General features: G+C 38.4%; 19 protein-coding genes and 1 pseudogene across 31 annotated transcripts; 7 read left to right on the plus strand and 13 right to left on the minus strand.

The window, feature by feature from the left end:
• The first annotated feature begins 10,328 nt into the window (after positions 1-10,328).
• On the plus strand, positions 10,329-13,824 carry LOC128624559 (putative coiled-coil domain-containing protein 195). Its single transcript, XM_053652307.1, has 3 exons — positions 10,329-10,542; positions 12,945-13,164; positions 13,695-13,824. The coding sequence occupies exons 1-3, from the start codon at positions 10,329-10,331 to the stop codon at positions 13,822-13,824; spliced, it is 564 nt and encodes a 187-aa protein (XP_053508282.1).
• Positions 13,825-14,442: 618 nt separating this feature from the next.
• On the minus strand, positions 14,443-18,192 carry LOC128624422 (receptor-type guanylate cyclase gcy-19-like). The gene is made up of 4 exons (XM_053652065.1): positions 17,574-18,192; positions 17,079-17,293; positions 16,216-16,320; positions 14,443-15,483 (listed from the first exon to the last, which is right to left on the minus strand). The coding sequence occupies exons 1-4, from the start codon at positions 17,672-17,674 to the stop codon at positions 15,323-15,325; spliced, it is 582 nt and encodes a 193-aa protein (XP_053508040.1). The 5' UTR covers positions 17,675-18,192; the 3' UTR covers positions 14,443-15,322.
• Positions 18,193-18,478: 286 nt separating this feature from the next.
• Positions 18,479-29,716, minus strand: LOC128624423 (guanylate cyclase soluble subunit beta-2-like). Its single transcript, XM_053652066.1, has 9 exons — positions 29,324-29,716; positions 25,974-26,134; positions 23,025-23,124; positions 22,490-22,754; positions 22,220-22,263; positions 21,367-21,470; positions 21,010-21,226; positions 19,730-20,065; positions 18,479-19,369 (listed from the first exon to the last, which is right to left on the minus strand). Exons 1-8 carry the CDS (start codon positions 29,472-29,474, stop codon positions 19,737-19,739), a joined length of 1,371 nt encoding a protein of 456 aa, XP_053508041.1. The 5' UTR covers positions 29,475-29,716; the 3' UTR covers positions 18,479-19,369; positions 19,730-19,736.
• Positions 29,717-33,703: 3,987 nt separating this feature from the next.
• Positions 33,704-49,517, plus strand: cul3b (cullin 3b). 5 transcript variants are annotated; one of them, XM_053651094.1, is made up of 17 exons: positions 34,089-34,672; positions 37,685-37,908; positions 38,931-39,128; positions 39,462-39,575; positions 39,663-39,823; positions 39,979-40,093; positions 40,219-40,447; positions 40,589-40,734; positions 40,852-41,028; positions 41,715-41,885; positions 43,975-44,082; positions 44,228-44,352; positions 44,514-44,628; positions 45,685-45,819; positions 46,189-46,375; positions 46,835-46,980; positions 48,416-49,517. In XM_053651094.1, exons 2-17 carry the CDS (start codon positions 37,870-37,872, stop codon positions 48,545-48,547), a joined length of 2,298 nt encoding a protein of 765 aa, XP_053507069.1. In that variant the 5' UTR covers positions 34,089-34,672; positions 37,685-37,869; the 3' UTR covers positions 48,548-49,517. The 5 variants fall into 5 exon arrangements, with proteins under 5 accessions (XP_053507067.1, XP_053507066.1, XP_053507069.1 ...); XM_053651093.1 differs by lacking the exon at positions 34,089-34,672 and adding an exon at positions 35,449-37,570; XM_053651092.1 differs by lacking the exons at positions 34,089-34,672; positions 37,685-37,908 and adding an exon at positions 33,704-34,019 and having other exon boundaries at positions 44,514-44,610.
• A 2,494-nt stretch (positions 49,518-52,011) lies between these two features.
• On the plus strand, positions 52,012-59,760 carry LOC128623921 (protein FAM124B). Of its 2 annotated transcripts, XM_053651099.1 has the most exons (5): positions 52,388-52,466; positions 54,825-54,856; positions 54,990-55,006; positions 55,176-55,924; positions 57,513-59,760. In XM_053651099.1, the coding sequence occupies exons 3-5, from the start codon at positions 54,994-54,996 to the stop codon at positions 58,062-58,064; spliced, it is 1,314 nt and encodes a 437-aa protein (XP_053507074.1). In that variant the 5' UTR covers positions 52,388-52,466; positions 54,825-54,856; positions 54,990-54,993; the 3' UTR covers positions 58,065-59,760. The 2 variants fall into 2 exon arrangements, with proteins under 2 accessions (XP_053507073.1, XP_053507074.1); XM_053651098.1 differs by lacking the exon at positions 54,990-55,006 and having other exon boundaries at positions 52,012-52,466.
• A 741-nt stretch (positions 59,761-60,501) lies between these two features.
• On the minus strand, positions 60,502-88,688 carry mmp28 (matrix metallopeptidase 28). Of its 2 annotated transcripts, none has more exons than XM_053651096.1 (8): positions 88,004-88,688; positions 81,613-81,689; positions 80,956-81,143; positions 70,711-70,932; positions 70,231-70,476; positions 65,592-65,735; positions 62,583-62,750; positions 60,502-61,913 (listed from the first exon to the last, which is right to left on the minus strand). In XM_053651096.1, exons 1-8 carry the CDS (start codon positions 88,103-88,105, stop codon positions 61,522-61,524), a joined length of 1,539 nt encoding a protein of 512 aa, XP_053507071.1. In that variant the 5' UTR covers positions 88,106-88,688; the 3' UTR covers positions 60,502-61,521. The 2 variants fall into 2 exon arrangements, with proteins under 2 accessions (XP_053507071.1, XP_053507072.1); XM_053651097.1 differs by lacking the exon at positions 88,004-88,688 and adding an exon at positions 87,182-87,529.
• A 111-nt stretch (positions 88,689-88,799) lies between these two features.
• taf15 (TAF15 RNA polymerase II, TATA box binding protein (TBP)-associated factor) lies at positions 88,800-95,613 on the minus strand. 4 transcript variants are annotated; one of them, XM_053651103.1, is made up of 16 exons: positions 95,489-95,613; positions 94,750-94,783; positions 94,504-94,549; positions 94,392-94,404; positions 94,152-94,248; positions 93,910-94,046; positions 93,534-93,699; positions 91,949-91,983; positions 91,385-91,417; positions 91,186-91,295; positions 90,958-91,087; positions 90,751-90,867; positions 90,539-90,614; positions 89,718-89,797; positions 89,454-89,592; positions 88,800-89,249 (listed from the first exon to the last, which is right to left on the minus strand). In XM_053651103.1, exons 1-16 carry the CDS (start codon positions 95,496-95,498, stop codon positions 89,210-89,212), a joined length of 1,263 nt encoding a protein of 420 aa, XP_053507078.1. In that variant the 5' UTR covers positions 95,499-95,613; the 3' UTR covers positions 88,800-89,209. The 4 variants fall into 4 exon arrangements, with proteins under 4 accessions (XP_053507078.1, XP_053507076.1, XP_053507079.1 ...); XM_053651101.1 differs by having other exon boundaries at positions 94,338-94,404; XM_053651104.1 differs by lacking the exon at positions 91,949-91,983.
• Positions 95,614-98,016: 2,403 nt separating this feature from the next.
• porb (P450 (cytochrome) oxidoreductase b) lies at positions 98,017-133,680 on the minus strand. Of its 3 annotated transcripts, none has more exons than XM_053651434.1 (16): positions 133,647-133,680; positions 127,075-127,248; positions 114,499-114,547; positions 112,691-112,819; positions 112,376-112,525; positions 108,979-109,103; positions 108,760-108,849; positions 108,112-108,210; positions 107,815-107,931; positions 107,351-107,469; positions 106,122-106,303; positions 105,356-105,505; positions 104,973-105,240; positions 101,438-101,583; positions 101,074-101,159; positions 98,017-99,321 (listed from the first exon to the last, which is right to left on the minus strand). In XM_053651434.1, exons 1-16 carry the CDS (start codon positions 133,661-133,663, stop codon positions 99,177-99,179), a joined length of 2,046 nt encoding a protein of 681 aa, XP_053507409.1. In that variant the 5' UTR covers positions 133,664-133,680; the 3' UTR covers positions 98,017-99,176. The 3 variants fall into 3 exon arrangements, with proteins under 3 accessions (XP_053507409.1, XP_053507411.1, XP_053507410.1); XM_053651436.1 differs by lacking the exon at positions 133,647-133,680 and adding an exon at positions 133,541-133,583; XM_053651435.1 differs by lacking the exons at positions 127,075-127,248; positions 133,647-133,680 and adding an exon at positions 118,058-119,117.
• A 1,185-nt stretch (positions 133,681-134,865) lies between these two features.
• sbds (SBDS ribosome maturation factor) lies at positions 134,866-142,935 on the plus strand. The gene is made up of 5 exons (XM_053651927.1): positions 134,866-135,073; positions 135,265-135,394; positions 141,191-141,391; positions 141,628-141,792; positions 141,886-142,935. The coding sequence occupies exons 1-5, from the start codon at positions 134,946-134,948 to the stop codon at positions 142,012-142,014; spliced, it is 753 nt and encodes a 250-aa protein (XP_053507902.1). The 5' UTR covers positions 134,866-134,945; the 3' UTR covers positions 142,015-142,935.
• An 85-nt stretch (positions 142,936-143,020) lies between these two features.
• Positions 143,021-144,054, minus strand: LOC128624347 (claudin-4-like). The gene has a single exon (XM_053651928.1). It carries the CDS (start codon positions 143,976-143,978, stop codon positions 143,304-143,306), a length of 675 nt encoding a protein of 224 aa, XP_053507903.1. The 5' UTR covers positions 143,979-144,054; the 3' UTR covers positions 143,021-143,303.
• Positions 144,055-146,275: 2,221 nt separating this feature from the next.
• On the minus strand, positions 146,276-147,236 carry cldnj (claudin j). Its single transcript, XM_053651485.1, has one exon. The coding sequence runs from the start codon at positions 147,145-147,147 to the stop codon at positions 146,515-146,517; it is 633 nt and encodes a 210-aa protein (XP_053507460.1). The 5' UTR covers positions 147,148-147,236; the 3' UTR covers positions 146,276-146,514.
• Positions 147,237-150,213: 2,977 nt separating this feature from the next.
• LOC128624560 (uncharacterized) lies at positions 150,214-159,717 on the minus strand. The gene is made up of 3 exons (XM_053652308.1): positions 158,936-159,717; positions 154,638-154,813; positions 150,214-151,170 (listed from the first exon to the last, which is right to left on the minus strand). The coding sequence occupies exons 1-3, from the start codon at positions 159,566-159,568 to the stop codon at positions 150,423-150,425; spliced, it is 1,557 nt and encodes a 518-aa protein (XP_053508283.1). The 5' UTR covers positions 159,569-159,717; the 3' UTR covers positions 150,214-150,422.
• A 4,294-nt stretch (positions 159,718-164,011) lies between these two features.
• Positions 164,012-170,302, minus strand: LOC128623867 (claudin-3-like). Its single transcript, XM_053651005.1, has 2 exons — positions 169,604-170,302; positions 164,012-165,396 (listed from the first exon to the last, which is right to left on the minus strand). The coding sequence occupies exons 1-2, from the start codon at positions 170,092-170,094 to the stop codon at positions 164,646-164,648; spliced, it is 1,242 nt and encodes a 413-aa protein (XP_053506980.1). The 5' UTR covers positions 170,095-170,302; the 3' UTR covers positions 164,012-164,645.
• A 4,985-nt stretch (positions 170,303-175,287) lies between these two features.
• LOC128623866 (claudin-like protein ZF-A89) lies at positions 175,288-176,229 on the minus strand. The gene has a single exon (XM_053651004.1). The coding sequence runs from the start codon at positions 176,154-176,156 to the stop codon at positions 175,533-175,535; it is 624 nt and encodes a 207-aa protein (XP_053506979.1). The 5' UTR covers positions 176,157-176,229; the 3' UTR covers positions 175,288-175,532.
• Positions 176,230-183,986: 7,757 nt separating this feature from the next.
• Positions 183,987-189,854, plus strand: LOC128624161 (claudin-3-like). Its single transcript, XM_053651562.1, has 3 exons — positions 183,987-186,653; positions 186,841-186,844; positions 188,771-189,854. Exons 1-3 carry the CDS (start codon positions 186,178-186,180, stop codon positions 189,431-189,433), a joined length of 1,143 nt encoding a protein of 380 aa, XP_053507537.1. The 5' UTR covers positions 183,987-186,177; the 3' UTR covers positions 189,434-189,854.
• Positions 189,855-196,581: 6,727 nt separating this feature from the next.
• LOC128624382 (claudin-4) lies at positions 196,582-198,508 on the plus strand. Its single transcript, XM_053651998.1, has one exon. It carries the CDS (start codon positions 197,202-197,204, stop codon positions 197,838-197,840), a length of 639 nt encoding a protein of 212 aa, XP_053507973.1. The 5' UTR covers positions 196,582-197,201; the 3' UTR covers positions 197,841-198,508.
• Positions 198,509-205,755: 7,247 nt separating this feature from the next.
• On the plus strand, positions 205,756-207,116 carry LOC128624561 (serine/threonine-protein kinase pim-3-like; annotated as a pseudogene).
• Positions 207,117-215,715: 8,599 nt separating this feature from the next.
• On the minus strand, positions 215,716-235,498 carry si:ch211-235m3.5 (BICD family-like cargo adapter 1). Of its 2 annotated transcripts, XM_053651457.1 has the most exons (10): positions 234,556-235,498; positions 230,187-230,402; positions 224,805-224,921; positions 224,319-224,465; positions 223,762-223,941; positions 219,951-220,100; positions 219,230-219,307; positions 217,756-217,865; positions 216,954-217,074; positions 215,716-216,201 (listed from the first exon to the last, which is right to left on the minus strand). In XM_053651457.1, the coding sequence occupies exons 1-10, from the start codon at positions 234,772-234,774 to the stop codon at positions 216,004-216,006; spliced, it is 1,536 nt and encodes a 511-aa protein (XP_053507432.1). In that variant the 5' UTR covers positions 234,775-235,498; the 3' UTR covers positions 215,716-216,003. The 2 variants fall into 2 exon arrangements, with proteins under 2 accessions (XP_053507432.1, XP_053507433.1); XM_053651458.1 differs by lacking the exon at positions 234,556-235,498 and having other exon boundaries at positions 228,463-230,278.
• A 3,197-nt stretch (positions 235,499-238,695) lies between these two features.
• Positions 238,696-250,653, minus strand: ppp5c (protein phosphatase 5, catalytic subunit). Its single transcript, XM_053651459.1, has 13 exons — positions 250,548-250,653; positions 248,286-248,527; positions 247,758-247,905; positions 247,531-247,652; positions 246,631-246,696; positions 246,396-246,494; positions 244,687-244,792; positions 244,459-244,601; positions 243,608-243,695; positions 243,410-243,450; positions 242,781-242,959; positions 241,066-241,147; positions 238,696-239,907 (listed from the first exon to the last, which is right to left on the minus strand). Exons 1-13 carry the CDS (start codon positions 250,612-250,614, stop codon positions 239,845-239,847), a joined length of 1,446 nt encoding a protein of 481 aa, XP_053507434.1. The 5' UTR covers positions 250,615-250,653; the 3' UTR covers positions 238,696-239,844.
• Positions 250,654-271,628: 20,975 nt separating this feature from the next.
• LOC128624095 (gamma-crystallin M2-like) lies at positions 271,629-272,491 on the minus strand. Its single transcript, XM_053651416.1, has 2 exons — positions 272,035-272,491; positions 271,629-271,922 (listed from the first exon to the last, which is right to left on the minus strand). The coding sequence occupies exons 1-2, from the start codon at positions 272,311-272,313 to the stop codon at positions 271,647-271,649; spliced, it is 555 nt and encodes a 184-aa protein (XP_053507391.1). The 5' UTR covers positions 272,314-272,491; the 3' UTR covers positions 271,629-271,646.
• Positions 272,492-288,358: the final 15,867 nt, after the last annotated feature.

The raw sequence follows: 288,358 nt of genomic DNA on the forward strand, positions 1-288,358 counted from the left end.
GAGTTGGGGGGTCAAATCCCACCTCCGCTCTGTGTCTACGGAGCTTGTAATTTCTCCCTGTGCTTCTGGGATTTCCTTTGGATTCTCCGGTTTCCTCCCCCAGTCCAAAGTTCAGTTGTAGGAAAATCAGTTGTAGGCTGATTGGCATTTCCAAATTGTCCATAGCGTGTGAATGTATGTGTGATTGTGCCCTGCGATGGGTTGGCACCCTGTCCAGGGTGTCCTCCACCTTGTGACCTGATTTCCCTGGGATAGGCTCCAGGATCCCCCACGACCCTGTGTAGGATAAGCGGTACAGAAAATGGATGGCTGGATGGCTTTTCTGATTTATTTAACATTTATCAATTGATAAATCGATAACTGCACTGTTATCTTACTTTTCTAGTGATCTCAAAATAATAAAAGTTATTTTCTGAGATCATGTAGCACTAGCATACTAGCATTACATCTTTGTAATGTACATCTTTGTCATATACAGTCATGTGAAAAATTAAGTAAACCCAATGGAAATTGTTGGCTTTTTTGACATATTTGGACAAGCAAATATTTGTTCATCTTTGAAACGGTGCCTATTACTGAAGTTGATATACTTGAACAAAACTACAAGAAAATTATTCATTTATTCAACAGAAATATCAATAGATATTCTTCTATGGAAAAAGTATGTACACCCTTGGCCTCAGAAGCTAGTATTGCCCCCTTTAGCAGAAATAACTTCTTGTAGGTGTTTTGCATAATTGTCCACCAGGATTGCCAGGATTACAACTCTATCTTTGATTCGTCTATCCAGAGAACATTATTCCAAAAGGCCTGTCTTTGCCTATGTGCTCATTAGCAAACTGTAGTCTTGCAAAGGCTTTTTCCTGGCATGCCTCCCATGCAGATCTTTCTGACTATAGAAGCATGCACTTTGTCACAAACAGTTGCAAGACTTACTAGCAGATCCTGTGATGAAATTTTGGGGTTCTTGGAGACTTCTTTTTGCATCAGACAGCCTGCTCTTGGGCTGAATTTGCTGGGACTGCATAGTAACAATGGGAAGCAACTGGTTTAGTGGACATTCTACAACGTTAAACAAGTTTAAAAAATGGATGTTGTTTAATAAAAAAGACCATTTTTGGCATATAGTTGTCATATAAGAGGAATAAAACACTTCAGGACATGCTGTTATAAAGGTCACGCTACTGTATGTCAGACCACATCACACCTTCCAACCTATCTACCTTCCAAACTGATTATATTCCAATAAAAGCACACCATGCTGTATTCCTTATTTCATTTAAAGGCCTGAGGATGTAACAAAGGCCCAACGATTTTTATTCTCAAAGTAATGTGCGATTGAGGAATGTGACTTTTTCTCACTTAAAAATTTACTATTTTTTTTCTACTAAGAGTTACACACGTTCTACCTCTTCTAATGCTTCTTGTTCTAGGTTTATAGACACAGGTCCTATTCCTGGTGCTGTAACTGAACTAGGATCAAACCTGTAATTTACATCTGTATTACTGAGGACAAGCTCAATCAATTTTCCATCTCAATGTTGCAATTGAGGCGCTTCTCCTGCAGCTATTATCCAGCTGTGTGTGCTGTTAATTTCCTCCGCCTTTTTCCAGAGACGGCGTAATTATAGATAATTGCCGGTCTTTTCAGTCGACTGGCGAAAAAGACACGTATGAAGTGATGATCACAATCTGTCTGCACAATATCTGTCACGGCTTCATAAAATTAGGTGGCAAAAGCCTTTTGTACTGCAGAAACAATATAAATTTATCTTCACATCATTGAGATAGTTGAATCATGGAGTCTGTGATTGTGTTTTTTTGATTGAGCGCGTAAAAAACACTGCCGTTGTCATTTAATAGAGCTGTTATGACGAGGTTGTAATTAGTGGAAGATGTGTCTCTTATTGCCTCACACAAAACACACTGATCTGAGTTCTGATACACTATATATTTATTTGCTACAGTAATGCTGTAAAAATGCGAACCATTTTTTTCCAAAAAAAATCCAATTATGAATATTGTTATATTATTATGCATGGTGATGGTGCTTTCAAAATTCAGTTATTTTATATAAACTGTGGTGAAGTTGTTTTTTTTAAGGAAATCAAGCATCTTGTTGAACATAAGACGGTTCTTCTGCACATTTTATATCTCACCTGATACTGTTCCATTTGCCCACATCACTGATTATTTTTCTTTAATGGCACACCTCATTGTGTTTTACTCCTTACATTCATATATGTTCTGTAAGAATATATAGAATGAAGGTGCTTTCAAAAATCTGTAAGTTGTTCCAAGCATCTTGGAGAACTTTGACTTCTAATCTCATTACAGTATGTTAGATCCAAAAATGTAATCTGTAATGTTAAACCTTTTGGAAAATGGTTTGGAAATTACAAAAACAACAACAACAACAAAAAAAAAACCAGCAACATTTGTTTCTACTGCTATAATATATACAATTCATACATACAGTACAATACTGCTACAAAAAGAAGACAAAGACAAAATGTATTTGAAAATGTTATGAGCTGAAGATTACAATCTGTAATCTGTTGCAGCATTCATGTCATTTTCAGTCTAAATCCTTTTCTCTATGCACTTCCTGTCTAAGATGCAAATTATGTTGAAGAGCCTCAAAAAGAATGGCCAAAAACATCATTTAACCAGTACTGTGCCATGATACAATCTGACTCTCTATTATATTTGACATAGCTCTTTAAAATGACACTGCATTTGCCTTTCTGGCCTTTTGACTTGACCTGTCTCATTTCTATTAATCAAGTCACCTCAAGAGGCATCAATCCATTTACATGGTGACTTCAAAGCTGAGTCCATCAAAGAGGTCAACTGGGCTTTGATCGAGACGTGCCTCTGACACAGTGTTTGCCATAAGATTATTACCACTGGTTTTCCACAGCTAATACAGGTGCATCTAAAAAAAACAAATTAGAGTATCGTGGAAAAGTTTGTTTTTTATGTAATTTAATTCAAAATCAATTAAATTACAGAAAAAAATTGACTTGTCCACAATATTCTCATTTTTTGAGATACATTCACTTGTTATGCTTTAAGATGTTTCATGAAACGCTGGCAATTCCTTGCAGCTCAAGATGTTAAATTGTTGTTAAGTTGGGATTTGGGAGTAAAGCCCTTATACTTTCACAGGTGGCAACAAAGAGGGATCAGTTTTATGCAAATATATGGAGATCCATCCATCCATCCATCCATTTTCTGTACCACTTATCCTACACAGCATTGCAGGGGAGCCTGGAGCCTATCCCAGGGAACTTGCCAAGGGAAACCCTGGACCGGGTGCCAACCCATCACAAGGCACAATTGCACACACATTCATGCACCCATGCACAGCACACACTACTGACAATCTGGAAATACCAATCAGCCTACAGCACGTCTTCACCCTGGTGGAGAAAACTCGAAAACACAGGGAGAACATGCAAACTCCACATATGCAGAGCAGAAGTGTGAATTCGAACCGCCAACCCTGGCGGTGCAACGCAAATGGCATCGTTAATTCTCTTAATTACTAGCAGTTTAATTAGAAACAAGTTTTTCAGTAATTGCTGTTTGGCAGTTTTGGCATCAAAGTGATATTTTTTAAAAACCTGATTATTTTCAGAACTTTTGCATCATTCAGTAAAGCAATAGTCACCAACCTTTCAACCTACCTTCCTGAAGATTTTAGCTCCAACCATAATCGTGCCCACCTTACTATCTAATCATTGCCTTAAAAAGTTCTTGATCAACTTAACCAGGTGCGTCAGATTTTGTTTGTAGTCGAAACCTGGAGGAAGGGACATCTCAAGGAAGAGGCTTGGTGACCACTGCAGTAAAGCAAGTGAAATAGTGAGGAAAATGAATACATTTTATTTTAACTCCTTAAACTCCCAGGACCTGCATGTTTTTGGACAGTGCAAAGGTGGAGAACCTGGAGGAAACACATGCAAACATGTTCATGCTCAAACCCTGCACTCAGTGTAACACTGCTCTGGCCAAAATTTTACATTTGTGAAATAAAGCCATTTCTCTGTACTGTATTACAGTGTATTACATCATCATTCTTATTATCACCATTATATCATGGTATGATTGCCATCAAATTATAGTACTAGAGTTTTCACCCCTGATTATATCCGGAAAAATCCTGGTGCAATAGCATTAACATTACCAAGGAATATCTGTGTTTGTAAATTTAAAAAATAAAAACAACTAATCTAATCTATGTTGAAAAAAATGTATCCATCATTTTCATCTAGCGAGGCAGATGAAGCCAAGTCTTCTGAGATGTTGATTCCCATTTCAAAGGTTGAGAAGCTCAGAGTAAAGTCAGTGCTAAGGTTTAATAAGAATACAACAGAACCAGAGACCTCTCTATCTTTCTTTGTTTATTTCTTTAATTCTGTCCCTCCCCCTATCTCTCAGTATCTAGTATGTAAGGAATAAAAATTATGTTAAAGGAGAGTAATCAAATAATCAATTATTTACCACCCTGAAATGGATTATTGTCCAATAATAGCACTTCCTCAAGTGTTTAATTATTTTTATACCTCAGCAATTTGCCAACTATTATAAGTTTTAATTTATCAATGACTGAAACACAGTACTTTTAAACAGCCGTTCCTTCACCAGCGCTCTTGCTCTCTCTCTCTCTCTCTTGCTCAAAACTAATAAGCCCTGTGTTCTAAAGACTTTCTTGTGCTGGAAAACTATTGACTGTTACAAAGTGCTGACACAGGAGACTCCTGCTACAAATTTTCCATACAAATCTTATAGAAATGTTAACATATCAGAATGTTGCTTGAGAATTCAATAGCTCTGTGGTATAAATGGTTAACATTTTCTTCTTAGTCTGCTTCAGTATGCCTATCCATGTGCTTAGAGACAATACTGCTTCCCTGCTGTACTTCTTTTATTCAGTACAATTACTCTGTCAGTCACTCGGTTGCAATATAATGCAATGTTTCAGATTACAGATTACGCTGTGGTGCATCTGGCAAACATGCAAAGCACTCCAAAGAGCCAAGTAGCTGTTGCAGATTTGTGCAATCGATACCTGTGCCCTCCGGCTGAAATCTTATAGAGTCGCATCTCTAAACTCTTTTTCCATTTCAGTGGTATAATTACCGGCTACGGACTAGCCGTGGAGCAGAGTGCCTTTTCACTAATTCATGCCGTGGTGTATGCGACAGGACGGCCCACTGAAGCAGGTTAAGTGTCCCTGTGATCACTAACACAGCAGTTTATATCTAATTAGGTTAATCCTGATAAATTTGTGTGAGTGTGCTTATACAATGGGTTACACCAGAAAGGGTTTTAGGTATTCTCTGAACGCTCTGTACAGATGTCAAGGTCAAACCTATTGAGCTGACCTTTGTGTTCATTTGCAGTTTATTCTGGTTTAGTGAAGATGCACAAGGATTTCATAATCCTTACATACAACATTTACCTACACACCATGACCGCGATTATGATTTCTATACATGCCAATCCAGCCACACACACAAACACACACAGACACGTATGCTACTCTAGCATGGACAAGCAAGCTTAATGTTGGGCTGATAGAGTTTCTCTCTCCCACAGACAAAGTCATGCATGATTCATAGTCAGTGGGGAAGAAACAGGGGAATCGGGTGTCTCTTGTTGCTAGCGCATCTTTCAGCCTGTTTCAAAACAATGGCAATCATGTCGCTACTGTATTTCATCCATCCATCCATCTTCTACTGCTTACTCCTTTTCAGGGTCACGGGGAACCTGGAGCCTAGCCCAGGAAGCATCGGGCACAAGGCGGGGTACACCCTGGACAGGGTGCCAGTCCATCGCAGGGCACAATCACAATCACAAACACACTCACACACCCATTCATACACTACGGACACTTTAGACCCGCCAATCAGCCTACCATGCATGTCTTTGGACTGGGGGAGGAAACCGGAGTACCCGGAGGAAACCCCCGCAGCACAGGGAGAACATGCAAACTCCACACACTCGAACCCCGGACGCTACTGTATTTCATTCATCATAAAATGAACTACCTCTTGAATAATAATCAGCATATTGGGCAATCTCTGATCCCCTTAGAGCCCATTACACTCAACAGGTAATATGATAATATTATAATATAAAATAATATTATTGATTCTATGAATTGAATGGCTTCTATGTGCACATATGCACATATTTTTCAATATTTGTTTAACAGTGTATTTCAAATCAAAGAGCATGAAGGCAATCTGCTTTTCCAGTTTTGATCTGTGAGATTTGCATGTGCGCTGTTTAAAATAGAAAGCACACAAGAGGTCACTTAGTAAGCTTTGCAACCTCAGCTCTTCCTTTCCTGTGAATTTTGCCTGTTGCGTTTGTTGTCCCAATTTATTTGATGTTTGTGTATCAAATAGCCCTAATCCTTTTCAATTCACTTTCTTGTCATCACAAAGCAGCACGTTTAACCTGTGTTTTATGCTCCTCTCGCCAATTCATATTCATCCAATTTGTTGGAACAAAGCAAGGGTGCTAATTGCAGGCAATTACAGGCCTTCTTTGATTACACGTTTGTGTGACATTTGCATGTTGAATGTTTTGTGTTTGTTGTGTCCTCGCCATCTATTTTACATTAGTGTTAATAACATGGCAGACTGAAAGGATATGCTGGCATGTTGTGCTGTAGATATGTGTCGAGTGCTGGACATGCAAGGTTGTGTCAGTATTGGAAGTGACGACTACGTAGTGCAGGGGTATTCAACTCAAATTTGTAAACATCCAGCTACATAAAATTCCTTGGTTACAAGATCTGGCAAGTACATCTACAATGCAACTACAACTGATTGAATGCCAACAAGTCTGTGAAAACTTGTAACTTTCTGGATAAGTTGCGTTCAGGTAAATAATTTACATAAATCACTGTGATTGGTTACAACAGAGGATCGGCTACAAAAGCAACACTGGTTCAGGTTTTTAAGAAAAAATTGGAGTCACTGAACTATAACCAGGTTTTTCATATGTTGTACAGTTCGGTTTTATCGGAACTTGGTTCGATCTGCTGAAAATACTTTGCTGCGTCTGCATCTGGACTGCAGTCCACCAATTGGCTTGGTGCTTAACTTCTGGTTAGCAATTGGAAAGACTTCACAATACAGGAATGTGTTTACCCTAGCATCAACATTTTTGCCTGTCACACCTCTCCCAGTGCCCCTAAACCAGCAACATGCCCTGAGACCACCCAGTCTCACAATCCAGACGTCTATGTAGCCATCTCTCAAGTCTTTTACCACTTATCTTTAAATGTAGCCAAATAGAGTATTTGCTGACACAGAGAGAAGCCATTTGACTGATATTGCAGATGACCAACCACACCAATTATACCAGTGGGAAACTACTGTAAATTATTTTTAGACCAGTGGCTGTATCATGCTCTAAGGTGCAGCCCCACAGTGTTAGAACTGTCCAAAACTGGCACACAGACATGAGTATAAATGAATCAAATTGAAACTTTCAAAATAGGTTCTCAAAGTAGGATTTGCAGTCCCCCATGGGTCTCTAAAGCACAGCTAGAGGGTTTCTTATTTTTATTTTTTTTACTTTGTTACAGTGATGGAAATCACACTCTTATAGCGATTAGTCTACGTTTCTGGTCTAGAGGTTTTATTCAAACCTCAAACCTCAACAAATATGCACTTTCCATCCAAATGAATAGTAAAAAATTGAACTGAATAAATTGAATCAAAAATATTAAATTGAATCATTTCATAAAATAACATTTTGATTAACTGTTATGCAAAAGTATGACCCCAGTTATGCTGTCACAGTAAAACAAAAGAACATTAAGTTAAGCCCTTTTTTTAAAAAAAAAAATAAATTTGTGAAATGCAAATAAGTGAATATCTATTGCATCAGTTGAGTAGTTTAATAGCAAATTATAATACAGAAAAATATGCGTTGTTTCCATTGTGCACACTTGTAACATGTTAAGTTTCATCCTGATATAAATAAAGAGGCCTATTATGGTGTGGTGCCTGGCCTCAGTACATGGATTTTGCATGATTTACTGTAACATATCATTTAAAAATAGTTTTTCATAGAAAAACACACAGCACAGCTTTTTGTGTCTCTTGTATTTCACCACAACTCAACACAAGTAATTATTTCACTTTACCACAACACCGTGAATATCCAACCAAACCAATATGTCTCTTTAGTTTAAATATTTTCTTCTTCTCATCTAATAAATTATTTTGACTTGAAAGAGACCACTGAGACAGCATTTGAACAAGAGCTGTGTAGTTTATAATTTACAGATCTCTCATAGTTTAGTGGAACCTAGACATGCAGATCACAGTCAAATATCACTCATGAAATTCCTATCATTTTTTTTTTGGTCAAATGTTTAAATTAAAAGCAGTTAGGGAGGAACCACATATGGGTGTGATGGTCAAGTGGCCACAAACCTTTGGCCAAATACTGTAGATAGAGAGATACAGTGGTGCTTGAAAGTTTATAGAATTTTCTATATTTCTGCATAAATATGACCTAAAACATCATCAGATTTTCACACAAGTCATAAAATTAGACAACGTGGAACCAGTTAAACAAATGAGACAAAAATATTACACTTGGTCATTTATTTATTGAGGAAAATGATCCAATATTACATATGTGTGAATGGCAAAAGTATGTGTACCTTTGTTTTCGGTATCTAGTGTGACCCCCTTGTGCAGCAATAACTGCAATTAAACGTTTCTGGTAACTGTTGATCAGTCCTGCACATCGGCTTGGAGGAATTGTAGCCCGTTCCTTAGTACAGAACAACTTAGTGGTGGGTTTCCTCACATGAACTTCTTGCTTCAGGTTCTTCCACAACATTTCTATTGAATTAAAGTCAGGACTTTGACTTGGCCATTCCAAAACATTAACTTTATTCTTCTTTCAATCTTCTTTAGCTTCTTCTTCTTTGGTAGAAAGACTTGTGTGCTTAGGGTCACTGTCTTGCTGCATGACTCGCTTTCCTCCATTTGTACACAATCTCTCTGACTGTGGATTGGTGGAGTCCAAACTCTTTAGAGATGGTTTTATAACCATTTCCAGCCTGGTGAACATCAACAACCCTTCTTTCTGAGGTCCTCAGAAACCTCATTTGTTCATGCCATGATACACTTCCACAACCATGTGTTGTGAAGATCAGACTTTGATAGATCCCTGTTTTTTTTTTTTTAAATAAAACAAGGTGTTCACTCGCACCTCATTCCATTGATTGAAAACACCTGACTCTAATTTCACCTTCAAATTAACTGCTAATCCTGCAAATTCGCATACTTTTGCCACTCACAGATATGTAATATTGGATCATTTTCCTCAACAAATAAATGACCAAGTATAATATTTTGTCTCATTTGTTTAACTGGGTTCTCTTTGTCTACTTTTAGGACTTGTGTGAAAATCTGATGATGTTTAAGATCATATTTATGCAGATATATAGAAAATTCTAAAGGGTTACCCAAACTTTCAAACACCACTATAGATAGATATAGTCTTGCAGATTAGACATATTAGTTAACTTTTTTTTTATCTGCTGTTATTCAATAAAATCAGATGTTGGAAAAACAGGGATCAGACTTCACACTCTGCTTGAAAGACAGAAGGTCAGCTAGCAATGCAATAAATGCACAGAATGGACATAAGACTCCTAGATTGATCATAGATTTTAGGGATTTCTTCAAGCAGAAAATATCTGATACGGTTTGCTTTTTTTTATTTTGTTTGTTTTTAAACTTTATTTTCGCCTTATATTTATTGCTGCTTGCTTTACGCTGACAGACCCGATGAATATTTCAGGGCCCCGAGAACTGCGCATCGGTTACCGCACTCGGTTTATCGCCCTGTTTTATCTGAAATGAAAACCTGGTGGAAATTTCACACGTCTTCCTCTTCTGATGTGAAGGAAAGTAGCGAAATGAAACTCCACGCATCCTTCTGTTAATCCCCACGTGCTTTAGGTGACAATTTCACATCCCCGTGATGTTCCACAAAACAAACAAAGCAACAAAAAAAAAATAAAAAGCCCCGAAACTTTATACAGCCCATGAATAAAACATGGGCCCGAGTCCCAGAAGGCCGATCACCCGAAGCCTCTGAGCTGTACAAGCGGTGAAAGGCGACATAATCTCTCTGGTACAAGATCACGGCCGAGATTTGAACGGACAAAACGAGAGGGACCACAATAAGGGATGAGTGCAATGGACGCGGCGGTGCGGTGAAAAGAAAGCACAAAAACAAGAAAACAGCAGGGTTAAAGAAAGAGCGAGGACATCATGGAGAGCGGCCACGGCCTCGCGCGCGTCATCCAGCAGCTGCAGGATGAAATCAGGAAGCTGGAGACTGAGAACAAGACGCTGCGCGGGCAACTCAGCCTGCCGCTCACTGAGACATCACCTACCGAGTCTGAACGGAGAGCTGGAACCCAGGAGAACCACGCGAACCTGAGACGGAACATTTCGGCACCGACACTGGAGGGCCAGTACAAAGGTAAAACAATGCAGAGCGAAAAGCAACGCATGTTTAGAATTTCTTTGGGAGAACAGGTACTCTTGGTGGATGTTATGCCCTGCAGAATTATTGGCAACCTTAATGACAATCTTTTTAGAAAACATTGCTTATTGCACTTGTAACGAGGTTGTAGACACTTGGAGAAGGACCTTGGTTCACTTCTCCATGTAGAATATTTCAAGCTCCTTTATATTCTTTTTTAAAATTTGTTGTACATCCATCCACTTTTTCCATGCCACTTATCCTACACAGAGCCTATCCCAGAGAACTCAGGGCACAAGGCAGGGGACACCTTGATTGGGATGGGGTGCCAATACATCACAGGGCACAACTGCACATACAGTGCCCTCCATTAATATGGACACCCTTGATAAATATGTGGAAAAATTGTCTTTATTGTTTAACCTTTTGATTTTTTGTTAAACAAATGCACAAAAATACTCTGCTCTCACTGATATCTAACAATTGGAAACAAAACTGGTTTATTAAAGAAATATCTTTGTGTTCAACAATTATTGGCAACCTTTTAGTCAATACTTTGTGCTACCTCCCTATGATAACAAGATAACAGCTCTGAGTCTTCTCCTATAATGCCTGATATGATGAGGTTGGAGAATACATGGCAAGGGATCTGAGACCATTCCTCCATACAGAATCTCTCCAGATGCTTTGAGGTCCACGCTGGTGGACAGGGGACTGGGATGATTTTGACCTTGATTTTGTGGTCAGTAAACCTTTTTTGTGTTGATTTTGATGTATGTTATATTTTTTTGATGAGCCTGTGTTTTGTTTACAATTGTTTGATAGCACGTTTGTGAATTTTTTTGAACAAAAGATCAAAAGGTTAGACAAGAAAGACAATTTGCTCATATTTACCAAGGGTGTCAGTATTAGTGGAGAGCACTGTACATTCACACACTACGAACAATTTTGGAAATGCCAATCAGCTTACAGTGCATGTCTTTTGAATGTGGGGGGAGACTGGTGTACCTGGAGGAAGCCCCCAGAAGGGGAGGCAGTATTCAAACCCCCAACCCCAGAGATGTGAGGCAACTGTGCTAACCACTAAGCCTCCGTGACCCCCATTTGTTGTACATATGGACTTCAATTCATACCACAGGTTTTCACTAGGGTTCGATTCGGGTTCCATTTCTCATCATCTTGTTAAAGTGCTATCTATGACTACGTTTACATGCACATCAAATTCAATTTAAGGTCTCTTTTCATGGGTTGCAGCCATATAAAACAGGCATATTCCAAGGGTGGGAATCAGAATTTGGATAATCAGAATATTGCCTTAATCTGAATGGGGCAGTTGGATTGCGGCATTCACATGACTAATTAGAATATTGCCAAATTCTGATTAATACTGATGTGCATGTAAGCATAGTCAATGTACGTATATAGTACATCTTAACCTCCTGCCAGAGGCAACCAGGTTTTGGGCTAACATATCCTGGGACATGTACAGTGTATAGTCATCTTGAGTTATCATTTAAATTAAACATTACATGATAATTTACACTCACTATCTCTGACCTCTCTTATCATCAAGGCATTTCTACCTACAAAATTGTCTCTCGTTCAATGTTTTTTTTGGGGTTTTTTTCCACACCATTCTGTGTAAACTCTAGAGACTGTTGTCTGTGGAAAAACCTGTGTGTGTGAATACTCAAACCAGCCTTCTGGCACCAACAAGCATGCCATGGTTAAAGTCACAAAGATCACACTTTTTTTCCCATTATGACATTTGATATGAACATTAACTGAAGCTCTTGACCTGTATTTGCATGATTTTATGCATTGTGCTGCTGCCACATAATTGGCAACCAGGAATTGGGCTGAAATGTCCTGGATGCTCTTAGGCCAGATGGAGGCTAATATCAAAGTATTACAGCACTATCATCCAGTGTCATGCTGAAACCAAGCAAAACACTGATTTCCTTTGTTAGATGACCTATAGAGAAGGTCTGATTGCTTGAGACAACATGGCACTTTACCATCTTCATGTAGTCATAGAAGAGAGATAGACTGTACATCTTCAGATGGTTTCATGCAGTTAACGATGATCGATCAAGCATGTACAGACTGTACCTGTATATGTTTACATAAACCCACGATTTGCCCAGAAGCACTACTGTCCAAGGTGTGCTGTGTACTGAAATTTAACCAACAGCTTCTGCCCAATCAGAATAGAGTATTCTAAAGCACTGTGGTATAAAAAATTATTAATTGACCTTTGTTGAAGGCAATGCAAAAGTAAAATAATGTATTAATTATTTCTACATATAATAACTATAAATATGATCTGACTGTTGATGAATCAATGCTGTTTATATGGTTTAAAATGTCATGCAAAATGCTGTCCTGTTCTCCAACAGAAAACACGATCATGACCGTCCGGAGGTATTCCATATCCTCAAACGCAATTCATGTGCCCTGTAAGAGTGTGAGCTCACACAAATATCGGAGCGATAGCGACTGGACCAGACTGCGAGGAGAACTGCATGGACTCAGCCATACGGCTACAGAGGACAGAGACAAAACCGAAGGCAAACCCGTAAACCGGCGCACGCTTCAGCACTGCGTCAGCAAAGCCAGGTGTGACAGATGGCTACTTCATAACTGTAGCTACTTGTCATGTTTTAAATATAATTTAGTAAAGTCACTTTCAAAAAGCCTAAATTTGATCAAATGTAACACTAAACTTATTTTAAAAATAGTCTTTTAGCTCTGCATATCCACCCCTTTCCTGTCTGTTGTTGAATGGTCTACATTCGCATACTGGAACGTGATTGGCTTATATATTGAATGATGCAATAACATCAGGCTGGGTGAAGTATTGTCACCTTTTAAGAAACACCAGTCTACAGTTTTGATCACATGACAGTTTGGCGTTATTGCATCACTCAATATCTCAGCTAATGGAGTTCCAATATCCAAAATCAGTTCAAAACAGTTCACCAGGGGAACGGGTGGAATGTGTAGGGTTTGAGCATGTGTAGGTTACTTATTCAGCATATATTCAGAATAGGTGCCTAATTTATTAGCTAATAAAAATATTTTTTTAACAAGGTTTATGTTACTTGAACCCTGTTTGAGCTCCAACATCCAGTTTCGTTATGTTGCAGAGCCAAAGAGAAGACGGTCACATTCCTGCTGCCTGTGGATGACATCTACACCAACCGGCCCTTTATGGCAGACCACCTGAGCGACACAAGCCCGTGCGATCTCCAGGTGATATCAGAAACAGATTCGTGAGGCAGGAACAAACAAAAAGGACAAATGATACGGTCTCACGTTTAATCCAGAGCAGCTTTATCACCCTACACTGCTGCATTTTTCAGGTCACAGCGACGTTTGATTTCTACACTTGACCTCCTCCAGACTGAGTCCAGTTTCAGATTCGGTTTCGTGAACTCATTCTGCGTGTGGCTTCTCACTGCGTGGACCAATCAGGTGTCACATCACAACGTGGCTTCTGCAAATGGCAAGATTCACTTGAACATAAAGTGTACTACATATGGTATGAAAGCTGTGATTGTACCTGATCTGATGCAGTTACATAGAGCGTGAAGAAACATTCAGCACTGAGACTGTAGGACTGAGTGCCTGCTTCAAAGCATAAAAAAATACTACAAATGATCACTGGATTTTTAGCACTGACCAAGTATACAGTTGTAAAACGTCTCATATTCTGAAGGTAGTGTTTTGTGGCGATCATAAATATGGGTAACATCAGAATGAATTATATTATATTAAATACTTCCATGTAGGGTTGAATTTCAAATTACGAATCAGATGTATTAGAGAAAGGGAAGAATTTTTTTTAAAAGTGAACAGTTGAGGTAAATCAGGTGAATTCTTGTTATTCTGTTTACTGTACATACTGTTTGTGTAAATTCTCTAAACTCAATTATTTAATTTCAGAGGAATGTTTTGTAATTTATGATCTTTCTAATGTATCTGGTCTTCCTTCTGTTCTTACAAATATAATCAGAGTTGCCTGTAATCACACAGACTGTAAATCTAACGGTATTTGGGACGTTCATGTCCTATTTTATTATGTCCGTATACCTGATGTAAGGGAAACCAGTGCTCTATTGCAGACAAAAATGCTAAATAAAATAAATAAATAAACCTTCTTCTTCATCCTGTTCTTCAACTGTTCCTGTTAGGGGTCGCTACAGCGGATCATCCGTCTCCATTATGAAAATCCGGTTTATGATAGGCATATTTGATTTTTATGCAGGCTTGGGACCGGCACTGTGAGAGCTTGTGCAACGACCCTGTGGCTGGGTTTAGCACCCAACGTGGGGCTCAAACCCACGACCCTGAGATTAAGAGTCTCATGCTGTACTAACTGAGCTAGCTGGGTGAAAAAATAAATAAAGTCAGTAAATACTTCAGGATGGGTCATATTTATTAACATTTTTAAATTGTCCTATGTTACTGGTAAAAATTAAACAAAGGCAAACTAATAAAACCTAATATAAAATCCTCTATACATGCTATAAATTGCCTCTAATTTTAGAATTTTTAAACAGCAGACTTACTACATGACTACATCTTCCAGCCAGTCAGAATCAGGTATTCAGACAGACCATGGAATAAATAAATAAATAAATAAATAAATAAATAAATGTATATCCATATATCCACCAAGACTTCAGACATGGCGTACGCACCACTACACACAGAAGTATCTTTCAGCCCAGACCAAAGCTATTACCGTATCTACCTGGGCTCACTGTGCATTTTAGGTCACCACGCAGAACCTGCTACAAACATGCCTTTTGTTTGGAGCAGGTGGAGGAGGTTCAGCTCCGTCGGGACCTCGGCGTACGGCCCCCTCGTTCACCTCGAACGGCTCGTCTTCAGACCTGCTTCCACTGTGAAGACTTCTGTAATTTGAGTTACCTGTTTGTGAATTCAAATGCACAAGTACACATTAGGAAGTTTACATTATTTCTTTCCACATAATCTAAGCCAAATAATAAACAGATTAAAAACATGCTGTTATTGAACATACAGTGTGTTCATTATATATAGCAGTTGTTGATAAGCATTCTGTAACTTTATTTAATATTTATGCAAGAAATCTTCAGTGTTAGCACTTTGTAACGACTTGCTTTTAACATGAGAAGCTGTGTTTTTTGTCAACAGAAAGAAAAAAAAGCAGCTAGTGAGGGAACTGTTTACAGCTGCTATAACACAAGTGATAACAGGTACTAACTTGTTTCACTTTACAACATTAAATGTAACTTAAAACAGATTTTTTTTTAAATGCCATGCCATTCTTTAAGTAATAAATCAAATGTAACTGCTGACAAATTGTGTGGTATAAGAGGAATAAAAGATATCAGGACGTGTTGTTATTGAAAAATAAACAGCTTTAGGGTAGTAACGGCTTCATGTCGCATTACACCACCTCACAGATGATTACTTTCCCATCACAGCACATCCTACAGTTTTTATTCCTTAAATATCATTTCTGGACCAGTGAGTCTTTAACACTGAGATGTTATAAGCTACAGTATATTTTCATACAAATGTTTTGCAAAAATTCACTTCAGAAAAAAAGTATGAACATCGTAAATGCATGCCACTAATAAAAAGAATGTTCTAATATAGGGAAGTAAATTATATTACCTGTTAGACATTTAGTGCTGGCCAGGGCTTCAGGAAACAGAGATGGAGGCTTGTTGTCACTGTATCTCATGGCCACAGTGTGGCGTCTGTCCTTGTTCTGAAAAGCTTTTTGAAAAAGTAGAGAGAAAATCAAATCTAGCTTAATTGACCTGTGATGAAGGATTAATAGCTGATGGGAGACAAGTAAAAACAAAGTGGGCTTCACTAGGCTTGTGTCAGTAAGGAATTTTAATAAGCTAACTTTTTGCTAACACCAGATTAAGAAGAAATACTTCTTTTTTTGGAGACTAAAGATTTACTTACGGAGAATTTATATAACACACATTAAAGAACAATTAGTAAATTATCTCAAATTAAAACAAAATACGGAAGGGCTAACCAATTCTTGCTAATAAGAACATCCTAGCAATTTACTACAAAGAATGTTAGTATGGTGGTAGACAAGACAGCAATTTCTTTCAGCTGTGCATTAAGCCACTGTAAGAAAAAGCGTGAATGTTAGTTAAAAACCTCCATTTTTTTACTGACCAAAGAAAGCATGGTCCCACCCACTTTATGTCTATTGTATCATAATGCCAAGGCTCTTGAATTCACAGGTTAAAGTCAGCATGAATTGTAAGTAACTGCTAACCAATTAATTTCTTTGCATCATTTCTGCTTCATTAAATTGCTTTAGCAAAAAAACAAAAAGCTGTAATGTGTACTTTTCAGGTGTCTCCTGTATTACCATAAATGCTACAGGTAAACTACAAATGTTGGCACCTTTGATTTTAACCAGTTAGCTAGCTGCCTTTGATGATATTCATGAAATAAAGTGAATTATTTTTTCAAAAACAAAGGAAAGGAACAGAAGCCCGGCGTACCTAGTGATGGTCTAAAAGAAGAAGGCTCAGTGCTGCAGTCTTCGTTGGACTCAACGGACTCTTGTCCTGAGCCAGCTTCCCTCATCTGGCAGCCTACAATATCGTTCTCTGTAGCTTTGAGGTTTTTTAGAAGAAAATAAGTTTGCATGCTGCCTTTCCCCTTCACCTCAATCTCTCCACGTTCCTCTAGCTGGAATTCCTTGTTCCGAAGAGCACTGGAAACAAGTCAGACGTTCAAAAGACTGAAGAATGATTGCAATAAATTGTGTTAAGTGTTAAGGACTATATTTGGTAATTAATGGCTCACTCTCAACCATTATAACTTGGCTAACAATGGATGAAAGCTATGTGGCCAGTTATCAAGAAGCATTGCAACTTATTACAACTGAAAAGCTTTATATAAATGAAGACTTCTAGCTAGTTGTTGTTGTTGCTAGCATTATCTAGGTAAAAAAAAAAAAAAAAAACCATGCCTCTTTAAAACCAGAAACTCACTGATATACACTGGGGCTGAGGTGGATTTTGTTGGGCAGGCCATGACTCTCCATGCGAGAAGCCGTATTTACAGTGTCTCCAAATAAGCAATAACGTGGCATCTTCTCTCCAACAACACCCGCTAGCACCGGACCACTGTGCAAGCCCACCCGAATCTGGCGTCGCAAAGAGACAAGGCAGATCCAAGAACTCAAGCTCTTGGAACCCAATCATACTCTTCACACATTTCAGTACGACCGTAGCCAATGTCAGATAGAAGATCTTGAGTCTAATCAATAATCAATGCCAAAAAAACACAACCTTTGCAGCACATAATAAACTCTAAAATTATAAAACACACATAATAAAATTATTCTTAATTTCGCTAGTTTCAAAATCATTAAATGAGGTGTCTGGGAAGTAAGATAGTAGTTTAGGAAAGAAATAGTTACTGCTTGTACTCTCACCTGAATAGGGCCTCCTGTTATAGGGTTGGTGACCTCTTTGGCAGCAATGATCATACCAAGGGCAAAGTTAGCCACTCGCTCAGCATGACTGGATACTGGGATTGGGACACCACCCACCACCATGTAGGCATCACCTATTGTTTCAACCTATAAGATCAACATCAAGAGTTAAATTACTGAGTCTATATAAGAGTCCATTTGTTACATTAAAGTCACCATGAAATCAAAATGGAAGTTTTGTGGTTTTTAGTATAAATATGTTAGACTTAAGGTTATCTATGAGCTAGTATGTTCCAAAACAATGACAAAATTTGCATTTGGAAGATATATCAGTCTGTACAGGATTTCACGGAGGTTTTCTGTTATTGTTGGGGCCAAAAATGCTCGATTTTGCTGCAGCTTTTTTCAAAATTTGTACGGTCTTTCACGGTGATGTTTTTTGGTAAATAAGAACTTTTAGCTGCGCTCATGTTCAACGCATGTGAATGGAAGAGGGTTTTGGTTGAATGCACGTTGTGATGACGTCATATGATGTGTTTTGGCCCAAATCTGCAGGAAATCTGTGGTAATTTTGAAAAATTTCAAGCTCCTGCAAATATTGCACCATTTCCTTGATTTTGCATTAATTTCTGCGATCGCAAAATTGCAAAATCCTGGAGAGACTGATATATGCATTCAAAATTTACTGTCTCTCTCTACCACCAATACGGATCAACAATTTTGATGAGATCATTCAGCACTTTTCAGCACTTCTTCTGTCCAATCAAATGCTCTCTAGAATCTGAAGTGTCCTGCCACCCAACATTTTAAAAAAATCCATGGTTCTAACTGTCAAGTACAGCTTAGCTCGGGCTATGAGGTAAGCTAAACGCTATTGGGTATTTTAAAAGGGGGAGGAGCCACTCAATATGTCCCACCCTGACTTCCTGTTTCAGTGGAAATGACGTCAACACAAAAATGTACACTAGTTTCACAAATGCTTGACTCCAGTTTCTTTTTTTTATATACTTTTTGGGCAATATATTGGTGTAAAACCTCTCACATACTGTATATTTAGTGGCATATCAATAATATGCCACTGTAACATAATAACAACCTCTGGGCAGTCTTGAGTGGTAAATTCTAAGAGGTAAAAGTGCTTTAAGAAAATAATAATATAAATACTTTATATTTAGAAAATACGAGTGTAGCCAAGGTTTACCTTGTAAACATTGTGAACAGTGGTGAGACGGTCGAATTTCAGGTACATGGAGTTGAGCATGTTGACGATCTGTATAGGCTCACACTGTGAGCAAATGTTGGTGAAGGTTACCACATCACTGAAGAGGATGGTGCACTCCTTAAACTCACCTGAAGAACAGAAATAAAATGCAGAAACTAGAACTAAAAACAATTAAGATGCCCACTGTGATCTAGAATAGCTACAGGTATTGAGATAGACCTAGAATTGAACAATTCCTCCATTCTGACCATTTTTACTCTGCAAAGTTTTCTTATATTGTCCTTCTAAGAATAATAGTGCCTGAAGGATTATGATGCAACAAGAAAAAAAAGACTCTATGTCAACATTACTATATAAAGTAATGTTTGGTGTGGCACAAGGCTCTGCTCTAGGACCATTGTTTTTTTTCCCACTCATCAGTGATTGTGTGTTCTGAAAAAAAAAAAACTTCCACTTTTCCTTCATATTTCCCATCCCTCATCTCTAACCTTTTTTTCATTCACCTGCCTCCACTCGTTTGCCTTCCTTCAGCTGATTGGCTACGTGCTTGGGAAGCATGGCATACAGCAGGTTCTCAGTCTTCTGTTTCTCCTGCTCGAGATGCTGAGAAAGCTGGCGAAGCTGTTCCTTCTTGCGTTCCAGTTGGCTGGAGAGCTCCATCTCAGCCAGGCGCTGCTGATTAAGCAAAATGAGGTGCCGTGTGGCATCATGTGGAGCGATATCAGACAGGTACATGCGTCTCTCCTCCAGCTCCTGCAAGTTGCGCAGTAAGGGGGACGCCTGGTACAACATGCAGTGCAGAGGGGCCATCCACAGCATCTGACCTAGGAAAAGAGAAATGGAGAGATAACAGGTTACAGTTAATGGAGGCTGGCTTAGTTTAAACGTTTGCATTATACTAATTCCAATCTAGAACTTTGCCAGACTAAAAATGTAAATTAATATGATTTTACTGTCACATTCTCTCAATTTCTCTGGGATTTCAAGCTAAACTAAGCACGCAAATGCATCACGGATATACACCAGCTTTTGAACATAGTAGGAATAATGACTGTAATGTGCGATGAGAGGCAAAACGTAAATGTGTAAACATTTTTGGGCAGGAATCATAACCAATGTCCATAGCAAGGGTCCAAATACAGGGAGACCGAGTTAAATAGGGATGATCCATAATCAGAGTCCAAAACGCAGGCAAAAATCAAGAACTGGAACGAACGTGGAGTAAAAGAAACCAAGGCTCAGACATAAAGCTACTAAAGACTTTGTGACATTACAAAGAAACAGCAGGGTACACCACTGAACAGGTGAAAACAATCAGGCAATAAGCCAGTGATTGAACAGGGGTGGAGAAAAGATTAAAACAACAAAGGCACATGGCATTTCAAACAATAGCACATGGAGAACCGATAACAAAACACATGAAATGAAAGCAGCATTCATTTCACTGGGTAACCACATGGGAATTCATGACAGTGACAGAGAAGAAAATCAGCTCTAGACAGAAATCACATTTTTTAGACTGAAATCAAGCAAGCATTTTTAAGCAAACAGAGCTGAGGATTTAATTGTCGGTTTGAGGCATCTAAAAGAAAGAGAATTCAGGTCATGCCCGGGAAATAGAAGCTTTCGCCAGACACATACACACCATGTTAAAATTTTCTAGGGCCACATTTTCCCTCTAGACTACACAGAGTGTCATTAAATATTTATGGCAAGTACAGACCCTGTGTGAGTAAAATACAGAGTGTGTTCATCCCTCAGTTCCCACCTCTGAGCTCAAGCATGGGCATCTCCTTCCAGTACTCAGGCATCATGTCTCGCCGAGTCTGCAGGACAAAATGGCTGTTGATGAACTTGCGAATGCTGGCAATGGTAAAGGTGACCTCGGGATGCAGAATGGTAAAATACTGATCCAGTCGGATCCCTCTGGTCTGCAATCCAGGGACGATCTTTTGGACTGTCACCCCTGCCTGCCTTACCCTCAACTAGATGGGTGGAAGAATTAAGTATTTAGGCAGTACAGTACTGTTCTGGATAGTTTTTCTTAAACAGATAATGGATTACATCATATACTTAACCTAAATGCTTAACATGTATATATTACAATATAATCATGGTGGCTCACTTGTTCATCAAACACAATATGAAATGGGAAGGCATTGCAGAATGTCTTCAGGTCTATGCACAGTTCATCTGGATAAATTGGCTCAAATCCCCTTAAAAGTCTGCCTAAGTTTACAACAATCAAAAAGAAGAAAAGAACATTTAACAGAGCAGAAATGGTTGATTTTGCATTATTCTTACATTTCAACTACACAGGCAATAATCATGTGCACATTTAATGATAAAATGGAATCCATAGGTTATCACTGGGAGTTCCTCGGTCAACATGGGATCTCCAGGTAAACAAGAGGTCCTCATGGCTCCCCCATGAGATGAGGTGTATTCATGGGGAAATCATAGGGTATGTATGCAGGACCCCAAAAACTTGATTGTATTTACAATTAGTGTGTCATGGAGGGCACCTAAAGCCAAAAATGTCTTTGGGACGTTCATGAAGTACATTTGTTACCCCCATAAAAATTCCTATACAACCCAGTGGATGCTGTAGGATTTCCATGAAAGTCCCATGATCACCAATTAAGAGCTGAAATTCTATAATAAAGTCAATAATCACAGTGAATGTTCTGCACACAACAGTACAATGACTTACCCATAAAAAAAATTCTAATGGATTTTGAGAAAACACACATTAAAATCCAGTACTGCCAAATCACAATGGCCTTTGAGTTCAATAGCCACTGGAAATTCTTTTGGGAATCGCTACATTTTCCTAATGGAATCCCATAATCTTCCATGAATCTTCTGATTTTCCATGACAGTATAGATTACAAGTCAACATATTCATTTTTTATTTATACAGAGAACTATATAGATGAAGTGGAAAAAAGTAAATATTATATTTATTTGCCTTTTACCTTTTCCCAGCTGCACTAAGCTTCTGATTGTCTCCCAGTGGTTCCTACGTGTACCGTATGTGAGTTTCGTGCTCTCTCTTGATCGCTCTACCTCCTTGAAAGAGATCAGTAAAAAAAAAAATGTTTTATAAATTATTTAGTGGCTTTCAGGTTTACTGTGATGGACAACAATAACAATATTAATTATCCCCCCAAAAATGATGGTAAGTACTGAAAAAAAAAAATTATGCATGGGGAAAAAAAGATATTTGTCCCAGCTACAAAAACTACTTTAAAAAAAAAACACAAAAAACAACAAGGATACACTTTACCTGCTTGTTCATATGCACTGTGTTGATTCTGCACTCTGAGGCATGACTACGTTGTGATGGTGATGCATTTTTGCTGCATAATTTTTCGGAAAACGCAGGCTTGCTGCTTATAAGAAATACAACATGCTCTTTTTTTCCTGTTCTTTCCACCTCCTCCATCTGATTCACAATCTTCATGTCTATTTGGCTGTTAAAGAAGTCCTTTGCTACGGCACCAATGATGCCTAAAATCACAGTGGAAGACAATGGGATAACTCATTTGCCTTGTGCCTAGTGCTTGCCTTTACAACAATGATTCAACATGATACTGTTAAATATAGGATGGAAATACATCACCAGGGTGCCTGAGATGGACGGGCACATTTTTGAATAGTTTTTTTAGTTTCAGTGCTGAAAAACTATTTACAAGTGTACGATTTACAAGTGTTAAATGGCATCAGTGCCATATCAGTTATTGGTTGTTTGAAGGAACAAATTAAACACCTTTGTCTCACCTGGGACAATGTGGCAGAGCCCACTGCGGTCCGAGTAATAGTGCAAGAGCATGGTGCCATCGCAGTTCTTTTCTACTCGAAATGATGGTGCATTCATCTCCTGCAAAAGGATGTTTTTGCATGTATCAACATATAGTGACGGCTCGTCCATGGGTTCAGGTGAAGCAGAGCCACATCATATGATTTGGTATGTCAGCCATTCAACAAATTTTAATCTTCATAACATCCTCATTCACAACTCTAGACATTTTAAATTCTGTTGAAATACTAATGACCTCTTTTGAGTGCCCAGTATATATATTTTTTAATGTTGCTACAGTATTTGACAGATATCTGTCATCTCTCTTCTCTGTCCCCCTCATCCCCCTTCCCCTACCTCTCTCACTGCAGATGACTTTGCCACTTTCTTTTCCAACAAGGTTACATCAATCAGGAAACAGTTCTCAATCCCAGACATCCATAGACCGACTCCTCCTCCATGTAACTCCCAACTGACTTCCTTCTCTCCCCTCTCAGAGACTGATGTCTGTAAACTCCTCCTCTCTAGCCGTCCCACAACCTGTCCTCTGGACCCTATCCCCTCTCACCTTCTTCAGTCCATCTCTCCCACACTATTACCTGCACTCACACACATCTTTAACACATCCCTCTCTACTGGCACATACCCTACCTCATTTAAGCAGGCCCGGGTTACCCCACTGCTTAAAAAACCATCACTTAACCCTGCTGTAGTTGACAACTACAGACCTGTTTCCCTCTTTCCTTTTCTTTCCAAAACTCTTGAAAGAGCTGCTTTTAATCAACTCTCCAATTTTCTCACACAGAACAAGCTCCTGGACACCAAGCAGTCTGGCTTCAAGAGCAACCACTCCACGGAGACTGCTCTGCTTTCCGTCACTGAAGCCTTACGACTAGCAAGAGCAACCTCTAGATCATCTGTCCTCATCCTACTTGACCTGTCTGCTCCTTTCAACACTGTGAACCATCAGATCCTCCTGTCAACTCTCTCCAGCCTGGGCATCACTGGAACGGTTCTGTGCTGGGTGGAATCCTATCTCTCTGACAGATCCTTCAAGGTATCATGGAGGGGAGGTATTTCTGAAACTCAGCAACTCACAACTGGTGCTCCACAGGGGTCAGTTCTGGGTCCACTCCTCTTTTCTATCTATACTACATCTCTAGGGCACGTGATTGAGTCTTATGGCTTCTCATATCATTGCTATGCTGATGACACCCAGCTCTATTTGTCCTTCCAGCCTGATGATCCATCCGTCTCCGCACGCATCTCTGCTTGCCTGTCGGACATCTCGGTCTGGATGAGGGAACACCATCTTAAGCTTAACCTGGCAAAATCTGAGCTTCTCGTCATCCCAGACTGTCCCTCAATTAACCACAACCTCACTGTACAGCTCAGCTTACTCACACTCACGCCAACTAGGACAGCCAGGAACCTTGGGGTGATTCTCGATGACAGCTTGACCTTTACAGACCACATTTCAACAACTGCAAGGTCCTGTAGGTTCATCCTGTACAACATCAGGAAAATCCGACCCTACCTCACCGAACAGGCTACACAGATACTAGTCCAGGCTCTTGTTATCTCTAAACTGGACTACTGCAACTCACTGCTTTCGGGCCTCCCAGCCAGCTCCATCAAACCCCTTCAGATGATTCAGAATGCTGCAGCGCGCCTCGTCTTCAACCAGCCCAGGAGAACCCATGTCACACTCCTCTTCATCTCCCTCCACTGGCTTCCTGTAGCCGACCGCATCAAATTCAAGGCCTTGATGCTCACCTACAAGACCTTGTCTGGAACAGCACCCTCCTACCTCAACTCTCTCCTGAAGGCCTACGTTCCCTCTCGCAATCTGCGATCTATTAGCGACCAACGTTTAGTAGTTCCCACTCAGCGTGGTGCAAGGTCCCTTTCCAGAACCTTCACGCTAACTGTTCCTCAGTGGTGGAATGAACTTCCAATCTCAATCTGGACCGCAGAATCTCACACCATCTTCAAAAAACAGCTAAAGACCCACCTCTTCCGTGAACACCTAACCAACTCATAAAAAAAATAAAATAAAAAATAATAATAATAATAATTTGCACTTACACCTCTACTCTGTGCACTTTGCTTCTCCTGGAACTCAATTAATGGATCTTGTATGGTAGCAGTACTTGTATTGTTCTCTGCTTGATATATCGCTTTGCTTGTATTTTTCTCATTTGTAAGTCGCTTTTGGATAAAAGCGTCTGCTAATTGAATAAATGTAAATCTAAATGTATAATCCATTGTTCCACTGAATTGGTTACTAGAAGTTGAGCAGCATGCTCACTGCCCAATTTAGCTACATAGAGTTATAATTGCACCTAGTGGTCAAAAATGGGGATTGCAACAAGCACGTGTAGAGGCCCATTAGGGTAGGAATGACGCTTCCCCATGCTTGGGGGTGAAGCAGCAGACCGAACAGTTAATGACAGGACTGCCACCTTATGCCAAATTGGGCAAGATTATGTTTTATAGCAAATAATTGGAATGAAATCTAATACATTTCCCCACAAAAGGACAAAAAAAATCGTAAGTGCACACAGTGTCTATAATGTACAGAATCATTTCTATTGTAAGATATATTGCAAAGTTTGGCTGAGGGAAAGAGGGATTATGAAGTGGATAATGTCCGTACATCAAAAAGGCATGAGGGTGACCTTGCTTCCCAAGCAAAGGCTGAGGAAAAAGTAGAAAAATGTGCATCTCTTTTCCAGTAAAAGCATTTAAATACGACACTGTATGCTTGACATGTATTTTGTTGATTGCAGATATGCCATCTGATTATGTCATTACTCACAAAATTACCAATGGACTACATTATTCCATTCTTCCTTCCAAATGCAATACTCAACAGGGCCTTTCATTAAAATTCTCCTCCAGACACACAGGGCTTGGTGCTCGCCTACCTTATACGAGTGCGAGAGGTAGCCGTGCAGTGCATCCAGATTTTCGATAAACTCAAAGAGGTTTCCTCCCAGCGTGCGCAGCATGTGGTCATATCCTGATCTTTTACAGAACTCAAAGAAGTACTCTCCAAATTGCCTCAGCACGGCACTCGCTTCCACATCTTCAAAAGAACAAACAGAAAAGTTTCAGTCCAACAGATCTCATAAATTCCACTGTAAAGAAAGAACTCTAGAACTGAACATTACTGAATGAATTAGTTAACATGAACAAACCCATCACAGGGCACAATCACTCACACAATACAGACAATTTGGAAATGCCAATCAGCCTAGAATGCATATCTTTGGATTTGGGATGGAAACCGGAGTACCCAAAGGAAACCCAGAAGCACAGAGAGAAAATGCAAGCTCCATACACACAGGGTAGAGGTAGGATTCGAACCCCAAACCCTGGAGGTGTGAGGAAAACGTGTTAAGCACTAAATCACCATGCACCACTTAACTCCTACCATAAGTAATAATAGTAATAAAGTTTATTAATACACATTTATTAAGCGACGATTGTTTAAATGTTGACTAAATACACCTTCACTGACTAATGGTTATTCAATCCATGACTAAAAATATGTCCACATACAGTATCTCACAAAAGTGAGTACAACCCTCACATTTTTGTAAATATTTGATTATATCTTTTCATGTGACAACACTGAAGAAATTACACTTTGCTACAATGTAAAGTAGTGAGTGTACAGCTTGTGTAACAGTGTAAATTTGCTGTCCCTCAAAATAACTCAACACACAGCCATTAATGTCTAAACTGCTGGCAACAAAAGTGAGTACCCCCCTAAGTGAAAATGTCCAAATTGGGCCCAATTAGCCAATTTCCCTCCCCGGTGTCATGTGACTTGTTAGTGTTACAAGGTGTCAGGTGTGAATGGGGAGCAGGTGTGTTAAATTTGGTGTCATCGCTCTCACACTCCCTCATACTGGTCACTGGAAGTTCAACATGGCACCTCATGGCAAAGAACTCTCTGAGGATCTGAAAAAAAGAATTGTTGCTCTACGTAAAGATGGCCTAGGCTATAAGAAGATTGCCAAGACCCTGACACTGAGCTGCAGCACGGTGGCCAAGACCATACAGCGGTTTAACAGGACTGGTTCCACTCAGAACAGGCCTCGCCATGGTCGACCAAAGAAGTTTAGTGCACGTGCTCAGCATCATATCCAGTGGTTGTCTTTGGGGAAATAGACGTATGAGTGCTGCCAGCATTGCTGCAGAGGTTGAAGGGGTGGGGGGTCAGCCTGTCAGTGCTCAAATTGGTCTGCATGGCTGTCGTCCCAGAAGGAAGCCTCTTCTAAAGATGATGCACAAGAAAGCCCGCAAACAGTTTGCTGAAGACAAGCAGACTAAGGACATGGATTACTGGAACCGGAACCATGTCCTGTGGTCTGATGGGACCAAGATAAACTTATTTTGTTCAGATGGTGTCAAGCGTGTGTGGCGGCAACCAGCTGAGGAGTACAAAGACAAGTGTGTCTTGCCTACAGTCAAGCATGGTGGTGGGACTGTCATGGTCTGGGGCTGCATGAGTGCTGCCGGCACTGGGGAGCTACAGTTCATTGAGGGAACCATGAATGCCAACATGTATTGTGACATACTGAAGCAGAGCATGACCCCCTCCCTTCGGAGACTGGGCCGCAGGGCAGTATTCCAGCATGATAACAACCCCAAACACACCTCCAAGACGACCACTGCCTTGCTAAAGAAGCTGAGGGTGAAGGTGATGGAGTAAACGGAGTAAACCCTATTGAGCATCTGTGGGGCATCCTAAAACGGAAGGTGGAGGAGCACAAGGTCTCTAACATCCACCAGCTCCGTGATGTCATCATGGAGGAGTGGAAGAGGACTCCAGTGGAAACCTGTGAAGCTCTGGTGAACTCCATGCCCAAGAGGGTTAAGGCATTGCTGGAAAATAATGGTGGTCACACAAAATATTGACACTTTGGGCCCAATTTGGACATTTTCACTTAGGGATGTACTCACTTTTGTTGCCAGCGGTTTAGACATTAATGGCTGTGTGTTGAGTTATTTTGAGGGGACAGCAAATTTACACTGTTATACAAGCTGTACACTCACTACTTTACATTGTAGCAAAGTGTCATTTCTTCAGTGTTGTCACATTAAAAGATATAATCAAATATTTACAAAAATGTGAGGGGTGTACTCACTTTTGTGAGATACTGTAAATGAGCAAAAAGCAGCACAGTGGTGCAGCAGGTAACAAATCTCTATGGTCTCTGGTTCAATCCTGATTTCTGGTTATTATCTGTGTGGAGTTTGTTCTCCTAGTGTTCATCTGGGTTTCCTCCAAGTTCTCTGGTTTCCTTACACTACCCAAAAACATGCTCATAGGTGGATTCGGTGCTAAATTGCTCCTAGATGTAAATGTGACATGGAGTCACGTCCCATGCTGGGTGTATTCCCGTCTTGGGCCTAGTGTTCCCATGATATAGTCCAGATCCACTGCAACCCTCACCAGGATAAAACAGTTACTGAATGAATGAAACAGTAACCGAAATGAACTGATGAAAGAATTAATTACATTTATAAAAATTTTATTTGCTTCTAAATGTTCATAACCTACTTAACTTCAGTTGTGAATATTGGAACTTCAACATTTTCTCAGTTAACAACCCGGAAATATGTTCATTATGGTGCTATTCATGCTGGTTATTGGAAACTTAATTTTATCCATTGATGGTACACTGGAAAATGCAGGTATTCATTATTTAGGTTATTTGTTTGTAATAAAAAAAATTCATTCATCAAGTGTTAGTTACTTTGCTATAGTTGCTTATCGTGTATTACAGTATATTAGTGCAGTAACTGAACCTAATTGTGAAGCATGAACTTTTTGTACAGTGGTAAAGTGGAATAAAGTCTGCAAATAATCAAGCAAAACTCAGACATTACAAACCGGTGTGGATTCGCTTTTGTTTAACAATAACATACAGTATTTCTATTAATGTCTACTGCAAATGTGCTTTTCAAACTGCTAATACTTGTAGCAATTTAGAATTTAAAATATAATTTGCATGGTTTTGCTTGTCTCTTGCATTATTCCGTGGTTCTCTGTAGTATAGTTTACACTATATCCTACACTACCATTTGTATTTAATGTGTCCTGTGAATTTATTATATCTTACACTATCACACACTTCCCTTTATCCTTCTGTATTTTGTTGTTTTCTGCATCAGTGTCTTTGGAGAATTTTTCTCACAATGTACTGTATACACTCTATGTACAAAGATAGAATGACAACAAAACTGAAAAAACTGATTTTACCAAGAAGCTTGCATGCCTCTGCAACAAGTCGCATGGTGATGTCATCTTCGTACACCTCATATGTCATGAAGGTGTCTTGGACGCCTGCTTTGTCCCTACAAAAACAGAATTTATTCATCAAATTATGAAACAACGTAAAGGAATCATTCATGAACAAAATGTAATTTACACAAATGCTACATTTATATCAAACATATTTTGCTCAGACAAAACATCCCGATAACACAAATAGGGTCAAATAGTGTATGTTAAGGTATTATTAATAGTGAAATCAAAATTATATCAGCTCAAAAGTTTCTATATCTGTAACTCCCTCCAACCTCTTTTGTATCCTCTAAACAATTTTTTACATTTTCTCAGTTATATTATTCAAATAGATAACAGTAGGTTGTTTCCCTGTCTCCTATTTCTGCCAGATAGAAATTTTTTTTAAAAATCATATATAGAGTAGTATATAGAGAGTATATAGAGTAGTAGGCAGTAGAAGTATGTCACAGTGTCGACACATTATCTCAAGATTTTCATAATTGTCATTTATTAGCTCAAGAATTTGAGTTATTATCTTAAAATTTGTATTTATTATCTCAAAGGTCTAACTTATCTCACAATTCTGACTTATCTCAATGTTTATAAAACGTATTACCTTTTATTATTTTGACTTATGCCAAACTTTAGGCTTATTATCTCAGAATTCTATGCAAATATTGCAAATGATGTTTCCTTTTTAATCTTATCTAGTGTATAGCTCAAAGCTGTTTAACAGGATAACCTACTATTAGCTAGGTAATAGGAATACCAAGTAGGCAGGTAACTAGCTTGCTAGTTTGTTAGCTAACATAGTCATTCAAGCTGCTATTCCTGTAAAGGATACATGTTTTCTACACTCACTGTCCACTTTGCACATTCATGCAGTTATCTAATCAGCCAATCACATGGCAGCAGCACAATGCAAATCAAAAAATAAATAAAAATCATGCAGACTGCAGGCTGAAACACCTTGTTGATGAGAGAGATCAGAGGAGAATGACCAGACTGGTCGGAGCTGACAAGAAGTCTATATTAACTCATATTTGAGTTACTATAGTTAATGAGGTGGCTGAACTACAACAGCAGAAGACAACATCAGGTCCACTCCTGTCAGCCAAGAACAAGGATCTGAGACTATCATGGTCACAGACTCACCAAATCTGGACAGTTGAAGACTGAAAATAGACCAGGTGATCTTTTTCCCCTAATCTTCAACTGTCCAGTTTGGGTTCCAGTTTCAGCAAGGCATGTCCTTCCACAGAAATGACGCTCAATCACTGTTTATTGTTTTGTTTTTTGCACCATTCTGTGTAAACTCTAGAGACTGCTGTGTGTGAAATTCCCAGGAGATCAACAGTTTCTGAATTGCTCAAACCAGCTTATCTGGCACCAACAACCATGCCACGGATGAAGTCACTGAGATCATACTTTTTCTGCATCCTGACTGTTGAAGTGAACATTAACTGAAGCTCTTGACCTGTATCTACATGGTTTTTTTTTGTTGTTTTTTTTTTTGCATTGCACTGCTGCCACATGATTGGTTGATTAGATAACTGCATGAATCTACAGGTGTATGGGCTATGCATAGGACTGTACTATATATACTATCCAACAAACAAATCCTCTTCAGTTATCCAAATGCTTTTCAACATAATTCAACATAATATTGCAGCAATAACAGGACAATTCGTCAGAATATTTAAATAATGCCTTAAATTTTGAGAGAAAAAGTCAGTGCCCCATAGGGAGCTATCAGACAGTGTAAAGTACATCAGTTTTCGGACACTGGTGACACGTGTGATTTTTGAAATCTAATACTGATTTAATAAGCTAACTTTACTGTTTAGCTACAATGTAGTCCTGTAATCTTCACTAAAGTGAAAAGTTTCCTTTAAAAAATAATGTATAAATGTAGCACGAGCGCGTTTGAGTCACTGACTCTGTGCTCGTTTCCGCCATCTTGTGGACAACACGGATAATCACCTGAGTTTATTCCACGTGTCCTCTCCAAATTTATCGATTACCAGCGACTTCAGACACGTGTTAATAAATCCGTACTGTTGGTATTAAAGAGAAAGATTTGATTAAATATAGTTAACATTTCACAAGGACCCATCAATTAAAACAGCACTATGTAGTAAGACTTCTGCAGCCTATGCACTTTATTAGGTTGAATAAAGTCTAGAGAATTAAGGTTAGAGAATTAATAATTGAATAATGACAATCGATAACATAAATGAAAATAGCACTAATAGGTTTAGCAAGCAAGCATGAGATTTACACTAAAGTTAAAAACAAGCAAACAAACAAACACAGTTTAGCAGGCGGATAAGGATGTAAAGACCTAAAACCAACTACTGGATGTAGCTAATATTAAAATGTAAACATGTTAACCATTTAGACAATTCTGCCAAAATCTTACCATTTCACTGCCTTGTTTTTGTGCACAGGAGCGGATCCTTCATTTTCAGTTGTATGTTGCAGGGGTGAGAGAGCAACGCAACCGCCACAGCGCTCGAGCTTCAAACTGCAGTGCGCGCGCGCTCCACACGTTCACGCATAATTAATCGTCATTTCACCACGGGTCATTTTTACTAATACAGCCTTTTGGGCCTGCTAGAACTGGAATGGGGGGGAAAGCACAGTGGAAGAATTCATAACGAGTTTTGTTTTTTGGGGGGTTCCGGGGATTTTCCGGCGCGTGCTGACTGTTGGCCGCCTGCAGCACTTTTAGCACGCGCGCCTCATTGCAAATCTGCATTGCCACTTCAAACACTGCAGATCTGTCAGCTATCATAATAAACCAAGATACTGGCATCAACTGGCATCTTATTTATTTAACGGGTTATAGCAACAGCTAGACGAGCTGTCATGAAAATATCATGTGAAGTGAGTTTTCTTATTGAACTTAGCCTTCATTTTCTATTACTTATCAACATTGTTAGAGGTATAGAAATATTTGTTGTTATCTCATACCCGTATCATGCAACCTATAGGCTATTCCATGCAGTTAGAGATTTTATTTTTTAAAAGTAGGCCTAATACATAGTAGCCATATAGCTACTGAATGTGATAACTCATCAGAAATATAACTCAGATGCCTAAGGATAACATGTTATTTGTTACTTTTTTTTATTCAATAAGTCACCAACTTATCACATACATTACACATGAGACTGTTTTATTTTATGTTATTTAATGTATTTTTTTAACACGTGATTATGTGAATAATGTGTAATTAAATGTGGAAAAAAAATCTAATGAATCATGTGTACAAAAGTCTCCTGTGAAAGTAAAGGCTTTAACGTGTGAAAAGTTAACGTAAAAATAAATGAATCACATGTAAAAGAAAAAAATCACCCGAGAAAATTAATGAATCGTGTAAGAATGTCATGTAAAATACATTAATCACATAGGAAATGACACATTAAAATAAACTAACCGTGTAAAAAAAAAAAAAAAATTATGTGAAAATAATTCATCACGTGTCGCATGTGAAAATAAATAAATCCTGTGCAAAAAAAATCACGTGTGAAAATAAATTGAACCTGTCTAAAATGACATGTAAACATAATTAATCTTATGTAAAACACATCAAAATTAATCTGTGAAATTAAATTATTTGTGTTTAAAAACACCATGTGAAAATAATCCTGTGTAAAAACACGTGAAAATAAATGAATCCTGTGTAAAATCCCAGGTGTAAAATAAATGAATGTATAAAATCATGTGTAAATAAATGAATCCTGTGTAAAATCCCAGGTGTAAAATAAATGAATGTATAAAATCATGTGTAAATAAATGAATGTGTAAAATCACATGTAAATAAATTAATCTTGCGTAAACGTCGTGTAAAAAAAATCCTGTGTAAAATTGCATTTGGTTTTATTATGCAGATGTATGCATAATTAATTAGACATGGCCTCATTTGCATAATCAAATGTACATCAGCAATCAGATGGCAGAGACTTATTGTGATATGTATTGTTTTTTTTAAAAAAAGATCCCATCTGTAGTGTCTGGCCTTAAGAGTTCTGGCCTTAAGAGTAATAAATGAAATATTAAATACATTCATATAAAAAAAATACTTTAAACAAATATAAATAAGTGTAAATGCATATTTCCTTCACAGTAAATTTACTGACCCTTATAGCTAACCTGCTTTATGTGTTAATTTGCTTTAATTGTATGTTCATGAAGGTTGAAGTTCAGTTCTCGCCTAAGTTGCTGAGAGAGATGCTTACTTTTCCCTACCCGTATTCCAAAAGTAGTCACCACCTCATACACTCTGATTGGTTGCTAGCAAGCGTAGCTGCACTTGGATTGGACGTTGTTTTTCCCATTTCAAACACTACCCAGTGATCAGCGGTCTTACGGAATCCGGGTGTATTTGTGTGAGACCTGTACGTCCGCCATCATTGGACAGTGAAGCTAGTACAGCCGAAAAACCCAGTCGGTTGTCAACAAGTCCGAAGTGAAGCGGATTTCGGATTCCTGAGAAGGTCAAGCCGAGGCTCATTATAGGCTCTACGAATTTATTCCCCTGTCCGCTCTAGGAGACGACTTTCATGTGAACGCAGAGAACACCGGGGGGAGAGAGCCAAACATGTCAAATCTGAGCAAAGGCGGCACTAAAAAGGACACCAAGATGAGGATACGCGCTTTTCCTGTGAGTACCGACCGCTTACAGTGAGCGCCGAGCCGGCCGGGCCCTCACCGCCACACCGAGGCTTTGATGGAGGCCTGTCCGCGTTGTCCCACCGCCCAAAACAAAATAATGTCACAAATGCAAAAGTTAAATAATGTCACAAATACAAAAGTGGACCGAAATAATGTATTACTACTCCGACATTAATATTTGAGTATCCATTAGCTCACAATTCATATACTTGGCCTTCACTAGTCACTTGTTTTATATTGAGATGACAACAAATGATAGCCAACGGCTAAACCAGCTAGCCGGCTACCGCTAATCAACTAGCTACCGTTAGTTAGCGTCAGTTGTTAAGGATTATGTCAGCGAATGTTTACGGAGGCCAGTTTAGAATTCCTCCAGGTTAAACAACATCATTAACGTTAGCTGTTTACGCGAAACATATAAAATATATTCTGCTCTGCGGTGAATTAGGAAGCAACGCCAGCTAGCCGAGTTAGACTTAACGATACTTAGCCAGCTGACAGTTAGCTTTCGGTAAAACAAGGATTTCTTAAAGTGTCTGGGATTTTTCTTTCTTTCCCCCTTTTCTATCTTGAGTATCATTTGACTAAAACAGGACGTTGTTGCAACTATGCATGATGCAAGACGAATTTAATTAACGTCAGGTAAGTAGTTCTAGCAGTTCTCTGTAATCTTTTAAACGGTCTGCTCTGAAGCTGAAACATTTCTCATGTTTACAAAAGTTGTTCACCTTTCAGCAGCGATAAGGTTGGAGCAGCTTTCTTTCATGCTCACACGAGTCATGCTTTCAGACTTTTTATTTGAAAGGTTTAAAACACACAGATATGTTACTCATTATTTATTTATTTATTTATTTCCAGGTCTGATCACTGATGTGTTTCAGGGGACAAAAGTGAATGTATAGCCTCCTGCTCTATAGGACAATCAATGATCTAATAAAATGTTTGCCAATAGCAATTAAATCATTTTCTCTCCCAGTCCCTGTGCCATTTTGAGATGATTCTTCTCAGCGTACCTTGTTAAGCTGGTTACACAGGGCTGTATAACTCTCGAATTCTGACTTCTGAATTCTAGAAGTATTGATTGATTATTCATTTTCTATGGCTGTAGCTCTGACAGTGAATCCAGCTGCAGTTCAAATAACATGTATATTTTAATATATTTGTTATAATACATTATCGTTTCTATAGTAACAACGATATTAAGATCATCATGTCATCTCTTTGTATGAGATGGTCCCAATAAAATTTTGGCCAAATCCTGTAACAGACTTTGAAGTAACATGTTCTACATGTCAGATGAAGCTAATCTAATGAAACACCTTGAAAGTGTGTTCAAGCTAATAAGGATATCTTTTTAAATATATATATATATTTATTTGCATTTCATCGTTGTCACAATCATATTTGTGGCTTCATTCATGCCATCCTTTTTCCGTCCTCTTATTGGTGGCTTTCAGACGAACGATGGTGCAGCATTCACGTTGAGATTTTTATCAAAGATTTCCGACTCAAAGTTGTGGCGGCATTAGTTATGACGCTCATCTGAAAGCCACCAATAGGACGATGGCAACGGATTACATGAAACTCGTGGGACAGCTCCAAATACGAACATGGAAACGGTGGAATGTGAAAAATACTCTTAACACCTGGAGCTCACTCTTAAAGAGTGTTTGTTTGTATGACCCCATTTTCTGAACGATGATGTACCGTGTGACAGTAATGATCTTGAAGCGCTGCTGAAAATACACTGTGAGAAACAGGCTTTGTACTTTTAGGGTGGCTTTCACGCTGAAGGTTTAGTCCGACACGGAGCACGGTAACGTGAGAGCTGTCATGCGAAGCAGGATGCGCACCCCGGTACCAAACCCGCGACTAACTGTAGGAAGTGGTCTGGAGCTGGTCGGTTGCACTGGAACTGTGCCACAATTCCTGTGAATCTCGTACTCGTGTCCGCACTTGTTCAGGAAGTAAATTAACCTGCACGTGTGTTTTCGCCGATGACACCTGTAGTTTACACAACACGTGTACTATGAGTGACAGGGGAACGTTGTGGGACGCAGAAGAGCTCCGCTGCTGAGTAGAATATCTGTTGCATAAAATAATAATTTTGTAAATGGTCGCGTTGTGTTCTCCATGTGCGTTTGTTATGACGTAAGATGAATGGGTTCGATACAATCAAGTGAGTCTGAAACCAGTTGAGCGCCACGGGGCGGGGCGCCGGAACGTTCGCACTCGGATTTGGACCGCAGCAAATGTGCCCAGTGTGAAAACCACCTTAGATCAAGTCAAATTCTGGTTTATTGCCAGTGATTATATAACAGACAGGCTCCACTCGTATGACCAAGTAGCTGTTTGGACCAGATTTTTTATTTTCCTTCCTTTTCAGTGTTTTTTTTTTTTTTGGTCTGTTTGTTTAAGTAAAATAGAAATGCCTTATACCCACAGGGCTGTGTAATTCTCGAATTCTGACTTCTGAATTCTAGAAGTATTGATTGACTCTTCATATTCTATGACCGTAGCTCTGACAGTAAATCTAGCTGCAGTTCAAATAACATGTATAGTTTAATATATTTGTTATAATACATTATCGTTTCTATAGTAGCAACCTGCAAAGGGACTTGTATGGCAGATGAGCTACATAATCTAATAAGACTAATAACAAGCATTTGTGGAAGGAGTCTCCAGTGTCAGTGCTTCGTCGAAAACAGTCGGCAGTTTTCCACCACAGGAAAGTCTTCAGGACAGATGATTTTGTGCTTTCTGGTTTCTTGGTAACAAGCTGCGATGTTCTCTCTTAACTTCGAGAGCGTGAAAGACAGGCTGGTGAGAGAACAACTGTTTATATCTGCTATAACGAAAGTCATAACAGGTGTAAGCGTTGTTTTGTGGATGTTACGCTTCATTAAACATAAGCGGTTAAACAGCAGGACGTGGCATTCTTTGCTAAATGTGAAAAATAACACGTAATCGAATTGCTGTAGTATAAGAGGAATAAAACACTTTATTGGTGTTGTTGGAAAATAATCAGCTTCAGCATAGTTTCTTTATGTAAAATAGAAATGCCTTATACCCACAGGGCTGTATAATTTAATTACCGTCAGGTAAGTAGTTCTAGCAGTTCTCTGTAATCTTTAAACGATCTGCTCTGAAGCTGAAACATTTCTCATGTTTACAAAAGTTGTTCACCTTTCAACAGCGATAAGGTTGGAGCAGCTTTCTTTCATGCTCACACGAGTCATGCTTTCAGACTTTTTATTTAAAAGGTTTAAAACACACAGATATGGTACTCATTATTTATTTATTTATTTATTTATTTATTTCCAGGTCTGATCACTGATGTGTTTCAGGGGACAAAAGTGAATGTCCTATAGAGCAGGAGGCTATACAATCAATGATCTAATAAAATGTTTGTCAATAGCAATTAAATCACTTTCTCTTCCAGTCCCTGTGCCATTTTGAGATGATTCTTCTCAGCGTACCTTGTTAAGCTGGTTACACAGGGTTGTATAACTCTCGAATTCTGACTTCTGAATTCTAGAAGTATTGATTGATTATTCATTTTCTATGGCTGTAGCTCTGACAGTAAATCCAGCTGCAGTTCAAATAACATGTATATTTTAATATATTTGTTATAATACGTTATCGTTTCTATAGTAACAACCTGCAAAGGGACTTGTATGGGAGATGAGCCACATAATCTAATAAGACTAATAACAAGCATTTGTGGAAGGAGTCTCCAGTGTCAGTGCTTCGTCGAAAACAGTTGGCAGTTTTCCACCACAGGAAAGTCTTCAGGACAGATGACTTTGTGCTTCCTGGTTTCTTGGTAACAAGCTGCGATGTTCTCTCTTAACTTCGAGAGCGTGAAAGACAGGCTGGTGAGAGAACGACTGTTTATATCTGCTATAACGAAAGTCATAACAGGTGTAAGCGTTGTTTTGTGGACGTTACACTTCATTAAGCATAAGCGGTTAAACAGCAGGACGTGGCATTCTTTGCTAAATGTGAAAAAATAACACGTAATCGAATCGCCGTAGTATAAGAGGAATAAAACACTTTATTGGTGTTGTTGGAAAATAATCAGCTTCAGCGTGGTAGCAGTAACTCCACTTAGCATCTCATTGTTGATTATTTTCCTATAACAACACGCCCATCGTAATATATTCCTTAATTAAACCTTAGCTTTTTCATGGATTCCCTAATACATATGCCATAAGCCACCAGTGGCTGCAGGCATAAGAGCGAAACCCGTAGATAACTTGAAATAAGTGCTTCTGCGTAGCCGAAATAACACACTGCAGTATTTCATGAGTCACTCCAGGAGAAGCACCAAGACCTGCATTGGTCAATGATTCATTCAATGCTTGTAAATGATTCTTTCATGTTTAATGGCAGTATATTTTAATCTGGTTATTCATTTTGGATAGAGTATAGAGTTGAAATCGATCCACAGTTAGCATGTGACAAGAGACATGCAGCCATTTCAGTTAAGACTTTCTCAAGTTTATGCACCAAAAAAAAAAGGTCATGACTCTATAAAGCCCCAAGTCTGACTGACATCCCTTCATTGTCATATATATATATATATATATATATATATATATATATATATATATATATATATATATATATATATATATATATATATGAGAGAGAGAGATATGCACATGCTTTATATCAGACTCTAAAGGCTTGATCGATCCATTTCTTTCTGGGAGAAGTGTGTTTTGTTCGCGTGCTCAACTACTTTAACGCATTTTAGGTTGGAATCTGATTTAAAACCGATTTTGTTGTAAGCGATTTGACCATTTCCTTTTTTCTTGCCTCCCTGCGTATGAGCATCTCTCACAAGTGTGCCCGTGTTCATTTTCGTCTTTCTCCCACTCTCCTTGTCCCTCAGATGACCATGGACGAGAAGTACGTCAACAACATCTGGGACCTCCTCAAGAACGCCATCCAGGAGATCCAGAGGAAGAACAACAGCGGCCTGAGCTTCGAGGAGCTGTACAGGAACGCCTACACCATGGTGCTGCACAAACATGGCGAGAAGCTGTACACAGGACTGCGCGAAGTCGTCACCGAGCACCTCATCTTCAAAGTAAGAGAGCGCAGAGGAGATGGTTTAAGCTGCGCAGTGTGAGAAATGGTTCAGGATGTCATGTTCCGCAGGTCTGCAGGTGCTGTGGATCAGCCGTATCAGCTTTTTTTTTTTTTCCCTAGTCGAAAGAGCTGTAAAATGCACATTTGCACAGGCTCGTTTCTTTGACCCTAGGTGTTATGTGGCAAAAAATAAATCTGAACATTTTTTTTTTCATGTTGATAAATCAACGACTTTTTTTTGGGTCACTCATCCGAAAACCATTTTCGGTTAAGATTATACTGCTAGACATCCGTAATGTCTTTGATGGACATATTTTTTCCTCACACACAGGTACGGGAAGATGTTTTAAATTCATTGAACAACAACTTCCTGCAAACGTTGAACCAAGCCTGGAATGACCACCAGACAGCCATGGTGATGATCCGAGATATTTTGATGTACATGGTGAGTCAAGTGTTCGGCGTTGGTTGAATGTCGCCCTTTTGTCTTTTTTTGTTTTGTTTATAGACTGTGATCATGTTGTGCTTGCAGGATCGAGTGTATGTGCAACAGAACAACGTGGAGAATGTCTATAATCTAGGGCTCATCATCTTCCGGGACCAGGTGGTCCGCTACGGCTGCATCCGGGACCACCTCAGGCAGACGCTGCTAGACATGATCGCCCGGGAGAGGAAAGGCGAAGTGGTGGATCGGTAAGATCCGTTCTTGCTATGCAGAATTGCTTTCATTTCATGTTGTATATATTTTTTTTAACATTATACCAGATGCCTAGCTTATTTCTTTGTGATGTATTTAATGTTAACGAACTACTGCCTGAGTTATAAACGAGCATTTTTGTCATTGTCAGGGGTGCCATACGTAATGCCTGCCAGATGTTGATGATCTTAGGCCTTGAAGGAAGGTCGGTCTATGAGGAGGATTTTGAAGCCCCGTTTTTAGAAATGTCTGCAGAATTTTTCCAGGTATGTGTTGCTTCGTTATGAGAGCTCATAAGTTCATGAGTTTTTAACTACATGAGACAGTTCAGGAGTTCTGCTTTTTTTCCTATGGATATCTCATCAGTCATTGTCTTTTTCAATGCCATCAGATGGAGAGTCAAAAGTTTTTGGCAGAGAACAGCGCGAGCGTGTACATAAAGAAGGTGGAGGCACGGATAAATGAGGAGATCGAGCGAGTGATGCACTGTCTGGACAAGTCGACAGAGGAGCCCATCGTGAAGGTGGTGGAGCGAGAGCTCATCTCCAAGCACATGAAGACCATCGTGGAGATGGAGAACTCGGGGCTCGTGCACATGCTGAAGAATGGAAAGACAGAAGGTCCGGTTGTGAGAAATGGATAGATAGTTGTGGCTTTCTGGGATTTAAAATTTTTGACCCGTTTGTGTTTTCTTATTTTTTAACTTGTAAAGATTTTTTTTAGGTGTGATTTTTGTAGTGATAAACGCTGTGTGTGTGTAGACCTGGCGTGTATGTATAAGCTGTTCAGTCGGGTGCCAAATGGTCTGAAGACGATGTGCGAGTGTATGAGCGCCTACCTGAGGGAGCAGGGCAAAGCTCTGGTGTCAGAAGAGGGAGAGGGCAAGAACCCAGTGGACTACATCCAGGTACCTTCAACCTCCTTAAAACATGAATGTGGATCGTGGCCCAGAGGAAAATTTTGTCCTAATGATTTTCCATACTGTCTGCTCTCTCTCAACGCCCTCCCCACCTTCCTGTTTTAGGGATTGTTGGACCTGAAGTCTCGCTTTGACCGCTTCCTGCAGGAGTCCTTTAATAACGATCGTTTGTTCAAGCAGACCATTGCAGGCGACTTTGAATACTTCCTTAACTTGAATCCCCGGTCACCTGAATACCTCTCCCTCTTCATCGATGACAAGCTAAAAAAAGGCGTGAAAGGGGTGAGTAACCTGTTCTTCGGCCTTCACTCCTTATTTCTTTTTGTTTGCCACCAATAAAGCCTTAGCAACTTCCTTCTAGGAGTTTATAGGACATCATATGCTGACTAATCGGTTTTATGTGTCACCTTTGAGTCAGTGAGCTCCTAGGAATGACTCTTCAGTAATAATGATGCAACATGATCAGAAGTTTAAGTTTAATACACCATGCGTGAAATTCCCAACAATTTTCTTTTTGGGATTTGGCTATGTGGCTTCTGTTCTTTACAATTGCTGTGATGGATACGAGACTGATGTGCATTTATGGTATTTATAAGGCCAGCTGTTTTGCACACTTCTGAACATTTCACTACTTTGCTACTTTAATGACATTTGCACCACTTGCTTTGGCATAGTGTCCTGCTTTTATTATGGTCAAAGCATGTGAACACATTCTCATCAAAATTCCAGTATTCTGTCATTCATTCATAGCAAGCAACACGCACGAAACTAGCCTAAAAAAAGACTACAAATGCACGTTTGTCAAACATGTTAATAACATAACATGGTTACTTTTAATAGCTCAGTAGTATAAAATTATAGGCATTGTAACTTTGTAGTCCATGTACTCATGTTTTCTCCATTTTTGTCTGCTCATTTTGTAATGTCACACCACTGAATCTCTCTCTCTCTCCCTCTCTCCCTTGCAGTTGACGGAGCAAGAGGTGGAGTCAATCCTGGATAAAGCGATGGTGCTGTTCAGGTTCATGCAGGAGAAGGATGTATTTGAGCGTTACTACAAACAACACCTGGCCAGGAGGCTCCTAACTAACAAGAGCGTCTCTGACGATTCGGAAAAGAACATGATCTCAAAGCTGAAGGCATGTAACACCGAGCTCGCTTCGCCTGGCATGTAATTTTTACGCATCCAGCCACCAGGTGTCGGAAGCGTTATGTTTTCATAATCTGTCACCCATCTGTCCCGAGAGTGCGCAACATCTCAGGAAAGAGTAGTCAAACGTTTTGTAGGATTTATAAGGAATTATCATTGTAACCAGCAGAGGAGCTGATTAGATTTAGGAACTGATCCAAAGAAGTTCAAGGTCAAACATCTACCATTGTTTTTCTTAAATAGCTTCCTTCCTGTTTGAAGTCTATTTTAAAGGTATTTCAGGCATATGGTTAGTAACAAGAAAGCGTAGAGGTGGTGCTGGTGGTGGTGGAGTTTACATCACTGCTCTTCCTGGTTTTAAACCGAGTTGTTTTAACTCCTGTTTCTAAATTTAACACTGTTACAAAAACGGGTTGTGCCACATTTGTTAGGGTCTGCTGGTGATTCGCTCATAAACGATGCTTGTAGTACCGACTGTACCGTTCATGTGACCAAAAACAGCACCTTCATTCCTGAATCACTCCAATGTCTTCTTTAATTCTTCTGCTCTTCTCCTTTAACCCCCGCCCCCATGTTTTAAATCCACCACCTTCAAACGAGTCAGTCTTTCTTGATAATTATATTAGTTCCTGTTCACACTTGTGAATGTTCAATTGAAGCATTGCTTCAAGGCAGATTTTCACTCGCCCATCCGTTTAAACCCTTCCTAATTAAACACTATTAAATTCCATTGTAAAAGTGCACGTCTGAATAGGTTTATGATAATATTGGCCTTAAATATTGGCTGTGACATGTCTGGTCTCTGGTATTTACACAAGGCAGGGTTTTAGACGATTTAGGCATTAAAGTGGCCTGTTCAGATGATTTTTAGATGATTTAGGTATTAAAGTGTTCTCTTCAAACACTAAATCAAACTTATAGCAGCAGGTCGATTTGTCGCCTCACGGCTCCAGGGTCCATGGTTTGATCCTGATTCCCTCCCTCTGAGTTGTTAAACTGCCCTTTATTTACTTTGCTTAAAAGGGTCTTTCCAACTTTTTCTTTACACATACACTACCGGTCAAATTTTTGCAGACACTTGACTGAAATGTTTCTCATGATCTTAAAAACCTTTTGATCTGAAGGTGTGTGATTAAATGTTTGAAATCGCTGTTTATAATCGTGCCAACATATTAACTTCTTTCATTAGAAAACTAACATTTTATTTACAAAAAAGTCTTTTTTTAAAGTGGCAACTCAGAGCGAAATATTCTGAAAAACAGCCAATAAGTGTGCAGCATAGGTGGGAACTCCTTTAATACTGTTTAAAAAGCTTCTCAGGGGAATTCCTCAAGAAATCGGTCAAGAAAATGCGAAGAATACATTTCTGGAATTCTAGGCAAAAAGGGTGTCTACCTTGAAGATGCTAAAATATTACATTATTTAGATTTATTTAGGATTTTTTTATCACAGCATAATTCCCATAGTTCTATTTGTGTTACTTCAGAGTTTTGGAGAGTTTTTATTATTATTCTAAAATGTGGGGATAAAAAAAAAAGAATGAGTGTGTCTAAATTTTTGACTGGTAGTGTACATTGGGCTTACAAATGTGTACATCTATTTACGGCATCTTGTTTATCTTCCCTTTTCCATGTTTTTTAATATTTGTAATTCTCTTGCAGCATTTCGCAATCAGTCAGCTTAGTGCAGATTATATAATAGAATACTATTTTAATTAAGACCTTAATTAAGATGACATTTATGTTCTATGTTCTGTTTTATGTTGTATGACTTAATGCAGTGGTTTTCAAAGTGGGGGGCACCTGGGGGGCCGCAACAATTTGGTGTGAAAAATAAATTCTCACTCTCAGACAAACACACACACACAATCAATTCCTAATGTAATGTAAAGATGTAAGATGCAATTATTAATAAGAAAGGGGGATATATTCAGAAGTCTGTATTTTTAATGTGTTTTAAAGACATCTTGCAAAAGGGGGGCCTTGGTCAAATGTTAATGCCATTTGGGGGGCCTTGCCCTGGAAAAGTTTGGGAACCATTTTCCTAATGTTCTAACCGTGGCGTTTCTAAATGTGCAGACGGAGTGTGGCTGTCAGTTCACATCCAAACTGGAAGGCATGTTCAGGGACATGAGCATTTCAAACACAACCATGGATGAGTTTCGCCAACACCTACAATCAACAGGGGTAAGAGAAAGAACGTTAAAAGGAAGTCCACACTGCTCTAGTGGGCTACCACATTGGTGCGAAGAAGATCAGTTATATTTGTAACTGACTGCAGGAGCAATCCTGATTAATGAGTTTCACTCTCTTTCACTTAATCTTACTGTAGGTGTCTTTGGGTGGTGTTGACCTCACAGTGAGGGTGTTAACGACAGGTTACTGGCCCACTCAGGCAGCCACACCCAAGTGCAACATCCCCCCTTCTCCCAGACACGCATTTGAGGTTTTTCGAAGGTATATCAATCATTGTCTCTTTCTGTTAAAGTTCCTTACGCGACTCACATTTACGTCGAGTAAAATTAAAAGTCTCGGTTCCAGTCATTTATCAAAGTAAAACCGGGGAGCTGAGCAGCATGTACTTCTTTCTATCTGACATTCTGTGATTTCTGTGTCAGGTTTTATTTGGCCAAGCACAGTGGCCGGCAGCTCACACTGCAGCACCACATGGGCTCGGCAGACCTTAACGCTACTTTCTACGGGCCGATCAAAAAGGTATCAGTGTCAGCGCTAGTAAGTCAAGACCACCTAGACCACTTTGTGTAACATTGATTTATTAGGCATGCAATTGTTTATGCTTTGATATTTAACACATTTTCTTGATTGCCTTTAAATATTGCTCTGTATTTTGTTAACAGCTTTTTAAATATTTTGGGCAGTAACTGATAGCTCCTGACCTGATGATAAATGAACTTTTTGTTCAGTCAGTACGTTTACATGGACGACGATAATCGAATATTAACCTGATTAAGACAATACTCTGATTGATTAAGAAACTACCATGTAAACAGCAATTTTTAATTACCTTAATCCAACTAAAGTCATACTCGAAGTAAACACAAATCGAATTAAGACGTGGAGTATTCCTGTTTTAGTTGCATTATCGACGTGCATTACAGACATGTACACACCTTATTCATTAATGTCGTGTGAGAGTTTTCACCACGTTTTGCAACAGGACACGTACACACAGCAGTGCTCAACCGTTTTATGGCAAACAAGAGAGCATGGCTGCGTCTGAAACCGCGTACTTACCTACTATATAGTAGGTGAAATACGTGTATCTGAGCTACTATATAGTAGGTAAGTACGCGGTTTGGGACGCAGCCCACGGCTTCAAGCAGTCGTCTGTTTGCGTATATAGCATGACTAGTAATCAACTACACTTGCAGCTTTTGTAAAATTAAAAGTCAAACACCCAAAACTGTATACGGTACCATAACGAAGACAAACTGTATGTTGATACGTGAAATTCTGAAGGGAACGTCGGACGGCGTGGCGGGACGTAATGACGTGCCGTTAATCGCTCTATGTTCTATAACATGTAAAACGGGAACCTGAAAGGTGTATTCTAAAAGCGACTCGTGAACACCTTAATCGCAATATTGTCTTATTCAGAATAAAGACAATAATTAGATTACTGCTGTCCATGTAAACGTAGTTAGTGTTTTGATCACAGTTCAATTTTGTTAGCTTCTGTAATGCACTGGTACATAAACATAAACATAAAGGATAAGTGCTGTAATACTGCATTGCGTTCTCCCTCCTCATCTTCCCCTTCTTCCCTAGGAGGACGGCTCAGACTTGGGCGTGGGTGGTGCGCAGGTGACCGGCTCCAACACCAGGAAGCACATTCTCCAAGTGTCCACTTTTCAGATGACCATCCTTATGCTCCTCAACAACAGAGAGAAGTTCACCTTTGAGGTATTTTCTGCACTCATAAATTAAATTTCATGTAGTGTAAAGCAGTACAGTTTAGTTTTAAAATGGCCAATAAATGTTTTAGCTCAGTTAATGGCAATGTGAACAATATTTTGAAAATAAATCACTAAAATCCCATGTGTTTGGGGTGAATCCTGATTCTGGCAAGAATTCAACTTTTTATTTTATGATCACATATGTTAACAACTAACAATGTTTCAACTAATCGTCATCTAAATTGTTTTTTGGTTTTGTTTTGGATTTTTTTTTTGCTATACTTTCAGTAAGAAAAAAAAAAATTATTGTGGAACAGAACTTAAAGGAACTTAGCAACTTAAAAGAATGTCGTTAAAATTTCACTTCTCGTTGCAGGAGATTCAGCAGGAGACGGACATCCCGGAGCGAGAGCTGGTGCGAGCACTGCAGTCTTTGGCCTGTGGGAAGCCCACTCAGCGAGTGCTCACCAAGGAGCCCAAATCTAAGGAGATCGAGAACGGCCATGTATTTACAGTCAATGACCAATTCACATCCAAACTGCACAGAGTAAAGATCCAGACAGGTAATGTTACAAAAACTATAAGAAGTAGTGTTTTGTGTATGTTCGTGCTGATGGAACATTTAGGGTTTTTTTATCCAACATCAGCATTATATCATCAAGGGTCAAATTCACCACTTGATCTGTTTGTGCTCGTTTTTATGCAGAAAAGCCTTACATGTATGTTAAGAGGAATATTGTGAGTGGTTAACAAAATAATCAATTACAATTAAATGACATTGATTGATTGGTTTATTTTTAAATACACACAGAGCTGCCAAGTTAGCAGACTGATATACCTAATATATTGCTAATGTTTGTGTGTGTACGTACAGCCTGCCTTCACAAATGTGTTCAGAATGTGCCTAATAATTCTCTGCAGCTGAGAAAAGCTAGCTTTTAAAGTGGTGTAGCTATATTATCCATCATTCTCCCTGATGATTTGGATATACAAGGCTCATGCCATATGTATTTGGTTTGCAGTTGCTGCTAAACAGGGTGAATCAGACCCTGAGAGGAAAGAGACACGGCAGAAAGTGGATGACGACAGGAAGCACGAGATCGAAGCAGCCATCGTCCGCATCATGAAGTCCAGGAAGAAGATGCAGCATAATGTGCTAGTAGCAGAGGTATGATTTAATAACTGCATTACAATCCACCAGTTCGAGCACGTATTAAAGGCTAAATAATCATGACTACCAAGAGGATCTTTTGTAAGCAGGTCATGTGAAATTGTAGTGTGTTCACCTTGTCAGAATAATGGTCATTTTTAGTTTTTCATTGTCTTTTTAATTATTAATTACTGCAAGTACTGACTAGTACAAGTACTTGTGTGGTATAAGAGGGATAAAACATGTGGACGTTCTGTTAAAAAACAACTATTAACTAAATAATATTAACGCTTATATTGCTTCATGTCGAAGTATATCACACCACCACATAGTTGGTTATTTTCCTTTAACAACCTGCTGCCAAGTGTTTTATTAATTACTAAGCCTTTTGTTATAATTTTTTGAGGTTGGAATAAATTGCTACCATTTCAGCTATTTTAATCTTGCATGTACAACCCCAATTCCAAAAAAGTTGGGACATTACGGGGGGAGTCAGTCATTTGAAAATTCATTTCACCCTGTATTATATTGAAAACACATTATTTGATGTTTTAATTTGTGAATTTAGTTTATTTTTGAAAATATACACTCATTTAAAATTTGAAGTCTGCAACACACCAAAAAATTTGGGCCAGTCGACTGTGTAACCTCACCTATTCTTTTAATAACACTTATTAAGCGTTTGGGCGCTGAAGACACCAGTTGGTTCAGTTTAGCAAGCAGAGTTTTCCTCCATTCATCCGTTATGCATTTCTTCAGCTGTGCAACTGTACATGGCCTTAGTTGCCTTATTTTGTGCTTCGTAATATGCCACACATTCTCAATCAGAGACCATGCTAGCACCCGCACTCTCTGCTTACGCAACCATGCGCTTGTAATCCTGACAGAATGTAGTTTGGCATTGTCCTGCTCTGGATGGCAGCATATGTTGACAGAACATGTGTATATATCTTTCTGCATTAATGGTGCCCTCACAGATGTGCAAGTTACCCATGCTCAAAGTGTTGGATTATTCGCTGATGCATCTGTTGGCAGATTGGCGAGCCTCGACCCATCCTTGCTCTTGAAAGACTAGGCCTTTTTGGATATACTATGATTAGATGATTGCCTCACCTGTTTCACATCACCTTCTTATTTCAACTTGTCACATATTAGTCCTAAATTGCCCCTGTCCCAACTTTTCTGGAACATATTGCATGCATCAATTTCAAAGTAAATGTTTATCTTCAAAATAACTGTGCAGTTGATTTAGGTAAAACATCAAATACCTTGTTTTTTGTTTAAATACAAGTCAAAGTACATTTACAAATCACTCCTTTGTTTTTATTAGCATTTTCCATACTGTCCCAACTTTTTCGGAATTGGGGTTATACTAACTGTGCATTTTGAAGCAGAATGTGACTGTAAAGTTAATATATTCATACAGAATAATGACTCTGTTCTGTCTCTTCAGGTCACTCAGCAGTTACGGGCACGATTCCTCCCAAGTCCTGTGGTCATTAAAAAACGCATTGAAGGACTAATTGAGCGGGAATACTTGGCAAGAACGCCAGAAGACCGCAAAGTGTACACTTACGTAGCATAAATGTGGCATGAATTTCAAATGAAACCTGATGTGGAGTGAAGGAGAGTGTGAGAGTGTTATTTCTGGGACTTGATAATGAGCATGAACTGGGAGGTTTTTGTGTTTAGGGGGTTTTTTTTTGTTTTTTTTTTTTCCTTTTTTTTTTTTTTTCCATCGCTACTGGGGGAAAACTGAGAAGTTAACCTTTAACCTTCTGTAAGGACTCATTTTAAAAAGTTCTTAGCGATTCACACAGAAGCCTTCCGAAGCCTCCAGGGAGCTGAATGAGATTCAGCTCGGGCTCGCAGACGAGGCGTCCGTCTCTGTGAGAGAACTGTGTAAGAGTCGGACCCTATAAACCTGAACCCAGAACAGAAGTGCCCAAATAAACGAAGAACGATGACTTTCCAGCATGGGATGCCTTCCGGAGACCAATCAGGTTACCGTGAAATATGTATACCTTCCCACATTTATTTTGTTAGTTTGATTTACCCCCCCCTGTCTCCCCCCCCCCCCCCCCCATGTTGGTGTAAATGTGTTTGTGGTCTGTGGCACCATGTTGGTTGTACAGGTTTAAACCTTGCCTGCCTGCAGAAGATTTTAAAAATGGAGGCTGGGTATCAGAGAGCCATATTAGTTTTGGAGCTTTGGAGCATGCCTTTTCTGACAAGGGGTGAAATAACTCTTTCAAGGTTTCTAAAAGAAATGGTTTGATCGTGTCTTTGTTTGAACTTTTTCGTATTTGGCATGGCCAAATGTAAATTTAAATATTAGCTTTTTTTTGTAGGGTCCTTCTGATGCAGTTCCATTATAAGGGGGTTGGGTTTTGTTTGTTTTTTCAGCAGCAGAAGGAGCATTGTGTCTAAACGTGTACAAATTGTAAAATAATTGTTATTGTACTCGCTGAAGTGGACTGTACAGGGCCTTGTTTTCATCATTGTTCAATGTAGAAAAAGGAGTTAAAAATAAATGGATTTGCTGCTTCGGGTCATCTTTTGCTTTCTAATGATGGTCCTGAGAAATTCCACTTGAAGCAGTTTAGGCTGCATGCATCTCTGAAATTTACATATTAAAAAATGTTGAGTAAGTCAGTACGAAAGAAACCACAAGAAAGGACTGAAAGTTTTGCCAGATGTTATAACGGACGTGTCAAGAACATGTTCGCCTATCATCACAACTGAAATCATCCCATAAGCTGCTGAGGATATGAAAGCAGTTTTAAAGACAAAGGGTAACTGATGTTATTTAGCTTCTTCTACTGTTAATCTTAACTTGTATCTGACTATTTTAAAAAAAAAATTGTGATGAGATCTAACATACTAAATTAAAATTATTTTGCCATAAGGGTATGCATTTCCCCCCGTCTTTGTTCGTTATTGTCACTGAATTAAATTCTGCTAACATTTTATCCCTAAGTATGCATTGAGATTTGACTAAATTTATTAATTCATTATTTAAATAAAAAATAATTTACAAGATTAAACCAGAATTTGATCAGCTTAACCTCATTTCGTTTGAGCTTTTCCTATCATATAATGAATTTAATATCAGTTGTGTATTACTACTGTCTGTTTTGTGTGTGTGTGTGTGTGTATACAGTGGATATAAAGTCTCCACACCTGTTTTTGAGATGAAGAAAATTAAACCAAGTTAAATCATGTCAGAATTTTTTCCGCCCTTATATAAAAATTACTTTTAAAAAAAAACCATCAAACATTTTAGAGAAAAATAAAGTTACAGTAACTTGGTTATAGAAGTGTACACACCCTTTTATAATTAGGGGTGTGGCTATGTTCAGCATGAACCAATCACATTCAATCTCATGTTCAAAAGTAATTATACGGCTGTCAGCAATTAAATTATTCTGATTAAACACAGATAAAGACCAGCTGTTTCTGTAGGATTTTCGTCACATCTTGGTTTCATCTTCCTGCTGAAGCCATGGTCCTCAGAGAGCTTAATAAGCCTGTACAGAGTCTCGCTGTCGAAAGGACTCGATCAGGAGAGGGGTATTAAAAAATTTCCAAAACATTAGATGTACCCTAGAACAGTGGTTTTCAAAGTGGGGGCCGCCAGGGGGCGCCCAGGGGCCTAAAGAATTTGGTGTGAAAAATAAATACATGATTTTCTCATTCTCAGACAATCACACACACACAATCAATTCATACTCTAATGTAATGTAAATATGCAAGATGTAATTATTAATTTAAAAAAAGGGATATATTCAGAAGTCTGTGTTTTTAATGTGTTTTAAAGACATCTTGCAAAAGGGGGGCCTCAGTCAAATGTTAATGCCATTTGGGAGGCCTTGCCCTGGAAAAGTTTGGGAACCACTGCCCTAGAACACCGTGAAGGCCGTCATCAACAAGTGGAGAAAGTGGAGAACAGGAAGGACATCACCAAGAACAGGATGGTCCTCCAAAATACACAAAAAGACAAGACAAAATCTTAACAGGAAGGCTGCCAAGAGACCTACAGCAACATTAAGTGAGCTTCAGGAATATCTGACAAGTACTGACTGCTCTTTGCATGTGACAATAATCTTTCTATGGGTGCTTCTCGTTTCCTTTCCTCACTTCCTTTCCTTGCATTTTAGCTCCGCCCCTTTAGGATGCGAGGGAAGGCTGCAAGGATGAGATGTGAGGAGAGAGGAATGAAAGCAAGTCGAATGGACTGTCCTCACTCTCTCAAGCGTCACATTAAAGCGACGTCAATTAATGATGACTGTGCTCGGCTGGGTTACCTCACTGCGCTTCATTGATCTGCTGTTAAAAAAAAAAAAATTCTTTGATGTGCCATTATGTTGTTGGAGCTTGGTTAAAAACGACATGCAAAATGCACTGAAAGTATGTGAAATATCTGGGTTATTCAACAAAGAATGAATGAACAATACATAAATTATCGAATCTTCTGTGCAGCTTTGCATATCCAAACATGCAAGGATCAATAAATTACAATACTCATTATAAGCACATTATTATTTGTTTATATTTCATGCACAATTCCATCACATCATCCAAGGACTGTGTTTGAGATCGTGGCAGATGTAAAGGAGGAGGGGAATTTATACGTGCGTCAGGTTTTTCAACAAGAAACGTTTCCGCACCCATGTATCCTCGCTCCTACTGTAGCTCCTCTGGAAGCTTCCTCACGCCTCGTTCCTCAGCTCCTCTCGGTGCAATCAGAGAATCGATATGTATTTCAAGATGGTTGACGTCGATCGATTTCCAGTTCAGGAAACGAGGACGCATCAATTTGAGGATTGAGAAGCACCCTATATTGTGACTCTAATCTCTTGTGTCTTGTGAGATTGGTGAAAACCGCCATTGTAACTGTCTCCCTGTGACATCAGCGCAGCACACAACCACTGACTTCTCACACGAATGATGGAAATACAGTACCAAATCACAAATCAGCAACAGAATCACTAAGAATATCTCAGAAAAATCTTTCTAAGCATATGCCATGTGTTTCAGGGTGGGGTTTTCCTTTAAGGGGATGCCCCCATTAGTAAAATCTCCTCAGACCCATCTGGTGTCTTTTGTATTAATCCAATAACAGCATGGCGGCCATCTGCTCTAATATGGACTGCATTGTAATTCCCCGACACTTCCCATAGCGCTCAGTACTACATTTTAGACCTGTGGTGTATTTTGTGAGCCTGGCTTTGGAATGTATTTATTGAATTTTTAATTACAGTAATTAAATTGGGATTAATGACGCTCCCGGTAGGTGGCGCCACATTGCGCCGAAAAGACGCCTAGCGGAAAGCAGGCAGGACAACACCGCTACTTTTATTCCGCAATGGAAAGTTTGAAAGTGTCGCACTCGATGGCAAAATTAGCTGAAAAAGAAATGGAGAGATAATGCTGCGCAGACCTTTTATACTCCACAAAAGCGTGGAGGATGGGAACACGGACTCTGGAGCTGAAACTGCAGGGTGAGTTAGCCTGCAATGCTAACCTTTTTTGTTGATGTCGGTCACTTTGGATACGTCTGAAACCGCACACTCATGTACTGAATAGTGTGTCAAAAAGAGTACTCTGCCGCAGAGGCTCCACTGGATAGATACACACTGTTTAGTGCGCTAGTATGCGCTTTTCAGACGCAGCCTTTGTTTGTAGTATCCAAGTGGGCGACGGATAAACACAACTGTAACCATGAGAGTCGAGTGAACGTTCAATTTTACTCGGGGTTTTGCGACGTTGTGTCGTTTAACTAACTAACTAACTAACTAACTAAACAACTCTGTGAAAAATGAAACGCTGAAAAACAAAAACAGTCTTAGCATCCTCCAAACATCAAGCATCCATTGAGCCGTGTAAAATACTGTATCTTAGACTGAAATTATAAATAAGCCACAAACCCTTCGCTGGGTCACTTTGAATTCACTAATAATTGAGAAAACGATAAATTGCATAGGATCTTGAATGCTGCCCAGGACTAATTAAAGCAAGCGGTGACCTTTAAGTGGATTAAAATGGAAATAACTTTGAATATTACTCTTTTAACAGCGAAAATGGCGCATCTAAGAAATCCACTCGAGCTAACATGTTAAAGTACTTGTACTAAAGTGTACTTAAGCATGAAAAGTAAATATTATAAAGCCCAAGGTTGCCTGGTGTGTGGAAAAACTAGTCCCAAAAGGCTTGTGTTAAAGAAACATGCAGTTTCCCCAAGAGATTATAATATTTACAAGTACAGTTATAATATTTACAAGTATTTAAAACACACCTTTTAATGAAACGATGCCGTTTTCCTCAAGGACCATATATTAATAGAAATTAATAACGCTTCTGGGTAGCTGTATGTCTTTCATCTATAAAATACATCAATAGTTTGGTACGGTCTAATGCAGATTATTTTGTGTGAAATCCACAGAATAGCATGAAGAAGTGAGACTGGGCCTGATTTCTTTCTTGCTCAGACTGTAGACTCATCAGTGACTACATTTACATGGACAGCCGTAATCTAATTATTGACCTTACTCTGAGTAAAACAATATTATAATTAAGGTGTTTACATGAGTCGCTTTTAGGATACTCCTTTCATGTTCCCGTTTTACATGTTATAGAACATAGATCGATTAACAGCACACGTCATTACGTCACCGTGCCACGCTGTCCGACGTTCCCTCCAGAATTTCATGTATTAACATACAGTTGGTCTTTGTTATGGTACCGTATACAGTTTTGGGTGTTTTTATTTAAAATTTTTGCGAACACTTCAAGTGCGGTTAATTATTTGTCATGGTGTACGTACAAATAGATGACTGCTTGAAGCCGTGGGCTGCGTCCCAAACCGCGTACTTAACTGCTGTATAGTAGTCAAGATACATGTATTTCGCCTACTATATGCATGTGTTTCGCCTACTGTGTGGTAGGTGACTACGCGGTTTGGGACACAGCCGTGCTCTCTTGTTTTCCGTAAAACGGTTGAGCACAGCCGTGTGTACGTGTCCTGTCGCAAAATGCGGTGAAAACTCCCACACGACGTTAATAATGTGATTAATGTGTTTACATGTCTGTAATGCACATCGATAATGCGACTAAAACAGGAATACTCCACATGTCTTAATTCGATTTGTGTTTACTTCGAGTATGAACTTAATCGGATTAAGGTAATTAAAAATTGCTGTTTACGTGGTAGTTTCTTAATCAGAGTATTGTCTTAATCAGGTTAATGTTGGATTATTGTTATCCATGTAAACGCACTGAGTGCCTGTAGAGGACAAACTAAAAGTAGAGAGACTAAGCATATTTTGTCCGTTTTGTACAAATTACACAAAATGACAGACATTAATTTATATATTTTTGTTTGTTGTATGAACAAAACGGTTGAAGTTTTTTGTTTACCATGTTTGGCATTCAGAAGAAACATGGCCAGTAGATCAGAATGGACTTAAAAGACTTTAGACAAATAATAAATGCCATTTATGATTGTGTAATGGTTTGTCCCACATCCTTCTTATAATGTCGTAATTGTCATATAATGCACTGCTCAACTATAATAGTTTCGTTGTCAAACTATTGATAGATATGTAGATATATACAATTTTATTCCTCCCATATAATATGACGACCAGATGTCACTACTTGTAAGGATGAGAAAACCAACACACAACAAGCACATCTTTAAAAGTAAAAGTAGTCTGTGAGAGTAATATCTCTTATTGTAGTTACAATACCTTATAGATGCATCATTTGACCTGTTCATTCACTATATTTCACTCATAACTGCAGCCCACAACCTCTTGGCTCCAATCTTAACAGTCTTGTTTTTGTTTTTGTTTTTTTAGATCAGACTGCAGCAAAATGTCTTGCAGTAGCAGTAAGTACAATACTCTTACATATTATAATATTGCATTACATATTTCAGATTTTTAAACCTTGTTCTACTTCTTTTGTTTCCATAATCCTTCCTTTGTTGGCCTCTGCGTGTTTCTGCCTCTGCATGTTGACAGCCATATGGCAGGCCAGGGTCAGGACCCTGTTTCGTACTTTATTAGTTTAAAAAAAATCCCCTTTAACACTTTACATAATCCTTGTCTTCTGTGCGTTTGCCTCATTTTGGCCTTTGTGATTACTCAGCCTCATGCCAAGAATAGTTTTTATACCTTGAACACGTAATCCTCTGCTTCTCCACCTAGTTGAACTCATGAGTCGTGATCCCCTACCAGTCGCCATGCACCTGCTGGCCAACCCGGGTGACTCTCTCCTTCTCCAGCACACCCTGGACCGCCTGCTTGATTGGGTGTGTCCGGGCTTGCGACTCTTCCATGTGTCTGAACGTGCCTGCCCGGTACGCGAGTACACCCGTGCTCACTTGTGCCCGCCAACCAGCTACCCCTCACTAGCCGTCACCTTTTTCCTGCACGAGTCCTACGGTGAAGAACGCATCCTCCGGGTCCTTGACTTCCTCCAGCGCCCACCCTGGCAGTACCACCACACTGAGAATGGCCATGCGAGCTCTGATGCCATGCTCCGACCATACCTGCTGCCTGGACGGGACTTCTACAGTCTTGGCCCAGGTATGCCAGTGTGGGCCGTGCGTCCGGTGCATTGCGGAGGTGAAGTGCTACGCATGACTCTGCACAGCGGGCATGAGAATTTTGAAGACACTGTGAGACTTTATGAGACAGTTCTGCGTGTGAGGGCTGAGGAGCAGAAAGCTGGGTTTTGCTGGTTTACCTTGCTGAAAGAGAGGACTTTCAGTCTGCAGCTAGCACTCAAGCAGCTGGCGCCTGGTGTGAGGGTGGAGACGTGCCATTCTGCTGTGCTGCAGTTCAAGGTGGGTGAAATTGGCCAGCTCGTTCCCCTGCTGCCCAACCCATGCTCGCCTATCAGTGCCACCCGCTGGCAGACTGAGGACCTGGATGGTAGCAAGATCCTCTTTCAGGTAAGTGGCGGGAATTTCCAGGCATATTATGGCATAAATGTTGTTTTTTCATGATTGAAATATGCTCACCTCGACCGCTAATTTTTAAAATACATTATCAAAGGTTTTTAAAGCACATGTCTAGTCACTGTGAAGTTTGTTTACCGTGTGTGATTCATTATCTGTGCCAGAGTACTCTCATTGTACCACTGAATATCGTATTACCATGCTTCAGCTGTATGAACTGAAGCAGATATAAATATTACTGCTTATTTTTCGAGTCAATTGATCGTTCCCCAGCTCTTAGTGTGAAATTTACTTCAAGGAACATTTTACCCTTCCAACTTGTTTTGGCCAACACCAAATAATCAACCCGAAAAGTTGAACAGACGAGCAGAAACCTGATCAGCCTTTCGTCTGAAATGTAAATATGCGGTAATAAGCTGGGATATGTGGAACAAGGTTTTTCCTGTGGAACTGTGTTGGTTTTTGGTCCTGGGACAAGCTGCCAAAAAGCAATTCTAAGAGGCTCAGGAGGCACAAAAGGCTGGATGCTCTGAAACATAATTAACAACCAGGGTAGTCAATCTGTAGGGATAAAGCTCCCGTTGCTTCCCTTGATTCGGTCTGGCGGTCAAAGCGTTCCCTGATGGAAAAGAAATGTGTGTGCTGGAAACTAATCTAGACCACCATAGGAAGTGAAACCGCACCAAGCTTGAAAAAATGTACGAAAGTACATTTCAAGATGGATAACCACCGCAAACCTCAATGACCTGGACGATATTCTGGTAGTGAATTGTTGCTCCAGGCATTCGTGGCCTGATTTACTAAAAGCACTTATAAAGTAGACTTCAAACGCAGTGCTACGCCATGTGGCCTAGTGTCATTAGTGTCATTGTGATTAGCTTATTGATATTGAATCTTAAATAAACTGTGAACAATCCGACCAGAAAAATTCTGTCATAGTCACACATTCATACACATCATATTCAGTTAAACCACCTTTTAGTCCAGTAGACAACCCTAACATTAATTACATAACTTCAGCAAGCTGTGTTTTCCCAGTTGAAAAGTTGTATAATAAGAGCATCAACATGACATTTTATTTAAAGCTCCAGTTTGTTATAGGTCTAACCTGTTTCTAGACCTGTAAGAATCCATGTCATTTAGGAAAAGACATTTAGCGATATTACCATGCTCTTGCTAGTTTCATTTTGTTTCCATTTTTCTGGTCCAGAAATGAGCTCCACCTCCATCTAGAACAGAGCTGCTCAGGTCTATACCTTTTTTAAACATGAATCACAAGGCACACATAGTTTTAAAAGAATGGGTGGGCTTCAGTGATGGGAAGAGAAAGGATTGTGTGTCACTGCAATTGCAATTCAACTTTCATGCAGCAGAGGGTGGTAAAAAAATTACAAACAGCTTTTTTAATACGTCTTATACTTTAATTTTTATTTGTTTATTTATTTAGCTGGGATTACAGGCAGGTTGATGTGTTTCCCCATAAATGACTAGGCTAACATCACACTCACACAACTGTCACAGATTAAGAGAAGAAAAATGAAGAATTTTAACACACATTTTAATGTGCACATGTGTTTTACAGGTTAAAGGAGGAACACAGCCACAGAGGCTCTTCACGTCGGCTTTTCCACTAAGCTGCCCTGCTCTTCCTCCTAGATCGCTGTTGAGGTGCCCAGTTCCCATCTCAGCCTCCCCAGGCACAAGGTTATGCCAGCTTAAAGAGCGTGCTCTGGGCAGCACTGCTGGATCACACAGATTGGCAGGAGGTGCCACAGAGAGCTTTGGCTCCAGCAGTGCTTGTAGTACTCCTCCTGGCAGCTCCTGTTACTCATCCCAGTGCAGCAGCCCTGCCCTTCTGTCCATCAATCCCTTTGAGCCAGTTGCACCCTCCGGTGCATCTGCGGCTCACCTCGCCCTGGAGCAGGAAGAAGAGGAGCCAGAGACAAACGTAGACACGGGCTGTGCTGTCAATATACAGAGGCCTGCCCTGGACACACTGGTAAGAGATTTGAGATGCTGCCTGCCAGAGGTACAGAGGACGTGGGGTGCATCAGAAGGAGAGAGTCTATCAGACCCCATGGCAGCACAGAGCCTCATACAAGAGCAGGAACAAGTGGATGAGTTCTTCATCTGATTGACTGCTGCAAATAGTACATAAATTAGAGCTATACCAACCTGATACTGAGTATCCGTATCACACTGAACCTGGCTTGAAATGCTGGATCAGCATTAAACCAGATCCACTTTATGCTGTGAACGTATTACATCGATTGACGTGACGCAGATCATGCACCCGAACACGTTTTTAAGCATGTCACCATCACTTCTGATGTTTTGCAGAGCAGAACCTCACAGAGTCAAAGCGATTACTGCGAGGACATCGGCACGGGTTCAGAATGACTTAACCGCCTATAACCAAGGCTATGAGATAAAGTGGGAACGCTGCATCCTTAAACATGATCTAATCATGCCTCAATTTTTGTCAGCAGTTCTAAGGTTGCCTATGGAGTCAGGATCTTTAGGCATATAAGGTCTGTCCAGTTTGGAATGATTCATATTTCTTGTTTTGTTTCCTTATAGTGGGCAGAATTGAAGGCAACATTGTATTACCCTTTTCAGATAAGAAATCCTCTAATTCTGTTCACCGTAACAGAGTAAGAGCTCCAAACTCCTGACTGGGGAATACATTTACAAATACAGTATTGGGATAATATTTGTAAATGGCCATAAAAGGTTTGGCATTTGTCTCGGTTTAAAGTCTGCACTTCTATTATGAATTACAGTGTTGACCAGGCAGTATCATATTTCCTTTATATATTTAAAGCAAAGTAAGAGTGCAGATCAAGGAGCTGTATTACTACAGCAACTGCAAAACATGAGCAAGAATGAACTCACCTATTATAAAAGAAGGCAGGAGAGTCTGAAAGTGTAGAGTCTAACGCAGTTAAAGTCACCTCTTGAAGCAGCATCATTTCTTCACAAGTTCATATCTAGACTTGAACACGAGTCTTTGAGGAGGGAAATCAACGGACGTGTGGTTCTTGATAAAACAGTATCCAGAATCGTTGGCTATTTTTTTTTTTTTTTAAATAACAGTATCTTTGACAACATAAAAACTAAACACTGATCTCTGAAACTCTTACATGCTATTGACAAGCTTATGGTGTAAGTATGCCCACTAAAAGATCACTATATCTTTATCCACGATATTTTTATCCATTTATAGTTACATTTAATCTCGTTGAACATCCGTGAACCAGTTATTACTAGTTATAGCAGCTATAAACCGGTTATGACCTCACCAGTCCTTATTTACTAATCTTGAAGTTAACGAGACAAAAAAAAGCTTGTCATGTAAACAAGAAACCAGAACGGAAAACCCAAGACTCGTTCTATAAATGTTAAATAAATGACTCCTTTCTCGTTATGTGTTTCTTTGTTGAATAATATTTTTAAAATCAGTTTTTTATTATTAGACTTAGATTATGTGGAGTGTCCCTGTGAAATAGTTGTTACAACAGGATAATGATGTATTAGAATGAGGACATTAATATAAACCTGTGATTTGCCTGTGAGCTGCTGAGAAGAAAGTGAATCAACACCTTTTGACCACTCATGTTGGATAATGCAATTACGCTGTGGTATAATGACAGTTAATGAGAACCAAATTAATCTTTTCTGTCTGGTCTTTTTTATTTTACAAAACATAAACCTGTATTTAGAATAATTTACCTCAGTATTGTGGATAATGAAGGGCTTCAAGATTTGCAGCACTAAATTGTACCCTAGCAAAGAATATTAATAATGTATTTTAAATGAATTGAAAAGCATTTTATGTTTGTTTGGTGTTTTTTTTTTTTTTTTAATTTGTGAAATACTTGCATTATTGCATTACTACACTCAATTACATTAAAACACCCATGCCAAACCAGATGGACCTGAATAAACCTGTATGTGACTGAAATGAACTAGTGAGTTCAGTTCTAGCACAGTCTAACACAGAGAAAAACACAGAGAACTCCTTCACTCAGAGAGGTCAGAGGAACAGTAACAGAAAAACTTTTTTAATGGCAAATTAATGCAACATGCAACCTATTATCATTGTCATGTCTTTTACTCAAAATAATACTACATATTATTATTATTATTATTATTAAATGGTAAATAATGGTAAACTTGTATAGCACCTTTTAACCTTATCGGTTCTACAAAGTGCTTTACACTGTATGTCATTCACCCATTCATTCACATTCTCACACACACACACACACACACTCAAAAACCATGCAAGGCGCTAGCCTGCCATCAGGAGCAACTTGGGGTTCAGTGTCTTGCCCAATGACACTTTGGCATGTGGAGTCATGTGGGCCGGGAATCAAACTGCCAACCACCTGAGCCACAGCCGCCCATCTTATTATTATTATTATTATTATTATTATTACTAGAACAACTATTATTAAAGCTCATTCTCACATCACTGTTTTGAGTTCTATAATTCTGATAACAAAGCAGATCATATTACTCGGACCCATAGATCTTGGGTTTTAATTATTTTTAATTTTATCCAAGCCAAATCGAATTTAGTCTGACAAACCATCTATAGTCTGGTTTTTGAAAACAAAAGCCATTTACATTTCTAAGGCAGTTGAAATAAACTGCACGTCACATAATCTCCAGCAGAGGGCAGTTTTACAATTGTTTTACAATTTACCTCACCAAGCTTCTTACTGCTAGTTGTAGCTTCCCTTTGTTAATTTACCATGGATTGCAATAAATTAATCTTCTTTGTTTTCTGGTGAAATTTTTTAGAATTTCTTTTTTCTGCTCTTTTGAGAGTTGGGCAGGACTACATTTGGTGGAAGTGATGTCAGTGATGTCATTCTACAAGAATAATTAACAAAGCTGTTTTTATAATACTCATTGTTTACAGTTGAGAACAACAACACTGATAGTTTTTATACTTTTGTAGGATAAAATCTTCTAGAAGTTAATCTGATCTTGCTGATCTTCAGTGGCAAAATTGACGACGCTAAATGGTGAATAACACTTGTCACTATTTTGTGATAGGCCGTTAAATGAGAGGCGTATAAAGCTCATATTAATCCATTTTATTAAATTGGAGGCGATAGACTGCTTCTGCACATTACATTGTTGTGTTCTGCTGATCACTGTATTATAATTAAACAATAATCACTCTGAAGGATCCTTAATTTACACACCTGTGGCTGAGAGAGTGGTCAGGTGGAGTCAGGTATCTTTAATAGGTATAAGAAGTTATTTGTTCTGTTCATGTAAAATATAAAAAAAATTATTCTTATGCTAATTACAATGTGCTATGTACAGTTACACATACATATACACATATTTGCATATTATAGTAGCATGAAAATTAAATTCAAATCACATTTTGTTCTACACATTTGTTCTAGACTCATACCACATGATTATACATACTGTAAGTTGTCCTCTTGCCCCATCATATGACAGCATCCATTTAGCACCAGACAGAATAAAAAGTCACATGCCTGTTGACTTGCACGTAGCTCCGCTCTATTCTGTTAGAGAATATTTCACTTTAGTATGGAATCTGGTCACAGCACATAATCTGAGGGAGTTTTATGGCAGCCAGTCCATGCCAGCTTCTTTGTCCATCGTCCGCTTGCTGTGACTCGTAGTTTCCTTGGATCAAACCTCCAGTACTGCTGTTCACGGAAAAAATAAAGCCTTCCATCGGCTCTTGTCACGGCACCGTTGGCCCGCCGTGGCACTCCCTTCCAATCAGCAAGGCCTCTAGGGTAGTATGGCTCAGAGCGCAATGTCTCCAGGTTTAACACAAAGTAACGTGAGCCTTTAAAGACCACCATGTGTCCTAGAGGAGCATAGAAGAAGGCGCAGTCTGGGTGTCGCGGCATGTCACACTCGCTGCTCTTCCTGGGGAAGCCAAGGTCCAAAGTAGGGCCTGAATATCGCCATATGTGTTTGCCTGCCGATTAAAGAGGAGTTTAATGTGGTGCTTGAAATTTTGTGAGCCCTTCAGAATTTTCTTTATATCTGCATAAATATGGCCTAAAACATCATCAGATTTTCACACAAGTCCTAAAAGTAGATAAAGAGAACCCAGTTAAACAAATGAAACAAAAATGTTATACTTGGTCATTTATTTATTGAGGAAAATGATCCGATATTACATATCTGTGAGTGGCAAAGTATAGGATTAGCAGTTAATTTAAAGGTGAAATTAGAGCCAGGTGTTTTCAATCAATGGGATGGCAATCACGTGTATGTGAGTGCCCTGTTTTATTAAAAAATAAATGACCAATTATATATTTTTTCATAAAAAAATAAATGACCAATTATAATATTTTTAGCTCATTTCTTTAATTCGGTTCTCTTTGTCTACTTTTAAGGCTTCTGTGAAAATCTGATGATTTTAGGTTTTAGGTAATATTTATGAAGAAATTTATCAATTCTAAAGGGTTCACAAACTTTCAAGCACCACTGTACATATACCAACCTGTGGATTTAAACACGTTACGAGCAAGGCAAAGTTTATCCATAGATACAGTGGATAATGCAGATGATCATATAAAAAAAATATATTTCAACCCCTTCCTCCTTATCCTTAATGCTACTAGAATTAATAAGAACCCACCACTGAAAAAGTAAAGTTTGCCATCCAGTGGAGAGAAGGCAGCAGCCTCGATGGCGAATGGAAGCTGAGGCCAGCGCTGCTTCAGAGGAAGTGGAGCACTTACATTACCCCCAGATGTCACTGTCCAGAACAGACCACCTCTGAAGACTAGCACTGTGCCGTTCCCATCTTTAAAAAGAGCAAATACAAATGATTAACAAAGCAGAGTACTGTATAGGCATACAAGAAATGTACCCAGGGGCCCTAGCCACTAGGGGGTCCTCGATGAGCACAAATTTGAAGTAAATGATCAGGCCATCATGCTGCCACACATAACAAGGGACATAGAACATGAGCCAATGAATGAAAGTCACATAATATGAAATAAATCTAGAAATGTTACTGGTTGGTCAGTTACATCCTACCCTAAAAAGGAAAGAAAAGCCAGAGAAAGTTCATTTTCCCCAATGTCTTGGATTAAAAACTAACTATAAACTCAAATGGGCCAAAGAAGACTCAACATGCTGCCACTACTGACCATTGAGTTGAAGCTTGTTAAACGATTTAGTGGTTGAGTTTGCATATTGAGTTTGCAAAATTCTGAAAAAGTCGGGACAGTCTGGAAAACGCTAATAAAAACAAAGAGGAGTGATTTTTAAATGTACTTTGACTTGTATTTAAACAGAAAACATATAAAGACAAGGTATTTGATGTTTTACCTAATCAACTACATAGTTTTTTGAAGGTAAACATTTACTTTGAAATTGATGCATGCAACACGTTCCAGAAAAGTTGGGACACGGGCAATTTAGGACTAATAGCGATGTGAGAAGTTGAAATAAGAAGGTAATGTGAAACAGGTGAGGCAATCGTCTAATCATAGTATATAAGGAGCCTCCAAAAAAGGCCTAGTCCTTCAAGAGCAAGGATGGGTCGAGGCTCGCCAATCTGCCAACAGATGCATCAGTGAATAACCCAACACTTTGAGAACATCTTTCCCCAAAGACAAATTGGTAGGATTTTGGGCATTTCACCTTCTACAGTGCACAATATAATTAAAAGATTCAAGGAATCCGGTCAAATCTTGGTGCGTAAAGGGCAAGGCCAAAAACCACTTCTGGATCTGCGTGATCTCAGATGTCACTGTCTTAAAAACCGTCATGAGTCTGTAATGGATATCCTGACATGGGCTCGGGAATACTTTGGTAAACCTTTGACACGGAACACCATTCGCCGCTGCATCCACAGATGCAAGTTAAGGCTTTACTATGCAAAGCAGAAGCCATACATCGACACTGTCCAGAAGTGCTGCCGACTTCTCTGGGCTCGGTCTCATCTGAGATGGACAGTAGCACAGTGGAATCGTGTTTTGTGGTCTGATGAGTCAACATTTCAAATAATGTTTGGATAAAATAGCCATCGTGTTCTCTGGGCCAAAGAGGAAAAGGACCATCCAAGCTCTTATCAGCATCAGATCCAAAAGCCAGCATCTGTCATGGTATGCGGGTGTGTCAGTGCTCATGGCATGGGTAACTTGCACATCTGTGAGGGCATCATTAATGCAGAAAGAAATGTACACAATTTGGAGCAACATATGCTACCATCCAGAGCAGGACAACGCCAAATCACATTCTGCCTGGATTACAAGCTCATGGTTGGGTAAGCAGAGAGTGCGGGTGCTAGCATGTCCTGCCTGCAGTCCTGACCTGTCTCCCATTGAGAATGTGTGGCGAATTATGAAGCACAAAATAAGGCAACGAAGACCCCGTACAGTTATGCAGTTGAAGAAATGCATAATGGATGAATGGTTGAAAATTCCGCTTGCTAAACTTAACCACCTGGTGTCTTCACTCAGCACCCAAACACTTAATAAGTGTTATTAAAAGAAAAGGTGATGTTACACAGTGGTAAACAGTTGACTGTCCCAACTTTTTTGGAGTGTGTTTCAGTCATCAGATTTGAAATGAGTGTATATATTCAAAAATAAATTAAATTCACAAAAACATGAAATAATGTGTTAATAATGTTTTCAATAATACAGGGTGAATTGAATTTTCAAATGGACTTTTTTTGTTTGTTTGTTTGTTTGTTTTTGCATTTTCCATACTGTCCCAACTTTTTCAGAATTGGTGCTGTACAAAAACAAAGACTTAAATAACAGTGTTCATTAGGTGCAATCGGGAACAGGTGTGTGTGATCAGTGGTGTCATCATGTGATGTGCAAAGGCTGATGGGTAGTGCAGAATGAGCTCGTTACATTAATTCTGGCATTTCGTCATAGGCTTCATCAGTTTCATTTAGAAATGATTTAAAATTTTTGTAAAAGCATTTAATGGCCCATAGCTCAAAATATATGCATATATTGCTTACTTTATTGATGAGCTTCCTTTCTTATACATTCTGCTGATGGAATAGAAATCAATCATAAACAAATTAATTATTTTATGGCCGCAAGTCTGTTATGAGATTAGTCAGGACACTGTTGGGTTTCTGTGTGTAGAGTATCGTGACTCTGTGTTTAGCTGCTGGTGATCAGGGCGATGGGAAATGCGAGGACTGTGAGCCCCCTGCTGGGCAAACAATTCACACCTCTCCACAATAACATTGTTATGGAGATAAAATGGACAGAACAACTAAAGCTTTTTTGATAGTAAAACACCGTATACAACTGCCACAGTAAATGGTTAAATTTTAAACCTAGTAGGCTTGGTAAAAACGATATACTACAAAAAAAAAAAACCTGCAAACTTAAAAGCCCTGCGTATCTACTTTCATATAAACCATTAATCACTACTGTGAAGGGTGACTTCACAAATAAATTCAATGCTGAACTTGGGCACCCCCAAAACATGTGGAAATTCCATTTTTTGACCTCTCACTTTGTTTTCTTTGTAAATGACCAGAATTCTGTATAAATCCTGTATAAAGCACTATTGAGCTGCACTCCATGATTTAAAGGTGCTTTATTATTTAAAAAAAGAAAAAGGTTTATTGTTATTGTAATATTATAGTATCCTCTGTCTGTCTTACCCATCGTGATTGCATCAAATGTGTTCCTGCAATAATGGGGCCAGGTAAGATCTTCCATAGGCTCGTCAGATAACTCCCAATCTTGCATGGCCCAGCTAAGATCTTGGCTTGGGATCTGCTCCACTGCACCTCCAGATGGTTTACCTACACACATTAAAAAAAAAAAAAAAAAAAAAAAAAAAAAAAAATTAAAATTTTTTAAGCAAAAAAATCAACCCTGGAAATTCTGTTCAATTCAAAACTATATTTTCAACACAACAGACAAGGTTAAGCAAAGATTAAAGCACTTAAATATTGATTTGTTATCATTCTGAGCAATGGCAGTCAAACAATAGAAGCAAATGAAGCATCTGCCAATAAAAGTCACTTTTCTATTCATCTTAACAATTTACTATTTGACTTTAGTCTTCTAAAACTGTATACTGTAATGATTTATAATCCCATTATCCGTGCCACCCAGAAGAGGACGGGTTCCTCTCAAGGTTTCTTCCTCATGGAGTTTTTTTTCTTGCCATTCTCATCTCTGTTTACTCATCAGGTGTCCACAATTACATGACAGAAAACTGGAAGAATGAGTTCATTACATTAATTCTATCATTTCGTCATAGGCTTCATCAGTTTCATTTAGAACGGATTTTTAATTTTTGTAAAAGCATTTAATGGCCCATAGCTCAAAACGTATGCTTATATTGCTTACTTTATTAATGAGCTTCCTTTACTCTAATTTCTTTGAATTATGTTTAACCCTTTCTTATACATTCTGCTGATGGAATAGAAATCAGCTTATCAGACATTTTCAATCAGTATAAACAAATGAATTATTTCATCACCGCGAGATTATAAGATTAGTCAGGACATTGTTGGGTTTCTGTGTGTAGAGTATCATGATTCTGTGTTTAGCTTCTGGTGATCAGGACAATGGGAAATCCAGATTTCTGAAAACGTCTACTAAAAATGAACTGAATATGCAAGCTATATAAAACAAGGATTGTGTTTATGGATGCGGGTGGGGAAAAAATGCCAGAAACCCCAACACAAAGCTTCCTCTGATAAGACTCAGGATGGCTGCACACTGAGTTTGTTTGCAAAAGGCTGAGCAAACATTTGCGCTAACCACAGATAATATCTCCATCCCCAAAGGGCAGTTTTGAGGAGCAACTGAAGATATGGAGAGTGGAGCTCCTCAGCAGGAGACTGTATGTCTCGTGTTTGGTTCTGGGTGGTTGAGCTCTGGATATGTGTGCGGTCCATGGGATATAGTTCACTACCACTGATTTTCATACTCAAAATGGTTTAAAGGCTTGTTAAAGAAGTTCAATAGAACAACAAGGTTAAGAGCGTTCTTCTACAGAACATGTAATTAGAAGGGTTATGGTACATACAATGGACCATGCATACATGCCGTGTAAACAGAAAGTACCCTGAAATGTATATTTATATCACAGTGCTTTTGGATTCTTAATTCTGATTGGTCATTTGGTTGATTAATTTCCTATAACAGCAGCTCTGACAGTTGTGCCAGCTGCAAGGGTTATCATTCAAATACATTAATGCTTCTATAGTAACAGTAGAGACTTGTATGGAGGACATGTCACATAGATGGACATGTTATGTATTGTTAAAATGGGTAAAGGTTCGCAGCAGTGGTGGCTCGTCCATAGGAATGTAAACTCAGAGTCTCCAGTGTCAGTTGTTTATAACAGTCAAAAAGAGGTAAAGCTGTATTTAAGTTTTCTGATGTGGTAATGTCTTCAGGATGGTGAAAATTTGTGGATTCTAGATAATAATACATAATGTTATTATTTATTAATTTATAATATATGAATGAATGTATTTATTTATATAATCATTGATTATTTTTCTATAACACGATGCCTGATCATGTTTTATTTCTTCCTTATTATATATTTGCTGCTAATGATGGATGCAACAGCATAGTACTGAACATGTAGTAGTGATGATATAGCACCTCATGATATTTTGTTCTTATTTTATTATACAATATTATCATCTCTATACTCTGTCCTTGAGAGACTGCAGTTGTGTCCTTCCTTTTGTACATTTTGCAGATTGTGTGGGTTTGTGTTTGAGAGATATGATATCAGTTACACTGTACACTGTCCGTGAGAGTTAAAAGAGATACAGCATTGTGTGTAAAAGGGGTGCAATTTGTGTTCATCTGAAGTCTGGTTGTTGTTAAGATTGCACGCCTGGGGATCCAGAAAGAAGAATGAGGCCCAGAGGTGTTGGACATGAGCATCACGAGTACGAATAAAATGAAGTTAGTCAGACCGACTGAAAAATTCCTCTTCTCCTCTTTCCTCTTGCTTTTGCCATATGCAATTCAAGCCTCATGTTTTAAATCGTGTTTTTGTGCACTATTTCATGCCTTGGAGCAGCTCTTCCAGTTGAAATACAGTGTGATATCCCATTCAAAACTGTGGACATTCCTGTAACATATCACACACATCCTTCAGTTTTAGGATTACAAAGAAGCCGCAGGTAAAAACGTACATTCCAACCTCCCATGATGTTTCATGTGTACCTACCACAAATTTCAGTGCCAAATTTCAAAATGTAAGATTCCCATTCAAAAATCTAAGCCCAGACATCTCTTAAAATGTATCTTCTTATCACTTCTTATCAAAGTGGCATTGTCTTGTATGATCTGATAATTCCTGCTCTCCCAAAAGCACACTCAAGCATATCTGACTGTGTTGTAGTAAAACTTGTCTTTGTCTCAGTGCTCAAGGAAAGATAAAATGTTTCCAGTAAGCTTGACTGCTAGAGACAAGCCTGAAAAATCAGATGCGCCAGCAGACTAAAGAGTATAGCATTCCTTCATGAGTGCTTCAGGACTGACAGATGGACAAGCAGCAGTTCATGTGGAAACCTGCCTGATGGATACTTACCAAGTGTAAACTATAATATACTGAGTTTGTCTTCCTGCTGTTTTTTTTTCCAGGTACAATTGTTTGTGTTGCTTCACAAACAATTGTACAAATTGGTGGATATTTGTGTCTCCTTCTGGTGATGCTAAATGGAGCATTTGGGTCAAAATCAGTGACAGAAGGAATATGGCGGAATAAACCAGAAAACAGTTTCATTATATAGAATGTATTGCATTCTTATGAGCTGTATTTGCCATGGCCTGCATTTTTTTTTAGAACACAGCTCCAGGGTTCCAGCTATGATCCTGGGCTCAAGTTAATGTCTGTGTGGAGTTTCACATGTCCTCTCCATGTTCATGTGCGTATCTTCCGGGCTCTCCAGAGTCCTCCCACCTCCCCAAAACATGCTGGTTGGTGAATTAGCGATGCAGTATTGCCCCTAAGTGTGAATGAGTGTTTGTGTGTGTGCGTGGTGTCCTTTGATGGACTGGCCCATCCAGGATGTATTCCTACCTCATGGCCAATATTCCTGGGATCAGCTCCAGGTCCATGCCAATCCTGACCAGGATAAAGCACTTATGAATGAATTAATTATCACAATCCTGAGTTCACATGCTATGTGCTCTCTCTTTGACAGGAAAGCTGTGGTTTCTGGAACCATTTTGGACTAAAAAATGGCTAAATGGTACCTTCTGCTGCCACATATATCCATTTCATTAAAGAGTGTAATATTTCTAACTGTTACAATGATGTAAAAGAGGAACTGTGTCATAAAAAGCTATTTGTTTACCACCTCATCATCATTTAGGTGACTACACTATTGACTGAGCTATCAGTTTGTGGTCCCATATGTCTAACTAAATGTAAAACTATGGCACGTTATATTCAAGAAGCACTCTAAAAGTGCTATATCAGACTTTTTATTTCACCAGGCGCTGTTGAATTAAAAAAAAGAAAAGAAAAAGAATGGTAGCTTATGCCTGTGTATCAATTATTCAGCAACATTAACTTAATGTACACTTGTTAAGGTGACCAATGAGAAGCTGTGTAAGCTTCCATTAATACTAACAAGATGTATTATGAATACTTCATGATGCCATATGGACTTGATAATACTCCATCCAACTAATTGCAACTTATTTTCTGAAAGTGAAGTAGCAGCAGAGCTGTCGTAGAAACAAGCTAGTGTTAAATGTAGTCCTCTGCTTTTCTTTTTCAAAGATCATTTCTTCCACAGAGGTGCTAGCTGTAAACTCTTTTTTTGAACAGTAGAGCCCCTGGTTAGAATTAGCTCAAGAATGTTTCTTAATAATCCAAGATAAGACAAAGCTTTATTCTTATTCTTTGAACTGTGCACTATAATAATAATGTTCAGTAAAAGGGACAAATAAAACTATCGTGAACATGGAATAACTGTGGAATTCAGTCAGCATGTTCTCAGCAGGAATATTTAAACAACTATCTGTGCAAATAGGTGGACATTGAACAGGAAATAATGTCCAAAAATGTTAAGACTGAAATTAATTTAATGCCCATATGCCAAATGCCTGACTATTGGAAAGAAAAAGCCAAACTGAATTAGTGTACCATAACAAATTTAAAGCTTGAGATCCTTGAATGGTTTGCATCAAGACATCAACTATAACATGAGCTTGAGTGATTGAATTGACTTACTTTAAATAGAAGTAGAACCGATAAATATAACTAGAATTTTGGGTGATTAAATGCAAGACATTTATACATTTTACCATATAATTGTTGCACAGCTGTAATGTCATCCCAGCTCAGCAGTAGACTACGACCAAGCTTCTTATAGTATGGTGACATGAGAGCGTGACGGACTGGTGAGTGCTCTAATCCCAGTGTGTGGCCAATTTCATGAGCAGTGACCAGGAAAAGGTTATGACCTTTGTGACCACTCAGAGTCCAGCGCTCAGCTTTATCAAAGTGAGCCTCACCCCGGCATGGGAAAAAAGCGTGCGCCAGCGCACCACCTGAAGAAAAAAACAAATATGGCAAAGACTATAAGAGAAGGAAGGTGACATCATCATCAACTACACTGCCATATTATGAGACATAGACCAAGTTAGTACATTTTTACACAAAGTGGGCATAATCGTTACCTTGCTAATGAATACGATAGTATTTGAAATTGCACTGGGATATTTCTAGGCAAAAATTTAGCTTACTCAGTGACAAAAGTAGAAATACATTGATATGCATTGTACCTGGGCCATCAAACGCATTGCTGGTGCCATCATTGTGCTCGCCCTCGTAGAAAGCCAGTCGGATGTCTGTTGGTCCGTCACTCAATTCATGGAAAACCAATCCTGAAACATTGCTCCAGAGCTGGAAAGCCGTTCGCACTGCTAGCTGCACAGGACCGTGGGAGAGATGGCGTGGCCAGTTCACTATCTGGTATGTCAGGTTCTGCTTGTACCATTTCCCTCCTACAAAAGAAAGAACACTGGAAGACTCCAAAGCCTCATCTTTAGTCATTTTAGACTCCTAACAGCTAGTGGTAATTCTGAAGACATCTCCAAACACTTCAGTGGCTCCTTTATGGAAAAAGAAACCCAAACACTTCCCAAGGTTCGTATAGTAGAGTTTTAGGAACTGTTTTAAGGGTGTTAAAATGCACATGACGGATGAGCTGGTTTGTTTTATAAAACAACAGCTGGTTGGCATCAGGCACTGACATGAATATGGACCAACATAACATGCCTTTGCTGCATTCCTATTGTATTACACATCCCTAGAGTGACAGGTGGGATTTACAGTTTTTACTGTTTATCTCTGAACAAACACAGAGCTTGGGGATTTAAGCAAGTTTTACTAGTGAACCTCTAAAGCTGCAGTTTCTAACAGATATAAAAAAAAAAGTCTCAAAATCTTGGAACATCTATTTCAATGATGCACATTAAATTTTAATATTACTTATAGTTCATACTAGCAAACATTATTCAATTTAACATAAAACTACTGTGTAAACAATCTCTATTTGAACACATGGTCATGTGGCCATGCACTGTTGAATTGTTGAATTTGATTGGTCAGAAGGTGCTGATTAACGGCTAAATCACAGAGTCTCTGTATAATCTGTCTAATAATAAACAAATTAAAAATGTATTGTTATTTAACAAAGTAAAACTTCTAATCTTTAATAGTAGTAACAGAAGTGAAGTTTTCCAACATGTGAAAGTCTAAGGACAGAGGGCTTTTACGTTTTTACGGTGTGGCAGTAATTAACTGAATTTTTTGTCCTAACTTCAAGAGAATGTGATGGAATGACTGTCTATAACTGCTACAACATAAGTGATAACAGGAACATGAAATTAATCGCACCTATAAATGTATTTTAAAAAGTAGGATGTTTCGTTTTCTAACAAATAAAAAACTGTAACCACTGCAGCAATGAGTCATTAACATATATATGGGGGGGCAGTCAATTCAAAAGGCTGCTGACAACATACAGTCTAGCAGTTAGTTTTTTAGGCATATCTTTGCTTAACTGTGTTTTATACAGGAGGTGTGCTTCTCAGAGAAACACAATAGAGCTAATATCATTGTCAGGTTTCAGCAAAATCTCCAGCCCAACTACATTACAAAAAAAATACACAAAAGACCAGGATAGACCAAGAAATTCCAGCATTGGAAATGAGAGACACATTTTTCTTCTTGTTCTCATTTTTTGACCAGTAGGTACGATAATAACTATATGGAATGAGCACTGTGAGGAACCAAGCAGGCAGACACGAGAACACAAGCTTTTCAACAAAAATGGGTCTTTATTTTAACCTGAAATCTTTCAAATAAATAATTGGAAAATATACAAAATAAATAAACTCAGCCAAATAACATAATTAAACTAGACTGAAACAGTGTGGTCAACTGAACAGAACAAAACTCAACTTAAGAGAACTGAACAGAGTAAAACTGACCTACATACTGAGACAAAACCAAGCTTATAAGGAAGATGGCGCGCCAACTTAAACACAACAGGGGATAAACATTACATGACATTTATCGTATAACATTTATACATCCGGATGACATCCAGACAAACAAAGAAAAAAATAACAAAAGAAAGAATTCACTAACATTTCATAACTTTAAATATAAATATATTTAACAAAAGGTTGTCAAAATCGAGTTCCCTCTCCCTGCGATGTTTCTTCATTTGGTTTACTTGGGCAGAACCATCAGGAGTGAAATTCCTGGTTTCCGTTTGGACCCCATTCTTTGTCACTCTCCAGAGCGCCACTTCTGATGGCCATGACCGCGGATCAACCTCATTCATCTCTCCACATCACCAGTAAGTCTCATTGTGCGGTGAGGCCGTCACACTCTCCCCCTCTTCAGACATCTCGCAGGTACATTGGGAAAGGTAGTCTGTGGTCACATGTACTTTGGCAGGGACATGTTTAACAGTAAAACAAAAGGCTTGTATAGCCAGGTACCACCTTCTGATCCTCCCATTGGAATCTTTCATCCTTTCTAATCACTATAGAGCTTTATGATCCGTTTCCAATGTAAATTCCCTCTCCAGAAGATAGTATCTCATGGAATAGTGGGCCCATTTCACTGCCAAGCATTCCTTTTCCACTATAGAGTAGCGTACTTCTCTTGGAAACAGCTTACAATTAATGAAGCCTACTGGACGTCGGTCATCAGGCGGTCCCTGAAGCAACACCGATCCTATGCCCCTCTCAGATGCATCTGTCTGCACCACAAAGGTTTGGTTAAAGTCAGGGTTATAAAGAACAGCATTATTTGTCAGCTGTCTGTAGGCCTCTAAAGGCTTTCATCCCCTGCTTAGTCCACTGTAGCTGGTTTGGACAGCGTGCCCCTACCATGTCTGTTAAAGGGGCAGCCATGCTGGAGAAATTGGGAATGAAACGGTTATAGAACCCAACCATACCCAAGAAAGATTGAAGTTCCTTATGTGTCTGTGGTACGGAACATTCTTCCAGAGCTTCAACTTTTTCCACCTGAGGCTGAATTGTTCTGTGACCAGTTACAAAACCCAGGTACTCCTTCTCTTTCCTGGCCACAGCACACTTGTTAGGGTTGATGGTCAGACCTGCTCCTGGTAGACGTAGTAGGACTTCCTGAAGATATTGCAAGTGTTCCTCCCAGGTGTTACTATAGACACCTAGACCATGCAGCACCTGATCCATTTGTCTTAGGAGAGCAGCAGGGGCCCCATGAAGCCCAAAGGGTAACACCTTAAAATGGAAAAGCCCACATGGTGTCCTGAATGCAGTCAATGGACATGCTTGCTGAGTCAATGGTATTTGCCAGTATCCTTTTGAAAGATCTAAAGTTGTTAAATATTTTGCTTGGCCCAGACGGTCAATAAAATCTTTGATCCGGGGAGTAGGGTATGAGTCAAATTTTGTTACAGAGTTCAAGTATTGGAAATTCATACCGCCGGATGACACCACTTACTGTGGGAGGGCTCAATAATTCCCAGTCTGAGCATCAAGTGGCTACTTGGCTACTTTACAGAAGTCTACTTCCTCTTTCAAGGATACTTGGAGTCGTTCAGGAATTCTATAAGCCAAGCATCATACAGCAGCATCAGCTTTCAACACCATATCATGCTCAATCAAGTCAGTGAATCCAGGGTATTCAGAAAACACTTTTGGGTTGCATAGTGCTCTCACCTGTAACTGCTGATCTTCAGGCAAGTGGTCTAAACTGATACACTGGTTGGGGCAAGTATTGATCATCCTGTTCCTCCTCTCCAACATGACAGATCATCATAGCATGTGCTTTTGGCTCAGGTCGAGAAACCCACTCCTTTAATAGATTTACATGCAATATTCGACCAGACTGATCTTACCCTGGCATAGCAATTTCATATGAGGTGGGGCCCAGCAGTTTATTGACTTCAAAAGGACCCTGCCACTGGGTCAAGAGCTTACTTTCTTGGGTTGGTAACATCACCAGTACTTTTTAGCCAATGTCAAAACTTCTTTCCCAGGCCGACTGGTCATACCAGGCTTTTTGATGCTTCTGGGCTTCCGCCATATGTGTTTGGGCCAGGGCTGTCATCTTCTCCAACCGTTCTCTCATTTGTAATACATAAGAAACAATATTAGTAGGTTCCTTTCTTTCCTGGCTTCCCTCCCATATTTCTTTAAGCATATTTCTCACAGCCATATAACTTACGGCCATATAACTCACGGCCATATTTCTCATGGCATATTTCTCACAGCATATTTCTCACGGCCATATAACAATTCAAAAGGGGAGAAACCCATAGAAGCCTGAAGGACCTCCCTGTAAACACAAAGGATGTATGGAAGCCATTGATCCCAGTCTCTACCAGTCTCACTAACAAACTTACAGAGCATCTGGTTTAAGTCTGATTAAATCGTTCTTTAAGTCTGTCAGTTTGGGGATGGTAAGGGGTTGTATGCAGACTCTTGATGCCTAATAATTGATAGACTTGTTTCAGAAGTGTAGACATAAAATTAGTGCCTTGGTCAGTTAGAATTTCTGTAGGAAACCCAACTCTTGATAAAAAACTAGACTAAACAGACTGCCACATATATTGCTTTGATTGACTTTAAAGGAAATACCTCTGGGTACCTTGTAGCGTAGTCTGTGATCACCAGCAGAAACCGGTTGCCTGATCGACTCGTCTCAACAGGGCCGACAATGTCCATACCGATTCTCTCAAATGGAGTACCAATGATAAGAAGTGGCTGGAGTGGTGCTCTAGAAGGACACCTACCACAGACTTTTTGACAAACAGGGCAACTTTTACAGAAATTAAGAATATCCATCAGGAGTGAAATTCATGGTTTCTACCCAAACCCCATTCTTTGTCACTCTCCAGACCACCGCTTCCAATGGCCATGACCGTGGATCAACCGCATTCATCTCTCCACATCACCGTTAAGTCTTATCGTGCAGCCAGGCTGTTTTGCACAACTTTTGCACAACATCATGAAAGGAGAGCAAACCAACGGAACAATGGCTTTTATCTGTTAAATAACAACATATTTTTGAAACAGTGGACAATCAAAAGAGTTCATTAGTATTTCAGTGGAATTTAAAGTGGAGTTTCAGTGGAGTTGTGAATGAGAACTTTATGAAGATTAACATTTGTTGAACAGCTGATATACAGTATGTGCCCCTGCAGACAATCGTTGGCAAATTGCTTTGCTTTAAGAGGAATAAAACGCATGGGAATATAATCAGTTTCAGGGTGGAAATGCTGCCCAATCATTTATTATTTTCCTGTAACAACATGGCCTGTTGTTTTTTATTCCTTACTAATATTATGACATTATTTCTGTGATCCACTGAATTAAAGTACACACCAACGTTCATCCTCTCAGTTATGTAAACCAAGAAAAGCTTCTCGCAGCAATATCTGTAAACAGTTTGCTTTACATACACCAGAGGTTACGTGACTCGAATGTAATTACATGCTTCCCAGCCATCAAAATAATACAGTGGTCAGAGGTATGGTTTGTGTCTTTGCAAAAATTTGGCCTATATCACTGGCTTATTTACATTGCTTATTTACGATATGGTGTGTTGTGTACACTAGCAAGAGTATACACAGCATAATTACAAAAAAAACACACAAACAAAACAAAAAAAACCCTCTATAATTAAGTCGGGTGAACTTTAACCTGCTGTGAACAGCACTGAGAATTAAACAGAGAAAAATAAACGCAACATACTAAATGCATGAAGTTTAAGAGAGTCCAAAAGACACTGTTAGAGCTCAGCCACCAGATATAGAAAGCAATGATGTTAAACTGAGCCACTGAGAAGTCCCACAAGGGACAAGTGATTTTGTCCTTTAAAATGAGCTATGGGAAAATAAAGGTCATAGAGAAGAGAGACAGGAAAACCAAAACCACCAGCAAACTGAGTGGCGGGCTAGGAACTCTGAGAAACCATAGACTAATCTTATTTTTTTCTTTAATAAAAAGTGTATGCTCAATCAAAAGTAAGTTCTAAGCCAAGTCAGCTTACAAGTCATGTAATAAATCCAAGACTAGTACAATGAATACTAAAATGCTGTCCTGGAAATGGACACTGGGGTGCAAAGCCTGCCGCCAGCTGTGCAGGACCAAGCCACAGGAATGCATGTAGTGATGACCTTCTCTAAATATGCCTGTAAACATCTGCCATGCTGCAAGCAGGTGTACACATACTAAGTAGTGCAGGAAATGGAACAAAAAAATCTGTTGTGATGTGTGTGTGTGTGTGTGAAGTTGTGTGGTGTTGTTTTTTAAAATAAAAGAAATATTTTATTCTTCAGACACTGGAACCATCATGAGCCCAATGTAAACAGATTTAATATTTAAGCTGAATAAAGAAATCTCATGGGGTAGTCTGATTGAAATTTAACTACAGCACTTAGACCTACCCTCAAAGAAAGGAACAGAGAGAGAGCGAGAGAGCGAGAGAGCGAGAGAGAGAGTTATCAGAATCTGAAACACTCCAGGATTTCCCTCCTGGAAGCAATTACAGATGCAAAAAATGCTTGTAATAATGGAATGTGTGTGTTATTCTCAGAATGTAAATCTCAAGGTTTCTTCTAATGTCCGTAGAGGATTTCTCGGCACCTTAGTTGTTAGGGGTCTGGAGCTACATTTCTGATTAGAATTAGAATTAGAGTGTGATGAAATTTTTGTTATTTTATCCCCACACTGCAACACATTGGATTTGAAATGAACCAGTGTAGAGTGCAGATCATAACATGTATACTGAATGATGCATGTGGTGGACTGGGAAAGCCTCTCATATGAAATTTGTGAAATCAGAAAAGTTTTCCGAAATGGAAATATGTTTCTCCTTTGCATGTATCTTCAAGTAATCTAATAGCATTTTAAAATATGCTTATCCCAAGAAGTGAAAAGGGAGAAAATTGCATTTATAGATTCCATTCCAACTGCAACATTTTCACATTCTGATTACAAACTGCAATGATCAGGCTTATGTACATTTTGCTATGGTGCATGACGATCCAACAACTTAATCAAAGCCTGACATTCACTGCGTGAGGAAAAAAAATCACACTTAGCTAAAAGGATTTTAGACATCTTTAGGCAGACTGACTTTTTTTAACTTTTAAAAACTTTTTTGTTAAACTGGCTCCTTATCCAACATGACATTTGCCAGAAGAAGCCTAGGGAAGAGTCTAAAGTTTCCCAAGTTCTTTGTTTTGTTGTATTTTTTTGGTTTAAACCTGTTTCCCCTCATTTTTTATATATTTGATGATATTTGTTTAACTTTGCCTGAATGTGTTTTGACCTTTGCTCTGGGTTCTGATTATGATTCTTGGATTTGCCTCAATAAAAAACAATAAAAATTTCCAGTCAAAAGTTTTGAATTGGCATGAATCACTATTTTTTCAGAACAGGTCAAGTATGACCGCATGTTTTTTGGTACTTGTTGATACCGATACTGATGCCTAAATGACCTTCTTAGTATTACGCAGTCAGGAGAGTTATGGAACATTTTATTTAACTCAGTTTGTTACTGCTGTGTGCTGAGTTTTATGCTTAAGATGTTATGGCATTTATACAGCATGTTTAATAGAGAGCGAGTGCAGCCAAACTGAACATGCAAGCACGGTCATTAAAAATGAACTCAAGGTGCTGTGAATTACGCATTGATTTGCGAGCGAAGTATAGAACCTTGGCGAAAGGAAGTGTGTGTCTCTGTGCTCACCAAACACAGTTTCTCTGTGATCTCGATTCAGTGCTTCATACTCACCAATTTCTTTGTGTTCACAAAATACATAGCACCTTGGACTTGTTTTTAATCACAATGCTCACTAATATTGCTCTAAAAACAAACAAACAATGGAATAGGTGTAAGTGAATCAAAAAATGTTTTTATTACATGCATAGTGAATTGAAATATATTAGAAATTTATCATCATATTTATTTATTAGAAATAAAATTTATTTTATCTAATCTAGGTAGAAGGAAAAAGTCAAAATCTTTCTCACTCCAATTAGGCATTTGTAACATGCTATATATTTATATATAAATATATATTTATATTCTACATTATTAATACTAGCACTGTCTATGACTGTCTACTGTGTTTAATCTATAAGCTTAACGGTTTTACCCTCTGAGTATGTCTGCCTTTAATAAAGCATTCATTAGAGTCTCATTAGGACAGTTAATACGTTCCAGAAATGTAGGTATTCTTATTTAAACTGCTATTCTGTTCTATTTTGTTGGTCTGTGGCAATAGTAATATAGTAATACTATAGAAAACTGCAGGTGTTCAAAAAACCTTTGACTGGCAGTGTATGTTAATAGGGAAAAAATATTTCTGAATGTGGTATAAATGCATAAATTTTATCCTTAATTTCTCTGAAGACTTTTAGGTCCTGCTTTGGGTTTTCGTGACTCTCTTTGGCAGTCTTTCCCCAAGATGTTTTTCTGCTTTAGGTATTAAAAGATACTATCACTGTTGGTTAAAGGCATCCATTAATAGTGTTAGCTTTGTGAAAGGTAAATATTTCCTTTTTAGGTCCTGTTTTTCTTGACTCCCATTGAACATTACTGCTCAGAGTTTGAGCTTCCTGATAAAAAACAAAAAAACAAAAACAAACAGCTGGTGTAGACTGAATTGTAAAATTTATACCATGTTGTAACTGCTTTTTAGTACAAAAACACCACTAAATAAACATGTTAGAAATAGAAATTCTGTTTTGTAGAGAAATTGTAAAATAGAGGTGTAGTTTCCACCTAGCAGCCAAAGGGAAGGCAAATATTATGCTCTCAACTCTAAGTCATTTATTCTTGTTATAAAGACATAAACATTAAAACTGTCTAAAATTCGCTTGTTTGGCCCAAATCTGTGCCAAATGAGCTAGTTAGATTTAAAGTGAAAACAGGTAGTTTGCATCAGGAAGTGACACAAAACCTGCTGTTGCCGCATTCCTTGTGTATTACAAATCCCCAGAGTGACAGAAGGACATTTTCCGGAGGAAGTTTTTAGTGAGCACACAAATAGACGTGTCCAGTTTTCCACTGAAACACTGAATTTCTGTTCCAAAGTGTTCTTTCTTATCTTTTCCAGCATACTATACAGTGTATTTTAAACAGATTGCTGCCCTTAATGTGGAAGATGGGGAAAATTATTAGGAGTTTTGTGGGCATTTAGGATACAGGTAAGCTGGGGTGGAGTGGTTAAGGTATGTGTGTGTGTGTGTGTGTGTGTGTGTGTGTGTGTGTGTGTGTGTGTGTGCTTGGGCCCTGCAGGTGTGGGAGTGTTGTCCTCCTTGCTGAACGTCTGCACAGGGAGCACGGGTAGCAATTATTCCTCCCCATGATGTTAGGTCTCAGCTTTTACAAAAAGGCACACCCTGCCCTGGAAGCAGTGCATTTTATTTGGATTTAAACATGCAACACACATTACAGACATGACCTTAAGGCCATTTGGGTTGGTGTAGGAATAAAGACAAAATGAAAAGGTTGGATGTCAATTAAACACAATTCCATTCATGTCAATTCAACTGATGGACCAAATGACAGAAAGCGCTAACAAAATATTAATATGTAATAACTACCATACTACAAAGGTTACAGTTTTTGGTATGGTAGTAGTAGTTTACAGTATGGTAGTCCTTGATATGTGGTTATTTATAGTTCAGAAACAAATGTGAGATATTTGACCATGCTTTTGGGATTTTGGAGTTATCTTTGCACAAAACAATCTATACAGTTGTCAGAACCAGGGGCGTCACTGGGGCTTATTATTATTGAATAATAATAATGAAAACACCCACTACGACATGTCTGGGAAATATGAAAATTAATTTCATCACTGTCCAACAGTGAGGACTACCAAAGAATGAAATGTTGTGCAGAAGCAAGCATTTTTAACTAGCTAACATAGAAGCAAACTATTCCCTAGCCCCACTGAACCAACAGGCGATCAAACACTGGACAAACTTTTGGTTTTACGCTAATTATATCATTATTTGTAGGCCTAAAATTGGATTTCTTCACTCTGTTATTATCTACAGTACTGAATTTGTAATGCTAGCATACATCATAAGATGTTATGTTAGCTATGACTTTTTGGTAGATTGGTACACAACAAACAAATGTTTCTTAGTTGCATGCCTTTTATTTCCAATGAAGATCCTATTCCGGCCATACACAGATAGAGGTAGCCACATTATGTGGATATGGACATGGATTAGTATTTTGCCTAAGCCTGGACTGCCACTTCAATAAAGTCATTGGGTCTAACCTGGTCATTCCATTGAAACAGGTCAGGCTACAACCCTAAAGATTTACAGGCACCCTTAGGCTATATTTGAACAATGTAAAGTAATGTATAAGTTGAAAACGTACCACTCACAGGTACAAATTTTATTCACTGTGCATTTTTTGGTATTGGCTTCTGACTGAGAAATTTTTGTCACTTTAATTATTTTAAGAGGCAAAACTAAACCCATACTGACCTGGTCGAGTATAGCGTTTCTTGCGAAGGTGCTGTTGACTTTGCCCTGTAAAAACAGAGTTAACTCGCCGTGCCCAGGCTTCATTGCTACCTCTGTCTTTCACCCCACAGCGTGGTGATACCATCTTCAACAACGTGGTACTGTCCAGTCTACCAGTGATGGGCAGATGGGACAACCACTGAAATTGCCTAAATTGGGACAGAATGGAAAATGGTCAATAACATATGCAATCAGTGAACTGGTCTCAAAAACAAGCAGTTGAGAAACATGCATGAGTAATCAGAAATGTGCAGTAAATCATTATATTTAAGATATTTTCCTTGGAAAAGTTAAGAGATCACTGGTTTACACATATGAAGTGTAGTTTAATTTAAAGAATGGTTTCTTTTGAGAGCTGAATGACCATGACTAAGGGTGTTAGTTCAGCATAAGTAACAGTCATTAGATTTCAACCCGATAGGACAAAATAACAAACTTTAAGTGTAAATGAGACCGAAATCGAGTGTATCAGTTGAAAGATGGTTTAAAAGGTCCAATGTTTTCTGTTACATTTATAGTGTCACATTGACTTTAACTGTAATGTGTCACAGTCAATATTTTTAAATTCGGGTTACCAGAAATCAAATAATTTGGAATTTTGGGAAATGGTGTCATTACCTGACAGCTGATGTGACTTTGTCTGCACTGTGTGTGTGATCCTGCTCATGGAGGTAGCCATATTTCTCAAGAAAGCCCTGCATAAAAATATACAGTACACTTTTAAAGTCCATGTTCCATTTTTTTCCAGTGCTAAAATGGCAAAAAAAAATGGGCTCAGTATGCTTTTTCACACCTTTCAACAACCAAATCGAGAAAAAAACAGAACACAAACATACATTTTTATTTGATATGTACATTTAAACAAAATGTGATGTAATGCACCTCGATGTTCTAACTCTAGCACATGCTCTTCATTCTGAATCCCACCACCTGCTGCACCACACACATCGGTTTTTACTAGTCTGGTTAATTAGCATACATGTATGACATACAATCTTTTCAGAATCAGGAACACACAAGTATATGGAAAGACTATGGAAACTGAGTAGAATAAACTACACTGTAAAGCTCTTATATAATTTTACTAGCACCACACACAGTCACCCTGTGGTTAAATGCATATGTAGAAGAAAAAAAGATGGCAGCCATATTCAATATTATAATGAAAAACACCACAGCTCATACTTTCTGGCACAACCGTGATGTGCTACCTCAGAGACTTCCTTAGAAAAGTATAATGAATAACACCTGCAGATTAAAAAAAGCTGCACATTGTGCACCTAGCACTCTCAGTCAAAGCTTAAGTGTGTTATATAAGGGGAGATGGAGGATCCCACCACACCACATGCTGACTATCTGCACAAAAATACAAACAGCTGTAATCCAGAAAAGGATCCTAAAAGGATAACCCTCTGTTGTAAACTTTTAGATAAAAATGGTTATTCAAAGGTTCTTAGCATCCAGAAAAGGGTTCTACTTGCAGCTCCTCATGATAGAGAAACACTCTTTTGTAGGGTTCTCTCTAGAGTAACCCTGGAGAAACAAAGCAGCTCTAAATTCCACTAGATGGAACATTTGTTCCTACAAATGTACCCAAGGTACAAAAAAGGTCTTCTAAGGCCTTACACATTGCAGTTACATTTTTTTAGCCCAAGCAAACAACTAGATTGTTCAAGCATATAGTTAGCAGATGGAGGTTAAGGTGGCCACTATATGTCCAAATGTTTGTAGACACCTGAAAATCAAACCTATTTGTGGTTCTTCCCCAAACTGTGCCAAACTCTTCCATCAAAGTTGGAAGCACACAAATGTATAGGATGTCTTTGGATGATGTAGCATTACAGTTTCCCTTCATGGACCTAACAAGCCCAAACGTGTTCCAGCATGACAGTGCACCTGTGCAGAAAGCGAGCTCCATGAAGTTGGAGTGGAAGAACTCGAGTGGACTGCACAAAGCCCTGACCTCAACCCTACTGAACACCTCTGGGATAAATTGGAACGCTAATAGCACCCCAGGCCTCCTCATCCAACATCAGTGCCCTACTTCATTAATGCAGCACAGAGCCGGAAACTTAACCCAGGAATCACAGAGACCATGGCCAAAGAGCTGTGGTCCGGCTCCTGGTCACCATCGAGTGAATATAATGAATGACATCCTGATGGTGATGCTCACTTACTGAGATAGGATTTTGCTCAATTGCTACAAAAAGTGAGTGTGTTTCATTATTATTATTTTGTTTTAAACGTGCTAAGGCCATAAGCTAAGCTGAGCTAACTGGCGCTTGGGCTTTTGCGGCAGATAGATGGCTGCAATGGCAAAGCGCACACACTGCTTCTCCTTCATCTTGTAGGATATGATGCATATACACTGGTGAATTTTATATAAGATCGCTCTCGCTCCAGAATGTTTTATTTTAGCATCAGGAAAACTGGTTTGTTATCAAAAGTGGAATGTTAGTTGCACCACCCATGTTACCATGGCAACCAGTAGTAGGAACACCTACTGGCCACTTCATAGTACAGCGACTTGCGACTTGCAGCGATAAAATCTCTGTATGTGTGAACATACCTTTAAGGATACGGAGACTGAGGATTGAGGAAGGGCTACAGAAATGCTAGGAAGAATAAGAAAAACTGCACAAATAAAGAGGCCATGAAATGTTTTTGGGTCAGTCTGTGAGCTCATGTCATTTCTCTGAGTGGGTTCAGCTGCTCTGTGATCGAAAAGACACAGTGGTTGGTCTTACATGTTTTCATGCCTCCCAGTTGGTAGCTGTTGTGCGATAAGGGAGAACTAGCCATTGAAATGTAGTTGGGGGGTTAAATTGGGGGATCTAAAGAAAAAAGTGATTTGCATAGGAAGGCAAAGACAAAATGGTTTGTAATATAATGGGTTATTTGGCCAAAAAACTAAATCTGTAAAAGATATCGTAATACTTCCTGAATCTACTGTAATTGTAGAGAAATGGTATTTTATATTTTTGACCCAAGTGAGCCATCAGACTGTATGATGGACACTTGTACACCTGCTCATTCTGACAATTATCCATTCAGCCAATCATGTGGCAGCAGTGCAATGCACGAAATAATGCTGACAAAGGTAAAAAGCTTCAGTTAATGTTCACGTCAAACAACAGCAATGGCAGAAAAAATGTAACCTTAGAATTATAAACTGCTGATCTGAGATTTTCATTCAAAACAGTGTCTAAAGTTTACACAGAGTGGTGCAAAAAAACAAAAAACATCCAGTGAGCGGCAGTTCTGAAGATTGAAATGCTTTGGCAGGTATCGAGCCCCCGACTCTGCCGGTGTGAGGTGAACCACTAAGCCACTGTGTCCATAACTCAAATATGCACATGTCAAATTTTAAGGTAGATGGGCTACAACAGCAGAAGAACACACAGTGTTCCAACTCCTGTCTGTCAAAAACAGGAATCTAAGACTACAGTGGGCACAGGCACATAGAAACTAGGCCATCTAATTACACAATGTAGCATTTTACCTGCGGAAACATGTTCGATCATTCACTGCAATCATGCAATTCTGAAGGCCTCCAGAGTTTGAGTTTGTGCTTTATACTAACCCTGCACATTCTTTTCACATTCAACAAGTTGTCTCTACCCTTTCAATGGTTTACAGAACCTTGAAAGCCTAGTTGTTTACCTGAAGAAAAAAAAAAACATTGCCAAACATATATTCTGACATCCTGACACACAGAAGTGTCCTAAAGACACTTTCTTGCTGAAGAAATGTTGCCTATACGCTGTACTCCATACAACTCTCTCTATATAGTATAATAATATACTCAGCCAAAGCACTGGGGAAAAACCAACACTCTAAATATGTATATGAACAATAACCTTCTTTCTTTGTCATCTTTTATGAGACAAGCCAAATTTTCTGTTTCATGCCGTAGAGGAATATCTTTCCGTGCAAACTCGTATATAACCCCAGGTGACAAAGGTACATGAATTTCCAGACCACACACATAAACATAGTGGAAGAGAGTCCAACTCTCCAGTGTATCAGAGTACACTGTAAAACATGATAGATCCATTAAGTTGTGAACTTATTTCTGATCTTTAACTCCGATTGCCATGACCAGTTTTGGATATTCAACTCAAGTTTATACGTTTTCAAAAATTAAACTTAACGTAATCCATTGTCTTGACTACTTGTGACTACTTTTGAGGTTAAACAAAGTTTATCTTCAAGTTGAGTTTACTTGCGTTTTTAAGGCAGAAGGTGAACTTTCGTTTCTATGTTTAACCAACTTGAAATGTCTTACAGTGTATTTATTAAGGTTATTAAGATTAAGGATAGTATAAATGATTCTGTATTTTTTGGAATTCTATGAACAGAGAATTAAAGAAGTGGTTTTTAACAATTCAAACTTAGATCTGGATTAGTGTATGTGAGGATGAGGATCTTTGATGTTACTATTAAAATGCTACTTATGAAAAGACACAATGTGATGTGGTAGCAGTGTAACCACAACAAACAAAGGAATTTTGTTAGAAATATCATTTCGCATTTAAAAGGAGTCCAATTTACATTTGCCACAAACATAAAAGGGAGTGGGCATAGGCATAGAAGAACAATACAGAAATGTGCCCTAGGCTATTCAAGAACCTATCATTATCTCAGGTAGGGTTTGCCAATTCCAGTCCTGGAGGCATGGAGTCAGTGATTGTAAAAAAAAAATATATATATATATATATACATATATATATATATATATATATATATATATATATAAAGGTGATAGTTGAAGCAAGGGTGATGGGTGATGGTCGGACCGAGCAAGCAATGCAGGCCTATCAGTAACCCCCCCCCCCAAAAAAAAATTCTCTAGTGACTCACATGGACATTCAATTAAATGGTATAGAAAAGACTGATGAGAGATTTTACTAGAGAGGTGGTGTTTGGGATGCATTTCTTTGCACCGCATTTCCAGCACAATTTGTTAATTTACTTACACAAAGACTATAATGCTCATAATGAACATCCTTTCAACACACCTAGTACTGTTTAACTTTATAATTTACAGCTGTGAAAGAGTAATTAATTATGATAGCACTCCTCTGGTGTCTGTCGTTCTTCTTATGAATCTGGTTCCGCTCATGGTTTCTTCCTCATGTTGTTGTTGTTGTTTTTTTTTGTCACTGTCTCTGCCTTGCTCATTACCGATCTAAACTGATATCTCGATTTCCTAAGCTGCTTTGTGCCACTGTCTATTGTGCTGTACAAATACAATTGATTTGAATCAAACACCTGATTCACCTCACCATGTTTAGTAGTATCGACGGTAATCATCAAACTGTGCAGGTTCAGGCTTTATAAGATGTACTTTACAAGTAGTATCACTTAAATGTTGATCTGCACTGTGCTTTTAAATTTTCTGTTTGGCTATAGCCAAAGGTTTTGGCACCATTACTACAAATTACATGCTCCATTGCTGGGGTGTTAACCGCAGACCATAATTAAGCCTCAAGCTAATTATAACATATTACATGTAAGTTTTACGTTTAAGAGTTGAGCAAATTGTCTTTGGAGTAATTAGCTGCACTCCAAAAAATAACTGGTTTTACTGAGCATCTTGCAGAACCAGACACGGTTCTTCTGGTGACACTTCTGTCACAATTACGTCTTATTTTTGCAGCAAAACCTAGCAGCCTTCATTGTGTTTTTTTGGTCTGATATATGTATATATAAAATGGCGCTAATTATATTTTGTTATTAAATACTATTAAAAATCCTAAATGTTTGTAAGCAGATCAAGCCAGTTGAATTTTTTAATAAAACTACACAAATTGTACCTGAGACTACTAAATTTTATAAAGCAAGGTCACCACAAAAGGGTTAACACACCAAAAACTGACTTTGTTTCATTTATTACTGTTTACTGCTCTTTATAGTATTTTGTTAATGTAGAAATAATTTTATTTAATTATTTTTGAAGACATCTTTGCTCGACAGTATTTCTTTGCATAGCACTGTGTATATATATATATATATATATATATATATATATATATATATATATATATATATATATATATATATATACACACACACACACACACACATATATATATATATATATATATATATATATATATATATATATATAGTAAAAAGATTAATGTATGGAGTTGTCATCTTGAGCATCAGAGAATGTTTGCACCTTTTGTAATAGTCGTGTACGAGTCCCTCAGTTGTCCTCAGTGTGAAAAGCTGGATCTCAGCATCATATAGTTGCTGTTGGAAAGGGGTCAAATATGCAGAAGATTCTGGAAAAGTAAAGAATGTGCAGGACCTGGAAGATTTTTCTGAAGAACAGTGGGGAGTTTAACTGCTCGGGACAAACAAGGGACCATAAACAACTATCACAAAACATAAACACAGTCGTTGATCATCCTTTTAACGACACACAGTATTAATAATTAAGAGTGTGTAAACTTTTGAACTGGTTCATCTGTGTAAGTGTTGGTTGCTGTTGAAATTTTTAGACAGGGAAACCCTAAAGTTCTACACAGACCCTTCAACGGTTCCTCTGAGGGAGAACTGAAGACTGTAGTCACTCTGCAGGCTAATTAATACTAATTTCTTGTCTGTTTATTTTTGTACACATTTGCTTTTCATTTATACACTCTCAGAACAAAATGGTACGAAACTGTACATTCCCTATGAAAATAATGTACGCTTTAATTATCCACATTAATTCGGGAAAGGTACACTATACCCATGTTATCAGGAGATAATAGACCTTGTGTACATTTAGTATGTTTTTTTTTTTCCGACCTAAAAAGTAATTTTGTCTTTTAAAGTTTTTGGGTACTCTGCAGGAAAAAGATACATACTTGAGGGTTCTACCGCAGTGACAAGCAGAGGTACAGTGTAGCACCCTTTCCTTCTGAGAATGTATTTTAAAAAAAAAACAAAAAACAAAGGTGCTGGACAGTCTACATTAATAATTGGAATGAATGACCGCATCCTGAACGCTTACCTCGGCATCTCTGGGCTTCAGTGAAGCGCTCACAGCCTCAGATAAAGACGCGCACAGAAATAACTCCCCGTTCAGAAGAAACACTAAAAACTGCAAGTCCATGTCAGAGCTCCAGATTAATCCACTGACACAGCTGATCGGGTTATCACTTCCGTATGAAAAAAATGACCCGTGCCAATTAATCCACCCGAAAACGCATTTCTAACGGTATTATTTTAACGTGTACGACACTGCCACAGACTCTTTTCCACAACACTAACAGAAGTAAGCATTATTTCCCTTTCATAACCGTAAGCAAAGTGCTTAAGGGGGAAGTGTGTGAGAGAACCGCCTCCCAAGTGCACAGGAAGGACAATACAGCGCATTTACTAGCACTAGAAACGCTTACAGGATCTATGAATTGAAGCGTTAAAAGGTGCAAGATGCAATGGTTAAGGTGTCTAGAATGCCTATACCCATCTTTTAAAGATGGCCCACTTTAATCCAGATGTGCAAGGTTCAGGCTTGAGTCTATTGCGCTGGGCTAAACGTTAGCACCGCTCCCACCTATAATACAGCTGCTCATGCAGGCCAGAGATCTTCCAGAGAAAGGATACAAGTACTGCTGCACATTGCTGCTAATAACCACATAAAACCTCAACATTCAATAATGCAACGTTCTGATGTGAATTCATTACAGAAAAGTGTTGTCTGGTTTTCAAAATAAAATTGTAGCACTGGTGTCCCTGCCATGACCAATAGGTCATGTTGAACATGCTACCAAAGCTCATCAGATAACCAAAGAAAGGCCACACAGTAAGATTAGAATCAGGTTTAATATCACTTTGAACAAGGAAAATCCCAAGTAAAACAGATCATTTCAGTTTTACAAAAAAAACCCCAACAAAATGATACACTTAACATGTCTACCATACACTAAACGTGAATTCTACCAAGTCAGAAAAATTAAAAGTAACAAAAATAGCAAATCACCTCCAACACCCCCACCCCATCCCTCCCTCCCCTTTCATGTTCCCCATGATTTCCAGCCAGAGTCCTTTAACAGTAGATGGGAAGTGATCCTACTGGACAAACCAGCCACTGGAAGCAATACACAAGACGCTCCGGCGAAAAAGTGATGCAGAGTGTGGAAAAATGGACCCCACCTTTTCTTTATTCCCCATATTAAACCTCCCCCCCTCCCAGAGTGAAGTCCACTCTAATCCTTTAGTAGGGCCGGTCTCTTCTTTCCTCTCTGTGCTCCCCTCTATAAGAGAAACAGGTAAAGTTAAAAAGACAACAAAAATGCTTTTTGAAAATTACAGTTGAAGGGCATCTTTGCCAATATCTGAGAACCCCCAACTTAATACAGGGGTCCTATGCTCAAAAATGCCACATGCACCCTGTGCTCACAGGAATCAAGCAGCTTAGCTCTGTTCTAATACAAGGATAAAACTGGTCATCAATTTACCTTCCTCCCATCTTGTATCCACCACCATAGCCCCCACGATCTCCACCACCGTAACCACCGCGGTCTCCACCTCTGAAACCGCCTCTTCCACCCCTGAAACCACCACGGTCACCACCAAAGCCTCCTCTACCACCACGGTCTGAGGGGAAAGCAGAAGGCAAAAATTTTGCATAGAAAATTAAAGTACTTCATAGTAAAGGGCATAAGACATGCAACACTGCCCACCCAAAAGCAAGGTATAACATTTCAGTTATTCCGACTAACCTCCAAAACTGTCTCCGGGTTTTGGTGTACCACATTTGTTGCATTCAAATCTCCGGGCAAAGTTCATGTTTCCACAAGAGCTACATTTTTAAAAAAAAAAGAAAAAAAAGAAGTGATTTCATTTTTCCTCCAAGATTACCACAAAATTAACATGTAAAGTCAATAACTAGACCTGCAACTAAACTGCTCACTGCTGCTTCACATCTACTATAAAGCATGCAACAACAAACATCCCTGGCTAGCATGTCCATACCGACATGTAAACTGATTGTCAGACAAGATTCATGGCAAATATTCAGTCGTGCACCATGAAGGTCAAAAATACAGTCAAAAGCTTTGCTTCTATTAATAGGTCTTTAAAAAAAACCCCATCCCATACTACAACCTGAAAAGTGCTTAACACGTAATCTAGAAACTCCTAATTGGGACACAAAGCATACCTTTAAGGTGTTTGAATTAGTTTTATAGAGAAAACATGTCAAGATATTCAATAAACATTCAAGTTGCATGATAAACCAAATTGCTTAGCGCTTTACTGCCCCCTAGTGTTCATTCTAGTATCGCACCATGTGGATGTTTGCCACAATACCACCAAAGGACACAGTGCAGCCATATTTGTGCGTCCTTCAAAATGAAGTACAACAATGGCCACAAAACACTGATGGCATATGGCTTGCCTCAGCATGGATGTTTGGACATCAAAACAGCTACACAATGACACCCCCCCCCCCCACCCCCATGGAAACAATGAGACATAGTTACATAGGCTAACTGTTACCAGGAGTATTTTAAGCTTTACTTTTAGCTTCAAATCCATTTACCTGTTGGGACAAAGCCAGTCTCCTCCTTTAACATCAAAACTGGGACCACCACCAAAGCTTCCTCGACCTCTGAAACCTTAGAGGGGAATAAGTGTTACCCTTGTACTACCTCAAAAAAAAAGCAAAACCACTGTACTTGCTCATCTGGTTTAGCAGCAATAAGGAACATTTCTTTTACACACAAATAATAATAATTAAAAAAATCTAAATACCTCCACGTCCTCTCCCTCCTCCCCCTCCTCCCCCACCTCCTCCTCCTCCTCTCTGGGAGAACTCTGCCCGTCTGGTGGCAAAGGACACCTTAATGGGCTTTCCATTGAACTCCTTGCCTGGAATTCACACAGGACTGGGTTAAAACAAAATCAGCATACAATTGTGGCTCTGTAAGCAGATACCATAATCAAATCACTTCAACTGACCGTCAAACCAGTCAATGGCAGCCTTTGCAGAAGGAGGGTCGTCAAATGAGACTGTTGCTTCACCCTTCAGTCTACCGGTGGCTTTGTCGGTGTACAGGTTAATCATAGGTTTGCCAGTCTTTTTATTCAACTGAGGAAAGAAAAAAAAAAAAAAGGAATAAAGTCATGGTAAGTGGAATTGTATTAGAAAGCTTAAGGGGCATCAGGCAATCTATTCATGAAACCTGCCTTAATAATTCCAATCTGTTTGAAGAATTCAGCAACTTCATGAGTTGTGACATCCTCTCCAAGGCCTTGGACAAAGATTGTGTTGTTGTCAGAGTTGTCCTGTTCTTCACCTACAAAAGACAAGTCTTAATCAATACATCTGATCTCACCCTTTAAAAAGACATGCAGAAGCAGGCCAACATACATATACACTCCTTACCTGAATCATCCCTTTGACCATAATCTCTGGGTCCTGAAAAACAGGAAGACAGGAAAGGCAAGGGAAAGCCATGAGCCACTTAAAAATATTAATCTCCACAAGTTATTCAACATCTATGGAAAAAAAAAATAAAGTGTCTACAAGGATATACTTGACTTTTGACAGCTATACACCAGGTTTCATCAAATGGCTGGATCCTTTGTCAACACCTTGTAATACCACAAATGTTCGTGTGCATTAATTATAAACCCCCATATAAATCTTCTGCTAAAGCCATATGCTCCTTCTTCGCCATTGGCACAGCTGGCATCCAGAACGCTGGCATTTATTTATTTATTTTAAATCAAAAGTCCTCATGCAACAATACCATTACCAGTAAAATGAGCCATTACATTTTAACCCAACAGCATTTACCAGAAAGGAAAACCTAACAATGGCGGGTGATCTTTGGGTTTTTTGTCAGTCCAAAAAGGTGGCTGTCAAGAGTTCACTGTTCTTTTGCCAGTTAATCTTTTTTTCTCTTCATTTTCCCCAACTGAGACAGTTCTGATGCTCATCACTTACCACCGTAATTTTTGTAGCCACCACGGTCACCACCACTGCAGAGGAAAAATGGAAGATATGATGGCTTTCCTTTGTCGCAACCTGGGAGCTCAAGACTCCCCCACTTATGTGCATTGTATCCTGTCATGGTTCAAGTTTAATCAACAAGCAATGTCTCCCGTTCATGAATACACTGGCTAAAGAGTTGCGCCAATAGTGCAAGTGACAATAATTGAAAAATCGAGAGACATTTTTACTTTCTTCCAATTTAGAATTGGGTGAATGAACTGGGTTAGTATTTATTGCTCTTCTTAGCCAAAACCGAGCAGAGCACTGGAGGATACCCTCCTAGCTCCCTCATAGCAGGAATGTTTCTAAATTTAGATTTCTACACACTATGCTGAGGCACTCGAGTCGAGCGCACTTTATTTTCTTCCATTGAGTGCTTATATGAGCTCCAATGGTTGAGGTCCAAGTTTAATTTCATTCACTTTGATACCTGTAGTATAAAATGTAGACCATGTTAAAACAAAAGCATTCGACTCCATGTTTAAAAGAAAATACAACACTTCAATTACACCGTACTATGGGGAATAACTGAATGATGAATTTGTGCTTCTGCGGCGTTAAATATCCTGAACACATTCTCCAAAACACAGGGCTTTCAAAATGTTTATGGGCTGCCAGAACTGCAATAGCAAAATTACTTGCTTATTGAGACCCATTTAAAGGCAATGTTTTTTAAAACTATTATATTTCTAATAGGGCCACTTGTTTCAGCTCCCCTAAAAGTGAAGGGGAAAGGGAAGAAATAAAATAAAAATAAATAATAATAATAAAAAAAACAAACTTAAACCAAAACGCACAAAAAAAAAAAAACCCGAAAGCAACTCAAACTACAGAACATGTTGCCTAATGGAAAAGAGGAAAGGATATGAACTTAAATCTGGTTTAAGTGGGCTCTACAGAATCAAAGTCAACAAAAAATGCTGAAGCTGTCTTGAAACGGTTTTGTTTAACACAAAGTTTTATTCACCGCCCTTTAGTTTAAGTGTCAAATTGACCTAACCAGAAATGGTCATCTTAGGCAGTCACCATTAACAAGTCAACAGGCAGCTCAGAGAATGCTGCAACAACCTGTATTCTGAGCGAATCCTGCGATCTGCCGTTTTTAAAACCTTTTATATAAACTGATTGTAAATTCTTGCACTAGTATCAGGCAGTTACATTCTGTGCCCAGCCACAAGGGTGTCCCCTCACCCAAAATAATGTCTACAACACATTTCTAAACCAACTAGCCCACTAAATATTGTTTATGCTGGATCAATACCAATACTAAATGTAATGCATCACAAACATTGCTGTGACAAAAGTAAGGCAGTGCAGTAACCTACCAATACTTTTTCTGGCCAAGTTGATGTACTGAATGAAGTGGAAAAAAAAACATGGCCATAGCCATGCCATACTCAGAACAGCTTAAGCACATGTGACTGACGAAATTATGGCATTATCTACCATTAGATGAAGATTTGTGCACTTCCATCAAGCAGAACTAGGTAACGGTACCTGTTTGGGGAAGAGGGGGAGGGGAGGCTTTCAGACTTACCCCACACCGGAGGGCGGGCCACCTCCTCTTCCACCTCGGTCGAAGCCACCACGATCATAACCCCCACGTTCATAGCCTCCACGCTCATAACCTCCACGCCCTCTTCCCCTGTACCCCTCAGACCTGTCGCTTCCTTCATCACCACCACCATATCGCCTGCTATCACCTGGAAATAAGGAGAAAAAGTTTAGTTCCAACTGGACAATCATTAACATGCCATTATAAATCTGGGACATTCTGCAACTTTAGAAACCAAATTGCATGTGATCTCACATACACAGAAGTATCTAATACCAACCAGTATTCTATAATTTAAAAACAGACCTATAATGCATGACTATTTACAAAGAATATACACGATACAAGTGGACTTTACCCTCATTTCGCCTTCCATAACCTCCTGACGGACCACCGTATGAGCCCCCAGACTGGCCAGGTCCTGCTTCAGACTGCTGCCCATATGAACCTTGCTGTCCATAAGAACCCTGCTGTCCATAAGGCTTGTCTCCATACCTTGAGAGGGACAAATCAGTTATAAGGAGTACAGTAAAAGTTCAGCTCAACTTAAAAATGACACCGCACACTTTAAACAAATATCCAACAAGTAAACCGTCTTACCCCGACGAAGCATCGGTGCTCGGCTGCCCATAACCTTCATAGCTCTGCTGTTGCTGTCCGTAGCCAGAGTAGCCTTGTGATGACTGACTGTAACTGTCTGCAAAGCAGAACAAAGAAGAGTAGAAAGAAATATAGAAAGAAAACTACATCATAAAGCCTTGGGACAAGACCACTTTTATAAAATACCTGACTGTCCATAACCTTCGTAACTCTGTCCACCATATGAGCTGCCGCCATTACCTTGACCATAACCCTAATGGAGAAAAATGGACATGTATGAACACTAGCATTAAAACTTAAACAAGCTATAAATACCAGCGATATGATTACACCAGTGAGTTTTGGATCTTACCGGCGCACCATGTTGATAGCCCTGGGATCCACCATAAGATCCATAGCTATAAAGTTCAGGAGGAGAGCAACAAGTTAATCACAGCATATAATAGAGAACATGCAATGTATAAATAAATAATTATGGATTTATGGGAAACTTGCAAGCTGTAATACAATTTAGGTAAAGGTCCGCGTTGTTAGATGTTAATTTGACAAAAAATACTAACATTGCATTTATAACAGCAACAAAAAGATGATCACTTGCCTTTGTGGGGCTCCAGGCTGCCCATAGCCTGAATCTAGGAAACAGACAACGAATTAATAACAGTAATAATAATAAAAACCCACAGGTTAGATTAACAGCGAATACCAAACCTCATAACATCCAGATATACGCCAGTTCCTGAAAAAACTCGCTGTACCTGTTTAAGGCCGAGGAGAAGGCGGAGGCCTAATGGCTTCCGCTAAAGCTTTAGCAAGCTAGCCGGGTAAAGTGACCGCATTTCGCGTACATACAGAAATCACCATATAGTCCGCTCAATAGCCTCTATTTTGTGTCGCACGTAGTACACCTTTCTGTGAAAAGAGGGCCATCTGGCACCAAACCGCTTTCGGCTTCAGTCAGCGGTGTTAATTAACCAGTTAATATAAAAGAACACCACGCCGCAGAACAAAAAAAATGGCGGCGACACACATTAATACAAAGCTACAGTGTGCATACGTCCAACATTAAAATCATGGTGGTCTGTTAGACATTAGATTAGAAGCAAAAATAAACATTAACATTCAATTTAGACCATATATTTATCCTAATAAGAAACGCGCCATCTAAAGCATTAGATAGCTAAGCTACACGAGGCCGACGGCTCCGCCTTTGCTAACAAGCTAGCCGTCTATTATTTTCAAACTGCTTTTTTTAAAGCTCACAAATATTTTTTTGTGCTAACCAGAGTAATACAGCGCAGAACGGTATGTCGATTTATAAATATTAAAATATATCTCACCAGAAGCCATATTTCCGTATAAAATTAAAACTGATACTCCTCCGCGCCCGATTTCACGTTAAAACCCTCTAGCGACAGAGCCAGGGCGCACACTGCAGTATTTATGAACTGTGACCTTCTGTTGGGAAATACCAAGTCATCTGATCCATGAATGCGTTTTCATTTTCAAAATAAACAACTTCATGGGAAAAATCAACGGCACTACTCAAACGCAATAAATGGCACTTCATGTGTACACGTAAAATTATGTAAAAAAAAAAAAAAACAACCTCAAAACATTTCCATTATATTGTTATGTGAATGAATATACCCAACTGGAAAATGGTACAGTCTTAGCGCCTTTTTCGTAAAACGATCACGTGATTTTCCCCTCCGGTTGGCAAGCATAACATCTAGTTACTCATGTTAATGTGTAGTAATCATTTCAAAGGATCACATTTCTATTTACGTCTTATTTGCGCCTTTATTAAAACTACAATAAGTAGTTTACGTTTTTTTGGTCAGTTTATGTTTACCAGTAATATGGTTTGTAACAATACAGGTACTATCACTGAGGGAGACCACATCACTGAATGTTACATTTTTGAATAACTGGAATAAAGTTGGTTTGCCGTTGGACGTTCGATATTCGCAGAAATGCGGAAATTAAGGGACCGTCTCTAAAGTTACATACGACATTGTTATACACGTTTCTAACTTCAATAGCATTTGAATGGAATGATCTACAGTCATATAACCAACTGGAAAGTGTTCATCTAGGTGTCAGGTATGATGCACACCTTTTAGATTTTTGATATTAAAATGAGCTATTAAATCACATTTAAATTAGACATGAATTTCACTGCAGAATGGGCCCATACACAAAATATGCCATTATTTAAAGCTCAATAGCATTTGAAGGGAATGACTTACAGTCACAAAACCAACTGGAAAGTGTTCACCTAGGTGTCAGGTATGATGCACACCTTTTGTGTATATATATATATATATATATATATATATATATATATATATATATATATATATATACACACACACACACGTATGTAAATTATATATATAAAATACACACACACCAACACACACCCACACACACACACACACACACTATATACATATATATATATATATATATATATATATATATACATACATACATATATACACACAGTATCTCACAAAAGTGAGTACAACCCTCACATTTTTGTAAATATTTGATTATATCTTTTCATGTGACAACACTGAAGAAATGACACTTTGCTACAATGTAAAGTAGTGAGTGTACAGCTTGTGTAACAGTGTAAATTTGCTGTCCCCTCAAAATAACTCAACACACAGCCATTAATGTCTAAACCGCTGGCAACAAAAATGAGTACACCCTTAAGTGAAAATGTCCATATCGGGCCAAAGTAGCCATTTTCCCTCAACGGTGTCATGTGACTTGTTAGTGTTACAAGGTGTCAGGTGTGAATGGGGAGCAGGTGTGTTAAATTTGGTGTCATCGCTCTCACACTCCCTCATACTGGTCACTGGAAGTTCAACATGGCACCTCATGGCAAAGAACTCTCTGAGGATCTGAAAAAAAGAATTGTTGCTCTACATAAAGATGGCCTAGGCTATAAGAAGATTGCCAAGACCCTGACACTGAGCTGCAGCACAGTGGCCAAGAGCATACAGCGGTTTAACAGGACAGGTTCCACTCAGAACAGGCCTCGCCATGGTTGACCAAAGAAGTTGAGTGCACGTCCTCAGCATCATATCCAGAGGTTGTCTTTGGGGAAATAGCCGTATGAGTGCTGCCAGCATTGCTGCAGAGGTTGAAGGGGTGGGGGGTCAGCCGTCAGTGCTCAGACCATACGCCACACACTGCATCAAATTGGTCTGCATGTCTGTCATCGCAGAAAGAAGCCTCTTCTCAAGATGATGCACAAGAAAGCCCACAAACAGTTTGCTGAAGACAAGCAGACTAAGGACATGGATTACTGGAACCATGTCCTGTCGTCTGATGAGACCAAGATAAACTTATTTGGTTCAGATGGTGTCAAGCGTGTGTGGCGGCAACCAGGTGACGAGTAGAAAGACAAGTGTGTCTTGCCTACAGTCAAGCATGGTGGTGGGAGTGTCATGGTCTCGGGCTGCATGAGTGCTGCCAGCACTGGGGAGCTACAGTTCATTGAGGGAACCATGAATATATAACTTGAATATGAATAATTACTTCACTCACTTGAAGTAACCACTTTATCAGGGTCGTGGCTTGTCCTGGGAACACTGTGGTGAAATGTGAATAAACCCTGGATGAGACTCGAGTTAACCGCAGGACTGACCACACACACACACACACACACACACGGGTATAACATGCTCAGAAACACACACACAGAGTAACAAAAATTCAGGATCGAACATGGGACCCTGGAGCTCTGATGCAACAAATTCACTATTGTAAATTCATATTCAGAAATAAAAATGGAAATAACTAAAGCATTATTATAATTTTTTTTTTTTCCAAAAAAGGACGAGATGCTGAATGAAATTAATTCTCAACTTTATTAATTTAAAAAGACATGCTTAAATAGCAGTACTCTAGGAAACATTAGTTGCATATAAAACTGCATGATGCTGACAAAAATAAGTAACAGCAACTGTTCGCATTTACATTAACATGTTCTCTTCCAAAATAATGCATTCATCATAAGCAATAATGCTGATCTGCAAATTTCAGTTATAATGACAAGGCAAGAAATGCTTTCCATAAGGCACATGTTGACTAGTAAACAAACACAGACAGTCCCTTGAATTTTGCAAGTAGATGTTTAGAAATGAGGTTAAGAATAGCTCTGACATTTTCTCAAGCAGTGTGGGAAAGCATTTGTATCGATTACATTAAAACTCTAGCTTGGAATGTCCTACTTATAACCGTACACATTGTTATTCACACATAACTGACATGATACACATTTTCACGATGTAATGCTACAAGATTCAAATGGAAAAAAATAAATTGAGGCAGCTAAAAAGGTTTAAATATTCAAATCAAAGTTGAAATGAAACTAAAAGGGGGAAAAAAACAGTAAGAAATGATTTTTGCAATAAAATCGAAAGAATATTCTACATTATTTGACGCCCGTTATTGATTCTTATACACTTGATTATGTAAAGCACAGCCTTTTAAGGCTACATTACAAATTGCATCAAGTGCATAGGTCTAACTAACTGGGCCATCATTATCATCACCACCTCTTCGGCAATTAAACCAGTTTGCCCCCTGATGATTGGGGGTAATAACAGGCCACATAAGTTATTTTCTACTGCAAACTAGTATTCATTTGACTCCACATATAAAGTCTATGCATAAGATTGAAGACTACATTCAGTAGCTCTCCACCAACACTACAATATAATAAGAGAACAGCATGTGAACTGCATTGTTGACATTACTATTACATATGTTACAATGAATACTTGGGTCGAAATGTTACAACACACAGTATGAAATTATACCTACGTACACTGAGTAAATCTAGAGACAAGAGTCAGAACATGAGCACCTGCTATGAACTTCATTGAGGGGGTTAAATGTCTGTGTGCCTGTATTTTTCCTTTAACGAGTTCCAAAAATATTGATTTTAAAGCAGTCCTGCAAAACACTACTAATTCAAAGGACATGTGAAGATATGTGGGAGGCTCTTTAACTCCAGACGTCCTGCGAGTAGCGTCCCTTGGTCATCAGTTTCTTGATGTACTCTGTTGCCTGGGTGCGGGTCATGCCACCGAGCTCCTCGGCTATCTCGTAGAAAGCAGTCTGTACGTCCCTTGCCATGTTACGTGCATCTCTGGAAGAAAAAGTGCATTTAACAGTCCATTTGCAGTCGACATTTAACAAGAGCACATATTTAGCGGAGTGACAGATAATCCACATTATGATCAGGTAAAACAAGCACATTTGCCCCTACACTTTATTCTTACATCATTATGTATTCTTGATACAGGTTTATATTAATGCACATGTTCTAATATGTTCTCATTTCTACAGAAACAGCAGACACAGGTACTGCCGTTAGGGTGAAGTTTTCTGTGAGGAGACGTACTAATTGATGCATTTATGAAAGGAGTCTCCAGTGGGTTTGTATATAGTGCTTTTTGGTTTCTCGAGAACATAAGCTGAATGTTTTGTCTAATTAACTACAAAGGGACAAAAAAAATAACATTAAAGGTCGGTGAGAGAATGAAAATTTAAAGCTGTTATAACACAAGTGCCAACAGGAAATAAGCTGTTTCATGGACATTCCACATTTGACTTGATTTAACCTATGAACAGAGTATGTTCTTTAATAAATATTTAATTAAAATAATAATAATAATAATAATAATAATAAAAAAAAAGAGTTACCACTGAGGAATAAAACACTTTGGAATATGCTTTGTGTTGGGTCACATCACATCATCCTGCCATTGATTATTTTACTATACCAGGCTGTTAAAGGACGCCTCTGTTTATCCATGCAGGAGTCGTGGACTGCACTGTAAACTTTGACTGTAAACACATAACCTTGCTACCTCTGTTGCCACTAGCATGCTAGTAACTTCATCATACATGATGGCTATGAAGCGTAAGGAAGAACATGGCATTTCTGACCGGAAGTAAATAAACGTAAAAAAATATTTGGCTCAGTGTCGCACCAACTTTCCTCACAGCCAACATCTTATTCAGCTAATAACCACAAAGTGATGAATACAGACAATGTAAGAAATGTTTTTGTTTTATATATATATATATATATATATATATATATATATATATATATATATACACACACACACACACACACACACACACACACACACACACACATACACACACAAAAAATATTCTCAATTCTCCTTTAATTTTCACCACCAGCTTGTGTTTGTAAATGCTCAATTAATACTGCGATACTGTAAAACAGTGATATTTTAAACTAGGTTATCATGCTGTGAAAAATTTTTGTTCCCGAGTGGTGCAACAGAAAAGCCAGAGATCGCGAGTTTAAATCCATCCATGGCCGGGATTTGCACCGTCTGGGTGGGAGGGGTGGCTATACTCTCTCTAACCTTTCAATCACAGGCGACACTAGACAATCACAGGCATCTGGGAGTTCATGCGTGCAGAAGGAGGTGGATAGCACTTTCCTCTGACTGTGTTACACTGCCCCAGGACGCAGCATGAGCAGCAGTTTGAAAAAAGATGTGGTTGGCTGGCTGTGTTTTTGGAGGAAGCACACGTTAGCCTTCTTCCTCCTAAGTTGATAGCTGTTGTATGATAGAGGAGACCTGACTGGTGGGTGGGAATTGACCATGACTAAATTAGCGAGAAAATCAAGGGAAAATTGTAAATGAATGAATGAATAAATAAATGAATGAATGAAATACAGTGAAAATTTCAAACCCTAACACCCCTATACCTATACTTATTTGACACAACCAAACTCCTAGAAATATCATAAACACCCACTTGTGTTGAGCAGAGAGGGACGAGGAATATGGTGAGAAAATTTCCCCGTGGAGACTTTGTGTGTGCCATGTGTTAGCTTTTCCTAGCCACTCACCCGCAGATGTAAATGTGCGCATTTTCTTTATGTATCTGCCGCCAGACATCTTCCTTGTTCTTCTTCAAGAGATGCTGCACATATACCTACAAGTTTTATGCAAAAAAAAAAAAAAAAAAATCATGAGATGCAAAAACATTTCTAAATGTAGTTTCTAGTAATTCAGAAACATAACCGAAAGCTTAACAGCCAGATGGTTGAGAGTTTAAATCCCTGGAAATAGACTTCCATTCAGAGATACAATATAACCTTAATTTGTTTCAGAAGTGCAGTACAATGGCTGACACTGTGCTCTTATGTTTCCTTCCTGCCATGCTGGGATAAGTGGGGGGGGGGGGAGAGAAAAGAAAAAGAATTGCTGTACCTTGTGCTCCTGGTCCCTGGAGAAGGCCACATTGAGCTGCGTCAGTGCTCCTGCCTTCTCAAACGCTTCCAGCTCCTCCTGGTACAAGAAGTCTTCAGCTTTATGACGGCAGCCGAAGTACATAACAGTCTCGCCCACGTCCTTACCTGAGAGCAAAATGTAAATGTAAATTCATACAAGTTGTACTATGAAACACTGGTTCACAGACTGCTGAAGGAATGACAGGAAAAGCAAAAGGGAATGATATTGTGCATTATGAAGCTGGTGGTATGCGTCAAACCGTAAAAGACGTTTGTTGTAAAAGATGTAAGATGTGAATGTTCTGTTCATACCTCAGTGCATGCATGCTTACAATCAACTCCCAACCACCAAGTCTTTTGGTCTGTGATTGTTCTAAATATCACACGGTTGCTTGCATAACTGCATGGAGTGACAGTTTAATTCCCAGGTCCGTGGTTTGCCACCACCTTCTTTAATCAGTTTTTTGCTTCACAAAATAACTCGACTACCAGGAGGTCTCGCTGCTGCATTTGAGCCTCAACTCTCTGCCAAAGTTGCTGTTTTTCATTTGTTCAGTTTAACAGGGTTGCCAGATCTTGTATGAAATGCAGACTGAACAAGCCCAAAAACGAAAATAATCCCCTTCAAATTTTGATAACATCTTACAGCAAAACTATTATTGCAAACTGCATTGTAATAATTAAAAAGGATTATTATGTAATACATTTGATTGATAGGGTACTTAAAAATACAAATTTTCCTATGGCTGCAACTCAAAAGTACGCCGATCTGACAACACTAATGTTATGTTAAGTCTGCTTGGCTTTTCTATCGTTTCAAGTATACCACCAACCTTACACAATCCCAGACACATTGTATGGCACAGTGTTCTTAATAAATACAGTTCAGAGGTTGGAAAAAAAAAAATTTATTAGTTAGATCACAGGCAAGTAAAAGCTCCAGTTTACTTATGCGGTCTCAAGTTTTATTTGCCTGGAAATCTAATTGACTAGATTTATGTTTTTTCCCTGGAGACAAAACTGCTTGGCAACCAGGCAAGGGACTTGTCCACTCCTGCAGTAAATTCAACTCAGAAGCTAATCATGATGCTTGGTGTATAATTGCTTATTTTAGATTGATCAAATTTCTGTACCACAACACCATCTATTCAACCAGTTAATTAGTTGAAGTAGAATACAATTACAGTAATGTACAGTCTCCTCCAAAAACGATTGGAACAGGAAGGCCAATTCTTTTGTTTTTACAATACAATGAAGACATTTGGGTTTGAGATCAAAAGATGAACAAAAGACAACTGATCAGAATTTCCTTTTTCATTTTCCGATATTTACATCTAGATGTGTTAAACAACTTAGAACATGGCACCTTTTATTTGAACCCACTTGTTTTTTCAGTGCAAAAAATATAGGAACTAGGGCTGCAACTAACTATCTATTTTCATGATCAATTAGTTGGCAGATTATTTTTTTTTTGATTAATCGGATAGGGCGGGGCAAACTTTCAGTACCATTTTCTTTGTTTATTTGAAATAAAATCCACAAACTGAGTGTTACTTCAGACTAAAACTTTACACAACTGTTTATCCAAAACAGAAAAGAACCCAACACACACACACACACACACACACACACACACACACACACACACACAGGAATATATATTTTTAATTGAGGACTGTAGTCCTAATTCAGTGCTTTTTGTGCATCCATAAAAATAATGCATAAATACTACAAAATACATTATATACACACACACACATTTTATATTATATATATACATATATAAATACTATAAAATACATTTATATATATATAAATAAAATGCATTTTATAGTATTTATGCATTATTTTTATGGATGCACAAAGAGAGAGAGAGAGTACAGAGTAGAGTTACACTTCCGATTTTCCCTAACTGTTTACATTCACTTAAGACATAACTGCCTGTGTTTGAATGAATACTTGGTCAGACCTGCATAGCGCATTCCTATAGCGAAGCGTACTAGCGGCAAAACTCTTGCATAGTTCAAATTTCAGCTCTTACGGTCTTCCATCTTTAAGTGAATTTTTATATATTTTTTTTACTATGCAACAGTGATTAAAATTAAATGTAATGAAGGGTAGAGTTTTATTAAAACAAAAAAAGCTCAAGTAAAAGTACTATGATTTAACTATACTCAAAACTCACTATTACAGTGAACCATGTACTCAAGTTGTCATGGACTGGAGGAGGAAGTTGATGCAAGTGCAGATTATTTATTGTATAAAGTACATTTTAATTAGATAAATAAATACAAATAATGCAAAGACAGGTCAGAGGCGGAGACTTGGCTAGATTTGCTAGTCGGATATAGCATGAGAATTCTCAGCCTCAAAGTTGTCGATGTAACTCGAAATATATCATTTGAGTTACTTACTGTTGGGTGTAACAGCTGACTGCCTCACAATACGATTAACGCCATTCACTGTAATCTGTGGAAGGAAGTTCTTGGAAACAGCGAGTGTAATACGTCATACCCTCCTACGCCATCTTCACACAGTTATGGCCAATAGCGAAAACGGCTTCCGGTGCAGCACCGGATGTAACCGAGCTGGCTGAGACAAAACACGGAAACGATCTCTCTTCATCCATTCGGTACTCACACGATGAGGCGGCTTTCTGTGCAACTTTCTGTCTGGAACCAAGATTGACCTTTACCAAAGTGATGGAAAGCCCAAAGTGTGGTGGATAAAGAAAGGATCTGCTCATGATCCAAAACATACAAGCTCATTGGTCAAGCACGGTGGAGGTAGTGTCATCATGGCTTGGGCTTGCATGGCTGCTTCTGGAACAGGCTCATTAATCTTTATTGATGATGTCACTCATGATTTTAGCAGCTGAATGAATTCAGAAATCTACAGATACATTCTGTCCACCACTTACAGAAAAATGCATCCAATCTAATTGGGAGGAACTTCATTAAGCAGCAAGACAATGCCCCAAAACACACTGCCAACTCAACAAAGTCAATCACCAGACCATAACCTAATTCAGCATGCATTTCACTTCTTGAAGAGACGACTGACAGGAGAAACCGCCCCAAAACAAACAACAACTGAAAGAAGCTGCTGTACAAGAATGGAAAAGCATCACAAACAGTTTGGTGATGTCAGTGGGTCACCAGCTTGATGCAGTTATCGCAAGCAACTATTAAATCTTCTTTACCTTAAGACGATTGTTTCCAATACATTTGCTCACCTAAAAAGTGGGTGATCTGCTACCAAACGTGCCATGTTCCAAGTTGTTTAACACATCTAGATGTAAATATCAGGACATGGAAGCTGAAATTCGGATTTATAGTCTCATTCATCTTTTGATCTCAAACACAAATGTCTTCGGTGTATAGCAAAAACAAAAGAATTGGCCTTGCCGTTCCAATACTTTCAGAGGGAACTGTAAAGTAAAGTAATGCATAACATTGTGTCTGATTTTGAACGCTGTCTGAAGGGCCATGGAGCAGCTGCAGTGTCTGCTTTACCTTGCTCTTTAAGCCAGGAACGCTCCTGAATGAAACCCACGAATGGTGCGATGCCTGTGCCGGGACCAATCATGATGACCGGGTTGTTAGCCTTGAAGGGCAGCCGGAATTGGGACTTGCGGATGTACATAGGCACGGTGGCCTTGTGCCCATTGTCAGTGGGCAATTTGGCCTTAAGCCAGTTGGTAGCGACACCCTTGTTGATGCGATTTGTCTTGGTCTTGTACTCAACCACCACGGCGCAGATGTGGATGCTGTTGGGGTGAACCTGTCACAAGAGGGCGCTGTTTAGCAACACACACACACACACACACACACACACACACACACACACACACACACAATATAATAAACGAAAGGAGACATAGGTAGTAGATATGTACCTTGGAGGAGGACGCAATGGAGTAATAACGAGCCTGCAGGCGGGGCAGAAGCTCACACATGTGGTCAATGGGTGGCTGCAGGGATGGCAGGTCTTCCAGGATGGCCAAAATATTCCGACATGCATCCAAGACCCAGCTCTGGTACAGTGCCTGATGAAGAAAAGGGAAATGTGAATAATGCAATGAATAGACTGTAACGGCAGTAAACTAACTGATGTATTGATTTTTTTTTATACAAATTAAGTGAAACACAATCTCTCTTTGCAAAAGTAAAAGAACAGAAGTACAAAGAGCATTTAGTGCATAGTTACAAATAACTGGTCTAATCGAGTCTTAATGAAATTGTGCTATAGCTATTTGATCAAATCCTTTTGCATTTGCTACTGCTGCTACAAACCTAGATAACTTTATAGCTTATCATAGCTTGTTCCACCATTTTATTGTGCTAGCTAAATTCATAGCTTACTACTTGTCCCACCATTTTATGTCACATTACATGCATGTATTCCACTGTAACATTTTGTTTTCTGGTAAGGTCTTCTCATCACTAAGCTTGAACAGCCATGTTAATGAACTTCTTATGGTGGGCGTTCACGTACTAGCAACTAATACAAGTTTTAAGTCATGTTGAAGCTATATTACTTAGTCCAATCATTTAAATCTTTACTTTAGCTTTGATATAAACCTAGACGTTACAACGGGACTCAAATTCACCGGGTTGGTGGGCAATAGAGGGTACTTTAAAATCACCAAAATAGAAACATGCCTTGCCCTCAGCTGAAGAGGATGCCATTTTGCGCATGTTCTCCTGGTCTTTGGGGTCGGAGGCATACTGGGCGAGCTCATAGAGAACGTTGGTGCGTGGCGGGTTGGTGATGTCCAGGTAATGTGTTAGAGCTGTACGATAAGTGGTGGGGCATGGGAATGGGTGTTTCTTATTGGACTCCTCTGAAAAAGGAAAAAAACAATACAAAACAAAAAAACAAAAACAAAAGATAAATCACTACTTAACCGTATTGATTTCACATAAAAAAAACTACCAAGAGCCAAGTTTTGTTTCCAGGCTCCACAAACCTGAAGAATATGTCACTTTAATATTTATGGGAGCAAAAAAAAAAAAAAAAAAAGACATCTAAAGGTATGAATGTTAAAAGCTCATTATAATGGAATTTAAACATGAGTGAATTCAAAGCATTGAAATATATTGTTTTAAAAACCGCATGTCTGCATTTGTTTGCTGTGAATGAATCTATTGGGAATTCAAAGTAGTTTATTGTATTGTTCAAAGGGTCAAATTCATGTCCTCAAAAAAAGGTAAATAAATAAATTTAATTAAATTCAAGCATCTAAATTGAAATGTTTTTTTCAGTGGTTACAAATTCAGATTCAATAATTCAGTTTTCAAATATTCAAAAACTATTCAGATTTTTTTTTGAAAATGTGAATTTTACAATGTGGTACAATGAAGAATGAAATAAACTACACACCATGAATTTCAAGGAGGATAATTCAAAACAAATACAAATGTGTGGCTTTCACAAAATGATATATTTCTATGCTATCAGTTCAGTAGTTTTAAAATGTTCTTAAATAGAATTCAATAGCTTTAAATGGTCACATCTTTAGGTGTCTTTTTTGCATCCATAAATATTCACCAATACATCAGTATTTTTAGATATCTAATTAGTGCAACACTTTTGTTATTCTATTAATTTCTGTCTTTATTTTGATTACTAACCCTAACCCTATGTTGGAGTTTCTTTTGTACTTCCTACTAAATATATTCTGTGCATGAAATGCTCACTTAAATTTTATTTTTATCTTTTTTTCCTCAAAATTTTTTAAATGCATAAAAGCTGCTATAAATCCATTAATCAAAGCGGCCAAGGATCATCTAAACAGGCTAAACATTTTATGAATGAAGATCCACGATAAAACAGCTCCGAGACATTTATACAGACAAATGAGTCACGCTTGTCAAGGTCAGGGTCGTACCGTCAAGGTTGTTCAGGGAGATAATGGTATCAAGGTCTACACCGAGGACTTCTCCCAGTCTATTCACAATGCTGGAGTCATTGGTGGGATACACAGCCACGTGGTCTCCTGACTCGTACCTGGTTAAACGAACAACAATTGCTCTGGCTTAATCTCAATTTTACTTAAGTGTACATACATATTCAGTGTGTAAAGTCAACAGGATCAGCTGTAAGTCATTCAAAGTCCATTCTGGCCTTATATATGGCAAAGGTGTATAATAAAACATTAAGTCAACATAGAAGCATATTTAATCATGTGGTATCTAAAAGAAAGCTATTTACCTCATATCTGTTATGTGTTTTTATATTTTATATATATATATATATATATATATATATATATAATTACTAGACTGTAAGCACAGCAATGTCTAGCAAACTGTTCCCTGATTATAATTAAAGAAGCAACTTCCACTCAGATACCTGATCTTAGACCCTGTGATGTCCAGCTCCAAATGCATCAAGTGTCGGTCACCTCCTTTGTTGAGTTTGCGGTTAGCAGTGACGGGAGCAAGGAAGGGGTTCTTAGCATCAAATGGCCTGTAGAAGAAAATAAGTGATTTTTAAATGACTCGGATTAGTGTCTGGTGTGACAAAGTGCTCTCTGAATATCGCAGTGCATCACAGATTATGGTCTGTTGTGGTGGCATAGACCACACTCCAAAAAATATAAATAAATAAAAAAGCCCCACACAAGTAGAGTGCTGACGTATTACGTACGGTTTCTGGTTCTCAAAGCTCTTTAAGCGTCCCAGTTCACCGGTGTAGACCTTATTCATGTTCAAGTCTTCGTGGGTCTTCAGCTCATACTGTCGAATGCTGCAAGGTAAAGAAAAGTCTGCATGTGAGACGTGAGCCAGAGTTTCTCGGTCTATGATTATATTTTGCAGACATCAAAGGGTATGGTGAATGCAAGTGTACATTCCAGATTCCCTAACGAAAGTCCCTAACAAAAACAAAACCTCCTCAACAAAACGTTTTGTCTCTAGCAGAGGCATTCAGACTGTGAGAAGGAATTGCACAGGGGGTACTGGTGAGGGGTGAGACTAAAAATACCAAGATAAATATTTCAACGACTGCATGATAACTGCCACTTCATGTTTATTATTATTATTATTTTTTACATTGGAGTAGCCTAGAACAAGTTATCACTCAATAAGCAGTCTTTTTTCCCCATAATAAAAGCAGATGAGCCAATCAACATATGAATCTGAAATGATAGACAGATGATGAACTCCTATTAACTATATATTAACTGACACCCCGAAAGCCCTGCCTCTTCCTCCATATCACATCAGTAATATTTTAAAGAAATGGTCAGATTCTGGACAGAAAAAGACAATCATGATTTCAGTCATGGGGAAATACCTAGACTCTTCGCCAGTAGGCTCGACTCCGAAGTGTTCACACACAGCTGGCCAGAACTGCTCTCTCCATGACACAAAGTCCTCCTCAAGGCTGTTGGGGGGATCAAAACACATTTCAGAGACACAGTCATTGCAGGAGAGACAACTCTTATGGTTACATGGTTAGATCATCGTGAATTCCAGCACATGACTAATCGCTATTTAAAAGTCTCTGACTCACTTGCCATCGTCGTCTCCCATGCCAAGGTCAAAGATCCTCTGGGCCCCGAGCTCGGCTAACCTCTTGTCCACATACTTGCCCATGGCATTGTAATGCTCATATGTTTTATTGCCAAGTGCAAACACCTTTAGAGACAAAAGGTCAATTTAATAAAGAAATAATAAATAAATAAATAAAATTTTAAAATACTATGACACTCATCTAAAAGCCACCAATAGGAGGATGGCATAGGATTTCTGTTTATGTGCCCGGATCGTTCTGATTGATGATGTAAGCATCAGCTGAATAATTTAAGTCTATTGTTACAGGATCTTAAAAGTATAATCTGACACAGAGAAGACGTTGCACTTCTTCTGTCAACAGAAACAAAGTCAATGTCAGGTTACTGGCTTTAACTTCATTTCAGAATGTTAATTTGTCATTTCACAAAACAGATGTAGATTTAGATCAGAGCTCGGCCAATAGTGGATTTTACCGATCATGATAACTAAGTTGGGTAGTACCTGCTGCTAATCGATTAATCAACCGTCAGCACTGTTTGTTACAAAAAACAAACAGTACTGACTGAATCATGAAAATTTTAAATTGATTTTAAATTTAAATGAAAAAAAAATTATATATATATATATAATTCCTTTAAGGAAATACTATCGCGTGTGTAGTCATGTGACTCCGCCCCATCCAGTTGGCGGCACGGAAGCAACATGGAGGGGAACTCAAACACAAAGTCAACTGAGCAACTGGAGCAGCTTGTACCAAAGAAAAAACGGTGTGTCCCTCATTTGGACGCATTTTGGCTTCAGTAAAGAAGACACTGAACAAAATGACGTTAAATGTAAACATTGCAGAAAAACAGTTTCAGCGACCAAAGGTAATACCACCAATCTGTTTCAACACTCGGAGCACAATCACGTTACCGAATATGAACAGTGTATGGCTCAAAAAAAGGGGAGTGTGATAAGTGCCAAGCAACAAGTGCCTCCACAAAGCAGGTGTCGATAACACAAGCATGTAAAAAATGCTACACAATATGAAAAGGATTCAAGAAGATGGAAAGAAATAACTGACATCATTTGTTACTACATCGCAAAAGATACGGCTCCCATAGCTACAGTGGAGCGCAGTGGGTAAAACTCTCCACAGAACATACACTATGCCATTGCAACCGTATTTTTCCCAACCTGCGCTGGCCAACATGTACAAAACATGTCATAAAAAGGTAGCTGCTGCACTGAAGTCTGCACTTTGCAACCACATCTGATCTCTGATCAAGTAGGATGATAGTTTATATAATTTAATAGTTTGTGTTATATAGTTTATAGTAGTTCAATAGTTTGTGTTTCCGTCAATTATTTTAAAATAAGATAAGAAATGCATGCTTAGAAAAAAACATCCCACCTTTAATAGTTGAGCATATTTACAGTACAAACCTGGTCAGTAAACTATGAGGGGGGAACCCCCCCGCCCCCCCAGCAAAAATAATCATTCATTAATCGTAATCGAGGTAAAATGTTCAATTAATTTTTGATTTTAGGTCATATAATCCAGTCCTAAAATAGAGACATCCAAAATTTATAAAAAAAAACCACATCAAATAACACAACAAAATTTGTCAGTGACAAATTTGTTAGTTTTTTAGTTGTTATCTCTTTAATTTGCATCTCGTACTGTATAATGACAGCGGACCCTTCTCAGCCACCCCCGCAACGGACGCAAACGGGGAAAAAAAAATAATCGATGTGGATTTTTGTTGATGACTGATCGTTCCAGCAATCGGTTATCTCTGCCGATTGGTCGGTTTTGCTGACCTCTCATTTAGATCCCCATTGAACAAGCGCCAGAAGCGACACGCGCAAAGACCAATTCACTGAGACGACAGGAGGAAGAATCCTTGAGAGGAACCCATCCTAATCTGTGTGGACTCTGGATAATGTGATTATACATCATTATTGTTCTACAATTGTATGCTGTAAAGACAAACAGCACTAAATGCAATGAAAGGATGTTTGCTATGAGCATGTCTTTATGATTACAGCAGCAGCTCTTAGATACAAATCTGCAGTATCCAGGTGAGATTAATGCATAAACATTAAACGTTTTTTTGTGTGTGTGTGTGTGTGTGTGTGTGTGTGTGTGTGTGTGTGTGAAAATAAACTGCTTAAACAAATCATGCTTGGAAATCAGTAGTATCAGCAGAGAACAATTATCAGCCTAAAAATCCCTAACTAAACATTAAGCAGTGATCAGTTAAACAGGAAAAATAGTAGATTCCATGAAGTCCAATTAATGATAATTCATTTTCTTTTTCCAGTTAAAAGCAGATAAAGGCATGCGCACATGGGGGAGGAGCAGAGAGGATTGCTCAGACGACTGTCATTCCAGTTCAAGGCCTGTTTTGAAGTTCAGCAGAACAAGGCGAGTGTGTCAGACACCCAGGCAAAACCCTTTGTAATCTGACTTCAATGAGCGCTGCTCATCTCTGGATGCTAATGCATTCTAGTTCGTCTTTAATCTGGTGTGTAATGCCGAGCTGTCTCAAAGCAAAATGAAACACTCGGACAAAGCAACAGCTGCTGTTTTATTACTGCGTTCCTGTTTGCGACACACCGTAACCTTTTTAGACGGTGCCGGCATTAATGCTCAAAGAACGATCGGGTCATTGGGCAGCCAGCCAACGCTGAGCAAGGGTGGCGTGCTCACCTTCCCATTCACGTGTTACTGTGTCCCATGACAAGGGCGCTTTCGCCATTGTGCTGGCATACACATTTGTCAGCAGAAGTGTACATTTGCAAAGTCACTACACTCCAATACAGCACACTCATTGTACTTGCTCAGACACAGAGTCTGCTTAGTCACCTAGCTCTTCCTCAGAAAACAAAATCTGCTTAGTCATCCAAATTTGCCCATACTTTCCATAATCATAAAGCTACGTGCAGTACGTGGTTTCCTGTCAGTTTATGAAACTGACATAAAATCACTACAAGAGGATATGAACTTCCCATTTTTGCTCAATACTCATCCGGATTTTTTGTTCTGAGTTTACAAGAGTGTTAAGTGCAATAAATTGTTTTCTCTCAGCTTCTCCAAATCAGAACAGTGTGACTCAACATCGGAGCGAACCAATTACTCATACTCTGTGTTTCAGCAATGAGTTACCGAAGGTCACGGAGTAATGGCCGGTTGTATCCTAATTGCTTTTCTTCTTTCTTTCTCGCAATTCATGGTCATACCCAAATTCCAAAATGGTGTGAATTGAGATACAATGGGGTTAAACACGGGCTATCGTGATATTTAACAATCAAACAAACCGTACGGAAACAAAAAGATCTCACACTTTGTGAGACCACAGAAAATGCAAAAAAAAAAGAAAGAAAAGAAATCAGTCTGAGAAACTTGCCGTGAAATTAACTCCATCCAGGTCAAGATCTCCCTCCTGTAGTAAGTCATAGAAATCCTGGGCATTATCTGTAGGGTCTCCTTCCCCGTATGTGGCCATGCAAAAGATGGCCAAAGAGTTGTTGATTTCTTTTAAACGAGAAAGTTCATTCTGGAAGGGGGGGAGGGAGAGAGAGAGAGAGAGAGAGAGAGAGAGAGAGAACAGCATCTAAGTATACTGCACTAAGTGAGAAATGAGAAATTTTTTTTTAATGAGCCATAGCAGCATTAAAATAATACACATCACTGATGATAAATGAAAGTACTGAGACATTACCATATCATATTCCTCTGGATCTGCTGCCATGCCCTTCATGCCATAACGTTGGGCATCTTTAGACAGCCTGTTGGCAAATTCTTCAGCTGTTCCAGTTTGTGAGCCGTAGAACACCACTATGTTCTTGCCCTGGTGATCATTGACAAGAATACAGTCACTCCAACATGGTTCACTTAATAAGGATAGCAAGAAATTTAAAATACAATATTCAACATTTTTAAGCCAAGTACATTATACATCACCAGGGGTGGCCCTGACCATCAAATCAAAAGCCCAGGCACCCTAGACAAGCAGATTTCTTGTCCAGGTATTAGTTTTTTTTTTTTATATATTTGTAGTTGCCTGGTGAAAGAAAATAAGCCTACGTTTCATTTTGTATGAGCTTAAACAAAATGCGCTTCACACTTCATTATGTAACTACAGCATTTTCCCGAATCCCACTGCCTGCTGCACTACACACATCGACTGAGTGTGGTCTGGCTGACGGTACTACGCTTTTCACTTGGCGAATTAATTTGCATGCACGGATGACAGACGATCTGTTTATAAAATCAGGAATACCCATATATGTTGAAACATTTACGAAACCGAGCAAAGAAATGTGTAGCACAAAGCCGCCATACAACTAGCACAACGGGCCTCATTTATCAAACTGGATACAAACAGAATTATGTGTAAATCTTTTGCACAAGAAATTTGTGTAAATCCTGTAAGTGTGGAAAATAGTTTGTATTCTATTCGTGCTCCTGAGTGTGTGTAAACCTGGAATTGATTGATTTCGAATCATATCATTAGCATGGATTACTGCACTTGTCTATAGGAAATATACTGTTGTGTTTAAATTGCTTATTTTTATTACATTTACAGCACTTAGTAGATGCACTTATCCAAAGTGACGTATAGAAGTGAAAACCAGTCGTTTTATATTATTGGCACTGATTAAAGAATATGAAAAATTAAGAAAGTGACCTAACACAAACCGATAAATTAAGACAAATAAAACAAATCATTCTATTATAAGAAAAGAAATGCCACTTTGTAAACAGAGGATGAGTTTGTCTGTCTGGGCATGGCCATAAGCCATAAACAAATGCCTCAGCTGAAGGCTGATTTGACACTCGCTTATTATTATTATTATTATTACTAAAATGACATATTATGAAACGTCTGTAAATCTGGTGGAAACTTTTAGCTTGCATAAACATTTACACACATCTTTACTTTTGCTTCATATTTTAACTGCTAGATGAGCCTCATTTATCTTTTAGTAAAGATGCTAACCAGGCTCAAAAAGGATTTTTTATCTGTGATGCAACGAAAGAAGAACTCATCATAATATAGGGCACAATGTGCTACATTAGAAACTTTATCAGGAGAGGATAAAGACCATGGCAGCATGTATCAGTCCTCTCCCTGTGAATTCATATACAAATCTGTTACTCTTTGTGTGTATTAATGTACTTAACTAGCTAACTACCTGCGCATGGGTTATTACACTATGTTAGCTAACACTTTTCTGTTAGGCCATCAGTTAGGATACTGGGCAATCAAAATATGGACTTGGCAGCACACTGGAGCGTTACTTGTCCAACCTGATCCTGTTTCTAATACAACACCGCCATTTGTGTTTGTAGTGTCTGCATAAGATGTAAATGAACTTTTCAGAAATATTAGCCCAAACATAACTACAGGACATGCAATACACTATGCACTTTTCCCTTTGTAGGCTTGACACAAAACCAGCATAAATGTTAAATGCTACTGTGCTGTATAAAGAAAAGAGAAATATATAGAGGACATATGCTTACTGTTTTCTTCATTTTTTCAATGAAACTGGTTTCCCTGGCAGCCGCTGGTCTACAAGAAGAAATGGGAAATAGAAAAGATATACAATGATTACAAATAGCATGCCATTTTATATATATATATATATATATATATATATATATATATATATATATATATATATATATATATATACACACACACACACACACACACACACACACACACACACATGCATATCTAGAAAATAACTAAAGAAATCATTTGAATGAAACAAATTAAAACTCAATGAAACCCATGGAAACACTAACAAGCAAAAGAGGATTTAAAAAAACAAACAATCAAAAAAACCATTAATCTGGAAATTGGGAAAGAAATTCAATTGTCTTTTTTTCAGCACTGACCAACAACTTCAGATCACCTCGTTACAGGCTACTAAATCAATAAACCCTGCAGAGATCTGCTACAGACTTAGCTCTAAATATACTGTGTATTGGGTATATTAGGAGTGGGTGATATGACAAAAATATTGCATCACCATATCTGAAGACATTTCTATGATACACAACAGATATCACACTATACACGTTTGCTAACAAAATGCCAGTAAAACAGCAGTGTTGCATTTAAAAATTAGTTTAATTATACTTTTATATTCTTCTTCTTCTTCTTCTTCTTATTATTATCTGCAAAACAAATTTCAAAACGAAAAAAATTTCTTTAAAAATGTTATAGACTCAAAATAGTAGAAAAGGTTGTAAAAGAAATTTATATACTTTTCTGGGATATCGTGATGATCACCCAGTATATGTGACAGCACAATAAAGTATATGTAAAAAAGACACATTTTCCATTTATAACAACAATAAAATAAATTAATTAATAAAACACAGTTCCCATAAACTTTCAGATTCATTTCATCTTCTAATTTCAGTTATGCATACAGATAAATAAATACAGAGTTGCTGGATACATTTAAAACGTGTATGACTGAAGTGAAGAGATGAAAAAAGTCTTAACCACATGGTCTATAGTCATGCTAGATCTCATTTCTATGTTCTGAAAGCATTAGGGTACAGTTAGTCACTTTTGAACAGTTAAACAAAAGTCTATTTAGACAAACGTCTTGCTGAATGAAGAATGAAGGACGACACTATGGACGTTTTGCCTATGAGGAATGTTTTAGTCATCTCTGTTTGATCAGGGGCCTGCCTGTGAGCTACTAAATGTCATCTTGTTTCGGGGTATGCCGTTGTAGGAAAATAATCAACAACGGGGTGGCGTGATGCGTCACGATATGAAGCATAAAGCTGATAATTTTCCTATATCACCTCCTGAAGTGTTTTATTCGTTTTATACAGCAATTTCTTGTTGTTGTTACTATAGAAATATGTATATATATTCGAATGAGCACATTGAAAAAATGAACCTTACACATGGCACTATTGTCAGAGTTGCTGTTACAGAAAATAGCTCAATACCTTCTGTCCAATCAGAAACAAGAACTCAACAGTGCTGTGGTAGAGATGTAAGTAATGTATCTAACATTATACCTTATTTCTCACAGTGTTTTTGGAAGCCATTTCCTAGTATTGAAACACACACAATGACCAAGGAAACAGGTGTGCAGTTCATTTCATACCACTTTAGACAATGACACTAATACCGGTCTCATGACATTTGAACTTGTGACTGAAATGAATCTTTAATTTATCATTTTAGTAAAACACCACTAATCAATGGTAACCAACCAATATATCGATGTTAAATGATGAATTACTAATGTCACAAGCTGAATAAGGGTTTACTGCTGCTATAGTGTGGCTGTTGTTTAAAATAAATAAATAAATAAATAAATAAATAAATTCTCCAGAATTCACAGAAAGTAATAAAGAAAGATAGAAATATGTGGGTAATTTTATGCCTATGAACTGTAATACTATACATAGAACACTCACTGTTGCACATATATAAAAAGTTTGCATCCCCTACAAATTAAAATAATAAAAGGAGAAAAACAAGAGGATAATTTTTGCACCACAAAAGCATTAAATTCAGGTTGTTAAAAATGTATCATTATAAAAAAATGATTAAAATGAGATCAGTTCAAAAGTTCACAGACTCTGTCTGTAACTAATATGAATATTCTCCAATAAATTGTATGCCCAATGTTTCCTTTCATAACCATCTCCCATATTGGATCCTCTCAGTGGTAATATTTACACATTTTCCCCTGAAATATTCTTTCGAACTCTAGCTAGCAGACTGCTTGACATTTTTCATGCACAACCTTCTTTAAATTATTTCCGCGAAGTCCTATAATCTGGAGGTTGGGAAAGCTGTGACAAAAGCTTCAGTTTTTAAAACATTTTCTGCTGGCTTTGACTTACGCTTCGAATCACTGTCTCGTTGCAGGATCCACCTGCACGTCATTTGTAACTTATTGATTAACTGTAAGACGTCTTTTAATTTTGAACTGTGTTCATGCAAATCACTCACTTTCTGCAGATAGCACCCCAGTGCTCGATGAACACGCGCTCTCACGCATACAGTATTTAGGCAGCTTTCCTTTTTTCTTTACACATGCTTTTGCCTGTTACGATAAAATAGCCAAAGGTTTCAAAACACAGCTGGTTTAATGGCCAATTCTGTGTCTTGAACTTAACAGCATTCAACGTATGTTTTTTAAAGAATTTCACACATCTGCTGGCTGTTTTGGATTTTTGTAAATGTTCTGGCAAACTTTTCTGTAGTTCTTCTTGGTCTTCCACTCCTTTAAAAACAGCTTTATGTGTTTTTTGGATTACAGCCATTACTGATGATATCTTTAAATACCCTTCACCAGCTCTGAATGCAAACCTTTGAACATGCCATAAAAGAGAATGCACAAGACATATAAGCACTGAGGTAAGAAGATGTGAACAGATAAACACCTTTAAATAAACAAGAAACACATTTTTGTAGATAAACTGCAAACCAGAATTATTTGTTCAGCTACACAAACACCATAGGGGATGCGAAGGTTTGCACGCAATTCCAACTCTGATCTTTTTATAGTGATTAGAGAATAAAACGTTTTTCTCCCCAAAACAGCCATTCTTTTTTTTTCAACGATCAAATACAGAAAAACTGTACAATGGATAAACTAACAGTCCGTTCATGGCCTCATTTGAGTTTTAAAGTATTAAATACTACAAACAGCTAGTGACGGTTCTGTCAGAAGTGAAACCCATAAAACTGAAAACGGCTTGGTACCCGTTTAACCCTGAAAATAAAAGCTAGTAGAAACATTGTAATCTTATTTAAAATGACAAAACAGTATTAAGAGCCACTACACAGCTTTGCATACCAGTTCAGGCCTAGTTTCCTATTACCTTTGGACTATGTCCACTGTAAATTCTAAAGAGTATTGTGCAGTCTATACCAAAAAAATCCTAAAGTTAAAAATCCAAAGAGAAACAGCAACCTCAAACAAAAATACTTTTTTTACACAATTTTGTAAATATACGTGTGTTCCGGGTTTATTAACCAGCTCTTTTAGTCTCAATCTACTTTCTGAAAGATTCCAGGTTTATTACCCACCTGTTAGCAGCAGCCAATCGTTCCTCAGGTAAGCTAAATATGCAACCCATAGTCTCAGAGTGCCACAATAAGTCCACGCAAGAAACCCCACCAATAACAACAATTCAAAAGGCTAAACTAAAGTTTCCCCAAGAGAAAGGCTGACATGTGATGTGCATACCAGTTTTCTCATGCTGACCAAGAGAATGATAAAAGAAAATTTCTACTAAAATTAAAAAGAAGAACTAAAAGACAGCGAAGCTGAATCCTGAAGATAGGAGATGGATAACACTGGCATGGCAGCTGCAATCTGAGCTTGGATTTTTCCAGTACAGGATCCAAAAAAGTCAGGCGAGAATATGCTCTCAAAGGAATTAACCCAGTATTCCACAACGGAGATGATGTCATGAATAAAATCCAGAAAGAAATACTAGCCGTGGCTTTTGACAAAAAAAGATCTCCACAATCTTAACAGCCATGGAGGAAGCAAGTGAGTGCTCAGGGCTCATTTCCTGCGTCACTGAAGGAGCTGAAGGAAAAGGAGCTGGAGCAGGAAGGAGCAGACTCTGTGTTTTCCATGCTCACGCACACACATGCACGTGTGCGCAACATCTGGCAACCACAATGGCTGTAATGCCGGGAAAGAAACCTAGACTGCTTAATGAAATCTCAAATAACAAGAGCTGCGCTTTAACATTGAAACTCAAAATCAAACCAGCTCCTGCCTTCTGTTTTGCATGGAATGAGGTGCTCAAAACCAAAAAGAAAAGCACAAAGCTGACATTTCTGTAACCCTGGAAACAGTTGTAAGACAATGTTACTGATTTTTTTTTTTGTGCAAGAGGAAGAATGACTGAATGCCCCAGGCTTCCAGGCCCAGCCCTCGCTCACATTAGCTCTCCTCCTATTGGACGACGTGGACTGCCATAGCAACCCCATCAGTCATAAAAGGAGTCTCCCGCGACAAGCCAGGCCCCGCGCCATTCAGGAACGCAGTGAGAGCAAATTAGAGATGGTCTGCACTGAGAAAGGAGGAAGAAAAAAAAAACAGAACGAGGGAGAACAGAATGGAGCGCTTGTCTCTCTGCTCAACTTTCCACCTTTGGCAAAACTGCTGGCTGGCCTTTCCTCTCACGCTCTCCAGGGAACACTCAAACAAGGTTCTGAGACACAAGAAAACAAGTGGGGGCCTAGCCCAGACTTAACACAGATTTCACAAGCACAATTCGGTAACATGAATGGAAACTGTACAGAGGGAGCATGGAATAAATTATCCCAGTTCATAGTTTTCCTTTTCTATTCCTGGAATGCCCAAGAGAATACAGGATTTTGCTTTTCTGAAAAACTTTTACTTAAGTGAGAGAGAAAGAAAGAAAAAAGGGGAAAAATCGGTCACCCTAGAGCCAAGCATGATCCTTGCTGCTGCTTATGTCTGTGCGCTTTTTCCACATGTACTGAATGGTCTAGGATTACGCACTAGAAATAAAGCAAATAAAGCTATAAAAATTTTTTTTTAAAAAACCCTCAAACAAACATAACTGAAAGAAGCTGCTGTACAAGCTGGGAAAAGCATCACAAAAGCAGAACGCAAAAGGTTGGTGATGTCGTCAACTTGATGCAGTTATTGCAACCAAATATTACTTACTTTAAGACTATGTTCCAATACTTTTGCTCACATACAAAAGTGGGTGATCTGCCAACAAAAGTGCCATGTTCCAAGCTGTTTAACTAATCTAGACGTAAATATCAGCAAGTGAAAGCTGAAATTCTGACCCATCGTCTCGTATTCATCTTTTGATCTGAAACCCAAATGTCATCAACGTACAGCAAAAACTAATAGAACTGGCCTTGTCGTTCCAATACTTTCAGAGGGGACCGTAGGACACATTTTTGTGGCTACATCCCAGCAGAATTATAATGGAGTTTAATGAGGTATGAGCCCAAAGACAATAGCAGACAACTCAATACACTCTTACCACTTTCACCTAGATGCAAAGCATCCATCAATTATGCTTGAACTCTCAGGAGGTTTGTTGCTGCATGCAGGCTGTGTGCATCATCAAGACATGCTCATTGTGAATTAGCTAAAACTGGGTACATTTTTGAGGAAAAAAAAAATGCATAAGTACACCCTCATCAGTGTATCATCTAACTCACTGCTAACACATCTGAGTGCAGTATTAACCTGGTGCCGTGAGAAATCTGTGAATGATTCGGAACTTCCTGTACAAACTCAGTCACTCCCTGCCATGGTTCTCTCTAGGTTCAGACATCTTGGCACCAGCCTTACAGTTTTCCCCCCTTGGCCCCGTGGGCTATTCACAAGAGTCCTTGCGGGGTCATTATATTTGGTGTACGAGGTGTTTCATTCCTATTGATGATTATCATCTCAGTCTTTGCAAGGTGGGTAGTTGTAGTGGACTGAGAGCCAGTGCTGTATCGGTCGATGTCCGTAAGGATCTGATGAGGCATCTGAGGTAGCAGCTCTGGAACAGTGTGAAGACAAATATGAGGGCACTGCCAATGGCACATCCCCGAAATATCCAGTCCCACCACATATAGACATATAATTCTGAGCGTGTAGATGAACTGGAGAGGATTTGTACAGTCCTTTTGGCCAGATTCGTCTCCATCTGTGCCTGGGAAAGGTGATATTCTGTCTGCAAAACCATCCTTTGTGCCAAGTCCATTGTGTCCACTACAGCTTGTGCACTGTGCTCGTAGAACATGTCATCTCACCAAGGAAAAAGTTCAGTGTCCAATGGTATCCTTCCCAGAATGCTGATCTAACCCATTGAGAAATCCTCTGTTACCTCCAAGCAAAAGGAGTGATTGGCAGGACAGGTCAGTTCTCCATAGGTGAAGGAATTCATTTCACTGACGACACACCACTAGGTATATGACACCTGGATCGCATCAGAATGGCCATGCAATGACTGAACATTTGTGAGCTTAGTGTCAATGGAAGAACAAGGTTGTAATGTGTTACAGGTACAAACAACATAGCTATGCATTTCATGACAACAAGTGCGACTGGTAAACAAGGTCTCAGTACTCTTTAAGGTCATGTATCTAGTAAGCTGATCCCATTTCACTACCGGATCTTTCACCACCACGCCAATAGGGCGTATAGTAGTGGAATTTGTTTTTTCTCTGTGGTTTATTGTCGAAATATAAGCTGCAAACTGGGTCAAATATGAGTCTGAGTAAATGTTAAACCTTAATTACAGCTACAAGGCATAAAATCCAAAGTGGGACCACTTGTTCATCTATGCTGATTACACTAAAGGAGGTGCAAACCTTAGCGAACATGGCAGATTACTCAATATAGACACTCAATACAGTTACTCAGGGCTGTACTGTTTCCAAAAAGCTCCCCTAATTCTATATTTTAAAAAGGGATCCGATTCTATTTTGACTGATTCCCATCAGTGGGACTGAGCAATGCATATTTTCATCTTTTCATTTGCTTCTGAGCACAGATGCTTGTTGAGGTTTTCCTTTCAAGGACAGATATTCCAATTCAAAATCGTTCAGTCTCTCTTTAGCACTACGAGTGCTCTCCCGATGTGGTCCGGCCACTTCTGACGCTTCCTAACACCAAAACAGGCATGATGCTAGATTCCTTCAGAAAGCTGGCCATCCTGTTACCCGAATGTGTTGCGGCATGATTGTGATCACCAGTGGAGTTTGGGTGGGTTGTTATGTGTGGTACCACAGCTGTCTGAGAGTGGTGCTTCACCAGTGAGATGGCTGCCTCACTGGCTTGAGGGCAGTGTAGTGCCACAGAGGCACAGGAGGCATGCAGAGCCTCAGTGTGTGAGAGTAGACCACATCAACCAACAGGAAATAAGTGCAGTCTAATATGGTTAATAAGGCAGGTAGGATGAATGAATTCCAGTTATGTACATAACTATGACTCTAGGAACACCGGATAACTGACAGGGTTCCTAGTCATTTTGAAACAGCACCAGCAGAAATGAGAGGATTTCAGGAAATGATGCATCATACGGTCGTACAAGAAGACATCCGGGTGATTCGCAACACATTGGCAGTTACCCAGCATTCACTAATGAATGGTAGCATTCGCTACCCAGCAACACACAGTTCCACGTATTACTAGAGATTCTTCTCAACACATGTTAAGTGATAATGAGCAAGTACAGCCATGTATTTGCAACTGTGGGTTGTTTTGCTTTAGACAAGTGTTTGGAGAATGAATACACAGAGCGAGCTCCATGAAGACACGGTTTGCCAAGATTGGAGTGGAAAAACTTGAGTGGCCTGCAGAGCCCTGACCTCATTCCCACTGGACACCTTGGGGATGAACTGGAACACCGACTGCACCCCAGAACTCCTCACCAAACATTGCTGCCTGACCTCACTAATGCTCTTGTGGCTGAAAGAACATAAATCTCCACAGCCATGTTCCAAAATCTACTGGGAAGCCTTCCCAGAAGAATGGATTATTATAACAGCAAAGAGAGGACACCCTCTGGAATGCGATGTTCAAAAAGCACATATTATTGTGATTGCTTGTTCGGTGTCCACATACTTTTGTCCATATAGTGTATAGAAAATTTGTAATATAAATGATTTGTCCTTAAGTCTACAAATCACAAAGACTTTTCAGCATCAGTCAGATCGGCACCTACCAATTTTAGGTGAATTGCACGCTTTTGGTTTTCCTTTTCCTCTCCCGATCTGTGCACACACTAACAAAATTCCAAGCAAAGGCTCGCCCTGACCTTTCCTTACAGATTTTTAAACCTTAATTAAACTCTGATGAATGTTTTTAAATGGATGACAGATGTTTACACATCTGCATGCACCGGTGCATTCACAAGAACAACAGCAATTATCTGCATGCAAATAACTGCTAGTAGCATCGCAAAATCTATATGAATATAGCCAAATCAATTATGCCAAAGGATATTCACTTGATGGTATAACATAGAATTTCTCCCTCTGTAATAATCTCAGGCAGCAAGAAAGACACATACCAGTCTATTCTTTTACAGGCAAAAACAACAACAAAAACAACCACCACCACCGCCACCATCCTTTGGTACAACAATTGAATTGGATTTCTCTCTGGCATTCATTTCACATAACTACTCTGCAATCAAAAGAATCTGTATGCTATCACTTTCATAATCTAATGACATAATATACTGATGTGGTCATGTTTCTCCAAGAAACAGGACAATGAACAAGGCTGTGCAATTTTGCAGAAATTATAAGGATACGACGACCTTTTTTTTCTTTCAAGACTATTTGTAAAGCATAAATGCCAAGAGTATACAGGGGGTGTTGAACCTTCTAACACTAAAACAAAAAAAGCAGTGCAATGTTTGTGCCAAAGATAAGGGCAGTATACTAAATTTGGCTCAGCACTGACTTAAAGTACCTCAAACCCTTAGGCACTGAGGCATTACAAATGAAAAGCCTGGTTCAAATGATCCCCTAATCCACTGCAGGCTACTTTAGAGGTAATAAATCACTCATTTGATATGCTGTTTCTATTTAATTACCATTGAAGTCCATTCAATACAACATACTTTTAAGCATATTCCAAACAATTATTGAATTTTAACCAAAATGCTGCACCATTAAAATCTGAACAAATGTAAAAGTTTTTTTTTTTTAAAGAAATGTGCAGAAGAGGAGTTCACATTTTAGAAACTATAGTTTATTATGAGACATTTCATTTCAGTCCTCTAGTTGGGACTTGAAGCGAGAGGACTGCAATGAAGTGATGTACGTTATAATCATCATGATTTCAGTGTCCTCAAATAAATAGACACAACAGACAGTAGTACTCACAATCTTAGCTATAGGTAGCTAAACGACCAACTTTAAAGTGCTTATGAAATGGCTCGACAGATGTGAATTCGATGCAGCTGCTTTTCAAACAGGAAGTCAGGTACTGGGTGTGTCAAACGGATTACAGAGTTTCTTAAAGCATCATGAAACACATGGAAATACATTTTCTGAGATTAATTTTTTTTTTTTGGTCTTTAATTTATTTATTCATTTTCATATTTCATTTACATGTGATTCATTTACATGTGATTCATATTCAAGTGATTCATTTAGGTGTGATTCATTTACTAATTTGCTTCTCTTTAAATCCAGTTTTAGACTGTGATATTACAAAGGTCTTTCCAGATTATTACTTGCTACCCTGTATGAGATAATCCCAGTAAAATTGCCTGAATTCTATAATATAATGTGTTCACCATGTTAGGTTTATATCCTCTAAAAACAGATTCGCAATTAAATAACATTACTCTGTTCTAATTCACATCCTTCAAAGCATTGGCATGTTCTGCTTCCTCTCACAATCCACCAAACACCCACACACCCAAAGTCTCCATAAACAAATGAGACAGCAGTGCATCCTACAAAAACTGAACGTTGTCCACAATGTGAAAACAACTCGGAGAGTAAGCTGAACTAACCAACAAAATTACCAAGACAAAAAGTTCCAGTAAGAGAAAAAACCTCTACCGACTTCAAGTCTGATAAACAGTCTGCACACAATGATAACTATAATGTCCTTACCTTTTAAAGACTTGTAACAAATAATATAACAGGGTAGCACGTAAAGCCAAGGAGATAACACTAATAAAATTAAATGAACAGAAACTCTAACCCGGTCAGCGCATCAAAACAGAGAAGCACATTAACACAGAAGTAAATTTTAAGAGGAGTAAGTCCACAAAATCTAGGCGAAGTAATGCAACAACAATATCTTCAATCAAAATCCGAATTCTGTAGAGCTGGAAGGCCGAGTGCAAAAAATAAAAGAAGAGCAAAAAAGACGCCGCTGTGTAGGTGATGCAGTTCACCCCGATATCAAGAGTTTAAAGTAGTCTCCTGCTTCCTCCGCTGAAATAAAGTCCTTCTGGACACCGTTATATGTAATGCAAAGCCGAGCTGGGTGAAGTATTCCATAGCGAGCGCCCTCAATACCACGAAGTTGACACCGAACCTCGTTAAACGCGGCCCGGGCCCGGGCTATCTTGGCTGTGTAGTCAGGGAAAACGGAGATGGTCAAATCCCTCACAATCCGCTGGAGCTCTCTCGCACGGCGTAAAATATCAACACAGTCACTGTGATAGTGGAATCTGCACACAATAGCTCGTGGTCGTTCACCAGGCTTGGGCTTCGGCTGAAGGGTCCGGTGGGACCCGTCCAAAACCGGCTCCTTCTCCAGACCAAATGCCTCCTTTAACAAGGCCGCTACAGCAGCAGTTGTACAGGTGTCAGTGCCCTCTGGAACTCCCACGATCCTAACGTTATTGCGCCGTGACCTCGACTCCAAATCCTCACATTTATTCTCTAATTGAGTCACGGTCGCAGTGAGAGACTCGGTAGTAGTCTTCATATGAACTATGTCATTGGTGCAACTGGAGAGAGCATGCTCCATTTCCCCAACAGTACCTTTCAGTGTTGATATGGTAGCATCTGTAGCAACTTTATCACTAGCCAGCTGTGTTTTCACAGCCTGCAGGTCAAGCTGGATAGTAAACAGTGCTTCCCCGAGATTCTTCTGGAGCTCCTGGAGCTCCTTTTTAAAAATATCGGCGATGTCCTTCCTCAGTAAAGCCAGCAACTCAAGCCTGAGTGCGGCGAAGTCAGGGTCACCGCTCGGCAACGCGGATTCAGGGGGAGAAGGGGACTCGCTCGCGGCGCGCACCTAACCCTTTTTTTGTCTTTAAAAATAGATTATACTTGTTAAAACAAATATATATTTGTTTCAACAATGCCAACTCTGGTGCATGAGATCGCAAGTCTGATTCACATTCATATCTACTAACCATGGTGTTACCATGGTTAGTAATGATGACATGTTTACCATAGTGTAACCATGGTGGTATGTTTGTTTATTTATTAAATTTACAATCAAATGTTTTTAAATGCCTATAACATTGCTGTACATACTGTTTTGTTTCTGGAATTCTCAGGAAAGTACAGTATCCAATAATAACAGCTTAAAGAACAGCGATAGCCTATTAGCTTTGATAGACTAGGTTTCTGTAATGCTGTATCTGAACAATCGTAAAGTCTCTGTGAAGTGCCTTGAAAAGCTCAGCGTTATTCGATGTGCTGACGCCAGTCGCACTGAAACATATTGAGCGTCCCCTTTTAAAAATTTAATCGCTCAACAACTTCGGCAAAGTGATTTTTTATAACTTTATGGTCGGGACACTTCGGATTCTAAGGAGCGTTTGATTGGACAGAAAATCTGATGGGGTCATCAAAATCGTTGAACCGTATTGGTGGTAGAGAGAGACTGTAAATATTGAATGCATATATCTTCTAAATGTGATTTTTTTTGGTCATTGTTTCGGAGCACACTAGCTTATAGATAACGTTAAGGCTGACATGTTCATACTAAAAGCCACAAAACTTTCATTTTGATTTTATGGGGATTTTAAGTTTTTTTATGCCAGTGGGTAATAAGGTGTACACAGGAAATGGAATAATCAGTCTCTGCTATAGTCGAGAAAAGTCAGGCTTTGATAGCATCATTCTTCTTCCTCCTGCAAATGGAAATTATGTTGCATGTTCCATTAAGAATTGTATGTTACATAAAGAATTCTGAATATTTTATAAACAACACAAGATCAGCAGTCAAGTGCTCAGACTCACGCTATGCTGGGCTGTAGCAAGTGTTCTTATTGGTTGCCATAGTATGAGTTTACATTTACATTACATTCACAGAACTTGGCAGAGGCCCTTATACAGAGCGACACACATTTATCTCATTTATACAACTGAGTAAGTGAGGGTTAAAAGACCTTGCTCAAGGGCCCAGCAGTGGCAGCTTGGTGGTGCTGGGAATTTAATCTCACGACCTTCTGATCAAAAGTCCAATGACTTAACCACTGAGTTACCACCACCTGAGAGTGAGCTATGCATAACTGCTAAAAAAAAAATCTAGAAATCTACCTATAGCTCTACAGGAGAGTGTTATACTTTCTCAGAAAGTACCTTTGACTACTTTTCTAGTAGTGGTCAGTACTCACATGGGTTCGAGTGGACGAAAGTCTGGGATGGTTTCAGGCTTCTTGCGGAAAATGAACCAGTATATAATCACGCCTACGATGAGGGAGAACAGGAAGATGTCTAGGTTGCTGAAGAAAGGCTCTTCCTCGTTCGGTAGTTGTGTTGGCTCATCTGCCTGCAGGTCCGCCATGTCTCTGAAAGAATACAAGATTTTGCTGTGACTGGAAAACATGTATATTGAAATAAAGATTAATATAGTTATCCTTATTGTGGACAAATGGGGGGGGGGGGGGGTGACTGGTGATACCACAGCCATCCGAGTTGGCATAACAGCATCTTTCTACAAGATATTAGTGTCCTCCTAGCTCTGAGACATTTATTTGACACTTAAGGAAGGAGTCTCCAGTGTCAGTGCTTTGTTTGATTTTTTAAAAAAGAACTTCGTTTTGAGAAGCTCCATAAGTATGAAATTGAAACAGAGGCCCTCGGATGTGAACTTTGCGATCAGGAACACAATGACATGTTTAACGAATCAATGAAGCTGTAAATATCCCTCTGTAGCCTCTTAGCAGCTGAGCCCATGAGGTAAACAACTTCAGGATAAAGAATAATTAACGTTAAATGTGACGTGACCTGAGCTGAATTGTAGGTAGTGCAAACACAAAAATGGACATTTCCTAATATTACCGTGATCTCGGTTTGTGCAAATACACTGCTATAATATTTCACAGAGATATTGCATTACTAGTATTTCCTGCATTAGAAGTCTTTAACTACATTTCTCACAAACACCTTCGTTGGTTCTTTTAGACAACACTCGGCGTTTAAATTTCTTTTGTCAGCCTTAAAAGCCTCTTCTAAATCGAACAATTACGTAACAAAGGCTCTGCTGTGAGAGACTATAATGATAAACCCACTATACTATAAAATCACTGGTTCTTCCGGTTCTGCAAGAACGAACTTGAACAACATACACAAACAATAAGAAAAAAAAAGAAGAAAAGTATTATGAGTCAAGAGTGGGAGCATTCTATACCACATTTTAAAAAACACTTCCTTTTTTGTTATATGCAGCAGAGACTCTCGTCTAGAAACATCGAGACACGTGGTGCTGATTTACAGCTTAGAAAAACTTTTTTTTTTTTAAAAAAGAAGAAAAAAAAGTCCCTTCACTGCTTCTAATGTAATCCAGTACAAGCCTTACTGAAAATCCCTTCTTTAGCTATACATACATACATACATACATACATACATACATACACGCATTGATACGATACCAAGTATTGTATCAAGGCCTAAAATTGTTGGAATGCTTGATAAGTATCCTCTTTCACATTTTGCACCATGATCACCATGTTCAAGATTCACACCACAGCCACAGAGTCTTGATGCATTTATGCATTTATATTATACAGACACATGGTGCAAGTGTATCAGCCGTTAATTGTTGTGTTAATTCTCCATCTCTGTATCTTTAACACTTTATGACTGAACGTGTTCAGAGGATCAGTTGTAGTCGCTTAGCCTAAGTAGCCTTTGCTTGTTCTTTAGCGACACTGCTTGGAAATTCTTGTAGCATTTTTTCCAAGTTACATGCTGCAACAAGAAATGTTTCCCCCCCCCCCCCCCAACATGCATATTTTGCTTATTATGACACACTGCCAAACCACATTTATCTAAACTAAATTTGTTTAGCAATACCGTGCTGTTTAGCATGTACCATGTACCATGCTGATTAAACGGACAGTTTTAAATAAGGAATAAAACATGAGAGGCGAAGCGTAATACCCTCTGACACAAAGTGAAATTATTATTACCATCCCTTAATTGATCATTTTCCAATAACAGCATGTCCCGAAGTCTTTTACTCCTCTTACACCATGGCAAGTTGTGTATTATTACAATTAATGAATGACAGGTAACGGTTTATAGTTACATTTAACATTGTACAAAGTTCCAGTTATCTCTTATGTTATAATAGCTATAACCAGCCATTCACACACCAGCCTCTCTTCTCTCTCTCTCTTCTCTGATAAATGATTACACAATACACTTCTCTTAGATATCGTTGGTATGGTAATGTATTTAAAAAATTTTTTTTAAAAAAATAATTACAATTTAAATAGAACTGAATGGATGCTGTTAATTTGACACAATAAAAAAAAACTATTTATCTTCTTTGTAGGCATTAAAGTACAGTACCATCAAAGTCAGTTTAACAGTGTTTTGTTTGTTTTACTACTGTTTTGCAGACAGTTTGTTAGCTAAATTATATATCGTGATACGCATCATGTATCGTAGAAATGTCCTCAAGTATCATGATATGATATTTTTGTCATATCGCCCAGCCCTATTGAAGACTCCTTCCACAAACGTTAACGTAAACGTCTCCATACTGAAAACGTCGCCATTTCAATGATTAAACATTTTTCTTTGATAAACAACACATTTTTTTAGTCAGTTTATTATTAGCCTTCAATTACGTGTAGCATTCGCCATACACAGTTCGGAGAATGACCTGTTACTAAAGAAATGATGACAAAAATGACTTTTTTTATATAAACCTGTAATTTGAATTAAAGTTGTACTGTAACTACCGCCAGAGTTGCTGTTACTGTGGTATAAGGATATTCAAATAAATATCATCCTCTGTGTACTATTGAACATCCGTCAGCATAAGAAAAACTGGCAGCAGCGTTTAGCATTGGTTCTTTAGTTTGCAAGTTTTATTGCTGTCAGCTATAAAAAAAATACCAGTGTATGAATTAGGATTGTGACCAGTCTCTCGTGATCTCCTTGCCAACTGCTGTGTGTTCCTTTGGCAACTATTCCATACAGTACACTAAGTCCCTGAGAAATACCATGTGATGTTCCCTGGTGATTAAACAAGCAACATTTAGCATGGAGGCATGTGTCAACATGTTAATTAACCGGGTGCAGACATTAAGTAATCACAACATCTTTGGACATATGAATTATATAAACAACTTCATAACCATCAAATATTTTAGGAATATTGCCAACATTACCGTAAATGCTGGAGTTAAGCCCGTTTGTTTTATGATGTGTGATGTCAGAAGACTTAGGATTATTACTTGCCAAACACTTGTGTGAGATGTTCCAAATTAATTCTTCAATCTCTTTAACACTGTGTGCTAATTAAGAAAAACACACTCCAGGTTATACAATTTTTTTTTAAACAAAACAAGGACATTAAACACTGGATGCTGAGTAACTTCCTCTCACTAAATTCTGACAAAAGAGAAGTACTTCTAAGACCACAGACAGGTAGACATAAACCTTCACATGACACAGTAACTCAGATTGGTCCTTCATGCACTTGAGTAAAAGATCTTGGTGTGATTATTGACTCCAGTCTCTCATTTGAAGCTCATGTAGATAATATTACTAGGATAGACTTCTTTCACCTCAGAAATATTGCTCAGATAAGAAATGTAATGTCACTACATGATACAGAAAAATTAGCCTGTGCTTTTGTCACCTCTAGGTTGGATTATTGTAATGCCATAGTGTCTCCAGTTAATCCAGAATGCAACAGTCAGAGTCCTTACTAGACTATATGACCACATCACCCACATCTTATCCACATTGCATCAGCTCCCAGTAAAATACTACTCATGACCTATAATGCAATGAACGGTCTCAAGCTAAATGTTGATCTTTTATGATCCTCCACACCTACTTTGTGAAAAACGTGCAGGTACCTAGAATAATGAAGGCTACAACAGTCGGAAGAGCTTTCTCTACAAAGTTATGGTACACGGTTACGGACCAGCCTTCCAATTAGTCTCAGACATAGACTTAGTCTTTAAGTCTATGTTGAAAACCTATTTGTTTAGTCAAGCTTTTTCTTAATAGCTTTTCTATTAAAAGAAAAAGCCGGAGATCTGGAGAGTTTGTGGGCATAGAGTGTTTTGGTAAACTCTCACATGTTCAGTGGCTGGTTGCTTTATGTTCCAGTGTGCCCTCATGTCTGTCCTGGTCTCCCTTTTCGTTATGCTGCCATAGTTAGTCTTGCAGGAGTCCCTGCTTGCACTCTATGTACAATGTATTTCTTCTTACACCATTATAGGGAAAGAGCATAGCTACTAACCTGCCAAATCTGGTTCCATCTGGTACCTCTCAAACTTTATTTCTCATGTCGTCTCATGGAGTTCTCCCTTGCCATTGGCGCCTCTGGCTTGCTCATTAGGTATCAATTTAAAATCTAAAATGTATATCTGGATTTCTGTAAAGCTGCTTTGCGAAAATGCCCTTTGTTAAAAGCTCTATAAATGAAATAAAAATAAAAGAAATGCACACCAGGGGTGTGATGAGGCATGTATAACCACATAGTCTGGAGTGTGTTATTCTGCTTATATCACAGCAATTTGCCAATGTAAATGCAAACCAGAAAGCTCACACTTCTCTGTTTTAAACACTTTATCATGCTGGGAGACTTCAGAAAGCACGGACACCCAAGACTCCTTCCATAAATGTTCAATAAATGTCTCCTTAAAAAAAAAATAAATAAAATAAAAAAAAAAAGTCACTACATCAAAAATTGTATGTTTTACATGGTTGAAAAACACTTTTAAAAAATCAATTTATTATTAGTCTTAGATTATGTGCTCCATCGGTCATACAAGTCCCAGCGTATGTGCTGTTACTATAGAAACTATAACGTATTAGAACGAGTGAATTAATACTAACTAGGGCTGGATAAAAAAATATCGATTCTCAGATTTTAATCGATCTTCAATATAAGCAAACGATATCGATTCAGGAAATGTGAATGTGAATATTATCTGTTATTATCTGTTAATATTATTCAACTCTGGTCCTGAAATGTCGCCATCTTTCATGCATGTTTTGAATTTTTAAAATGGTTTTATTTCTTAAACATTTCAAGTTGTTAATGAATTTCACTGTTGCACATTTACAATGTTTTCATTTTTTACAGTAATGTGCATTGTGTAGTTTGTGCTTACCTTGTGTGCACTGTATGCACATGTTTATGATTTCTTGTTACAATGTTTGTTACTCAAAGTAAATGTAAAAAGTAATTAAACATAATTGTGTGGGCCCTATTGTTAATGTAAATGTGTATTTCAATAATATAGCTAAGTAAGAGGGTTTCAGTTACCAGCATATATGTTAAAACATGGATTCCATGTCTGCAAAACTAACATTTTAAATGAAATATTGACAACTAATCGATATTGAATCGAATCGCATTGCCAAATTGGTTGCAGTACCCAGCCCTAATATTAACCTGTCACTCATGTGGTCATGTTCATCCGCTGTCTGTTCACAATGGCATTAAATCAGCTGTCGGTCAGCGTATTAGTCATAATAGTCATACTAAAACCGCTGATCTCAACTCATGACTAAAGAATTCTTTACGCTATAAGATTTTCAGCTATAATTTGCTCACACACACACACACACACACAAAAAATCACACAGTGTAAAGATTTTTTTAATTCTTTCAGTGGCAAGATGAAAATTACGCAATTACATTAAACAATATGTTTTAAGTACTGTTTACGATTATGGACTGTTTTACTCTGTGTCTAATTCTTTCTTTCTTTTGGATTGTTTGGACAAAATTAAAAGTGCTATATGCATAAATATAATAATTATAAGAAATTGTTATTATTATTATTATTAGTAGTAGTAGTAGTAGTAGTAGCGTTAGGAAGAGTATCAAATCAGTACAGATAGGCAAAGATTACCAAAAATAAATACAAACACTTTGTATGTTTGTCTTTATCTAATTACATTGTGCTCAGATACTTTTGAAGCTGTATTTCGCTATGATAGGTCACAAAATGAAATCATTATATATATATATATATATATATATATATATATATATATATATATATATATATGATTTCATTTTGTGACCTATCATAGCGAAATACAGCTATGATATATATATATGCGCATTATCTGTTGCGTGAGTTGTTGCTCAAAACTACACACATTAGACCAAAGTGCTTGACCAAATACTGGGATGTCTGTTGTAATAAACTAATATTCACAATCAACGCTAGACTGATTCACTAGTCGGCTAGTTATCTCATTCATACATATCTCAGACTAAGTGACATAATTTAACGAGCTAGTTAATAAAACAGTTCCGCTGTATAAGTAGTTTATTTCCGCACAGCTGTCTTCTCTCTATGCTAGTTACAGTTCAACTATATGCTAAATTGCTAAACTGACCGAACTACATGACTTATCATGGCTCGCAAGCCCGGCTAGTAAGGTTGTATTCCAAAAAGGCTGCCTTCTGAATTAGTAGTGCACTACATAGTGTGTATAGATCACTATTTCATATCTTATTGCAAAGGAGAGATTCTGATGATTGAGAGGTATTTGGGATTCAGCCTGAGAAGCACTGTAAAAGCACGTAGAAAAACACGTTCAACGAAAGAACAGTTAAAAAAAAACAACAACAATCCAGCGTAGACATACCTTATGCACCGCGCCTTAATCAAGCTGTTCGCCAAGTGTTTCGATTGAACCAAGAGAGCGAAGAAAAATTTTCTTAAAAGGTGAGATAACTTATCTGTTCACTTACTGCACTGTATCAGGCATGTTACACGCGACACGGAAGCCTGACGTCACGGCCTCGACACGCAACACCAGAACAATCCAATCTACAGGAGGGGTCCAAAGTGGTACAGTCCCACAATTATGTGTTGTTTGAATACGCTTTGGAAATATATCGTATTTTAAAAAATCTAAAATAAGTGATAAAACGTAGGTTGCGTTATTATTTATTTATTGCATCATGTCGTTGATTCTGAAGTGATTTTTTGTAACTAACCCCACTCCCCTGTTGAGGCAGTGAACTAATCCACTGCGTTTTTATACTGTGTTTAGGCTTCAGCGGATTGGTTTGGGCAAAGTGCAAAGAGACAGAGGTCATGGTTAAGCAGTCATTTCGCCGGTGAACTGTGTTTCCATGTCCCTGAATCTCACTCACCTTTCATATATATATATATATATGATTTCTTATTCTTCATTTAGTAACATATCAATGTTCTTAACTTGTGATTACCCGGGTATTTAATTTTTCAAAATGGTTAATAAAAGAAAAAAAAATACACGTCATTGGAAACACAAAAAGTGTAATATCCGGTGAGTTAATACTGGTAACTAAAAAATAAACAAACCCACACGGAGTCCTCACAAATAAACGAAAAATGCGTAAAATAAATACTTACACATAATACATATAGGACTACTATACAACGAGTAGGCTCATAGTTTTCCAGAAGCTTTGTTTTTTTTGTGTGTGCTATTAGAGTTTTCTTAAGCTATTTCTTAGTAGTTAGAAGCAGACTTTCGGAGTTCATGCGCATGAAATATGTTGTTACTGAAATAAAGACGTTAATCCGGATAGGATATCATAGTAATGAAATCAAATGACACCAGTAAGTGAAAAATAAAATCCACTAAACGATGTAATGAGTTATTAATAAGATAATTAGTTAATAAAACAAGTAAATATTAGCTTTGGTGGTGTTGAACGTAGAATTTTCACTTAATATTTTAACAAAATGCATTCGTTAATATTTTGATATTTATAATGTATATTAACAATAATTTAATTTATTTGCTTATCATTAATAATAGTTGTTTTTTATGTATATATATATATATATATATATATATATATATATATATATATATATATATATATATATATATATAAGTAAAGCACACATCATTAAAAGGCGGTGTTATTGACTGACACTTCCAGTCCACTAGAGGGCGATGTGGCTATCCAGACGGCGCAGGATCACCGACTTAACGCTCATAAGAAGAAGAAAAACACGCTTTGCGTAGTGTCCCATTTATACTAGCAGACAAAATGTCGATATTTACACCCACAAATCAGATTCGCCTGACAAACGTGGCGGTCGTGAGGATGAAAAGGGGAGGAAAACGATTTGAAATAGCGTGTTACAAAAATAAAGTGATGAGCTGGAGATCGGGAGCGTAAGTAGAGCCTTCTTGCTAGTTGTAGCTAGCTAGCTAGCTAGCTACATCTAAAACAAGTTATAGATGTTATGACACAGTAACGTTACAGTGTTTGCTCTGTCTGTTCTCTGTGGAGTAGTGTAGAAAATGATGGGAGAATCAATTCATTTATCATCTTTGTTGTTCCAATCTGTTTTGCTTCACGTTAGAGAGAAAGATCTGGATGAAGTACTCCAGACCCCCACAGTGTTTATAAATGTGTCAAAGGGCCAAGTGGCGAAAAAGGACGATCTGTCAAAAGCATTTGGAACAGATGACTTAACAGAAATATGCAAACAGGTAAATGTTTCGAGACAAAAGTATAATATTCACTTTCTTTATAGAAGTAGGGAAGACGGAGTTTTGCAAGCGCGTAGCAGGGCGTCTACGGAAGCCCAAGAGGCCATGCGTATTTATTTTCTTTTTTGTTTGCTTGTGATCACGACATAACAAAATAGTTGTTTTCTCGTGATCACGACATAACAAAATAGTTGTTTTCTCGTGATCACAACATAATTTTTCTGTGTATTCAACGTAACATGTTTCTTTATTGTTCTGGGAGCAGCAAAAGCTTAGTGCAATCCCACAGCATCATGGATGAACAAATTCATTCTTACTTTGATCAGGGACTCAGTCAAACTGAAACAGCTCTGTCTGTCAGTGAGTGACAACTTCCATGTTAGTGTCCAGCACTTGAGAAGGTGGCTGTCAGGTCTACAACTTTATCATCAAAGACAGTAGAGTGACCCTGAACGTGTAGTAGTCAAGTTTCATTGCCAGCCAGCTTGAGGGACGTCTGCATGGCTGTAGGATGATGTTTGAAAGACGCCGTTTAAACGGGTTGCGGCTGGCCAGAGTAAATGCGAGGGATGCGTGCATGTAACACTAGTGCCATTCACAAGGTGCGAGATTTTCTCGTGATAAAAATGATGTGAGAAAACAGCTTTTTGCTATGTCGAGCTCATGAGAAAATAACTTTTATATCATGTCGGCGTCACAAGAAAATTAAGTCAAGATTACGAGAAAAGAAGAAAGGGGAAAAATGCATGGCCTCTTAGGACTTCCATAGGCTTCACTATGGCTAAAAATTATGAATCATCAGCATTTATTTTTCTCAGTGTTGTGATTTCACACATTTATCACAACTATTTTGGAACAAAGCTGTTTTATTTGCCTTCTCATTGTCTATTATAAGCTTATGTTCACCTAGGAAGTATTGAGTTTTCTATCTGGGCCAATACTGATCTGAAATGCTCTAGTGGTATCAGATTGAATTTAACAAAACTCCAGACACAAATTGTCTTAACACGAGCTGCAATTGCACCTCTGAAGTTTTACATATGAATCTTGCTGATACTCGGTTTGAATACCAAGAAGAGAAAAGAGATTTTTTTTTATATACCACACTAATACTGGATGGCAACCCACCCACCATTCTTTTGAGATTCTGAACCAAATTATTGCTGCACGTTTTGATTTAGATCTGGTGACTTTAATTGAAGTACACTGAACTCCCTGTAATGCTCTTGGGACCAGTCTGAAATAGCTTATTTGTATCATTCACATGGGTAAATCTTGGCCATAAAAAGATGCACATGGTCAGCAATAACACTCGGATAGACCTATAAATTGGTGTTAAGAGGCCTGACCTGTGCCAACAAAACATTCCCCACACCATCATACCACCATCAACACCAGTCTGAAATCCAAATTAATCAGCTCAGATCTTGTCCAGTTTGACGGAGTCTGTGCAGACTGTAGCCTCAGATTCCTGTTCTTGGATGAAAGGAGTGGAACCTGATGTGGTTTTCTGTACGTTTGACGTATTGTGCGTTCTGAGATGCTTTTCTGCTCAGCATTGTTGTAATTGGTGATTATTTGAGTTACAATTCAATTCAGTTTTATTTGTATAGCGCTTTTTACAATGGACATTCTCAAAGCAACTATACAGAAACATATAAACATGGGATACAGATTTTAAATGTGTGAATTTATCCCAATTGAGCAAGCCCGTGGCGAGGAAAAACTCCCTAAGATGTTAAGAGGAAGAAACCTTGAGAGGAACCAGATCATTATGGTTTAATATGAAGTAGGGCTGCACGATTATGGCTAAAATGATAATCCCGATTATTTTGATCAATATTGAGATCTCGATTATTTATCACGATTATTTTAGGGACAACATTTTTATTGTACTTTCACATTTAAATAAACAGATCACTGCTTTCACCTCCATGTAGTGCTACATTCCTGCTAATGTACAAATCCATCCATCCATCTTCTACCGCTTACTCCTTCAGGGTTGCGGGGAAACCTGGAGCCAATCCCAGGGAGCATCGGTCACAAGGTGGGGTACACCCTGGACAGGGTGCCAGTCCATCGCAGGGCTAATGTACAAATCTTTGCTTGAAATTAGACTGGTCCTTAAAGTGCATCATCTCGTAGAAGCAAAATATAAATTAAAATGTACCCAAAATATAGGATAAGTAAAAATAAAAAAGCTGTCAACCAAATGAAAATATGCATCAAATATAACAATATGCAACCAAATGAAAACAATTCAGGTGTATGCAGAAAAGTCAATAACAGTGTTTACAGGAGGAGAGACGCAGCCAAAATCACCCAATAGAGTGGTGACTCAGGGATGACGTCATTTTGTACCGGAACCCGGAAGTTATCATCACACTGGTTCCCTCAACAAAAACCCAATAGGATTTTCCCATAGGCTTTTGGATTATTCAACACCACCTTTATGAAGTTTGAAGCCTAAATACAATCGGCAGAAATAAAAAGTTAACCGTACGCTATAAACGAATTACACCACGGTCGCTCGACTTCAACGTCACCATCACCAAGCTTCCGACAACTTTTCAAAACTTTATTTAAAACATTTTCCATAATACGGATTTATTCTGTGGATGAATATTCATCCATGTTTTTTGGGGGGGAATTGTGAGAACCAGTTTTAGGGCTCTACGGTAACAATTTCTTTACAATTACAAAAATTTAGGAGCACAGTCAAAAAATTTTGAGCACGGTTGAAGTTTAGGGGTTTTTTTTATTATTATTATTTTTAAGATGGTAATGTTAATGTGCCACAATAAAACACAAAAGTAGGCTTGAGAAAACTTGAGCTGGTCAATTATAACAGAATTTAGGAACATAGTGTGAGCCATAACAAATTAATTTACCTTCTGATGAACTAAATCTAATATTTTCAGTTAATTTTACAGACTGTATGCAAAAAACAACCGTTAACCTGTTCACCTTGTAAACAAATACAGTAAACATCAATGTTCAGTATATGACGTCTGCTCCTCTTAAATATATTTAAAGCTGCACTATTAGACATTTTCCACTGTCATGGTTGTGGGCTGGAGTCAGTTCTCGAACCGCTCGGTGTATATTGTGCATATATCTGAATAATCTCATATAGGATGTGATTGGTGAGTTCATTTACCCGTCAGATGCAAAGCGCTTTAGTTTAATGGTGTTCATTACTGACGCTCCGATCAGGTTTTTTACAGCTGATACCGATCCAGATACCAGTCTTTTTTTGTTTAAGCTTTAATCAGGTGGTCTGTCATAGAGTTAAATGTAAGCTCTCTGCTCATGGTCACTGTAAATTGAGTTAAAATAATAGCAATGAGAAATACTTGGTTAATTGATAAATAAACAAGCATAAAATATTTATTTTTAAATGTCTTAAACAATAAAGAGTCCTAATTAAAAGTAGATTAACAAAAAAATTATCCATATTAGGAAAAAGGCTAATAGCTTTCTAAGGAAATAGCTTACTAAGCTTAATGTCAAACTGATATTAAATGCAACCCATAGTAATTAAACATTATTTCCTTTCTCATTTTATTTATATTTAATGAAGTTATTATAATATCTAATTTTTATATATTAAATGATTTATTTATAACTAAGCACATTTTCTGTCTTTACATTTTTATTTTTAAAAAAAATTTTTTATCAGTTGTTCCTTTTAGATCGGTTCACCACTACAGTTTAGGGGGTTGAATCAGAATATCTGGCAACCCTGAGTTTAAATGAAGTCAATGCTCTAGTAGAGTTGGCGTAGAAGGAGAGAGACAGTGTACTGTATGTTCACAGACTGTACAGTTGCTACTCTTGATTATGAGTCGTGAGGAAATTTTTTAATAAAGAGGTTTGAATTAAACCCACCTTGTAGCGTTAGCATTATTATTAATTTACACTGCCCGACGCCGCTGTGTCCACACGAGCAGGTCACAGTTGCAGTTTGTGAGATCAGGAAGTTGAAGCAGATGATGTACAGAGTTACTCTTGTCATCATAATGGCTTCTCTGCAGTATTTCCACACTTGTTTGGTTGACTGAGGAGATGAAAAGCAGTGTGAAAGTGACTGTTGCGTGGTGTAGATGCGTTTTGGACTTCCTGTAGTTTTTCTGATTGTATTACACAACTCCGAACAGGTCACTCGCACCGGTGCAAGTAAATATTTATTCACAGTCGCACAAAATACTTTTCAGTCGCAAATGTGAGTGAAATGGTCACACAGTGGAGCCCTGAGTTTATCTGCAAAGTTTTTTCCTCTTTGGCATGATAACGTTTAATGTCCCTGACAACCTCTATAGTGTCATTTAGCAACATGTTAGTGTCATAATTTCCGAATCGAAGCTAGCAGCTCAAGCGCTAAAAATCCTGTTTCCGGGTTTTGGCATTACAAAATGATGTCATCCCTATGCCGCTCTATGCTGATTGGCTGTAAGTGTAGGAAGCGCTTGATTTGATCTGCAGTGGAGTTTTCTATGAGCGGAGGATGAACTTTAAACGTCAATATCGCAGTCGATCATGTCCATGTAATCGTGGGCAGTCAAAATCGTAATCGCGATCGATAATCGATTAATTGTGCAGACCTAATATGAAGTCTGTTTGTAGAACTAGTCCACTGTTCAAAGGAGACCCGAGGGAAAAACTGCATGTTGTAATTGCAGTCCCGGGGCCTTAGATGCAACCGTAGTCCCAGCAACCACAGTGAGAATGTCCATCTGGAATTGGAGTTGATGAGAGCTCCATCCAGAGGTAGGGCATCCGAAGGGATCAGGCAGGTCCGGAGAGCAGAAAGCATCAGGATCTCTAGTATCTCCATAAAAACATGTGTGGCTCGGCAGAAGGAGAGAGGGAGAGAAGAGATTGTTAAAATTGTGCTTTGCATAACAGAAAGTCTACTCATGGTAGGCTTGAGTAAACAAATACGTTTTAAGCCTAGACTTAAACACTGAGACTGTGTCTGAGTCCCGAACACTAATTGGAAGACTATTCCATAACTGTGGGGTTTTATAAGAGAAAGCACTTCCCCCTGCTGTAGCCTTCGCTATTTGAGGTACAGTGAAATAGCCTGCACCTTTTGATCTAAGTAGGCGTGGTGGATCATAGAAAACCAAAAGGTCGCTTAGATACTGTGGCGCGAGACCATTTATTGCTTTCTAAGTCAATAATAGTATTTTATAATTAATGCGTGATTTCACTGGGAGCCAATGCAGTGTGGATAAGATCGGGATGATGTGGTCATATCTTCTGGTTCTAGTTAGAACTCTAGCAGCTGCATTCTGGACTAACTGGAGTTTGTGAACTATGTGAACTCCAGAGACGTGTGTGTTTAAAAAAAAAAAAAAAAAAAAAAAAAAAACACCCAAGGAAATCAGCTCTTTCTGAAATACTCAAATCAGCCTTTTTGGCACCAACAACCATGCCACAGTCAGAGACCTTATTCTAATGTTTTATGTGAAAACGATCAGAAAATCTTGACCTGTATCTGCATGATTTTATGCATTTGCACTGTTGCCACATGTTTGGCTGATTGGCTACCTGCATGAATAAGCAATGACCACGTTCCTAATAAAGTGTCCAGTGAGTGTACCCTATATACAACATAAAATTAATACAGTATGGTTGTAATTCATAGAGGAAGCCCAAAATTGTGATCAGGGTCAAAACACCACTTAGTTTTGCACCGTGAAATAAGATTAACTCTGGTATTTGAGTTTTTCAGTTTTATCCAGCGTGTGTATGAATGCTGGGTTGTGATTATTGGTTTTCCTGTTTCAGATTTTAGCAAAAGGAGAACTTCAGGTGTCTGATAAGGAGCGACATTCTCAGCTAGAACAGATGTTCCGGGACATCGCCACGATTGTGGCTGAGAAATGCGTCAATCCGGAGACAAAGCGCCCTTATACAGTGAGCCTAATAGAAAGAGCCATGAAGGACATTCACTACTCTGTCAAAGCCACTAAGAGCACAAAACAGCAGGTGAGTAGGATATTTGACTATCTGGGCTGAAACATTTAAAAAATGTTATTCTGTTATGATTTAATGTTAAGTGTAGGCAGCACAGGCCAGTATAATTCCCATTCCATGTAGCATGCCTATTACACACAATTTATACACTTACTTCTGATAGAGATCTAATAACTGTACAATCTCCAAAGTATTAAGGATGACAGGCATTATTTTCATTCAGCGCTGTTGATTCTCTCCTCATTTAGGCACTTGAAGTGATCAAACAGTTGAAGGAATCCATCCAGATTCAGAGAGCTCACATGCGACTCCGCTTCATCCTGCCAGCCAAAGATGGGAAGAGGCTGAAAGAGAAGCTTAAACCCCTCTTAAAGGTGGTGGAGAGTGAAGACTTCGATGATCAGCTGGAGATGGTGAGAGGTTTTACATCTTCCTTAATTGCTGAGTAGACTTAAAGCGTTTTTTCTTTCAAGTATGCAACTAAAATACATGTTCCTGCCCAACAGGTTTGCTTGATAGATCCGGGCTGCTTTCGGGAAATCGATGAGCTGATTCGCTGCGAAACAAAAGGCAAAGGTTCGGTCGAGGTTCTCAGCCTGAAAGATGTGGAAGAAGGCGAGGAGAAATTCGAGTAACCGTCCTGAATCCGCCTCTACACACCGCTCACCACATTAACTACTTACTTCCACATTAAATTATTTCTCTCTTTTATGTATCAAAACTGTTTTAGTTGATTTATATAACAGGGGACTGGACTTACTGAAGCTTTAAGCAGCATTTGTTGAAGTTTCTAGTTCATTATCTTTTTATTTTTTTATGGACCAGTAATTATAATAGTGTCGTTTGGGCATATTTACTGTTTGAGCTTTCAGTAAATCTTCCTAAATGACTGATCCAGAGCAAATTAATAATCTAACTCAAATCACAAAACTAAGAGGTTTGTTTTCTGTGAAAATTGAAGTGATTTGTATGACTGCAAGACAGGCAACAGATTGATTTATTAAAATAAATATGAGTACACATGCAAAGTGCAGCAAAGTAAATCTTGATCCCAATGACAGAAGTCGACAGAATGGTGGAATGACAGAAGGTGCCTATTCCACCATACCCCCATTACTACTACTCTCTTGACTTAAAAGTGCAGTTTGTAATATTTTAAATTGTTTGTAATACTCATTTCATGTCCAAGATCCCATCAAAACGTTTGCCATGCGGCGAGTTTCTTCATTTCAGGTTTTTGTTTACATTTTTATGGCCCAGAAGTTAGCCCCACCCCTCAGCTGGAACAGAATGCCTCAGCTTTTCTTTGAAAGGCAAGTCGGGAGATATGCAAAGTTTCAGCAGTAAGGGTAAGGTCAGTTGGGAAGAACAGGAAGGCTTCAGGTTTGCAGTTCACCTCACAACCAGCAGAAAATAAATATTACAAGATTTTCCCCTGCACCCATCTAAAAGTTTCAGTGTCCACTTGGTATCGTTTGTTTTCTCAGATTTGTGCCATATATCTGACTTACAACAAAGCTTACAAAATCATCATAACAATGTACAAAATGTGCAAATAAAAATGAATGTAAATCACGTCTCACTTCTATGCACGTCACTTACTAGTAAACTACATACAGTAAACTACGTACAGCATCGAGGAGGCTGTATTACAGTAATAAGTTATAGAATTAACAATGTAAAAAATTGTATATTCAGGAACATGTTTGAACAGACTTAGAAATATTGAACGCTGTTACTGTGAATAATGAAACGTAAGACTGAGACTTAAAAGTTCCAAACCTTAAAGCTCTCTGAAATGGATAATCAGGATGTAGTGTTCTATCAGGGTTTCAGTCGATTCAAACAAAGTCTCAAATGTACAACAAGAAGTCAGCAGTGCACTGCAAATTTTACAGTATGATGAATTTAGCGAGAGTTATTTTCAAATAGGTCTTGTGGTTTGCCTGTATGGACTTGGAATGAATGCAGCATGATGCCTTGCAAAGAGCGGATCCTCAGCTTCTGGTATTGCTGCTGCTTGTGGCGTTATTATTTGTTGCTGTGGCCCTGGAGCTGTTTTAAACCACCAAGTACTCAGCACTCCTCCTCCAATCAGAAACAACACTGTTCCAGTCCACCCAGAATATAAAGCTGCTCCCCAGTCCCTTTTCAAAGAAATGGATGTGTCCAAATCACTGTTTGTGGCATGAGTGATCCAGCTCATAATCACCAGCATCAGCAGCCCGGATAAAACGAAAACAAATCCAGCTGCTGCCTTGATTCGCTCCTTCTGAGAGAACATGGTCATGGCCACTATGTAGAGCACTATGGGAATAACTCCCACTCCAAGCAAAACATTAACGGACACTTTCCAGGAGTTAAAGCGCCCAGCCAGGGACAAAAGCGACTGATAGAAGTGGCAATGCAAGTCTCCTATCCTCGGTTCCTGCCAGTTCAACCAGATTCCGTCCCAGTACAATGACAGAGTATCTGTGGAATTATCGACGGCTCCTGTCACGATCCACACGGGCAGGGTCCTGGTGAAGATGGCACAAATCCAGCCAGAGATGGCCACACAGACACTGGCCAACTCGAACCACTTGTGCCACCTCTCCATGATTAGTTTCTGTGAGGAACAAAGAGAAACCACGAGCTCACTTCGGGAGCAAACCGGGCTATCTGCATTCCAGCTGAGGGTGTGGAGACCACAGAGTATTCACTGCTGTTTTTTTTTATCCATGGTTTCAAAACATTTTCAGTGGCTCTTCTCTCTCTCTCTTTTTTTTTTTTTATTTCGCCTCGAGGCTAAAACAATGATGTCACTGTGTGAAATCAACAGCCTCCTCTCTCTTGACCTCTTTTGTGAGCTGACACACAACAACGCTTTCAAAGTCCAACGACACCAAGAAGTATGAAAAGCTTGTTGTATGGAAGCAAATTTTATTTAAATAGGAACACAGACACATCTTAAAGGTGTGTACAGAGAAGTAGCTAACGAAGAACACTTTTTCATACTTTATTATAAACAATGCAATGACTATAAATTGAGTAAACTTGTTTTTTAATATGTGTAAGAAAAAACTGATTGTCAGCATACTGTACCTTAAAATGAAACATAATGCCTTTTTAATACTTTTTCAATGCCACACAAATTTGTACTGATATACCATATCTAACAGGACTTTAAACTAATTCACATGTAAGGACATGAATTCAAGTTTATTCTACAAAAAAAAAAGACTTCAAATTGTGATTTAAAACTAGCTCTGTGGCAGAGTATAGTCACTGGTGGACACAAGTTTCAACACAGTACTGTATTCTAGTCATTTTTAATTCTATGTACATCATTCGCCATATGAACTTGTCCCTGTGTAATTAAACATGCAGCCATAACATAAAAAATAACACCAGATTAACCATTTAGGACCATTAAATGACTTTCCATCCATTTTCTGTAACACTTATTCTCTGGGAGACTGGAGCCTATCCCAGGGATCTCAGGGGACACCCTGGATGGGGTGCCAACCCATCGCAGGGCACAATCGCACACGCATTACGGACAATTTGGAAATGGCAATCAGCCTACAATGCACGTCTTTGGACTGGGGAGGAAACCCCAAAGCAGGGGGAGAACATGCAAGCCTCGTACACATAGGGCTGAGGTGGGATTTGAACCCCAAACGTGCGAGGCAAATGTGCTAACCACTAAGCCAATGTGTCACCTTCAATAAATTAAAAAATTTTTTTAATGCCTTTTAATTTGTAAAATGTAATTTTAGACAGAGTAGAACATTTTAGGGACCCTCACACAATTCTAAGTTATCTTATATACAGTATCTCACAAAAGTGAGTACACCCCTCACATTTTTGTAAATATTTGATTATATCTTTTCATATGACAACCCTGAAGAAATGACCCTTTGCTACAATGTAAAGTAGTGAGTGTACAGCTTGTATAACAGTGTAAATTTGCCATCCCCTCAAAATAACTCAACACACAGCCATTAATGTCTAAACCGCTGGCAACAAAAGTGAGTACACCCCTTTTGGGTGAATATACCCAAAAGTGAGGCCACCATTATTTTCCAGCACTGCCTTAACCCTCTTGGGCATGGAGTTCACCAGAGCTTCACATGTTACCACTGGAGTCCTCTTCCACTCCTCCATGATGACAGCACGGAGCTGGTGGATGTTAGAGACCTTGTGCTCCTCCACCTTCCATTTGAGGATGCCCCACAGATGCTCAATAGGGTTTAGTCCATCACCTTCACCCTCAGTTTCTTTAGCAAGGCAGTGGTCGTTATCATTGTAAATTTATGTCTATTATGTCTAAAAACTCATATGTCTATTTCCCAAAGACAACCTCTGGATATGACACTGAGCACGTGCACTCAACTTCTTTGGTCGACCATGGCAAGGCCTGTTCTGAGTGGAACCTGTCCTGTTAAACCACTGTATGGTCTTGGCCACTGTGCTGCAGCTCAGTGTCAGGGTCTTGGCAATCTTCTTCTAGCCTAGGCCATCTTTATATAGAGCAATAATTCTTTTTTTCAGATCCTCAGAGAGTTCATGGCCATGAGGTGCCATGTTGAACTTCCAGTGACCAGTATGAAGGAGTGTGAGAGCGATGACACCAAATTTAATACACCTGTTCCCCATTCACACCTGAGACCTTGTAACACTAACAAGTCACATGACACCGGGGAGGGAAAATGGCTAATTGGGCCCAATTTGGACATTTTAACTTAGGGTTGTACTCACTTTTGTTTCCAGCGGTTTAGACATTAATGGCTGTGTGTTGAGTTATTTTGAGGGGACAGCAAATTTACACTGTTACACAAGCTGTACACTCACTACTTTACATTGTAGCAAAGTGTAATTTCTTCAGTGTTGTCACACGAAAAGATATAGTCAAATATTTACAAAAATGTGAGGGGTGTACTCACTTTTGTGAGATACTGTACATCATATTCAAAAGGCATAAGTGTAAAAAACAAATAAGTTAAACTCTGACTAAGATTTCAACCAAATTGATTATTGTACATGACAGAAAACAAATTATTTTTAGATCTGAAAAAATGCAAATTGTAAGAATACCCTTTTGTAACATGGTGGCACATTCACCTCAGTGATGAACTGGTCATGTCTTCAACTCACACATAGTTTTTAAGTGCATAGCTGCTTTGGTTGCCTGATTTTGTTGCCATAAGCCTGGAGAAGTGCTTGACCCTCTCTGGTGGGCAGCTGGTGCAGAGAATTGCCCCTCCAACAAACAAGAATCCTGCTGTCACCCAGCCTACATATATGGCAGCACCCATCTCTCTCTTCAGCGCCTCATGCACTACAGGGTTATGGAAGTCCCTGATGATGGTGTCAGCCGTCCAGGAAACGGGAATTGCGGTGCCAAGTCCCGAGAGCATGAAAGTGATCCCAGACGCCACGACGATCCTAGCCTTGGCCCGTGGATTGCTGAGACAGTTGGTGCACTCGGCCCCCAGCAGGAAGATGAGGAACCCAAGACACGCAAGTGCCATGGTAGTGACAACAAGGCCACGCGAGGCCTGCAGTGTTGGGTCCAGATCGAGCAGAGCGTCGTACAGCTTGCACTGCATCTGGCCCGTGCGCTCATACACGCAGGTCATCCACAGGCCCTCCCAGAAGACCTGCGCCACCACGATGTTGGTGCCCACAAACGCCGTCACCTTCCACATAGGCAGGGCGCATATGATGATGGTACCTGCCAGGCCGATCATAGACAGCGTGATGCCCAGCACCTGCAGAGCCATATGGAGACCTGATAAAGAAGAGAAAGAGTGAGATAAAATAGCAAACTGTATTCGATTCTCAAAATCCAGACATTATTGAAAACCCTTCAGTTTAAAACGAAAAATAGTTGGTGTGTGGTGGGCGTTCTGGGGCACCATGGCTGCCGTCGCATCATCCAGGTAGTGGTGGTTGAGGAGATTTCCCCCATGCATTGCAAAGCGCTTATAGTGTCTAGAAAAGCGCTATATAAATTTAACTGTATCTGTAAAAAAGAAGACCAAGACTTATGGTTACCAAAACTGATGAATTTAGATTTTCTGGGAAAGGAGAGTCAGGGTGAGATATAATAAATGGAGGTGGGAAGTAACAAAGTATAATTACGTTGTTACTGTGTAGTCTATTTCTACATATCTACTTAAATCTCTACATTAGTACGCATTACATTTTCAAACACTACATCATACGCTACATTTCTCTATCATCAAAGATTTTTGAAGTGATGAGGTTTTAGCACCAGTCAGCTTCAAGGAGTCGATCTAAATTCCTAACAAATCTAAACTGTAACAGACGTGACCGCAAGTAATACTGCAATCTTTCTGCTACTACACATTTTTCAAGGCAGTGTATTGACAGCTAACTACTAGCATTTAGGTTTATATTGTCAGGGTTATTATCATGCTAGCTAACATTTGAGAGATGAGGAATCAAGCTGTTTTAGTTAAGCTTGGCTAATTTCTGTTCTCTCAAATGTTAGCTAGCAATTAGCATTCAGCTAGTTTGCATTCATGCTACCTAATATTTGAGAGATTTTAAATATAAAGCTGCTGTAAGCCTTAGCTTTGTAAAGTAAAGAGTGTATACATTGCTACTTTAACATGAGTGAAGAATACAAACTTTTACCAGAGTATTTATTTTGATGAGTAATTGCTGTTTGACTTGAGGAAAGAATTGGGGTACTTTTACCACCTCTGACACTAATGTAAGTTTAACATACTCTGCATTAAACGTTAAAATTTGTTGTCCATAAATGAGAGAAACTGAGTTTACTTTCAAATGAGGTTTGAAGCCAAGTTTCAATAAGTACAGTCACTGATACAACCATAACCTTTATTTATCCTGTAATCCAGCCAAAGATAGTACGCTATAATGCAAAATGAAGTACAGGACAAGTAGTAATTAAGATAAAGCGAAAATAAAAACAACAAATGCAATCACAGAAAAATGAATTCAATTAAATTATTATTATTATTATTATTATTATTATTATTATTATTATTAAAATATATATAAAAAGTTTGGATAGTTTAGAATCCACTATGGTTTTATACCACTACATGGCAGTATTGTATAAAAATGTATGTGGGTTAAACTGTACTATTTTTTGCACCCCTGTTCAACTGGCACCACAGTGCTGTTGATTCATTTTCTATTACAGCAGCCATGATAACAGCACAGGCTGTAATTCAAATCACAGGTTTATATTAATATGCACTTTCTGAAATGTTATCTTTTCTATAGTAACTTTGTATTCACAGGGACTTGTATGGCAAAAGTATTTTAAAAGCCTGTTTTTATATTACAAAGAAAAGTGAAATATTATACAATTAAATCTAATTGTCGATATGGTAAAGCTTCTGTAACAATATGTTTATTTAACGTTTATAGAAGGACCCTCCAATGTCATCTCTTTGTTTTCCACCACAGAAGAGTTGGAGGACTTTACATTTTCTGGTTTCTTGGTTACATGACAAGCCATGTTTTTTTCTTCTTATAATTTCAAGAGAAAGAGAAAAAATATAAAGGCTGGTAAGGCAGCTATAAGTATTTATATGGGGCCCAAATCTGTTTCAGCCCCTGTGTACAAAGCAAGACCCATGAAAACATGGTTGTACAAGGTTGGCCTCCACAGAGCCCTGAACTCAACCCCACTGAACACCTTTGGGATAAATTGTAATGCTGACTGTAACTTCCATTGCTAATTGTCACAACACGCAACCCTCTTGTTGATTATTTGCTTACAACTGCATTTCCCATCATGCTTTATGTCTCATATGTTGAAAATAGTAAAACCGGCCTCAGAAACAGAAAGTGACATCCTGGCCATCTCTGAGTCATTTACATTTGTTTAGATATGTTGAAAGGTGATGTGTTGAACAAATATTGCATTAAGGCCAAACTTATGCTAGCTGATGTCATCATACTTTCATCAGAATATAACTTGAAGGCCCAGATTTTTGAGAATGGGACACACCAACTCCTACACACAATAAAGCACCATTTCATTAATAACAATCTGATTATATTAGACTTGGGGGGGACAGTGGATTAGTTGTTAACACGTTTGCCTCACACCTCCAGGGTTGGGGTTGGATTCCTGCCACGGCCCTGTGTGCAAAGTTTGCATGTTCTCTTCATGCTTTGGCGGTTTCCTCCGGGTACTTTGATTTCCTCCTCCAGTCCAAAGACATGAATTGTAGGCTGATTGGCATGTCCAAAAAAGTGTCCGTAGTGTATGAGTGGGTGAGTGAATGTGTGTTTGATTGTGCCCTGCGATGGATTGGCAGCCCATCCAGGGTGACCCATGCTCCCCAGGATAGACTCCAGGTTTCCTGCGACCCATTAAGGCTAAGCGGTACAGGAAATGGATGGATGGATATATGGATAGATCTTTTCTCATGAGTTGTATTTTAAAACAAAGCGAGTTGAAAACTCTTCCTCAAATAAGGGCATGAAGGTCTCAATTATTTTAGCGTAATAACCATCCAGTTCACTATTAGCCTTAAAAACACCCAGAAAACTGACAATGAAATGTTTTGTCTGAATTTCAGTGCCTGATAATACTGTTCAATGTCAGACTAAACTGTGGGAATAGACATAAGTTTTTCTAAACTGATTATTTCCTTGCTTTTAAAAGTAAACATGGTATGCTCTTGGCATGGGTGTGTCGTATCATTTGTTCCAAATAGGTTGCTAAGCAGGTTGTTGTTGGGTGTTGACTTAATGAGAGGAAGTACATCAGAAGTGGTATCAGTTGGAACATAAACAGTGAAACCAAACTAAAAATAGCTTCTTTTTTTTTTTATTGCCACAACAGGTTATCTGAACAATACAATGTAAGTTTGACCCTTTATTTGTCAAAAAACTTTGTGAAAACAAAACATTGTGCACATATACAAATTTAATACAGTGAGAGAATGCTACAGAATTTCAAATAGTAGTAAAAAAAACATAGACACGATTACATAACATTTAGTATTTTGAGCATCGTCTTATGCGTAAAGTCCTTCACATGATTTTAGATGTAGGTCTTAGATGGCGTGGTAGACCTCTGTGATGTTGCAACTTTGCTGGGCACTGAATTATTCCCAGTCGATAATTTAGTTTTGAATGGCTGGTACTTGAGGGATGGTGCACGATTTTGCTGTGTTGGACAGGAACTACAGAGAAGTCCTCCCCCTAGCACCAAGAGAAGTCCGGCTCCCCATCCAATGTACAGTGAAGCCCCCAGCTCACGCCTTTGGGCATCAACAAGTGAGGGGTTGTAGAAATCTCTCATGATACTGCTGGCTGTCCAGGACACAGGAATGAGGCAAAGGATACCTGTAATGATTAGGATGACTCCAGCGGCCACAGCTGCCCTCGCTTTGCCCTTCCCCTCAGCAATTAAATTGGTGCACTTGCCAGCAGTAAAGGCCATACAGATCCCAGCGATGCCCACCACCAGTGCAATGACCATTAGTGCGCGGGCAGCCTGCAGGTCCGAAGTTAGAGCGAGCATGGAATCGTAGACCTTGCATTGCATCTGGCCTGTGCTCTGCACCACGCAATTCATCCAGATGCCCTCCCAGAAAATCTGGGCTGTCACAATGTTGGTTCCGATGAAGGCCGTGACTCGCCACATGGGCAGGCCACACACGATGATCACCCCGATGTAGCCAATTAGAGCTAGTATGCTCCCTAGCATCTGCAGCCCCACTGATGCCATTTCCAAATGAGATGCACGCAACACTGAGTGATTGACTCTTTTTTTCTCTCCAGCACAGAATCAGATTGAGTTTGTGTTCTGCTGGTAGTTAATGCAAAAGAAAAGAGGTGTGTTCTGTCGTTTAGGGCTGTCTCAACCATGACAATACCAGCTTTACAGGATTCGTTATGGTATGCACAATGTGACGCTTGTGTACTAAAGATCAGGTTACAAGCTTGTGGTTAAAACTCTATACAAGGAAATTCAAAATGCACCTTTGCAGTATGCAAAACATGCGGATATACTGGTTTTGGTTTTACTCTAGTCTGTAAGCAAACACACTTTCAGAGATGTAAATGCAAGTGTAGAGCATCAATTGAGTTGAAAGCCTACACAGCACGATAATGGATGGACACTGACGTAGTTAATTATAATATTTACACATTATCAGCAATAAAACAATGCCCAGTTGATGGCAGCTATATGGTTGAAAATAGTTTGGGAGGATTTTTCTTTTTGACATGCTTTCATAGACCTTGCATTGCATCTGGCCCATGCTGTTTACTACACAACTCATCAAGACAGCTTCCCAGAATATCTACGATGCCACAGTGATGTTTCTGATGAAGACTGTAATTTGCCACATGAGCTGACCACACACAGTGACCTCCTCCATGTAGCTATTTAGAGTCCATCATCTTTAGACCCATCAATGCAATCCCCACATGTAACATTGGGGGGTTCAAGTGTGAATGGGTATGCTTCCCGATATTTTTAATTAAATAAAAAAATAAACAAAAAAATAGGAAAAAAACAGCTTTGCTATATCTGCAGTGTCATTACATAATTATCCTCTGCTTATCTATCTTTCTTTCTACCTACCCATCCAGCTATCTGTCTAATCTCTCTATGTATCACAAAATAGCAAAAATACGCTGTTTTCGTGTGTCTCTTTAAATGCAACTGCTCCCTGCCCCCTTTCCAGAAGAGGGCTGTGCGTTTACACTTGTGCCTTTACAGCTGGTGCAACAACAAATCAGGAGAACCAATATGACTGACACGTAAATGCCGGTGTTCAGCCCATATGTATGCACCAGAATGTATGGTCTCTGTAAATACAATCAGAGACAATGATAACTTTAGCTGCATTAGCAATGGAATTTGCTAACAGGAACATTTTGAAAGGCGATTTGCAAACATTCGCAAAATATAGTGTGATACTTAGGTCTTCTGGAAATGAAGCTGGATCACGAACAATTGATATTGATCCATGCTTGAGAATAAACTTTTCAGCAAATCCTGTTTTGTATTGACCCTCATTCACAAAGCAGTCTGGTGTAAAATGACTCGAACAAACATATACGATTTTAGCTATTTTTTGGGCACATTTCTTTCAAAAATTAAATTACTCCACTGCGTCTTCTGTGGCTCTGATGCTGGGAGTTTATGAAGACTCTTATGTTAATTTTTACAGCCAACAACAGAACAACAAAGCTTACGAAGCTGAGGCATTCTTCTTATCATGCAGAGAACATGGCGGACTGTGTGCAGCTCCCTCAGGGAAGGTTCTATGCTAATAGGGTAGAGTCCGTCACCAGCAGAGTTGGGTATAACGTGTTACTGTATTCTAATAACTTTTTCTGATAACATAGTAATGTAATGCATTACATTGTAAATGTATATAATTTCATTACAATTACTGATGTCATTAAAATTACTTGCATAACTGTTAAGAAAACAGTATTAAGTAAAATGCATTTTTAAAATATATCCCATTTTGCATGGCTGTGTCAGTTAAAAATTCTGCCGGCCCGCAGGCACATTGTACATGTGATATACATTCGGAAAGCTAAAATTCTTGTGATTTGATTTATATAAATCACAACAGCAGCTACAATCAACGTCTCTGTCAGTCCACCAACATACAAACAAACACTTACAAAACTGAGGCAACTCACGTATGAAACCTCATAGTAGTCCACTGATCCATAACATCCTGACAAAAACATTCTTGTTACATTGGCAAAGGTCCTAACAATCCAATCATATAAAATATTTAGTCCAAAACACATTATTACATCAGTAAATTCCCACAGACTGTTGCTGCATCATTTCAAATTACCGGCAGATATGCCTAATCTTTCACATATTCTCAGTTATAATTCGGTTCGCTTGTGAGTATTCCTTGGGTGCTTCTCAGTTCTTATTTGTGCATCCTCATTTCCTTTTCTCGCTTCCTTTCCTTACATCTTAGCTCCACCCCCTTAAGATGTGAGGGAAGGATGCAAGGATGAGATGTGAGGAGAGAGGAATCAAAGCAAGTTGAATGGAATATCCTTGCCCTCTCAAGCGTCACTTCAAAGCAACGTAAATTAATGATGACTGTGCTCAGCTGGGTTACCTCACAGCGCTTCAGGGATCTGCTGTTATGTTGTTGGAGTTTGGTTATCAACATTTTCAATAAAGTAAAATGCACTGAAAGTATGTGAAATGTCTGGGTTATTCAACAATGAATTAAGGAATAATGCATAAATTATTGCATCTTTTGTGCAGCTTAGCATATCCTAACATGCATGGATCAATAAATTACAATACTCATTGTAAGCATATTATTATTAATTATATTTCACACAAAATTCCATCACATCATCACAGGACTTTTTGTTTGAGATTGTGGAAGATGTAAAGGAGGAGGGGAATTTATATATTGACCAGAAACACTTCCACATAAGATACACCCATATATCCTTGTTCCTAGCTCCTCTGGAAGATTCCTCACTCCTCGTTCCTCACCTCCCCGGTGTAATTAGAGAATTTATATGTTCTTCAAGATGGTTGATGTAGATCGATTTCCCGGGTCACAGGCTGGAGGACGGAGGAGCAAGGAAATGAGGAAGCATTAGTTTGAGTATTGAGAAACGCCCCTTGGCTGCGTCTGAAAACATGTACTTCCCTACTACACAGTAGGTGAAAAGCAGTACACCAGAGGGGTAGAATGTCCGAATTCTCAGAAGGCGAGAAACAGCAGACGAGAAATACCCAGAAGGCATACTGCTTCCAGCGAGATTTTGCAGTATGCAACCAATGGACACTACGCGAGTCAAAAATCCCATAATACCACGAGACTAGTGCAGACAAGCTCAGAAAAACAAAATACAGAAGACAGTGCATCGGCTCTTTTTAAGTATTAAACCTTGGTTAAACACTACTTGTTTAACAATACCTAAATAATTTGTTAACTTGTTGAAGGTTTAAACAAGAAAACAGTTGTCACAGCATTTGAAACTTTCCTGATGTGTGTTTTGACGTTAATGTGGTTGCTTTAATCTGGTGGTCCCTGTAAGTTTTTTGTGTTTATGATGACATCGAAAGTCACATGACAATGCAAACATGGCTGATGTAGTATGTCCGGGATTGTATTCATACCACACACACATACTGATTAGTACGTACTGTTTCAACGGCCATGCAGTAGGTACTGTCACAGTAAGCGATTTCAGATGCAGCCCTTATTTCTTGACTTCAAAATAGCTGCTGGACTCTGACCTTTCGATTGACACCTCATTTGAACCAATAGGAGCGTCCATGTCCTGTCCATAGCCTTCAATAGCCAATGAGAGTCCCTGCTGAAGGGAAATGCCTTCCCCCTTTCCTTTGTGAACAGTTGAGCCTATAGCAACCGATTGTGTGGATGACTGGCGCATCGTATAAGCAATGAAATTCTGAAAAATATGATATGCTGCTTTAGGGTGAGTTTCAACAATTCAATTTAAATGTCCCTGTGTAAAGCTGTGTAACCAGTGGCAAGTGTCTCATTTTTCTGCACGTAAAACCTTGCAAAGGTTTCAATTATGAATATACATTTTGTAGATTGCTGGATATGTAATATGATATGATAAGTGTTCTTAGTGTCACCTTTTATTAGTGCCCAAAAATTATGAGAAAAATCAAGAGTAGTAGCCTTTTCATCCTAGGTATGTGTACATGATTACCAAGGGTCCTTTGGAGTCTCCAAAAGGTGATTTTGGTAAAACGCATGGACATACCCTTAGAAAAACATGTGTAAAATATTAATTTTCTTTGGCACTGTCAGCATATTTGAACTTGGACTAGGTAAGGCTTTGTGCTATGGTGCAGTTGTGTTTTCCAGCTGTAGTCATCTGCAGGCATCTGTATACAAAAAAAAAAAAAATCAGGCAGAAAAAACCCCTTCTACTTCAGGGTGTTCAAACATAAAGTTGATCGACCAACCTAAATACAATGCATCCGGAAAGTATTCACAGCGCTTCACTTTTTCCACATTTTGTCATGTTACAGCCTTATTCCAAAATGGATTCAATTCATTATTTTCCTCAAAATTCTACAAACAATACCCCATAATGACAACGTGAAAGAAGTTTGTTTGAAATCTTTGCAAATTTATTAAAAATGAAAAACTAAAAAAGCACATATACATAAGTATTCACAGCCTTTGCTCAATACTTTGTTGAAGCACCTTTGGCACCAATTACAGCCTCAAGTCTTTTTGAGTATGATGCTACAAGCTTGACACACCTATTTTGGGGCAGTTTGTCCCATTCTTCTTTGCAGGACCTCTCAAGCTCCATCAGGTTGGATGGGGAGCGTAGGTGCACAGCCATTTTCAGATCTCTCCAGAGATGTTCAATCGGGTTCAAGTCTGGGCTCTGGCTGGGCCACTCAAAGACATTCACAGAGTTGTCCTGTAGCCACTCCTTTGTTATCTTGGCTGTGTGCTTAGGGTCGTTGTCTTGTTGGAATATGAACCTTCGCCCCAGTCTGAGGTCCAGAGCGTTCTGGAGCAGGTTTTCATCAAAGATGTCTCTGTACATTGCTGCATTCATCTTTCCCTCGATCCTGACTAGTCTCCCAGTTCCTGCCGCTGAAAAACATCCCCACAGTATGATGCTTCCACCACCATGCTTCACTGTAGAGATGGTATTGGCCAGGTAATGACTGGTACCTGGTTTCCATCAGACATGATGCTTGCCATTCAGGCCAAAGAGTTCAATCTTTTTGTTTCTCATGGTCTGAGAGTCCTTCAGGTGCCATTTGGCAAACTCCAGGCAGGCTGTCATGTGCCTTTTACTGAGGAGTGGCTTCCGTCTGGCCACTCTACCATACAGGCCTGATTGGTGGAGTTCTGCAGAGATGGTTGTTCTTCTGGAAGGTTCTCCTCTCTCCACAGAGACATGCTGGAGCTCTGTCAGAGTGACCATCGGGTTTTTGGTCACCTCCCCGACTAAGGCTCTTCTCCCCCGATCGCTCAGTTTGGCGGCCAGCTGTAGGAAGAGTCCTGGTGGTTCCAAACTTCTTCCATTTACAGATGAGGGAGGCCACTGTGCTCATTGGGACCTTCAATGCTGCAGACATGTTTCTGTACCGTTCCCCAGATCTGTGCCTCGATACAATTCTGTCTCGGAGGTCTACAGACAATTCCTTGGACTTCATGGCTTGGTTTGTGCTCTGACATGATTGGAGTCTACCTGTGGTAAATTCAGTTGATTGGACATGATTTGGAAAAGCACACACCTGTCTATATAAGGTAACAATGCAAGTTGTAGAAACATCTCAAGGATGATCAGTGGAAACAGGATGCACCTGAGCTCTTTTTGAGTGTCATAGCAAAGGCTGTGAATACTTATGTGCATGTGCTTTTTTTGTTTTTTATTTTTAATAAATTTGCAAAGATTTCAAACAAACTTCTTTCACGTTGTCATTATGGGGTATTGTTTATAGAATTTTGAGGAAAATAATGAATTGAATCCATTTTGGAATAAGGCTGTAACATAACAAAATGTGGAAAAAGTGAAGCGCTGTGAATACTTTCCGGATGCACTGTAGAGTGAAGTCTAAACCTCTGGTTATTGTAATACTTTTCTAGTTAAGTGTACATAGGAAACTATGGCATGATTATATAAAGCTATCTTTAACTTAGGTAATGTTGGTCTATCTCTGTAAATCTTAGCAGTCATGACCTCTGACTAGAAATAATGTTACTATAATTAAGTGTTACTATCTAAGGGGACTAAACAACATACTTTTTAGATAAAAGGGCAAGCATGGGGCGGTCTTCTAAATAGTATTAGTCAATTACCTCTGGCTAATGACCAAGACTGGCGAGTTTGTGACCATGAGATCTGCGTACATGGCCGGCGCGAGACTCTGAGTGACATGGAATCTCTTCATCTTCAAAACTACCTGTGCTCTCCCAGTCAAACAGCACTAATCTAGCCTTTTGTTGTGGGGCAATAGTTGGGCGTTACCAACTTGCACAATGGAGGGGGGCTTTTAGTATTTTATCTGATTTATTATGACAAACTCATAATTGATCGGAACACCAATAATGTTACAAAATAAATTACTTCCACATATGTGTCAGTTGATCATGATATAAATATTTGGGGGTGGTGGTGGTGGTGGTGGTGGTGGTGGGGGGGGGTTGGGTGTATTATAATTGCTAGCTCTGATTATTGGAGGGGTTACCTCTCCCCCCCCAGAAACTACACCCCTGGGTACAACCAACACTCATTCACTCTTTTATGCTCTCCAGCACAGAATTAATCTGAGATAAGATGTATGTGCTATTGTTTAGGGAAGTCTCAGCCATCACAATACCAGTTTTACCAGATTCTTTGCTGTATGAACAATGTAAGGTGAGGGTCAGGTTCTGTACCAGAGTTCTGTGTACAGGTTTGTGGTTGAATCTCTTCATGGAATGTCAGCTGGAATCTGTGTAATACTGTGTATGAAACCCTATTCTGTATACAAACACATTTTGGAAATCTATACAACATGATAAATGATGGACACTGAGATTTATATTTCTCAGATGTATGGTGGGTGAGAGAGGAGAAAAAGTAGGTTAAACTACATAATAAACTGTCATTAACTTCTATGCTTATTCATTGCAATGGTGCCTAGATGGTTGATGTAATGAGTGAAGCCAAACTGGTTTGGCAGGAAAGGTTCTCACACAGCTTCAAATTCAAGTGTCTCAGTAAATCAGCTCAATATGAACTATACTACACTAAAGCCTATGAAAAAAATATCTAACAATAATAAATATCTAACAATATTGCATTTCATGCAACAACAAAATAGAGTAAAGAACACAAACAGAAACTGTGAGATTTAAAATGCAAAATTTTAAAATTTTGTGTCTTAGATACCAGTAGATATAATCCTTTATGAACAGATACCTAGAATAAACATGAGTCATGGGTTGTAACCAATGCTGTTATACAATTCCTTCTCACAAATGCACTCTAACATGAGCTGATGTAGATCTTTAAAAAAACTAAACAAAACAAAACAAAAAAAAACAACTCTTACTATTGGACAACATAAAAACCTGTATATACATTAACAAACACTTTTCCTCTGAATGCCTCAGTGAACACTTTAAGGGCCCAGATTCAAGCATATTCAGAAAAATACAAAAAAACCCTTCTCACTATAGTACAACAGTTTAATTTTAATGTGCAAATTTCCAAAGTACACTGCCAGATTTGTTGATCAGCAATTCTTACATAAACAAATAATGAAGAAAAAAAAATACAGTCCTTTTCAGCTATACATTTTGAATAAGTATACTATTTGTTCCACACTTATTACTTTAGTTAATCACATTCTGTAATCCTAATGACTTTATACTTCTATTCAGGATCTGTTTTAACATTATCCTTATGCATATTATAAATAGTTTTAAGTTTTAATACATTTTAAAGTCACACTGTGGAATAGTCACATATCTGTTTTCAGTAAATGTCCGACAAAAGGGAGAGAGCAGAAAAAGTCTTTGCCTGGTGCTTCTACGCTTAGACGTAGGCTTTGCTATTGGCAATGGAACGTGGCTGGGAGTACTTGTAGCCATTGTTGTAATTCTTCTCCTCTTGCGGTGGACAGGAACTGCAGAGAAGACCTCCACCGAGAATCAAAAGTGCAGCAGTGCCAAAGCCAATGTAGAGTGCAGCCCCAAGCTCCCTCTTCTGAGCACTGTTGACGATGGGGTTGTAGAAGTCCTGGATGATGGTGTTGGTGGACCAGCAGACTGGGATGAGACACAGGACTCCAGCAATGATGAAGGTGACGCCACTGGCAATAGCCACTTTGATCTTTTTGCTCTCATTCTCCACAAAGTTGGTGCACTTGCCTCCATTGATTCCCAGGATCATTGCAAACAGGCAGATGATGATGGAGATGATGATCAGAGCTCGGGCGGCCTGCAGATCCTGGGGCAGTGCCAGCATGGAGTCGTAGATTTTACACTGCATCTGGCCTGTACTCTGCATGACACAGGTCATCCACAACCCCTCCCAGATGATCTGCGCCGTCACAATGTTGGCTCCGATGAATGCTGTTACCTTCCACATGGGAAGGGCGCAAACAATGATGGTCCCCAAGAAGCCAATGATGCCCAGGCCAAAGCCCAGCATCTGGCGGCACATGGACACCATTTTAGTTTCTTTTGAGTGCTAACTCACTGCTGTGAAAGTGTCTGGTCTTCCGTATATGTGCTACGATGGCAGAACAGTGAGGAACCTCTTTTGACCAGCAGGTTATATGGTGCCTTTTGAAGGGTGGAGTAAATAGTTTGTACTGATACCAGTCGTCACACTTTGTTTCAGGCCTGACGAGATTCCACTGAGACACTGAAGGCAAGACAGTTTCGATGAGATGCACTTTAAATTAGGTCATTCATCAGCAGAAAAGCAAAAATCCCCTCTAAAGAGAGGTGAAACTTATATCTATCAATAAATAAAAGTTTATGTCCTATTACATTTGTTTCCCCATTTTAAACCTGGTTCATGTGTGCAGTTACCAAACATCTTACAACATTTCATGAGCATGTTACTTCTGTTAGTGCAAAAAAAAAGAGAAAAAAATGCTTGTGCTCAACATACTGACAAAGTATATTTTTCCAGTAGAAATATCTAGCATTTTTAAAGGATGATGCTCCTTTGAGGCAGTTAGGCTATTTATTACAAGTGTTTTAGTGTTGTAATAAACAGGATTGCATTTTGTAAGAATTTGTGAAAGTAATATACTTAGATGTTTGTTTAATTTGTGGTATTTTATAACAAATTAATACAGGTTCAAATGTCACGTAGAGCTCATAATAAAAAAATGCACATGCATTTGTAGAAGAGAAATGTGTTTATTTACAAGTCTAGCGCATCACGCAATCTAGAAGTCTATGCAACATGATAAATGATGGACACTGAGGTTTATTTTTGTTAAATGTTTGCTGGTTTCTAGAGAAGAAAAAGTAGGTTAAACTACTTACTAAACTGTCATTAACTTATATACTTTTTATTGCTGTGCTTTTTAATAGATGCAAATAAATGGCTGGAAGGGTTCTCACACAGCTTCAAATACAAATGTGTCAGCAAATCATCTCAATATTAGCTACAGTATCTCACAAAAGTGAGTACACCCCTCACATTTTTGTAAATATTTGATTATATCTTTTAATGTGACAACACTGAAGAAATGACACTTTGCTACAATGTAAAGTAGTGAGTGTACAGCTTGTGTAACAGTGTAAATTTGCTGTCCCCTCAAAATAACTCAACACACAGCCATTAATGTCTAAACTGCTGGCAACAAAAGTGAGTACACCCCTAAGTCAAAATGTCCAAATTGGGCCCAAAGTGTCAATATTTTGTGCAGCCACCATTATTTTCTAGCACTGCCTTAACCCTCTTGGGCATGGAGTTCGCCAGAGCTTCACAGGTTTCCACTGGAGTCCTCTTCCACTCCTCCATGACGACATTACGGAGCTGGTGGATGTTAGACCTTGTGCTCCTCCACCTTCCATTTGAGGATGCCCCACAGATGCTCAATAGGTTTTAGGTCTGGAGACATGCTTGGCCAGTCCATCACCTTCACCCTCAGCTTCTTTAGCAAGGCAGTGGTCGTCTTGGAGGTGTGTTTGGGGTCGTTATCATGCTGGAATACATGCTGGGATCATGCTCTGCTTCAGTATGTCACAGTACATGTTGGCATTCATGGTTCCCTCAATGAACACTCCCACCACCATGCTTGACTGTTGGCAAGACACACTTGTCTTTGTACTCCTCACCTGGTTGCCGCCACACACGCTTGACACCATCTGAACCAAATAAGTTTATCTTGGTCTCATCAGACCACAGGACATGGTTCCAGTAATCCATGTCCTTAGTCTGCTTGTCTTCAGCAAACTGTTTGCGGGCTTTCTTGTGCATCATCTTTAGAAGAGGCTTCCTCCTGGGACGACAGCCATGCAGACCAATTTGATGCAGTGTGTGGCGTATGGTCTGAGCACTGACAGGCTGACCCCCCACCCCTTCAACCTCAGCAGCAATGCTGGCAGCACTCATACGTCTATTTCCCAAAGACAACCTCTGGATATGACGCTGAGCATGTACACTCAACTTCTTTGGTCGACCATGGCAAGGCCTGTTCTGAGTGGAACCTGTCCTGTTAAACCGCTGTATGGTCTTGGCCACCGTGCTGCAGCTCAGTGTCAGGGTCTTGGCAATCTTCTTATGGCCTAGGCCATCTTTACGTAGAGCAACAATTCTTTTTTTCAGATCCTCAGAGAGTTCTTTGCCATGAGGTGCCATGTTGAACATCCAGTGACCAGTATGAGGGAGAGTGAGAGCGATGACACCAAATTTAACACACCTGCTCCCCATTCACACCTGAGACCTTGTAACACTAACAAGTCACATGACACCAGGGAGGGAAAATGGCTAATTGGGCCCAATTTGGACATTTTCACTTAGGGGTCTACTCACTTTTGTTGCCAGCGATTTAGACATTAATGGCTGTGTGTTGAGTTATTTTGAGGGGACAGCAAATTTACACTGTTACACAAGCTGTACATTCACTACTTTACATTGTAGCAAAGTGTCATTTCTTCAGTGTTGTCACCCGAAAAGATATAATCAAATATTTACAAAAATGTGAGGGGTGTACCCACTTTTGTGAGATACTGTATATTACACTAAAGCTGAACAAAAAAACTCTAACCATACTACATTTCATGGAGAATAATAATAATAATAATAAAGCCTGTACAGAACACATACAGAAACTATGGTATTTAAAATGCAGTATTTCCAACTTTTTTTGTGTCTTAGATGCCAGTAAAAATAATCCTTTATGTGTATTTTCTATCAACAGTTTGCAGGAAGCCCAGAACAGACTTATGACTTTAACCTTGTGTTAATACTATGTTTTTTCTATTTAAACATTATCCTTATGTTTATTATAAATGCAAGTTTTAAAGCCTAATCCACACTGCAGGACAGTCACAAGTCTTCACAGCAAACATCTGATGTCCATCTTTGCTCCTCTTTTGTATTTCTCCAGTGGAGCAAGAAGAAAGGGAAAGAGTAGAACATTATGAAGAATAAAAAATTCTTTGCCCGGTGCTTCTACACTCAGATGTAGGCTGGCTGGTGGCAGTGGACTGTGGCTGTGAGTATCTGTACACATTGTAATTGTTGTAATTCTTTTCCTCTTGTGGTTGACAGAAACTGCAGAGCAGACTTCGGAGACCATTGAAATGCAGAATTGCGGCAACGCCAATGTAGAGTGTAGCCCCCAGCTCATTGAACTGACCTTTGGTGTGGAAGGGTGTTGTAGAAGTACTGGATCCTTTGACCAGTGTTACCTTCCATATGAGAAGGGCACAAACAAAGATGGTCCCCAAAAAGCCAGCAATGACCAGACCAAAGCCCAGCATCTGGCAGCACATCATTTTAGTTTTCTTTCAGTGCTAACTCACTGCTGTGAAAGCTTCTGTATGTTAACAATTTATCCTGAAGTCAGTTGTCAGACTTGGTGTCAGGCCTGATAACATTTGTTTGAAAGCAAAAAAGTATCACTTGATACTTGATAGGCCATCTTGAAAGATCTAAAAGATATAGGTCATGCGTCAGAAGGAAAGCAAAATCCCCTTGAAATGGAAATGAAACTTAGAGCTATTATATAAATACAGTATATATATATATATATATATATATATATATATATATATATATATATATATATATATATATATATAAAATATTTTACATATTAAGGTTCTACTTTTACATTTTGCTTCCTCATTTTTATACCTAGTTAATGGGTGCAGTTACAAAACATCTTACAACCTATATGTTTGTAATGTTTACAAAACTCCATTATGTCATCATGAACATGTGACTTCTGTGTAATGAAAGCAACTGTGCTGGACATACTGACAGAGTTTATTTTCTCAGTATAAATATTTTTTTATGTTTAAAGAATGATGCTCATTTTAAGGCAGTTAGACTACATACATACACACACATTATATATATATATATATATATATATATATATATATATATATATATATATATATATATATATATAATTCCCCCCCCCCCACATTTATAATAATAATACAGTCATCAAAATTCTGGAATAACATGAATGGAAGTATGGGAATTATGTTGTGATCAATAAATCCAAAATAAATAAAAAATAATTTAGTATTTTAACATTTTAAAATATTGTAGGCACGCTTTTTGCCTAGAATTTCCAGAAATGTATTCTTGGCATTTTCTCAACCGATTTCTTGAGGAATTCCCCTGAGATGCTTTTTAAACAGTTATTTAAGGATCCACCTATGCTGGACAAGTCATCTGTTTAAAAATTTTTTTTTGTAAATACAATTTTAGTTTTCTAATGAAGGAAATTAATATGTTGGTACAATTATAATTTTGTCTACAACACTGATTTCAAACATTTATATATATATATATATATATATATATATATATATATATATATATATATATATATATATATATATATATATGTGGTATTAAAATTAATACATGTTAAAATGTCACATATAACTCATAAAATATACACATGCATTGTCATAAGAGAAATGCGTTTATTTACAAGGAATTCTGAAAGGCTGAGACATGACGGCCCTTTATTTTGGTTATCTAAAATGAGAAGTGTGTAATGACAGTTTAACACAAATAGTGCAGAATGGTATCTATAAACCAACTATTTGTGACCTACTCGGTTATTTTGGAGTCATATGACCACATTCTGAGTTTTATACATTGCTATAAAAGAGCAAAATCTTGGCTTTCTGGTTAAACCAATATACCAATATTTATACATGAGATATTTAACCTTTATTACAGTAGATTCTGACTATCAACAAAGTTTTTTTTCCCTTGTTTTTAAAATTTTTTAAATTTTTTTTTACATTTGATTTATATTTTTACACAACATTCAAAATAAAGTTAACCATTTATTCAGGCAAAGTATAAAAATAATTAATGAAAGTTGCTAAACAGGTTTACACAAGACTCTTAAAGGTTGGAAATGAACATTATAAGACAACAAAGCTTCTTTTTACAGTTTGAACACTGGCAAGTGTACACATTCAGTTAAGTTCAAACATTCACTTGGAGAAACAGATATCACTTAAGACAAATCAAAGAGCAGTGACTTGAGGATTTAAAGTAGGAGTGTATATCCACATTTGTTTGCTTACATGTATTGCCTTGGAACGGCTGAGTAAGTGCTCGGAGTCACATATGGTTTACCCGGAACGTATGTTCCAGAATATGTAACGCTGGGTGGATATGTTTTTGGAGGCATGTAGTGTCCAGCCGGTCCCAAGAAAGGCCCTTGGTAGGGATACGTATTCGGGTTATTCTGCTGCATATCATTTGGTGGACAAGAGGTGCACAAAATGATCCCTCCAAGAAGAAGAACGAATGAAGTTCCCCAGCCGATGTATACGGAACCACCTATCTCCCTTTTCTGCGATGTAGGTACGAGAACATTGCTGTAATCAGTGATTGTGAATGCCGCTGACCAGCAGACAGGAATGAGGCACACAACAGCAGCCACAATACACAGGACACCTCCACAAATGACCAATTTGGCCATGGTGGACTCATTCTTCAAGCAACTGGTACATCGTGCACCAATAAATGTCATGAGTATGCCAGCAAAAGCAATCAAAATGGCGATGACTATGAGGGCTTGCGCCGCCTGCAGGTCCTGCGTCAGACTCATGACGGACGACTGGATCTTGCACTGCATCTGACCCGTACTCTGCATCACACAGTTCATCCACAGCCCGTCCCAGACAATCTGGCCTGTCACGATGTTGGCACCGATGAAATAGGTTGTACGCCACATGGGTAGGCCACACGTTAGGCACAAGCCAATCAATCCGATGAAGCACAGTATTTGGCCCCACACCTCCTTGGCAATTCTCCCCATTTTGAAGCTGTATATTAAAAATAAAAGGAGCTGTCCTAGTGCCACAGTCACGTCTGAGAGACTTGTAGGAAGTGACAGCTGGTTAGACAGGGACTCTCACAAGGAGGAGTTGTGTAAGCAGAATGGCTTTTCCTGATGAGCCAGATTCCATACATGTTCAGTAGACTGAACAGAATATAGCCTTCGCAATACACATGCTAGTAAAAGGCCAATCACGTAGCCAGGTCTCACACAGGACAATACTACATCAGCCAATGCTGTCCGCATGATCTTTTTTAGTATTATTATATAGTTTGGATATGGACAGTGTCACATATATAAGTGTGATATGTTTTTAAATTATTGACAATAACAAGCATTATGCTTAGTACTTGATGAGACTCAGTAGAAAGCTTGATTCTCACTTTATTACAACCATAATAAAAATAGTCACATATTTTTGGCAGCTTTAAGACAAGAAGAAGTCAAAGTAAATGGGAAGTTGAGGATGAATTAAAACTTCAGTATACTGTATATTAGGTTGACCAGACGTCCCCGTTTTCCGGCGACAGTCCCGGTTTTTGATGTTTTGTCCCCGCCTGGAGCTGTCCCCGGAAATGTCCTATTTTACAGCACGTTCAGAGCAATCATGTAGTGATTATTTTCACCAACAGAGGGGGCTGCGAGCTACACTGATTACTTGGTCGCGCGCCGCTGTTTTATCCATGAAGAATACACGACGAGACATGAAACAACATCAACAAGCTATCATCAAATATCAAAAGAGACAAAGTTATCGGGTTCAAGGTACTAACCACTCATGTTAAATTAAAGTAATACTATTTGTATGTACCATATAACAGGACCATATAACAGGGCACAACGCAGAATTCCCAAACACATCTACAGTACCACGTGGGTGAAAATACACAGAGATATGAACAAACAAAAATTATATTCATCTAAACAGTTACACTTGCAGCTAGGACATTTGCAGAAAGGACACCTGTGCTCCAAATGAGCCTAAAATGTAAAATAGTAAGCCTAATTAGGGATGGTGAAGGTCCAATTCCAAAAGCACAAACAAAAAAAGACATTTTAAAAGTTTTAATTATTGACTGTAATGACTGTGTACAGTATGTTCACAGTTTGTTAAAATGCAAATATTAAATACAATTAGAAAATGTTTTCTAATTGTATGTACGTTTACATTTTGCATTATTCCTTCTATTCCATGTTTAAAATGCTATGAAATCAGCTGATGTAGTTCCTTGTTCTTTATCTGTTCTGTTCACTTTGATGCCACTTAATGTCCTCTGTGCATTGTTGAAAAAAAAAATGAATTAGAATTACAGTATTTCAATTCAACTAATTGAATTAGACACCCACAGCAATAAAAAGACAAAAACATACAAAATGTTTTGTCCCTGGTTTTTAAATTCATAGATAATAACAAGTGAGATTTCAATGATATTTTGACCACTGAACTAGGAAATGTCCCTGGTTTTCATTTAAACAATCTAGTCACCTTACTGTATATGCAAAATACAATGAGGTTGTACAGTAAAACCTTATACAGTATAACCTTAAGTTATGCATGATATATGTCTAATACCGCATAACCACCAATGAGATTTACATTATTTGAATCAATCAAGTTAAAGCCATTAATAACCTTCAGCAATATATTCCATGGTATACGGCATTCACTGGCATAATTCAGTCTCATATTAAGTCTATTTTATGCCATTAAAAGGTGCTGATTATGTATTGGACATTGTATGAAAATGACATTAAAACAGTTTAAAAATAATGTCCATTCTTTGGTAGAAAAGGGTTTATCAAGGTTTCTTTGGATAGCTAATTGTTCACGATTTCTAAGTGGGTTGTATATGTGGAAGCTGTTCTGAAAGGAAAAGCGTTTGCTTTAGAGTTCTACCAAGTACTTTACCTCTGAGGGGCAAACCACTTAAAAAATGTATCAAGTGAATATATCTATATATAGACAATTTAGTGAAATTTAACTTATATCTCTCATTATAAGTTTATGGTAACCAAATATAAGGACTTTAATCCTTGTTCTTGTTCTACAGCTGAATCGTTTGGTTTCTTCTAGTTTAAAATAAGCACAATTATGCAATTTGAAGAAAACTATGTCAAGAAAGAATCTAAAATAAGGCTGAATAATTTGAAATCTATAAATAGCCTATTATCTTTGTTTTATTGCATAAACTCAAATTATATTGAAGATATTTCTGTCTGCTAATATATACTTTTTGAGTGGACTGGGTAATAAAGTGACAGATGGAACTTGTTTTTCTTAAACGTTGAGGGTTTGAAGGTCTGAGGCAAAATATGGTTGAATAATTACAAAAGTAAAATAAAAAAAATAATTGTCTATGGAACAATTTGCTCTTGGACACCGAAAGCTTTTTTATTTATTTTATTTTTAGGAAATCGCATGCAAAGCATGTTGGTTTAAGAACTGGTTTGGACACAACAAAAATACTGGTTTTGTAGATACTGTACACATCAGCAGTTACACTTATACTCCTACTATAAACAAAAAAACAGGTTTAGGATCTTAAAACAAAGATAGTATGGCTTGCCTAAAGGACAATCGTCAATGTACAGTGAAAATCAAAGCAAAAAAAATATAAAAAATTCTTTAGCAGAGAACTTTTAAAAAGCATAATCATATCAGTAACTGTAATCAAATGATATATATTTTAAATGTAATGCATTACATTACTGTGTTATCAGAAAAAGTAATTAGAATACAGTTATTCTGGTACATATACACTATATGAACAAAAGTATGTGGACACCTGACCATCACACCCATATGTGGTTCTTCCCCAAACTGTTGCCACAAAGTTGAAAATGTAGAATTATCTAAAATGTCTTTGTATGCTGTAGAATTAGCGGCCCTGTGCATAAAGCAACATCCATAAAGACATGGTTCGCCAAGTTTGAAGTGGAAGAACTCGAGTGGCCTCACTGTCCAACCTCACTAATGCTTTTGTGGCGAAATGGGTACAAATCCCTAGAGCCAAGTTACAAAATCTAGTGAAAAGCCTTCGCAGAGTGGAGGTTATTATAACAGCAAAGGTGGACCAACATCATAATAATGCCCATGGTTTTGCAATGGACTGTATGTGCACATATGGGTATAATGTTCAGGTTTTGGCCATATACTATAGTGTATATTGTAGACTTCATGCAGGATACTGTTTTGTATGTATTCTTTCAGTATACCATACATATGGCCTGCTACCAAACAGGGGAATTCAAATAAAACTTTTATCAGTCAAGTAATATAAAATTCCTTGTTATGAAATAAATGACTGAATGGTGACAACAGTTACCTTTTTACGCTTGACTATTAATGATTAGTTTATATCTATAAAATAAGATAGTTCAGTGGTGATGTTTTGTTTTGGTACTTCACATTGCAATTTTTGACTAGCACCATGGATTGGTAACAAAAAGAAAAGATGCTAGGGAATAAACGCATACATATCTGTTCATTCATCTTTAAACATAAATTCTGTATTTGCCAAACTTATACTTTGAAAAAAAATGAATGTCCTATTCCAGCTCAGTGCATCAGGTTGTGCCCAATACATAATTGGTAATTTTAATACATACATCTAATTTGGGAGTAGGAACCTAAGTTAACCCAGTTCCTTCAGCAAAACTGAAATTCTCCACCAAGGACAGTATTTTATCCAAATGTGGTATACCATAACAAAAGCAAGTCACATAATCATGTGGATAGATGAATAGTTCCTAATATAGAAGAGCATGATTGTATTGTTTTTGCTTCCAATAACAACCTTGTTCTTGAAAAACCACTGATTAAAGATCTTTAAAAAAAAAAACCCAGAAAACAAATTTTTTGCCAATTCTCTTTGGTGCAAGAATTATTTCTTCAAACCACAGTTGAAGCTGAACAGTGTGAATTAATGTGGTTTATTTACAAATGATTGGTGACGAGAAGAAATTGTCCAGAATGCCAACCAAATCCTAACACTAATTCTAAACAGATACGATTGATATATAGCAGTATTCTGAGACTAGTCTGTCTCTCTCAGACATATTCCTTTGAGATAGGAGTTAATCTTACAGCGGAGTACTTTGGGTTATAGATGTGCTGCTCCCTGGGAGGGCAGTTCAAGCAGAGCAGCGCTCCCCCCAACAGCAAAAGACCCGCGGCTGCCCAGCCAATGTACAAGGAAGTCCCCAATTCCCTTCGCTGTGCATCCATCAATATGGGATTATAAAAATCTGTGATGATCCTTTGAGCTGTCCAGGATACAGGGATCAAACAGAGCACACCTGCAATTATAAATGACACTCCAGCCACGATGCATGCCATCGATTTAGCCCGTGTGTCCTCAATGCAGTTGGTGCACTTCCCACCAGCGATGGACATCATGATTCCAATGATACCAGCCAAAATGGAGATAATGGTCATTGCTCTGGCGGCCTGCAGGTCTGCGCTGAGTGCCAGCATGGAGTCATACATCTTGCACTGCATCTGCCCGGTGCTCTGCACTGCACAAGTCATCCAAATTCCTTCCCAGATTATCTGCGCTGTCACAATGTTTGCACCAATGAACGCGGTTACGCTCCACTGAGGTAGGCAGCACACAACGATGGTTCCCAAACACCCCAAGAAGCCTGCGAGAATGGCAATGAACTGAACTCCTTGAGACACCATTCTTTTTAATTTTTGAACAAAAGTACATTCAAAAGAGAACCTTCATCTGAAAGCCAAATGCATGCATTCAGCTGAGGTTGTGTATTTATAGGGTATAAGTTGTTGTAGGTGGGGTTAGCTCTTCTTTGTCAAAATACTGCTAACTGACACTTCTGCCCTCATGCTTCTTAAGGTTTCTGTATACATCACAAACATGACCTCAAACAGCACCAAAAAACAAAGACCAAGTACTTCAAGGTCATCCATCTTACTTGTTTTAAGGAAAGTACATTTGAGTTTGTTTCCTAGAGTTCAGTTGAAAAGGTTATTACCAAAATGTGAATTAGAAGTAGAATGCTTGTTAAATGTCTGTTTCTGTCTTCTGTAATATGATTGATTCGTGCCAAGCTGATCAAAGCAAACTTGCATGGGTGTAGGTTTGGAATAAAATTTGGAATAGGTACAAACATGTAGGTTGGAATGGAAATATATGATGAAACCCATATACAGGTAGATCTAGATTCAGATTTCTGTAAAGCCGTTTTGTGGCAACGTCCACCGTTAAAAGGGCTATATGAATAAAATTTCAATTGAATTACATTGCAAATTGAAACGTTTATAAGATTATACAGTTGATTTTGTACAACCTCATCATAATAGCATTGACTAACATATCAATCCATTTCAGTGATCTGATAAAAATAGTGTTGTACTTTAGGGATGTTACTGGCCATAAATACATTATTCAGAATGAACAGATAATGTGTTCCAAACCAACAGGAGGGTCACTATTGCTTTTTATTTTTATTTTAGAAAGCTTGCAAGAATGCCACAGGGCATATGATTGAAACTATTGGTGTGCATCTGAACAGGGACTATATTGTTTTATTTTAGAACTCAGTAAGGCAGTGTTTCGGTCAGGATATATGGTGCATAAATCAGTGACAAACAAACAAGCCAAACAAACAAAAAAAGAATAGTACATCTTCCAATTCGTTAATTGTCATTTCAGTGTCCCATTAGTGGTGTTTCTTTCATGAATGAATCGGTGAATGTTCTCGTGTCCGTTCATGTATTGACTCATATGACTCATGAACTGACTGTTGTTTTGGTTGTGCACAACAGAGCATAATCCGCTATACACGAACGTGTTGTTCATAGCATACATGAATGTGTAAAAATATTTCTTTTTAAAAAATTACATTCGTGACCACTCTCAAAACTAGACTGCACAGACTGAAATGTCTTTCTTCGTGGATTGGACATGCCATTTTTTAATAACTCATAATACTAAAACTAGTTCCTTGAAAACGTGACGTTGCATTAACAATGACTTACTCATAATATGTAAAAAGATACTCACTGGAGCCACCTACTGGTGTAATGATGTAACTTAAAGTCCCCCATGAAATGCCTTGGATCGTGTAGCTTTATTCAATGTGTTGACATAATTTCCATTAGCCTTGTCACGTGGTACCTTTTTAAATAGCCAATAGCATTTAGCTTACCTTACAGCCAGGAAACTTAGAAGTGTTGGGGGAAGGACACTTCTAGAGAACGTTTGATTGGACAGAAAATCTGATGAGAAGCCGAAGTGCAGAATGATGCAAACAGAATTGTTGATCCGTATTGGTGGTAGAGAGAGAGACTGTAAATTTTGACAGCACATATCTTCTAAATGTGAATTTGGTCATTGTTTTGAAGCACACTAGCTTATAGATAACCATAAGGCTAACATATTCATACTAAACGCCACAAATCTTTAAGTGTCGCTGAACAAATCAGCAAACGAATCTGAACAAATCTTTTTAGTGAATGGAATTAAAAAGATTCGAGTCACTGGGATGAATCGAAATGTCCACCAATGACACAGGTCACATGACCCACACGCTCTTGTTTGATGCGTTTTTGATTGAATGCACCTGTGGCTCATTTTATATACTATACGCTGACTCACAGTGGCACAAGGCTCTGGGTTTACTCATGACAGTCTTTGATTTGATTTTATCTTTTGTCTATTGCCTGGCCCAAGATTGTGTCAGACTTCCCTCTTGACTATCGATTTGGATTTGAAGTAAAGTCTGCCTGCACTTGGAACCGTCTCCTGCCATAATATTTATTCCATGAGCAGGGTTGCTAGGTTCAGCATGTAAAGTTTGTCTATTGCAGGAAGATACTGAAAATTGGTAGTTTTAACTTGTTTCCAATTAAAAGATTGAGAAAAAAAACATTACTGTTTGGTATAAATTAAAATGTTGGACTTTTAGTTTTTTTTTTAAAGGTGTAGTTAGTGTGGGAATTATGCTGAAACCTGGCAACCCTCTCAACAAGCTTTAACAAAAAACACAGTTTGACATTCAATCTTGATAATAATAGGTTAAATTAAGTTTCAATCAACATCCAGCAAGTTATAGCCCCTAATAATTATTTCCCATGCAGACATAACAACATATCATTGACAAACAAACCATTCATTGACACAATTCAGTCCCAGATTAGTCCTATTTTATGTCATTAAAATTTATGACAATAAAAAGTTTTTAAATTATTCTTACTAACCAGTTATCGCTGGAAAAAAAGGTCTTCTCAAGTATCTTTCATTTTTTTTTGGATGGTTAGGGATTCTTGTTCTTGGATACTGGAATCTTTTTTCTTTCTTTTATGAAATCCATGAAATACACTCTTCAAAACCTTCACAACCAGCTAGCTATAGGTACTTGTTCAGTATACTAAAGCATATTATAGATTTCTCAGTCAGGATACTGTTTTATATATAAATATTTTTGTTTGTTTTTTTGTCTATAACAGGGGTACTCAGCTAAAATGTGTAAAGGTGCAATTACACAAAAAAATCTTCGCATTACACAATAACATGACCGAATGGCAATAATAGTTACCAATTAATTAGTAACTAGTAATGATTAGTTTATGACTATAAATAAAACACTTTGATGTGGGTATGTTTTATGTTGGGTGCACAGTGGCTTAATGGTCAGCATGTTCACCTCACACCACCAGGGTTGAGGGTTTGATTCCTGTTTGATTCCTACAACTCCAGGTTGTCCCCTGTAGAATATGCGATACAGAAAATGGATGTATGGGTGGATGTTTTATGTTGTAGTGGCTCATCATGTTACAACTTTGATTAGTGCTACAGCCTCAGATCAAACAAGAAACATCAGTTGTGAATTTGACATTAGGAGAATAAATGCATACTTCTCTGTCCTCATCATCTTTAAACATTCTGTTTTAAGTCAATTTCTTTTAAATAAGCCATTTGCTGTGAAATCTGTGAAATGAAAAGTCTGTGAAATCTTTTCTATGTATCCAGCCCTCTAACTAGCCTCTGGTCCGATTACATAAATTACACCAAAATTACAGGCAATCATTTTTTTATACATTCATTGGCTCTGCTACAGCATTTTTTAAGTATTTGGTTGGGTCAGCTGAAATACTTTTACTGGATCTGCAGTAAAACCACAGATCACAGTCTTCCAGTTGACAATCCCTAGCCTAGAATAATATTTTATATGTAGTAGAGTGAAGATTGTAATGGATCTTGCTTCAAATAACAATCATGTTCTAGAGAAGTACTAAGAAAATATAACATACATTCTGCCTTATTAAAACCCATTGGGCTGTCCAGGTTACAGAGAGAGCAGAGAGCAGACCAGCAATTATAAATGACACTCCAGCTGCGACACATTCCATAGATTTAGCGGCAGCCATGGAAAATTTGCTGTTGTGGTTGTTAAAAGAAATACATTTTTTTTTCTTGTTTTGTTTTATAGAGCCACATAGGTGTGTCCCTGTGTTTGAAATAGTTCCCTACAACCTAATCCCTATTCCCTAGTTGTCATGAGTGAACTTGACATTCTACACTTTGTTTTCAGACATGACTACAAGATAGTATTCCAGAAACTATGTAGTAATGCTGTATCTAGGGTGTGGTTTTGGACATACTGCTTGAGTAGACCACTGAACTAAAGTAACACTGGGTGTCACTCTTGCATACATATTTCTGAGCAATCTCTAAGAATCGTCAACCTTTACTCAACCACTCAAACGTCCATAATTCCCATAAATTACCCCTTAGTACACATTTAATAATCCAACCATAAAATACCCAATGAGAGTAAAACTACATGTACTTAATTTTGGATGTATTATTTGCAACATATTCTTTACATGTTCACACTTACGCTACGTATATGCATTTTTTCAGCCACACTGTCATGTTTTTGTGAATTTTGCTCAACATATTCGGATTGATATATTTGTTCAAGGTATTCCCATCGGCTCCTGGCGTTTCAGACACCCTGTATCATAATATTTTGCGTATTTATTGGTGCTGTAGGACGTTCCAGTTACAGATCACATTTTAAATGATACATTTTTAAATTATCATTAGATTCAGGTTTGAATTTCGATCTAAATCTATGAGAACTCAATAATAAATGTAATAATAACATTGATAAATAATGTTGATAATGGTGGGTTGTGAGTTCCTCCACTGTAACAAAATTTACAAAGTTCACAGATCCTCTGGTAAGGTTTCACAAACTGGTCTCAAAGCTGCACTTGTCATATAATTGGTGAATTTGGTGAATTGCTTATGATAAACCAAATTGAAATATGTGAATAGTGTGAATTTTGTTCTGTATTCTTCCTCTCTGTCATATATTTATAATATCCTTAATATCTTTTGATGCTAGTAAATTCAGTATTAATACTAATAAAAATGTGGCAAATGAAATTTTTATTCCTTTCTTGAAAAGTATTAGTGATTCTTACAAATTCTTACTAATCTCTCTCTAAATCTGGTTTTGAATGTTTTTACACAAATATTTTTTTACACAAATAATAAAAAGTGATTTCATTTTAAAGTGATTTACCAAGATATGTGTAGGGATTTCTCTGTATGTATGTGTGGTCAATACAAATAATATTCTTTTCTTCTTCTTCTTCTTTTTTTTTTTAATAAAAAAGTTTATTTGCATTTATTTTAAATATTCTGTACCATTACTAGTAACAAAATGCAAGAAACACAGAATTCAGTATAGCATCAAATCTTAAGATATAAAATGTAACTGAAATGTAAAACATTTAAACCATAAAATGTAACATTTAAATGCCATATATGTGTATTATTTAATACAGTTCAAATTTGAAATTAAATCTAAATAGAGCACATCAGTATATTACAGCTCTTGCTTATTAAAAACAAAACAAAAAAACAAAGAACCCCAAAGGGCAACACCCAACTTGACAGACGCTGCCGTTTGTCATGACATTGCTTGTTCCGCTACAGCTTGTAGCGTTCAATCTTTGTACTGTCACGACTATGGTGGTCAGCTAATAAAATACAGGACAATAAAGAATACACCATCTATATCAGCTGGCCAAAATACAGCATATCATGAAAATCGAGTCCAGAGTTGAAGCATCTTTTTAAAGGATCACACGTAGCCTTTGGAACCTGCTGATTTGGGTGCTGAGTACTTCGCAGTGTAGTTGTCTTTAGGTGGACAGTTGCAGCAGAGCAAGCCTCCTCCGATGAGCAACAGAGCAGCAGCGGCCCATCCAATGTACAGAGAAGCTCCGATCTCATACTTCTGTGCACCAGGCACTAAGGGATTGTAGAAATCACTGATAATGCTGTTGGCTGACCAGCAGACGGGAATCAGACACAGGATACCACAGATGATGAAGACCACACCGGCTGTGATGCCCACCTTTGCTTTGGAGCTTTCATCCTCCACACAGTTGGTGCACTTGCCACCAGCGATGGCCAGGAGGATCCCCATGACACCAAGCAAAATGGAAATGACGCATAGTGCGCGGGCGGCCTGCAGGTCTGAGCTGAGAGCCAACATAGAGTCGTAGACCTTGCACTGCATCTGTCCAGTGCTTTGCACCACGCAGGCCATCCAGATACCCTCCCAGTTGATCTGCGCCGTCACAATGTTGTTCCCAATGAAAGCTGTGACCTTCCACATGGGCAGGGCACAAGTCACGATAGTCAGGATCCAGCCAATGATGGCCAGGGCTGTGCCCAACATCTGTAGCCCGGCAGATACCATTCTTCCTGGATTTTTTTGTCTTTGTCCAAACAATAAGGAGTCCAAATATGCGTGTAGTCTTGTACCAAAAGCAGTGACAGAGACAGTGGATGAGAGTTGGCCCTTTTATATGCTACAAATAGGGAGGGACCAACTCATGCTCTGACTGACTGACTCACTCACTCACGCCCCTCTCCGACAACCAAGCAAAAAAAAAATCCAGATATTTCAGGTTTGCTAACAAACTAAAGGACGGTTACACGGGTTTTGTGAGTCACTGATATTCAAAACCAGATTTAGTCTGCAGATAGTAGATAGTAACTCCCACTATTAATGATTATTTTGATTTGGGGCTCTCCACTCTTGAGAAGAATCATTTATATTTTATTTTAATTATATACTATTTAAATGATATATTATATTCAGGGTGTCAAATGCAGCATATATAAAACTCTATATAGTTCAATAAAGTAAAATGAATACTGTTTAAAGCAGTGTAATTTCACCTTGCACACCCACATATCTACCTTCAATATCGAACATTTTAACTGATACTGATTGCATGGCAAAAAAAATATGTTTCAGGACATATACTGTAGATATACATCTCTCACTCCTACATTCCTTTAGCAATTTGTTTGCCTGAATTATTCATACTAGTTGAATAATATGCTTCATGACAACTAACCTACTGATAATCTAAGACTTTAAGGGGTTAAATACCTTGTTATTTAGCCCAATTGAGTGTAGTGTACTTATATTTGAAACTTTGTAATGTATCAATTTCCTATACACACATAAATAAGACCTAAATCTACAATATCGTACATCAAATAATCAACAGTTTCTCTGTCAGGAAGTCAAAGCAAACTTTTTCTCTCCGCCATAACCCAATCAAACCACATCACAGAACAATTTTTTCCCCTAAGTAAACATGTGACACCTGCAGTCCTCCTGCAACCTCCTCAATCTCAGCACTTAAAATGATAGCATTGCTAAAGAATGTAAGAGTTTTAAATACGCACTGATAAAAAAGCATGAGAAAGTGTGGGGGAAAATGCTAACCTTTTACGCGATGTCCTGAGGGATGCAGATGCATATGAAAACCCAGCCACAGAGTCTATAGGTCTTAATGGTCCAATATGGTACAAGTGCTTGTCGTCCAACGGTCTGCAGATTAAGGACACAGGGAGGACATGGTGTAGGGAAAAAAAGCAACTCACGGGGACTCACAGGTTTTTGGCTCCTTTGGAATAAAGGACCGAGAGAGTAAGAGATATTGATTCTTTCATTAAAGAAAGAGAGCACTGTTCAGGAGCCAAAAACTGCCGTTAGGACAATAAAGGCTCTTTTTTTTGAAAGGTAGCTCATTAAAATCTACTTGGCAAGGGGTCAGTGGATAGAGTTCCATGCACAGGTAAACAGGTAAGGAATTTCCACAATTAAGGAGCTGAAGAAAGACAGCTTGGAGAATATCACCTTCTTTAGGTTCTACACTATCAGATACCAGATGAAATGGGAGACACCAGAGAGTGCACGTTAGCACACTCAACCATCCATGTCATTGTGTAAGCACTTAAAAAAAGACTTTTATATTATTGTGTATTCTATTTATTTATTTATTTATTTATTTATTGAGCTTACAAAGGTTCCTTTGTATCCCATTAACTACCCAGTAACAATGGATGAATGTAGTAATTGTTTAAAATGAACACTATGTAAAGCTTAATTATTAATGAATGTTTACTATAGTTTACTATACTATACTTTACCACAGGGGGAACAAAATTGTTTCCAAAATAATGACTCAGGTGTTTGTAAAAGCAACACATTTTGAGACTAAAATGCGAAATCATAATGGTTTTATGTATATAATATACAGTGCTGTGAAAAAGAAATTGATTTCTTCTGTTTTTGTGTATATCTCATACTAAATTGTTTCAGAAATGAAAACAAAATCTAAGATAGAACAAAAGCAACCTGAGTAAACACAAAATGCAGTTTTTAAATGATAGTTATTTATTTTTTAAAGCAAAAAAGTTATCCAATATCAACTGGGCCTGTGTGAAAATGTATTTGCCCATGTAGTTACTAATTCCCCAAATCTATAAACCTGCATTCATTATGTGGTTCAGCTGGACTGGACATAAGCAGGCCTGATTACTGCAAACCCTGTTCAATCAAATCAACACTTAAATAGAACTTTTACAACAGCATGAAGTTGGGTAAAAGGCCTTAATGGTCAGTAACACACTATGCCACAATTGAATGAAATTCAGTAAATGATGAGGAAGAAGGTGATTGAAATACATCAGCCTGGGAAGGGTTACAAAGCTATTTCAAAGGCTTTGAGACTCCAAAGAACCACAGTGAGAGCCATTATCTCCAAATGGAAAAACTCACCACAGTAGTGAACCTTCCCAGAAGTGGCCGACCTTCCAAAATTCCTCCAAGAGCACAGCAACGACTCATCCAGGAAGTCACAAAAGAGCCAAGGACAACATCAAAAGACCTACAGGCCTGTCTCGCATCAATAAAGGTCACTAAAAGGTAAAAATTACATCCATGGAAGAGTGGCAAGGTGAAAACCACTGCTAACCCAGGAGAACATTAAGGCTCGTCTGAATTTACCAAAACACACTTTGATGATCCTCAAAACTTTTGGGAGAATGTTCTCTGGACTGATGAACCAAAAGTGGAACTGTTTTGAAGACAGTAATCCGGATGGGGGCAAATACTTCTTCACAGCACTGTACGTAATAACCTCTTAAGAGCAGCAATAAATAAGTTAAACCTTTAACTGGAAGTCCAAAATAAAAAGAGAACAAATTAATAGAGTAAGCATTCTCTGAAATCTTCATGCAGGATTAGATATTTAAAACAATCATTAACATAACAGTCCACAATTCACGGGCTGTTCATTTCTTTATGAAACAAGTACCATGTAGCCCACTGGTTTAAAATCATGTTTCATATTAAGGTGATACCTTTATGTAATTGGTAAATTAACCTAATAGTCCAGGTCTACATAAATAGGCTTAAATTGTTATAAATCATAATAATAATAGTCTTTCTTTGGCTACTGTTTGCATCATTATTGCTTGTTATGTTGTAAGCGGCTCATGATTTTACAATAGGACTCTTCCCAGTTCCTTGGAAACAAACAATTCCTTCCTCATTCATTTCTAATGAAACACTATGTATTTTCCATCGGAAGCAGTTACTATGTTTGTTCATGATTTATTCTTGCATATATTAAGGGACGTTGTTGTAAAGTGTTACTGATTTTCCATACTACTTGGTCACTGATAAGTGTATTTAGGATAGTCATCAAAGAGAAAAGAAGATATATATCTGTGTGTGTGTGTGTGTGTGTGTGTGTGTGTGTGTGAGAGAGAGAGAGAGAGAGAGAGAGAGAGAGAAAACGTTCGCATAAAAAATACTGAATAAAAAGTGGAACACTGAACTCAGTAAATCAATAACTTGTCACTCACTTGTCAGGGTGTTCCACGTTCATGAAGATACATACATTTAAAACATCTTGGATTCAAAGTAGAAAAGGTCTGTTTGAAATAGAAAAAAATGGAGCTAGTGTGTGCGCAGTTCACTTTACAACAATTTAAAGTATTTGCTTCCATTTTGAACACTTCATCATAATGTAAAAATGAGTGCTAATGTTATAAACATAATAATATTGTCTATTTGCTACAGAATACACAAGCAGTTGTTTTACAAAATGTATTACCTAAATTTAAATTAATATATATATATATATATATATATATATAGATATAGATATAGAAAGATGTGTGTATATATATATATATATATATATATATATATATATATATATATATATATATATATATATATACATCTCTCTCTCTCTCTCTCTCTCTCTCTCTCTCTATATATATATATACATTAATTTAAATTTAGGTAATACATTTTGTAAAACAACTGCTTGTGTATATATATATATATCTTGAGTGTCAAAGATTCATGGCTTAATATCTTGTAATCACAGCAACTTTTTTTATAGTTCATTATTTATATTTATTTTATTTTATTTATTTATAGTTGTATTTATAGTAATTATAATTGATGACTTAATTTGCTAATTATTATATTCCCACCTTTAACACACCTCCTTTCAGTAAGATACAATAATACAAAAACAGGCAAAAAAACTAAACAAAACACAAAAACAAAACACCTGTAAAAGGAAAGTATACAAAATAGCAATGATTGTATGTCAACATATCTTTTATTATTATTATATTAAACCAATATCACAATGTTCCCAGATTACTGAATGTGTAGAAACAGGTGAAACAGAACTGGTTTATTAGATTAATATCTCTGAGGGAAAATCTCAGGGACAAAATACACATGCTGTGGCAAGTCACACTGACAAAACACACCTTAGGGAGAGGCTATGACAACATGCACACATTTTCCACAAAATAAACATTGAAGGAAAGCTCAGAAAGTTGAATCTATGAGGAAAAAAGCAAGATTATGTTATTTCTCGTGCACCAATGAATAAGAATTAGTCATGTGACATTTTTTTTCCACTGAAACACAGGCATCAGAGAGTTTCTCTCACAGGTGCTTTCAGTGTGTGTGATGTCACTGGGTTTTATTGCCTGAGGGATTGTGGGTAGGGCAGTGTGAGTAATTATAGAGAGTGACAGAAAAAAAAAACTTTGTTTTGGCTTGAGTCATGAATGTTCCCAGTGTTTGCCTGTGACTGGAGAACACAAAAGTCACAGTAAATGATAAATAAAGAGATTGAGAGGATGTTATTAGCGCTCCACTTCCTCAGAATACTGCACTTTACTTCCACTTCTTCTTCTATACAGTTCTTATAAATACATGTGGTGCTACTGTATTTGTACGGATAATAATGATAAAAACAAAAAAAAATTTTTAAACAGGGTGAGCATTTACTTGCTTGCAATAATAATGCACTATCATACTCTTTTGATGTACTTAGTATTGCAAGCAAGTAAATGCTAACAATTTTAGACAAAGTTTTGAAAATTATTTATTAGCATTGTGTGGGGATTGGTTGACATTACAGCTCCCTAATTTTGGGTTCGATCTCGTGTTCTGCTTACTGTTTGTATGGTTACTGAGAGCAGTTGTTGAAGGTGAAGACCAAATAAAAGTGCTGCACTATCACTCTTACAACTAATCACGATTACACCACGAGCACTGTTGAATTCAATTCAGAAGGTATTGATTCATTTCAATAACAGCAACTCGAGCAGTAGTTCGGCTGCAAGGTGGATCACAGGTTTACATGTAAGTGTAATTGTTGATATTAGTAAACATTTTAATTTAACATGGTAAAGTCTTCAGGATAGAGAGCTTTGCGGTTTCTATAATATGACAAGCTGCATTTTTTCCCCTTATTTACCTAAAGACATGGAAAAAGAGAGACAGTTTATAGCTGCTATAATGTAAGTTGTTTTGCGGACGTTCTACAACATTAAAGGTAAGTATAAATCTAGTGTCATTTTTTAATTAATTAAAAGTGGTAAGCTTTGGCTGTGTTGTTGTTGCTGTTGCTGTGTTGCTGTGTTATAAGATAATTTAAACAATTGGAAAACAGTAATGGTAACTCAGCTTCCACTTCCTATTTTCTAGATTTTCGTAAACCAGCACACCTTGTTGTGTGTTATTTTTTCTTATTAATAATCCGTAGTTATTCTGTATCTTGGCAGTGTTGTAACTGTCATGTTAATTAACTTCATGACATGATCTTTTATACAAATATGTTATTTAAATGTTTCCCTGATGTTGCCACTATAGTTAGAAGTGTTATTGAAGGTTATATAATGAGAAGTTAAGTTCATACTAAACTTCATTTACCTGTCAACACAAACAATGCTCATTCAACTTCTCTCTTCAAGTTATAATGAAGCATTACAACAAATAATATTGGGTGACTGTCAAAGACATAGACTAATTATTTTTCCTGCCATTTCTGTATGTTCACCAACCACCTCAAAAACCACTACTGGTTTATAACATTAAATAGGGTCTATCATTTTCACACTTAGTATCTGGGCAAAAGTTTTCTGTAAATTATTTACAATAGAATAAACACCACAAAAAAAAGTTTATTATAAAATGTGTTCTTTTTTATTTACAGGATTGTACTGTAAATGATTGGGCCATTAGAACAATGCATTGGTTTACAGTAAAATACTAGAAAATGCAATGCATTGTGGGATATCTAATATTTTGGGTGGGAGTGAGAATGGTAAAGATTCTCTTTGTGTCAATACCTGGATCATTTGTGTGTTCTTTATTTTAATTAAGCAAGCAATTTAATTGACACTAATTGAAGCAAACACAAGCCCACTTTGAACTTGTTGAGCTTACTAATAAATCACTGAAAGTTTTCTTTTAGTGTGAGGTAATGCAATGGCAGAGATGGTTGAATCAGTGCAAGCTACTTGAGCAAGACTTGAGCAAGTTCAAATGCTATGTTTTATCCCATCTTGATTGTAAGTCTCTTAAAAGTCAATGAAAGTATAAGCCAAATCAGTAAATTTAGAGGATTAAAAAAAAAAGTACAGTATATTATTGGAAACATACAGTGATATACTATAAAGAGTACTGTACTTCGATGTACACTACTACATTTAAATATATTATAATAATTTACAGTTACTGACAGCTATGAACATACTGCAGAAACGAACATCCAAGTAATGAAAAGAAGCAAGTGCAAGACAGTTGTAGGAAAGACAGAAACTTTCCACTTTCTGTGTAATATAATGAGCTGAGTTTGCTTTACTTAGAATAAAAAAAGAACAATAATAAGAGACTGGGGAGGGTACAATGATACAAGTGATAACAGAAACTAACTTGTCTCATGGACATTGCACAACTTTAAATGTAACTTAATTAATAAAAATATAATCATTGGCAAACTGATGTGTTATAAGAAGAATAAAAAACATTGCGGCATGCTGTTATAGGAAAAAAATGTAATAAATACTAGATTATTTAGCAGCAAACTGCATAGAAGCTCTGTTGTCTCATCTGCTGTTAATCCATTCATAGTATTGTGATTAAAGAAATGGTAAATAGGCTGTCACTTTAAAATGTTTTCTACATTTCTCAGATCCTGTTTTGTCTTCCAGCTAACCGTTATTAAGCATGCATGGTCCTGGCTGTTAATTATTAATACACTAGCACCCATAGGCAGAATATTCAAGCTAAGCAGGTTTCCATTCCCACAGTGAATATAGCAATGTCAACACAGGTGACAGTGAGTACCTGCTCAGACACACATCTCCTTGTGTGATAAACAACAGCTTCATGAAGCTCGCAGTAAGCATCTGCAAGTCAGTGCATGCTCCAATACCCATTTCAGTCATAGTCTTGGAGTCAAAGATATTTGGTGTTACGACCCAGTCCAGGTTTGAAACAGGATAAATCAGGCACATTTAAGGTCTCATCAGTTCTGCTGAGGTCGACGGGACGACTTCTCAAGCCAAGTTCCTGTCTGAGGTCGCAGACATGGACAACCAAGTTCTGCTCATGCCCGAGTCTGCTGACACCAACAACCACATTCTGCTCACACCCAAGTCTGCTGGCACGGACAACGAAGTTCTGCTCATGCCAGAGTCTGCTGACACGGACAACCACGTTCTACTCATGCCAGAGTCTGCCGACATGGACAACCACATTCTGCTCACCCCTGAGCCTGCTGACACAGACAATCCAGTTCTGCTCATGCCTGAGTCTGTTGACACAGACAATCCAGTTCTGCTCATGCCCGAGTCTGTTGACACGGACAACCAAGTTCTGCCCAGGCCCAAGTCTGCTGACACGGACAACCAAGTTCTGCTCACACCCTAGTCTGCTGACACGGCCAACCAAGTTCTCCTCATGCTCCTCGTTCTGTCACGATTTCCCCTCAAGCTAAGTGCTGTAGCACGCAGCATGCTTGGAAAACCGAAGCGCGAGCTCGATGCGGTCACAAAATACTTAAAGTGGATGTAACATTACATAACATACATTATATGCATAACAATACATAACATTACATTGATTTACATTACATTGAAACTACATTGTATTACATTACATTGATTTACTTTACACTGCATTGCATTACACTACATTGAAATTACATTACATTACACTGCACTGCATTACGTTTCATTGCATTGCCTTACATTGCAGTATTACAATATATATATTTAAATAGTTATTTATAAAATCACAAAATTGTAACATCACAGAAGTAATTCCAGAATAAACTACTACTTCATTTACTGCTGCTGTTCTGCAAGATGGTCCTGACAATCCAATAAAAAATGCAACAAATATAGCAACAGATAAACAGTACTTTTAATCACCATTATAAATTTTGATCCACGGTTATATGAGAATATAGCGTGGAAACCTTACAGACAAATTATACTTAAGAAATTATACTTAAGTGAAAGTAAATGTAATGTGTCAAAATTTTCAATTCAATTGAAAAAATATACTCAAGTGAAAGTTTTAAAAGTTGCTACTTTTAAATGTAGTAAAATACTAAAAAGTAAATGTTTTTAAATGAAGTTACTGTCATGTTTTGTAAATTTCATTATTTATCTAAAACTGTTAGATGATTTTTGTTTTCAAGCAACTGCATAGCAACTAAGCATCATTCAATCATCAATCTGTAAATGTGCTTGTTATATGCATGACTAATGCTGAAGTTTGCTAATGAATTAATCAGAAGTAAAACATCATGTAAATAACCAATATTAACCACTAGCTAGAATTTGACTTGCTGCCTAGCCAGTTTATTTTATCTACTGGAATTGATGCTAGTCTAACCTGGCCTTAGCAAAGAAAACAGGCTAACTTAGTTAATAGCCAGTTAATGTTAGCAAATTAGTGAAACTTACCTCAACATGCTTTTTTAATTAGATGGCATTCATGTCTTCTAGGGATGCAAAGGAGACACCTCAATTTATGTGTCTTTGCTTACTCCAGCATATTGAAATATTTTACTAAGGTAGGGCAAGGGGATGTTAATCCTCAATTTCTACACTGCAGTCTGGTGGCTTGTCCATTTTCAGAGGCACACAGATAGCTATAGTGTTAACTATTGTGCAGCATGAGAAGGTCACTATGGATAACTAATTAGCAAGATTTTAAATAGTTTTTTTTTTCTTTTGATAGTTTTACTTTTTCATTACTGAATTCATTTCAGTCAAGAAAAAAACAATAAACGCATATAGGTCAAACCTAAAATCTAGTTTGTGAGTGCTAGAAGAAGCTGCTATAGACATGAGATCAGATAACAGGTCTTGATAATTCTATAGACAAGAGTGGAATTGTCTTATTGAGAAGGTGATACAGCAGCTGTTCCTCAAGGTTAATGGAAGAAGTGTGCATTCAGTTTTAAGGTAAAAAAAAACACAAAAAAAAACCCTTGCTGCTAGGAAATAACAGGCTAGCAAACTTAGGTTTAAAGAACTCTTGTTTTGTAATTTCACCCTTAAATTTCTCTGTGACTGTGGGTATTTAGTGTTGGCATAATGGCAGTTGTCTATTGCCCTTTCCAAAATAGCCTGTCATTATCCTATTTTGTTATATATTAACGTAGAAATACACTAAAATATCAGATTATGTAATCAATTTAGTCAATTTCACAAATAACATATAGCACAATGTTATATGCAAATAAGCATTTAAATATATGGTTATTGTTATGCTATTGTCAAGAATGCTAGTACAACACTTTATTTCTGTATATTAACAATCCCACCTATGTGGTTTTTATAAGGCTACCCCATCAGAAAGCTGTGAATCCCCAAATCCCTGCTCTTATACCAGTGCAAAGATGATGCCATCATGGTCTGACTCCACCTTCGAACTATAAGTATAAAGAAGGTAGAATCTGTTTCTCTGCCTCTCCTTCCCTCCCTTCTCAGCTCCGGCCAGTGTCGGGAGCTGGAGAGATCTAATATCACGCTTGGACACGGAGGACCTCAGTGTGCAGAGCTCCAGAGAGACGATGGCTTCAGCCGGCCTGGAAATTCTGGGCATGATTCTGTCTGTGGCTGGCTGGCTGGGCGCAATGGTGGCCTGCTGCCTGCCTATGTGGCGCGTGGCGGCGTATGTGGGTCAGAACATTGTGATCACACAGGTGGTGTGGGAGGGCCTGTGGATGAGCTGTGTGGTGCAAAGTACAGGCCAAATGCATTGCCAGATCTATGATTCCATGTTAGCGCTGCCCAGTGACCTGCAGGCAGCACGAGCTCTGGTTGTCATCACTGTGTTCATTGGCGTGGTGGCCATGACGCTGGCCGTAGCAGGCGCCAAGTGCACCAACTGTACGTCGGATGTGTCCAGCAAGCCTCGCATCATGCTAGGTGCCGGTGCAGCATTCGGCAGCGCTGGGCTGTTGTTGCTTTTGGCCGTGTGCTGGTCAGCCTACACCATTGTCCTTGACTTCCATGACCCACTGCTGCAGGACACACAGAAGAGGGAGTTCGGGAACTCACTGTATTTCGGCTGGGGCGCCTCCTGCCTGCTAATCCTAGGGGGAGCCATACTTTCCTGTTCGTGTTCTTCCAGAGCAACCAAGGATCCTGCGTCTACTGGAGCACAATACTCAGTGGTGAAATCAGTGGCTGCAAATGGATATTGCAGAAGGGACTATGTTTGAATGCTGTAGGTTGGTAAATGAGCATGCATTCAGCAACAATATAAACTGTGATGAAATTTTATTTACTAGGATAAACACCAGAAAGATATGATAGAATGGTTAGATATGATTGAACTATAGCATAGATTTAATTCTGTCAACAACAGTAAGTCAATAGATATGTTCTTTCACAGTAGATTTGAAATAGCTGTATTAGAATGTAATAACCTTTGTGTTACATCTAGATTTTGAGACAGAATGACAAGTTTTTCCAACTGAACAATGTTGACTTAAAAGGTATCCACCATGTCTAATTATATTGCAATTTTTCATTACGTTTCATTACAGGCCCCCAGAGTTTACATGGTTAAGGCTGATGGGCATTGCAACTTTTAGTAATGAAACATTTTCTGAATGTAATAAAGTTCTTATCACAAGTCAGTCAGCACATAAATGTTTCCTGCAACATTTTTTTTTCAGTTTCTCATTTACTTCTAAATGGATGACCATTCATGGAAACCTGAGACTTTGCAAAGGTAGGCTGGATGAGCTGAAATAAGGAATTCTTAGTCCAAAGTGCTCCATATCATTTGAAATCTATCCAGTTCTTGAGGGGCTGCTACACATTGGAAATGACCTCCCTGCGTCAGTGTAGACGTGACTGGGTACAATTCAGCCATTGTTCTGAGACCTTCTTCTGCTTCTTTGTGTCCACTGTTCAAATCTTTACTTCAGGGGAGTGTAACTGAAACTAGCCTCCATGAGATGAAAGCACCTTCCTTTTTGCTTAGTTGGCAAAGCCTCTGTGCTGTGGCATTCCATTGTTTTGCTGGTAGAGCATGGTGAATGACAAATGCAGTTTTACCAACAAATTGGGCTTTTTGGTCAGGAAAATTTTATTTAATATTTTGGTCTACTATGAAAACTACTATATGGAAAAAAAAAATGCATTAAAGAATGCAGAGAAATGTGATGAAGTCGAAATCACTCAAAAGAGTAATATGTAATGGATTAACTGTGCCACTAACAATTTTGTATGGTGAAAATTATAAAGTAAACAGTCAGATACTGCAATGCAGCAAATACAATATATTAGAGCTGTTTTTGTTTTTCTCTGAAACTTATGTTGGTACATGAAAGAGTGTAATAAGGTCAATAAGAACCTAAAATATGCTATAGGCTACCGTGCAAAACAACATCGCAATATCCCCCACAAAGGCCCTTTTGTGCTGTAAACCAAAAATACACACCTACTCCAAGAACATAGGGTTAAACTATGTAACTGAGAATCACACTGATATGGCTGACTTACACTAGTTTCTTTGTGCTCTGTCTTCCAGAATAAAAGACAGGAAAAATGATTCCAGCACTATCAGCTAATCAGTTTCACTCAGGTCCTTTTTGTACCATATGACTGTTTACTTAACTTTTTTAGCGGAAATTATTGGCTGTACTATCAAGGCAATTTGTCACTCAGGGAGTTTCTGTTAGAATTAAGTGTCAACTATCAATAACCGACTACTGCTGAGAAAATGTTGGGGTTTTTTTATGTGGTTTTGCTCAGCATTGCTGAGAGGTTACAGACAAAAATTCTTTGACACAATGTCAGCACCTGCCCATGTTTGAATCTTCCTCCTCGGTTGTTTCCTGAGACTTTTTGTTTTGTGGTTTAAGTGTAACCTAGCAGTTATCCTTTAACCAGACACCCCTAAGCCATGGTTATCAATTCACTGCTTACTTTGTGTGGAATAGTTCAATCATTAAAAAAAGGTCTCTGTGGCAAGGTTATACTAGCAAAAAACAAACAAACCAGTATTTCAAAATGTTTGACCAATCACTGTGGGACCTCATCTACCCAAGACTCCACCTTGTTCAGTGTACATGAAATATTGGGTCATTGCCGAGAACCTCCTTCAGCATCTCAGCACTGTGTATTCATTTCTCTGGAACAGTGAAGCAGAACACAATGGCAGCTCTGGGTTTAGAAATATTGGGCGTCACATTGGCCACCCTGGGCTGGATTGTTGGCATTGTGTCCTGCGCTTTGCCAATGTGGAGGGTGACCGCCTTCATCGGCTCGAACATTGTGACGGCACAGATCATCTGGCAGGGCATATGGATGGACTGTGTGGTGCAGAGCACAGGCCAGATGCAGTGTAAGGTCTACGACTCCATGCTGGCATTGCCCCAAGATCTACAGGCAGCTCGAGCTCTGTGTGTGATCGCCATCATGCTGGGAGTGCTGGGAGTCTTGGTCTCTGTCTCAGGGGCCAAGTGCACCAACTGCATAGAGGATGAGCGCACGAAGGCCAAGGTGATAATCGCTGCTGGCGTGACATTTATTTGCGCTGCTGTCATGGAGTTGATCCCGGTGTCCTGGTCGGCCCACACGATCATCATGGATTTCTACAACCCGGTGATAACAGATTCACAGAAACGAGAGATTGGAGCGTCTCTCTACCTGGGATGGGCGGCTGCCGCTTTGCTGCTGACAGGGGGAGCAATTCTGTGCTGCAGCTGCCCACCACATCAAGAGAAAAGGTACGGTACAGGGAGCAGGATGGTCTACTCCACCACGCGATCTGTTGCACCCAGCACCTACGACAGAAAAGATTATGTCTAAGCTAATGAGAGAGACGAAGAACGAAGAGTTAGAGTCTGAGATTGTCCTTGGTTTGATCAGAGCAAGGAAATTAAGGACTGTTAACTCAGTGACCCAACAGAGAAAAAAATGTCTCAGTGTGTGTCAAATTGAGAAATGCAGTAGGGTTACCTTCATGACTGACTGAATCGTCTGGTTCTCTTACTTGTGGTGTTTGAAACTGTTATGTTTTTGTACATGTTGGATGTGTTTTGCATATTAACTGAACATCATGATTGCAATCATAACTGTAAAATTAGTTTTCTTTTGAGTATTCTTAAGTATTGGTGAGTTAAATGTGGCTTATATTATATATGAATATATATTTACATTTGTATTAGGAAAATCAACTGTTTGTTGCTCAAACAGCTTTTTTTGTTTTAAATAAAAATAAAAAACCTCATGCTCAAGCCAAAAAAAGAAAAACAACATAAGTGTGTGTGTGTGTGTGTGTGTGTGTGTGTGTGTGTGTGTGTGTGTGTGTGTTTTGCATATATAATACATATGGTTAATATTTTCAGTATCACAATACAATAAACTAAACTGATATAATGACTCTCTCCTTTAAAAAAAAACAAAAAAAAACGAATATATGAGAAGGATTCATTCTATATGTTATGTATTATATACATTGCCACAAATGATTTTGTAATATACATTGCTCAGGTCTATATTCTATGGTCTGGTTTATACACAATTGAATACTTATTCATTTTATTGGTCCACTCTCATCAAATACTCTCATCAAATACTCACTCTCATCATTCCTGTATAGTTATTTATTATCTTCCTACAGTGTTGTAGTGGATCAGAATATGGGAAAAAATCCTAAAAATTCTCCTCAGCAATAAGGTGCTGATTTAGAGCTTTAGTCCTTTCGTTATCTCCTTGCCTCTCTAAGGTCTATTAGCTTTCTCTACAAGAATCTTGTCTTTGTTAGGATTCAATCCAAGTGTCCACACTACAATGAAGCTGTTTCAGTGTAGCGAGGCAAAGGTCAGTTGGGGGATTTTGATGCCATGGAATGTCAGGAAAACACATTATCTGAGTCTCTGGGCCATATCTAATGCCCCTCCCTGTAGCTAAAGCCTCAAGGCTGCTGAAATGAGGATCAAACACCTGTAAGATCCACAAATACAGAGGGGTCACGAGGTCATTACAGACTCACAAAGCAAACAGTGACACTAAAGTTGAAAAGATCAGAATACATTGAAAAAGCACAGAAGGTCTGGATCTATACAGAGTGTATTAATGTGAAGGGGCAAATAATCATGAGTCCTCAGCTAATACTGAAATTTTTCTGTGCTTACATTTGCACTTAATTATTTTTTATATTAGACTGTTGAAAATGCAGTTAAAACTTCAAAATATCAGTCCCTCCAGGATTTGCAACTTTGTGATTGCACAAATGAAGCAAAATCAAGCATACTCCGCAATATTGGGAGGAGTTTGCAATTTTTCAAAATTACAGCAGATTTTCCTTAGATTTGGGCCAAGATGCATCATGTGATGTCATCACAACGTGCATCCAGCCAAAGTCCTCTTTGACTGACATTCGTCAAACATGAGTCCAGCTAAAAGTTTTAATTTACCAATGAACATCACTGCGAAAGATCGTTCAAAACAATTTTTGCCATTGCAATTTCACCAATTCAGGTAGTTTTCAGCAAAAAAAAAGGCACAAAAATTCAGCAAGTTGCATTGCATATTTGGAAAAATAAAGCAGTTTTAAGTAAAAAGGAAGTCCATAAAAATATAAAAACAAGCTATAAAGTTCCCCCATATGTCATCAAGTTCTTTAACTTATAATCTCAATGCATGTGTTATTCATACTATACTATATATTCCTCTTTCATTTAGAGTTTCATGAAGGGTGTCAATATTTCTGCTGTTGACTGTACATAGATATACATATTCATAAATATATATCGATAACAAGGCGTCACGTCTAAAAACAATGCAAATAATAAATTGGTGTGCGGATTTGAAAATAATAATAGTAATAATAAATATTATGGCTGATTTGTAAAAATAGTTTTCGAGCTAACTGCAAGGAAAAAAATGATCATTGATAATTACTTTTATAATAATCAATCATTTGAGGATTAAGTATGCATTGCTTTAACCCTGTCTCTGTAATTCCTGCTGCATTTGAATTCCTCTGGAATAAGAAAACATTACCTACTATATAGTATACTGTATTTACAATAAATATTTACTTCAGTTCTTTAACTAACATTGATTTTGCATTTACTGTTTAACTTTGACTGAATGTTAATTTTAAATGCAATTTCTTTCTACTATTACTCTAGCATTGTGAAAAAATAGCTCAATAAACACTAAGTCTTATCCGTCAGTTTTATAGTTTCCACAGATATCACTTGAACTTCTCATAAATAAAAAGGCTCTTATAAACGTTTGCATCATCTGTAATCCCATGAAATGTTTTTAATCACGTTCCCAGTAACAGTAGCTGTCTTTCGTCTTGTGTTTGAGCCAGCAATGATATCATAATGTTGGGAATGAAATCCAATGCACACCCTGCTGCACAGATACAGTATGATACCTTCCCAAATTATCTGCACTTTTCATAAAAGCAAAAATATAAAATATAAAATGAAACATTTTGTGTTTTTTTTTAAAACACAAAAAGTAATCCTGAGTAATGGATTTTATTTCCTATGAAACATTGTTTACAGCTTTACATTTAACATTCAGTGCAATCTTCCCTTGGGGTAATGATTGTCTAACAAGGTTCAAGACACATTTAGAGGCATCTTGGACCACTCATCTATCTACATTGCAACATATTGGTTTTGTGTTTCACCACCATTTCTGTGTTCATTTGGATGTTTATTTGGGATTATTAACTTGTTGAAAGTCCTAAAAGACCCTGATACTTCATCAGTCTTCACAAGAGCCCCTGAACCAACAAAACAACCCCAAAACATCAACAACACCATACTGTACAGTGAATAAGTTATTCATGGACAATGATAATGGTGGTGGTGGTGTTCATGGGCAAAGAGTTTGAATTTGGTTCCATCTCACCACAACACAATTCCAGTCTAGTGTTCCATTGACACTTGGTGAAGTTCAGATGAAGGAAGGGCTACATTCTGGCAACAATATGGCAGCATGTAACATCTTAATTTGAAATGTGACAATCTCAAGAATGAACAAAACTCCTCAATTCTAAAACTGTCATCTTCACATTTCTGGCAAATGTCCTACCTTTTTTTTTTTAAACAGTTGTAAAATTCTGTTGTTCCTAATGATATTTTTACTACTTATGTAATTTTTTAAAGATCCATTATCTGACTTTGTGTTTGTCTAACTCTGGGTGTATAGCTTTTGTAGCTGTTAGCTACAATGAAAGCTCTTTGGTTAACCATGTGATGATGGATGACAAAGCGATTATGTAAATATGTGCAACCTCCAAGAAAACTTCTGGGGACTGATAGATAAAAATGATAAATCTTTCAAGGAAGACAATTGTTTTATTTAATTTATTTAAAATATCAACTAGAGCTGATAATAATTTAGCAAAAATACAGTTCTGTCAAAAAAGCTTGGTCTTAGCTTAAAGAAATGCTATAAAGCAAAGTTGCCTTAAAAATAATTAAATTAAGAGTGAATGCTTAGCTGTAAACCAATCTGGCCAAAAAATAAAACCGACTGAAATACCTTTTCATTTGGAGGATTCAAAATTCAAATATATTGGAGTTAATGTCACCCGTTCCTATTCTGCATTAATGGCGGCAAATTTTACACCCTTAATTTCATACATGAAGTCAACCTTTCAAAGATGGGCAGCGCTACCATTATCTGCTCTTGGTAGAATAAACATGGTAAAAATGAACATTCTACCTTTTTCAGTCCATTCCTATGTTTTTACCCAAATCTTTCTTCAAGAATATAGACCAATTAATCTCCTCTTTTAAATGGGCAGGAAAAACTCCCAGGGTTTCCAAATTTTCACTTCAAAAGAATCGACTAAGTGCTGAACCTCTCATTGCCCTATTTTATGTATTATTATTGGGCGGCTAATATTCAGAAAGTGGTGCTCTGGATGCAGGCCCCCTCTCTTCCATGGTGCCACATAGAAGCAAAGTCTTGTATTTCAACCTCCCTCCCTGCTATGGTGTTCTCCGCCCTTCCTATATCCCTTTCACAATACACGGATAATCCAACAGTATGTACCTCTCTAAAAATTTTCTAAAACTCTAATCAGTTTCGGCCTCAACCATGGCACCTATATGTAATAACCACCTCTTTCCCCCCCTCCTTTATGGATTCCACATTCTCTTTTTGGGAAAAGAAGGGTCTGAAATGCTTTGAGGATCTTTTCATTAATAATGTGTTTGCAAACTTTTCTGAATTATCCTCGTCATTCAGCCTGCCTCCGTCTCACCTATTCCGTTTCTTTCAAATTAGGCATTGTGTCTCCTCCCTATTTGCTGGTTTTCCCCTCCTTACCTACAAAGTCTGTATGGGAAGAGGTGTTCAAGCTGAATCCTCATAAGGGTGGCATTATTTCACGGATATATGCAACGATCTGGGCACAGCACATTTCTTACAATATCAAAACCATTAGTGCTTGGGAAGATGAATTGGGCCTGGAGCTTGAGGATGATTACTGGGGCAGAGCGTTAGATAATATACGTACCACCACGTCATGTGCTAGACTTAGTTTCATACAATTTAAAGTGGTCCATAGAGCTCACCTCTCTAGGAGTAAACTATCTAAAATATATCCCAATGTTCCTGACATGTGTGAAAAATGCAAACTTTCACCCTGTAACCTCAGTCATATGTTTGCATTCTGTCCCAAACTGCAGAACTTTTGGAACTCTTTCTTTGAAACTATGTCCGACATTCTTAAAATCAAATTAGATGTCTGCCCTTTAATTGCCATCTTTGGTGTTCCATCTCAGCATCAGCCTCTGAACCATAAACAAGCTAGTGTTGTGGCTTTTGCATCGTTACTTGCTCGGCGCAGAATATTGCTGTCATGGACCTCTCCATAACCCCCCTCTATATCAGTCTGGCTAAAAGATTAAAGGTTCTTTTTAAAACTTTTAAAAAATCAAGTATAACATCGGAGGCAGGGGTGAATCATTTTCGGGAAAATGGCAACAATTTATTACCTACTTCAATGATGTACACACCCTGGAGGTGGATTGATGGAAGGTATACGGTAAATACTAATCATCTTACTTTTTTTTTTCTTTTTTTTTCTTTATTTGTTTGTTTGTTTTTGTTTTTCTGTTTGTTTGTTTGTTGTTGTTTTTGTTTCCCCCTTTCTTTTGGTTTTGGCTGTGATTATTTTGTTGGTGCCGGGTATGGTGGGGTTGTTGGATGGGGTGTTATAATATAATATGTAAAATGCGATTTTCCAATAAAAATTCTATGATAAAAAAATAAATAAAATAAATTAATAATAATTAAATTAAACTTTTTTACATTAAAAAAACCTTTCTATAAAGAGCAGTAAACAGTACTAAACTAAACTATAGTCAATATTTAGCCTGACAACCCTTTGCCTTTAAAAATGCATCAGTAGTCTCAGGTACATTTTGAGAAGTTTTATCATTTAATTGGCTGGTAAGTTTTTCTAAACATCTTGGAGAATCTGCCACAGACACACTTGCTTAAATCAAGGTTATGCATACTGACATACCAAACAAATGAATGTCAAGGTAAAAAAAAACCCACCTGAAACATTTCAGCATTCCTTATCTGAATGTGTTGAAACACTGCTTTTTGGCTGGTATGGAGAACGTGGGGAGGGTTGGAGTTCTACCATGCACTGGTTGTAACGGTGAATTTTTTCTGTCAAGGATTTGGCTGAGTGATTTCCTGTAACTAAGCAACAATAACTAAGACACTCACACACACCTTTAACAGCAACTAACCAGACACCTGCAAAAGTCAAACATGCTAACAATAATAAATGCAAGTTTATTTATTTTTTTTTTTTAAAAAAGGGCAACAACGGCATAAATGAATAACATCTTCAAGTGTATATATGTATACAAAATAAGCTATAATAAAATCTAACAGTAATATATAGTATGTGTATAACACACCCACAAGCCATTGGGGATTACAATCTTTTTTTAATTATGTATATACCAGCCACTTAATTAGGAACACATGTACATGTAATTCATGCAATTATTCAATCAGCCAATCATGTGGCAATGCATTAAAATTATGCAGATACAGGTCAAGAGCTTCAGTCAAACTGTAGAATGGAGAATAATGTGATATTATTGATTTTGAACGTGTTGTGGCTGTTGGTGGCTGGTTTGAGCACCTGGGATTTTTTCAAGCACAACATTCTCTAGAGTTTTGTAGGATAAAATTTACGATAGAAATAAAACACAAGGGCACCATATGTGGAGAAAGAGAATTTATTGAGAATGAGGGAGACCAGGAACACCGGACTCAGTTTGTGGGATGTCAGTCTGGAGAAACGGATCAGCAGTGGGATGTGCTAGTTGATGGCGAGTGTTCGGGTCCAGGCTTGGGTCATGGGGGGATGGTGGAAAGATCAGCTGTAAGGATAAACCACGAAAAAGAACAGTTATACTCTTTTCCTCAAAAAAAAAGGCCCCCCTGAGTCAGACATTACATAGCCTCGACAGAAAAGTGAAACACACACACACACTCAGACATGGAACACATAAAATAAACTACATTGAAACCAATGGCTAACATTCATTTACAGTTTAAGAATCATACTAAACATATACTATTGACAAATAAACAAATACATGCACTAACCCATGATGAAGAAGAAAAGTACAATGACAGCTAAGGTCCTCGCTCAATAAGGGTCAGATCAAAATGCCACAATAAGCAGAAGTAGTTTTAAAAAACCCAAAAGGAACTAGAAAAAGGGTGACCTTAAGAGTAGAGGGAAGAAAATAAATTTTTATATTTCCACTGTATAAAAGGGAGCCCCGTAACTGCGTTTTTTTTTTTAGATCACTTTGGGACATCTCACTGTGTGGATCTCGTGTGCTGGACAATAAATTGGACCACTGCTTTTCTTAAGGATGGCTATGATACCTCATATATCCACTCTTTACAATGTTGTTGAGCAAAAAAGCATCTATCCATACATTAATATGGTCACCCTAGCTTTTGTCATGTTACCCGCATCAGGTAGACAGTGATCTTTCATTTATTTATTGATTTATTTGATTAAAAATCCAATATTACATTACTTTCATATCGTGATACGTGGATTACGTTACTGATTGCATTTTTTATGAAGTAATATCTAACTGTAATGGAATACATTTTTAAAGTAACCCTCCCAACCCTGGTCATTACTAATGTATATGGCCCAAGTTTAGACACACACAGACACTGTCCAGATAATATCAGAAAAGCAAATTGTAAAAATTTAATGGTGGGAAATGTAGATGGAATACTTATTTACATCCATTTAAAGGCACAACTACTGGATTTACACTAAGAAGCTGACGATCTTATTGTTGCCTTATCATGCAGAGAAAAGCAGATTGGGGAGTGAAAGCCTGCAGTGACGTCACTGCCAAGGAGGACTCCTCCCCTCTACCTGATCTGGAGTATAAAGGATACTTGTTTAGCAAAGGAACCACATCACTGACTCCAAGGCACTGCTTTCAGTGTGACCACTTCTTATCATCCCCTTCTTGGCAGATACTTATTCAGCTCTGGCCAAACACAAAGCAGAAGCCAGAGGAAAGAGTGAATGTCCACGACCATGTCTGCCGGCCTGGAGCTCATTGGGATTGTGCTGTGCGTGCTGGGATGGCTCCTGGCCATTGTCTCCTGCGCTCTGCCCATGTGGAGGGTCACGGCCTTCATCGGAAGCAACATCGTGACGGCGCAGATTTACTGGAACGGCCTCTGGATGAGCTGTGTGGTGCAGAGCACTGGTCAGATGCAGTGCAAACTCTACGACTCCACGCTGGCGCTTTCCCAAGATCTCCAAGCAGCCCGTGCCCTCACTGTCATCTCCATCCTAGTGGTCATTCTAGCCATGTTGGTGTCCATCGCTGGGGCCAAGTGCACCAACTGCATTGATGACGAATCATCCAAGGCCAAAGTCATGATCGTGGCTGGAGTTCTCTTCCTTGTGGCTGGCTTCATGCAGTTGATTCCTGTCTCCTGGTCAGCTAATACAATCATCAGGGATTTCTACAATCCCTTAATGGCCACCCCGCAGAAGTGGGAGCTAGGGGCTTCACTTTACATCGGCTGGGCCGCCACGGCTCTCCTGCTAATGGGAGGATCGCTGCTATGTTGCTCTTGCCCTCCATCCAGGATGACTTATTCAGCTTCCCACTCTGCAGCTGCTGGTGGGTACGACAGGAGAGACTATGTGTGAGTTGGGAAAAGGAAACAAACTGTGTCATGTACTGTTACATGTTTGAGACAAGGGTACAAATGTGCCTTCTCAGACTCTGTTATGAAGGAGAAAACTGCTATTTGATTTGCTGAGCTCTGAAAAGAATGTCTCATTGTGAAACTGTAAAAAAAACCCAACAACAACAACAACAACAAAAAAAACAGTTTAAATATGATGGCACTGGAAGAGAAAGGCATTTCACTGTGGACTAGGAAATTTTTTTAATGAAATGTTTTCATGCGTTCTGCTATTTTATGCATTTTTTTAAAGGAATCCAAAGAGTAATCAGTATTTTAATATAATTTGTAATTTTTAGATTGCTTTAGCATTCAGAAGTAAAGCAGAAATCCAGCGTAAACAGTTATGAATACTTCTGTACATTGAAGCTGGCCTTATAAAAGGGACCTTGTGGTGCAGAAGTATGGGAAGAAGGCCAGGAGGTACAAAGTGAACAACTCATTGTGGGCAGTCAAGCAGAGAAGAACATTTGTATCAAGCTGTACCTACACTGAAAAACTGCCATATGCATGACACTTTTTTTCTTCACTTTTTGATTAAACAGACTGAAGATTTTTTTTATTGTATATATCAAGTTTTAATGTAATGTCATGAGTGTAATGATAACAATAAATATAAATTTTGTTAGTCTCCTGTTCTTTTCATGTATTATTCACCATATATTCAAACTCCAGCGACTCTAGAATGACAGAGGAAACCAGGCTGAACACCTGTCTTGTAATTAAAACCATGGAAAGACACTTTATCTTTAACTGGCAACAAAATTACTCTAACATGCACCTTTAAAGATCACACACCAGAGCTTTTACCAGGAGGCATGCCCCTGAAATCTAGACAACAAACAAACAAACAAACAAACAAACAAACAAGCAAGCAAACAAACACTGACATACATTTTAAAAAATGAAAGTCATTGGAATTTGTAATCATAATTCATTTGTATCAGTTTTAATGAATAAACATTCTTTAACTAAATAGAGTTGAATAAAAAAAAACAGTGCTAACATACTAATAAACAAACACTTAAACAATCAAAAAATTAAAGAAAGAAAGAAAGAAAGAAAGAAAGAAAGAAACAGATAAACAATGGAATCTGAAGTGATACAGTGCCAACCACTAATATTGACACCCTTGGTAAATATGAGCAAAGAAGGCTGTGAAAATTTGTCTTTTTATTTTAAACTTTTGATCCTTTGTTAAAAAAAATCACCAAAATACTCTGCTCTCATGGGTATCAAACAATTGCAAATAAAACACAGATTAAAATATATATATATTTGTTAAATATAGGTGTGCAACAATTATTGGCACCCCGATGAATTCATTTGAGAAAAATATATTTTGAGTATATTCCCATTGATATTTTACATTTTTGTTTTAGTACGCCTGGGTGACTAGGAACAGGAAATTGTTCAACTATGACTTCCTGTTTCACAGGGTTTGATATCCATGAGAGCAGAGTATTTAATTATTTTTTTTTAACAAAAGATCAAAAGGTTAAACAATAAAGACAGCCTTCTTTGCTCATATTTACCAAGGGTGCTAATATTTGTGGAGGGCACTGTACATGTTTAAACCATTTTAAATTATTTTTAAATATATTTTTTTCTTGAATAAACACCATTTTCAACTAAATAGAGTCATCTGAAGATAAATGCAGTGCTATACTAGTAAACAAACATATAAAAAATAAAGGAAAGAATGAAAGAAAGTTTGTAACAATTTGAAAATTTGTAGAAATGTGTATTTTTATTTGTAGACATCAATTCTGTATACTCAATCATTTAAAACACCATTTCAGAGGAAATCATTTTTGTTAAGTTGACTAAATAAAATGACAAGATTCTTCATGACTGACCCTTATAGACTACTATCATTGGATGTTTACTGTACCTTTAAGGCAAAAATTAAACTTATTCCCGCAATTCAGCATATGGTCGGTATATTTACTGATGGCACGAGAGGAATCGTTGAGTCAGGCTGGTCACATGACTACAGCATTCAGTTGTCGCACCTAACAGATCTAACAGATGCGTTGTGTGTAAAATCGACGGTGTCACTTTACCAAGAAGCACCTCCTGCTGTTAGAGATCATACAGGATCAGTGTCACCCAAACAAAGTGCATCATACACTGACACACTGACTAAACCAGCGGTTCTCAAACTGATGGTCGTGGGCCCCCTGGGGTTCCGACAGATGGTGTCGGGGGGCTGCATAGAAATTCTACAACATTGTTTTTTTAAAATGATTTTACCTGTATGTAAGTCGGGATTGTAAACCTTTAGACTATGACGTACATAAAAATGAGAAATATTTCATATATTAATAATTGAAATAAATTATAAACAGCACACTAAGACACACACCAAAGAGAGACATGTTGATATACTAGTGTACAGTACTGTTAGCCACACACTGATAAAACCTAAGACTATTTAAAATAGATACGTTTTTAGATAGAGGACATAGTCTCTTATCTGCGAAAGTTAATACAGAAGAGCCTAGTGTGGAAAAAAAAAAAGCGAAAATTTGATGACTTTAGGGGGCCACAAAGGGATGCACCCTAGACAAGGGGGGCCTCACGATGAAAAAGTTTTAGAACATTGGAGTAAACATCAGGACTGCTTAATGTAGCATAGTGATCCAATTACTCATCAGTCAGTGCTTTCAGGGTGTGACATTAGTCATAATGATCTATAGTATGTTTACAAGGAAACTTCCTTTATCTGAGTTGACACATAAAAGAATCCTGTTATAGATATTTTCTTACAATCTAAACACTACATCCTCTATGTAAAGTGCAGTTCATTTAGGACTACACATAAAACAGCCAAAAAGTTTTCTGTTATTTGGAAAAAATATTGCATTTCTCCAAGTATGTTGACACATTATGACATGTTTGTAGAAAATCTTAAATCTTAACTTAAACTCTACTTCCAAACTGGTCTTTTCTTACTTGCTTTCAGAATCACTCCCTCCCCCTCATTAAAATATAAGTGTTATATTATAGTGTTAAGTTTTAATTACAGGTAGAAATTTATACATAAATCATTCCTAGAAACAAATAAATAAAGTGGAATAATGTAAAAATTAAAAGTGAATAAGTATTGTTTGTGCAGCAAAAACATCCAAATTATTAATAAATAAAAGAAATTTGCAGAGTTGTAATGAGAGTGAATCAAAATTATGTTCACACTAGAAAAAGACTGAGAGATTTAGAATTCCTGTGTCTTCACCCCAACACATAATTGGTACAACTGAAGCCCACCTACTATAAAAAGGCCAATCAGTGACTAGCTTTTCTTTAAATCCAGATAAATGTTATGTTGCCATAGACAACAACATGCGATAGACTGTTAAATATCAAACAGCAATTTACCAACGTGCCCAGGCTTGATAGATTGGAACAGTTTGTTTATAAAATGATAACATATATTTTACAACGGGAGTCACTCTGAATATTTGCCAAATCCATTAACTGAATATCATGAAACTCAGAGCACAAGGAATGTTCTTATGTAGGAAATTTGGGATAAAATAAGATACAGTGTGGGAAATAAGTATTAAATGCGTCAACATTTTTTTCAGTAAATATATTTCCAATGAAGCTTTTTACATGAAATTTTCACCAGATAGCAGTATTAACTCAAGAAAACCGTAAATATAAAGAATTCACAACATTAAAGTCCATATATAAAGTTATGTGTAATAAAGAGGAATGACACAAGAAAAAAGTATTGAACATGCTAACTGAAATTTATTTATTACTTAGTGAAGAAACCTTTGTTTGTAATGACAGCTACACTTTTTTAGATGTGCAGAGTCAAAAGGTGGTGGACTTCAAGGTAATAAGCCGCACCCAAGTTTCAAGCTCTAATACCATGGAAATCAAAGGTTTTAAGGAAGCTCTTGAAACCATAGAAGAAAATGGAGTGAAGGTTTCTACCATCTCCACTGACAGACATCCATAAATTGTTAAGGAAATGACGGTCTTTCATTCAGAAAAACACCATGATTTTGATCCCTGGCATGTGGCTAAAGGAATGTCAAAAAAAACAAACTGTCCATTGCATTTAAGAGGTGGGAATATGAAGGCTTGGGAGAGTGGATTCCATCCATTATAAATCATTTGTGGTGGAGTGCACAAACCTGTGAGGGTGACGCTGAGGTGTTGAAAGAGAAGTGGGTATCAGTAATACACCATGTTACCAACCGACACGACTGGCCACAGAACAGGCACTATCACTGATGTGCTCATGAGCCCCTAGATGAGACAAGCCAGAGAAGCAAGCTTTGGTTAAGGTCCAGGATCTGAAGCCCACAAAGCACTTGTGAAGACTGTAAAAGACAAGCAGCTTTTGAAAGACCTGGATCATCTGACGAAGTGCATCCACACAACACTAGAGGTATGTTCAAATATTTAAGTCGGTTTCCCCTTAATAGAATGTGGTGGCATTTTTTATGACATGAAATGACTCACTCATTTATTTTTTCATTTTAAATTACAAAAAAAGCAAAAATTATTAACACCACAATCATTTGGCACAATCAAAAGTACAGCAGTTTTATTCAACTTAAAAGTTGAATAGTTTGAGAATTCAGAATTTTTAATTTTTTTGGTGAATTATCTCTTTAACAGTCCCTCCATGATTTTGGGATTGTGAGATCGCAAACTCTGCATTATTCGGAAGAGCTTGCAATTTTTCAAAATCAGTGCAGATTTGGGCCAAGACGCATCATGTGACATCATCACAACATGCATTTAGCCAAAGCCCTCCTCGAGTCACATGCGTCGCACATGAGTACAGGTAAAAGGCCTTGTTCACCAACAAACATCGCTGTGAACGACACAGTGCAAAACAATTATGTGCAATTGCAATTTTGCCAATTCGAGTAGTTTTCCACAAAAAACAACAAAAAACGATGAAGCAAAATCAAGCATTTTTGCCTACAACAATCAAAAGAACACCACAGAATCCTGTATGAACTGATATAAGCTGAACAGTTATAGTCAATGAAAACTAAGTACAGTATTTTAGACTGTTTCTCTAAATAGAAAAATTCAGCAAAAGTGTTTTACATGGCTGGGAAAACCCACTTGGAAACTGCTTTACGGTCCACAAGGCTTGCTTGTGGCTTGCCTTTTGTCAGCCATTTTATACACACATTCACTCCCCAACATGTTTATAGAGTTGTAACCTGTCTTTCAAGCTGCTGAATTCACCAGCAATGCTAGGAATGCTAACGTTCTAATATAGGAGCTTAGAGAATATTGTATTGCAAATCAAAATAACAGCGACGGCTGACAAATCATAAATCATTATGAGCTGAATTTTGCATGTTTATGTCATGACACCTCTTGGTAATGCTAACACTAGCTGAACCACCATAGACTCTGAGTGCAGAGTTTTGTGTACATCAGCTTAACACATCATTCAAATCTTATTCAAATCCACCCATTTAACCTCTACAGACTGAATATTCCTACCTAATGCACCTTAGTAGTCAGTTTATAGTAGTCAATAGGCCCTTTTCACAATGACATCAGAAAATGTCCGCCTTTCCGCAAAGCAGTGTATACGTACTTCCATTTTACTTTAAGTTGCCATAGTACCAAGGGTGGCGCAACTAACATTCCACTTTTGACAACAAAACAGTTTTCTTACTGCTAAAATGAAACATTCTGGAGGGAGAGCAATCTATGAAGCAATATATGAAATACACCAGTGTATATATGCATCATATCCTATGAGATATGAGAAGCAGTGTGTGCTCTGCCATCTACCTGCAGCAAAAGCACAAGCATCAATTAGCTTAACTTTGCTTATGGCTTTCCTTAGCGCTTTTAAAGCAAAATAATAATAATGAAACACTCAATTTTTGTTGCATTTGAGCAAAATCCCGGTGTAGCTATTGTATTAGCGTCACCATCAGGGTGGCCTCTGTTCCCGGGTGGTGAAGCAGCGACAAGCTGGACACTTCACCCAGGATAGGAGCTACACTGGGATTTTGTTGATTGCAACAAAAAGTGAGTTTCATTATTATTTATTTAATAAATAAATTAATTTTTTTGCTTTAAACCCACTAAGATCTTAAGCTAAGCTACGGCAATACTTATTGACTATTATCTAACAATACACAATCTATAGCTAACATCAGTAATATGGAACACGATTGCTACAAGAGTTTGCAGTCTGTATTACAGTAAATTAATCCAAAATAAGGACTTAAAGATTTGCAGAAGAGAAAGCTAACAACTACTGTTATCCTAATGTTATCCTCCGCTAGTAAACTGGGCTGGACAATACACAAATGCTTATCTAAATAATCAAACAGGTACTGCTCAATGAAGTATTTGTATCCTTTATCTAGTTTAGAACATGTCATAAGTGAACATTTGTGTGCAAGTTGCTGTACATCATCTAGATGTATTTCTGGCAGATGTAGAAGGGACTGGGAAAACTCCATGGCGTTCCACTATGCTGGCGGAAGTAACTGTACACTGCTTTGAGTCAAAACGGAGGTTGCGTGACGTCACCTGACAAAGGTCTATGAACACTCCTTGCCCAGGGTTGCCAGTGATCTGTAAAAGTATGATTTATTGTATAAAATATTATACAGTTTAATGAAGCAGTATTTCCTCGACCAAGACCTGAAAACATATTTGTTGTATATGTTGTTATAAGGGGGACGGTGACTAGTGGTTAGCACGTTTTCCTCGCACCTCCGGGGTAGGGGGTTCGAATCCTGCCACCGTCCTGTGTGCATGGAGTTTGCATGTTCTCCCCATGCTTCAGGGGTTTCCTCTGGGTACTCCGGTTTCTTCCTCCAGTCCAAAACCATGTGTTGTAGGCTGATTGGCATTCCCAAATTGTCTGTAATGTGTGAATGAATGTGTGAGTGTGTGTACGATTGTGCCCTGCGATGGGTTGGCACCCCGTCCAGAGTGTCCCCCACCTGGTGCCCCTAGTCACCTGGGATATGCTTCAGGCTCCCCGCAACCCTGTGTAGGTTAAACGGTACAGAAAATGGATGGATGGATGTAGTTATGCAAAAGGTAACAGTGAGATTAAAATGACTTTGAAAAATAAGTCCAAACAGACACCTATCTCTCTGACAGTAAACTTCAGTGTGTCCATAAGCCTGATGTTTGGCTTTTCATCGGCAGCCTGCAGAGGACAGATCTTTGCAGTGCATATCTGCTGTGTCGTGGCACAACTGGAGCTGGGATCATATAGTACCTCCAGCTTCGAGCTGATTGGATGTGACTGGTATTTCGTGCGTATGTCCGTATGTCCATGCATGAGTGTGATTACTTTCCTTCACTTGCGACTAAGAGAGAATTCTCTTTTGCACCAGCTTGCCATTCGATAATCGGCCGCCAGTGAAACTACTGAGCGATCTGAGGTTTACGAATATGTGCTGTTCATGACCTCAGGTTTCACATAACCTAACTTCTAGGTTAGAATTTTTCTTTTTAAAAAAACCCATCTTTTCCATGTGAAATTTAAGCAGGAATCATTGTACTAAAAATGAATGACTCTGTCGTAGAAATACAAGTTCCTTCACGCTAGCATGCTAGCCAAGGAAGGACTTTCTGCTCTTTCTAGCTCTTGAATACTGCGAATCCGTCACTAGAGCAATCGCCACCTGCCCCTCCAGCATCACAGAGGCCTTGACAAGGCAGATTATTCTGGTAAACATGACGACCGAGATTCTCCAGGTTTAAAATTCATAGTATTGTCCCATCACCAATTTATTTTCCTTGTCTGTCTTGAAGATGTCTGAGAAGATTCACCAAAGGAAGGCAGAGGAACCAGAGTGGTGCAAAATCTTCACCGGATTCATGCGGCTGAAGTACATCAGCACAACGTGATGCCTCCTTCTGTGGTGTTTCTCAATGATCCAGAGCAGGATGAGAGAGATGATGAGAAGTTCCCAGGCTTTCCACCATTCCAATTTTCTGAGAGTCCTGCGTGCCAGCCTACTCCTATGATGCTGAATATAGCAGAGGCTGGTATATTAGAATTCACTTTCTGCACAAAAACTATTTGTGAACATACAGATGCTCTTTCATCCTTATTTGAGTTGAACTGAATGATGGTCTGTGGGTTTGACAGAGATGTTTGCGTCATGGTACGACATTGGAGAGCTGCTGGGACAAGGAGGCTTCGGCTCTGTCTATGCTGGAGTTCGTAAGGCAAATGGGAAAATGGTAAGACATTTGCACATGTACAGTTCGTTGTCATTAATTGATACAATATAGGAAATATAGAAACAATATAGAAACTTCTCCGAGTTCCTGTGAGCCTCGTGTAATAACCGTGAAATTGTATTAATTATACTAATTAGTAACTAACTTTTAGAACTTACTAATTATGTTTTGTATATGTGAACAGGTCACTATCAAATTTGTGGCCAAGTCTGCCTACGACAAATACATCACCATTGTGAGTAACACTCCTGTACACCTACTTTACAGAGAAGCATTAGAGTCTAATGAAAACATATATGTTTCAGACATATCTCATACCCAACCCAAGTCTTAATTGTCATTTTAGCCTGGAGAAACAGAGAGCCTGCTTTTGGAGGTGGCGTTGATGAAGATGGTGTCCATGCCGCCTCGTTGTGAGAACGTCTTGGAGCTACTGGACTGGTTAGAGATGTCCGAAGTCTTTGTCTTGGTTCTGGAGTGACCCATTCCCTGCATGGACCTGCAAGACTTCTGTAGGCATAACAACAGTTGATTGTCTAAACCACTGGCTCGAAACATCATGCAGCAGGTGGTTCGGGCTGCTTGACACTGCTGTGAGCGCAGAGTTTTTCACCATGACATCAAGCCAGAGAACCTTCTGATCAACACTGTGAGATGCTGCAGGTGAAGTTAATCGACTTTGGCTGTGGAGAGTTGTTGAAGGACTTCACCTACACAAGATTTGCAGGTTACTGTATAATATGTACGGGACAGAATCCAACAAAACGCAGCGGAGAACCATTTACGTGACCGTTGCTGCGCTTTCTTTCCTTTTCACTCAGGAACTCTGGTTTTCTCTCCTCCTGAGTGGACACGAGAGTATATAGGACGTCCTGCTACCGTTTGGAGTCTGGGTGTCCTCCTGTACTGCTTGGTCTGTGGCGACATCCCCTTTAAGATCAACGATGAAATAACTGATACACCCGTACCTCTACAGTGGTACCTGTCTGGAGGTGAGAAAATGCAGAAGCATCACATTTAGACCTGTAGAATAAAGCCATAAAACTTGCACAGCAAAATGAATTTAAACAAAATCATTATTTGTTGGTTTTTCTTTTCATTTTAATTTCTCACTCATCACTGCACACACAGACTGCCAAGCTCTGATCTCGGGGTGCCTGGAAAAAGACCCTGACTATCGGGCGACTTTGGAGAACATCATCCACGATTGGTTTATGGAGAAACTTCAGGACGATGTTCAGGTTAGACAGCGACAGCACTGTGGAGAACACACGTCTCATTCATTACCGTCTACTGCAAGAGAGGACGAGAGGGAGGGATGGATGGATGGATGGATGGATGGATGGATTATAAACACCAGTCGTGGTAAACTTGTGATATGTTTAATCAGTGTGGCATTTTACACCAGACATATGCAGCACAAATTTTGAGATAACACATGTTTAGAATAATCTGATGGTCAAAACATGACCCATCTTAATAATCAAGGGAAGAATGTAGACTGGGAAATATAGATCATTACTCAGGCCTACTACTGAATATGCAGAGATTTTTACTCAGTGTTCTGTGTTCATATCATTTCAGAAATTGTTCTTTTATATATATATATATATATATATATATATATATATATATATATATAAATCTTGCTCAGCCTGAGGAACACAGTGAACTAGATGTAGGAGGAGATCCATTGGAGGAAATGCAAGGCCTATATTTGACCAAAAAATGCAGGGTTACCATACAAGCAACACCAGGATTAAGAATGCTATGATGTCCTCCAATCAGCTGTATCCCTCCCCTCAACTCCAACCTCCCTTATCTGTGCTTCACCATGATCCCTCATGTTGTGTCTTAGACATATTCAGCTCATTGCAGTGTCGTTTTTTTAAACTTTTTGTCCAGTAACAATGGCTCTTTGGTGGTTTATGGTTTTAGTGGGCTTCTTCTTGCTTGGCAGAGGTGAGAGACGAGACTAGCTGGTAGTCTGATTGGTTAGTTCAATGCATCTAATGTAGTTAATTAGTGCATCTGAAGCTAGCCGGCTAATGTTAATGATAAGAGCGATTGTGAACTTTAACATTCATGACTTAAAGTAAACTATAGGATCAATATTATAGTCTAAACCCTACTATACCTGCTTTAAGCAGTTCGCACTAAGTGTGTGAACGGCTTAAAGACGTAAATACTGGCCTTCTTCTTCTTCTCAGTGATAAGCGGGTGTCAGAAACGGAAAGATGTGCAGCGCCACCTTGTGTACCGGGGTATTTCTGCTTTTCAATAAGCTCCATCTACTGTCAGGGAGGGAATTTGCACTTTCATTCAGCAGGTCGTCCATGTTTAACGCCTGGGTGGGAACACAAAAAAACACGGCGAAAAACGTCCCGGTGTGAACAGGGCTTTACTCCCTTAAATTTATTGCAAAACCACACTGCAAAATATCCAGTGTTGAATTAATATTATAGTGTTTATGAAAGTCCAGAGGGAGCCATTAATTTAACACTGTATATGTTAACACTACAGATTTCGCTGTGGAGGATCAGCATGCATTTGAGAAAATTCTTCTTTTAAGTCTATGGGTAGAAGACATCAGGGGCTCAGCAGTTTTTTTGTTTGCTTGTTTTGTTTTTTTTGGGTTTTTTTTACATCAGGTTTCAACATATAATAAACATTTACTCTTGGTTAGACATTACAAATAAAATACTTCATTTGACATTTCCAAATTCAATATGGAATTAAAATTTGGTGATTTTTTCCCCTCCATTTTGTGTTAGCTAAATACACTTAACTAAAGATAAATTCATGGTCAATACTAACATATTACAAAATAAAATATAAAAAGACAGATATAAACACAGAAAAAAAGAAAAAGTGGAATTTGTGATACTCATTGACACCATTTTTTTATTTAGCTGTAATTATTCTTTAACAAATATTTCTTAACTAATAGAGTTGGCTAAAGCTAAAATGCCAGTAGTAACGTACTACTAAACACAAACAAACATCAAAAAATAAAGAAAACAAATTTAAATATATATATATTTTTAATTTGGTGTTCATTATTCTTTTTCAACTAAATAGAGCTGATAAAATATAAATCCACAGTCAGCACTATCACACTAGAAAAACAAACACAAAAAAGCAAACAAACAAAAAAAGAAAGAAAGAAAGAACAAAAGAAAGACACAGAAATTTGTAGTGCAACAAGAAGTAGTGTAGTGAAAAACAAGCAAACAAAAACAAAAGAAAGAACGAACGAGACACAGGAATTTTTAGTGCAACTCTTAAACTCATGAACTATTCTTGAATAAACATTTTAACTGTAACTGACTAAAGATAAATGATCAATACTAAGGAAGAAAAAAAGACAGGAATAGAAATTGACATTTTAAAAACTCAAAATTGGTATCATTTTGCCCTTCTGTATACAGTTATTACACTTTTTTTTTTTTCTAAAACTAATTGTTGGTTAATTACTGGATTAATGAAAGAGTTGGCGTTTGTGTGAAAACAAAATGATAAATATTGTAGAATCCAACCCACAATGGTGTGCTTCATTCATTTGTTCATTTAAGGAAAAAAGAAATACTGTATTAGAGTAAGTATGTACTTGACTAGTAATTTCAAAATCATTCATGTACTTAAACACACAGTTCTAAAGAAAGAAAAAAAAAAAGAAGAATAATAATCCATATATAAAATAGTATTTTTGTTTCTCTGCTGTTATTCTTTATGGGAAACAGCAGACGTTTTACTGAAAGAACAGTTTTCCTTCTCTCTACTTTTTTTTCCAGTTAAAAGAGTTCACAAATATTGGTCCACTTTTCTAGTGCCAGCCTGATACAGACTTGACTGTCTCTAAACTGGTTCACTCTCACAAAGCTCACACAGGCTTTCTTGTTCAATTTAGAAGCACACAGCTTTCTTTGAAACTACCGTCACGTGACCGATACTGGAAAGGGGAGTGAGAAAGCAGGGAGTCAGGTATCCAGAGTCATCCAGAGGAGGACAGAGCATGAAAACAATGTCTGCCTGATGATTCAGTTCCAGATTAGATAGGTTTCTGCTCTTTTGATGAAAGTGAAGATCTAAATGCATGTACAGAGAGTAATGATATAAAATATTACTGATTTATTGACATCAACAAAATTACACTAATTCGTGCACACCTTTAACAGTTACCAACTGGATGTTTCAAAAGCGTGATAAAAGTCAGAATATGGAAACAGAGTGTCTTTTGAGAAGAACATTCAGTTCTGGTTCAAACAGGTTAGCACATAGTTGACGTAGTTACGAAGTAATCATAGTTTCAGTGTAGTAGAAAGAGTATCTAGCAGACATAGACAGTCTAAAACCAACAATACATTTTCACTCATTAATGAACATTTAATATTCTCGAAATGTCCACAAGACAAGACAAGGCAAGTTACTTCCTGTTATAACTTATGTTTGTCACGTAAATCAGACGTGAGGGGTGTTTATTTAATGTTGTCAACATCAGTTTTTCCATATTTCTTGGGGATCAATAATGTGAATGTCTGTGTATCTACCTACCTACCATAAGCCTGAGAAAAATGATTGTTAAAAAAATATGAAGTGAAAATTCACATAAACAGATTTATTTTTCATATATTCATTAATATTCATTTGTATTTATTATTGATCAGTGGGCGTTTGAGTTGTGATTTTTACATGGATGGAGCTCGCTTTTGCACAGACACAATAGTTTAGAACTTCACACTATTAACAGTTTAAATCCTATCTTAAAGCACATCTATTATGGTTTTGAAACATGCCTAATTTTGTTTTAAAGGTCTCATATAATAAATTACATGCATCCAAGGTCAAAAACACTTTAATCTACACATCCCCCCACCCCGTGTCGCAAACGACTCATTAAATGATTCTTTCTAAATGATTCATTCTAAACTCTTCCTCAGAGAGCATATTCAGCTCTGATTGGTCAGATATCCCAGTCTGTTGTGATTGGTCTACCGCTGTCAGCGTGTTCCAAAAAGGAAACGCCCACTACCATAACGAGTTTCAGCTACGTCAGGATGAGATGGAAAAAAAAGAAAAAAAAAAGTCTGTTTTAACTTTCTGCTGTGTGAATGAGATGGCTGATATGCGGATAATAAATAAATAAATAAAATAAATAAATAATAAAAAGTCTTCTGAAGTTATGTTTGATGAAATGCGAGTGAGATCTTGTGTCTGTGAAATGGTTACTAAAGACAGGCGTGTTGTCTCGCGCTTTGGACGAATCTTCTAGTGTGCATTCAGAGGAATATAATGTTAAAAATTGATTGAAACTGTCCTTATGTCTGTGCTCTCCCACGGTTAAGATTAAGTAAATAAATAAATAAATCATCTAGTGTGTCTCTGGCCTAAGCGACAAAACTGTAGGTAATATTGGGCCCACTGCTGATTAGATAACGTGAGTTAGCCGGTTAGCAGAAGTCTACAGCTAACCGTTTAGCATCATGCATTTACACAACAATATCAATTTGAGCCTGAGTTTGATAGTCATACATGGGAAGGTGAACATCAACCCCAACCACCACTGCAAGCAAGACGAGACCTGGATATTTCTCAGTGGTAAGTTTATATGTAGTTTGGCAACAACGTGTGTCACCCGATTAACAGAGGCTAACAGCTGTGCACTGGCTGTACAGGTATACAACACAAAACCACGCATTTAGAACACTCGGTAGAAAATATATACATAAATAATTAAATCATACTTGTTGTGATCTAGAGGCGAAAGATTGTCCAAATAAAGTGGGTACGGCTCCATCTTTAATAAATAATTGTTGACGTCAGCTAGATTTGAGAAGCAGATGTCAGTAAAATGGCGGGAACATAAATACAAAAGCTCGGAGCTGAACTGCTGTGGTATCATTTTAACAATGAATTCTAACCACCAACACTTTACATCCTCATCTCTTGGTAGTCCATGCAAAGTAGTTTTGCTTTTGCAGTGCAAAAAACAACTTCTAGACATGGTGACAGCAGTAATCTGTAACTTTCAGGGCAACTACAACAGTAGTGCTTGAGGGTGGGTCAAAGCATCTAATGAAGACCAGAGGTGGGGCTTTTTGTTACAAACCTACATCAGTTAATACAGGAAGTAAGTCTGGAATTACTAATGACTTGTTTCAGCTGTTCAGAATCAGTTCCTTCTTTTGGGAGTCAATAACTCCGTTTTTGTCGTGCACTTTGATTTTTTTAAACTTTGCTGATGTTTTTACATTCACAGACAGCTCCATAACACACTACATGAAAGGTAATATTTGAAAAACCATAATAGGTGCACTTTAAGACCTGTCATTTCAACACCGAATTCAGTATCTGACGCCATTTCCCAGAGTGCACATCAGATTACAAAAATGGCTACCATGGCCTCCAACTTTCAGATCACATGCTCAAGTTCACCTGATTTCTGATTGCACACACGTAGACTCAATCACCACCACACTACATAAGCACGCTCCCAACACAGACACGTTGCAATGTATTTGTTCAGCTCTATTCAAGCATCTGACTTACCAAGCCTTTATTTCATGTTTGAGAATCCTGTTTTTGACCCTCGTTTGTTTTCTTGCTATCTGATTTTAGCCTCGTCCTATGATAACCTGTCTGTACATGGCCTGACCCTTTTGCATGTTCCTGGATTTTGCAATTGATACAGTGATTCAGATTTGCTTGAGTTTGCCAGTTTTTATTTTTAATAAAAGCATTCACCACAGCTGTTGTTGTTTCTGCCACCTGACAAGACCAGCCTTTGTTTTTCTTTGGCCTAAGGCTCTGCTTAACATCTATAGATCTACAGTACATAATATGTTTAAACTTAAATGTTTATATTATTTCCTGCTTTTATTGTGTTTTGTGTAGGGTACATAATGCTTCCGTGTCCTGCTTTTATATAATATATTGTGATTCTGATGTATATATTCATTCAATTGTTGCTATATTATCTTTTTATTGTAAAGAAGGTTTTTTTTTATTTTTGTTTTACTTTAATAAACTGGCGACTCAAATATAAGTAAAGTAGTGATATGATTAAGTAATGACATTGCCATGGCTTGACTGGCCATGACATGATTACTTAACTGATTACATGGTCAGTTACTAAATGTGAGGAAGTCACCTTAAATTTTTATTTACATATTACTGAGTAGCTCCAGGCCTTCGCTTTGGCCAAGCTGGAAACTGAAATAGACTTTTTATTGTGCAAAATCTATCCTGATTATAGATCTGTGCCAAACGCAACACTTTGGTAAGACATCCAGTTGCATTTGACAATACTATTAAAAATTCCTTGTAATTTTTTTTTTTTGTGAAAATTTTAAAATTGCTTTGTTAAGCTAACATTTTCTTATTGCTACTGTAACATGCGGCCTCCTTTGAGATCATGAGTAGTGTTTTTCCTAGAAAGTTCACCATTTAAATAAACTCCCTGAGCAATAGAAGACGTACATTTTATATTCATTAATTTTTTTGTGAATATTCATGTATTCATTTTTAGTGGACCATTCCACCATAGTGGAAATTGTGTTGCAGTCAATGTTGCAGCCATTGCTTTATAATTTGATATTTAAATAAGTGTGTAATAAAATAAAAAGTGAAGCTTGGCAGTGTTATCTGTATCTGTCTCTTTGTTTATTTGACTTTGAGGATGATACACTGACTCCCTCTCTGTAATCACACACTGAACACATTTTTTTGGATATTTAGGTCACACTTGGGTCAGAGGGTTCTGCCAAAAATGATTGCGGCAGTTTCAAGTACATTGAGATCTTAATAGAATATCTCACATGATACACTTGGAGTGCTCCCTAAATTCCTTTGAAATCATTCCAAGAAACTTGATTTATAGTCCTAGACAACTTTTCTCTGCATCGCCCCCTTGTGGTGTGATAGAACGCTGCTATACTGTGATTTCACCACTAGAGGTCAGTAGCGCAACATAGCTTGAGAAGCACGGTTTATTGCTGAAATACTGCATTTTTCAATCAAATCCACTGTGTTTTTTATTTTTATGAAAGTGAACCATTTATGACAATTTCGTCATATTGATTCATTAAAATACCTTATTTTGTATGACTTAGTGACTTATCTGACTGGAACTGTGAATCCATGATTGTGGTGCCCTTTAGCATTTGTAACTTAAAAATTAAACGTTATTATTATTTTTAAAATCAAATTTCAACACTGAATCTACGGAAACACGGATTCAATCATTCAATAAATGTTTAATCCATCTATAGCAACAATCTCATATTTAATTTTTAGAATGGCTGCTACAATGCCTTCTTTTATAAAGCATAGAATTAGCAAATACACAAAATGTCCTTAACTAGCATCCATGCTAAATGTATAAAGACATTCATGTTAAGGACATTCGAATGAGTCACTTATTCATTTTTTAAAATGAAGAAGGAAAAAAAAGAAAAATTCAGATGATGCTACTTCCGGCTGAACAAACTATAGGATGACTCATGGAAAATGTTTCAAGCATGAAATGTTTAATGAATTCACTAATGCAGCAAATAATATGATTTTGAAGTATTTTAATGATTATATTTCAATAAGTGTAAATGCTAGGATTGTTTAGCTTGTACACTGGATGTTATGGGTACTTTTGTTCAAAGTTTGAAGGTAGAATTGTACCTCGTTGATTCCTTTCATTTGGTGAAATGCACTGACATCAAAACTAAAAAAACAAAAACAAAACTCAAATATTGAAAAAAAAATCTTTATTTTACACTGTAAGACAAGAGTCCACATGAGTTATTATATACATTATAAACATGCATTCACAACCATATTTATAATAATAATAATAATAATAATAATAACAATAATATAAACAATACTAAACTGGGTTTAACTGTTTAACTTTATAGGGCAGCCATATAGACTTTTGATCCTTTCTCTTTGTGTTCTTTTCAGCTACTTAAAACTCTTGAGCCAAGTAGATACCAAAAAAAAAAAAGTAACGACCTTCCTGAAGGACTAGACCAGAAATCTGTCCTAGCAGATGGATTAACCTGATGGATTATAAAGTACGAGTCTGCAGTATTTTCACATCTCTCAAACACTTAATGAAACACTTCAAGTACAAATGTGCCAGACCACGAACAAATGAGACAGACCCTTTCTTCAGACATGTAGGACATTCATGTACAAAGATATGAGCAGTTGGATATCAGGAGGTGACGTGGCACATAGGCTAAATACTGAAATATCAACCCATTTACTTCATACAACAGGACCTAGACATTCATATTCAACAATGTTTTATTTTAATACTGTCAACTCAATTTGAGTTATTGTTCCATATTTCATACAAAATATTTACAAAAGCAGAATATTCAGGGAGGTTCTTATAAGTTTTGGAGACTTTGACGCCATATTAACACATTTCCATTTACTCGTGCATATTTTAAAATGATGCAGTTCATTGCAATAGAAATGGTTTCCCTGAATTTCCTAGAAGTGTTTTAACATCCAAGAGCAGCCAGTATATTATAGATTTGTTCCCTTGTTTTTAAATAAATAATAAGCATAACCAGTAAATACAGTATATGTGATCCTCAAGTGCTCTTTAGTCCCCCAATACCACACATCAGTGTCGGGTGTGGTTTTAAATAACCATGCACTTGATTTCAGGTCAAAATTAGGTTAAAGTGATCCACCTTTGTCCAGGAAGAAGATATTATATAGTAGTGTTGTAAGAGCGGATTCATACAGTGACTGTCTCAATGCTTGCTTTACTCTTACCTGAGAGCTAAAAATGCACAGCCTGCAGAGTCACATATTTGATATTCTGGTGCTGGTAAACTCCAGATGCACTGCATACAGCAGTGTGCGCGCTCATTTCCTGTGCTGTCTGTTAGTGTTGTTTATTTGGCCACTTTGAGCCAGTTTCTCCAGGGCGAACGGTTGGGCACTGTCGTGGTCTCCGGTATGCAGGACACAGAAGTGGATGCTTTCAGTGGTTTGCGGAAAAAAGAGAGACGGTTGCCTCCAGACCGCTTTGACTGCATCTGCTGCTCTGTCTGGCTCTTCAGCTGCTGGTTAATGATGACCTGGATGTCATCCTTTTAAAAGCAACATACACACACCCACACACACACACACACAAACAAATGCATTAATACAGTAAATTCTGTGACATTAATAAATGAACCAAGTGTATGTAGGAGAATACAAGATGTATGTACAATATACACAGTATCACAGTGATATTAGATGTGAGGTGAGGACTAAAATGTAATATCTATCAATAGCTCACTGAATGAAACTATCAGGGTTGAGCAATGCATTACATCACAATCTGATGTGGATGCCAAAAAAAATTAAATCTTACATTGATGGCTTTTTAACTCCAAAAGACCTGATCATGTGACTGACAGTGTCTCTATGTTAGCTGCATACACTGGTCCATGTACATGTTATACAATGTACATTGTTGGCCAGCAGGGGGAGACACATTATCATTATGTATCAAAAACATTGTCGGATATTACGACAAATCAGGGTTTGTGTAAATAAAATGCTCACTAGCTCCCATCCACAGCATTTCTCTCTGATCAGCTCTCATCTAAATTGTCGTCTAACAGGAAGCTTCACCTGGAGGCGAGGAAATCGACCCTGACCTCAGTTCTGAACAAATCCATTCATAGCAGTTCTAGGTGACATGTCCTTTAAAGTCTAGTGACTTTAAATGTCTTGCTCATTGTCTGACAGGAAGCATCAAGTTGCAGTGAAAAAACTGACCCTAACCTTTCTCTCACACAAACTGTTTTCCTTTATGTGAGAAAGAGAGGGTGTGAGAGGGTGTTTTTCCCACCTGCCAGGCCTCCAGTTCCTGAGACAGCTCTAGTTTACGCTGGATGGCCTCCAGCAGCTGGTTGTTCAGATACATCATGTCATTTCTGCTCCGCACGAGTTCTGCCTCCACTGCCGTTTTCCTGCATTGAGAGTGGAGTCAAAAAATCATCACACACAGTGTACAAATTACAGGTAAACCGTGTAACATCAGAACGTGTGCTGCATATGATCATGGCAATTTGTCCGGAAGAATGTCCCATGTCAGAAAACAAAGTTACAGGTTTTTTTTATTTTTATAATATAAAAATTTACACACATTTTTTAAAATGGGGAGGGTTCACCATACAAGTCCTATAGAAATAAGCACATTAATATAAAACTGTAATTTACCTTGCAGTAACTACTGTTAGAGATGCTGTTATAGAAAATATCAATACCTTCTGTCCAACCAGAGTCGAGAATTCAGACAGCGCTGTGGTCTAAAGAACTTTAAAGTCACCGAAAGCTTGTTTCAGTATTGATTTCAATTGTTTTACTAGATAATAAAGTACTTGTTTTGGCGATTTAACAAAATTGTCATTTGAAAAACAAATATGCTAATAGGACCAATGGTGCATGGTGCATTTGCATATTGGAGCATTATCGAAAACAACGCTATAAAGTTTGTGGTGACTTCAAAGCCTATTTCCTCAAAAGCATCGCAATGTCATGGAGCCTCTTCAGACTGCTATAAAAAAAATGACTTTATAGGTGTTTTAGGGCCCTAGGCTTTGCGTGTAAATTTTTCTTGCTGAAATGCAGTTTTACGCTCAATTACGTACTTTGAAATGGCGTCATCTCTGTCCTTTATAGCTCTTTGAATGATCTCTCCGTCCAGCCTGCTGTCAGCTTTGAGCCTGAGTTCAGCGTTCTCTTTTAATAGCTGTGCATTCTGACAGAGAAATAAAGAAAGTTTCAAGTAAATTATGGAATATGTGTTTAAAACTTCATAAATAGTTATGTGCAGACAACAGTGGTAAAAATACACGAAATTTCTCTTCAAATACAGCTTCAAATTCTTCACTCAAGTTAAAGTAGAGAAGTCTACACACTTAGACTTACTTAAAGTGTGACAGAAAACATAAAGGAGAAATTCACAAAAAGAAAAATATGCACATTTTACTTATTTAAGGTAAATTAGTGTCTATTTCATGAAATAACCAAGATACATGGGAAACATTAGCTATCTAACAGCTTTATTCTTATTTTTTCAAATGTTAGCAACCATGATAATTCTGATGGCACCAATTAGCTTTATCCTAATAGCTAACTAACATTTGAGTGATTAGGGATTAGCTAGGGCTGACTAATAATTTCCCAATCTCTCAAATCTTACGTAGCATGAAAACAAATCTGATGACCCAAATTACTTGAATGCTAACAGCTATCTAAGATTTGAGAGATTTCAGTAGGAATAAACTAAGGCTAATGTCCTAATCTCTCAACTATTAGCTGGCATGACAATAACTCTGGCAATACAATCTAGTACACTGAATCTTAATAGCTAGCTAACTTTTGAGAGACTAGCAAATAGATAAGGCTAAATAGTAGCAGGTTTATTCCTCAGCTCTCAAATGTTAGCTACCATGATAATACATCTGACAATACAAACTAGCTGAACGCTAATGCTTTGCTTGTATTTCCTCATTTGCAAGTTGCTTTGGATAAAAGCGTCTGCTGAATTAATAAATGTAAATGTAATGTAATACCTAGCTGCCACAGTAGGAACTGCCTTGATAAATACAAAGTGTACTGTATATAGCAGAAAGATTACAATAAGATCTCATTTTTGCTTTTAAAAGTATAGACTTGTTAGGAATTTAGATCAGCTCTTTGAAGCTGTGTGATTCTAAAAACCTGATTTACCTGATGATTTGGTGTAGCATGTAGTGAGTAGAAAGCTGAGGTTTTGGTTTTGAAATGTAATGAAAGGAAAGCTGAAGCAGAGTAGAGATACTTAAAAACAGACTTAAATACAGTAAAAATGTGTAATTTGTTACTTTCAACCAGTTTCTTTCTTTTTTTTTTTTTTGTTTAACGCCATGTGATTTTTTTTCTCTTAAAAAAGGGCAGCCAGTCATTCAACCACTCAAGTTCTGCCTTGCTCATAAACTACTGAAGGAGAATACTCTCAAGAACACTTTGTTTCAAAATTCCTCCCGGCTCATCAGCGCATTTTTTGTAACTCGAGGGCAAAAGCGAGGTCAGAAGCAGCCCTTGGCCCCTTGATAGCTCTAACACATGAGCCATTGTCACCTGATCTCGCAGCTCCTGTATCCAGGCTGTATTCTCGCACAGAGCCATGTCTCCTCCCACAATGGGTCTGTTCAGCTCCTGAAGACGCAACGAAACACAGATACGGCACATCAGTATCACCGGGCTGATATGAGGGAAGCCCTTTGTTACAGGCCATAGGGAGGGGTCTTATGTGAAGCACTAACACATGAGAACAAATAGTACAGATATGAACGACCTTCTATCCCAGGCTCCTTTGTTTTGTTTTTCGACGTATGTTGAAATGTAGTGACAAAATGACCCAATAGAAGTGTGGTTTTCATTCTGATTTAATGTACAGCATATTTATACTAATTTTGTTGATCTTTCCTATGTGAAAACATTATATGAAATAAACCATATTGGTAATTGGTGAGTTATTATAAATAAACAGACATTGGACATAAGTATTGGAAATAAATAAGCTGCAATATGACGTGATGAGCAGATAGAGTTTGCAGATGGTAACAAAGCCAGCAGGGGAAAAAGAGGTCAGCTATTGTATAGGGTATTGTTTCCATGTGCATGCGTGCGTGAGAGAGCGAGAGAGAGAAAGGGGGAGAGAGAGAGAGAGAGAGAAAGGGGGAGAGAGAGAGAGAGAGAGAGAGAGAGAGAGAGAGAGACAGACAGACAGACAGACAGAGAGAGAGAGAGAGACTGTGGTGTGTGTGCACGTGTGTGTCAGCCTGGCCACAGAGCTCACCTGAAGTGTCTCATTGTGCACAATCCTTTCTGCCACACTCTTAAGCTGCCCCAGCCTGCCTTGCAGGCTATCTTCTTGATTACATGGAGCCTCAGAGCCATAGGAAACAGGAAGCAGCATGTCTAAGATGGAGCTCACTTCTTGTATAACCTAAAGGTAAATTTAAGGAACTGAGTGTCTGTAGTCTTTGCCACATGACTGAAAAATGCTTCGTATCACTTATGTCATAAACACATATAAACGTGTATCATTTTATCATCTAGCAGTTTTACAGTTTTGTTTTGTGTGACATACGTTTTATAGTTTAGTTTTTTGTGACATAAAGCTGAGTAGATGATCTACAAAGCAATTTGGGGTTTGTTACTATGTCTGCACTATAGCCACATTACCCAAGTATAACACTACAGAGTTGTTACATACAGCAAATGTTCAGCCCTCATCTCACCTCCTGTCTTTAGATTACACTGATCCCACTCCCATCCCCTACTGTATTTAATTTAAAATGCTTCTCAACTACAAAAACTTAAACAGTTGTGCCCTGGTGTACCTTTATTGAACTATTCTGCCAATAGGTTAAGGTCTCCTAGTTCTAGCGGTTCCCAGATTTAGATTATTTTACATTAGTGGCAGGTCTTTCAGTGCTGGAATTTAGGAAGTCTCTGTGAAGTCACATCACCACTCAGGGCTATCCGTCTCTCATCATTAACTAACTTAGCTCCTCTCATTCCTCTACTTCGACAGACCAGCTGTGCTTTCTGACATCCCAATGTACCTTCATCCAACTGTCTAAATCTTTTGTATGTCCATTTTTTGTTTGTGTTATTTGTGACGTGATTAATGGTCTGTAAAGTGACCCTGAGTTTGAAAAAAGTGCTATATAAATAACACATATTCTTCTTATTGTTGTTGTTGGTGTGGTAATAACAATGTATAACTATTATTATTATTATTATTATTATTAGTAGTAGTAGTAGTAGTAGTATATCCATATATAGTATATCCCAATATATACTTGGTAGTCACACTATATCCCAGTGTGTTTACTCATCGAAACAGATACGTCTACTTGTTAAAACCAGAATCTTTTATATCTCTAGTCAGAATGCGTTAGTAGTTAAAGGATGACAATCCCCATATTGCAAAATGAACTCAAAATTTACCCTAATGCCCTTTGAAGCAGCATGCTTAGTAAGGGCACAAAGTAGCACAATCAGCATGTGGCATGTCAGCCAGGTTAATTAATGCACTGTCGACATTACTATATTATAGAGTGCTGTGTTAATAATCATAATGCCCCTCCCATACCATTAACAAACTTATTACTGACACACACTGTCACACTGTGACCTAGAAAAGCCACAACTCTATACATAGTTCGGATGATTCATGGCATCACACAAAGTTATTTAACCACATCACTGTAAAGTCCCCGATGAGTTTTTATTTCAGTGATAGCACTGGCATGAAGCCAAAAAGCAAAATCCTATCAAAATGAACTCAACAGGAACAAATACACCAATTAAAAAACTCATTGCCCTACAAAGAAGTTCATTTCGGCAAAGAAAATAAGGTCCTAAACCAACAGTGAGGTGAAGTAATTAAATAAACTGCTGACAGAAGAGTTTCTATTCATGTCCTTAAAACTAATATAAAGTCTAATAGTTCCTTAAGTTGTTTACTTTGGCTTATGTCTCACAATCTATATTTGTCCAATGGTTGTCCTTAATGGAAAGCACAAACAGAATGTTCCGTTGTTTTGAATGTTTTACTACTTATCACAGGCTTTGGGTTTTAGTTTGTACTACGAGTTATACTATAATCTTTATATCTCTGGTAAACAAACTATGGCAAAAGATTAAGAAGATTCTACACTTGGATCTTTTTATGTCCTAAATTATGTAATCGAAAGCTCTAGCCAGGAGGTCAGGAATATTTGCTTCAGGTAAGTGAAAGTAAATTTAAAAAATGCTTCATACAAAAAACTATGAGGTACAGGATGTATTGTAATACTGAGAATCATTCTCTTTTCATCATGCTTGTAGACTCATTGTTGTTGTAGGTCATGAAGCATTTTTATATTTTATTAACAACAAATCGACAAATCATAGTTATAGTGTAATGCAACCTTGTAGCACATATCATAAATGGAAATGACAACTGTTTATGTTAACACATAAATATAAGATCACATTTCTATTTTCATATCATTCTGTGACTACTTGACTAATATCTCTGGCTTGGCAAGCTGACGAGAGCTTTAACAATGCAGTCAATTGTATTTATTATTATTATTTTTTTTATGTCTCAGTCCATTTCACTTGCTTATCTTTTCACTCACTGGTGGCTTACATTTACATTTACTGATTTAGCAGATGCTTTTATCCAAAGCGACTTACAAATGAGGAAATACAAGCAAACTATCAAATAAATACAAAATACAAGCAAACTTAAGCTGAATATGCAGGTTAGACATGTAGGATAAAGTTAGACAAGTTAGACATATAGGATATTTGCCAACACAGCTGCTTAACCTGACTTTCCAGGTAGCTTGTTTCAATTATTGAAATTACTTGTGTGAGTTTATGCCTCTAGGGTTGTAGAGTTTTCCTGTGCAGCACTTTAAGATTTTAAAGTAGCCTAATGTATATAGAGCTAAAATGTGTAGGATATTATTCTTTAAAAAAAAGACTTTATTGAGTCACAGGAGATTAAAAAAACGCCTCTATAATGTGATGTTTCCAAGCTCCTGTGAGACACCCTGATAATCCTGTAATAGTAATAGTCAAGTGATGGAATTGGCAGGATTTTTTTTTTCCTATGCTATGATTCATTCATCATATACAGTACCAAGTCAGATACAACATTTTTTTTGACAGGATGATGTATGTGATGAATGTCGAGAGCACATACTGGATTAAAAAAAAATACACCAAAACAACAGAAATGTCCAGGCGTTTATAGTTTTGCTGTCTACACTACATTTTAACTTCAACCCCAATTCCAAAAAAAATTACAAATCTCATAAACCCATATGTTATTCACAATAGCCTTGGAGAAGCGTAGCACCTTGTCGAACGTCCCTACATTCAGTCCATGGTCTGGTGAACACAGCACTCTGTGAGATTACACACCGAGTTTATAGATTATCTAGCCAGTATTATGTGACTGGTCCATTCTAGCACATTCTGAGCACAGTTGCACCTCAGCGATGCATGAGAACTACTGCTTGATCAGGCTACAACAAGCTCTTGTTGAAAGCTTTTTTTTGTTTTGCGTAGCAACTGGGTCAGTCACACTGATATACACAGTAAAGATATTTATATCATGAGTCGGAAATACTTGCATACTACTGTATTTTAAAATACTAAATTATTATATGTATTTCTAAATTGTACATCATTACACTATTGGTGTTACTGCTATTTAGGTATACTACTGTACTATGTAATGAGCATTGTGTGGTTTGGGCTACAGCCTACATGTGTGTACTCACAGCCATGAGATTAATGCATGCAGTAGAGTAAGAACACAGCATAACACAGATTACAAAGTTCAACTGCATTTTCTTAGCAGAGAAGACGAAATTCCATAACAGTACAACCTGTATTTTTACAGGCATGATTATCACATTTGTTTGTCGTGATTTTATTATTATAAGGTTCTATCGTATATACCATTCATTTATCCCCCCAGGCAGAATCTTATAATATCAAGGTCATGAATTTTGCACTATATGTATATGCTTTCCACTGGTGATGGCGGCACATTTTTTTGTTGTGTTTTAAAAGATTTTGTTTCGTGGACTGCTTACCTGCTTCTTGTCTTGGATCCAGTTCATGGAGTCTAAACTATGCTCCATCTCTGAAAGCAGGGATGTGTCCCCATCAGTGGTCCTCTGGAGGGAAACCTCTTCCTGTAGTTCCTCTATCTGAGACTGTAGATCTTGAACTCTGTCTTTCGCTAGCTCCACCTCCTGCCAGGCCTCTGCCAGCTACACACACATTTAACAACACATAATAACCCTCATGTTCCATCCACTCAATGGATATTGCTGTTAAATCTCTTTTTAAAGAAGATTGTTCAATACATTTTAAAACGCCTAATATATATTATTAGTAAAAATATAAATATGTATAATACTTCATGTGCTTGAAAATTCTTCTCATGGCAGAAATAGTGAACGCACTAGATATGAAATGACCACAGACTCTATTTGTTCATTAAACTGGAAAATTCAAGACATTCAAACTGGGAATAAAGGATAATAATGACTCTGTGTGTGTGTGTGTGTGTGTGTGTGTGTGTTTGTGTGTGTGTGTGTGTGTGTGTGTGTGTGTGTGTGTGTGTGCGTGCGCGTGCGTGATGTACCTGTTGTGTTTGCGTATTACTCTCTTGCTCATGCAAGGCCAGTTGTGCGTATAACGAGGACACACTGTCTCTCAGCTCGGCGTTCTCCTTGCACACTGTCTCCAACCGCTGTTCCAGGGACTGCTCCCGCTGCATCAGTCTTGTAACCTGGACAATCACCACACACACATTCACAGAAAACAATTCTCAGTGTACGGTGTAAATCTACAATATACCAAAAACTAGTGCAACCTCAATACAATACAAGAATACAAGACCCTTGGTGCACTAGATGTTCCTGACAGGAGTCATTAACTAATAAATACATAAAATGCCAAGTTAATAGATATTCGTGAGAAGAAGCTGGAGTGAAGCTAAAGAATACATCAGTTCTGTTTAGAAAAAACAGGCTAAAGAAAAAAAAAAAACACTAGGCATTTTGATAAGGTCCATGGAGCTAAGAGTTCTTGTTCACTGGTTGTATGTGTATAAGGCTGAATATCTCACTTGTTCTTTAAGGGCACTGAGCAGTTCCTCATCTTGTGGACTTGGGTGGCCCTTCTCCCCCAGCTCCTGCTTCAGGCTCTGCAGCTCAGCCGTGATGGCCAGTTTCACCTCCATAGCCTACACACACAGACAAGCGCTATATATTAACACTGAATGGAACTTCTGTGTGTGCAATATAAATCCCTAGGTGAGCGTTTGAGTGAATTGGTATCATGAACCAGTGGTATCAGTGAGGGTGTAAATCAATAAAAATGTCAGATTATTACACAAGAGATGTCTTAATCAGAGATATGGTATACTACAATGTTCAAAATGCATATTGTTATAATGGAAAATATTAAAATTAGGCTAGTCAGTAGGCTAGATAACCCAGACACCGGACAGTGTAGATGTAGAAGAAATGTAGAAGAGTAAAGGCAAACAGTACAGTGTGTTAAAAGGATGTTCATATGAGCATATTGTAAATAAGAGTCCTGAGATGAGTACAGGACAGTCTTTATGAGTTTAGTACCAAGTACGTCACATAAGATTATGTTTTGACGCAAAGGTGAGACTTGAGAAGTGCAAATCTTTAAGTTTCTCTCAATGTTTCTTCCTCGAGGGAGGTCACCGTTCCCCTTTTAGCTCTGGCTTGCTCACAGTACACGTCCTCATTTCTGTAAAACTGCTTTATGAGAGTGTCTGTTGTTCTAGAGCTATACAAATAAAGCTGAACTGAATAAATAGCATTTTTCAGCAGTCTTTGCTTTCAAGGATAAGTCTGTCCCATTCAGAAGGCAGCTTTACACAGCTGAATTTTAAGAACACCTTATCATTTTGCCCAATGTGAAACCAGTATTTCACATTTAAAAGTATTTCTGAACATATAATCATAAACCAATAAAATGATTTATGTTCAATACAAGGGAAATGCTTAGCACGATGCTACCGCCACCATGCTTCACTCTGGGGGTGGTGTTCTCAGGTTGATGAGCAGTGTTTCATTCATTCAATTCATAAATACAGCCTTTTCATGACTTCTGAGAAAGTCACTGTTCCTCAGGGAACATGGAACAAATGGAAAATTGTGAATTCAGTGCTATGTAAACAGGTTTGTCCCAATCTATACAGACAATGAACAAGTCATTAAATTGTATTACAATTATAATTTTGACACACACAACTCTTTTTCCAATTAGGACACGGTGATGGCTACAAAATACGATTAAAGGCTAAGAAGTTGTCTTGATGTGAAAATTCACGTCAATACATACAGTTCTCCATGTTGGTTCCAATGGCTCCCTTGTTAATTCTAATAAAGACAGCCTAATTAACTGTTATTTGTATTTTTTTGGAAAAGCAATATTAATTGACGTTTTTTGCCACAAGTAATGTGCCTCTGTGACCAAACAGTGAAAGGGAGTTATGTGTGCTTGTCAACACCCAAACAAAAGGGTGGCCTGATCCTGATTCAGCGGTCTGTGCCCCCTCACGTCAGCTCCCATCACACACGCTCGAGAGGGGATCAAAGGCGAGCTCGGCAGATGGAGTGTGGCATCTTGGTCTTGGCAGTGGCACATCATCATGCCACATTAGGCACAGTTGGAGGGCTACGGGGTGTGTGGGCTGGTTTTCAGTCAAATTCAATGGTAATGAAATCCACAAAGAAAGCTAGTGGCCATCCTGAGCCTGTCTACTGTCTTTGTTCTGTTGTGGAACGATGAAAAAAATAATTTTTTCCTGAAATAGAACTCCGAGATTATGTTCAGCTCACGTTGAGCTGAGAAGTTAAAACCCCCATGTGTAAAGGTTGCTTATAACTGGGACACAGAGAAGACATATTAGTGCTATAATACATTTTACAGAAGCATTTACTGTACATGTGATATATGGGTCAATGGGACATTCATTTCTAAGTAGAGAACACAACATGGTGGTCAAATAAGCATGCTATGGGGTCCCATTTCACTGTTTGTTAATGCACTTAACAGTTGAAACCCCCAGTCAGGACCAAACCCCTAGGGAGGTAAAGAAACGGATGAGACGACCCAAGCATGACTTCTTCCCCATAGGGGTTTAGGGGTGTGTTTCAATCCAAACTAGAAGCAAAAAAACCCCTCATTTTGGGTGCATGATTTACCAATGGACATCCTGTTGACATTTTCAGCAGAAAACTGGAACACCCAATATATCTTTATCTCAATACTAAAATAAACAAAATGTATAATGATATACTATCATTATACATTTTGTTTATTTTAGTACGTGCACAGATTACAGATGAATCAGAGATGGAGGGAATGAAACAGGAATTAAAATAATAGAGTTTGACAATTACAAGCATTAAAACTACATTTTCCTACACCAACTGAGCCAAACACAAAAAGGATATAAAAAGTCTGAAAAATTATATCCAGTATCGATTTACTAAAAATAAAAAAAGGGACATTTTTGCCACAAAAGAGTGTAAAGATTAACACCAATGCTTATATACAAAATTTTATCTAGTCCCACTAGTACCATGTTAATTTAAGAATTATCCAGTGATGATTCTTGAAGGTTTTTAATTTTTATACATGCATACTGTCAGATTATCTAAACAGAGGAGTCTCACACGGAGCTTGTTCTCACTGAAAGAAGTTAAATGCCGAGTTAAGATAAACCAGCCATGTCCAATTGCTTCTTCATATAATATTTATCCCCTTATATGAGAAACAACACAGTAGTGAATAATTTACTAACACAATCTCATTTGCTCGGTCCTCTGTTAAATTTCAGTCACGGGAATCACAACAAACCATGTAAAAAATTTGCCTTAAAACTCATATACGTGCAAAACACGCTCAAAGGTTATTTGGCATGCAGGGAGAAAATGTGGGTTATTAAAAGTGATTTGTCATTTTAAATGCACCACATTTTTTCCCTAAACAATAAAACCAGCAGGTTTTATGTTGCTCAACTTTTATCTGCCACTTGATTGCATCAGTTTCTGTCACCGGACAATTCTTTTAAATCACGGCTTTTAGATGAAATGTCAACATTGCGAAAGCCATGCTGTCAGGAATGTGAAAGTATAAAGAGGTCATTTGCAAAATTGAGAAATTTGTCTTTCTCTCGCTCACTCAACTCTTTGATTTGTTTTGACAGACATGCAAATAAGTATCACCATATCAGCTGCTGTTCTGGACCTGCTATCATTTGTGTATATTTACACAGGCTGACAGTAACACCATATATTTCCTTTGCACTGGAAATCAAACAACAGCTTGACAATGGAGTAAGGCTGAGACCAAGAGCTCAATGTGAGAATGTCAGGATGTTTATGGGCTGAAAGACCAACCTATGCACGCACGCGCACGCACACACACACACACACACACACACACACACACACACACACACACACACACACACACACACACACAGAGCCTCTGGGTGTCTGTGCTCGCTGGTACGGGCAGATACGGCATTCCTGGCATGACTATTTCTTGTTTTCAGTGACCCAGTAACACCTGCTACACCCTTATGACTCCCTTCACTGATCCTCCTTCACATTTCTGACCTAGATAAGCAGTAGCCAAATTTCCAAGTAACCTCAGGACAACATTTTAACTCTCTCTCTTGCTCTCTCTCTCTCACACAGTCTTGCACATACACATTAAGGAGACTTCAAACTTACCTTCTCAGGCACCTTGGAAATGATGGAGCCACCATTCACTACATCCGGTAAAGGCTCTATCCTGCTGCTCAGTTTGGTTATATTATAGCCATGTGTCAGGCTGCTCTCTAACTGTTCATTTACACTGCTCAAAATCTGCGACTCATTCATGGTGAAGGCAAAATGCGAATGAGCCATTTCCTCCTCCCTGAGACTCGAGAGATGGGAAGATTCTTGTAAACGCAGTAGTTTCCTTGAACTTTGATTTCTGGCAAGAACCCGCTGTACAGCCCGAGTTAGGAATTACACCAGGAAACGTGTGTGAATGTGTGACACTGCAACAAAGCAAATCTGCAGGGAGTGGAAAAACAAGGCCTGGCTTTCGTCTTGCTGTTTTATCATCCCCAGAGCCGTTCTGATTACTCAAATCAAACCGATAAGATGTCCTCATGAGCTCGTGCAAGGAGTTTTCAAACACCAGCAATATGTACTGACGTATTGTCCCAGGTCTGATCTTGACAGAAGCGGATTTCTTGGAGATTAGATTAGAATAGTGTGTGATTGCACTTTTCGAATCACTTATTCTCCTTTCCAAAGTGAAATTTCAAGAAGATCATGAAACTATTTGATATTCACCGTCATTTAAATGTTGTTTTCACTGTCTGAGCTCCACATACTTCACTAATGATCTCGTACTCAGGAAGGAAGCAGGAAGAAGAGGAGCGGTGTTGCTGACATTAAATACACAAAGCAATGTTTTTTTGCTCCTGCAGTACAAGTACAGACTTTTATTCCATATATCTGTACGATGATGTGCTTCTTAGAGCACTGAACGTGAGCTTTCATCTTATTCTTATTAGATATAAGGGATATCTACCTTTGTGCTTTTAACAAAAAGTAGTCCAGTAGTTTCAGTGGTGAATAATGCCACTCCTTATCTTTTATGTGCTACATCTTTAATTCACAAACCACAGCTGGGAGTGACGCTGTAGTGTTGTTGCTCTGTGTGTCCTCAGGGCAAAAAAAGTGACTCAGGCAGGGCATTCTGTCATTCCTATTTTTAGCGCCATGATTGGGCAGTTGATTTTGAGTCAGCATGATCTACATCTTCCTTGGATTGATATTTAGAACAAGGGGCTTAAAGAGGAGATGAATCACTTGGTAGATCAGCATTCCTACTTTTAAAGCCTTTACGAGCAGAAATCCTGACTGGTGTTCGGTCATAATGCTGATTCCTACTGATATGTGTCACATGGTCACTAAACGTGGGTGATATGGGAAAATTATACTACACTGTCACAGTAACGATGATGATGTACTGCTGTATGCATATTTAGATTTGTTGAGCATAACTCTTGTCAACTGTTTCAAGAAACATTACAATATTACATCAAATTAACTTTTAACCAGGAACAGAAAAAAAAAAAATGAAACAATTAGGGAAAAGAAAGGGGAAAACCACACCATGTTACTGTGTAAGCACTGACATCACTGATTATTGTTTCAACTGGACTCTCTACTCATAGTAATGTGTATCATGACAGGATCATTTATTGTGACATTGAAATCATCATGATCATCATGATCATGATCGTTTGCAATTCCACTATGAAATGCAAATCTGAATTACACAAAAAGCTACAAAAATAATTTTTTAAAAATGTAAAAAATGAGAACTTGTCAGGTGCAAACTAAGATGACAGAGCGGAGACATTTCAATCTATTAAAAGACAAGTACCGCTCACCGCCTGGAGCTGTTCCTGAAGCTGCTGACTGATCTCGTTGTGTTGCTCTTCACTCCGACTCTTCTCTCTCTCAGCCTCGCTCAGTTGCCATGTCAGTCGCTCAGTGTGGGCATTCAACGCTTGGATGTCCCGCTCCAGCTCGCCCACCTGACTCTCCCACAGAGCTTGGCATCCCTGCAGCTTCAGCCTTAGATTGTGTCTGTCCTGCTCCAGCTCCTGTGGAAGACAGAAGAGAGACAGGGTGAATCACATGGCCAGACTTAACCCTCACGCTCTGTTCAAATAGATTACTAATCCAGGAATAACTGTTGAATTTATAGAACAAACAGAATTGTAAAATGGATTCTAAACAGATATTTTATTAATCAGATATCCTTAAGAATTAATAAATGGATATTTGGCTAATTGCTAGGGGACAGGGTTATAAGTGTATTTAAATAATGATGATGAAACTCGACAGGGTGTGCTGTTATAGGAAAATAATCAATGATGTGCTAGTGTTATGTCTCCCAACACAAAACAGAGTTCCTGTTACCAGTATAACAGCATGTTCAGAAGCATGTTCAGAAGCATTTTCTTCCTCTTATATCACAGCAATTTGCCAAGAAGTCCTTTATGTATTAAACAACAACACTTCTGTTGTTGAGTGTACTCTTCATACACTCATAGTTCCTGTTATCATTCATATTATAGCAACAATCATGCCTTCACCAGCCTCTGTTTCGTTCTCTCCTTAAAGATAGTAAGACAAAAAAGCAGCTTGTCATGTTACTGAGAAACTGGAAAGCTTAAATACATCTGTCTTGAAGACTTTTCTGGATCAAAAAATGTAAATTTACAGCTTTACCTCTGACTGTTACAAAGCACGGACACTGGAGACTCCTTAATCAACACCGTCTGACCAATCAGATTTGAGAATTTAACAGCACTGTGGTGTAATATGGAGTAAATCTCAACACTTTTTTCCCCATAATAATAATAATAATAATAATAATAATAATAATAATAATAATAATGTAGTTATTAATTATTATTATCATTATAGATGCAAGCAGCATTTTCGGGGGGCCAAGCACCCAGACTCTGTGAGCCACACATTCACAGATGCACTACAGTTGTTGCCTAAGCAATCTAAGACAGGTTTCAAGATGATTGGACAAATATTGTAGTAACAGCAAAAATGGCACTATGATGGAATAATTTTTGGCATGTTATTGTAACTTTTGACCAGTAGATCAAATTTGTTGCATAGCCTAGGGCATGGTCCTGAGAATGTCTACCAAGATTTGTGTCAGTGTGAAAACCGTTTGAATTACGGGCAAACCGTTTGAAGTATTCAAAATTATTTTTTATAATTTTGTGAGGCTTACTCTGGAGATGAAATGTGCCAAATCTTGTCATGATCGGACAAAATTTGTAGGAGGAGTTTGACAAAATTGAATATGACTGAAAATCTAATTAGGCGGTTAGGAGACAGGGTTCAAAAGCGATGACCATAAATCTACTTCCAAATTAGGTGCTACAGCATTGGTAGCACTTGTCCCAAATTTGGGAAGAATGTTCCTTAGACCCTTCCCAATCAGTGTGCCAAATTTCACAACTTTTTACCAGACATTTCTATGGGCTTCTATAGACAACCTAGCAATAATAAGAAGAAGAAGATGAAGAAGGAGAAGGAGATGGAAGAGGAGGAGAAAAGGTAGAATAACAATAGGGTGCCTATGCACCTTCGCTGCTGGGACCCTAATAACCATAATCATCATCAATACATAGTTTCTTAAGACACAATCTGTTACTTTCTGAATGCAATCACAGTGAGTTTAAAATGACAAAATAAACATGGGGAAATACAGATAATGAATAAATTATCTAGTTTATTTTAATACAGTTAAAGCTAGATTACAAGCTAACAGACAGGGTGAGGTCCATTGGGGGAAAAGGGAAGGGGTTGTTATTTTTTCCTTTGCAATTGAAATTCACATGGCTGCAGAGTACTATATAAACAGGTAAAATTAACACAATCTTTATCGTAAACAAAGGCAGTGTAAGAGTGACTGCAATCACCTTTCATTTCATACTTAAAGAGCAGTCATTTTGAAGACTTATCTCAAGTTATTAATTACAGGTCTAAAACAAATGACCTCAAAACACCTCATGTAAATGAAATAGGACTAAGAATTCCTCCCTTACTTTCTTCCTTCTTTCATTCATTTACTCATTTTCAGTAAGCTCTTTTTCCTGGTCAGGGTTTGGAGCCTATCCCAGGAACACTATGCGCAATGGTGGATGCGACACCAGTCGACGCCAGGGCATCACACATGCACATTAACACATGCATTCAACATAGAGGCAATTTAGAGTAGACAATTCACCTATATATGTGCTTTTGGGAGGTGTGGGGGGGGGGGGGACCGGAGGAAACCCGCAAAGTAACCACAGGAGCTGTGAGACAGCATTGCTACCTCTTGATGACAACCTTTCCATCTCTGCCTATCAGAAAACTATTTCTTTGTTTGTTCTAGCCATTCTTGTTTTCTTACACCATGCACAATTTCAAAATGTGCATAAAAACAAGTGAATAAGAAGCCCACATGCAACTCTAACCACTACTGCAGCTAGAGGGCTGCACTTCTTTTTTTTAAAATACAGAGAGAGACAGATAAAGACAAACATAGTGAATGCATTCAATAAAAATGACATAAAAGCAAAAGAGATAGTCTGGGTTAATCTGACACCCATTGTTAAGTAGAGGAATGATATATTTACCAAGAAACATGAGAGACAGAAATGAGAAATGTACTTTTTCTGACTACAGATTATTCTTCCATGTTGCTAAAGAACTGAACGTCAGCTGGCTTTATTGCTAACCGCCCATCTGAACACAAGGGACTACTTCACAGAGCAGAGGACCTGCGTAAACAGACCAGTGAATAACACAACTATGTAATGCATGAATGCAGTGGAAATTTTACTGGAAAATTCTTATCTTTTCTAAAAACAAACCATGTCCCATTTTTTTTTATGCCTCATTAGAGCACATGATTACTGAACTGTTATGTGCTGAACAAATATGACTGTTCTTTAAGCATGATATTAACACTCTGTGAATGGTTATGGAGAATAAATTCAAATTTAAAGTACTCGTGCATGTTCATTCATGTGAATGTAACATCTTAAGGTTTCGCAATCGTCCTCTAGAGCTCATCAGCTGTTGCCTAGAAGCACATGGTCTCGCAGCTAATGTGAGGTCAAAGGTTACAGTTAAGATATACAGCTCTTAAGTTTTTTACTGCCCATGCAGACAGAGTGGATTCACATGCTGAGCAAGGTGCTATTGAGACGTCTCACTGATCCGAGTGCAGTGCTGCTCTTACAGCCTAATATTCAGGACGTAATTAAGACTTTTGATGTTCACAAGATTAGGACAGCCGTATCGGATGAAAGATCACAGGCAGACTTGGAACCTGGTACCCAGATAAGGATTTACAACATGATTTGCTTGCTTTATATATTGAAAGGCAGTGCACTGCTGGATAGTCAAATTAAATAATAATTTAAAAAATTATACGAGTGTTGGGTTTAACAGAAGAATGTCTCATCTAATAATGTTGATTACTGGTAGATTGATCATGGTGGGAAAAAAATCCAAGTGTAACTTTTTAAAAAGACTAACCTTCTTTCCTGCAAATCACCTTTATTTATTTATTTATTTACTCTCTTGCTTACACTTGACATTTTTTCTTCCTCAAGATAAATCATCATGGTTGGAAAACAATGTATATTTAGTGCAAAAAAACATGTATAACTGCATTAGTGATGTCAAATCATTAGATTTGCATATACAGTAATAATCCACATGCCTGTTATAAACAGTCATCTAATCGTTGTTTTTTTTTTTTTGTGTAGCTATAAAGATGCAGTTGATTCTTGTTTTTTAGATTGCATATCGGACTATATAAGATCTATATGTATTTTTTTTCTATTTAAATTAGTGTTACTTACTGCATTCAATAAAACACCTGCTTTTTCATAAACTCCTTATAGCCTAACCTCCAGTAACAAATAATGGACCATATACTTACAGATAGAGCTGCATTCTACATACATTATTCATACATTTAGCATATTGTAGAGATCTTGCATGCACTGTAGTTGCACCTGATGCAAAAGTTCACAGACTTATTTTTTTCTCCCCAACATGTGAAGAAGTCAGTCAGTCAGAGGAAGGAGTGAGCTAAATGAAACTAAACCCATACACTCATTTTCCCCCTCACTGACTGTGACAAGTGGAAACTCTGACAGGTGCCATAACCGCGCACCTCACTGCCACCCAGCACAACTTACACGCCATTACTATAGCTTATCTTACCTCGATTTTCTCCGTGTATTGCTCTTGAAGTTTGTTGTTCTCCTCCTTCAGCTGTCTGTTCTCGGTCAGAAGCGCGTTCCCGAGCTGAGCCGCGAGCACGAGCTCTTCTTCCTTCCGGCGCAGCGCCGCGCGCACCTCGCCTCCGTCTCCGTACGAGTAGAAGTCCTCCTCCAAGTCCATTCTGTGAGCCCGAAAACAAATCTCCTCCAGCCGACTCATAATGCACCCATAAACAGTTTGAAGTGAGATGTAATAGTTCAAAAGTGCGGCTCGGGTTCAGTGTGGAAGCGCTCTGTAGTTGTAGTCTGAAGGCGAATGAAGCTGAGAGCTGGAAGGATGGAAAGAAAGTCCTAACCTCCAACGGTACGAAGGGAAAAAAACAGAAGAAGAGGGGCAGGACCTGTCACTTACAGGTGGCGGTGTGTGTTACACGGAACCTAACTCAGTGTCAGAATGAATGAGATGCATTCAAGGTTGCCAGGTCGTTTTTCATCAACAGAGGGGTCCAAAAGTTTGAGATCAAACTGAAAATCTGGATTTAAAAAACAAACAAACAAAAAACATTATTTAAAACTGGAAATAATCAACGTTTTAGTAATAAATTTGAAAATTAAAAAAAAAAAAAAAGAGAGAGAGAAAGAAATTTGCAACATTTCTATTGACTAGCCTATTCATTCTTCAAAAGGTTCTAAGTCACTATTTACGTTTAAGCAAATTTGTGATATTGAGCATGTTAACTCCTTTATACAAAAGGAGTCCCTTCTTAAAGGAATCCCTTCTATTAAAACACGTGTTCAGGTGACGCTCCGATGAAGTTTTTTCCCCCAAACATGTGGAATCTGTGCCAGCTCGAGTACATGCTGTCATTAAAGCAGAAAAACAGGGACAGCTTAGAGGTTCTTATCAATATTTAAGATTCTACATTTCCGTCAAGTTGTTGCTCATATCATTTGTAATGAAAACATTTGTTTAGTTGAAAAAGAATGCCAAACAGAAGTGGTTTCACAAGTGTTCACAGATTTTTGGACCACACTGTATATTTCTAGAAGATATTAATTCTGTATAAGATCAGGGTTTGTTATTCCGATCTTCAACTGTCCAGTTTCTATGAGTCTGTACCCAGTGTAGCATCAGATTCCTGTTTTTGACTGACAAGAGTGAAACCATGCTGCTGTAACCCATCCACCTCAAACTTTGACATGTTGTGCACTCTGAGATGCTTTTCTGCTCACCACGGTCATATGGATTGCTTATTTGTGTTATCGTATCCTTCCGGTCAGCTCGAAACATTATGGCCATTCTTCTCTGACCTCTCTCATCAACAAGGTGTTTCCAACCTCAGAAATGCTGCTCATGGGATTTTTGTTTTCTCATTCTGGTGTTTATTCAGAACATTAACGGAAGCTCTAGACCTGTATTATATTCATTGCGCTGCATCCAAATGATTGGCTGCTTGGATAATTGCATGAATGAGCAGGGCTACAGGTGTTCCTATTAAAGTCTACTTTAACAGATTGGCTTGTTCATGGCAAACCTGTACCACTGATGAAAAAGATCTGGTAACCTTAAAATCCTCCCAGCCATGCAATGATTTATCTTCAGTAAAGGTGGTTCCAAAGTCTATCATGTGAACACCAGGCATGAGGTGGGAATATACCCTGTATAGGATGTCAGTCCATTACAGACGGCTACATGTACATGTATGCATGCATACATACATACACACACTCGTTTATAACTGGAGGCAATTTACAGTAGCCAATCCACCTACATGAAACTTTTGGGAGGTGGGAGGAAACCAGAGAACCCTGAGGAAACCCATGCAAATACAGGGAGAACACAAACACAGTGAAAACTCCACACAGTCAGTAACCTGTGCCCAAGATTGAACCAGAGACAGACAGACAGATAGAAAAACAGCTACAACTAAAAATTTGTGTTGATCAAAAAAAAAAAAAAAAAGAAAAGAAAAAAAAACAGGACAAGTTAATTGTACATTTAGTGATGCCTGATTGAGCTGGTCTCCATTAACTTTGCTAGAAGATTATAATTCGATTTCATTTAATATTTATTCATTTATTTTGTACAGTGAATTGATTTAGAGTGTCAAACTCATGTCCTTTAGGCCCACAGACGTAAAGCTATGTTTTATTTTTTCCACCTTTTCTAAGACAGAAAATTCAGTTAAATGAGGTACAATTCAAACCATAACAAGTCTGAGAATTTTGATCCAATCTGGTCACCCTTGTCATTCGAATATAACCTTGGCAGGCAGTGACTGTTTGTTAATAATGAATGCGAGTTACCTCTGGTGGTCATTTAATTTTCTTGGGATAAAAATTGGAAAAGAACATAAGGCGATTTAGCAAATCTAATCTGTAGCTCCAGCACAGACTTAAGTTCTCAGAGGTCAATTAATCTCTGTCTCTAATGAAACCAGCATGGTTGTATTTTGAGTGACAGTGGCAATATATGCATTAAGGTGGGGGGTAAATCTGTGGCTGCTGTCAAAGTCAAAGCATAAAAAATTGTTTAGGTAGAGATTATCTGAGTGTGAATAAAGGAAGGTAGCATCGTGACGCATGGCGGCGTCATTGTATTTAGGAGACCCCACGCGTCTGTACATATGGCCTGGGGTGAGAATCCCCCGAGCACAGACTTGTCCACCCAGCCATGATGCTCCTATTGTCATTAAACAGTTTACAATCTGCTAATGAAAAGACACAGCCTGTGAAGGACGCACAAACGCATCACATCATGAGTGCTTGATTATACAAAACTCTTAACTCTTCAATTTAACAATGACCTATAAAAAAATAAATAAAAAACGAGATACAGACATTCTTTTTATTACTTCACAGCCTTCTGGTTAACAAGCTTACGTTGAGAATTCACTCCAAGTGGCTGCAAAACAAAATATCCCTTACTTGCTGGTTTTCTTCAAACGCCTAGAACTAGTCATTTGTAGTTTATTTAGATGTCACAAAGTAAAATTATTATTATTATGGTGTTTAACATATAGTCTAGATTTAAAAAAAAAAAAAAAAAGATGAAATTTTGCACAAAGAGAAATTCCCTATTCGTGAACAAGCATTCCTGATTAATAAATACAATTATAACAATGTATTGTCAAACAAGTTTGTCAAACTGCAATTTTGGTAATTGTTCCCCTGAATGTCCAGGCTCACGCTAAACTTGGTTACTTGATATAATATCTACTTCTTTCAGAAGCACTTGGTTTCATAAAGCTGGAAAGATCAGTCCTCCCATCTAGTGGTAACATCTACGCACTACAACATGACATTCACTACCCATCATATAATTCCTTTACTTTCTAAGATTATACTACGAATACATAAACCGATCAACCATAACATTAAAACCACCTGCCTGATATCGTGTAGGCCCCTCTTTTGCCACCAAAACAGCTCTGACCCGTCGAGGCATGGACTCCACAAGACTTCTGAAGGTGTGCTGTGGTTTCTGGCACCAAAACATTAGCAGCAGATCCTTTAAGTCCTGTAAGTTGCGAGGTGGGGCCTCGATGGATCTGACTTGTTTGTTCAATACATTCCACAGATGCTCGATCGGATTGAGATCTGGGGAATTTGGAGGCTGAATCGACACCTTGAATTCAAATGTCATGTTCCTCAAACCGTTCCTGAACAATTTTTGCAGTGTGACAGCACGCATTATCCTGCTGAAAGAAAGCCACTGCCATTAGGGAATATCGTTGGCATGGAGGGGTGTACTTGGTCTGCAACAATATTTTGGTAGGTGATGCATGTCAAAATAACATCCACATGAATGCCAGGACCCAATGTTTCCCAGCAGAACATTGCTAAGACCGTGACACTGCCTCCTCCAGCTTCCCATAGTGCATCCTGGTGCCATCTTTTTTTTTTTTTTTTTTTTGCTTTGGGAATTGAGTTATTGTGAGCATATTACTGGCAAAAAAAAGTTAATTTAACCCATTTTCATTTAAAACTACAACACAATAAAATGTGCAAAGACTGAAAGGGTCTGAATACTTTTGAAACCCAGTGTATATTTATGAAAAACAACACACATTTATTCTCTTTTTACACCCTGGTAGCTTCCTCCCTGAGCAGTTTACAATAAGACAACATACTGCATTACTAGAATTGGAGCGTGATTTTTTTTTATTCAATATTTTTTCCCCCAAACATGTACACAGGGATTTTATTGTTACAGTATATACTGTATATACATACACATTTGTGTATATAACATTATCTAAAAAGTCAAGGGCATGGGCTATGGCTGCTGTGCGTTTTAAGATTTCTAAACATCAGTCATGTTCTGTCACAAATCCACACTGGCGGGATGGGGCGGACTTAGCTAAACAATCGTACAATGAGGGTTGGGGAGGGGGGGGGGAACTACAGCTATCTCCAGTGCACTTCAGTCAAGCAAGCTGGAAGAAAAACACGTGTTGGTGCTGCCAAACAGATCGGAGTACAACGGACAGTGGACCTTCACAATACTGAAGAACATGTGGAGAGAGTCAAACAGTCGAGTAACTACAGGGGGTACATGATCTCATTTATACGATAGACAAAAGCTTGAGTACAAATGAACCCAACTCGATCTGGCTCTACGATACCGAGAGACGTACGCATGAAGGCAGCTGATTACAAAAACCCAAGTAGCACAGGATGATTTCACTGCTACAGAATTACAGAAACACACTGTTGTCCCTCCCAACAAAGCTTCAAATTAAAAAGGGAGTGTGACAAATGCAGAATTCTTTACACAGGATGACACTTATTCAGTTTCCTAATTCAGGATCTTAATGCATCAAGCGGCTCATCCACATTCGTTCTAATGGCAGGGCAAAAAAATAATAAACACCTCAACCATCTTTCTCCAAGCCGTTTGCTACATACGACCCCAGGTCTTTGGTACAATCCAGCTTGTTGTGTTCTATAGCTCAGAAATCAACTGCTAATACTGGATTAAAATTCCTTTACACCTATGAAAAAAACTGAAGGGAAAACAGACTGATACGTATCAAAATTAAAATGGATTATCAACCGAGGTCCTGTTTTCTTTTTTCTTTCAACTACGTGCACTCGAGTTGACTGCTTGCTAGACCAAGAAGCATTTGATCACTTCGAGTGCTTGTGTGCGTTAGAAGACCTATCACTTGTGGGGTGAGGAAAAAAAAACAAACAGAAAAAAAAACGGGAATGACAAGTGTGATGTGTCTGGAGGGACTGGTGTGGACTTGAGAGAGTAACAGCTGCTAAGAGATGGCTGGAGCCTCTACATCATTCCCAACTGTAAGAGTGAGTTGGCATATGCCATGGGCTTAACATTCGGATGAGGCTGTGGAAACAGAGGAAACACTCAGTTAGTTGTTTAAGTTGTGAATATCACAGCTGCAAGTCTTTGGGTAAAACAGTACCTGTCATGCAAGTAAATAAAACTGAGGGAAAACAAGATCTTTATACATAATGATTCGTCATGTGGAGAAAAAAATATCAGACCATATGATTTACACAAGCATTAATAATCATCCCTGTCTTTAAGAATTTTTAATTATCTGACACTCATCACTTCACCCCTTGTTCCAGACATTCCAATTCTGGAAATCTGTATACATCATGAATGTCCAGAAAGCAGAATATGAGTAAGAACAAATTTGCAAATACACACTAAAAGACCAAAATGACCATCAAAAACAGTATGAATAATAATAACAACAATAATAATAAGAAGAACCACAACAACATTAACCATTTTAAGACTCACTAAGCAAGAGGCTGTCATGATGAAAATATACAATATGGTACGGCTGACAGTATTCTAGCACTACCTAGTGGTTGGTATGTAGCATGACTATAGTTTTTTTCCATGACATTCCAGTATGGTACAGATAACATCCATTATTTACTTGTTGAACAGCAGGAAATCTGTATTTTATTTATTTATTTAAAATTCATTGTATTGGGAGTCACTGTATTGGGAATTTCTGGGAGTTTGAATATTAGGCTTTGGCTGCATATAAAAACATGGTCCAGCAAAAAATACTCAACAATGTAGTCAAGGCACCTTGACCTCAATTATCAGTTCATGAACTGATGAAGAAACTATGGCATCTGCAAAAAGCCAGAGAAGCCACTACACCAAATAGCGCAATCATCATATCTACATCACATTTACACTTACACCAGGAAGCTATTCAAATAGAAAATGGGACTTCAATGTATTTATTTATTTATTTTTTTAATGTAGGAAATGTCGACATATACATACTCAAAAGGTTTTGAATGTTCAGCCTAAACCTTAGGTGCTTTACGTGAGCTTCATTACTGCTTTTCTTGGAATAAAGAAATAGTGAGAAGTGAGTAGCGAGTCCGATCTCCCTGAATAACGATTTACAGAATCCCACTTCCAAATGAAACATGCCTACTAATTGATATTAATTTTAGTCACTTTGTCACTGTCTAACTATACAGTGTGGTTCAGAGTGAAGATACTAACCACAGCAGTGAACTGGTGGAATTCAGGCTTGAGGTCAGATCCCCTGAGGTGAATGTAGGCTCCCTTGTTACCCATCTGGTCACTACAGGCAAAAAGATAAAGAAAGGATGCGAACATCAAGTCACAAGGCATAAAGTAATTCAAATCTTTGACCTGTACTTCACCGTAGAATAATCTTTAAATGTTACATTTTGAATGGCCTGCATACCTACTTAAGCATTTTAAGAAATGCTCCTGATATTGTCGTGTAATGTAAAGCACATAAATCTTTTAACACCGAAAGACCAGCACATTTCAATGTAAAATAAATTCCCATTCCTATGTACTTTTATCAAATGGATGGATATTTCAGTCTGACATCATTATGAGATCCAAACTTCATAAGGCCAGCGTGGTCATTATAATGTATTTTGTCTTGTTAACCAACCTTCTCTTTTTCTGCTATACTAGTGAATCACACGATACCGCAGAGTTAAATGGTTAGCCGAAACTACAACGGTGGACAATTGTCGTCGTTCAGCAACACTTAACATGAAACAATGCCGCTTCTGTAGCAGAGCTACTGCTATGGCCAATCACGTACATTTAAGTAAATTATTTAGCTGAAGGCAGCTCATCAGACCAGAGACGAGCTACAGAGGTAGAGATGATGAAATCGGAATAGTTAGACTTGAATGGACAAAGAAGCATGCATTTATTCTCCCAAGCTTCAAATTCAGTCTGTAGTTTTAGTCCATGCATCCATCCATCCATCTTCTACTGCTTACTCCTTTCTTCAGGGTCGCGGGGGAACCTGGAGCCTATCCCAGGGAGCATCGGGCACAAGGCGGGGTGTAGTTTTAGTCAAAAGTGGTAATATGTTGTGCACCTCTATGAAACAAATCAAAACTGCTTCAAATTCTCTTACCACAAGGTAACTGTTGTTGCCAAACAATCATTTATAAGCACAGTCTTTGTGAGGAACCAGTCCGTCACAAATTTTTAAATCTTTTATCTTTCATGTCTGTTATTTATTGACTAATGCTTTAATGACATTGTGTAATTTATTTTTATCTTGATGCATTTTTCCCTCTTTTATATACTTCCCGTCCAGGGACTACAGGGGCAGTCATGGACTGTCCATTGTCCCTGTGAAATAAACTACTAAATAAATAAAATAAATAAATGCATTTTAGTTGAATGTATACAGTACATGCTGTCTAATTAGTGTGCACTTATAGAAGTAATTATTACAAATGACTGATCAAAAAAAATTAATCTCATCCTTTATGACCTATTATAATAATTGATTACTCATTTGTAATAACTATTTATTATAATTCATTCAAATAAATGTAATCTCATCGCACTACTTTGTCTCTGTGTATGATTTAGAATTCAAGACCTAATGACCCGTATATAAAATAACTAATGAATATTAACCGTTATTTTTATCCTTTCAGTCACATTTTGCACTGCAAGCATCAATGACCGCTTTAACTTGTCAATGCCGGCACGTGACCATGGTATAAGCATCTACAGCTAGGGGTGCATTACACGATTTTAATGCACTGTGTGGAGGTTATTTGCCTCCATTCTGTGCATTAAAGTCGTGTAATGCACACCTAACCATGAATTATCCCACACACACTATATTTTAAAGTGTTATACTTATGAAGCCTCACTCATGTGCGCGATGACAGTAATTTTTCCATGTTAATAAAGGAGTACTGTACCAGTAATTGGGCGCGGAGAACACCGTGATGCACTTCCCTGAGTGAGTGACCTCATAGCCCTCAGCCTTCACCTCATGACTGCGCACGATGTACTGCAGCTTGTTCTGTTCCAGGAAACGTTCGGTGACATCAGGCCCGAACTGACAGCTCACGCCACGCTTACTGATAGACCGCCCGTTCTGCAACACATTCAATTACATTCAATCTGTGACCGTTCAATCTGTGAATCAAACGACGCCATAAAAACGCCTCATTAAACACAGCGCTCTGTCACTCAAATATGTACTGCTGAGATCAAAATTCATGACATAAATTCGTCTACGCGGCTTTCCAATGCCACAACGTTCAAGTAATGAACGAAAAGGTAACAAACAAGTACTTTCGTTTTAGTTTATTCCCTGATAGATTTGCATTTGAATTTTTACTAGCTTCTTAAAATGAGCTCAAGTAAGAACTATGACCTCATTTTAAGTCATTTTAAATCAGTTAGCAATAATTTCAGGGAGAAAGTGATCCTCTGGCAAAAATGTCCTTGACTACATAAAGTCTATCAGTTGTAGATTCATAAAGATGAAACTGTTAATATGGACTCTAAGGGACATAGCGTTAAAATTAGAGCAGACACTGACCTGCGGCTGAGGATCTGACCACAGGAGATCACACATAGGACCTGGAAAGTTATATAGGGACGTGATAAATGAGATGGAAAAAAAAAGAGAGAAAAGGAAACAAAGAATGAGCAAACATAAAATATAACATACATATACATACACACACACACAAAAATAGATATTTTTTAACTCATACAAAGCAGTCTTATTTCCTACCTGAGTCTGGAGGCTGTCTGTTTCTGTCAATCTTTCTAAGATCATCTAAGGTCACACCATCTTCACTAAATAAGCCCCCGTGCATCACCTAAAAACACACAATACATAGACACTTAACCACAAGAACAAAAAGTAGTTTGTAGACCCTTAGGATAAAATAAAAGAAGCAAGGAAATTTACTTATTGTTTTTATGATCTCAGTTCATCAAAAATCTTTATTTCGGTCATATTTCTGTCAGATGTTATACGCTGCCTTGTTCTGCTCAGGACTGGGATTTGAGTCACTGCAAGAGTGAGTTCTTTTTTTTAAATAATTATTTTCTTTCACCTTATGTTATGTTGCAGGATATAGCCACAGTTCAAAATAATCTAATAAAAATGTCGTGTTTTGTCAAATATTTCATATTTTTTTTTTTTTTTTTTTTTAGGGGAAGCAAATTTTTCCCACTCAAATGTATAAAACAAATATATCCATTGCTATGGATATATAAAAAAAAAATATCTGCTGGTATATGATATATCAGTGGCGTTTCACTTTCAGTGCAGTCTGCTAGGTCACTGAGGGTAAGTACAGTGTGTATTAGAAAACTCACTGTAACAAACTGCGTGTGACGTGGATTAGTCTAAAAAAAATGTGGGCTTCTACCGGGTTCTCAGGTTTCCTCCCACCTCCTTAAAACATGCAGTTGTTGGATTGATTACTCTATATCACCCCCAAGTAATAATGAGTGCGTGCATGGTGCACCGAGATACAGACTGATTTAAACCCATCTTTACTTAGGGTGGCAATAATTCTGGAGCTGACTGTATGTACACACATTGTTATAAAAAAGAACCAAACTGTTGCTCACCAGCACTTTGTTGTTGATGCACTGTGTGAGTGGAAGCCACTGAAAGACCTCACTGAACAGCTGGAACATCTGCGCCGTGTACTTGGCCTTGACCTCGCCTTCGAAGCCATACATCTGATTCATGTTATCTGTTTCGTGGTTACCTAGGGATGAAATGGAGGTTACTCTCTTACTCTTTAAGCGTGTGTGTGTATATGTGTGATGTGAAATGCTGAAGCCAGGGCACACCTCTCAGTAGGTGGAAGTGGTCTGGGTAAAGGAGCTTGAAACCAAACAGCGTGAGAATGACCTCCACTGAGAAGGAGCCACGGTCCACAAAGTCACCGTTGAACAGCTGCGGTTTTTGGTTAAGACTCATATTACGCAACAAGCAGGGCGTGAAATAGAAGCCATGTCTTTAAACCACTGGTAAGAAGTAGGCATGCATCAATACTGTTTTTTCAGGTTGAGTCCTACAGCGGTACTGATACAGAAATGACTAACTTCCTTAATATTAATCAATCAGGAACATCAAAGAACATGTCACGTTCCCCTGGTTTAAATAGCAGCCATGAAAAAGGCACATGTACTTGCTCATGCACTTCAGCTACTAGGCTCGTGTTTTATAATGGCAGCTAGATTATTTTAAATGAAGTGCATTAGCTAGCTTGAGTAAGGTTTGTGGTGGAGAAGTGCTTTGTTCATCTTTAAGTAAAAGTACATTCTTGTTTGCATTGCGTCAGAATCCCTCGCTGTCAAGATGCTGATAAACATTGTCTATAGACATTTTTTCCTCACCTAGAGAGAACTGTATTGAATAAACATACCGTAGTTCCTCCTCTTGATATTTTCAGTCCACAGCATGCAATCTGCTTTGATCAGATTACTGATGGCATCATTATATTTATCCAGATCACGGTCATGTCGTGTCATCTGTTCATTAGCATGACAACATGCACTACTCACAATGCATTACATGGAATTGGATGAATAGGAGTAAATATGCATGCTGTTGGACTGAGCTCCAGCTACTTCAACTGTCACGTCAAATCAAAAACAATGCTCCCAATCAGGATCGGCCAAGTGTTTTTTTTTTTTTTTTTGTAGCTCATTCACGTCTTCAGAGCTTGTCCACTGATGCCAACTAATCCTTATTACAGCTAAATCTCACTGGGGAATAAGTGAGCATTACATCTTACATCCGAATGAAAGTCCCCATGAAATCAAAACTGCCAATTTGTGGCTTTTAGTATGAATATGTCAGCCTTAAGGTTATCTATAAGCTAGTGTGCTTCCTATCAATGACAAAACTCAAATTGAAAATTTACAGTCTCTCTCTTCCACTGATACGGATCAACAAATTTGATGACATCATTCTGCACTTCAGCCTCTCATCATATTTTCTGTCCGACCAAATCTGAAGCGTCCCGCCCAAACATTATAAAAATCCCCTTGCCGAAGTTCGTATCGTATCAGCAAGCATGGGTCGTAAATGTGTCTTTGGCTGTTCGAATGCGCATGCTTTATTCAGTGTTCCAACTGGAAGATGATTACGAAAGAAAACGGCTTGAATTCATTCGCTTTGAAGAATGAGGTATTTGTGCCAGGCATTTTCCTGACGAATCCTGGTTCGTTTTCTTCATTGGTAGAAGATTCTGCGAGGTCCACTGGAACAGGTGAAGGAGGTGGAGAAAAAAAAATCCTCCACAAGTGAATCCAACGCATCGTTATTGCTCGGGCTTGCGCCCATGGGACTAACTGTCGAGTACGCCTTAGCCCGGGGCTGCGAGGTAAGCTAAGCGCTATTGGCTACTTAAATGGGGGGATGAGCCACTCGACGTGTCCTACCCTGATTTCCTGTTTCAGTGGAAATTACGTCAACACATCGAATAACGCTGCTCGTTTCAATGCACTTCACAGGGACTTTTAAATGCTTTGAGGACATACGAAAAGGATACATATGGATTGGTCGGAGATGGTAAGCCGTTCAGCTCAAAAATGTTTAGAAGGTCGTAGTACTGCCCGTGCGTGTCCCCACAAATAGTTATTTTCTCTGTCTGGAACAGTTACCAAAAACAAAACAAAAAAAAACAGTTACCACATCAAGAATAGTTTATGAGTAGAAATAACAAGAAAATAATTTAGATCTAAATCACAAAAACAATCCTAACAAGCCTTAGTTTCTTTTCTTACCTCTTTTAATGTAATTTCAACAAGACTTGGTAATTTGGATAAAACGTCTTTTACTTGAACCAGCATCTGAAAAGGAGTACACGAATACCACAATATGAAATACAGCGTAGTTTAAAACAGACGTGTTTTGTTCCAATCAAGCACACATCTGATTCCACCTGTTTAAATCAGTCCATCTTGGCTTTCAATAGACTCAAGTGTGGCTTCTGTTTGGTTGGAATGAAAATCTGCACCCACAGCGGCCCTTTCAGGGTAAGACTGGACACCTCTGAGGTAGGTGGTGTTTATACACATTTGTGTGACAGCCGGGGAAAATTCTTTACGCTATGAAATTTTCACAATTTCTATAAACAGACTTTCTGCAGGCATTCTGACAGCCAGTATGTGATTACAAACTGAACTTGATTAGGCTTATTGCTGTTTGGCTACAGCACGTAGCTATCTAACAACTGGATTAAAGCATGTCATTCACTAGTTGAGGAATCTGACTGAGACCGAGAAAGGTTTTAGACATCTTTACACAGACTGCCTGGTTTTGTTACTACGTTTGTTAAAGCGGCGCTTTATCCGATATGATCTTTGCAGGAAGATAACTTAAGCAAAATTAAATAAAACATTTTGCAATTTGGTGAAATATATTTGGGGGCTATACTTCAGTAGAGGTCTTAAAATATATTAAAGGCACGGGGGAGGGAAAGAAAAAATAATAATTTTGTACTTTTTTCACTTTTTGCCATAGAGACAGCTGATGAGTTTTGACATCATTATTGAACAGATGTAAATTACTGGTGTAATGAATCAGTGAATAAGAAATCTGAGTCAACTTGCTAGTCACATGATGAGTAGCGAGAGAGCAAATTAGGGACTTGCAAGTTATCAGACTCTAGTTGTGAGGTTTACCTGGTAAGCACATTTCCTGTGGAGTTTCTTTTGGTCCTTAAACCACTCCATCAGCTCCTTCATGAACTTCAACGTGACCTTACTGTCTTCCAGTTTAGGGCCTACATACTCATCCTCAATCGCTGCAAAGGAGAAAATTTTAATAAAACAAGCACCGGAAGGGTTAGTCCTACAGATAACCTGCACGCTTTAAAAACAATGTCCAAGTAGAAGAGATGAGTACTTACTCATGTTCTCGATGTCTAACGAATCCACTACTGATCGTTTCAGTTCATCGCTGGCGATGGCTCTCTCGAAGGCCTTCTGCTTTACAATCTTGTTGCACTCTTGATATTTCAACTTGGCATCCTTATCGTTGGGTCGCACCCTCACTACCTGTTCAGGTCAAAGACGAGAGCAAATGCAAGGGAAGCGGTTTTATCAGTCTGTGCAATGACGCGCCATTTCTCAAAGCTAATACTAAGTGTTTGAGCAGAATATTATTGTATACATAGGTGTAAGGTGAAACAGCTAGAGGAAACAGTGAATCATGTCTCCGTGCAAATGTAATCAACCACAAGCATCCTGCTTTTACCTGCAGAAATATTTCCCAGCATTTTAAAGTTATTTACATCTTTAACATACACATTAAATGTGATTTTCATCCACAAATCTACTGATTTAACACTATACCTCTAATTTATACATCTGGTTGGAAAATAGTTATAGCCAATAAGTATTATAATGTTAATCAAACAAAAAAAACAAAAGCGTACCGTCTCGTAATCTTTAAGCGCGGCCTTGAATTTGCCCAGCGCCATGTTAGAAGTGGCACGCCGGTAATACCCCTTGATGTAGTTCTTGTCGATCTCCAGGGCGCGGGTCGCATCTGCCAGGGCGTAGCCATAGCACTCGGTGCGCAGGTACGCCAGGCTCCGGTTACTGTAGTAGATGGCATTTGATGGATTCAGCTCCAGTGCCTCGGTGTAATACTTGATTGCGTTCTCGTAGTCTTTTTCTGAAAGGAAGAGCCGAAGAGTGATGATTGCAATCAGTCTATCTATATTCACCTTTGTTCTTTGAAGTGACATGCTGATTCATCAAACCGCCTCAAAATGCTTTTATAGTTAACGCAATAGACATTCAGTAAAGGAACAAATGTGCAAGCTACTGGAAGCAGCGGCACATTTGTGATTATCTGCACACACTTGGTGTTGGTCAGTAAATCCCATGCCAGTGACATACAGCTGGACTAAACCAGGTCTTCACATCACACACATCGCTTGCCAGCCAACCTCGATTAGCTGAGGCGTAAACATAAATTATTTAGTCGGAATACACAGATCGGACGCCAAATATTGGTATCTGTATCAATTCTGGGCTAAAATGCTGACTCAGGTTTTACAAAAGTGCCAAGAATAGTAACGGTGGGCAGTGGGAGAGGATTGGGTAAATGGGGTGGAATGGGTGGGATTGGAGAAACTTTCTGCAGAAGCAAATAGGACTAGACAAATGTTCTCCAGGAGCAGACGGGATTACTCAAATGCTCAGCAGGACTAGGTGGGATTGGTGAAGAGTGTCTGAACGAGCAAACAAGTGAGTAACTGGGATTGATCAAATGTTCTACGTGACATGGGGGGATTGGTCAAACTATTAGTGGAAACAGGTGGGATTGGTCAAACATTCCAAGTGAGCAGGGGGGATTGGTCACACATTCCACATGAGCGGGGGTGATTGGTCAAAAGTTCCACGTGAGCGGGGGGATTGGTCAAATTTCCCATGTGAGCAGGGGGGATTGGTCAAACTTTCCACGTGAGCTGGGGGGGAATTGGTCAACCTTTCCACGTGAGCAGGGGGGGGGGGGGGTGTTGGTCAAACTTTCCACGTGAGAGCAGGGGGGGGGGGGTTTGGTCAAACTTTCCACGTGAGAGCAGGGGGGTTTGGTCAAACTTTCCACATGAGAGCAGGGGGGTTTGGTCAAACTTTCAGTAAGAGCAGGGGGGTTTGGTCAAACTTTCCACGTGAGCAGGTGGGATTGGTCAAACTTTCCACGTGAGCAGCTGGGATTGGGCAACATGTATTGCGATTTTGTTTGTTTGCTTTTTTAACACTAGCAGACATCCGACCCTGCAAAAACTAATTTCAGGGAGGTAGCTTAACCACCCCTGCAAGCCCATCTCACTTCTATCTATCCATACACGCACACACAAATATATACATATATATGTACACACACACATTTTATATATATACACACACACAGCACTGGAAAAAAATAAGAGACCACTGCAAATTGATCAGTTTCTCGAATAAAAAGCTACTAACCATTGAGCTTTAATTCATTTTTAACTTGGTTATCACATGGCCAATATGATTATGAGGGTTGCCCAGTAGCCAGTTAGCAAGCCAAACGGCAGAAGTTAAAGTTGTGAAAGTATTTTCCTAATTAAAGCATATTTTAGTTACAAAAGTTACAAATAATATACGCGTTATTGTTTAATTAAGATTAAAATCACCGCCTTGTGAATGAATGACAATCATTCTTTTCTCGAATTGATTTGTAAATGTAACAATACAGCTAACGTTCAACCAACAAGCTACATCTGGCTTACCTGCTGAGATACACTGTGTGTAAGAGTACAGGGACTGAACAATGTAAACTAAATCAGTTAAATAACTTGCAGTACAGACTAGCAACCCCGCACGCGTCTCCATCAAGTCACGCTAGTTAGCACGTTGGCTAAATAACACCACCACGGTACATACTTAATTATTCACCAAGAACGAATCAGACTCGCTTTAGGACACATTTCATTTAACGAGCATGTTAATGTTGTGTATTATTACAGGGTTCTGTGGGCTTATAATGGATTTAAGCTACCTACCGGCTTCGTGACTTCACTAGCAAGGCTAACTACTCAGCCTGACATGCACCATCCAATCCGAGAACACAAGCACTTTCCGACCCATAAAATACCACACAGTTACATAAAGGACAAACGATTATTACTTTTAACTGCCATTTGTTTTAACGTTACCTTTAAAGTAATTATTCGCCTTCTCCTTGAGTTTCTCAGCCTCGGCACTCCGCTCCTCCTCCGCCATTTTCTTACTGTCGTAATCCGTTACGATGACCGTCAACAGTCAAACAATGGTCGTAAAAACTGGAGTTTGCGACAGCTCGTTTTCTTCTGAGGTCAGCTCTAAAAGCTTATTTATTTTTTTAATCAATCGCAATAAATAAATAAATACATAAATAAATTAGCGAAATATTTTCAATGTCTAGATATCCGCAACGCTATTTATTTATTTATTTATTTATTTATTTTACTTCACATCATGTAAATACGACTTACTGTATTTTCCACCATTATTATAAATGTCTTAAGCATAGCTTTGTATGTTTTTTTTATGCCATAATGTTATTTCTGTTTCAGTGTTACACTGCATCTCGCACAATATTGCACAAATACCTCACAGTCTATACATACGCTATATACTCTATATAGGATTATGTAAAATGTGTCTTTTTACCATTTTCTACTTTTCTTTTTCTTTTTGTAACATTTCATTTATTTGTTCCTTTATTTGTAATTTATGTGCTATTATTTATCTTTTATTTTCCATTGCAAGAGCCATGAGAACATCCAAACTTAGAATGTCATTGTGCTTGGGCATATGAACATGACAGTCAAGTTCTTGAATCGTCTTATACTTGTAATATTTACTCTGGGTCTGTAGGGGGCGCTGCATCTCTGCTGGAGCCAAGTCAGGTTTTCATGGGCCATAATAATTAATTTAAACCACCTTTACCATGCCAGATAAAAGGTCATACCAACTGATGCACGCAAAGCTTCCATCACCAGACTCAGAAAGCTTTTATTATTCACTTTTATTTATAAACTTTTATTATGATTTAGGCTTTTGTTATTCACATATGGTCACATTATCTGGGTTGCAATTCTGCTAAGTTTATTGACACTTTCTGTACAGTTTCCCTCTGTGGCTTTCTTGGTAATAGAACAAAGAAAACACTGGGTCCAGTGAAAGCTGTTAAAATGGGCCAAAGTACCACAGGTGTCCAGTGTTACTCACTAACAGCCTTGCCATCTGAAGCACACACCCTGCCCTCTTCTAGTGTTTGTCAAAAACAACACGCAACCTTAAATTAAAACCTCACAAACTCACTCAGGGCACTTTTCCTAACAGCTTATTGTATAGCACATCTGCAAAGACTAATGCTTAAGACTTGGGCATGAAATTTTTCTTTCTTTCTTTTCCAAAACGTGATTCATGGGGTCTGACTTAATTAGACATTCTACCGTTTGATTCAGTTCACTCAAGCAGAGAAGGTGAAACACTGTTCAGCTTTCCTCCACTAGATCCATATCATGACTCAAAGCAGCATGAATGCAAGACAGTCATCCAAACAGAAAGGAATGAGTGTGTGTGTGTGTGTGTGTGTGTGTGTGTGTGTGTGTGTGTGTCGGTAGGGGGTCCTGTCATTTTGACTCACTAGGGGTATCCCATGCTGGAGTGATTCAGCAAGCCTCATCAAATGGCTTGAGAAGCAGATGTTTTCAAGTGCAAGTGAACTTTCCCTCACCGCTGTTTGAAGAATGAGTCTTTCTGCACAACGTTTATTCCTCATACAGAGTAAAGAGAAGTGGGCCCTTGATGCAGGTGAGAGACAGGAAAGGAGAACTAAATGGAAAGAATCTCTCACAGGAAGCTGTTGTGCCAACATCTAAGGCAAAGCAGAAAAGAAGGAGTGAGACACGTACAGTCATAGAAAAGTCATAGAATTTAAAGAGCAGGAAAGACAGACCATCTCATTGAAACGCCAAGGAATATTTTATCCACCATATATGACATACTGTATAATACGAATTAAGAAAGCGTAATATATTACTTATATGTGGCTTTTCATTTTCTTTGGGTATTCATGATTTCTGGAATTTATTAAAATAAACTGCAGCCCACTTGTGGAACGGTAGCCTCACAGCTCCAGGGTCCCACGTTCAAACCTGAGCTCAGGTTGCTGTATCTGTAACACTAAATTGTCCCTAGGTATGAATGAGTGTGTGAATGTGTGTGTGCAGAATAGACTAGTGTCCCATCCTTGGTGAATATTCCTGCCTTGCCCAGTGTTGACAAAAAGTGATCACTAAGAATGATGATGATGATGATGATACAGTCATGTGAAACAATAAATACACCCCATTGAAATTATTGGCTTTTTTGACATATTTGGGTAAGCAAACATTTGATCTTCTTTGAAACACTGCCAATTAATGAAGTTGATATACTTGAACAAAACTGCAAGGAAAATGAACTTTTTTGATCATTTATTCAACAGAAATATCAATAGATGTGATATTTTTCTGTGGAAAAAGTATGTACACCCTTGGCCTCAGAAGCCAGTATTGCCCCCTTTATCAGAAATAACTTCTTGTAGGTGTTTTGCATAATTGTCCACCAGGCATGCTGGAATTTTTGACCACTCTTCCATGCAATATTCTTTCAGTTGTAAGATATTTGAAGGTTTTCTTGTATGTACTGCCGGTTTCAAATTCCCCCACAACATTTCAATGGGATTCAAATCCAGTCTTTGACTAGGCCATTCCATAACCTTCCATTTCTTCTTTTTGGGCCATTACTTGGTGGATTTGCTAGTGTGCTTATGATCATTATCCTGTTGAAAGGTCCACTTTCGGTTCAACTTCAACTTTTGGACAGATGACCTCACATTATCTTCAAGCTCTTTGATATGATGCAGAATTCATAGTTGAATCAATGATTGCAAGCTGTTCAGTCCCTGAGGCAGTGACGCAACCCCAAACCGTAACATTTCCACCACCGTGCTTCACAGTTGGTATGAAGCGCTTCTCCTTTAAAAGCTGTCTTTGGTCTGTGCCAAACATGTCTGTTGTTACTGTGGCCAGACAATTCTATCTTTGCCCCATCTGTCCAGAGCACATTATTCCAAAAGGCCTGGTCTTTGCCTATATGCTCATTGACAAACTGTAGTCTTGCAAAGGCTTTTTCTGGCATGCTTCCCATGCAGGTCAAATTTGTGTAATCTCTTTCTGATTGAAGAAGCATGCACTTTGACACTAACAGATTCAAGACTTAGCAATTGCTGGGATGAAATTTTGGGGTTCTTGGACTCTTCTCTTTGCATCAGACTGCATGCTCTTGGGCTGAATTTGTTGGGACGGCCAGTCCTGGACAAATTTGAAATCTGTGCCATTTGTACATTATTTTCCTTATAGTGGAATGATGTATTTCAAATAATTTGGAGATCTTTTTAAATCTCTTGCCAGACTCATAGGCATTCACAACCTTTTTTTGAAGGTCTTACAGAACTCTTTAGATCTTGGCATGATGACACCACACACCTCAATAACAAAGGGAACACCAGACACTAGATATGAGAGGGATATAAGACTCCCTAAGTAGGTTCTAATCACTGGCACCCAATCTTGAGCACCTGATTGTAATTTTATGGATTTGAAGGTGTGATAAATGTAGGGATGTACTTATTTTTTCCTATGTGACAGATCCGGGTTTTTTTTTATTATTTAAATTGTGAAAATGACTACAAAATGTTAATTTTATGTGATTTGATAGAGTGTATCACCTTTATTAATAGGCACTGTTTCAAAGAGGATCAAAAGTTTGCTCATTTAAATATGTCAAAAAAGCCAAAAATTTTCATAGGGTGTACTTATTTTTTCACATGACTGTATTGATTATCCATCCATCCATCTTATCCTACACAGGGGTTGCGGGGAGCCTGGAGCATATCCCAGGGGACTCATGGCACATGGCGAGGTACACCATAGACAGGGTGCCAACCCATGCCAATCAGCCTACAACGCATGTCTTTGAACTGGGGAGAAAACCGGAGTACCTGGAGAAAACCCCGAAGCACAAGGAGAACATGCAAGTACAGGGCGGAACCCCCAACCCCAGAGATGCGAGGCAAACATGCTAACTACTATGATGATGATGATGATGATGATCCATCCATCCATCTTCAACCGCTTACTCCTTTTCAGGGTCGCGGGGAACCTGGAGCCTATCCCAGGAGGCATTGGGCACAAGGCGGGGTACACCCTGGACAGGGTGCCAGTCCATCGCAGGGCACAATCACATACACACTCACACACCCATTCATACACTACGGACACTTTAGACACGCCAATCAGCCTACCATGCATGTCTTTGGACTGGGGGAGGAAACCGGAGTACCCGGAGGAAACCCCCGCAGCACGGGGAGAACATGCAAACTCCATACACACATGGCCCCGGCAGGAATCGAACCCCAGACCCTGGAGGTGTCTAAGCCACCGTGCGCCCTATGATGATGATGATTATTATTATTATTATTATTAATAAATAAATAAATAAATAAATAACTTAATTATTGTTTAAAGAAACATATTTATACTTATTTTTTGCTTTGCACATCATACATAGTCAGCTGGTTTCCCAGACAAGATTAAACCCTAGTCTGGTATTAATCATGTCATGCAGCTGATGAGTCAGGAAAAAATATCCTGTATAGATGATATAAAAGACTGAATAAGAATGAATAATGAATGGAAAGGCAAATGTGTGACACAAAGCAGTCATTTACCTCACCTTATGGAAAAGGAAAAGTTACTTTTGTAGTTAAAAGTGTCAACTGACACATATGCCATCATATATAAACATCTGACATCACATGACTGAGTGAAAGGGGATGTTAATGCTCAAGACAGTTTATACACTGTGCATCAATGAGCCTTGGGCCCCATGACCCTGTCGCGGGTTGTCCTTCCATGGACTACTTTTGGTAGGTACTAACCACTGCCTACCGGGAACACCCCACAAGACCTGCCATTTTTGGAGATGCTCTGACCCAGTCGTCTAGCCATCACAATTTGGCCCTTGTCAAAGTTGCCAGATCCTTATTTTTCCTGCTTCCAACACATCAACATCAAGAACTGACTGTTCACTTGCTGCCTAATATATCCCACCCTTTTACAGGTGCCATTGCAACATAATATTCAATGTTATTAACTTCATCTGTCAGTGGTTTTAATGTTATGGCTGATTGATGTATAACAATTGTCTGAGGAGGATCATCGAATTGCTGGTTTTTGTTTACAATTATTTATATTTATTCAATGGCAGATACTTTTACAACTCATAATATTGTATTCATTAATACAAAACCTTAACCCATTAAACTATATAAAAGTCCATTCAGTAATACAATATGTATTCCATCCCCCACAATACACGATAAATCCTTTACTTAACAAATCCAATAATACTTACTCAGCAGAAATAATACAATCTTTTTATATATTTAGCTCTTACACAGGCTAATAAAACCACAAGAGCATTTGGCTGCTCTTGAGTAATTTTCTTGATATCTACTAAAGTGAATTATTTACTGGAGTAGCAGTACTTTTATTTCTAGGCAGTGTGTTTTGTATTCTTTCCAACATTGGTTTTGATTCAATGAAAACATATGAAAAGTTATACAGGTTAAGGTATTAGAGTAAGAGGTGGTGTTGGTAGTCATAACTTTTCTCGCATTAGCAATGTATGAAATCCAACATGAATTTTGCAAGAGGTCAGGTCTGAGCCACACACTCTACACTTGAACAGAGACATACTATATACTCGCCACACTGTCACTGTAAACATATGATCATTTCTGTGTGTGTGTGTGTGTGTTTTAAGTGACAGACTGTGGTTTGTAATGCTACATGAAAGCTTGGGTGTGGTTCTTTGGCTTGGTTTCCTCCCTTCAGCCTCACGTCTTCATTATCAGCACTCCCTAAACTGTGGTGCAACATGAGCGATAAGGGCTTGAGAGCAGTGAAAATGTGCAGTCTCGTCTTTATCATTAATGAGTAGTGGGTCTGCTGGAGGTCTGGCGAGGGGGGAGTTTGCATTTTTTTTGCAACCACATATGCATTTGGAATGGGCTCAGAGAGGCAGGGAGAGAAGCGTCAAAAACTGAAGTCACTGCTTAAGTAAATAGACATTGATTTGTATGGTCCCACCCTTCCGTTACCCACACACACACACACACACACACACACACACACACACACACACACACACTTTCTCTGCTATTTTCCTTCCTCATTCTCTTCGTTGTGTTCCAATGCTAGGGGGCATCCTGTCCCCCCCAGTAATGGTGTTCACTCACAATTTTTGTTTTTGTGAGGTGATTGTTCCAATGACTCATCATGCCTATTAACATTAACACGTTTCTCCAGAATAGTACAGGGTAAATGTACTGAATAAAAGTGCTGCCTGTGTGTAAATCAGTCTTGAAAAAAGTTCACAAGGGTTGTTTCAGCATGACTGCAAGGATGGAAATTTGATATAGCGGAAAATACTACAGAATACCTACATACCTTAGTGAACACTGCCTCCTTTCCTTTCAAAGACACACACACACACACACACACACACACAAAGAGAAACAGAGAGATAAGACGAAGACAGAGTATGTTTATAATATCTGAAGGGTCTATTTACATTTTTTCTTACCAAGCTGTTTTAGATGTACTACAGTTTTTTTTGTTTGTTTTTTAATCTTGATGGATGTTCTGAAATCCCCTAAATCCCAAATTCCAAATGTCCAGTGGGGTATTCACACTGATTTGATCCATTTCTTGGAGAGTTTTATTTTAGCATTAGTACTATTTATAGTAACACCCAAATTTGACAAAATTATAGAACAGTGCTTTTAAACACTATTATAACTATGTTAGCAATGGTCCCCTGTAACATCAATAAAAATATAGCTTCAACAAAGAAACTGGTGGCAGAATCACTACACGTCACAAATATTTTAACGTTACAGACAGGAAGGTTCAGTGACAAAGTAAGTGAAAGACAGTGATTTATTTTGTTAGCGCTATTTTTTCAAGGCAATGTTCAATCAGATTGAGATCTGGGGAATTTGGAGGGCAAGTCAACAACTCTTTGTCATGTTTCTCAAACCTTTCCTGAACAATTTTTGCGGTGTGGCAGGGCGCATTATCCTGCTGAAAGAGGCCACAGCCATTATGGAATACCGCTGCCATGAAGGGGTGTACTTGGTCTGTAGCAATGTTTAGGTAGGTGGTATGTATCAAAGTAACATCCACCTGAATGCCAGGACCCAAGGTTTCCCAGCAGAACATTGCCCAGAGCATCACACTGCCTTCACTGGCTACCCATTGTGCATCCTGGTGCCATCTCTTCCCCAGGTACGCGACACCCACCACCCAACAATCCACATTATGTAAAAGAAAACATGATTCATCAGACCAGGCCACAATCTTCCATTGATCCATGGTCCAGTTCTGATGCTCACAGTGATGCCACTGTGGGTGTTTTCCGGTGGTGGACAGGGGTCAGCATGGGCTGTATGAAATGTGTGTCTGATTGTGCCCTGCGATGGATTGGCACCCCATCCCGGGTGTCCCCTGACTTGTGCCCCAAGATCCCTAGGATAGGCTCCAGGATCTCCACAACCCCTGTGTAGGATAAGTGGTACAGAATATGGATGGATAGATACAAAATTTATATATTTCTGTAAAGCTGCTTTGTGACAATGTTTATTGTTAAAAGGCTATACAAATAAAATTGAATTGAATTAAACTGAAAAGAAGCAATTCTCAGGTGGCCTGGCGAGAATCATCCAAACTCCCAGGGAAGTACAAAGTGTGGTGCTACCAGTTCAAGCTGGTATCCATTAATGAGGTATATAGATCCCCAGGTGCACACTGGCAATAAGTGGAAGGCCCAAGAAGAAGTGGACAGACTGATCAGCAGACCCCAGCACCAAAAAGTCATTGGCAGGTTCCAGCTAAGGTGCACTGGCCTGGGTTGTGGAGAAGCTCTGGTCCAAAGCAAATAAAAAGGAAGCGTTGATCTTGGCAGAGGTGGCAAAGGTGGGGAAATAGCAGTACAGGATCAAGGCTGTCTCAAGTGTGCCAGGGGCGATGGGCAATGTGTGGAGACCATAGTTAATACTCCAATTAGTTGGTTTGACATGTGGAGAATCCCACAAGTCCAGCTCATTCTCCTGAGTAAATTCACTTATGATACCCTACCTTGTCTGTACAACATCCTCCAGTGGTTTGGCACAGAGGAGTTATGCTTCCAACCTTCCATTAGAAGACTTTCTAAGAAGGGGTAAGTGGGAGGCTGTGTCCTCCTACTTAAGATGCGTCATCCATCCATCCATTTTCTGTACCGCTTGCCCTACATAGAGTCATGGGGAGCCTGGAGCCTATCCTAGGGGACTCAGGGCACAAGGTGGGGGACACCCTGGACAAGGCACCAACCCATAACAGGGAACAATCGCACGCACATTCCCACACCTATTGACACACGCATTCACACACTACAACTACAACGCATGTCTTTGGACTGGGGGAGGAAACCAGAGTAGCTGGAGGAAACCTCGGAAGCATGGGGAGAACATACAAGCACCACACACACAGAGCAGAACCACTAAGCCAACGTGCCCCCTAAGATATGTCATACTTTAACTTCTTTTAAGGACTAAAAAAAATAAATAAATAAAAATAAAATAAAATACAAAAAGCAACAACTAATTAGAGGCTGTGGCATATTTGATTGATTGATTTGTCTGTTTGTTTGTTTTTTTGCTGTTTTGAAAACCCTTTCAATAGATGCTAAAACAAATTGCTTGACAACACTATATGTCTCATCTTCTTATAGTACCTTATAATAGCATGTAAAATATTGCCTTTTTAAAAGTGCCTTGTAAATTTTTATTTATTTATATATTTATTTTTTACTGCAACTGAGACCCAGAATGTAATGGATGTGTTCATGCCAAATCATACTATTGGGTCCATTCTCATGATTTTTATCTGAACTTATAATATTTTATGAATATTATTTGTGAACCTGTTTAGCCAAGCCATGACATGGAATAAAAAAGTTTAATTTGGAGAACACTAAACGACTTACAATTTATAAGAACTGGGTTAGGTCTATTAAAAGGAATAACTTTAACATTGGTGGAGACTCATGGCTAGTGCACCATTTTCTCATGAATGACATAAACATCCTCCTTAACTGTAAAACTTCACTTAATGACTGTTTATTCCACCAGTAAAAATGTTCCAGTTTTGCAATGATCCATGGATATGCAAGCTGTCCAGTGTCTCATTTGCCTCCTATATGGACGTAGTGGACAAGATGACCCGACAAATTTCATGTAATATACTCCCCCACCCCCACCCCCACCCCTTCTTGGGTACAGCATGGGGTTGATATCCTATTTAACCTATAATGAGGATACCAAATGAGGATACCTCATTCAATCCTTCACTCAAGGGGATTAGTGAGTTTTATTGGATTAAGCCATTAAGGCCCTCTCTCCATTCACTGGCACCACAGTTTCATTAAAAGGGATTAAGAAAATTACTGGCTAAGTATATAATTGACATAAATAAAATAAACGGAGTGGAAGAAAATGTTCAACATTTCTCAAAACCCAGCATGTGTAAGCGGGAATGCAGTATTAGGGGATTTGAGACTTTTTGCCCTCAGTTTTTTTAAAACATGCAGACTCATTGTCTAGCTTTGAAGAATTGGGAATTTTTGTAATCAGCCCCTGTGATCCTGCCATCTAACTTTTCTCCTTCTCAGTGCTTCCCCTAAATTGCTTCAATGGTCTATCAGACTTCACTTTCTCCTTCTTCCATATGTTTCCAATACTATCGGTATTGGGTTGGTGGTTTCACCCTAGATGGTTTTTCATTTCGCTGTTCCCTTCCTGTACTCCCTTGACTCCTACTGTAATTCTCTCCCCCACTCACTCATTCTCAGGCTGCCACTTGGCCCTCTCAGAGTCAAGCTCCCTCCTTTCTCTTTGATGTGTGTTGGGCAGAAGAACAAGGGATGAGGTACACACCCCAAAACAGGAAATGAGAAATTCACGCTAATCAGTCAATGCCTGTGAGAATGCACAGCACATCTGTCTGTTTAACTATCTCAATTAGGGAGGAAGTGACAAATTTTAGAGGAAAGAAAATGAAAGGAATTGTAAAGAACGTGAGATGGCAAAGGTCAATGAAACAAATTTTGAGCTGTTTTTGCGTCAGTCATTGTAAAAACTTTTTTTAGTTGGGCTGCATGGCTACAACTTTAGTTTTCCCAATGTAATCCACCCTAACCTCTGTTTACTGTTATGAAAAGGCCATGTCCGTCCACAGAATCACAGGGAGACGCCCAATCACCTCTCACTCACCTCCTCTAGTGTTTTATGCCCATTCAGGTACACACTGCATAGTTTATTTGCCTCCTTTGCCTGGCAATGTCTGTTCTGGGCCAACTCTAGCATCCACCCCACACTGGCTCTAGTAATGTGTTGGCTCACCAGTTGCTAGCGGTTACTAAGTGTGGCCCATAAAAACAGCCACCGTCTCAGCCTCAGAAGTTTCCTACAGAGCACCAAAGCAAAAATGAGTCTTTTATGCTAGTTTGGTTTATCTTGACATGCGGCTACTTTACTCATGCTACTTAACGGAAGCCACAATGTCTTGTGGTGGCTAATTTGCGTGTTTTCTTGTACTGGATTTATTTGTTTATGGGCAATCGGCGTTGGCAAGGACACATATGGTTTACCTAACCCACAGCAAGAGTCAACACAATGACTGAGTCAGTTAGTAAAGCATACAGACCTCAACTAAAATATGTAGGAAAGCCATGAGGAAATGATCCACTGCAGGGTGTTTCAGATGTGTTATTAGTCTGAAACACCCTGCAAGTCTTAGGTCATGACATATATGAGACAAGAACGTTTTTAACAAGAACTTCCACGTGAAATTTTGCCTTGCAAACAGTAACATTTACACAATAAGCCTTCTGTGAAGAGTGACGCAAAAGCTCATACATACACAAATAGAAATACTGAAAATAATCCATGACTCAAAATGGGTTTCTTACACATTTCCTGTTCCTGTTTCTCACCGTTATGAAATATCCTGTTGTCTCAGGTTAGTACTCAGGCTAAAAGTTATGTTTGTACAATGAGAAACAGAAACAAATTGAGTGATACCGTAAAAAATAAATTTAAACTGAAAATGGTTTATTCCTCCTGCTGATATAATTTCTTCTTCCCTGGGTGGCCTGAGAGAGGAGGATCTAGAAGAATAGCTTATTGTCAACATAACAGGACAATTACTAAGCATAGTGAGACAGTTCATCATTCACTGGGGAACATTACTGTAATTCCCCATTACCTTGAAGTACAGATTAGATTATACAGTTTATACTGACTCCCTAAAGATTACCAAGATTGAATGGAGTAATACCAGTGATAGCTGTTCTCATGTCATCTGTTTTCTCATGTCATCTTGCTTAATATTGTAACAAGACTCGGAACTCTGGAAAGTAGTGCAGCTCTAAGTGCAGAGTCTTATTTGGGGGTTTTCCATATCCAGAGTCTGGGAACAGACACTAAATATAGCACGCTAGGATCAAAACTAAAAACAATCACCAGGACCTTCATAAGCAGTGATGGCTCGTCCAAAGGGCCAGTCTTTGCAAAGTCTTTCCATCACACTCCCCCTCATCTGATGACCAAATTTTTTGGTCTAGCTTTTTTTTTTGGTCTAATGTATGCTCACGTGCTGTATAAACCCCATTAAACAAAGGTATGTCTAATACCACTCAAAACAAACTGCTACACTTGAAGAATCTCAACTGGGTGGGTTATGGGGGGGGGGGGGTGTTACACTAAAAATCACTAAATAGTAGCCTATGACATACGTGAAATTGTGATAGCCGCTCAACTTAATTTTGTCATGCTGTGTCATTATTAATGCTATCCTACCCCACAAAAAAAAATATCTATGGTCACAAGCTGCTGCTGACAAATCACATAAGCTTTTTAGGAATGCAGCCACTGACCTTTGTCTGTTGCTGTGCTTTTGCTGAAATTATGTGACCGTCTTGCAGTCAGGATCCCTTTCCCATAATGTTCCTGTTTATTGCAGTGCAGTGGGAACAAAGAACAGGAACTCTTCCCATAACTGTGAAGTTTAATTTCAGTTCTTCAAAAGGTTCCTGGAACATGTGTAACCAATCAACAGAGCACAGGACAGTAAAAAACAAAACAACAACAACAAAAAAAAAAACGACGGGAAGTAATGACCAGGTTAGCAAATTGGAAAGGCAAAAATGTATGTAAAACAGTATGTAAAGGGTGCTTCCTACTACTCTAATCAATGCTTTCTTGACTCCTGTTTCCTCCATCTTGTAAACTCGGATCAACCACCATCTTTAAGGGCATATAGACAACAAAAGACATTGAAATAAGAAGTTTATAATGCACTTGACCCTGACCATGATAAAGTGGTTACTAAGGTGAGCATAAGCACTTAATCCTTCACTGCTGTTATAATGACATCCACTCTTGTGTGGGGATTTGGCCATTCAGCCACTATAGAATTAGTGAGGTCGTCACTGATGTCGGGTGAGGAGGCCTGGGGCGAGGTCAGCTTTCAAATTCATCCCAAAGGTGTTCAGTGGGGTTGAGGTTAGGGCTCTGTGCTGGCCACTCAAGTTCTTCCACTCCAAACTTGGTAAACCATGGCTTTATGGAGCTCGCTTTGTGCACAGGTGCATTGACATGCTGGAACATATTTGGTCCGCCTAGTTCCAGTGAAGGACATTTCTAATGCTGCAGCATACAAAGACATTCTATACGATTGTGTTCTTCCAACTTTGTAGCAACAGTTTGGGGAAAGAACACATATAGGTGTGATGTTCATGTGTCCACATACTTTTGGTCATATACTGTAGTGTATAATGCGGGGCTTTTTGAAAATGATGATGACCACAAATCAGCGATCCCAGGGGGCTGAACTACATTGTTAATGCTTATGTTAACCAAATGAATGCATTTATCTGTCATTGTGTTTTTGTCCTCTATGGCATTGCCTGTGTACAGTATTGTGTGTAGACACAGAAGAAGTTGACTTTAAAGTAGATGGTAAAATTCCAGAGATACCACTTAAAAATCCTTCCTTGTTATTATTATCTGATGATATCATGGTTTCGTGGAAAAGTGTGTCATTTCTTATGCAGCAGCAGCACCATGTTATTGGAGAAAGGGTATCAGTGAGAGATAGAGAAAGGAAGTAAAGATAAACTTTTTTGGATGCCAAAGCGCCATAATAACTAGATTTACCACTCAGAATGTAACTCTGTTCCTAGCCTGGTCACCCTCACGTGTCAGTGGAATTTTTAGAGCTATGTTCAAGTTTACAGTGTGACGAATGTGAGAAATTTGAAAGCTTGTTTGCTCCTAGGTGCTGACAGGTCCATGTATTGGTCACAGAGACCATATGAGTTTACGGAGGTGTTGGATCGTTCCGAGTCATTACACTGTTCCATGATGAGGTGACCAGAGGAGACATGAACCAAGAACTGTTTTTGGTCTTAGGCACTGATTGTTTGGCAGTTTAGCTGTTTTACATGCTTACCACTTCTCTTTTTTTCTTTCTTCCTTTTTAAAAAAAAAAATCTTTTTAGATATCTTTCACTATGTGAAATGCCCACAAGTGTGAGGTTCTGTGTGCATGTGAGTTTTCACAGAATTTAGTGCCCTTGACCCCTCCCAGACTGCCCTCCTCACAGGAAATGGCCATCAGGAATGACTCAGCCTTAAGCCATTCCATCCCCCTTTCCATGACATCTTTAATTAGGGCCGCCACTTGTTTGTTTTTTAGTATTTCACAATCTCTCTCTCTCTCTCTCTCTCTCTCTCTCTCTCTCTCTCTCTCTCACACACACACACACACACACACACACACTCTCTCTCTCACATTTGGGCATGACTCACAGCTTTCTCCTCCACCTATCCCATTCTCCCACACCGTCTCTCTGTTCTTGAGACAGTACAGATTGCGTGCCTATCAGTAAGAGAGAAACAGCTGTGCTTATTGCTATCTCATCCTCATGCAGGTGTGTGAAAGATCATACATTTTAATATTCTATTGTTGTCCCGTCATGTCTTTCTTTTTTGCCTGTAAGACGATATGTTTGAAAACACCACTTAGGCCTCATCAACACAAAAATGGCATTTTGGTCACTGAAAACGCATGTTTTTGAAAAATACCGATGTCACATGAACCTGTGCATATCCATTGCAGTTTTGCATGTATCTTGAATGTACTAACTCTTCCCTATCACATGGCAGCTTTCAAACAGGGAGGGTGAAGGCTAACACATGTTTCCTTCGAGACCTGAAGCCAGCCACTGTATAGATGGAAACTTGTATAAAACAACAGGAGCTAGCTATCTAACTAAACATAGGGAGCTACTGAAACCCCAATAGCATTTGGCTATTAGTTAGCCAGCTAATGGTAAACCTTCCAAAAATTTTTTTGATAATTTCTTACTTTTGATAATCAAGGTGGTGTTCATTTCAGTGTAGCTCACTTGGTTATTTAAAGGGGTCATGACATGTTTTATTTTTGTATCATCTTCTCTGAAGTGTAATTCCAACACTAGTAAAGTTTTTTTGCACAGAAAACAAACAAAATGAAGTAATTTATGACCCTTTTCCACCCTGTCTCTGACCCACTGCTATAATTGGCCAACATCTTTACCAATTAACTAATTATCAATGCCTCCTGCCATAACACGTGCAGAACTGTTTTCAGCCAGATCCAGTGGGCGGGGCCAACGGTGTGATGAAGTGAAAGTAGGTGTGGATGTCTTGCTGTAGGGGCAGTCATATGCAAATGTATTTGGCCGTGTGACATCACAAATCCCGTCACATCCAAACAAGCCATTTTTGGAGCTTGGTTAAATAAATGCTCTTTTTGTACTGAGGAGGAAGTATAAAGCTATGAAACTTGCAGGATGTTTTAATGGTACATCCATCCATCCATCTTCTATACCACTTATCCTTCCTTCAGGGTCACGGGGAAACCTGGAGCCTATCCCAGGGAGCATGGGGCACAAGGCGGGGTACACCCTGGATGGGGTGCCAATCCATCGCAGGGCACAATCACATACACATTCACACACCCATTCATACTCTACAGACACTTTGGACATGCCAATCAGCCTACCATGCATGTCTTTGGACTGGGGGAGGAAACCGGAGTACCCGGAGGAAACCCCTGCAGCACGGGGAGAACATGCAAACGCCGCACACACAGGGCCACGGTGGGAATCAAACCCCTGACCCTGGAAGTGTAAGGCGAACATGCTAACCACTAAGCCACTGTGCACCCCTGTTTTAATGGTCAAAAGATCAAGGAAAATTTGATTTCTCATGTCATGTCCCCTTTAACATAATTGTTAAAAAATGCATTCCCCAAATATAGAACATTTTCAGGTTAGTTGTGTCAATTGTACAGGGTGTCCCAAAAGTCTCCATACATAGGGGAAATTAACACTTTTTTTTCATATTTTTTTTTTAGCTAATTGTAGCTTTATTTACAAAACATCTTTTACATGATAGACATTTTCTGATTGCAGAAATGAAGGAAAATCAAGGAAAATTCTCAATATTCGGAGGAGCTTACAATTTTTCAAAATTACCACAGATTTTCTGCAGATGTGGGCCAAGACGTGCCGTGTGACGCACGTGTGTACCACTAAAATGTTTAATTTACCAACAAACATCACTGCGAAAGACCGTGAAAACAATTTCGTGCAATTGCGATTTCTCCAAACTTAAGTAGTTTTCCGCAAAAACCACAAAAAACTCTGGAAATTGCATCGCAGATTTTGAAAAAAGCTGGAGCAAAGTTGAGCTTTGTTGGCCACGACAATGACAAAAAAAAATCTGCGAAATCCTGTATGGACTGATTTACACTTGAGTCATTTTCTTGATCACTATTTTTACTCAAGTGAATTATTAGTACAGTTGCAGTGCATTTATTAAAGGCAGAGTATTTTGTAACACCCACAAAAAACATCTAAGCTGAATATACTAACAGGGTCTATGCAGGAATTTTGCAAATGAGCAAAAGTTTGGGGTGTTCCTATCAAATGTGCAAAACACAGTGTCAGAGCAAATAGATTAATTTAACTTCTATGTGATTTCCTAAACCTGAAAGGAACAACATTTGTGTGCACAAAATAATATGACCGCAGTCAGTTTTGGCGTCTTAGCATCTTAAATAAAGTGAGTTTCAGATCAGCTATTTGTGCTTTTTAACATGACTTCACTCTATATAATTCCTACTATATTGAAGAAAGAATAGGGACTGACTGTATCTGTGCTTCATTATGAAGATTCATTTATAATGAAAATCAAGTGCCTAATACACTTCTACATACAATACAGAACAAGCAGCAGTGCAGCGGATCCTCCATGTCTTGCTGCCTTGTAGCTTTGTTAGCTAGCTATATTATTTATTTGAGCAGGAAGCACTACTAACATTAGCAAAGGTTAGTTAGTTAGCTGGTATTGACCGTCCCTCTGATGACAAAGAGGTTTTTCTTATCCTGATGAAACAACTAGGCTTGTGTTGCTGTGATTGATAGAACAGATAGTAATGCCATCCGTCTCACCTAAAGAAAACAGCCAATTTTGATCTCTTGATTCCTGGCCACGTATAGCTATGGCATTGTCCGGACTCGTAAAAAGAGTTTCAAAAAGATTTGCTTAATGTGGGTGAAAGGTTAAAACAAAAAAGTTCACAACGGTACAGGACAGTGCTCCTCCCCGCCAGCAGAGGTCACCATCTCCTGAGTTCTAATCATTTGCTAATTTCCTGTTTTATTTCTACTTCCTGGTTCATTTGCCATCTTAAGCATGTCATGCTTTGGTAAACTGCGAAGTTTTGACTTACTCAAACAATGTGTAAACTAACCCAGTTTGACTTATCCGTGCCTTGACCTTTTTGCTACAACCCTTTTGACTACTCTTTTGGATTGTCTTTGATGGTTTGTTGTCTGATGCCATTCCTGTGTATGACCTCTACAATTACAATTTTGTATTGTGATTTAATAAAACTCTGCACGTGGATCCTAACTACTTTGCTGAGCCTGGTGCACTAAATAATAATAATTGTAAATTCTATAAATGTAAATGTAATTGTAAAAAAAAAGTAAATATTAAAGTAAATGCCTTTTAAGAAAAATTGCCTGTATTAGTTTGGACAAAGCATTGTTTCTTTGAATACTTCTATAATTTGCTTATGTGATGCTCACATGTACACACACCCAGGAGTTATTTGTGTAGTGAGATGAAAGCACAGAAAGTCAGAGACAGCTTGGGAAAGAGAAGGAATGTTCAGGCCCATGGGGAGCTGAGAGAAACCCATGAGAGGAAAAGACTGAGCACAAGAGGAGGGGTGAAGAGAAAGTGAGAGAGAAAGAGGCACAAGGGGACCTTCAAACGGTAACGGGAGCTACAAGGCCAAGTTTCACTCCCCTCCCTATAGCCATCAATTCTACCACAGCGCCAGTGACTGGCAGGCTGAAGAAATATGGATACCAGGAGGCTAATCAAAAACAGAGTACACATTCTGTCCAACTATAATCCCCTGATAACGTCAAGGGATAACCACGATGTCCTGCAAGGGGGTCCAATTACTGTTCAACAACATACTTCTGAAATGTAGACCTCAGCTCATAAGTATGAAGGTTCTCAGAATTGCCTCATACTGTACTTGAACACACACTTGTAGACACAAAACCAAAACCTCATCCTAGAGCAGCTTTACTCTGGGAGTACATATATCACATGCCCAGGTCATAGCACGGTCAGAGCTGCCATTCAGATTACTTTGCGATCAAGCTAGCAAAACAAGTATATCCTTAAATGTAATAAATATCAAATGCATTGAAGCATTGAAATGGTAATATACTGTATAAGGTATATGGTTAATGTACCGTCATTAGTACATTCATTGGAATTTTCCAATGACATGAATCATCCAGGATGGTTTGGTGGATTCCTGATTTACTCTTTGATATCTGGAAAGATCTATAGCAGCTGCTGTAAAATTACACTGAGATCCTGCCCATAAATTATTTCACTATAATCTAATCTATAATATAAACAATTCAATGTAATGGAATATTGATATAAGAATATTGAGAAGAACAGTACTGAGCCTCCATGCAGAACATTTAAAGTGTCATCATATTATTAGGTTTGTGGATGTGGATTGCTTTTGTCAATTCCAATCACAGGTTTTCAACAGGGATAAAATCCAGAGACTATTTTCATGTCTAGTTCCTTTGCTAAAGTCTATACAAGTGTTTGATTTTTGGTGACATTGTATTTTCATTTGGTTCAGTTTGTTGGATGCTGCAACCATTTTAAAGAGCGTCAAATTGTTGTGTTCTATGATTGGACGGGAATTTGGCAGTTTGTGCTTTCATGGATATTATCCGTTATTGGTTACAGGTAAGGGTGGGTTTTCCTCTGCAGGTTACGCAAGTGGATTTTTATACAATATTATAAAAATATAACTTATAAACTTAAAGACTCATTAATAATATTCCAATACACATAACCTAAGTTCAGCAATTTCTGGGTTTCCTACTCATGCTTATTGAGTTATTTTAGATCAATTTCTATAGTACATTGAGATGACAACAATTTCTTTCAAATGGATTGAACCCATTTAAAGGAAAACAAGGAAAACAAATGCATCAATCTATGGTATGTGTTAGTTTAAACCTACTAGAATCCTACTAGGAAAGGTGTTTTTTATGTTATGGTATTAACACAAAGAATCATGTGCTGAATTCATGTATGTAATTTACCCTGCTCACAGTGCTGTAAATGGTGCATATCAGGCAGTAGATGTAGATTGGGTCACATCTCGGGGTTGCAATGTAAATGGTAAATGGTGCACTTATATAGCGCTTTTATCCAAAGCGCTTTACACTGTGTCTCATTCACCCATTTAAACACACACCAACAGTAGCAGAGCTGCCATACAAGGTGCTAACTTGCCATCGGGAGCAACTTGGGGTTCAGTGTCTTGCCCAAGGACACTTCGGGATGTGGAGTCACGCGGGCCGGGAATCAAACTGCCAACCCTACAATTAGTGGACAACCTGCTCTACCACCTGTGCCACAGACGCCCAAGCTGCCCAAGGTCTCAATGTATGTCAAACAAATTTGTTTCATGTAAATGTAGAAAGAGTCAGAAAATGCCAAATGTAACTAACCTTACCATAGTGATCCTTTTCAAACAATTTTGGTGCAGACCATTGTAAAACTGTGTTCTCACCAGAAGCACACTGTTCCTCTGGACAAAGATGAAGATCCTCAATACAAGATTTGACAAAAATGAACCAAATTAATGGAAAGCTTGATTGGTCTGTACCAAACAAACTAGATGATCCATGAGATGGCCATTGTGTAACAGATATTATGTCCTGCTACTATTTCTGGGTTGATTTGGGGTCATGATGCTTGGTAAAGTTAAGGTGCTCTCAATCAGTGCAACGATTCAAACCAATATACAATTGCAATCAAAATGATTCAAATCCAAATTTCCCCAAATTCATCTGAAAATGCAACTTATAATGATTTCTCCAGTTTCAAAATTAGTCAACCCCTTCATGACAAGCATCTTTAGTACTTAGTAGAGCACCCTTTTGCTGTTATGACCTGCTGTAAATGAGATGCATAGCTTCTGGCAGCGTTCCTGAGGAATCTTAGACCATTCCTCATGAGCAATGACCTTCAGTTCAATAATATTCTTGGGTTTGCATGCTGCAACCGACTTCTTCAAATCCCACCAGAGATTTTCTATGGGGTTCAAGTCAGGTGAATGTGATAGTCCTGTAGAATCTTCTAGGACTTCTTCTACAACCAATCCTTGGTGGAATTTGAGGTATGCTTCAGATCATTGTCCTGTTGGAAAGTCAAATGATGCCCAAGCTTCAGCTTCCTGATGTTTTCTTCTAGGATTTCCTAATACTTCAATGAATCCGCTGATCCATCGTGCTGAAAAGTTTCATCGCTCCACATGACAGAATCCCAAAACTTATATGGCTTATTTACATGATTTTGAACTGACTTTTCTTGTGCTTTTGGGTCAGTGGTGGTGTATGTGTAGGAGTTCTGGCATGATAACCTTCTGCTTTTAGTATGTGCCTTACTGTGCTCATTTAAACCTCAGTACCTGTTGCCACCAAGTCTTGCTGCAGGTCTTTTGCAGTCACCCAAGGGTTTTCACCCAATAGAACTTAGTGGTTTAAATGAGATGTGTTACATTTGGAGAAAGGAAAACACTGCATTCCAGCATAAGAACCTTATCCCATCTGTGAAACATGGTGGTGGTAGTATCATGGTTTGGGCCTGCTTTTCTGCATCTAGGCCATCATTGATGGAACAATGAATTCTGAAGTATACCATTGAATTCTGAAGGAAAATATCAGGAGATCTGCTCATGAACTGAATCTCAAGAGAAAGTGGCTCATGCAGCAAGACAATGACCCTTAGCACATAAGTCATTCTACCAAAGAATGGTTAAAGAAGAATGTTAAAGTTAATGTTTTGGAATGGCCAAGTCAAAGTCCTGACCTTAATCCAATAGAAATGTTGTGGAAGGATCTGAAGCAAGCAGTTCATGTGAGGAAACCCACCAACACCCAAGAATTGTTCTGTAATGAGGAATGGGCTAAAATTCCTCCAAGCCGACATGCAGGACTGATCAACAGTTACCGGAAACATTTATATGCAGTTATTGCTGCACAAGAAGGTCACACCAGACACTAAGATTCACATACTTTTGCCACCCACAGATATGTAATATTGGATCATTTTCCTTAATAAATAAATGACTGTGTATAATATTTTTTGTCTAATTTGTTTAATTGGGTTCTCTTTATCTACTTTTAGGACTGATGTTGTTTTAGCTCATATTTATATAGAAATATAGAAAATTCTACTTTCAAGCACCACTGTAATTACGTCTAGTCATTTTCAAACTATATATAAACCATAAATCTGTGTAAGATGAAGTCTAGAAAATTCATCATTTATAATGCTGCCTATTTTAGCTTACAGGTTCAAGAAAAACAACAGACTGCGAATATTGTTCTGCTTTCTTGGAGGATTTATTCAAATTATTGTTTGCTTTTCATGTTAGAGGTTTTCAATACCAAGAATCCATGATGCGTCTCATGCTCATGAAGTTCATGTTGCCGTAGTCCCTGAAGCTGCGGTACTCTCCGGGCCTGAAGTACCACATCTTGCCTCTGTAGTGGGGATGCTCGTACATGAGCCAGTGGCCGTCCATCACGTGGCACGAGTGGCAACCGCTGGACCAGTGGTAACGATCCATGATGGAGTCGCAGTCGTCAGTCACATCCATCATCTGACCCATGAAGTTCTCCCTCTCATAGATCCTCATTCTGTAGGAGCCCCTGTGCTGTTTTGAGGAAGATACAAGCCATTTGAAAATGAACATAAGATAAAATTTATGCATAGCTAGCTGAGGCAGTATTATAGTTCATTAGCATACTATGACATGATCAGCATACCATGGGGATCATGCGGCAGGACCTGATGCAGTTGTTGCCCCAGCCCCACATGCTCATGTAGTCAGGGTACTCGCCCCTCCTGATGAAATATTGATTTCCCATGAAGTTGGGGCGATCATAGACCATCCAGCAGCCACTCTCCACCCTGCATGAGTGGCAGCGGCTCAGGTATGAGGACATGTCGGAACAGTCACTGCTGCACTCATAGGAGCGGCCCATGAAGTTCTTGTCCTCGTAGAAGATGACCTGTTTGGGCAAAAAAGACCAAATTATAAGCATATAGTATAGTGCATTAAAAGTTTAGCAAAGATGATGGATCATATCTGTTCCTTACCCTGCCCATGATTTCAATGTTGGTTCACACTGATACTTCGATTGTCAAAGTCGTTTACGACTGGTGAGCTGACACTGTACTGGGTTTAACCCCTTGCATTTATACCTCACATTAAACCCAATGAACATGTGTCACCTATTGTATAAACTGCTAACCAAGCAACATAGCACAGAGATCCAAATACAGCTGAAGGGCTTTCCATTTGATTCGGCCTCCAGAACACTTTAGAATTGGAGCCACAGGCAAAACAATGCAGCGCTACTGTATTCTTTTGTTCTTTACATGCTGGATTAGCGTATCTGTTGTCCAACGAATGACCTTTGGCCCTGGCTCTGTAATATGCTTTTTATCTCATCCAGTGTTGACAGCATAAATGGTTCTGCCTTTTGCACAGTTATAACCAACAGACTAATTTATTTAACTTCCAGAATTTTTCCCCTTCTTTTGTTTCATGCACCTTACACTAAATACAAATTTCAAATAAACAATGCAAATGAACTGTGTTAGGATTACAGTAAGGAAAGAATTGTCAAGATTTCCCACAACCCAGCACATTTCTTCCAACATAAACAGCTGCATCTGTCGAAGGCTAATGTAATACTTAAACTTGTATGTTTAGAAGCTTTATGATTATTGTTCAAGTTAACATTCATAACACTCAAGACAGATATAAAATATACACAACATAACAGTGTTATAAATGCAAATTTGATTACCACTTTAGTTTGAGGGTATTAAAAATCATTCATTTGGCTGAAATATTAGATTATTAATTAAGTAAAGTGTATTTAAGTAGTGTTTCATAATAGTTGTTAAGACAAATGGAGCAGTAGAGGAGGATTCAGTTGCATGCTCATAAGTAACTACACCTCCCAAAAGGAAACATGACACAGTAGAACATTTCTGCAATGTCACTAATTATCTATATTTGCTCAGTGTTCCAAATATTTGTATATTAATCTATTCTGGAATTTAAACCAGAAGCTTTTTTTTATGTGGACCCTATCACTATGTCCTAGAAATACTAAAACATAATAATATTTGAACAAATATACTTTACATTTGGGTTTGTTGCATTCCAGTAAGATGAAAATGTTTTTACTGAGCATGCTATCAGAATCTACAATGAAGCTGTGAAGTAGTGCTGTTGCTAGTCCTTTAAACATGCCTTTATCCAATTTATGCAGTGCACTTATAATATGATTTTCCAGGAAGAGTTTATATATATATATATAAAAGATGGAGAATATTCATTTAAGAACAACAACAACTAAAAAAAACCAACAAAAAACAAAAGACCCCAGCAGAGATATGCTGTCCTATGCACAGTACATGGTCTGTGTGGCTATATAGAGAAGCGGCTCTATAAATAAACCAGAAATGCGTGTGCATCACTGTTTGCTATGCAAAGACTGGAAACTCCCTTGAACTTTTTAGGCTAGATTCAAATCATTTTGTGCAATCTTTGAGGTGTATTTAGGATGGGAATTTCTATGAAACCTGGCCACCCTGCCCGTGAGCTTCATACTTGGTGTCTTTCAAGTGACTTTTTTATTTCATCCCGTGGGATTCCAGTACTGATGCACACACCTAGACTCAGTCAGTATGTTTACATGGACAACAATAATACAATATTAATCAGATTAAGACAATACTCTGATTAAGAAACTACCATGTAAACAGCAATTTTTAATTACCTTAATCCAATTAAGGTCATACTCGAAGTAAACACAAATCCAATTTAGACATGTGGAGTACTCCTGTTTTAGTCGTGTAATCGACATGTATTACAGACATGTAAACAACTTAATCACAATATTCTCTTACTCAGAATAAGGTCAATATTTAAATTACTGTTGTCCATGTAAACGTAGTCAGTGTGAAGCTTTCTAGCAAGGTTTCTAAAAAAACAAACAAACAGTGCACTTCCTATTTGTATCTGCATTTGCATTCATTTAGAACATGTTATCTGTTCAATCCGAGTAATGTATTCATATTCGGTTTTATCCTTGATGCTGTCATGATTTCATGTTCTGTTAGTAATATACAGTTGAGGTCATAAGTTTACATACAACTTTCAGAATCTGCTAAATATTATTTAGTACTCTCCTGAATAAGCTATTTCATTGCATATTGTTTTGTTATAGTTGTTCATGAGTCCCTTGTTTGTCCTGAGAAGTTAAACTGCCCGCTGTTCTTCAGAAAAAAATCCTCCAGGTCCTGCACATTAAGTTGCTTTTCCAGCATATTCTGCATATTTGACCTCTTTCCAACAGTGTATGATGTTGAGATAAATCGTTTCACACTGAGGACAAGCGAGGGACTCATACACAAGGAGGCAACACAATACATTAAGAACCAGGGGGATGTAAACTTTTGAACGGGATGATTGGTGTAAATTGATATTATTTTGTTTAAAGATCTTATTTTAGTACTGTAGTACTGCACCTACATAAGATATTTACATGTTACCCAAAATAATAACAATTTAACACCCTCTTTTTTCTTAAAAAAAAAAAAACTCATTCACATTTTGCAGATTTTGCAATACGTACTATATATAAACTTATGACCTCAAATGTAATTGGCAAAATAAGAAATTCCAAAATAAAGTTAAACTTTACAGTCAATCTATAATGGTAACTTTGGTTCTTCTCTCTTTTGTGTAAATTCTCCAGTATTACTTTATAATATATTTATGTAACACTTATTAATGTGTTATGTAGGCTCAGTGTAGTGTTACTGAAAAGTCTAAAGCAAGGTAAGTGAGGTAATGAGATTTTACAAGCCAAGCTTTATTTGATGTCCACATGACCAGCAGTCAGGCGTCTTATCAGTGTCACTGTTGGTCAGAAACATTATGTTTCTCTTTTAATCATGACTTATTATAACGTCTGACTGAAGTAGTCAGTTGAAACCACACTAATTTAAAGTCATAAATGGAATCTATTGGTCAGTACAGACACACACACACACACACACACACACACACACACACACACACAAGTCTAATTATTTAAATTCCAAAGCTTGGGATATTCCCCATGACCTCAAATAAATCCACCCACTCTCCTACCCAGAGCATTTTCATCTCATAAAATGGTGGACAAGAACTAAATTGGATTGGTTTGTCTGTTTATGTGTCCTAATGACCTTCATTCTTCTCACGAGAGAGAGAGAGAGAGAGAGAGAGAGAGAGAGAGAGACAGAGACAGAGAGAGAGCAAGAGAGAGAAAGAGCGAGAGAGAGAGAGAGAGAGAGAGAGAGAGAGAGAGAGAGAGACAGACAGACAGACAGACAGAGCATCCAAATGAAAAAGGAACAAAAGGAAAAGGGGAGGATGTAGGATGAGAAATGGCCAGATATATTTGGAATAGTTCTTTTTTTAGAAAAAACGACCTCACCGAGGCCAAGCGAATGAGTCATGCTTGACCAGGCCTTTCAGACCAGACGAGTTTGAGCTGACTCACTACAACAGCAGCATCAGTCATAGAAATACACATACCTATGATAAACACAGCCAGACATCATGCATAAGACAGAATGCATAAGTACTCTACACACACTTTCATGCTCAAGGCAGTTGGATTAACCTCATTAGACACATTGCACAATAGAGTCTTTAAAGGAAATTGATGTCATACTGCTAATCTCTCTCTCACTCTTTCTCTCTCTCTCTCTTTCTCTTTCTCTCTCTCTCTCTCTCTCACACACACACACCCTATTCCAGTCATTCTTCCTCTCTGATTTGCCGTCTGATCTAAGGACTCTGGTTTCCTTTCACCAAAGTTCAAAGAGATGTCACTTTGATCCTCTGTATAAAAATTTGTGATACCTACTATGACCAACACAGCCTAGTCAAGGAGTACTGGATATGAGGAGTCTGAGCTTCTTTCCCACACAGAATAAGACCTACTTTATGAATCATTCTCCCTTTCCGTAGCAAATTGCGAAAAGAAGATAAACAATTCCTCCTGTGGTCATCTGTTGGAGGTGTGTGTGGTCCTGTCTCCTTGCTTTTGCCTTTCCTTTCTTTTCCTTTCCTTTTCTTTCCTTTCCCATCCGTCTCCCTGACTCATCCCCTATCATGTATTGTGTGCAGAAGACAAAAGGCCAGAGAGCATCTTCAAAGTCCCCTACCTGTACTGTTGAGAAAGAGAAGTAATGCTCTAGTGAGCTCTACACATTTGCGATAGCCATCTTTCCATCTAGTGTGCAGGTGTGAAAGAGAGAAAGACCGAGTGGGGATAAAAGGGGGAAGATGAGAGAGACAGACATGAACATGTCGTGTTTAGAAAAATCTTTTGTAACCAAGGATCTTGAGTTGAGTTGGGGGCATGGGCTTAGTGGTTAGCATGTTTGCCTCACACCTCCACTTTGGGGGTTCGAATCCCACCTCCACCTTATGTGTGTGGAGCCCATGGTTTCCTCAGGGTTCTCTGGTTTACTCCCCCAGTCCAAAGACCTGCAGTGTAGGCTGAATGGCATCTCTAAATTGTCTGTAGTGTGTTGATGGGTGTGTGAGATTGCACCCTACAATGGGTTGGCTCCCTGTGACCCTGTGTAGGATAAGCAGTACAGAAAATGGATGATTCTTGAGTTGTTTCATATGATAGCTGATAAATAGTACTTTTAAAGGGTGCGACCTGGTAATATACGGCCAGAGTTCACACTTTTCGATAAAATGTGCATAATGAAGTCCCATTAAACTTCAAAGCTTTATTTTCTCACTCACTTGGATCTTGCTTTTGGATGTAAGTCAACCACAATTTACTGTACAGTGTGTTCCTTCACACATAATTATACATCACAAAGCAATAGCTTTTAAACACCTCTCAAAGTGAACAATTTATATCATGTATAATGATGTTGCGAGTCTCGCGATACAATGCAGTGGTCTGAATGTGGACGCAACAACCGCTCACTTTTTTAGTGGCTCATACCTGGAGTGGGGGAAGAAGTGCACACACACACACACACACACACACACACACACACACACACACACACACACACACACACATTTGGGAAATTTAGAGTCACCAATTCACCTACCAGGGGGTGGAGGAAAACAGAAAACTGGAGGAGTCCCACACAGGCACAGGAAGAACATGTGACATAAACAATATCCCAAGTTCAGGATTGAATCAGGGAGCCTGGAGCTGTGAGGCTACCTGCTGTGCCACCGTGCCACGCAGCTGTAAACTGGACTATCAAATAAACCGAAAGAAAAAGAGGCAGGCTGATTTTCTAAATTGTGTGTGTAATTCCTTTTTTTCACACTTTGCAATTATCAGCCTGTACAGTAAGCGTGCCAACAAAAATGGCAATTATAACTGTGTTAACCTTTAAATCAGTGCTCAGATCTATGATTATCATTGTATTCTACATATTTTTCATTTATCTCATAGTTTAACACAGTTTAACAAAGTTAGCAAACCATTTAATCCTTAAGCACCCGATGTTGTTCTGTTGTAATAAAGAAAATCCAGTTAACATCTCAGCAAAGTTGTTGATCTGTCAAATCACATCTCATGACACAAACTATAACTGATATGTGCATCTTAGCATTTTGACTGGTTTTACTTTAAAACCCATAAGACCCTGATTCAAGGATTGACTCTGGTAACTATTTCATATTAGTTTCACTGGAATTACATAACATAGTAAATACTGAATAATATAGTTTAAAAAGAACCAATTTTACCCTTATAATTACAACGTTAGCCTCAAAAACCAACTCCAAAAAAACTCTCTCTCTCTCTCTCTCTCTCTCTCTCTCTCTTTTTTTAGTGCAGAAAATTTTCCAATATTACTGAATTACAAATGCTACATTGAAACAGATTCTGTTTGAATCTTTCATTCTGTTTGATATTTTATTTTAAACCACTAAAACTCAAAATCAATTATTGTAAGGTGACGTTGGTTTTATGTTGGTAAATATTTTTAATGAAAAATAAAAAAAAAATTAAAATAACTTGCATGCATAAGTATTCAACCCTCACACCTTTTGCTGCAAGAACAGCTTTGGACACAGTGTTGGGGTAATTTTGGACCATTCTTCTTGGCATATTTGCGCCAGGTTGTTCAGGTTGGTTGGGTGATGCTTGTGGACTGAGGTTTCAAATACTGCCACAGATTCTTAATGAGATTGAAATCAGGACTTTGACTGGGCTACTTAGGACATTTACCTTTTTGCTCTTGAGCCACTTCAATGTTGCTTTGGCCTTGTCCTTGAGATCACTGTCCTGCTGAAAGGTTAATTTCCTCACAAGCTTCAGTTTATTAGCAGACTAAAGCAAGTTCTCGTAGAGCATTTCCCTATATTTTGCTCCATCCATTCTTCCTTCAATTCTAACAAGATTTGGGTCATACTTTGCGCTTTGAGTTTTGGCCAAAAACTCTACCTTGGTCTCATCTGACCACAAAACCTTTTCCCACATCACAGTCGTGTCACACTTATGCTTTCTGGCAAACTCCAAACGTGTTTTCAGATGGTAATTTTGAGTAACGGCTTCTTTCTTGACACACTCCCATACAAGCCAGTGTTATGCAGTAATCTTGATATGAACTGTTGCACCATTACTCCACTCTCAGCCACTGAACTCTGTAGCTCTTTCAAAATGATTGTTGGCTTCTCTGTGGCTTCTCTCACAAGTCTCATTTCTTCTTGTTTGAGTGCTGAGTTTTGCGGGGCAGCCTTTTCTTGGCACTGCCTGGGTGGTGTGACGCAGCTTCTGTGCTCACTGGGATATTCAAACACTTGGATATAATTTTTTACCCTTTCCCTAATCTATGCATTTGTATTACATTTTCTCTAACTTATGTAGAATGCTCTTTGTTGTTTTTTTTTTTGGTAATTTTCCTTCAGATTAGTCTGACCAATGAGTCTTAAACAGTGGGGTTTGTATCCAGACTTTGTGACAGAAACTTTAATGATTCACAGATGGATGCCAGTGGAAAGGTAACTGTGTCATCAATAAGGCAATTTCTTTCATCGGTGTAAACTTGGAGCCTCCACAGTACTGGAGTTGAATACTTATTCAAGCAACATTTTTTCAGGGTTTTTTTTTTCATAAAAATATTTCCCAACATAAATCACCTTACATGTCAACATACAATAATTGATTTTGAGTTTCAGTGTTTTAAAATAAAATATATTTTGCTAAAAAAATGTCCTGACAACCGTCATTATGTTTTTTGTCTGAAAAGTGGTCTATTAACAGAAGATGTTGCTTTCTTTACTGACATACAATTTTTTTTGTACTGACTCATTAATGCAACCATAATTTGTATTTAAAAAACTGGGTGCCTGAGACTTTTGCGCAGTACTACACAGTCAAGCAAAGTCAAACATGTAATGTCAAATGTCAAAATGTCAAAGCAAGAGTAAAACCAAGAAGTACAGTGAAACAGAAGACCCAGACTGAACCTAACTAATTGAACTAATAATACTTTGCATTACTAATAAGATTGTGCACTGATACATAAATATAATAGGCATACATAGACAAACTAATTAAGGACTAACACAATACAGGTGAACATCATCAGATAACAAACAGAATGACAGGGCAGAGATGGAGACAGGACTAGAATAGAAACAATGGCATGTGGCATAATGCATAGAGAATAACAACACACAAGACATGACAGCAGAGTTCATCCTGCTCGCATTTCCAACACTGCATTGAGATATAATGAATTCTTTATCAAGTTATGTCTTGATTTAACAATATTCTTGAGGTCAACAGTTTTCACTATTAATTTCTTTTATTTTTATATGTGATTAATGGCAAAAAGAAAACTTGAGAAAGGGAACAAACCCTCACTCTATTAATTATTAAGTTATGCATCAACTTACCTTATGGCTAAACAGACAACTGCATCCTTGTGGAATTTTGTTCTGTATGTATTTGACATCTTTATCTACAATATAATAATAATAATAATAATAATAATAATAATAATAATAATAATAATAATATTTTGAGGTGTTAAAAGCAAGAATATTCAACTGATAGTACATTCCTTATACAATATTCAGTATATCAAGCAAATGTAACCCTATTGTTAAATTTAATACAAAAAACTAAAATCATATTATGAGTCAAGGGCCAGGAGATTCTGTCCATCTCAATGTTTAAATTAAACTTATGCCACACAGACCAGTCTGTCCCATCTTTGTGCTATGACATAAACAAGCTCTTCTGGTCCTAATGAGTAGCTAGTGTGCCAAGAATCTTAATTGCAAAAAGACGTAATTGCACTGAAGTTGTTGTGGTTGCTCAGAAAAAAAAAAGGATTCTGAATGTTTTTTCAAGACTGGATGACATTCACTTTTTAGCCTTTTAAAATTGCTTAAAGCTAAAAGAGTGCAAATGTAATTAGCAGTAAAACACGTCAAGCGCTTGGTTTTCAGTTGGTTTATAAAAGATCTAATTGGTTTACCAGAGGGAATCAGTTGAACTACAAATGAAAGTTGAGTTTGATGCTAAAAAGAATTTAATGTCCTCACATTGTTGTGGCCAGTGGCAAGTGAACATTTCTCTGACCAACTTGTGGCCCTGATATTATAAGATGTATCTGCTATTTCAGCCAGCAAAACCCTAAACTTCTGTAATCTACATGTACAGATTGACAACAGTTACACTGTAAGCTTACTTCAAATTAATGTTATCAAAATTTAGAGACAAACAGAGACAAATATAGCATCTATTAAGCAATCTACATTATAATCTAATATGCTTTTCAATAAACTTTATTAATTTAAATGTACAGACAACTTTAACACCCTACTGAGTCAGTTCTTAGTAACAACCCTATGGTAGAGTTCATAGATTGCAAATGCCTTTTGTAATTTTCAAACAATCAATTAGAGACAGATTTATTTCAGCTTTAATTCACTATATCAGTATTGCAGTGGCTCAAATGTTTCCACCAAGCTGACTGTCTTTAAACAATCTGGAAGATTCCAGAAATTGATGTAATGACTTTTAGAAGCTTCTGAAGGCCATAATGAGGAGTAAATTGGGAGCGCACCTGTGGCTGGAAAAAGGGCCTACCTTTAGAGACAGTGGCTGCATCCGAAATCACATACTGTAACATTACCTACTGCATTCGATTCAGTACCTACTGCTTGGCTGTTGATACAGTACAAACTGGTCAGTATAAGTGAAAAGCAAGAATACAATCCGGACGTATTACATCTGCTATGTTGGCATTGTCAACTTCAAAAGAGCCAACACGCCATTTTTGATTCTGACAGCTCTTCTGCGTCAGTCCTGTTGTCTTATGGGATAGCACAGTGTCCACAGTGTCCAGTGGTTCCATACTGCAGAATCTTGGTGAAAGCAGTAGGTCATCTGGGTATTTCTCACCTACTGTTCCATGAATACTGAGAATTCAGACATACTACTCCTGTGGCGTACTGCTTTTCACCTACTGTATAGTAGGGTAGTAGGGATACTTGGACGCAGCCAGTGTCTTTTTGTTCTTGATACCATGGGAAAAAAACAAGTAAGTCAGCCAAGACCTCGGAGAAAGAAACTGTGTACCTCCACAGGTCCAGGTCCTCATTAGGAGCAATTTCGAAACAACTTAACCATGAGCATCTGTACAAACATTTGCTTGCAAATATCAAAATCACACAGACACTGCTTCATTCAAGAAACAAACTAACTCCTAGGGATGGACAAAGATTGATCTGAAAGGTTCAACTTAACCCCAAGACAACATCAATGGAACTAGTAGAGGAGTTGGATGCATCAAGTACCAATGTACATCTACCATTAAGAGAGTCCTACATCACATGACCTGAATGGCTATCATGCAAGGAAGAAGCCTCTATTCTAAGACCAGCATTAAAAAAAAAGCCAGACTGGAGTTTGCAGGTGGTCACCAGACATTTGTTTAATGTTCAGATGAAACAAACAAAAAATTGAACAGTTTGGCAATCATGCTCAATAATGGAGGGAAAATGGTGAGGTTTTTAATCTGAAGAACACCATACCAACTGGGAAGCATGGGGATGTCAGCATCATGTTGTCGAGTGTTGTGTTGGAATTGGGACTGGTGCACTTGAGAAAATAGATGGCTTCATGAGGAAGGAGAATTAACAGGAAAAACTGATGCAATACCTCAAGACATAAACCAGAATGTTAAAACTTGGTCTCATCTGGTTCTTCCAGCAGGACAATGATCCTATGCATGCCAAGTTTTGGAGTGGCCATTACAAACCCTTGACCTGAATCCCATAGCAAATTTATGGACTGAATTGAAAAAGCATGTCTGAGCAAGGAGGCCCACAAACCTGACTGAGTTACACTAGTTCTGTCAGAAGCAATGAACAATGTATCGTAAGAGGCTTGTGGAAGGCTATTCCATGCATTTGATTCAAGTTCAAGAAATTAAAAATTCAAGCAATGAGTACAAATACTAACAAAGTCCATGTGAACATTTGTCCCACTGACAAATCTGATATAGTAAATAAAAGCTGAAATAAATCTGTCTCTTAGCTATTATTTTTGAAATGATCTCATATTGAAATAAAGTAGCTACCCTAGTCAACCTAAACAAGAAATGTATGGTGACATAAAATTTATGGTGTTTGAATGTCTTTAGCCTAGGTGTTTGTAAATCTTTGGCCTCAACTGTATGACTTATTTCAGCTTTATGTGTACCAGATCAGTCTACGTCTCTAACGCAGTGGTTACCAACCCTGTTCCTTGAGATCCACCTTCCTGCAGGTTTCATCTCCTACCAAAATCTAACACACCTGTTTTAGTTGTTCAAGAACTTCTTAAGGCAATGATAACACGGTCAGGTGGGCACAATTATGGTTGGAGTTAAAGTCTTCAGGAAGATAGATTTCCAGGAAAAGGGTTGGAGACCGCTGCTCTAAAGTGTTGCACAACATTAAAAGAAGACATCGTGGCATACAGAATGGAATCTGCTGGGTGTCCTCCTTTTATACAGCAGTATTTCTTTCATCTTAATTGAGTGACTGATCTTATTTATCTTGCTTTCTTTAAGTTTTTTTTCATAATCAATTTTTCTTCAATTAATGGCAGGTTAATAAAAGCGTGTTTAATAAAATTCTCATTAAATGCCAGTGTGTAATTGAAATGAATAAGCTATCATTCAAGGTTTACATGAGATAGAGTCTTCCAATGCATACAATTTACTCAAATGCACCAGGTCTTGTACGACACAGGTTTTTCCGAACTAACAGGACTTTCATGACTTTCTTGCAAAAATTATCCTACAAAGGATTTATGGGTAAATTCATTCATATCCAGCTTGATAAATGATGTCCATTGACTGGCCAAAGCTGTCTATGTTATGTTCATCCTGAATGATGATTGTCTTGCAGATTGAACCTTGTGAAACCAAGTTTACCTGCGAGTTTGGAGATGAGGTCAAGAAGTGTTGCTCTGTAATGAAAATAAATTACCTAAAAGGATTTATGTGTATGTGTAAATTCATCCAGTTTGCTAATCCTGCATCTTATGCTTCACAGAAGAAAGAACTCTGTAAAGTACCAAAAGTTTGTGACCAGCCTGGTGACTTATGCCATGTAAGACTTTGTCATGAGGTAATTGTTTATATCTCAGCAATGTTTAGTACTTTTATTAGAAGTGTTTGGCTTGTATGAAACGCAAATGAAATGCAGAGACAATTGCAAGAGATGACTTGTATAAAGATTTAATAGAACAGATGATTCAGGGTGACAGGGGTGTTTGTGTGTGTCTGTATGAAGAGAGAGTATGTCACAGTCATTATTCACTCAACAACTACGGGTCGGGCAACATAAAAATTATTGCATAACAGACAAAACTACTTCAAAAGCAAGTTCAGATTGTCGCTACAAACAGCAACCCGTGTTAATTGCACAAGCTGACACGCAGTACAAAACCACATCATGAGTCTGAGGGTGTGAGCACACCACGGGCCTTGAGCAAAATCCTGCGTGTGTGTGTCTACGTAAACGGTCACACACTCTGTATTAAACCCAACTGTTGAGTGAAGTGCACTTGGGGAAACAGGGAATGTGGCTGCTTTATCTGCCCAGTGGGCCTGCTATATTAAGGCTGTGAAAGATTTATGTGACAGTTAACGATAGTGTCGCTTTGTGTTGTTATTAGTGGCCTGGTAAAACAGGTGCAACTGCTGGGAAGTCGTTCGCTCCTCCTCACTCCTTGTCTCCCTTTGTTTCTCTTTGCTGCTCTGCCTTGATGAAAAGTCTTATTTACCACATCAAAGACATGCTAACATGCTAGCTTGCGCCAAGCCAGCACGTGCCATGTTTCGTAGTCAGAAAGTGGTGCTGACTAACACTGGCACTTTAAATTATGGCGTGTTGAATTACACTGTATGCAGTTTCCCGTGTCCTTGCCGTGTGAGGAGCCGTCAGAGCTGAAATGTTCCAGAAGTCTCTGTGGGGTCTGGACAGCATAAATGTTCGATCTTTGCAGTTCGTGGTGTGTTTACAGCATGCGTGATGGACCATATGTGTTTGTATATATGAGCTCAAGAAGCATAGGACTTATGAGCAGGTCTGGGCCTGCTCATGTGGTAGTGGAAAGACACTAATCCCCCAGTCCTGAGGGAGAGAGAGAGAGAAGAGAGAGACAGAGAGAGAGAGAGAGAGAGAGAGAGAGAGAGAGAGCAGGTAATACAACAATGCAGACTAGAGAAGTTGCTGGGTTTTGAACACAACCTTCTAGCAACTAGAACCAAACCACTGTGTTACAAGTAGTTGTACCAAAATTCATAACACTTGTGTTTGAAGTAATTTATATATAAATCAAGCCCTGATATACTAAAAGTTAGCATTTGTAAAAAAAAAAATAATAATAATAAAAAAAAACCCTGCATCTTTCACATAAAAATATTCAAAGTAGCATGTCTTATTATTAATGCAACTGTAGGGCAAGTATTAAATTTGTAGAAGGTATAAAACTATGTCTTACTACCTGAAAAATAGGACTTTTACAGCATTAAAGTGGGTTAAATATTCAATATTCACCACACCTTCACAGCTCTCAGCCCCTCATTTTTTTTTATTAAACTCATGTAATTTAAAACTCATGTCTACCTCTTTTATATTGTGTTCATATTTTATTTTTGAAAAGTTGTTTGATGTGTTTCACTAACTTTAATCTGAGATTCAGTTTTACTCTTCTAGGAGTCTGTTTGATATCTGAGCTCACCTTGTCTAAAAAAAAGTATATGCAATAAGCTCATTTGAGTATTCTTTCCTTCCACTATTTATGACATAATTTGCACAATTTTTATTTGCATATATGTACCATATTAAAAAAATTTGCACCTACAAATTAATTTTCAATTGTGGTTCCATTTAGCCTTTGTGAGTCTTACAAACCATTTCAGGAAATTCAGATGCAACTTCCTGTTGACCAAATACTTCAGAGAAGTGAATCTGTTCATACAACATTTTTCATAAACTATAATGGATGAGAGATTGAAAAGGATGTTTCAAGCATGAGATATTAAATGGATTCTCACATTAATGTAAAAACAATACAATTCGTGAAGCATTTTAATGAAAAGTTTTAGGTAATATCATGATCCATCCAGAAGCCAGTGCATTTTCCTGTGTTTCACTGTTTTTCCCCTTCCCCATGTTTCCAGTTTTTTTCTCTCCCTTGTGTTTCTGTTAGTGTGTGTGTGTGTGTATCTCTGGGCCTGGCACTCCACCTCTCGGGCAGCCTGATTGAATCATTGGCTCACCTGCTTCTCATCAGCTCATCAATCAGCAGTGTATATAAACCCCAGTTCTTCAGCAACTCATCGCCTGATTGTTCCAGCCTCAGTGTGGTACGTTTCCGGCTTTCCTCGCTTTCTGTTTATATCTAGTGTTTTCCTTGTCGAGTTTCCCTGTGCATACCCTGTCTGTTTTCTTCTTGCATTCCAGGTCCACTACTCATGTGACTGCCTGCTCTCCCTTGGCTCACTTCCTGCTATTCCCAGTGCCATCTGCCTCCTCTGTGAGCCCTCGACTCTCACACGGCAGACCTGAGTTTGAATCCCACTCTTGACTACACATTTCCACACTCCTTTCTCACATACTCCAGCCTCCACTTCACGTTAATAAATCCCGTTAACCTTCAGCCATCGTGTCTGTGTTCTGCCTTTGGGTCCTCCAGTCTCTGTGAGCGTAAGAGAACAATCTGGCCACCATGGACCCAGAAGACCAGCCTCCTCACCATTAGCTGTGTCCCTTCAAGTTGTGCTCCTGGGCCAGCATAAGCAACAACTTTGTGCACTCATCAAGACCCACCAAGACATGGCACACAAGGTTGGGCTTCTCACTGAGCTTCTCAATCATGTCCTTCCAACTGACCCAGACGTTTACGGGCCCCCGACCCAGTCAGGCTAATCTGGGGACCCTTCCTGCTCCCTCTCCCAGTCCACCATTGCATGAGGCACATGTCCCAGACCCAGAACCATATGCCGGCAACTTAGTGAGGTGCAAACCCTTCCTCCTCCAGTGTTCCGTCGTGTTTGGCCAGCATCCCCTTACCTATGCCACAGAAGAAGCCAAGGTGGCCTATATCATGGGGCTTCCTAGAGGGGATGCCCTAGCCTGGGCCACCATGGTGTGGGGTCCGCAGCCAGCTCTAGGATCCTCCATCTCCTCCTTCACTGACAAGCTTTGGAGGGTCTTCAATCACCCTGTCCAAGGGAGGTCCAATAGAGCACCTCCAACCGCAAGCCCTCCGGACCTCTCATCTGTAACGTCCGAATATCATGACTTGGCAAGGGCTGGGCCCTCTCGCTACCACCTCGCCAGCCATACGACTGCACCATTGATCTCCTTCCAGGGGCCACTCTGCAATCCGGGTGGCTGTATAACCTGTCTCACCCTGAGAGGGAGGCCATGGAGAAATACGTCTTGGAGTCCTTCGCTGCTGGCATCTTCTGACCTTCCTCCTCCCTCCTGGGTGCTGGCTTCTTTGTGGCCAAGAAGGAAAAGACCCTCTACCTATCAATTATCGGGCCCTCAACAACATCACTATTAAAAATAAGTACCCCCTGCCGCTCATAAACTCTGCATTCAAACTGCTGCATGGGGCCACTAACTTTACAAAGTTGGACCTGCAGAATGCATACCATCTTGTCTGGATCATAGAAAGGGACGAGTGGAAGACAGCGTTCAATTCCCCCCTGGGCCACTTCTAATACCGGGGTATGCCATTCAGCCTCACCAATGCCCTGGCAGTGTTCCAAGCCCTCGTAAATGACGTTATCTGGGGCTTCCTGAACCGGTTCATCTTTGTTTACCTGGACAACATAATGATCTTCACCCGCACCCCTGGGGAGCACACTCTTCATGTCCGTCAGGTCTTTCAGGGAGTACTTGAGAACTGCCTGTTTGCCAAAGCATAGAAGTATGAGTTTCATGTCAACTTGATTAGGTTCCTGGGGATTGCCATTGAGAGTGGACAGGTGAGGGCTGACCCCGAGAAGATATGGGCTGTTATCGATTGGCCCAGACCTACCACGCAGAAGCAGATTCAACGTTTCCTGGGGTTTGCTAATTTCTACTGCCGGTTCATTCGGGACTACAGCTGAGTGGTGGTACCACTCACTAGGCTCACCTCCACCTCTACCCCCTTTGTGTGGACCCCTGAGGCCGAGGCTACCTACACCAAGCTTTAGGAGCTGTTCACCTCATTACAGTTCATTGTAGAGGTGGATGCCTTTGACTGGGTGTGGGTGCAGTGCTCTTCCAATGATCTGGCCCGGACCAGAAAATCCACCCTTGGGCCTTCTCTCATCACCTCTCCCCAGTGGAACGCAACTACGACATGGGGAATCGTGAGTTTTTAGCCATCAAGTTAGGCTTGGAGGAATGGAGACACTGGCTCATGGGGGCTGAACGACCCTTCATTGTCTGGACTGACCATAATAACTTGGCTTACATCCAGACTTCCAAGCACCTCAACTCCTGTCAGACACACT

Source organism: Ictalurus furcatus, chromosome 20, assembly GCF_023375685.1.
Source record: "Ictalurus furcatus strain D&B chromosome 20, Billie_1.0, whole genome shotgun sequence".
In the NCBI taxonomy this organism is placed as follows: Eukaryota; Metazoa; Chordata; class Actinopteri; order Siluriformes; family Ictaluridae; genus Ictalurus; species Ictalurus furcatus.

Bases quoted from the DNA above. Each gene is read 5' to 3' on its own strand.
- LOC128624161 (XM_053651562.1), top strand. From the start codon at position 186,178: ATGGCTTCAGCCGGCCTGGAAATTCTGGGCATGATTCTGTCTGTGGCT.
- si:ch211-235m3.5 (XM_053651457.1), bottom strand. From the start codon at position 234,774: ATGAGTCGGCTGGAGGAGATTTGTTTTCGGGCTCACAGAATGGACTTG. The intron at 219,308-219,950 runs GTGAGCTCTGTG...TTGCGTCTTCAG, and splicing joins TGCACAATGAGACACTTCAG to GAGCTGAACAGACCCATTGT. The intron at 217,866-219,229 runs GTGACAATGGCT...TTTCTCTGTCAG, and splicing joins TACAGGAGCTGCGAGATCAG to AATGCACAGCTATTAAAAGA.
- sbds (XM_053651927.1), top strand. From the start codon at position 134,946: ATGTCGATATTTACACCCACAAATCAGATTCGCCTGACAAACGTGGCG. The intron at 135,074-135,264 runs GTAAGTAGAGCC...GCTTCACGTTAG, and splicing joins ATGAGCTGGAGATCGGGAGC to AGAGAAAGATCTGGATGAAG. The intron at 141,793-141,885 runs GTGAGAGGTTTT...CCTGCCCAACAG, and splicing joins TCGATGATCAGCTGGAGATG to GTTTGCTTGATAGATCCGGG.
- LOC128623866 (XM_053651004.1), bottom strand. From the start codon at position 176,156: ATGGTATCTGCCGGGCTACAGATGTTGGGCACAGCCCTGGCCATCATT.
- ppp5c (XM_053651459.1), bottom strand. From the start codon at position 250,614: ATGGCGGAGGAGGAGCGGAGTGCCGAGGCTGAGAAACTCAAGGAGAAG. The intron at 246,697-247,530 runs GTAAACCTCACA...ACTCCTTTTCAG, and splicing joins ACAGGAAATGTGCTTACCAG to ATGCTGGTTCAAGTAAAAGA. The intron at 243,451-243,607 runs GTAGGAAATAAG...ATAACTTTCCAG, and splicing joins CAGACAGCCTCCAGACTCAG to GTCCTATGTGTGATCTCCTG.
- taf15 (XM_053651101.1), bottom strand. The intron at 94,405-94,503 runs GTAAGATCCAAA...TTTCTCCATTAG, and splicing joins GCTATCAACATGGTGCGCCG to GGTTATGGTCAAGGTAATGG. The intron at 89,798-90,538 runs GTAAATGGATTT...TTAAAAATGTAG, and splicing joins GACTGGCTTTGTCCCAACAG to CTCTTGTGGAAACATGAACT.
- mmp28 (XM_053651096.1), bottom strand. From the start codon at position 88,105: ATGGACTTGCAGTTTTTAGTGTTTCTTCTGAACGGGGAGTTATTTCTG. The intron at 70,933-80,955 runs GTCAGTATGGGT...TTTCTTTTGTAG, and splicing joins GAAACGCTATACTCGACCAG to GAGGGAAATGGTACAAGCAG. The intron at 65,736-70,230 runs GTAAAATGTATA...TAATGTGTGTAG, and splicing joins AGCTGTGCAACAATTATATG to GTAAACCATCTGGAGGTGCA.
- LOC128624095 (XM_053651416.1), bottom strand. From the start codon at position 272,313: ATGCTTATAATTTGGTCTTTTTTGCCCAAACAGGTCATCTTCTACGAG. The intron at 271,923-272,034 runs GTATGCTGATCA...TCCTCAAAACAG, and splicing joins CCTGCCGCATGATCCCCATG to CACAGGGGCTCCTACAGAAT.
- porb (XM_053651434.1), bottom strand. The intron at 112,526-112,690 runs GTAATGTCTCAG...CCCCCCTTCCAG, and splicing joins ATCCAGAGGAATATGATATG to AATGAACTTTCTCGTTTAAA. The intron at 108,850-108,978 runs GTGAGTCAGAGA...TCCCCCCAACAG, and splicing joins ATGGGAGACGACGATGGCAA to CCTTGAGGAGGACTTTGTGT.
- LOC128624422 (XM_053652065.1), bottom strand. From the start codon at position 17,674: ATGCCACGTTATTGCTTATTTGGAGACACTGTAAATACGGCTTCTCGC. The intron at 17,294-17,573 runs GTGAGTTTCTGG...ACTTGTTTCCAG, and splicing joins CTCAGCCCCAGTGTATATCA to TGCTCTTCGGAACAAGGAAT. The intron at 15,484-16,215 runs GTAATATAATTT...ATTCACAAACAG, and splicing joins CAGCACTAAATGTCTAACAG to GTAACTCAAATTACAGAAGT.
- LOC128624382 (XM_053651998.1), top strand. From the start codon at position 197,202: ATGTCCACGACCATGTCTGCCGGCCTGGAGCTCATTGGGATTGTGCTG.
- LOC128624559 (XM_053652307.1), top strand. From the start codon at position 10,329: ATGGAGAGCGGCCACGGCCTCGCGCGCGTCATCCAGCAGCTGCAGGAT. The intron at 10,543-12,944 runs GTAAAACAATGC...GTTCTCCAACAG, and splicing joins ACTGGAGGGCCAGTACAAAG to AAAACACGATCATGACCGTC. The intron at 13,165-13,694 runs GTGTGACAGATG...GTTATGTTGCAG, and splicing joins CACTGCGTCAGCAAAGCCAG to AGCCAAAGAGAAGACGGTCA.
- LOC128624560 (XM_053652308.1), bottom strand. From the start codon at position 159,568: ATGGTGTCCATGTGCCGCCAGATGCTGGGCTTTGGCCTGGGCATCATT. The intron at 154,814-158,935 runs GTCTAAGCGTAG...CATATTTTTCAG, and splicing joins TTGCCAATAGCAAAGCCTAC to AATTTCATTGCTTATACGAT. The intron at 151,171-154,637 runs GTCAGAGTCCAG...CTCAATCTGATT, and splicing joins AATGAGGTGTCAATCGAAAG to CTGTGCTGGAGAGAAAAAAA.
- LOC128623867 (XM_053651005.1), bottom strand. From the start codon at position 170,094: ATGGTGTCTCAAGGAGTTCAGTTCATTGCCATTCTCGCAGGCTTCTTG. The intron at 165,397-169,603 runs GTACATTGGCTG...TTTAATATACAG, and splicing joins AGGGAATTGGGGACTTCCTT to CTTCAAAATGGGGAGAATTG.
- LOC128623921 (XM_053651098.1), top strand. From the start codon at position 52,393: ATGCTGCGCAGACCTTTTATACTCCACAAAAGCGTGGAGGATGGGAAC. The intron at 52,467-54,824 runs GTGAGTTAGCCT...TTGTTTTTTTAG, and splicing joins TCTGGAGCTGAAACTGCAGG to ATCAGACTGCAGCAAAATGT. The intron at 54,857-55,175 runs GTAAGTACAATA...TTCTCCACCTAG, and splicing joins CAAAATGTCTTGCAGTAGCA to TTGAACTCATGAGTCGTGAT.
- LOC128624347 (XM_053651928.1), bottom strand. From the start codon at position 143,978: ATGGAGAGGTGGCACAAGTGGTTCGAGTTGGCCAGTGTCTGTGTGGCC.
- cul3b (XM_053651091.1), top strand. From the start codon at position 33,957: ATGTCAAATCTGAGCAAAGGCGGCACTAAAAAGGACACCAAGATGAGG. The intron at 40,094-40,218 runs GTATGTGTTGCT...CAATGCCATCAG, and splicing joins TGTCTGCAGAATTTTTCCAG to ATGGAGAGTCAAAAGTTTTT. The intron at 46,376-46,834 runs GTAATGTTACAA...TTTGGTTTGCAG, and splicing joins CAGAGTAAAGATCCAGACAG to TTGCTGCTAAACAGGGTGAA.
- LOC128624423 (XM_053652066.1), bottom strand. From the start codon at position 29,474: ATGAATGATTCCTTTACGTTGTTTCATAATTTGATGAATAAATTCTGT. The intron at 22,264-22,489 runs GTAGTTTTTGTA...CGGTACACGTAG, and splicing joins TTTTGTGTTTTTTTTTTAAA to GAACCACTGGGAGACAATCA. The intron at 20,066-21,009 runs GTGGGAACTGAG...CTCTTTTCCTAG, and splicing joins GCCCATGCTTGAGCTCAGAG to GTCAGATGCTGTGGATGGCC.
- cldnj (XM_053651485.1), bottom strand. From the start codon at position 147,147: ATGGCTCTGCAGGTGCTGGGCATCACGCTGTCTATGATCGGCCTGGCA.